Genomic DNA, 288,358 nt, shown 5'->3' on the forward strand with positions numbered 1-288,358 from the left:
CTTTTTGCCACCCGAAAGCAGGCAAGCCTCTGGAAAAGCATCGAAAGGCCCATTCAACGAGATCCACATCGTCATCGGCGGCATTGTGGTCCGGAATCCCGCTGGTGGATATCTGTCAAGCGGCATCCTGGTCGGTGCCGCATACATTCACTCGGCATTATTGCCTCAAGCAGCAACATTCAGAGGATATGCAGATGGGACAAGCAGTCCTACGACACCTGTTTCAGTAAGGTAAGCCCCACAGAGGGGTGGATCCTCCTGTCAATGTATCATAATTGTTTTTTTACTGTTAATGTACCATGATGAAAGTTTTTTACATTGCTAACTGCATGTGTGGCTATGATCATATTGGTTTGCATTACACACCTCCGGATTACGAGTACTGCTATACAATCTATTTTAAGCATGTGAATCCATGAAAGATCCAATGCTGGAGAAGGGAATAGTTTCTTACCTGTGACTCCATTTCTCCAGGATTGGTATCTTTCATGGATTCACATGCGCCCGCCGGCCTCCCCTGCATGCAAACCTTATATACCCCAAACTACTTTGGGAGTTAAAATCTGAAGGGAGCCGTGGGGGCGGGGCTATTTATATGCTACGTCCTATTGGGTCAGGCGTAAGTGGCCCAAAACGACATAGATAGGACACAGAAGTGTCGACATTTTTTCCTATGCAAAACGTCTTTATAAATATACTGAGGGTTCCCAGCCTGACGACGGGGAATATTCTAAGCATTTTAATCCATGAAAGATTCCAATGCTGGAGAAATGGAGTTACAGGTAAGAAACTATTCCCTTCCCCTGGATTTCTTGACTTTATTTTCACAGTTCACAGCCCCAGCAGGAGCGACTCCCTTCCCCTGGCCTTTCTTAGGTTATTTTACAGTTCACAATGCCAAGAGGAATGTCTCCATTTTCTGGCCTTTCTTAGGCTTTTTGTCACAGTACACAATGACAGGTGGAATGTCTCCCTTTCCCTGGGCTTTCTCATATATATATACTTGTTTGTGTGGGTCCAGGACCTGTGTTTCTTTAGGGATCCGTTTGGGAAGACCTGGTTCATTTGCCTGCCAGTTACTGCCATTAAGAAGATGGTTAGTAAGGATCTCATCCTCTAGTTGCAGGTCCCAACTCTGTTTTCTCCTCTGTATTTTGTTCCCGATATACCTGGTTCGCTCTACTGCCAGGTACTATCATATGGCCAATTGCTTAGGATATTCTCTTTGGGTTTATCTGGGTCCCAGACTCTGGGTTTGAGGTTTTACGTGTCCCCTTTCTCTGTCCCGACAGCCCATGTATCTTCTGGCACTTTGCTATTTCTTCTCCATCAGTCTTGTGCTTCTCTGTCTTCTTTGGCTTCTTGCGTTCTTGTGCTACTTCCGCAGCGTCTTCCAGTTCCTTGGTCAGCCCAGCCACGGAGGACGGCATAGAGACTCCTCTGGTCCTTTGCATGTGTCCCGGGCAGCAGCGGTCTCTATACTCCACACTGGACGTCATCCAGACTTGTAGATCTTTCTGGGAGGGTCTGACAACATGGTAAATCCTTATTTACTATTTATCATGAATGGTAAACAACAACTAGCAGCGAAGTTCTCCTGAGGACTCTTCGTCGCTCCATACTTCCTCCTCATTGTCCCAGTACTTACTAAGAAAGCTCCTGTCAAGTCATCCCTACTCTTCCTCGTTTCAGTAGGTGTATAGCTCTCAGTCTTACAAAGATACATGGAAGTAGCAGACAGGTCATTGGGGTTCCTAGTGTAAGGAGGTGTGTGAGATGTAGAGTGAGGGTTGTTATACCGAATTCTACCAAGATGTCTCCATGATACCCTATGAGATTCTCCTGCCGAGTACCACCCCCATGGGAATTATCGGGTAGAGGCCTCACCTCCCTGGCCACATGGGAAGGGGCTCCCCACGGGGAGAAGTGACCACATCTCGGCATTCGTCACAATGCCCTTGTGTCTTTTAGTCTTCATCTTTTAGTGTGGTTAGACCTTTTTTAGGCATTTTGTTTTCAGTTTTCTAACATGATATTTAGTAGCCTGAATCAACTCTCGCTTACACCTCATGTGACATCACAAATGTCCTTCTCTTATCTCACCCATCCACACAAGCTTTTAAAAAAGTGCTACAACTAAACAGCTAAAACAATTACACTGATTTTCTGCCTTTCATATATCTTTGTTTCATGATAACAGATAACTATGGATCCTGTGTACTGTACTATAAGAAAACCTAAATCTATTGCACTTCGCAAGCTGAATACTATCTGGAAAGGACACAGAAGTAGTGATTTTAAACGTTTGCAAATACTATAGCAGCAGACAGAATTATTATTGTTTACTTTCTGTACTAAACTGGTTGCTAGGCTATTTGTTGCTTGGATTGGATATTTGTGTAGCCGCTTTCTCATAATTCATTGAAAAAGTGGTCATTTCTTGGTGTCAAGGTCTGTAGGCCACTACTTCAATAAGGTCATCATAGTCATCTGCCTAGTATTCGAGCAACAGAGGCATGCTTGGAAGTAGATTTATGACTTTAATAGCATGAAATCTGGTCCCATTGCTTGGGTGGAGGTAGGTTAGAAGAATGGCCTTCACCTGAAGTGGCACAACTCTTTGCAGGGTTCAGAGACTGAATAACATTTTCAGGATAAGTAATGTATATGCAAATTAATCTTGTTAGGTAAAGGTTTCGCATTTGTGTTTTGGTTGTTTTATGGGTTGGCTTGCAATCAGTGGAACATCTTTGTATATAATGAATGACCTGCTCTTGCAGAATGTATAGTAAATAACTTGTATTGCCAATGTCTTTTTATGTATTCTATTCTTCATGTTTTGTCTGTGAAAGTGTAGCCAATTTGATGATAAATATGACAAAGTTTATTAGGTACTACTAAAGAAATTAGAACATTTGTCTGTTAAAATTCTAACATTTGCAGAAACATAATGTAAAACATTTATTCTTACAGAAACCAAAATTGCAAGAATGTATGGTTGCAACAGAATCACTTATAAGCACAATTGGCAGCAGATATAAAGGGAATGGCAGTAGAAAATCTACAAGAAAATCCGAAGATTCATCACCCTTGAAAAAGTAGGACTTTAGTTTCTCTTTTCTTGATTCACCTGTTCTAAATGTGCACAAATAATGAAATCATGATCATTTGTTTTACAACCTGCACTATGCAAGTCTTCGCTTAGTAACTATCATTATGCCCAGTTTAAGCATTTGACTACTTACATGGCAGTGATCAATCTGCTATTTTTTATTATCATGTTTGACAAATCACTTGATTTCGTCACTTCTCTACGAGGAGGAACCCTTTCTCAAGAAGCCAGGGAGGTGAGCCTGCTACCCAATTGTCCCCCTTGAGGTGGTATAATGCGGAAGGATCGCATTGGGAGGGACTCCCTTCTCCAAGGGAGAAGGGCAACCATCTAGTCTACAGCCCTTTTGAGAACATCATACCCCCACATACTCTAGCCTCTCCTTCTGCTAAACGCTTTCTACACAGTAGACCTATTTACTGTTATAAATCAGACTACGTCAAGGTTCTGGAAAGTACTTAAACAAAGAAGAACATCAGCAACATAGGTAATCCATGTACTGGGATGACTTGGCCCCACAGAGCAATGCAGATAAAACATGTGAAAGAGATGAAGGACTTATACAATGGGCCGAGACAATGCTGGACACATTGTATAAAAACGGACAATGGATGAAGCACTGTGTATCGGGAAGCCGCGGAGGACGGCAGGTGTGATGTGAACTGAACACTGAGATACGAACCTGCGTCACTGATCCGCAGAGGGAGAGCTCCAAGGATGCTGGCAGTCTGCCGTGTCTGATGGTCGGGAGTTTCTGCAGGAGAAGACCAGTCCCCAGAAGCCTTGAGAAGAGGAGGAAGGAAAGCAGAAGGCAGCAGAGAACGCTGTCACACACCCAGAGGGAAGGCAACACACCAGAGAAGCCGAAAGGAGCGCCCACCATCCCTAAAAGCCCCAGTGATGTGTCGAAGCTCTCAACAAGATAAGGGGGGCACTGAAGATCCGCAGGGGATGCGGGCGGCTTTCACAGAGGGTGCATGCAGTTGTCCCTAGTCTCCTTTTTAACCATAACACTTGGCGGGGCATGGCAGGGGCAGAAAGCCTACAAATCTTCTCCTAATTTCAAAAGTGAAACAAAGCCAGTTGACCACCAGGGAAGTGTTGAGGACCCTAAATACCCTAAAAAGAACTTGGGAGGGAGAGTCCCTGCCAACAGTGGTGGGGAAAACCCCCCATTAAGAGAAAAACCAGGGTTGGGGACCCAAACCAAGCGAGAGATACAAGCCATCTTTCTTGTGGCAGTACTTGGCAGGGAAGTGAACCATGTAGGTCAAACCAAAGAAGAAGAGAAACCCAGGTCGAGTAACCAAACAAAGAGAGTTAAAGGAGTAATCTTACTCATGGGAGTACTTGGCAGGGAAGTGAACCAAGTGGTTCCATTCAAAGAAGAAGAGAAGCCAGGGTTGCAGACCCCCCAAAACACTTAGAGTTGGGTGTGAAACCTAGTGAAGAGAAGACCAGACAAAAGGTAGCCGTCCGCCTGGTTGTAAGACTGTTGTATGATTACCAGGAGAAGGGAGTCATTCTCCTGGTAACGTGGACCGGGAGGAAGGTCCAACAGGCATGGGGATGGGAGGCATTACCCGGGCTAATTTGAGACTCAGACGGAAAGCCAGGAGAAGGGAGGCATTCTCCTGGCCCACTAAGAAAGTATTGTTTAGAACTTTGTGGCCTGGGGAAGGGAGTCATTCCCCCAGGCTATTTGGGATTGAACGCCAGGAGAAGAAAAACATTCTCCTGGCCCACCAAGGAAACATTGTGTGGAACTTTTACCATAAACCAGGAGAAGGGAGGCATTCTCGTGGGACCAGAACAGTACTGCTTTATTCTTTAGTTTATAGTGTAAGCGACAGAAGTAAGGTTTTCTTGACACAGGACGGTGGACAGTTTTACTTTAACAGACATCCTTACAGTAACCTTAGATCTTTAGTTGAGGCACGGACACCCCTCTTAGGAATAGGGAAAGGTAGGTTTTCTGTTGCTTTATTGTTTACTAAAAGTCTTTAGCCCCAAACATGCCACCTTCGTCAGAGTCCTTCCTCTGCACCCTAACGCATGTTACATAGTGTAAACAAACTCTTTAACACTGTATTTAACTTAAAAGACTATAAAAACAAATACTTAGAAAAGAAAAACAAAATGAATTAGAATATAAACCCATACATCAGACATTGTTCATAAAGCAATGTAATACTAATCTTTTGAATTTCATTGTAACAAACAATAAGATCCCAATATTGTACAATTGCAAGGGTCACCTGTACATCTGTCCCCTAGATTACGTAAAACCAAAGCCTTTGTTTTTTACCTCCCCCAGGTTAATGACAAATTGCCTGAATATATACATTCTCACATTGTTCATCATTGTTGCAAAATCTTCAAATCTGGAGCTGCAGCGAGATGCCCTTTTCTTATGCCAATTTCTTTATTGGTTCTATCTAAATTGCAGATACGCACAATTTTGATCCACATGGACATGATGAAAAAAAGAGCAAGACTGCTCTACTCCAAATAATTATTAGTACATTCTTTAAAACTTGGTATTTCTATAATCCTGTTTTTCGAATTACCCCGGCCCTTAGCTATCATTATGTCATTCACATATACATAGCAACACATTTAAAATAAAAATTAATAAAACTATAAACATAAATGAATATGATACATTAAGTAAGACTTGAGGCACCAATTAATTTCCAAGTTAAAAAAAGCACATCTCAAGACGCATAGAATTTAAAACAGGGTGACCGTTAAAATCCTTTTTTTTTTTCTTTCTTTTTATTTAATGAATTTAGTTGAATTTAATCAACTTTTTTCAATTTAAAACAGCAATTTATCAAAAAGGTTTACATATAAAACACAGTGAATTATAAAGCATACAATCATAAAACCCCACAAATTATCCCAAATGTCACACCATCACTTCCAATGCTAATAATTACATTTGGGTTTGGCATTCTTAACGATTGATACGCAATGAACAGGTATGACAATCATTGTTCCATATAGCAGCTATTGTTAAGAATCGGGCTATTTTAGTAGATTTAATGCTCGCAGAAAGTGAATTGTAGCCAGCCTTATGCTCATGCAGGTGGTAGTGGAAATAGCAAGCCATCTATGCTCATGTCTCATCTGGCTAAAGTAAGGCAAATGTTTACTAAAGTGACTTTGTCTTAAGTTCATAAGTTCAGGACAGTCCACAATAACATGCTCCAAAGTTTCAATAGTTGTTGCGTTGTTGCAAAAACGACATCCTGAAGATTCCCGCGGGATTTCTTTTCTACGGGCTTGAATTTCACGGGTAGGACATAAATTAAAACGCATGCGTAACAAAGCATTCCTAACAGCAGGAGAAGGAGATTTGCATAAATAGAAGGCCATGTCTCTATAACACTTTGCTGAGAAAACAGCTGGATCAAAGTCTTTATACTTCAAACACAGATCTCTAGTGTCAATCCAATCCATCATGTAGAGTTTTTTCTTAGCTCTATCAGGATTGGTGACAAGAGTTTCAATGGAGATGTCTGCATTTAATAGTATGGTAAGAATGTTTTTAGACCATGTTTTCGGAAACAGATGAGAGGAAGACATCAGATAGCTGGCAACTGTGGCTAAAGTTGATTTATCAAGAGCAGATAATAGACATTTTCTAAACAAGCTGCATAAGCGCCAGTTATACATTGCCAAAAGTGAGGTCAAACCTACTTCATATCGAATGATCGGGCCTGGAATGCATTGTGGCAGATTTAGAATAGCACGCCAATATTTTGCTTCCAAAGCATTTAGGAAAACTGGATCACTTGTACTATATGTCTCTAGACCATATAAAATGGTAGGGATGACATTCTGAATCCAGAAGATCAGAGCAGGTTTAATGGAGAATTTCCCAAATTTATGCATGATTAGACGAGTCTGGCGGATTGCTGCGAGAATTTTAACTTCAATTATCATTAACTGAGAATGAGCGTTCGACGATCCGTCAAATAGGATACCCAAGTATGTATAATTGGGAACCACCTCTAAATTTATGTGCTCTATCTTCCAGGTCATGCGATGACTGCGCTTGCCTTTCGGAGTGTAGACTACGATTTGGGTTTTCTTGTCATTTACTACCAACTCATTCACTCGAAAATATTGACATAATGCTGTTAAAAGATTTTGCAGGCCAATGGGAGTTTTAGATATTATTACCAAATCATCTGCGTACTATAACGCTTTAACCTCGATGTTATTCAATTTTGGTGCATCTGCACGTACTTCTTCAAGAGCTCTTCTAACATCATTAATGAAAAAATTGAACAACGCCGAGGCGAGAATGCACCCCTGCTTCAGCCCCCGGTAGGTAAGGACGTCCGATGATAGAAGCCCCTCAAAATTCAATCTGACCCGGATGGAGGTGTTCGAGTGTAATGCGAAAATGATGTCACTTAAAGTTGACGGACACCCAGCCTCTAACAATTTATCCATCAGTCGGGGTCTAGAAACTGAATCAAATGCTGAGTGTAGGTCAACAAACGCAAAATACATGGGCTGTTTAACAGACTGTGCCTGATGTTTAATGGCATGAAGAGTTATTAAATTTACCGAAGTGCCCAGACCTGCCACGAAGCCTGTCTGCGCCGGATTGCGCTGATTTGTTTGGGCAGTCCATTGGTTAAATTCCTTCAGCACCAGCCGCGAAAATATTTTTCCCGGCGCGTCTAGGAGGGCAATGGGGCGATAGCATTTTGGGTCTTTACGGTCACCTTTCTTATAGATGGGAACTATAAGAGAAGTACTCCAAGATTTTGGAATTATTTTAGTGGATAAGATGTGACGAAAGGAATTAAACAAGATAGTAGCCCATTCTTCTGTGTTCTGTTTAAGCATATGATTCGTGAGACCATCCGGCCCAGCCGCTCTTGAGGAGGATGACTTATTAATGAAATCCCTCACAGATTCCATCGAGCATTCCTGGGACCAAATAGCAGAAGATCTCTGTATATATTCATATTAGGACATCTTATGGTCAGCATATAGGTGGGTAAAATGTTCTATCCATTGCGTTTCTGCAACACCATTTATTTGGGATTCCAGTTGGGAAGAGGTATTGCACTTGTTCAATAATTGCCACACTTGAGCTGAGTTTTTCGAAGAGCAAGCAGACAGGAAATTCTCACTGTCAACTTGAAATAAACGCGCTTTTCTAGCACACGTCCAATTGCGATATGAACATTTTGCTGTTTTGATTACTTGGAACTGTTCTTTTAGTGGCAGGATTCTGGAATAACGTATCTCTTTTCTTAATTGAGCTTTACGATGGTGTAAAGCTAAATCAAAGACGTGAGTGTGGGAGCGAGAAGGTCTAATATGTAAAATTCACCATTTCTGAATGTATCAAGTACCTCAACATAAGATGATAGAGAATTTGTGCTTTGGTGTCGTAAAATAGCTGTGTTTAATGATTGCAACAACACTGGGGACCAATGAAAACGATTCTTACCATTGTTAAGTATCAGCGATTGTTTACACCAATGTTTAGTAGTGGAGACATTCTGACAGGGAGTCAACCATTGCAGGGACAAAATGTGATGATCACTATGTGTTTGTTTTAGGATTTCGAACTTAATGGCGTTAGAATGTATGTTTTCACTTGCATAAATGTAGTCTATGATGGAACTAGAGTTTCCCCTTTCCCACGTATTTTGCGGCGGGATGTCGCCCATAATTGAACCATTCATCACCTTCAGATTGAGATCTTTAGTAAAGGTGCTCCATCTCAGACTTGCATTGCATAACCCCTTATTAGGGGCAGGCAAACATGCAAAGTTTAGGTCGCCCACCACCATTAAACCAGAAATCGACTGTAGAGCAATAGTTTCAAAAACTGATGATAGGGCAAGATAAAAAGCATCATCGGCGATGCCTGCGGGATTACGATAAAGGTTTATGAGAGCAAATACTTGCGGTCCATGAGTGATTTTGACCACCTGGATGAATCTATTCGGCGACAACCATTCCCCAATTTGGAAAATTTTGCTGGATTTAACGGCCACCAATAAGCCCGCAGTTGGTCTACCTTTATTGGAAGACACTGCCGGGAGAGAACAAATAATATGATCGGTTTCCCTCTTCTCAACTATTGATGGTTATAACATATTTTTTGATGTCAATCTGGTCTGCGGACAGTTAACCTCCGTGCAAAAGGTGCAAGAGCATTCTGTGGTCGGAGCCTGTACTGGTATCTCATTTCGAACTGTATTTTCTTGTGTCGATGGACGGGCAGGGTCTAATGCGAGCAAAAAGCCCAGATTGAATAAGTCCATTTTTGATTTCCATAAAGCGTTCCGGACCAATCCCGATTTGATCCATAATCTTACAATTGATAGATTATTTTCGCAAATAAATTCAATCTGGTCAAAATCACTCGAGGACAAGTCCTCCAGGGACTGAATGTCTCCAAAGATGTTCAAAACACTAGAGCGACACAAATCATATTTTGGAAATGGCCCTCACGACATTTTAAGATTAAGGAGTGGAAAGAATTAAAATGCTGTGTTTTGATGTCTTTTTGATTATGAGCTTGAATTTTAGACTTCATACCAGGATTCTCGTTTAGATCTCTCATGTTTGGGCAAGAGAAAGAGGGATTAGATTGGGCCCTTGATCCTGGGACGTTACTTGGGCGAGCCAGAGACGGATCATGACGGTGGCGCTCCTCTTGAGCTTTGACAGAATTGGATGAGATTGGAACGGATAGAATTCCAGCCGCTCGATTTAGCTCTGGGAGTGCCTCAGACAGTCTTTTGCCAAGATAAGCATCTACTGCCGTTTTCAGGGCGGATAGACGATCTTCAAAGCCAGCAGATGGTATAGGAAGTATTTGAGGACCAGAACAGCCCCTATCAGTACCGGTCGGGATGGAGTGATTCGTGCTGCCTTGAGTAAAAGGCTTAGGGGGTAAGGTAGAAGATGCCTCGCGTTCAAACAGGTCTACCAGTTCATTCAAAGGCGCATAGTCACCCTGGGGGACTTGCGAGACAGAACTGGATGCGACCTCGGAGGCGACCGTTACCGCTAAGGGGGTAACAAGATCTATAACACCTCCCAAGCCTTGAGGGGGATGCGCTATAGACGCTAAAGCGCCAATCACCAGATTAGTTGGTGGACATGTGACCTGTGAATTTTGATTAGGTTCTTTAGCGGACTTACGCATTGTTGTTACTTTGGTTGTCAATTTAGACCGTTTTGAGATTGTGGTTTTCCTCTTGTTTTTCTGAGAAAGAGACTGACCTTCGTTGGTATTACTGATTTTAGCAGCATTAGTGCGTGGAAAAGACTGAGGGGAATCAACGCTAATCCAAGAATCATTTTGTTGGATGGTTATGGCATCTATGGACTCCACTGGACGAATAACTTTTTCAAATGTTGGAACCACTGTTAACACGGATCTAGCGCACCGTAGATTAGAATTATTGTTCAATTCCGGACCTGACGAACTCTGCAGAGTGGTAGGCTTGAAAGGGGCTGAGGCCAACAGGCTCGAGGTGGTCAGTTTTTCTAAGGTGGTAAGTCTCTCCATGATAAGGTTTAAAGTCGGGGTGGAGGATGAATTTTGCGAGCATCGTTGCATCCACTCCCCAATTTGATCAATTTTAGTTGTTTGGAGCGCTATTTTTCGATCCAACTCTTCAAAGAGTTTGAAGAGACTTAATATGTTTGTGTTCACGGACCCTAAAGTAATCTGTAAGAGGGCCGGATTTACAGATGAGTCACTAGGGGTTTTTGCAGACAAGCAGCGTCTCGGGGTTGGTTGTATAAAGGACTCTTCAATTGCATGCCTTGTAGAGTCCATAGAGCCAGGAAGATTGTAGTCTGTGATGACAGACAATCTCGAACTTTCTAGGTCAATATTACACTGACGCGAGGGTGTATTGATTGTTACAGATTCTTTAGCATTCACATCAATAATCTCAAACACATCCACACAAGCTGTATCACCTACTGTTGGGTGGGAGGTTTGGGGTTGCAAAATTGTACCAGGCTCGATAATACATTGTGTTTGAAATGTGGCACTAACAAGTTCGACCGAGTCGTCCAGGTTTTCTTCCTCGACTACAGTTACCATTTGATTAACCTGAAAAATGTTAATGGGAGTTTGAGGTAGGGTGAGTAGGGTTTGATCAGAAATGATCACATTAGGGATTGGTTCAATTAGGCCTGAAGATGGGAAGTTGTTGAATTCGCGTGGCTGTTTGTTCATTGCCGGCAGCGCACTTTCCAACGGGCCTTGAGCATGGATCCCTACTGCAGGATCATTTATTTTATCATAGAAATGCCTAATGTCTTGATTTAAGGAAGGTGTTTTAACAACAGGAGTTAGAATAATAGATTTCTTGGAAATTCGCGAGGAACTCTTTTTTTCCTCACTCAATTTGAGTTATTACCATTTACTGGAGTTTTGAGCATTACCTTAGAAGCCACAGTCTCAGATGTAGCTTTATTAATCAACACTTCACCCGAAGTGTTACTTGTGTGAGTTGCTGCGGCTACCTCTGGCATGTCTGTTTTTAGCGTATACAGCATGCGCGACATAGGTAGCCTTCTAGTTTGGCTACTTCTTGGAGTGTATAACAGGCAACTAGTACCACTATAGACTGCGCAGGTGAAAGTAGTAAGAAGAGAAATGCACTTCGAAACACTGATTGAATAGCGCTGCAAGAATTACTATGCAATAAAGAGCGCTTAATAAGTTTAGACGTCTTTGGAACTGAGGCAAAGTACACCCTTATAGTAAAAAAGCCATGTAATGTGTAAGATGCACTAAACCCAGAGATTAGTAAAAATACATACAATAACACCACAAAAACAGTTTGAAACACGATGCTAAACTACAGTAGATCTGGGTCTCTTTCAAAGAGTAGGGTTAAAAGTCAAAGCTGGATAAGGGAGCAAGTATATGAACTGATAAGTCTGTTTAAAAAACGGAGACAAGCAGCGATGATCCTAAAAAACTCTCAGTGAATAGGGTAAGGAACGCCCGACAGCTCAGGGAGCGGCCAGAGTCCGACTCTCCCCCCTTACCCTAGTTGCAATTTGAAATTGAGTTGATGGTAGAGAGTATGAGCTTAGACAGATGTACTCACACGGCTGCAGGATGAGGACAAGGACAAGTCACAACCAAACAGCTAAACAGCTGCTCCAGCCCTTACTTCCTCCAGGGCTTAACGCCGCAAGGGTGGTTGGGCCGGCAATTTGTGGCCGGTACCAGTCACGTGATGCGTCACGTGTGCACAGAAGTCCCCGCCTCCTCCAGGAAGCAGGGGGAGCAGCAAGAGCAGCGCTCGCAGTGCTGCAGGGAAACAAAGAAAATGCACGCACGTTGGAACGTTTACACGTTCAGGCCACTAAGCGCTCCTTCAAGTAAATCCAAAACAACCGTTAAAATCCTCCATATGGACCTAGATTACCTGCCATATTGCATTACCCACACCACCTGAATCAGTATTGAAACAGAGTGATCAATTTAGTCTAATTCATGATTTCTAACTGAAGAGAATTAAAGAAGGCAACAACAGTCCTTAGGGCCAAGGTCATACGTCCCACATAACAGTGGCACCACACAGTTTCCCCATCCTCCAGTGTAAACAGATCTTCACATTTTTTTAACAGCGTCCATCGTTTACCTTGTACCGCAGTGCAAGAGACCAAAACATGTTTCAAAGTCTCTCTCTAGTCTCTGGAGTTACACAACCTACAGCTTTCCAAATCAGAATGCAGCAGTCCATATCTTACTAGTATTTCTTTGGTTAAAATTAAATTTCATGGGAACCTTGAAAAAAATCTGTCTAATTTTCCTATCTGGATACTTTTCAAGATAAGCAGCTAATACGCCCAGCTGTTTATGCTCTAGACGTAGGTGACTCTGTTACTCATAATTATGCAAACCTTTTATTGTGGCTATCCAGTTTAATTTTTATAACAACTCACTCGACAGGGTTCTCCATAAGCTCCAGTGATGAAGAGTCCATTTTCCTCAGGATATTGAGGCAAAATTCAGAGAACTAAGTTAATAAGACACTACAGTTCTCTTTTAAAATATCCTTCAGGTCTTCAAATAGGAGTTTTACAGTGGACACAACATTTTGTTATAAAATAAGTGCAATTTCCAATGAGCTCTGGAGAGCATAGAACTGATACTGAGCTCATACCGAATAGCAACTAAAGGCACCAAGCTCGGGATCCATAAGGCTCTCCCACAAATCAACCCCTTCAGGTAGGGCAAACATTCAAAAATGGACAAGGCTTAAATCTCATTCCATATAAAATCTTATGGATAATTTCCCCCTCATGAAATGTAACAATAGGGATCACAGAATATTTGCTGTATCTGGCCTCAACCCTACTCAGATGATTCGATAGCGATATTCCATGGTTTTTCAGCCACTCTTCAATTTCTGTTTTCTGTGGTTTAGCAATTAATGGGAATCCTAGGTAGATTAGACGCTCCACCTTGTTGAAGGACTCAGCCACTTCTTTCCATTGGAACAAAAAACTTTAATTTTTTCTTCTACAATGCACAATCTTGGTTTTTGCTGCATTTATATTTAAGGAATTTGGTGCAGAGAAAGTCAATAAAACAGTCAATTAAACGCTTGTGGTCCTACCTGGATACAATTGAATATTAAAAAGTCATCGGCATATGCTATCCAGAAAGGCCTCAAGTTATACATTTTCAGGGGAATAAAGGAAACAGGATCCAGATATTCTCCTATATCTACCATGTAGTGATTAAATAGGCAGGGACCAAGTACGCAACCCTGCCTAACCTCACGAAAGGTTGAAATTTGCATAGAGAGTAGCCAATTTTGATTTAGCCTGACCTGCACATTGGACTTTTCATGAAGGGTAACCAATAAAGACAAAAGACCTAATGGGATTCTGCCATTCATTATTTTGGTACAATGAATGCATCTATCGTCCACATCAAGTGTGGCAGAGAGGTCAACTGACGCAATATAGATTGACTCATGCTTTTCCACCTAGGCAAAATTTGGGATGCATTAAAACATGACGTCGTTCAGAGATGTTCCCGTGTGCCTCCTGATACCAGTCTGCCATTTCTTATGTATGCCGAGTTCTCCAGCATGGGGTCTGGCATGGATTCACATGCTCATGAATATTCCCCGTCGTCAGGCTGGGAATCCTCGGTAAAGAAAAAATCAGTATCAGTTTCGTTTCTGATCTGTCTTTCTCAGTAGTAAACAATCACTGGTCTCTGGGTCATACTGCCCCCAGCCAATTACTGCCCTCTCCCTAAGCCCCGCCTCTGGCAGCCATCTTCAGATTTTTACCGCACGCTCAAGTGTTGGGAGTCCTTGTGTTTAGCTCTCGAGCTTTTTCTGCGTTTTTGCGCTTTTTCAAAGAGAATTTCTCATCTTTCGGTCAAGTAGAGCCTCAAGCTCCACCGTCTCTACATCCGATTAACAGGTATCCATGTCGGTTTTCTTTCTACGCCCCTCAAGGGTGAAATTTCGTCGAGTTACGCTTCTTGGGGGATTCCAGAAGTTTCTGCGGCCTACCTGGGCATGGCCCAGGAGAAAGGAAGCTCGACGCCCGGAAAGCTGTTTAGGGTTTGCCCTGGATGCCAGCTACAGAATGTCTCCAAGGAGGACGAGCACTCGAGATGTCTCTACTGCCTTCATGAGGACAAAACACACGTGGAGAAGGACTGTGTGTTTTGTAGGAACATGTTGGAACGGACCATCAGGGACCGACACCTTCGTCTCTCCAACTGGCTGGAAGGAAGGAGTCCGTCAGGTGAGAAGAAGAAGAAGTCCGAGCGGTCTTTTAAGTCCTGTGAGGGCGCCCCGGCGACGGGGGCCCAACAGAAGGCAAAGCACCACGAGTCCGCGGGCACGGGAGCGCCGAACCGTCAGGCTCTTCAGCTGCCAGGCAGGGCGCGCATTCCCCGTCACCATCAACCACGAGCCAACGCTCTGGTTCGGGGAAGAGGAAATCCGAGAACCCGGGTAAGCCTCTGGAGAGGCCCCGGTCGATCTCGAAGGATTCGGCCGAGGGGGCGCGAGACAATGACCCTCCCCCCAAGGTGAAGGCCTCAAGCGCGCCTAAGGCAGTGAAGGCCTTGATTCACCCGGGCAAGGCCTCTATCGAGGGAGTCGCGGTGGCCCTGGCGCAGCCTGTGGAGGCTACACCCGTGGAGATGACCTCGGGGCCCAGAGTCTCCCTGCCTCCGCGGAGGGAAGTCTCTTTCAGACCCATCGAAAAGACCCCCGTGAAGACCCAGGCGGAAAAAGAGGGGGGCGCTGGCCATTGTGGACACGGACACAACATCTGAGGAGGAGCTGGCAGAAGTCCTAGAGGGCCTCGACGAGGGCGTCGAAGAGGCCCGTCCCCACGGGAGGGATCCTGACGAGGGTGAAGACAAGAGTGACGGCGGCACTGGCGAGGGTCCTAGTCACCCGTCGCTCCCGTCTCTTCCGGAGCCCCAGGATAACTCGGCAGCCATTTTGTTGGCAATACAATCCTTATGTTCGGAGATGAGGACGAGATTGCCCTTACCACCGACAGAGGACCCGGTACCAGGCCCGACGGAGGAACCAGAGCCGGTCCCGGCGGGAAGCCCCCCGAACAAGAGAAGATGGATCCACCCAGCCCCGCCTTCTCAGCCCTCGCGGCCTGCTCGGCCTTTACCCATGTCCCCCGTCCCTGGGGATGACACGGGAACAGACACGGCCACGACGGGTACCGGTGACGACAGGATGGAGCTCCCATCACCAGCCCGGGCCTCCCCGTCCGATGAGATCGGATCTTTCCATGCAATGATCGCCAGGGCATCTGAGCTTTTTCAGCTCTGCCCCGAAGAGAAGAAGGAAGGTTTCCTTTACCAACGGCGCGAGGCCAAGAAGAAGTCAGTCCTCGCCGTGCCTCTGCTGGATGACATCTGGGACGAGGGTCTCACCCTTCTCAAGAACCCGTCTACGACGCCTGCCAAGAAGGATCGGTACGAGAAGAAGTACCGGGTCCCCGACGCGGCCCCTTTGTGCCTTAGGGCACAACCTACCCCGGACTCGGTCGTCTCAGCAGCAGACAAGAAGAAAGCGGGGGGGGCATCGGTCTCAACGTCAACTTCCCCGCCAGACGGCAAAGGGAAGAAGCTGGATGCAATGGGACGACGAGTTATTTCGTCAGCGGCAACAACGATTAAGGCGGCCCTCGCGATCGTGGCCCGCTACGACAGGGAGTTATGGTACAAGATCGCCCCCCTGTTGGACTTCCTACCGGATGACAAGAGGGCCGAGGCCCTGGAGATCGTGCAAGAAGGCGAAGTGGCGTCAGACCACGCCATTATGGTGGCAACGGACATTGCTGACACTGGTTTCCGCCAGCTAGGCAACGGCGTTTGCCTTAGACGACAAGGTTGTCTCAAGGCGACGGATTTCCGCCAGGATGTACAAGCCAAGGTGTTGGACATGCCGTTCGACAGGAACAACCTGTTTGGGAAAACGATGGATGAGTCCCTCCAAGCCATCAAGGCGGACACAGAGACTGCTAGGGCCCTAGGCGTTCTCTGGCAATGGAGGCCGTCCTTTCAGAGTGCCGGAGGCAAGCAAGGTGCCTCCAAGGGATTCGGCGGTGGCTCCTCTACACATCGCCAAGCGGCCCGCTCCTCGTCGCAGGAAGCCTATAGAGGACGAGGCAAGTAGGGGGGGCCCCGCCGTCGTCGCCAGGGAGGCCAAGGCGGCAAGGGGTCCTCCAAACAAGATTGAACCGACAGCGGGGTCGGGCCCCCACCGAAGCACCCCGGTGGGAGGCCGGCTGGCGAGGTTCGTCAGCGTGTGGGAGTCCATCTCCACCGACCGTTGGGTGCTGGACGCCCTGGCCCAGGGACACGCCCTCGAATTTCTAAAAAAGTGCCCCCGCATTCCACCCGTGGTCAGGAAGGAAAATCACGTCCCTCAACTACTTTTGGAGGTGAGGGCGTTGCTCAAAAAAGGTGCCATCAAGCTCGTCCCGAAGAGGCTCCGGGGCCCCGGAGTATACTCAAGGTACTTCCTAGTAAAAAAGAAGACAGGAGGATGGCGCCCCATCCTGGACCTGCGACAGCTGAACAAGTACATCAAGGCACAGAAGTTCTGGATGGTCACCCTCCAGCACGTGCTGGGACAACTGGAGGAGGGCGATTTCCTGTCGTTGTTGGATTTGGAGGATGCGTACTTCCACATCCCCATTCTGAAAGGTCACCGAAAGTTCCTCAGGTTCGTGGTCCAAGGACGGCACTACCAGTTCAAGGCCCTCCCGTTCGGATTTAAGTCAGCACTCAGGGTGTTCACCAAGTGCTTCGCACCGGTGGCGGCGCGGCTGCACCTGCAGGGGATCCACGTCTACCCCTACCTGGACGGCTGGCTCATCCGAGCAGGGACAAGGGAGCTCGCCCTGGATCACACAGCAAAGACCGTCCAGCTGCTCTCGGACCTGAGATTCTCCATCAACTTTCCCAAATCCCACCTGGTCCTGTCGCAAGTCGCACTGTTTCTGGGAACAAAGCTCGACAGTGGCGCGCCTGGCATCACCGTCGGAAGAAAGGACGAAGGCCATCCTGGGCAAGGTGCAGCGTCTGCTGGCCACGGACATGGCCAGGGTGAGGTCCATCAAGTCCCTCCTCGGGATGATGTCCTCCTGCATATATCTCGTGCGCCTGTGCAGGCTTCGGATGCGCCCTCTGCAAGAGTTCCTCGACTCCCGCTAGATCCAAGCGACGGGCAGCTTCGAGTACGGGATTCCGCTCGGTGAGACCTTCCGACGAGCAATCCGGTGGTGGGGCACCCACGCTCATCTGACAGCGGGCACAGACTTTCAGACCCCATCCCACCAGATAACGGTGACGACGGATGCCTCCCTGGAAGGGTGGGGAGCACACACCGGAGATCTTCACGCAAGAGGCCTTTGCTCCCGGAGGAGAAGAAGCTCCACATCAACATCCTGGAGCTCTGTGCAGTGTTCTGGGCCCTCAGGTCCTTTCTCCCGTCCCTCAAGGGCTAGGTGGTGAGAATTTTCACTGACAACACCACCACGATGTTCTACATCCGGAAGCAGGGAGGAACCAGATCCCCAGCCCTCTCCAAGGAAGCCCAGGATCTGTGGCATTGGGCCGTCGCCCAAGGGATGTTTCTGGTGCCTTTTCATCTGGCAGGGATAAAAAACACCATCGCCGACTCACTCAGCAGGTAGCTGCGCTCATGCCATGAGTGGGAACTACGTCAGGATCAAGTGGATCGACTCTTCCGACGATGGGGAAAACCCCAGATCGACCTGTTCGCGACGGCGACGAACTCCAAGTGCCAGAGGTTCGCCAGCAGGTTTCCCCAGCCGAGGAGCATGGCCGATGCTTTCTCGTTCCGCTGGGAAGGCCTGTTCCTTTATGCGTTCCCTCCGTTGCCGTTGCTGCTCCGACTCGTCAACCAGCTCAAGAGGTCCCGTTGCAGGATGATCCTGGTTGCACCGGCGTGGCCGAGGCATATCTGGTTGCCGGACTTTCTGGACTTGTCAGCGTCCACGCCAGTCAAGCTGCCGACGGACGCGGATCTTCTCTGCAGAGAAGGAGGCGCCATACTTCATCACGACCCGGAGTCGCTGAACTTGCAGGCCTGGCTCCTGCAACGCTAGAGTTTGGAGGGTACGATATCCCGGCTGACTGCAGAGAGGTCCTTGCAAAAGCCAGGGCGTCCTCAACTCTCAAGTGCTACGGACATAAGTGGAAGAGGTTCTCTGTCTGGTGCCGTGCACAGAAGATTAACCCTCTACGGATTACGGCCCCTCAAGTGCTGCCGTACCTACTGTCGCTGGCAAGGCTGGACTGGCTCACGCCTCCATCAAGATACATCTGGCTGCGATCTACCGATACACCAGAACCACAGGATGGGCGTCCTTGTGGTCCCATCGCCTGGTGAAGGAATTTATGAAGGGACTGTTCCGATCGTTCCCGCCGGTGAAGGCCCCTGTTGTTCTCCAGCATGGGTCTGGCATGGATTCACATGCGAACCCTCCCTCCTGCCCCTCTACGGCTCTTCACTTGGTCATACTGCCACTTTGCGTGCTACCAAATCTGAAGATGGCTGCCAGAGGCGGGGCTTAGGGAGAGGGCAGTCATTGGCTGGGGGCAGTATGACCCAGAGACCAGTGATTGGTTACTACTGAGAAAGACAGATCAGAAACGAAACTGATACTGATTTTTTCTTTACTGAGGATTCCCAGCCTGACGACGGGGAATATTCATGAGCATGTGAATCCATGCCAGACCCATGCAGGAGAACAATAGTTACAGGTAAGTAACTTATTCCTTCTTTTACTCATTCTTAAATGTGTTTTAATAGTACATATGCAAACACCTTGCTTTCGGCGTCCAATATGGAGATTGGCTGATAGTTTGCTGGGTCTGATATTGCCGCTTTTTTTATAGATAGGAACTACAGATGCTGTAGACCAGGACTCAGGAAAGGTGCATGACTCTGCCCCCTGTTTAAGTAAGATGGACAATGTCATGGCCCATCTTCTCGACCTATCGGCTGCATTTGACCTTGTGGACCATAAGGTCTTATGCAGCCATCTAGACTCAGCCGCGCACTTCTCCAAGGAGGCCATAACTTGGATTGAGTCATTCTTAAGCGATAGGACCATGAGGGTCTTCTCCCCCTCAGCAGCTGCTGACCCCATTCTTATCACCTGTGGAGTGCCCCAGGGATCGTGTGTCTCACCCACCTTGTACAACATATTCACTAAGCCCCTTTTTGATGATCTGGACCTTCTGGGTATCACCTACAGTAACTACTGTCAGGAATAAGGGCAAGCGTGTGTATCATGGGCTCAGAAAAGGGCTAAAGCACTGAAAAAACAGCAAAGACTACAATTCCCAGCAGTACTTGGGAGGCTGAGTACTTTACTGCCGTGCGCATGTGGGGCCAGCTGATCTTGATTACCAACGGTTTATGAGGGGCCCACGGCGCACGGCAGGTGTGGCCTATTTTGTTTCGGAGGACGAAGCTGCGTCGGAGAAGTCAGGAGCCGCTTGCTTATGGAACTTGCAGGGACGCGGAGGCGGCAGGCGTGTGCATTTTCACAGCGGTGACAGAAGTGATCACGGCGGCTGCTACGGGCTACTGCATTCAACGTCCGGGAAGGCTCAGGAGCCTCCCGGACATAAGATAAGTGCGGGAAGGGCTTTATTTCATTGAAAAATGCACCCGCTGACCATGAGCAAGTTAACAGAAGGATCTAGTGCTTGTTAGGTTTGGGGCAGTCCGCATTGTGAAACTTGTTTTTTCTGGGTTGTCTGAATTACGCATGGGTTACGTGAGAATCCGCATTATCCCCAACATTACTCCCAACCGGCATGGGCTGCTAACGGGGTGCTAGTGGAGAAAACTACATGCTGAAAGAATGCACTTGGCAAATCTTTATGTTCATGCTGAAAGAAAGCACTTGGCAAATCTTTATGTTCTATAGGTTAATTACCATTTATGTTCTTGTCTGTAAGTGTTGCATATGCCAGCCCAATGGGCCATGTGTTATGTCTTCATCCTGGGAGCATTCCCGTTGTATGTTTCATCCTGCTTACAATGCTTATGTGTAATGTCATAGGGTAACAGAGGTACAGGTATTAAGGTGTTCTCAAGAGATATGTTTGGAAGGTAACAAGTAGTACTGAATGCGTATGGTATTAAGTAATCAGAGCATTTCAGGGTATATGTTAGGCTACAAGGAAAACACACAGGTGATGGTGTTACAAGTTACTAGTAAGTGTAGGTGTTTTCCCTTTGCTTCCCCAGTCCTATCCAAACTAGGTTTTCCCCTTACCCTCTATCTGGTGTTCCTAAAACTCCCTATCCTGTCCACAACCTCTCCCTAACCCTCTTCCCCCCACTGGCTGCCACATGGTGTCCTGTCTACTATAGATATCAGGTACCTATGCCAATCACGGTGGGAGGGTCGACATCATTCGGCTTCTGTGGTTCGGGGGAGAGTGTCGACCTCTCTTCCCCATTATTGTGTATCTTGACAACTATCCAATGATACACAGATTCGCCTCCCACTTTCTGGGGATTACGGCAAGTATTTGGCCTTGGTGAATAGAGTTTATCGCATCATCCAGGCATGGATGGCAACTCACGGTCTATGCCTGAATGATGACAAAACAGAGCTCATCATCCTGGGCACCCCCACAAACCTCAAAAAACTAGGCCATGAATATACCTCCTTCATAATTGATGGCAACCTCATCAAAGTTGCCAAAGAGGTAAAAACCTTAGGCTTTTACCTCGACTCCACTCTTACCTTCACTTTGTTGTTGTATTTTCTAAAAAACCCTTTTTTCCCTAAACGAAAACCTAAAATATATATATATAAATAAATAAAGAAAATTCGACCATTTGGCTCAGAGATATAGCTGGGCGTTGCATTATTCAGTGATTTGTGAATGAGGGAGGCGGTTTTGAGATGGATTTTGTCATTGGTAGAGAGCCAATTGTTTTGTCGCCTAATCTCAGAGGGTGACACCCTCTGAGATTCCACAGAAGGACTTCAATTAGGCCCTCTAGACTAAACAACACCAACTACCTCTCTATTCCTAGGTTCAAGTTATCTAAGGTCGTGAGCAGTAGCTTTCCTGTGAAAGCTGCCCAGCTTTGGAATTCCCTGCCACCTTCCCTCCGAGCGGATCAACCATACCAGAACTTTAGACATAACTATCAACTGGTTTAAGACAACAGACCTCTAAGACTTATTGTAAATAGTCTTTAAATATGCTGCTACTAGGTCTTAGACAGAGTACTCTTGTGTATGCTTTTATTTTCTGTTTTTGTGACAACCTTTGTTACTGCTACCTTCTTGTACCTTATTCTTCTATTTGCCATGTGTAATTTATTTTATGCAACCAAAGCTGTGAACTTCCTTGTAACCTTTGCGCCCGGTTACCCTCGGGTCTGGTGCGCAATACAAATAAATAAACAAGCCGGATTGCCTTTTAATGAAATAGTTGACCAGTTTATTTGAGCCAGGTGCCTGAGATGTACTGATTTTTTAAACTATTTCCATCACCCTTTCGCAGTCGACTTCCAGCCATTATCATCTATGGGCAAATAGATAAATTTGGTCAGGTGCCAACGTCTCCGGTTCAGCATATAGCGCCTCGAAATGTAGTACACAATCTTGCTCAGAATCAGAGTTCATTTGTTGTGTTGGTTGTGCTATATCTAAGTCATTAATCAACCTCCAAAAAATGAGTGCATTTTTATTTTGCACGTTTAACAACATGGCCTCTGCATCCCTTTGGCTCCTTATAGCCCAACTTCCTCAGACCCAGTTCTTATAAGACTGTTTCGCCTTCTTAATCAAAAGACATTTTTCAAAAGTTGACACATTCTTACACTTTATACATCTAACCTTTGCTCTCATATCTTTCTTCCTTAAGGCAATCTCTGTATCAAAGACGTGAGCATACTTTTTTTATCTTGCAGGCACCGCGAGTTAACAGGCGGCAGACTTGTACATATCATCTCCTGAAACCCTCCAACTGCCAGGGAGATCTGTGCCCAGCTCAACTTATCAAAGATGCCGCCCGTGATCTGTCACCTTTTATCACTAAACTAATCAATGCTTCCTTTACCACCGGCTCCATCCCCACCAATCTAAAACAATCTTAGGTATTGCCTTTATTAAAAAAACCTACCCTTGATCCAGCCACACCTACAAATTACCGACCTATAACGACCGTTCCTTTGTTACTAAAAATCCAAAACAAGGTCGCTTACGTACAAATTCAGAAGCACTTGGAAGAACACCACCTTTTAGTATCCAGACAATCGTCCGCAACACGGGACTGAAACTGCACTTATTGACTTGAAAGCTCAACTAGACACACGCAGGGACAAAGGGCAAGTTGCCCTACTCCTCCTCGACCTATCTGCAGCTTTCGACCTGGTTGATCACTCTGTCCTATGCTCACACCTCCACACAGCAGCACATTTCTCTTCTGAGGCCATCACTTGGATTACCTCTTTTCTTAACGGAAGAACCATGAGGGTCTTCTCTCCCACTGCAGCAGCAGACCCGATACCCATTACCTGCGGTGTCCCACAGGGCTCCTGTGTCTCCCCGACACTTTACAACATATTTACCAAGCCCCTTTTCAATGATTTGGATCATCTCGGTATCACCTACACAAACTACGCAGATGATACCCAGACCCTCCTTCCGCTTTCAGGAGATTATGGAAAGGATTTGGCCTTGCTAAATAGGGTGTACACCATCATCCAGGCATGGATGGCCATTCATGGACTATGCCTGAATGATGAGAAAACGGAGCTTATCATCTTGGGTACCACGCCTAGCCAAAAGAAACTCAGCCCAGCCTACAAATCCTTCATGATATATGGGAACAATATCAAAGTTGGACAGGAGGTTAAAACCCTGGGATTCTACTTGGATTCCAACCTTTCCTTCAAAAGACAACTGAGTTCTCTGGCATCATCATCGGCATACACATGCAAATTGATCCGCTCAGCTAAACCATTTCTTTCAGACATTAGCTGTGTCACACTCGCCAGAGCCCTTATACTCTCCCGCCGTGACTACTGTAACACCCTTTACCTGGGAACTTCCACGGCTACTACCAACAAGTTACAAACCCTTCAAAACAATGCCCTGAGAGCAGCCTTAGGCATCCCCAGAAGAGAACACATCTCAGGACTCAGCCAACAGAACAACTGGCTATCAACTAGAAACAAAATACTCCTAAAAACGGCTTCACTTACCTATAAATCTCTCAACAATGTTGCTCCGATCTACCTGATCAACAGATTCCACAGACAAACCTCCTCGAGATCCCTCAGAACTGCATACAAAGACTGCCTTTCCATCCCACACTTCAAACTTGCTACTATAGGAGGCAACAGCTTCACGGTAAAAGCAGCAAAACTTTGGAACTCCCTGCCTCCTAACCTGAGAATAGACATGCCCTATTTGCACTTTCGCGCTAAGGTAACATCATGGTTGAAACTGAACGACCACCTAGGTGGTTAATGCTATGGCTTCTTTCTCACCATCTGCACACCATGTAACATGTGTGCCCACTCTTGTAATTCTGTTTTTTACTGCTTACTTTGTCTGCCCTCCCTACCAGTCTGTATATACTCCTTACTGTCAATGTGTACCTTCATACCTGTAACTAAGCTTTGCATATTCTTGTAACTGCTGCGCCCTGATACGCTTGGGTATAATTACGCAATATAAATAATAAAACAAACAAACAAACAAGGTATCATAATTGCCCACTGTAAAGGTTTCATACTTCCAATCAAGGGAGGTTGCTCTGCGAAATTCTATCAGGGTATCATTTTCCTGCAACACTGATCGCTTTTTCCAGCTAACTATTCCCTGCTGTATTGACCAAGGTCCCAGGGACCACCTTTTCCCTCCCCTCCTTTCTTCACTAGCAGCTCAAGTGACACCATTAGCATACTGTGATCACTACAGTTAGTCGGTTCGATTTTAAGTGTCTTACGTATACCAATGAGACATTTGTCAGTGAAGATATAATCAATTGTCGAGTAGGAGGTTCCATTCGACCAAATGTGATTACTTGGTACATCATCTAGTCCAGTTGCATTCAAAACTGAAAGTTCAACCCCCTAAGATACTTTAACCAATTGCCTCCATTTCACTGTTTTGCTGTCCATACCCCTGGGCTCAAGGGGTAGCCCACAAGACGACCCCCCTTAAAACATTCTGAATTTGGGGGCGTGGCTAGGCAGCGCGCCATGCGGCAGTGTCTGCTGTAAGCTCTGAATAGGAGTGCCCAAACTTGCTGTTTATGGCGTCGCAAAAGATTGGAATTAACTTGGGAAGCAAACCATAAGGTGTCCTGTCTCCCGGGAACTCGTTGTGGAGGCTTTTGCTGGTGAGGAACTGTTTTTTCTTTGGAAACTCCTGCCAACTGCTGGAGCGTAAAATGGCAGACGGACTCCCGACCCAGCGTAGGTGAAGAGGCAGAGGTGCGGATGGGCGCAGAACTGGGGCATTAAGATGACGGATGACCCAACCGGCACAGAAAGCGTGGTCCAGATGAAGGGCTGTGGCGTTCCAACCCGTGGCTACTGCGAGCAAACTGCGGTGAGTGGTGCTTCACCCAACCTGAGGAGCAGGAAATGGCAGAGCGCATAGGGAGAGATGTCCAGTGGGAAGATTGCAGTAATAGTGGGGAGAGTGTGAGGCAGTGAACTCAATCTGAACGAAGCGCCTCTCCCAGATTCCTGCAAGCGAAAATGCTGAAGACCTACCGGCGGTTGGAAAAGAGTAGCGGCCGGACTTGGAAAACGCTACAGTCATACTGGCGCCCAGCCGGAGGGGTCTTTTAGATCTCTACAGCGGATACACTGGGAATGCATCGGCATATGGCTGACAAGTGGAGGCGAGTCTGGGAGTCTAATGGCTGCATGCATTTTGAATGTGCCGGGGGCTTCCGGAGACGGGGCACATTGCTGGTTTGGATCCTGAAAAGCGAGGAAAAATGAGAGGCGAGTGCCGGCCGGCGATTGAGGGGCGCTGCTGAGGCTTATGTGCGGATCCCCCGCACCCTATGTGACAGATTGGGATTGACGGATGGCTTGCTGATTATGGCCTCGAGGATCCCAATGACTGCATTTGTAAGCTCAGAATAATTACTCACTCATCTGGTCAGGCTGATAAACCTGAGACCAATCTCTACATTCTCGGGCGCACTGTGAACTGAGTCCTGAACATTGCTTGATAGCACGTATTGGCGATGCCCAGAACCGGGCAGAAACCAAAAAGGAACAACATTGCCACATACTTGAGAGTTGGGGATCTAAGCAACGTGAAAATGCAATCTACAAAAGCTGACCTGCACCCCCAACAAGAAGCTGAAACCCTGTCGGAGCGAGTCCGCTCGAGGCACTACTATTTGGAAGAGATGCTGAAAACTCTTAAGCAAGATATAACGCAAGAGATAAAATCGGAAATAAAATCCTCCAAGGATTCCCTCGCTCGCTCCATTGCAGATTTGAATACTCATCTAAGCGGGCTGCAAGAGAGAGTTAATGACCTAGAGAGGACATCTGTATACAAGGCCATGACTACGAGGGTCTTGCCAAGAGAACGCAGAACATAGAGGACCGGCTTGAGGAATTGGCGGTAAAGCAGGCAGATTTGGAAAATCGATCCCGAAGAAATAATATTCGCCTGCGCAGGGTTCCGAGACAAATAGAAGACCAAGATCTTGCAGAATATGTCAAAGCTCTCTTCAAGTCTCTATTAGTCCTTGAAGACTCTGATGGCCTGATCCTGGACAGAACTGGATCAAAAGAAAGTGGGACCCCCACATGAATTAGAAGTCTGCCTACGGTTGGTAGCCTTACCTGAGACTTGTGTGAAGGTCTATTGTGTGTATAATTATCTGTCAGCACGAACCCTTGGACCTGGCAGTTTCGAGTTTAGTTCTGTGGGTGAGCTATCGGGCTCTACATTGGAAGGCCTGGACATGTAGGCCTTTGATCACTGCAGAAGACTCTCCAGCTCTGACTATACACGCCCAAAGATTTTTTAGGACAATTAATTACTTATAGTTATTATTAGGTTGTTCTTGAAGGCCTCCCTTGAGGCTGTTTTTCACCTATGCATTAAGTCTCTACTTGAGAATCGCTCAATCAAAAAGGTAACTAGGACGAAAGTAAGACTTGATAATATAGGGCGCCCAACACTCGGATCATGACCGAGATGGATATATTGAATGAATTACTGTTTGAGTTCATGGAAATGCCTAAAATCTGGCGATTACATGTTTTGTTCTCTGTTTTTTATGTTTTACAAGTTATCTCATGGAATTTTAGTCATGGGTTCTGCTGTAATACTCGTGGGTCCTGCGGGTTACATTGTTCGATTCAGATTATGAACACTGAAGTAAAGCTGTTATTTTGTGCAACAATATGGGTGGCCCTTGTGGTTGAGAATTCGGCATGGTTCAATGTAAGCCGCTATTCGCTATACAGGCGAATGAAGAATAATGAGGGAATTCACTGGGGAGAGGCTTATGTGAGAAATCAGAGGTTGTGGCTATACATGAGACCTGAACGGATACCAGAATGGCTATTCCAAATATAAGTTGCCTCACTCTGAATGTGCAGGGCTTGAACTCCTCCCTAAAACGCAAAGCCCTGTTCCATCGTCTGGCGACGATTGACCACATGGTATTATTCCTGCAGGAGACACAGCTCTTATCTTCTCATGAATTCCAGCTTAATAATAAACTTTATCCTACTGGTTTTTGTGCTTCCTCGGGGCTTAAGAGATGCGGAGTAGCCATTCTGATCCGAAAGGGGGCCCCTTTGAAGATCCATAGAACTATACAGGACCGAAAGGGCAAATATATCTTGATGGTAGCCACGTTACAGAGGAGATCTGTGACTCTGGTATCACTATAGGCACCCAACTCTCAACAAGACGCGTTTTTTGCCTCCATATCTAAATTGCTGTATGAACATGGGGAAGGGGATTTAATAGTGGGAGGAGATTTTAATACAGTGGTTAATCCAATAGAAGATAAATCCCTGCCGCCAACTGCGGCAGATAAAAATAACTTTATGGCGCTCACAACACTCCTTCGGGAGCATTCACTTATAGAAGTTTGGCGTTTCCTTCATTAGGGAGAGCGGGATTATACTTTTTACTCTGCAGTGCAGAAGGGATTCTCTAGATTAGATATGTTTCTCATCTCAGACAAGTTGGTCCCCCAAATAATTGATGTAGAGATCCTCCCTAAGGCGTTATCGGACCACACCCCTGTAGAATTAACGATGGCGCCTTCGAGTAACCTCCCAGTGCCCACACGCACTTGGCACCTGAACAAATTCCTGTTAGGAGACCCCCAATTCTGCTCCAGCATCACAGACTCCATAACCCAATACTTTGCTGAAAATGATAAGGAAGGGATGGATTATGCTGTTGTATGGGACGCAGCAAAAGCAGTGACCCGGGGCCAGATTATAGCTCAGACAGTAGAAAGAGGGAGACTTAGAAAGCAAGTCCAATCTCATCTTAAGCTTGAGCTTCAGAAGAGAGAGGAACTGCACAAAAATAGACCCACTCTGCGGTTACTTAGAGATGTTCGGATAGCTCCGAAAGCCCTTGAAGCTCACAATATGAGCTGGGCGGCTTATGGTATAATGCATACTAAACAATATTATTATTCAAAAGGAAACAAGGCTAACCGCCTCTTGGCAGCTAAACTGAAGAAACAAGCTGTGTGTAACCACATAGAATCCCTGAGGGATATAGATGGGAAGCAGACTTACTCAGAGACAGAGGAACTTCAAGTTATGGAAAGGTTTAAGGAACACACGGCCTCTCATCTCACAGATTCAGAACTAGCCCATGAATTCATACAAGACGCGCATTTACCCCGGGTTTCTCCTGAGGTCTGTGCTCTCCTAGAGGAACCGATTACTCTGGAAGAAACGGAAGCAGCCACCCGGTCCCTTCCACTGGGTAAGGCCCCAGGGCCGGATGGCCTCCCAAACAAATTCTATAAGACATTTAGGACAGTGCTTTCCTCCTAACAAAACTTTTGAATGCAATTTGGGCAGTAGGCTCAGTGACCAAATCTATGGCTGAATCTGCCACAACACTGATTTGAAATCCAGGGAAGGATCCCGCTTATTGCGCATCTTATCGGCCTATCGCTCTGTTAAATAGAGATGCACAATGATTGGGTAAAATAATCGTGGAGCGACTGGGGGGATACTCCCATCGTTGATAGGGAAAGACCAAACAGGCTTTATACGCAACCGATTGACATATGATAATGTTTGCCGAGCTATAGACCTAATTGCTTTGGCCCCGAAGATCCCAGGGAGATTGTCCCAGTTGTTCTTTGATGCCCATAGGGCGTTTGACAGCATGTCTTGGGGGTTTTTGGAGGCGGTATTAGAAGGGTCTGGATTTGGCATTGGCTTCTCAAAATTAATACTTTCGAATTTTCCAATCCCCTCGACTAGAGTCAGATTGAATGCAGTTTGGACCCCACTGATAGTCTTAGGCAAGGGTACCAGACAGGGCTGTCCTCTGTCGCCCCTGGTTTTTGCCTTGGCGATGGAAGCCCTGGCCCAGCACATTAGGCTTCACCCGGAATTTCTTGGCTTTGAGGTGGCAGAACAATGTCATAAAATAGCTCTTTACCCGGACGATATGCTCTGTTTTTTTAATGATGCTCCTAACTCTGTTCCGCCCCTTATGGAACTTTTGGCCCAGTTCGCTCACATTTCTGGTTTTAAAGTAACCCAATGAAATCGGTAGGAATGGCCCTAACAGAAACTCTCTCTAGGCTAGGTGACATTCAGGCAACATTTCATTTCCCATGGTCCCTCACCGATATCTCTTATTTGGGAATAAAATTGACCCCGACCTATGCAGGCCTCTATAAAGCAAACATCCCCATTTTACAGAAAGAAGCAAAAGAGTGGCTACAACGTTGGGATTCCCAAGAGATCTAGTGGGTGGGTCGAGTTAGTGCAGTGAACATGTCCCTTATCCCGAGGCTCCTTTATGCGTTCCAATCCTTGCCAGTGCTAATTCCCGAGAATGAGTTTATAGACATACAAAGAGAGATAGGTTGGTTCATCTGGAAAATAAAAAAAAACTAGAATTCCTAGTAAGCTCCTCACAAGTGGGAGGATGGTGGGTGGGCTGGGACTCCCCTCAATCTCGCGCTACTATAGGACGGCCCAAGTGGCACTGATGTTGTCATGGGGAAACCCAGGGGAATCTCCTAAATGGCAAGAGATTGAACAAGCGTTCGCTTCATTTCCCTTGGCCCAGCTTCCATTTCTCCCTAAAGAGGCTCAGAAGTTTCGGGATGAGATGTTGCCTACTACGTTAGTCACGCTTCGCAATTGGGATAGGGCACGCACACAGAGAGGTATCACGTCAGGCCTAGGCCTATTGTCCCCCATTGTTCAAAACCCAGCATTTACCCCGGGCCTTTGTGCCAGAGCATATCAAAACTGGAGTCCGGATAAGCCCTTAAGATTGAGAGACCTCTATGTACACCAAGAACCTCTGACGTTCCAAGAATGAAAGAAAAATGTGGGCTTTCGGAATTGAACGTTTCAGATACATACAGCTTAAACATTGGTTAACTAATAAGGACACTCGTCACGCTGCGGCAATAAACCCAATTAGTATCGAACTGCGAGTTCTAGAAGGCCAGCAATCTCACAAATTAGCCACTTGCTATAGACTGTTGGAGAACGCCCCTTTAGAGGAAAAACTCTGTTATATGACGGCCTGGGAAAAGGAATTGGGTCTGGAAATTTCGGAGGAGTCCTGGAGCGGATATGGCATAGGGCCGAGAAGAGCTCACGTTGCACTATCGTGAAAGAGAATGCTGTTAAAGTCTGCTTTAGGTGGTATCTGCCTCCAAGCAGGTTCCACGCAATGAATTCGGAACACCCTACTTGCTGGCATGTTTGCGGGGGAAAAGGGAGACCTAGCCCACATCTGGTGGCATTGCCCGATGATCCAAACGTTTTGGCTGGAGGTGAGATCTAAAGTGAAAGAAGTTACGGGATCCCTGCTTCCCATGGACCCACGAGTATTAATATTGGGGGACGCACCGGAAGATGGGTCCTTTCCAATGTCAGGGTAAAGAGCAGCTCTGATTTCTCAGTTGCTTATAGCTGCTAGAATTACAAGAGCCCGATTTTAGAAGGCGGTAGAGGGACCACACGTGGCATACTGGTGGCTGAAGGTGTGGAAACTACTGGGCCCAGAGAAACTCACAGCTATGCCCAAAGGGAAACTTCAGAAATTCATGAAGACTTGGGGCCCATTCTTGGAACATGTTTCAGACAGAGTACATATGTTTTTTCAACCGCAACTCATGAAGCACTTTATGAACCCATGATATTAATGTTATCAATTAATGTTTTTTTTTTCTCCTCTATTGTTGTTGATGTTTACTGTTGTCTTTACCTTTTTTTGGGGGGGGCTCCTCCTCCAATGATGCTTTGCTAACTGATGAATTTTCACTCCCATCACCGTTTATCCACTGTTAGTTAATGAATTTTGAGAAATACTCAGTGTTTATGAATTCGAAGAGGCATGGGAAATATACAAGGGAAGAGCATGAATTGCTGTATTGCTAAGTTCTATGAATTTAAATGTTGAAAAATGTATAGAATATACAAAACAAAACATTCTGAATGTAAATCTCCAGATAGAATACCATGTCCCCCCAAAAATGTATTATTCCAGTCGTTAATGCACAGCAAGATGTGATCTAAAAATACACCCACAACGCTGACTCCTGCCTCCAAATGGATGATCCTGCTTCCCTCGTTTCACAGCCTGGAAGTTGGAAACATAACCATCTAATGATGAAACACTTATTAACCACGTTTCTTAATCTTTTACGTTAAACGATTAAGAAACGTGGTTAATAAGTGTTTCATCATTAGATGGTTATGTTTCCAACTTCCAGGCTAAAAGTAAAAGTTTTACCTATCTCAGCATTGCTGAATAGGTGTGTACGGCCACGAGTATTTCAAGAAATGAGGGTAAGTTCACTGTCGATAGGCTTGGGTTTAGGTAGACTTAAAAGGTTGTCCCGAGTGCGGGGGGTAAGCTGCACTCATTAGCAATGACCAGTCTTCAGTCTGTTCAGAACTTTGCATCTTATTCTTAAGTGTCCGTTTCTCTCGTACCAAGCACCCACCATTCTCCTGTGCACTCTGTATCTCGTTTGTCATAGGCAGTCTCCTAATTTCCTCTTTCTCCTGCATACAGTTTCGCCCTTTTTCAATGTCAAATTCTTAAAAGGGTTTCTTGTTCCTTCATAATAGTTTTATTAACGATCTTAGAGCTGACATACATTTTATTTATATTGCACATAAAAGACTGGCCTGCAGGCATAGTAGTGCACAGATGAAAAAAACACGTAAAAACAGCCACCTATCAATCTCGGGGGTTAAGAAAACAGTACATTCAGGCGAATAAAAATGTCAGCATTTCTTTAAGCTTGGGGAGAGACCGACATAGCCTTAGGTCAAGTGGAAGGTCATTCCAGCTCTTTGAGTCAGCACAGCTGAAAGAGCCTTGGGACACCATCTTGAGCTTAGCCTTGGGAATCTGAAGGAAGCCAGTGTTAGGAAAGATTTCTTAATTGTGGGTAATTTTCCTTCCATGTGGCAACCCCTAAACTTTTTGCTGTTGTTTTCACCATGATCTAGACTTTGCCAGAGAAGTGCAGCCTTCTGCCGCACTCCTCTGGGCTTTCGCTCCATTCTTACGGGGAAACTGACATGCCCTCAAGACAGTCAGTACCGGGAAACGTTGTTTTCCGTAGTTCTTTTATCATGTTGCAGCTTTCGCGCAACATGGCACTGTAAGCTAAGTTACTGCTCTCTTGGGTCTCTAGTCTGCTACAGGCCCTAGATACTCTCTTTGGATTGTTAATGAACGGTGCAAGTGAATCACGGACGGGACTGGTGGCAGCGATCGTTTCTTTGCGTTTTTGAGCTCCTTTTGGCGTTTAAGCGCGTTTCTCGCGCTTAGCCCAAAATGGTGGCCTGGCTCCCAAAATGACCAGACCACGAGGCTCTTTGTCCTGCCCGCTGACCGTCTTGCCCCCTTCACCTTCCCCAGGTCGAGCCGACCCAGGGCCTTCCTTATTTGGGCATGTACTTTCCCGCGAAACACAGATGCTTTTGCGGGCTTCTACAGGCGTTGTGTGTGCTCCAGGATGTGGGCTGGGATGTCTGGTCCCAATACACATCCTGGGTGCCAGAGAGTCTAGTGTGTCGTGAATGCCTGGGACCACCGTGGTCCGTGATAGGTCCACGTATGGTGTGAGTGTTTTGTGAGCAGATCTCCCATTGGGTCCCCTCCGTTTTGGCGCGAAGGGAACCGTGGATAAGAGGAGGCTGGAAACACCACTACCATGTCGATCTCCTGAGTTTTCTCGAACGAAGGAATACAGGAGCTAAGTATCCTGCAACTACGAGGCTGAACCGAGGAATCTCTGGTGACCCGCTGAACGACTGCTCCTCTGCACTGCTGTCACTTTGTGAAACCCTTTCTACCTCTGATCGAACGAGAAGGCCTGTACTGGTACTTCGACCTTTGGAATAGTGGGAACAACTATTCTCGGCATCTTCACCATCTCCTGCACGTAAGCCTTCGGAAGTGTCTCTGGGCCATCCAGCAGACTGACCAGCCTACCCAGCAGTCTTGCTCTGTAACCGCTGTCAGGTTGTGTTGTATTACGAGTCCTTGTCACTCTCACACGATTCGTACACTTGGCATTCCCAGGTCTGAAGTGAGCAGTGTACATTTGGCTGAAACACACACGGCCGCTCCGTTGCCCTGCTGTGGTATCAAACTGTGTGGGTTCACTGCATTTGGGACATCCTCAACTCAACTTCTGCTGCCGCGGAATCTACAAGACGACGAGACGTCCCCTGCTCGTATCTGAACCTGCCAGCACTGAAACTGATGCGGAGAAGCCTGGGTCTGCTTGCATCGGGGACCGGTGAGTAGCATCGCTAGGAACTGGTCGCCCTCCTGCAGTAGCCCATAGCTTTTCCCCGCTGTGTCAAACAGCACGCCTTTCCGTACTCGCGCTCTGCTTCTGCCCCCAGTGGAGGCTGCACTTGAGTCGCGGAGCTCTGTTCATCTTCATTTGTTCATCGAACTAAACTGCCTGATTCCCTTGAAGAGACTCCCCTTTGCCCGTTGGCACCAGTGTGTGCAGGTACTTTTGAGCACAAGGCTCCACTCTTCGTAGGGCTCGGACTTCCTTTTAGTTAGGTGCCTCTGAAGGCAGACTGGGTCTAATTATTATTCGCACTGCCTGTTTTCCTCCCCATCTAGGTGGTCTACACATTTTGTGCGTCTAACTCGTTGGACTCGTTTGTATTTGTATATATATTGTATCTGATTGTGATGTGTTGGTTTACTTGAGTTTTATTGTGATTCCTCGCTACGGTCAATGTTACGAAGGCCTTGTAATAAATGTGTCTATATTTTTAATATAACACCTGCTTGGAGTAATTTGTAAGTGTCCTTGCTTTGTGTGTTCATTGCAGGCTTTCAGTCACCCTCACCCCTATTGAGACCTAGTCTTGACCGCCGCGATCGCTACCTTGATTGGTCTGGCTTGTCCAGAGGTTACCCTGTTCCAAGAAACTAGGCTGGCCTTCTGAACCTCTGCCCCTCCAGGACAGAGTTCAGAAATCCATCTTAACAGCCAGTATTATTAGACATCAATGATCTGCAAGCCGGCAGCCAGGTGACCCGGCCAGCTAAATATCCTGTGCTAGTCCCAAATTGTCACTGGTGTGTGATGCGCAGTATGCAAAAGGATATCCTGCTGGTCACAGGGAGCTAATGCAGCACGCGCTGGGCTTCCGAGACATGTTCCTTTCCATTCAGACTCTCCACTCCTCTCATTGCATTGTTTTGGACAGTTTGTAGGCACCTAATTTCACCTTTCGTGGTGCCCTGCAGCAAGCTGGAACCATAGACCAGCTTGGTGCCAATCACTGCCCTAGCAACGGTAGCGTAGTTCTCCCACGACAGGACCACCCTTAACTGTGTCATGATTGAGCGATCCGTCCTATATGTATCTATATATATAAAAGTAAAATATTGTTTGTCTGTGGGTTTGTGGCTTGGCGAAGGCGTGTGGGAGGCGAAGGCGAGGTGTATGGGAGGCGAATGGACCTAAGATGCGAAGGTGAAGGCAGGCAGCATTCCAGAAGTTCCCAAATTGTTGCTATATAAAGAGGTGCGACAGGCATCTGTTACTTTCTTACAGATTCAGGATATGCAACTCAATCAATACAGTGGTGGATGTCGACAAAGGCGTAAGCTATCCAACAGAATTCCTCAACTCACTTGATCCCTGGGAATTCCACATCACCTCTGACTGAAGGTGGGTCACCCACCAAGCTCCTTCGGAATCTTGACCCACGTAGGCTGTGTAATGGCACAAGGTTGTGCATTAAAATATTGCTGCCCAAGCTAATTGAAGCGACAGTGTTAACCAGGAAGGAAAAAGAGAAGCTATATTCCCCTGCATACCACTCATTCCGACAGACATGCTGTTCAGTTTCAAGCATCTACAGTTCCTGGTCAGGCTGGAATTCGGTATCACGATCAACAAGACACAGGGCCAGTCAATCTACTGCACTGGTATCAACATGGAATCTGCATGTTTCTCCCACGGGCAGTTATATGTTGCATGTTCTAGAGTGGATTGCCCAAATCAGTTGTGTCTTTTTCCAAATGGGAAAATAAATAAAAATGTTGTTTTTAAACAAGTCTTAAAACGAACATGTACTTTGGTAATATTACATTTTAGGTCCATAGTTTTCAATGGATTGCCTTTCTCACGCAGATTCCTCATCTGATATTCCCTCCAGCTTTGCTGCTTCAGAACTTTTGACAGGGGCGTAGTGGACCTCAACCTGGCAGTCTAGCATAGATCCGTCTCGATCGTGACATCAGACGGTGTATAAATATCAGGTCACTACGCCCCAACCTCAGTTCCTTTTTTTTCCGCAAGCTAACATGATGCTTGGGAACACAGAGTCTTCGACTCACTCAACGTTTGTCAGAAAATGTGTACTTTTGTTTTCAAATCCCCAACGCTAGATGTCGGTCGCTCGGGTATTGGGGTTTCAAATGGTGTTCCGATTGTGGCACCAAGATGTCCATCACTGACCCACACGAGTTGTGTCTCTGGTGCCTCGGCACGGGTCATGGGACTGACGAGTGTCTGTCGTGCGCCAAAATGCAACCCACATCCCTATGCGATCGAGCTGCAAAACTCGCTCTTGGTCGACCCCCCCTCAAAAATCACTGGCACGGTCGACGGTTTGGTCTTCGAAGGCAAAAACTGAGGCGCACAACCCTGAGAAAGAACATAGGCGGAAGAAGAAACGGTCCCACTCGTGTTGCCACTCTTCCTCGTCCCGAAAGAAAAAAAGGTTTCATCGCCAAGATCGGGACTCCGAGTTGTAGACGGATAGAGGTAAGCCCTCGGCTGGGGTTAACACCCACCAAGAGTAGGAGAAATTCAAATCCTCATGCTTGACATGTTCAAAAAGCATGCTGCAGTCAGTGCAGCCAACCCCCCTACGCCTCGCAGCAGGCTTCGGAGCCAAGAGAGGTGCTCAGTATACCCAACCCCTCGAGTGCCCTAGTACCGACAATGACGGCACAGATCAATCTTTCAAAACCGGAAAAGATTCAATGGAGGCCGGATCAACCCTGTGCATCCAAAAATGTCGACGCTACGCCGTCTCAATCCCGATCAATACTGACATCCACCATATCGGCTCTGAGAGACAAACCCTCAACGTCGACGGTTGTCGAGCAAAAAAAAATTATAAAAATGTTTAAAAAATAAAAAACGCAAACCCAGTCAGAGTTTTTCGATACTATGGCATGTATCTTCGGCGATAATGACGCCGATAAGCAGGGAGATGACAACACTATTTACTTGAGTCTAGGAGGGGTCCATTATTTTGATGACCAGAATCAGCTTTTACAACTTGCTCAAGGCCTCCAGGAGGCCAGCGGTCTGGACACCTCACCAGACCTCGAATTTCAGCAATCCCAGCCCTATCTTCATAAAACTTCTAAATTCAGGGCTTTAGTAGAAAAGGTAATTAACACCCTGGGATTGCATTCATCTGTGGCACCTGTACAAGGTTATGACCTTACTGACATTTTAGATGAAGGCCTCACCACAGAACGTAATATGCCCTTAAACCCTGCCCATTGCCGATCCTTCAACAATTATGTGGCAAAACCCTTGTTCCATTCCTCCCGTCAGCTCCACCACTTCTGGCAAATACGGGCCGGCATACCTTTGCTCTCACCCTTCCCCCGGAGAGGCTTGTTATGCAGGGGGCTACTGTCTCTCTAGATCTGCATCTTCTACGTCCACTCTGCCTCCCGACATGGAAGCAAAAAAAAAGTAGTTGCCTTAGCAAAGAAAGCATTAACTTCAGGTAGAATGACCCTAAAAGCTACAAATGTGGAAAGCAGTTTTGCCAAGTACTTCATCAGTCTATGGACAGCAGTTGAAAATGCTGCTCAGTATATCCCAGAATGAGAAATGCACGAGGGCGTCCTACAGCTAGTGGATGATAGGAAAGAGGTGGCCAGACTGTCGCTGCAAATGGTCCTGGACATCGCCGAATGTGTGGGCCATTCTATGGCATCAGCCATAACACTAATAAGACGGGCATATGTAAAAACTTCTGGACATGCCCTTTGAGGGCGATCTTCTATTCGGCCATAAAGCTGACGATTCCTTAGACAAATTTAAGGAATCCAAAATCGCTGCTAAGTCCTTAGGCGTAGCTGTGCAGCCAGCTAAGCATGCATTTAGCTTTGCCTCTAGGTCACAGGGCTACAGGAGATATGCTCCTTCTGTCAGGAGAGCACAACTCCCACCGCCCAGGCAAAGGAAGGGGCAGAGGGGCTTCTAGAGGTCAACAGGCACCGGCGGGGGCGACCCAGTCATCGAAGCCGCTTTGATTTTCCCTTCTCACAACGGACTGGTTGGAGGACGGTTGATGGAGCATTTGCTCCAGTGGCAGGGAATTAAGAGCCCATGCATTTGCTCCCAATGCATGGGCTCTTCAACTCATTCAGTGGGGTCATTGTCTGCCATTTGTAAGAAAACCACCAGACTGACCGACCCCACCCCCAATACAAACGGGACAGGAGCTCCAGGAAGAACTGAGAGACCTGTTGTTGAAGGGTGTCGTGGAAGAGGTACCTCCTGAGCAGAGAGGATCGGGCTGGTATTTCTGGTATCCTGGTATTTCCTTGTACCCAAGAAGGGAGGAGGTCTCTTTCCCATTCTGGACCTCAAGGCCTTGCACAAGTTCTTGAGGAAAAACAAATACATGATGGTGATGTTGAGAGAGATTCTCCACGCTCTCTAACTACAGAACTGGCTAGTGTCGATAGACCTACAGGATGCTTATTTCCATGTTCCGACCCACCAAAAGCACAGGAAGCTCCTAAGTTGCACCATAGGAGATATGCACTTTCAGTTTAAGGTACTTCCCTTTGGTCTGACCTCTGCCACAAGAGTCTTCAGCGAGCTCATGGCGGTAGTTGCGGCTCACCTCAGGTGATCCGGGTCCACGTATTTCCATATCTGGACAACTGGCTGATCCGAGGGAAGTCTGCAGTGCAGGTCTTGTCCCATTTAGAGGACATCTGTTTGCCACTGCACAAGCTGGGCTTCTCCCTAAATTTATGAAGTCCCACATGACACCAGTCAAGAGGCTCCAGTTCATCGGAGCAGTCTTAGAAACCGGGGTGTGGAAAGCCTTCCCTGCAGAGCAGAGAGTAGTCAGCTTGACACAAATGGCCGACTTGTGCAGGAACCATGCCACTTTATCAGCGGCTCTGCCTCCTAGGCCTCATGGCCTCCTGCATTTCATTTTTCTAGTGCCAGAGGCCAGGTTGCACATGAGATCCCTAGAATGGCTCCTGAGGGATCATTGGTCTCAGTACCTCTGCTCTCGGTGTCCGCATCAGTGGTCAACAACATGTCCCGTGGGCGGACTGCAACAGTCTCTTAGCGGGGGAACCCTTCTGGCCTCCTTGGCCTCAGACCAGAGTGGTCACGGATGCGTCTCTGAAGGGTTGGGGCGCTCACTGCGAGGATTTGCAGGTGAGCGGCCTCTGGTCAGCGACGGAAGCCAGGTGACACATTAACAGGCTGGAGTTGCGAGGTATCAGGCTTGCCCTGAAAACATCCGCCCCGTCTCTGCAGGGGAAACATGTCCTCATTCTGATGGACAACACAGTGGCAATGTACAATCTCAACAAGCAAGAAGGTGTGCATTCCTGTCCCCTCTGCATGGAGACGATGATGCTTTGGTTCTGGTTGCTGGAGAACAGGATCTCGGTCTGGGCAGTTCATCTGGCAGGCACACAGAACAACTTGACAGATACACTTAGCAGGCAGAGCACGGTCTTGCACAAGTGGGAAGTGTGCCAGGAAGTCCTATAGGAGGTCTTTGCACTCTGGTGTACCCCAGCAGTGGATCTATTCGCAACAGAGTCCAACAGGAAATTCGAACAGTTTTGCTTGAGGGAATTCCCAGCGAACGGTGCACTGGGGGGCACGTTTCTGGTGGATTGAACCTTCCCTCGCTTTTACGCCTTCCCTCTGATTCCTGTCATTCCATGGGTTCTCTGGAGGTTGAAGAGGTTCCGAGCAGCCATGATCTTGATCGCCCCGGACTTGGCGAGGAGAACGTGGTACTCCAACCTCTTGGATCTGTCCACCTCACCGGCTGCCTCAGCGTCCAGATCTCCTAACCCAGTCGGAAGGTTGGATACGCCATCCGACCCTAGAATCTTTCAAACTACATGCGTGGCTCTTGAGAGGATGAGAGATGATGACTGGGACCTCTCTGAGGAAGTACTTGAGGTGTTGCTAGCTGCACGTAGACCATCTACAAGATCTTTTTACGAGTGCACAAATGGAGATGATTTGAGGCGTGGTGCAGGGAACACGAGATTGACCCGATCTCCTGCTCCCTCACTACAGTGATGGAGTTCCCTCTGTCACTGGCCTCAGCAGGCCTTCAGGTCGCCACAGTCAAAGGATATTTGGTGGCCTTGTCTGTGTTTAAAAGATCCTTGGATCAAGGTACATTTTTACGATCCCGGTAATATCACAGTTCCTGAAAGATCTTGTAAGTAAGTTTCCGCCAACTCCCTTTGTTGTCCCGGATTGGGACATTAATCTGGTTCTGACATTTCTGATGGCGGCTCCCTTTGAGCCTATGCAAACTTGTCCCTTACAGTGTCTCTCTTTGAAAACAGTCTTCTTGGTGGCTATTACATCCGCTAGGCGGGTGAGTAAACTGTAGGCCTTATGCTGTAAACCAGCATTCCTGAGTTTGTTCCGGGAGAAGGTTTCACTCAGGGTAAGGCCTGGCTTTCTCCCCAATGTTATCTCAGAATTTCACCTGTCGCAATTCCTCAACCTTCCGGTCTTCTACACTCCTCCGCACTCTTCTAAGCAGGAGGAACGGTTACATCGCCTAGACCCTAAGAGGGCATTGAGTTATTATGTTGTGAGGGCAGATGATGTCAGGAGAGCTGACCAGCTCTTCGTGGCCTTTTCCTTAGCCCGTAAGGGCCTGTCCATAACCAAGCGGACTTTATCCCGATGGAAAATGTTCTGCATATATGAATGCTACCAGTCCACTGGGAAGGAATTACCAGCAGGCATCAAGGCCCATTCCACAAGGGGAGTCTCAGCATCAACAGCATTGCAGAGGGGAGCACCTGTCGGGGAGATTGGTCATGCTGCAACATGGTCATCCCTTCATACCTTTGCTAGGTATAGCCTGGATGTCGCTGGTACAGCTGATGCGCATTTTGTGAGGGCAGTGCTGCAAAATGTCTTGGTATAACTGCTTTGGGAGTCTATCAGATGAGGAATCTGCTAGAGAAATGCAATCGAGTGAAGAAGAAATTACTTACCTTAATGTTCTTTCTATGGATACTTCTCCTGCAGATTCCTCATCTCCCGTCCCATCCATCCCCGCTCAGAAAGTCGGTGGTTGGCGCGCATCTTCTTTCACGTGGACTTGGTGATGGTCCTCTGTGTCTGTTTTTTGTCTTTCTGCCACAGATTTTTTTTTAAAAGAATAAAAAAAGAAAGATTTTTCTAACACTAGTTGTAGTGTTTGTTCAATTGTTACTCCTTTGGAGGTCTATAGTTACTTGTTTTTTAAGGGCTCATTAGCTGTTTTTTTCTCTGTTTTTCTATGCAGCTTTTGGTGCTCGGGGGAAAAGGGGGGGAACTTAGGTTGGGGTGTAGAGGTGGCATTTATATGGCACCTGACATCACGTCCAGAGCAGACAACCAGACAACGAGCAAGACGGATTGATGGTCAACGGCCGGGTCGAGGTCCACTACGCCCCGTCGAAAATGTTCTAAAGCAGCTAAACTGGAGGGAATATCTATCGGATGAGGAATCTGCGGGAGAAGAATCCATAGAAAGAACATTACAGTAAGTCATTTCTCCGTTGGCACCTGTCGGCATCATGTCGCCAGTCATGCAGCTCAGGAATCTCCATGTTGATCTCACGTTTCACTATACATTTCAGAATGAGGTTTTAAGAAGAGCAAAACATTGTGTTGTGTAGCCTTTATAAGAAAACATTTTAAAAATATTAAATAATCAAAAAATGCAGTGAATTTTTGTTTTCACCTTTCTTCTGCAGCTTTTCCGGAAAGCGTAAAGCTACCTTAAGTTATTTCTGACAAATAGTACCTATGAGAAAATGAAATCACGGGCAGCGCCGGGTATATCAGCTAGAAAGTCTATAAAATCTATTCACTCTGTCCCTCGAATAGAAGGCTCCAGTGATTGAAGTGTACAAAAAGAAGTAGTGGAACTATGTTCCCTACTGGCCTGCACAGTTCCCTACCGACCTCATCGACGTGCCCCCTCCCATGCACAATAAAAACCCCAAAACACATGTGCCTGCTCTTTACGGAAACGTCCTGTGAAGTGCATTGAAAGTGCAAGTTTCAACTTCTTCCTACACTTTCTTTTTAAAACGAAACCGTTCCGGAACGGTTTCTTTTTAAAAGTAAAGTATAGGAACGTTAAAACTTAATTAAAAGAAGTAGAGGAGCACTGCTCCCGACCGCTCCCGCCCCCTTCGACCACTGGATGGCTCTCAAGTTCGGCATCTCACCCAAAAGGCATAAAATATTCACTCCATACAACACCAAGAATTTATTTTCCGGCAGAACAATTTCAACGAGAATTTTAATTTGACCATCTATGTTTTCTTTACAACTTACCCAACCAACATGCTTATTCAACTTTGAGATAGCATTTGAGCCGACCGGTAAACGCTGTAGATCCACAACACTAGTTTCTACTTCATTAGCACTGCTTAAAACACTACGCATTTGATAGTTAACTGGCTGTCTAGTTCCATCTCCCTTATATCTGGTGTTGTAGTTGAGATCATAGCACTTCCGATTGGAGGATCTCGAGAGGCTCTCGTAACAGCCAAAAGTGGACCAAAAATGGCAATGAACTTTGTATTCCTACGTAGCGTTTTGTTGCTTCATAGTATTCGCACTAGTGCTATGTTCATTAAACAGCTCAGATGGAGAATCTTACCGTAATGTTCTTTATATTGATTCTTCTCCCACAGATTCCTCATCTGAAAGATATTCCCTCCAGCTCTGCTGTTTCTGAACATTTTCGATAGGGGGTGTAGTGGACCTCGACCCGGTGGTCGACCATCGATCCGTCTTGGTCTACGTCTGGTCGTCAGCTCCGGACATGACATCAGGCGTCATAAGTACTACGTCACTACTCCCCAGCTTAAGTTCCCCATTTTTTCCAGAGCACCAGTGTTAGGGAGAATCTCTTATAAGGCTAATTTCCCAAACCTAGTGAGTCCCCCAGCAGCTTTGCTGGATTTTTGGGGTTTGTTTTCTTCTCCTGCTAAGAGTGAGACTCTTTTCCTCCCACTCTTAGGCTTGGTTTGAGGTTTGTCTCTGACTATTTGTGTGATTTTGGGCTATAGGGTCTTTTACTCCATAGGGTATCATCTCTTCTTTGTGTATGTGTTACACAGCACCCTCAGTGCAGTAACACAGGGGTGTCATAGTGACCCCCAAACATGGACTCCATACCCTGGGACTGACTACTGTCTCCCAGGGCATGTAAAGTCACCATTGACTTTACTAGTCTTAAATTGTGAACAGAACCAGTACAAACCATCATATTGTGGAAGTACTGGAAGGGGTAATTATATTGTCCCTGGGTCTGTTTTCAAGGGGGCACTTTCCAGTCCCCCCTTGTCGAGTTTCTGGCTGGTGGCAGTGGTTACCACGCGAAATATTCCCCCGGAATATTCTCTATGGGATTTTCCCATTGATTTTAAACGCACCACTTTTTGGTGCAATGTTAAAGATACCGCAGGTTTATTTATTTAATATTAAATCAACGGTTGGGTCTTTTTGCCAGAACTCTTTTCTAAAATGGCGTTTGTATCCGTCTCTGTAACTCTGACCAAGGTCGAGCCCTTTGTTCCACTTTTGGCAGGCTTCTCCACAGAAGCCCTCCAAATGGTGCCACTCTGTCTGGGTTCCACAGGATGGGTGGGGAGGGGAATTGGCATGCTGGACTGCGTTGCCTTAGCAACTCAAGTCACACTCTGTTCTGATTGGCCCAGTGGTGAGCCGCCCGGCTCACCACTTAGCATGTTTGAGTGACAGCTAGGCTGTTGAATGGGGGGTTTTTCTGCATAAAAGCAGGGCCTTTGGGACTGGAACTTCAGAAGTCGCCACAGGACCTAAGAATCTGAAGAGGGAAGAAGCTGAGCCATCTGCAACGACGACCCCACCGGTGAAGCCCTGCTGCAACTACCTCACCACTTTCCCGACGACAAGAGAAGATCTTCTACTGGACGAGTCTTCTTCCTCTGAGCTGGTGGGACCAACCAGTTCGCCCTTTTCGCCTTCCAAAGACGTCTCTAGGTCGAATCGCCCGTGCCAAGCACCCCGGCGGCCGGATAGCCAAGCTTCACCACTTTGACCGCGAACAAAAGGAACGCACCTTTTGTCGACGCACTCCACGGCTGGTTTCATCCCTGTGCAGTGCAACGACTCCACGTTTCCTCCTCGACGAGATCCTCTCTTCCCCTGGTGGGAACAACGAACTGCAACCACTGCCAGGAACAACTGCCACCGCTGGAGCTTCCTCTCTGTTTAAGGTACTGTGTCCTTCCTGGCCTCCCTTTCTTCGGTTCGTCCAAGGTGACCCTTAAATCCTTGGCTGGCCAACTGGGTTGGCCCCAGACCTTCTAACTTTACCTTCTTGAACCGCCCCAACCTCTTTTGAACATCCTGCAAAGACTTTTTAGTGCATTTCAAGCCGTGTGATCCTGGGCACATTTCCCTTTGCTCCATTTAAAGTGGGCCTTGCCTATGAACTTTGGCTCTACAGTATATACTGGATTTAACTGTTTTAAGTGCAGAACTGTATTCAATTCCCTGCAGTCCGCTCTGACGTTTGGTTCTGTCAGGTAATGACGGTTTTTCACAACCGTCATCTGTTCCTCTGTACCTAGGCAAGGTTCTTTACTCGTGGTTCTCACCTATTTGCTTAACCCTTTCTACCCTTCCTTCTGTGGGGTTTTCATTAGTCATAATGTATTTGCTGTACAAAAAAAACAAATGGGTATGTGTTGCGTACGAGGGGAGGGGCGGGGTGGGGAGGTCACTGCGGGGTGTCGGGTGGGGGGGTGGGGGAGAACCTCGCCATTTAAATGGTACTATTGATGACACTTTACATTGGTATATATATTACCATTGTTGGTCGACTTTTTCTGTTAAATGTACATGTTTTCGATTTATTTGTTTTTGACATTTTTTTTTGGACATTTTTGTATTTCGCCATTATTTTTTCGATATTTTTTCGATATTATGACTATAAACTATACACAACGCATCATTATGCGTCAAAAACAGTGGTATTTTAGAGCCCAGAAACAATGAATTCCCTCCAACTTTTCTAAATTGAGGCACTTGGTTTTTCATGTTAATATTTCCAATTTGTCAACAACTTAGTATTTAAACTTTTAACTGCCATGGGTTTTCCCCCCAGTGCCAAGGCCTTTTTTGGTATTTCGTATTTTGCTATTCAATGCCTTATAACGTTTTCTGTTTCATTAACCCCTTAAGTGCCAAGGACGAGGTATCTCGTCCTTGGCAACAGGGTGGTATCCCAAGGACGTGATACCTCGCCCTTGGCACTTAAGAGGTTAAAACAATCAATTCCCTTTCTGTTTACTAAGTGTATAGTTGGATAAATAGGCAAGAGAATTACGCTCAACTTAACTATAAACGAAAATAATAGCATGCCTGGGCATACATGAAAGCATTAGATGTCATCATATTTCCATTGTGAATGTGATAGAAGAGCAATCTTTGCTTAAATAACAGATAACCTAAATAAAACTTTACAAATCATACATCTCCTCATTCCATAGTGAGTATGTCAAGAGAACTTTCCTTCACAGGACCATTGCCTAAACGTTATATCAATATTAGATTTGCAACGCAATACGATTTGCTGTTAAACTCTTATGGCGCCAAATCATCAACACTTATACACAACTCAATAATGTGAAGGTGGGTGGAGCAAGATCGTAATAGGCAGTCACCTACGTACACTTGGATTCAATCTCGATGTTAATGATGACCAATAGACGAGTTAAGGATAGCACACATTTTGTGCTTGAACACCACATACAGCAAGACCAAAACAACTCCCGTTGGAACACTGAGGCACCTATGTTCACGGTGCCCAAAATCCTAATTCTATGTGTCTCAAAGAAGTCAAAATAAATAAACAGTTATATTTAAGATTTCTTATTGAGTGCCATAGCCACAAAATCTACACATCCCATCGTTGGGAGGCGTTGTATCGTGCAGCCAATGTTGCATTTTCTCATTTGTGCGAAACTGGTTAAACTTAAAGCGAAGAAATATGTCACGGGCCTTACAACTAGGGAATAGAGTTAGATATGTAGGACTAGGAACACGTGTGGTGGGAAAATTGGCAATTTCACCATAGAGTTTGTATGTTGACAGGGACTCGATGGTTAGAAGCCAATCGTATTCAAAGAGTTTTTTCTTTACATAAAGCGGTCTCTCCCACAGATCATTAGATTTTAAATTGATACTGTCTAACAGTGCAGCAATCTTAGCATGATTCTTTTTAATGGACTGAGGATGATTCTCCCCAATCAGAATAGCAAGATTTTGATAATGTCTAGGTGGATTTAGCATTTTATAGGAATTATTTATAGGAATTATTTAGTAATCTCCATTTATGTCTCGATGCCAAAGATACTATCCTCAACTCATGCCGTAATATTGCATTTGGGAGTGCCATAGCTGGCCTCAGAGTGTTCTTCCAAAGTGTGCCTTAGGTTTGATTTAAAATACTATCTAAATATACAAGGCACATATCTAAGCCGTAAAGAATAACAGCCTCTACTTTTAGCGTATAGTATTAAAAAAAGTGGAGACATCGAGAATTCACAGTATTTAGAATATATTATTTTCTTTTGGGAGCAAAGCTGAATCACCTTCTCTGCTGGAGATTTTTTCCACTTTGTAGCTGAAGAGGCATTGCACAGGTTATAGCCTAAATATCTTACAGATGGTACTTGTTCAATTATTAGTCCATCCAACCACCATTTATATTTTATGCTTTTTTTTCTTTGATTTTTAAAGATGATGATATTGAACTTAAGAAATGTTAGGCTGTAAGTTTAGCTGCTTAGCAAAGGAAGCAAAAAGCTCTAACTTTGCCTGTAGTCCGTACGGGGTGCTATCGAAAAGCAAAATATCATCTGCAAAAGCTAACTAATGAATGGAGAGTTTGCCTAATATAGCTGGAAACGTAGTTATCAGAGACCATAAAGAGTATATGCTTGCTAAATAAAGATTAAAAAGTGTATCAGCTAGGTTGCAGCCCTGTTTAACGTCAACGTGAGTTGTGATGGATTCAGTTAGGACTCCCTGCTGCGATATTCTTACTTTAAGAGATGTATTATCATGTAGCATAGCTAGAATCATAATTGTGTGGGGAGGAAAGCCTACTTAAGGCATCTTCCTCCAAAGCACATTGCGAATGATGCAATCGAAAGCTGCTGTTAGGTCGAATGACGCCATATAAATAGCTCCTGACTCACCGTTCTTAGTTTTTTCCAAAAGATGGGCTAATAAGGTGGCATTAAGAGTAGTGCCCATTTGGCGACGAAAAACCCACTTGGAAGCTAGATAAGATATTATTTGATTTTATGTAAGATTCCATTTAATTTAATATCATAATTTCCAGGATCCTCAGAGTTGCCTTTTTTTAAAACTATTATAATTGAGGCATGCCATGACATTGGGATGGTATTAGAGCTGTAGATGTTATCGTATTTTATTTTAAGTATGGGGCCCAGATACTTGGTTCATGTTTAATTACGCAGGCTGGGATTCTGTCAAGCCCAGGAGCCTCTGAGTAATTCAGCCTCGAAATTGCCCATACTATATCAGTCTTTTTCAGAAGAGGCACATCTTTAAATCTAGATGGGAGTTGATATTTATCCGAAAAGAAGGCAGACAATTTCTCGGCTGCTATAGAGGGTGGAAGGGTATTTGCCCGATTAGGAGACATGGATTTTAGGACTGCCCATAAAGAACGTCTATTATTGGAACAGAGATTAGCTATAATCTTCTGATTAGAGACAAGTCCCAGACGATGTTTAATATTGTGACATTTGTTTGTGTGGGAATTCACAATAGCTTTCTTTGCCTCCAGGTATTCTTTAATCGTTAGAGATAACTTCTTTAGTTTACGTAATGCTTTATTTTTAAGAGATTTAGAAGCTCGAATCTCAGGATTGTGAATTGATGGTTTACCAGAGCATTTCTGAGACAAACTCTTACCTAATTTGCCCAAAATTCTCAATATTACTTGGTTGTAGGTGGCTTCAACCAAGTAGGAACATGGGTACTCCATTAACTGTAAGTTAGAATTTTCCATCTCTTGGGAGATCATGTTAATTCATTTTCCACCAACATGGGAACTCCATCTGATTGATAATAGAGGACGATCAACCTCTACTAAATTCAGTGAAGGCTCAATGGAGAATAAAGAACACTTAACTTGAATGTAGGTAGTAATGATGATATGGTCCCCGAAATGAGAATCCACTGTCTCCACAGAAGAACCAGATGGAAGCAAGTAATCAGAAACTGCCAAATAGTCAATACAGGAAGATTTACTTTTTTTTTTTAATTTTTTTTATTGACATTTAGTTTGCAAAAAAGGACAAACTTTTTAGTCATTCATTTCAGCTTCAAGCTCAACTTTTCACAACATTTCACACTATTTCTAGTCATTTCATGTCATCTTGTTAGAGATGCTGGGGTAGGATCAAGTACATGAAGTTCACAACTGCGCAAGTCAGATGGTTGTAAGTTCCTGAGATTACGTAACTCCACCAGTCTCCCATGTTCCCATTTTTTGGTGCGTAACTCCCAAGATGAAGTGAACGCTGAGCTACTATTTTGGGACATCTTATTATCAGATTTTTACTTGTTTCAATACTTGTTGCACAGAAGCGACATTTGTCAATTTGCGTGTTTCCGTCTTTTCTTCTCCATAGAACCTCGTTGGTGGTGTAGAGGTTTAGGTGTAATCTGAGGAACTGGTTCCGATGATACCGAGAAGAAAATTTGCTGAGGTACCTTGGTGGTTCCCCTATTTTTTGACACAAAGTTCCCAAATCAATTACCGAAGATAGTTGGCTACGTTTTTCTATGTTTGTTATCCAGTGCCAGTTCCTAAATTTGACTTTCGCCACTTGCGGAATTTGTAGGACTAGAGACAAACTTAGATCCGCTGCTTTTAGAATCTTCAGTATTTTCTTCTCCCAGATGTTTACTAAAAATGCTGATGGATCTGTGCTTTTTTCGTGTAGTATTTGATACGATTTCGCGGTGGGCTTCAGACGCATTTTGCGCAATACTAATATTGATTTCCACTGAACCATAGAATGTAAAGAGTCCAGGCCAAGTTCGTGTCTTACTGCCGCCATGGATATACTTTGTGGGAGTTTCAGGATTTTTCTCCAAAACAGACCCTCTAGGGTCGGCCAGATATTTTCGTCAATATTCCAACCTGCTTCGGTTCCGAAACGGATCGCTGGCGCAACCTTTGCAAGTAGAACGTTATTATAGGTTGGAGAGAGAAGAGCCTATAATTAGCGTGCAATTTTGCACCTTGTTGTGCAAAGGTTTTCATGCGAGTTGTTATGTCATTTATCCAGCTCCATTCTCTTATCGAGATGTTAAAGGAAATTCCTAGATAGCGGATGGCTTCAACTTTAGCCAAACACTCATCTTGTACCATCCACTTGAAACACTTTTTCTTAATACCTGGATTTGTGCCTATTGCAATGATATGGGATTTCCTCACATTTATTTCAAGCTGGTTTCCGACTAAGTAGGCTTGCAGTGTTGTCAATAGCCGTTGGAGCCCAATTTCCATTGAATCTAGAAGTACTACGTCAGCATAGATCACATGGCTTATGGGCTTGCCATTGATTTTGGATGGAAAGGTCTTTGTTTTTTCAAGTGCCACTGGGAGGTCAGAAATAAAGACTTTAAATAGTAAAGCAGCGAGAGGGCAGCCTTGTTTTATGCCTTTAGATGTTTTTATTTCATCAGACAAAGTGCCTTCGGCATTTAGGCGCACTCTAATTTTGGTATTAGCGTATAATGCCATAAGTGGAGATAATAAGTCTAATGGGCAACCCCAGATCTTGAGTTTTTTCCACAGGAGTTCACGATTTATACTATCAAATGCCTGTTTCAGGTCAACAAACGCAAGAAAAAGTCTTTTTTTGCGTCGTAAGGTTTCCAATTTCGCTATGTTCAACAGTACCAAGTTGAGCTCCACCCCGACTCCTTTCGTGAAGCCTGTTTGTCTTTCATCAATTATATTGGCACTGTTAGCCCAATTTGCGATTTTCTGCTGAAGAAAGGATGCAAAGATTTTCCCCGTGGTATCCAATAGGGCAATTGGGCGGTAATTTGTTGGATCTTCACAGTTGCCTTTTTTGAAAATTGGGACCACGATCGCACTCCGCCAGGAATCTGGGATTTTTGCTGATAGTGCTATTTGATCAAATAACACTTTAATAAATTTGCCCAGTTTTCTTTGTTAGCTTTTAGCATTGAATTGGAAATGGCGTCGGGCCCTGCTGCTCTCGAGGTCTTTAGATGTTGGATAGCATTTTCAATGTCCTCCACGGTTTCCGTTACTGACCAGTCACAGGGTTCCGTTATTATTGTTGGAATAGATGTTACATTTTGGTTGTTAAAGACGTTGGAGTAATGTTTTACCCACTCTGATTCGCTTACTCCATTAGATAGCGCAAATGCCTGGGTTAAGTGATCTGAGTTGATAATTTGCCAGATGTTCCGGCTGTTGTTCTGAATAATTAATTGTAAAATATATTCAGCTTGTGATTGTAACCGTATCTGGTTGAATGACTTTAACCAGTTTCGGTATTTCAAGCGCCTCTTGGTCGTCAGCAGATGTTGATTTATTCCACCAGCTCTCTTTAAAAGCCTCAAGTCCTTTTTTAGGGATTTCTTCGCCTCATTTAACACTGGGTCGAAAGGATGTTTACTCTTTGGTGTTGTCAGATTGTGTTTATGAGCATTCTTGGTAAATTGCGTCAGCAAGGGTATGTAGTTAACTTCCACGTCTCTCATATTCATTTGAGTAAAAATTTTTGTCAAGTTAGTGATTTCATTAGAGTTTATTTGTAGCCTATTTTGTCCTTGGTTTATACTTAATGAACTTTTATATTTCGACTGTTTTGAGTTTTGTACATCCCAAAGAAGTATTAAAGCGTTATGATCGCTTTTTGCAGAATGCCTTATAGTTAGCTTTCCAATATAGGTGTGTAGATTTTCAGATACCCATATATAATCGAGAGTTTTTTTTAATTCTCCACGGTGCCAAGTGTCTCCTGCTGGGATATCGCCTTTAGTGCATCCATTTAGCATCATGCAATGGCGTTGTGTTAATTCGTATACCCACTTGGTCCCTCGGTCTGCTGTTTCAGTAGGCACTTTGATCCTATCTAGGTTTTTGCGTACTTTAGCATCGTCAAACCACGAATAGTTCAGGTCGCCACATATTAGGATAAACGGATTGTCATATTCATCTAGGCATTCATCAATTTGTGAAGTAATGGCTGCTAAATAAGTGGAATCCGTTATCATTACCGGATTCCAATAGGTGTTTATGATCAGCATTTGTTGATTGATGATGTTGTCTTTGTTGTTGTTTTTCGTCTCTATAACTAGAGCCTGCACAAAGAGATTTGGATTAGACATTCTTATTACATTCCATCCTGCTGCATTATCGATCATGGTTACTAATCCGGAGAAGGGACGTCCAAATAAGTTTTTCCCGGCTGCATTTAGATAGACGGAATAACCATCGCTCAGGGGTGTATCTTGTAGCCATGTTTCCTGCAGACAGATTATTGTGCTTTTTATCTGATTAGGGCACTGTCCTTGAAAAAGATGGGCAAAGCCACGAGTGTTCCATGACGTTAGTAACTGGGCCAAGCTTCTTGACCCTTCTTTATCCTAAACGTTTTTCCTGGTGTTTCTTGTAATGTTTATGGAGTCAGATTGTGCTTTCAGCTCTTTCCAAAGTTCTACTCGATTTGCATGTTTTGTATTCGTTGAGCATTTGTAGGTAGGCAGTGAGGATCTGTGTGGATTCTCCTCTTCGCATATCGATAGATCGAAGCCAAAGAATAATAAATCATCCTTGGCATCGATAAGAGGTCTTGCGAGTTTTGTTGACTTCATATGAAGAATTACCCAGTCTGATCTTGCTTCAGATTTATATTCTACAATCGCAATATCATCAGATGTTATATTGCGTAATGCCGGTATATAATGTAATAATCTCATTACATTTGCTCTATTGAGATTGACTTCATTCTTATCTTCCAAGATGTTTTCCAGTTCCAATCTTACCCAATTGGGGTTCACAGACTCACGGGTGGAGATTTTTTCTTTAGTTTTTCGATGCAATTGTTTTTGCAATTGTGTTGTTGTTTGTTTCGGGTTCAAAGTTGTTGTTTTGGAAGCAAATGACGTTACTGCTTTCCGTCTTACCCATGACGATTCCTCCTTTTCAATATGCGAGCTGTTTTTTTTTAATACAGCTAGGTTTCTAGAAGGATTTCGTGGAGTGCCGTGCCGATGTTGATTTTTTTTACCTATCTTCAGTTTGGCATCAGCATCATGAGGTATTACTGGGCCGTATTCTGTTGTTTCCTCAGAGCCTTCCAATGCATTCTCGTCATCGATTGAATATGTAGATAGGTCGCATAGATCAATCGAAGTGGATGTATCATATGCAGACGAGGAGGACAAGGAATCACGTCCTCTTTTTATTGATATGTGCTTGGGTTTTTGTGGAATTTGATCGCTGTTAGTATTGTTCTTCGACTTTTCTATTGTCAGATTTCTAATAAACTTCTTTGCCTCATTTGATCGTGGTCTTTTTAGTGGCGGCCCTTTAGATGTAGTTTTTTGTGTTTTGATTAGTTTTCTTTTCAGCAAGGCCGGGTTTGCAGTTTTTGCCTCAAACGATTTTGCGGAGCCAGAGAAAATTCCAAAGGACATTTTTGGAGCCTCTAACGTAGGCTGCCCTTTAGACTCTTGGGCAACAGCTGGCTCTGAGAGTTCCCTTGAGTTGTTGTTTTGTAAAAGAGCAGGCTCAACAGTTGGTTGTTGCAGAGTTAACAGACCATTTACTGATAGCAAGGGCCTTTCATTTCCTGTATTTCTTCCTTCCTTTGGTTGTGGATTTTCTTTTACACCTTTTTATCCTGATTATTGTTCTGGTTGTTGGACTTTAATGATTTCTTTGCATCATGTGAATTTTCGGCATTTGCTGACACTTCTGTGTTTAAGTGTACGTTTGGCTGGGTGCTTCTTTGAGGCGACCTCAGCGCCTCTGTGGCCGGCCTTTGACAAGTGCATTTGTTAACCGGTGGACTGCCACGCGGTTGTACTACAACGTTGTGCCTGATCCACTTTGTGCATTCTATTATTGCTTCACTCAGATCGACTTTTTCCTGTGCTTCTCTTTTCGTTATTTCATATAAGCGAGAGTGCCATCCGTGGGAGGCAGCAGCTTCTGCATTGAGGCGTTGTACGAGATGTTCATTAAAATTTTCCAATTCAATTAACTTACTGTTGGTTGAACAGATCAAGGAGTTTTGGTCTCGTATAGAGTCATTTAATGCCTCGTATAATTTCATAAATGGCATTAAGGCAATAGAGGTGGCCGCCAGAACGTTGTTATGAATTTGTAGCCCTGCGGCGATGGAAATGTTTCCTTTTATTTCTGTGGAGTCTCCAGAGTGTTCAACTTCTGGATGATTACCTGCTCCTGGGTCTGCTGCTTCTTTTTCAATCTTCGTATTTGTGTCATCTCTGTTTCCGTGTGGGCCATCTGCACCAATTTGGTGACCTATCGTTTGACTGACGTCAGTTGAATCTAAGTTTATTAGCCGGGCAACAGGAACTGAGTCTTTCCGCAGCCGTGCGTTCTTGCCCAGAATGGGCGCATCCTTGATTGCAGTACTTGTTTTTCGTTGTTTGTCTGATTTTCCATCATGTTTGTTTGCGAAGCTTTCATTTAAGCGATCGCGCATCAGCACGAAATCTGCCTTTAGAAGTTCTGTCAAACGAGCTTCTCTCGCCACCACCTCATAGGACATGGTGATATTTGCAGTCTCTACAGTTCCAACTTCGTTTAAAGGCCGAGCATCCGCAATTTCTTTTTTGTCCATTCTTACTTCATGATTTGATTTTGCAGGAACTTTAAGAGTTATTGAGGCCTGTTTGTTGTTTCCCCTGCATTAGTGCTTTTTAGCAATCCCTTATCAGCCGAGGAGATACTGTTTTTTTTTCCTAGTCCCGGCTCGTCAATGGGTGATCTTTCATTAAACAATGTTGATTTAAGGGGTTGCGAATCAGCATTCTTTTGTGCCAAAAGCCGACAGGGGGTTATTTGTATGTTCTCTGACAGTGAGCGCATAGCTAGTAGCATCGGTTATTTCAAAGTCAAAGGTGACATCCGAAGCGTCAAGATAAATTGATGGAGGACGCAAACTGGAGGACAGCCGCTTTTCCGTTCTTTGAGTAACATCTGTTATGTTCATGTTTACTACTTGGGCGCGATTTGATAGATTAGGGGAATGGATTATAGCACTGTCTTTTGACAATGTAACTTCTTCGCCTTTGTTAGCCATTCTGTTTCCATTCGTGGTCTCGCTCGGCGTTTTCAAAAGTACGCCTGCGGGTGACGATTGAATGCAGGCTTCTGAATGTGTGTGAGTCACTGGTCTCTCTATCTCCGCCTCTGAGAGCGTATTAACTTGCGTTTTATGCGGTGAAGTCAGGTCAAAAACTTGTCCCGGGGGTGGGCCCAGGACTGGAGCGAGGGCCGGACTTGAAATTTGTGCTAACATTGGTACAACAGACGTTTCTGGTGGCTTGAGGCTGAGGTGAGGTAAAGCTGTAGTGACAATGCAGTTTTGAGCGCTTACCTTTGTGGTTGAAGTCTTCAATTTTTGCCGCTTTAGCTGTTATAGTCTATTGCGGGTATGCAGTCCACCGTCTATCGGCGCCACCTCTAGGACGTTATCTGGGAGCGGCTCCATCTGCAGTGTGTCGTGCAGCTCCTCTCACCAGATCTTCTCTTTGTGACCGCAGAGGACTTTGGGGACGCTGAAGAGAAGGACCTGTTTCCTGCTGCCAACAGACAGCAAAGCAGCAAACAGTGAAACAGTCGCTGCAGAAAGTCACGCGCCCTTGTCTAGCGCGGGCTTATCGCCGCAAGGGCGGCTCGGTCAGTGTTTTGACTCCTGCTTCCTAGATGGGCGGGGCCTCGAGACTCCAGTCTCTTAAAGGAATAGGCTTCGTTTCACAATGCCCAGCGCTCCGCAATGATGAGCTCTGAGTTCCAGTTAGAGCTTGTGTCGAAGCGGATGAAGATGCAGGCAAGTAAGGTAAGCAAGGCAGAGTGAGCGCAGCAACAGTGAAACAGTCGCTGCAGAAAGTCACGCGCCCCTGTCTAGATTTACTTCCACTGTGCCATGTGAAGGGAAGGGCTTTGTGATTGAATTCCAAGAATTGGACATCCCAATTATCAAAGAAGGATTTCCATCTTTCACGAACGTATTTTGCTGTTAAATGGGCAGAGAAAGGCCTATACATCTTAGAAGAGGGATGCGGTAAGCAGCATGCATTAAAATCGCCTCCTGTAATGATGTTAAACAATGGATCATCTAAATAGGCATTTTCAAGGATCGCATTAAGTTGATCAAGGAAGAGCTCTAATTACTTTTTTAGAGGATTCCAATATAAAGATATAATTATGTAGAAGTCATGACTCACCTCACTAAAGTGAAGTTCAATGTTTTACCATTTTGACTCTCACCTTTGAAGTTATATTTAGACTGTTATTAAGACAAATGGCAAGTCCCCCGGAGGGTCTCCCCTGACAGCCACTTGTTGCCTCAACATAGTAGGTTGTGAATCCATTTATTTCGAGTTTGTTCAATTTCATGGTTTCTTGTACCATGAATCAGATATTTGATCAATAGCAGTGTATATACGTTTTTGAATCTGCATGAGTTCCAAGATGCACAGGAAAGGATTTGGCTACTACGTAGTAGGGTTAGTGGTCTTGGATGCATTTACACTGTTGACTAAAGGAATTAGCCAAGACCAGTCCTTGATGCCGATGTTAACGAAGCTAATTGAGAAAGGACCGTGACATCTGTGATATTTGCAAAAGGATTGGATGTCAAAGGTGCTGCCGTAGTAATTTGCAGAGGTTCTAGAAATTCAACAAAGCCATTTACTGCCTCTATCAACTTAAAGCAATGCAGATTGAACTCTAAATGTTCAAAGTCGGCACGATGTTCCCATAACATGATTATTATGATGGGTGAGTGCAATTGGCAGGCCATATGATTATTGTTTATGGTGTTCGATCTGACCCAATCAATAACCTCTGAGCGGAGGGATCAGATAAAAAATGTGCAAGATATAGGAGCGGTTACGTCTTTTCTTGCCATTTCGGGCAGAATTGCTCACCCATCCCAATATGTTAGAAGCCTCCACTTCATTATTGTTATTGGGTGTTTCAGAGGACTCTGTTTTTTCAAGATTCCTAGATGCTTGCAGTTGAGTTGGGCCGGATGGATTTGATCCCATAGTTTTTTGCAAATCCTTATTACCAATATCCGTCCCTACTATCAATGGGAGAGAGGGACTTTGTAATTTGATATCGATAACAGTTGCTGACGTAGATGGAATACAAAGATTGTCAGAGTCATTGGAGGTGTGTGCAATTGGGGCAGCTTTGTTTTCAGATGTCTTAGTAGTTTTAAGAAGAGGATAGAAAGCAGAAAGTTGAGATCCTGTATTCGGGATCAACAGCGTAGATTGCCCTTCCAGTATGGAATTCAAAGCGGGGTCACCAAGTGATTTAACTTCCATTGATCCCTTATTCTTTCTCTTGGAAAGATAATATTTTAGTTTTTTTTTCACGTTTGTTTTAATGACATCAGCGGTCACAATAGGAGAGTGGTCATGCATTTGAAGAGCACCAGCTGCTCCAAATCAAATGTTCCCTTCTCATTTGAGAGGTTGCAGATGTTATTAGAATTGGTAATGTGGGCCTTAGGTTGAGAAGGAAGAAGGTTAATAGTTTTTTTACCTTCTGCCTTTAGTTGGGGTTTCCTCATTGCTCTTCTTTAAATTGCCCTGAGATGGAGACTCTTTTGTCTGCGTGATAGGAATGCACCAGATGCAACCCCATCAATACAGTGTCTACAAGTTTGCTTCCCCTTGGGGTAGTATCAACTATTTCTTGTACTCCCGTTCCTCCTGTTCAATCAAATTTGTTAAAATGGAGGGACTGTCGGGGGAATCGTTTGGCGCTATACATTCAGTATCACTGCAATATAATCCAATATGGTTAGCCAGTTGTGTTAGTTTAAAGGAAAGTTGGGAAACCATATTTTCAAGCCTGTTCATTTTTTAATATACCATGTCATTGTTCGGCACAGGATTGGTATGCATATTGGCAATATGCTCCAATTCTGTTTGGACAGATGAGGACAGGGCCTGGGCGTGCGATCGTCTAGGCAGTACTACTGACTCCACTGGAAAATGTGTCTGTGATTGTTTTGAACTGAAGGGAACACCATGAGTCTGTGAGTGTTGTGTTCGCATACTTCTATGAGTGTGTTCCGCCAAGCTGTCTAAGTTTGAGTCAGCCTCAGTCAACATTTGTCCACATAAGAAACATTCCATCTTCCTGACCTTTGAGAGTAATTCCTGAGAAGTATATTTCAAGGCCCTAATCTCAAGATGTGTCAACTCATGCCCTTTACCTAAAAAAATTAATAATTCATGTTAGTACTGGGTACGATTGCTTAGCAACTTCCATCTCATGGAGTGAGGAAGTGGGACCCAAGAAGGCAATATGAGAGGCTTCATGGCTGTTAGGCAGAATCCTGCGCAGTTCCCTTGGGGAGCACTACAGAAGATTAAGACTACAGGTACGAGCAATAAATCCCCTTTGGTATCAGTCTGTACCACAAAGATTAAGTTGGTAGCTGTGGCTAAGCAATCACACCTATCGCAAGAGGGAGATGAGCAGTATTCAGGGTTTACACAATATGACTACAATACCATGGCACAAGGAAACACTGACCAAAGCTTTGTATTAAAAAGAATATATATATTTATTTTACACACTTCTAGTTCAACACATTAATCACAGTTATTAAAGCAAGTTAAAATCAGTCAAGAAAAGTATACACAACTACCTGGTTAAATTGTAGACAAGTTTGAGCAAGAGTGAAAACTGAGCAAAACGGCACAGTGAAAACCAAACACAAATGGCACTCTATCAATTTCTCACAAGGGAGAGAAAGAACAAGTTATACAGGAATATACTCTTAGGCCTCCTAGCAACACTTCCCAATAAGATTGTGAGCAAGTTTAGGCAAGGCAATACTTTATCATGTGTAATACTGAGGTGAAAACCGAGCAAAATGGCACTTCACAAGTTTTAAAAGTGGGAAGGAAAAGGTGGTTATAAGAGTTAGGTGCACCAACACATTTCTAGGTGAGAAGCAATCTAGAGAAGGCAGTTATAACGGATTCAGCCAGAGTCAATAGGCCTGTGCCACAGTCAGTGGTACAGGGCAAAGAGCCCAGGAGCAAAATGTTCTTGTAGCTGCAGTCAAGTCTTTGTTAAACGATTTGAAAAGGTGGTTGCAGAAGGTGAACGACAATGTTATATGATAGGGGTGGCCAACCCAGCAGGGGCGGCCAACCCAGCAGGGGCGGCCAACCCAGCAGGTAGGTAAAGGATTTAAAACACCTTTAGCGCTACCAAACGAAAAGGGAGGCCTGGCGGAACAAAGTACCTTAAAATGTAGAAGATGCTCCTGCAGTGGCGGTTGTTCCTGGCAGTTACTGCAGTTCGGGAGATCCAGCAGAGGAAGAGAGACTCTCGTTGTGGAGGAAGGTTCGAGTTACTGCACTGCCCAGGGATAAAACCAGCGGCAGTGCTGCAAAATTAAATAAAAGGTACGCTCCTTTAAATCGCGATCCGGGTGGATGGGTGTCTGGCTATCTGGTCTCCGAGTGCAGGGGACTGGCAATTCGACCAAGGCAGGTCCAGGAAGGCGATTGGCAAACTGGTTGGCCCCACCAGCTCAAGGGAAGAAGGCTCTTGCAGATGAAGATCTTCTCTCGTCGTGTGGAGAAAAGTGGTGAGACGCTGCAGCAGGGCTTCACCGGTGGTTCAGTTGGTGCAGATGTCTTTGGCTTCTTTCCTCTTTGGCTTCTTAGTTCCAGTGGTGACGTCTTGCTCTTCCAGTCCTCAGGACCCTGCTTTTATGCAAAAAGATCCCCATTCATACAGCCTAGCTGTCACTCACAGTGGAGTGGTCATCCTGGCGGGAGACCCTCCAGCCTATCAGGGCAGAGTGCGACTTGGGTTGCTGAGGCAACCCTGTCCAGGGGGCCTACTCCCCCTCCAACACAATGGGTCCACCCCAGACTCAGTGGTGCTGAAAGGAGGGCTTCTTGGCAGAAGACCACCAAAAGGACGAACAAAGGATCCCCGACCTGGGTTAGGATCGTAGAGAAAGACACGAGAAAGAATTTATATAAAAGTTCTGGCAAATAAAACCTACCGGAGTAAAGTTAATATAAGAATAAACTGGCGGTATGTTAGAGGCTGTCAGTAAAAGTGGTAGCCTCGAACAATGGGAAAATCCCATAGGGAAATATTTGCTGTCGAATATTTTTGGTAGTAACCACTGCCACCAGCCAGAAACTTTTGAGAGAGGGACTGTACGGTACCCTCTCGAAAATGAACATAAAGGAAAAACTATTAACCCTTGCCAGCACCTCCATAATCAGATTTGTTGTACTGGTTTTGTTCATAAAGAGTGAATAGTAAAGTCAATGGGGACTTTACATGCCCTGGGAGACAGTAGTCAGTCCCAGGGTATGGAGTCTATGTTTGGGGGTCGCTACGACACCCCTGTGTCACTGCACGGAGAGTGCTGTGTAACATGAGGATAAAGATGGTTCCTATGAGGGTGAGATAAACCCCATAGACATTAAACACAAAAATAGCCTAGAACATACATAGCAAATATGCCTAAGAGTGGGAGAAAGAGTCTCACTCTTAGCAGGAGAAAAAAACAAACCCTTCAAATCCAGCAAAGCTGCTGGGGGACTTTAGCCATAGAATGAGAATTCTCCCTAACAGCTGTCTAAAGGGGGGTTATTTACGGTCGACAGGACTAGACTAAGTCAAAATGTGTGTTGCTCACTTGCAGTTCATTCGTAGCAGGAAGTGTGCCTGTTAATTCTTGCATTGGACAAGCGCTGGTGTGTGGATTGCCATAGAGCTTTCTGCAATCGACTTTGCATTATGAAAGTGAACTTTATCTATTCCCCCGGCAATCCCCGTGGCCGGGGTGGAAGGTCCAAGAGATAGGCGGGTGCGCTTCCCCAACTCTGCCACCACGGGCGAAGCCATAACAGAGACATCAGAAGGACGATGAATTTGGGTCTCTGGCGCATCCGATAATAGGTGAATGGCAGAAGCGTGGTCGTGCATACTAAGAAAGCTATTTTGCACAGAGAGTTTGCAATCATACATTTCCTTTAAAGGAAAAGAGGACCTATCAGCATCATTCTGACAAGACTGGAGGCAAGCATTATGCTTCAACTTCTTTAATTTACTACTCTTCATCTGTTTCAACAAACTCATAAAACCATAACAAAAACACTGAAAACAGTCTGAACAGACTTTTCTTCCTTTGAACTACAATCCCTATAGTCTCTGTAGTCCATCTCCTTCCATGCTCAGCTATGACCACTTCCTGTGCCGCGTGGGCTTCCGCGTTCGCAGTTATTCCTGCGACGCGGAGCGGAGCAAGAAGCCGGGACGGCAGTGAATATCCAAGAAGCTACACAGTAGCATTAAGTTGTATATGATCGAATTCCGAGCGTAGGAGCTCGAAGCAGAACACGCGCTAAGGAGCGCGGATAATAGCAGCGTTCAGCTGCAGGAGGAACGACAGCCTAGCTTAGCGAGTAAAGATATTAGCTGAGTTTTCACACAGCGCTCATCACAGGCAGTGAGGAGAATTCGGGAAAAGCCCAAACCAGGCTCATTTAAGTACCGTTTCAAGTCCAGGCAGCCACATCATATAAAAAAAAAAAAGAAAAAAGACAATTCTAAACAAAGGATTTATCGATTGAAAGATCCTAAACACCTATAGTGAAAGGGCGTGCAGTGACACCCTCACGGGTAAATCAGGCACACAGCACACTCCCATAATGTTGGATTTTGAGTGGAGCAAAGAGGAGCAGCCATCAGATCTTGCTGCCAGCTTCAAGGAGGTGCTGGGGAGTTCACTTATAGATGCAGTGGCTCAAGGGGTCAAACCCCTACAAGATAGGCTGGAGTCCCTAGAGGCTAGGCTGAACCAGCCCATAGACAACGCCGGACGCAAAGAGTGCACGCCCGCAGAACCCTCTGAATCATGGTCAATGGGGAGTACTAAGGCCCAAAAGAGGAAAGCCCCTCTCGACCCCCAGGGCCCTTCGGATGGGGCAAATGATAAGGCCCCGGAGGTCGTTGACGGTTTCGCAAAGCTCCGTGAAGCATATTTGCAGCGTCAGACTGTGCCAGACCTCACGACCCCCACTCCAGGGGAGGAAGGAGATGGAGAAGAGAACCCAGGCTCGGAAGAGAAGCTAGAAGAAGGGGAACCTCACTCCCAAGATGAAGAGGAATCAAGGGAGGAGGAGGAGATCAAACCCAGCGGTGGCAAGCAAATCCGCAAGGAGAAGCACCTCAAAGAGGTGAAGGATGATATGTTTGATCCGGACAGCATCCGGAATCCGAGACCCTCAGACTGCCAGCCCTCGCTAAGAGTGGCGCAGTATATGACCAAGAGGTTACGAAAAGCTCTGGACAAAAGAGGTTCGCCAGAGATTACGAGCGGAATGCCCGAGACCGGACCTCCCAGGGAAAGTGGCCGAGATGCCAGAACTGGACCCTAAAATGCTGACTTTTGTTTCGAAAACAAGCAAGGACCCGCATAAAGGTATTGATAGATCTTGGAGGAGTTGCCAAGAGAGAGTCCTTGACCTGGCCAGGCCACTGGCGAAAATAATGGACATGGCGGAGAGAGCCAGAGATACGGGAGAAGAAGTGGACCCCGACACCCTAGCAGGCTGGGCGCAGAGAGCAGTATGCCTTTTAGGAACTGCTAACTGCGCCATCGCCTCGGAACGCCAGAGAGGCCTATTATTGAAAATTGACGCGAAGCTCAGTGACCTAGGGACGCCGGAGAGGCAGCTCAAGGAATGCTTTTCAGAGAGACCTTTGGCAAAGAAATGGGCCGCTTCGTCGGCACATACACATCCCTGGAGAAGGCCCAAGCTTCCATCTGGAAGAGTTTTCCCAACCGTGTTTTGGAGGGACCAGCCGCCACAGGGGTTTGTCGTCTGGTCGCAACCAGGGTGGAAGAAGACCCCAGAATTCCAGAGCGCAATACTGGGAAAATAGGCAGCAGGACTCCTTCTTCCCGTCCAGAGGTCGTTTTCCAAGAGGGCGCAGAGGGAGATGATCCGGCCATGGACAAGGATTCACTCAAGGTGAGAGCAGCGTATTATCCCCCAGTGGGGCGGGAGAACTGGCAGGTTCTTGAGAAACTGGAGCACGCTTTCCAGCGATGCCTGGGTGTTGCAAACAGTGCTGGGTATGCGCCTAGAGTTCATACAGCCACACGTGCAAGAGCGCAGGCCTCACCAACAGCGCCTAGAGCGCGCAGAGCAGAGGCTTCTAGACCAAGAGCTAGCCCTGCTAGCGACAAATAACGCCATAGAGAGGTGCCAAACAGACCCCGAATTTATAAGCAATATGTTTCTGGTGCACAGAAAAGAGAAAGTGCGTCCAGTAATAAACTTAAAGGAGCTGAGCAGTTGGATAGTGTACCGGCATTTCAAGATGGAGGGCATCCATCAACTCCAAGACTCGCTCAGAGAGAACGATTGGTTGACGAGACTGGATTTGAGGGATGCTTACCTAACGATCCCAATAGCAGAAGATTTCAGGACTTTCCTAGCTTTTCGCTGGAAAGAACAGCTGTGGAGATTCAAGACTATGCCCTTCGGGCTTGCTTCAGCGCCATGGGCCTTTACCAAGGTAATGAAGCCGATAGCGGCAGCGATAAGGGAGAAAGGAATAAGATTGATCATTTACCTAGATGATCTGCTGCTTCTAGCAGAGGACCGAGAGACCCTCAGGTACCAGACAAGATGGGTCCAGGACCTGCTATCATCCCTGGGATTTTTAGTAAACATAGAGAAGTCAGACACCGAACCAGCACAAAGGCTGGACTTTCTGGGCTTCATCCTGGATACCAGGAAAGCAACACTCGAACTTCCAGCTCAGAAGATTTGCGACATCAAGAGGGAATTGAGAGGATGCCTGCAACGTCAGGTAGTGTCCCTCCAAACTCTAGCAAGGATTGTGGGGCTGTTAGCAGCTTCTATTCAAACCATATTTCCAGGACCGTTACATTATCGAGCATTACAGAGATTGAAGATAAGACATCTGCAGGCGGCACCAAATCCAGAATGCTAGCCGAGCTAGCAAAGGACTTTTGGCACTTCTGCCTGCAGTCAGAGACGTCAGTCACAGCTGAGTACCTCCCGGAACGCTGAACGTAATAGCGGACTGGAACTCACGGTACCTCACGGATTCCAGCGATTGGAGGCTGGATCCAGCAGTGTTTTTGAGGATGACCGAGAGATGGGGCCCGATAATCATAGACCTCTTCGCATCCCGGTTGAACGCCCAGACAGCAGAATATTTCAGCTGGAGGCTGGACCTGTGAGCTCGAGGGACGGATGCGTTTCTGCAGGAATGGAGCGCAGGCCCGCACTACGCTTTCCCCCCCATTCATGATGTTGAGCAGAGTTCTAGCGAAGTGTTGGAGGGAGAAAGCGGAGTTGCTTTTAGTAGCACCGGGTTGGAAGTCGCAAGTGTGGTTCCCGACTCTTATGGAACTGGCAGTGGATTATCCGAGGATACTCCCAGAAGGAGAGCACCGGCTCACGGACCAAGCTGGGTCGTATCACTCTCTGAGAGTGAGGGGGACACTCCCGCTCATCGCGTGCAGGATATCAGACGACGCTGGGCGTTGCCACGCATTTCGTCACAAGCTGCTCAGCTCATCGCAGAATCCTGGGCTCCGTCCACGAGAAGGAGCTATGACGCGGCTTGGGCCAAATGGACTAACTGGTGCAAAGGGAGAGGTGTTAATCCCATTTCTGCACCTGTAGTAATGATTCTGAGCTTTTTAGCACAACTATTGCAAGGTGGTAAAGCATTCCGCACCATTGGAGTGTACAGGTCCGCCATATCCTCGGGACACCTCCCTATCGAGGGTGTCCCAGCGGGTGAACATCCAGGAGTGGTGAGGCTTATTCGAGGAGCCAAATTTAGAGTACCCCCGGAACCTCGATATAAAACAGTTTGGGATGTACTAATAGTGCTTAAGCTATTGGAGAGTTGGCCCGGGAACAGATATTTATCTCTGAAACAATTATCAGGAAAGCTAGCAATGCTTTTGTGCCTAGTTTCTTGTAAACGAGTGTCAGACGTGAGGGCCCTAGAAGTAGATAGAAAATCATTCGGGCCAGAAGGGGTAACATTTACAATAGTGGGAAGAACTAAGACGGGGACATCCTCAGTACACTACCCTTATTTCCCGAGTAGACCAAAATGGTGCGTAGCAAGCTGCGTGAGAGAGTATGAGAGCAGGACGGCAGAACACAGAGCAACAAATACTAAGCAATTGCTTATAGCAAGGAAGCCTTTCAAAGGGGTATCCACAGCTAATATCGCCAGATGGGTTAAAGAAGTCATGCATGCAGCAGGAATAGATGTGGGGAAGTATGGAGCACATTCTGTGTGCGGAGCTATGGCATCTAAAGCCTTTAAGACAGGAGTATCTCTTAGAGATATTATGTTAACAGCAGACTGGTCGAATGATCGAACTTGTAAAGAATTCTATTTCAAGCTGACCGAGAGTTTGGCGGTCGCAGTGTTGGGAAGCTTTGAACAAGCATAATGCTTGCCTCCAGTCTTGTCACAGAAGAAAGATTACGCCTGCTAGCTGCGCATGGAGTATTAATTCTATTAAAGACTAGGAGGCGAGCATTAAATTACCACCCACGCTATGTATTGCACAGGATGTTGGTTTATTGCATGTAATAAAAATGTGATGATATGCTCAATACATGGACGCCACCCTGATTTCTCTGCTTTGTATTATTCCTAGGAGAGTAGCAGAAGAACAATTGAAGTAGGAGACTAGCAGAGTAGTTGTCAGGTGTCGAGGAAGCTCGACATTCAGTTTGGAGTGGTTCATGTCTTTGCCAGTTGTAGGACTTTGTGTGGAATTCTCAGAGTAACTTTCCAGAGTGAGTAAAAGAGAGGAGGAGCTCAGGGACAGGAAGTGGTCTTAGCTGAGCATGGAAGGAGGTGGACTACAGAGACTATGGGGATTGTAGTTCAAAGGAAGAAACGTCTGTTCAGACTGTTTTCAGTGTTTTGTTATGGTTTTATGAGTTTGTTGAAACTGCTGAAGAGTAGTAAATTAATGAAGTTGAAGCATAATGCTCGCCTCCTAGTCTTTAAGAGAATTAATACTCCCTGCGCGGCTAGCAGGGGTAATCTTTATTGTCAAAAGCAGCATGCATCCGTGCATGCATAAAAGAGAGAGCTACGTCGTGAACAATATCCTCATCTTTAAGAGACTGAGCCACTATCGCGCCTACTGTATCAAGCTTTAATGGGATTAGTAGTTGGTGTGGGGTTGGTAATTTAGAGTCATTGCTTTCTTTTGATGACGGACGGCTAATCTGAGAAGAGTCCTTATGCATTGTGTTATTGGATTTTTTTAAATATCTTGCAAATTGTGCCACTGAGCAAGCTGCTTGCCATTATTTCCGGTAGACAGTGGATGGAGGATCAAATACCATATACCCCGTCCAACAGAAAAAGAAGGAAGAAAAAGAAAAGGAGAGAAAGAAAGGAAAAGTATGATAAAGGTTGTGGCCTTCGCCATCAAGAGCCATTGAAGGGATTTCAGATTTGTGCAGTCCAGCAAAGGCCCCAATAGTCTTTTTTAAGGACTGCTCAGTCAGCCGACTGCTAAATGACCCAAATGGCCCTCTGTGTTTTTGACCTTGATTTTCAAAATTAAGAATTACAAGCCCAGAGCAAATTGATTTTCCGTAGTCAGATAGATTGAGAAACAGTGAATAACACTCACAACATGAGGGACGCATGCAGGTACAAAGAAAGGGGGAACAGTTGTACAGTCTCCTAAAACCTTAAGTTTACAAAGGAAGAAAAGCACAACCCCTCCTCGCTATTAATTATTCAAGGCACACGAAAATTCCATCAGGATTACTCACCCCTCCTCGCAAAACATCAGTGTTAAAAAATAAATTGCAATGTATAACTGGACTGAATGACAATATCTATGACCCCCGTTCTGTGAGCGGACCGTCTCACGAATGCAAGACCGAGGAGTAAATGAGCCCGCCCCCTGGGTGGGAGAGCGGTGCCTTCCTAAAAAGAGTCGCAACACACACTGCAACATTTAAGTCATTGAAGTTTGGCACAGTATTACAGGGATATAGCACAACATTTCTCAGTAACTCACGTTCCCCAGAGAAGCAAGCTCTATTATTCCTCGCTATTCAATGAGCAGGGCACACTAGATTTTAACCACATTTGCCAACCAACCTTGTCAGTTGTCAACAGTTTAGAAGAAAGTGCATATAGCATCGTAAGATAGAACAAGATTCACGGGTTAACGCTGAGGCGGACAGAATTGTATGGAGCTTGTTTTTTGAATAGCAGAGGCTGGGATTTAACCCGTGAATCTTGTTTGTTATGCTGAAAAGCTAAGTTCCAAATTAGCAATCAATACCATTAGCCCTGATTTGAGAAAGACGGCGCAGTCCGTTGAAACACGTGTCATCACAAAGGGCACCAGTTCTAACCAATACATAATCATATCTACTATATTACAATTGAGTGTAGTTTTTTCTTTGACCGAGTTGGTGCATGAAGGAAAGAGGGCAACTACTCTTTATTATATCCTTTCACCGTGTTGACCTGAAGGCCCGCAGAGACCAGTGACAGAAGGAACTCCATCACTGTAGTGGTGGGGCAAGAGATGGGGTCAGCTTCGCGTTCCCTGCACCACGCCTCAAATCTTCTCCACCTGCACGTGTACAAAGATATTGTAGATGCTCTGCGTGCAGCCAGCAACACCTCAAGTACTTCCTCTGAGAGGTCCCAGTGATCATATCTCATCCTCTCAAGAACCACGCATGTAGGTTGAGGGATTCTGGGGTCGGATGGAGTATCCAGCCTTCCGACTGGTTCAGGAGATCCGGGCGCTGAGCCAACCGGTGAGGTGGACAGATCCAAGAGGTCAGACAACCACGTTCTCCTTGCCCAGTCCGGATCGATCATGTTCGATCGAAAACCTCTTTAACCTCTGGAGAACCCATGGAATGATGGGAATCGAGGGGAATGCGTAAAGGAGATGGAAGGTACAATCCACAAGAAACGCGACCCCCATTGCATTGTTCGCTGGGAATTCCCTTGAACAGCACAGTTCACATTTCCTGTTAGACTCTTGCGAACAGATCCACTGCTGGGGTACCCCAGAGGGAGAACTCCTCCTCTATGACTTCCTGGCACACTTCCCACTCGTGTGAGACTGTGCTATGCCTGCTCAGAGGATCCACCAAGTCGTTCTCTATGCCCGCCAGATGAACTGCAGAGACCGAGATCCTCTTCTACAGCAAACAAAACCAAAGCATCATCATCTCCATGCAGAGGGGGCAGGAGTGCACACCACCTTGCTTGTTGAGGTAGTGCTTTGCCACTGTGTTGTCCGTCTAGACGAGTACATGCTTTTCTTTCAGAGACCGGGCAAACGCTTTCAGGCCTAGCCTGATAGCTCGTAACTCCGGCCTGTTGATGTTCCACCTGGCTTCCCTTGTTGGCCAGAGGCAGCTCACCTGCAGATCCTCGCAGTGAGTGCCCCCACCCTTCAATGATGCATCCGTGACCACTCGGGTCTGAAGCCAAGGAGTCCAGAAGGATTCCCCCCCCCAAAAGACTGTTGCGATCTGCCCACCATATAGGTTGTTGATCACTGACGCGGAGGAGATCCGAGAGTGTGCTGAGGTACTAAGACCACTGATCTCTTAGTAACCATTGCACAACCTGGCCTTTGACAGTAGACAAATGCAGGAAGCCATGAGGCCTAGAAGGCGGAGGAAGGAAGCCGCTGGGAGAGTGGCATTGTTCCGGAATAAGTCCACCATCTGGGTCAAGATGACTACTCTCTCCTCGGGAGGGAAAGCCTTCCCCACCCGGGTATCTAGCACTGCCCTGATGAACTGGAGCCGTTGGACTGGTGTCATGTGGGACTTCTTTAAGTTTAGGGAGAAGCCTAGCATGTGCAGCTAAGGGGCAGGTGTCCTGCAGAAGTGACAAGACCTGCACTACAGACTTCCCTGGGATCAGCCAGTTGTCCAGATATGGAAATATGTGGACTCCGGATCTCCTGAGGTGAGCCGCAACTACCGCCATGAGCTTGGTGAAGACCCTTGGGGTGGAGGTAAGACCAAAGGGAAGCACCTTGAACTGATAGTGTATATCTCCTATGGTCAACCTTAGGAACTTCATGTCCTCTCAATGAATTGACATATGGAAATAGGCTTTTGCTGCTACAGCTGTACTTTTGTTCCAAAACGTACGTGCGTGTGTTCGCATTGCTAACTCCTCATCTGCACAGCACTGCGAGTCAGGAGACTCTTGCTGTTCTACGCCCGTTCCCTGGAGGGGGCGGAGACTGCTGCCGGTCACGTGGTCATCACGTGACTCTGAACCACCTCAAAGGCCAGACACAGTCCGCCGAGCTGTGTGCTTTTGCTGCTACAGCTGTACTTTTGTTCCAAAACGAACGTGCGTGTGTTCGCATTGCTAACTCCTCATCTGCACAGCACTGCGAGTCAGGAGACTCTTGCTGTTCTACGCCCGTTCCCTGGAGGGGGCGGAGACTGCTGCCGGTCACGTGGTCATCACGTGACTCTGAACCACCTCAAAGGCCAGACACAGTCCGCCGAGCTGTGTGCTTTTGCTGCTACAGCTGTACTTTTGTTCCAAAACGAACGTGCGTGTGTTCGCATTGCTAACTCCTCATCTGCACAGCACTGCGAGTCAGGAGACTCTTGCTGTTCTACGCCCGTTCCCTGGAGGGGGCGGAGACTGCTGCCGGTCACGTGGTCATCACGTGACTCTGAACCACCTCAAAGGCCAGACACAGTCCACCGAGCTGTGTGCTTTTGCTGCTACAGCTGTACTTTTGTTCCAAAACGAACGTGCGTGTGTTCGCATTGCTAACTCCTCATCTGCACAGCACTGCGAGTCAGGAGACTCTTGCTGTTCTACGCCCGTTCCCTGGAGGGGGCGGAGACTGCTGCCGGTCACGTGGTCATCACGTGACTCTGAACCACCTCAAAGGCCAGACACAGTCCGCCGAGCTATGTGCTTTTGCTGCTACAGCTGTACTTTTGTTCCAAAACGAACGTGCGTGTGTTCGCATTGCTAACTCCTCATCTGCACAGCACTCCGAGTCAGGAGACTCTTGCTGTTCTACGCCCGTTCCCTGGAGGGGGCGGAGACTGCTGCCGGTCACGTGGTCATCACGTGACTCTGAACCACCTCAAAGGCCAGACACAGTCCGCCGAGCTGTGTGCTTTTGCTGCTACAGCTGTACTTTTGTTCCAAAACGAACGTGCGTGTGTTCGCATTGCTAACTCCTCATCTGCACAGCACTGCGAGTCAGGAGACTCTTGCTGTTCTACGCCCGTTCCCTGGAGGGGGCGGAGACTGCTGCCGGTCACGTGGTTATCACGTGACTCTGAACCACCTCAAAGGCCAGACACAGTCACCCTCGCGGCGTTAAGCCTGGTGGTGACAAGGCCGCTTGCTGTGCTGTTTTGCTGCTGTTCGGCTCTGGGAGGCTTGCTCCAGGAACCAGTGAGCGGAAGTCACTGAGTCCAGCTCACCGACATTTCTATTCCGCCACAGGATCCACAAGTAAGTGCTCTATTGTACTAATCTGCAACCAACCGAGAGCAAAGGCACAGGAACATCTAGATAAAATTTCAGTGTTTGGTAGTACGAACACACTAACAATATCCGCACACACAACTCTAATTTCCAAAAACTTACGTGTAGAGAAACTGCATTGTAGGTTGTGAGACCACAAGGATGACGACAAAACAAGGTCCACAGACAAGGACAAAAACTATACAACAGCGACGACAAACAAATCCTTGGTCGCTAGCAAAGGCAGGCGCAGAAATCCAAAAAGCTATCACTCATGTAGTCGGGGAAACGGCTGTAGACCTCGAAATAGACTCCATGGTGACTGGCAATGACAACATAGGATGTGGTGAGCAACTCCCCTTACCCTTACCTTTTCAAATAGACTCTGCTCCGTCGGATGATGAGAGAAATATTGAAGCCACTCCACCAAATGGCCACTTACAACAGAGCGAAACGCATGTAAAAGACAGAGACACGAATCAGCAAAAAATGCTTGAAACAATTCCACACTCGGAGAGTGTCACTGACTTAATTACATCAAAAGATTTACCTAAGGAAAGCGGGAATAAATTTAAGGCACCATTGTCCTTGTCTGACCTAGTGCCGTTCCCGCACGACATCAGCGAGGCTGACAAAACTCACAGTGTTGAATGCATAGAAGACTTTGTCACCCCCTTTGAAATCCCTGACGTAGACTTATTAGAAATATTACACCCTGAGTCAATAACGGAGATCTCTCAAAACACACAAACAATGAACATAAAGCAAATAACTCAACCATTTGAGACTCAATCTCAAAACTCTAAGGAGCACAATAATCAAATGGAACTTGGAAAAACCTCTAACTATGCTAATAGTAAACTAGTGTCAAATGTCAACACCATCTCCACACAAGATAAAACTAATCTGAAAAGTGCCTTGATAAATGGATCTGAACAGGGATTCGAAATGTTGGACGAAGCAACAGTGGACGCTATCTCACAACTTGCTGTACGCCTAGGGAAAACAAACTCTCAAAGGTCGACCCCTCTGGGATCAAAAAACATAATAAACAAGGAACCTTCTAAATCAAATGGAACATCCAACAAAACTCATCAATCCCTAAACACCAATGAAAATAGCGACAAACAAGGAAACAAAGTAAGCACCCCAAGATGGCACGCAAGGACACCTGTCCTGGAAAAGTCGAAACAACGACAACCCATGGAATTGAACACTCTCTTGACTCACACGAATGTAGATTCATTTAATCTACAAACAACGCCGAGGAGGGACTCTAGCGAGGCAGCCACGAAATCAAGCCTTTCAGCAGCGGCTGCCATGCAAATACATAACAATGTACTAGCAGCATCATCTTTAGCTATGATCCCCTTCGTAAAATTATATGAATCTCTAAATGAAACCATTAAAGACCAAGGCGCAATGCTAACTATCCTAATGGAAAAAATAGAAAAATTGTCTGGTTTTACATCTTTTATCCAGAGCAAAATGGAGAAAGAGGCAGACGTATCTGCTAATTTGCAAATGCGCCTTGGCGACCTAGCAGCAAGATATCACTGTGACAATGACAACTTGTCCACAGGACTGCTAGAAGCGGTGAAATGGATGAGACACGAACGATATCAGTCTACTTCAGTAACTCCACTAGAAGTACAGGGAAAGTTTCAGGAAACAAGAGCCAAAAACGATAAGTCACAACTAAACGTACGTGCACCTAGTTGCGACCAACCGACCTTAGAGTTATTACAGAACAGGACAAATAGCCGGCAAAAGAAAAAACAACAAGAGTTGATGACAGAAACACTTCCAGATCTCCCTCAGATCACTCTTGGAGAAGTTGCCAAACAATCAGCCTTCAAAATCTTCACTGGCGTACATGATGAAACAACAAAAGCCTCAAAAAAATCAATCCAAAGATAACACAACAAACGATGTTCCCAAGATCCCACTCTTTTCCGCAAGCACCCTAGTCAGAAATAAGTGGAAAAGATCCGCAAATACAAAAAAATTTATAAGGAATATGCCATTACCAACTCGACCAGCAATATTCGCACGAGCGGAGAAGGAAATTCGAAAACTAACAACATCAGAAAATCAAGCCATCGCCAAAAACATCGAAAAGAGGAGCCCATGTCGGAAACGTATGCGGGGAGATACTTTAGGAACAAGCACAGCACAAATCATCTCAACCTCGTCAATAGAGCTTTGTAACTTGTCAACATATTCGCATAATAGCGACAGAAATGATGACGCAGCCGTGTTTGAAAACGCATGGCAAGACGAGGATCAACAAAAACAAAATTTCCCAAAAAGTGTTCCAATTCGAAGAACCAATGAAAATAATACTAAGCCTCAAATGATGGGAAAATCAAATTTAGAGAAAGAAGGAATATTAGCACAAGCTGCAAACAAATTAAATCCAAAATTAACAATAAACCAAAGGAAACAAACTGTGCATTATATATCAAAAACACAACAGTATCAGAAAAAGAAAAATGGCAACCAAATCATGAAGCTTCGACTTCAAAACATTCATACAGACGAACACGAGATGAATTTAAATCGGACAAATGTGCTGAAACTATTCCAATGCATACCCTCCTTACGGACCATTCATACGGATGACATTAAAATAGTGGAATATGCTTCTGAAAACTCCACCGATCAGGTGCTACTGCATATTATTTCAAATGCAGTGCGATCCACAATTCTACATGCCTCAGACGAACTTCTGGCATTTGGCTTTGACTTGATGTTAGAACCTCCAGAAAGCACTGAGCAGGAAAGAAGCCAATATGACGAGCAGGACACCCTAACAATGGAATCCAAAATCAACGCACTACGTCATTCATTAGCTAATATTCAAACAAAGCAAGGATTACAAAGACAGCCAAATTAGCAATGATTGAAAAGACAAGAGGGACAAGGAAACCTCTTATCGTGGAATACACGAGGCTTTACACACTTGTTTGAAGAATTTCCTGTCTCGTCCGAAAAAACAATATTCATTTGCTTGCAGGAAACTTGGCTACGTAATAAACCATCAAAAGATGGTTTTAGCATATTCCTTAATCCTGCTGGAAAAAACAGAACCGGTCGTCCCTTCTCGGGACTTTTGACGATGATTCGAATTAACGAAAGATGGACACCAGTACAATCCCATAACCCAAATCCCTTTGTCCAAGGTACACTAATAAAATACCATCTGCCAACCAAAGAGCAATGTGAATACATGTTAATAATTAACTGCTACTGGAATCCAGCTAAAATTGCAACTGACAAATTCATAAAGTCAGTGCTGGAGCTCATAGATAATGTTATCCTAAATCATAGGAAAGTATGGATCATCTGCTGTGGAGACTTGAATTGTGCATGGTTTAAATGGGACCAAACTTCAGAAACTAATCTAAGAATTCCAAAAAACCAATTATGTAAAAGAGCAAATGCTTGGCAAAATATGATGTCAAATCGAGATTTGGGAATGATTAATGGAAACATCAAAGGAGACATTCCGGCAAAATGCACTTGGAGAGGTATCTTCAAAGGTGCAGCCAAAACCCTAGATTATATCTGGACGTCAGCAGAGATGTACGGAAAACTAATTGACATAGAAGTGATCACAACAAGAAAGAGTGATCACGAGATGATACGTCTAAATTGGCGGGTTTTTTGGAACATGAGCGAGCCAAAAATAGCCCAGTTAACTGTAAACCCGACTGGCAACAGACTGAGAATAACTGGCCCGCAGATACGACAAGTTACTGAAACATTTTGTAGAAAAGAGGACCAAGGTACATGTGAATATGCTCCATTATTATCAAACCTTGTCAAAAACCATCTAAGCACGACTAGCAAAACACATAAACATAATTTCAGTAAAGTGATTCAAGAAGCTAAAAAAGTACTAAGAAGTGACGTGAGGAAACTGAAAAAAAATCACAAAACGGGTGATGCTCGAGTAAGTATAAAAGCTCGGCGCAAACAATATAGGAATTGGGTTAGATCACAGAAAGCAATCATTGACCAAGATCGTGCGGAAAATATAATGAAACTTATGTTAAAGAAAAACTCCAGAGACATATGGTCAATATTAAATGCTGGATCCCTGAAATTCCAACCAACAATTGTAAACGGTCTAGCAGGAAACATTTGGGTTGACCATTTTACAAAGGTATACAAAAGATCTTATTGGGAACCAGCAATAGAACTTAACACTAGAACGAAGGACTGGGACTTAAAAATAGACGCACACGAAATTGCACATGCAATATCCAAATTAAAAAATTCCCGGGCGCCAGGTCCGGACCTGATCACAAACATAATGTTAAAACAAAACGTTGTGGAATGGTCAGTCTTTATCGAAATTCTCTTTACTCGACTCGCTACAACCAAACAAATACCCAAGTCTTGGTTAAAAGCCATAGTGGTGCCAATCCATAAAAAGGGCGACCGGGACAATCCAAATAACTATCGTCCAATCGCTCTCTTAGACACCATAGGTAAGGTCTGTGGATCATTCTTGAGAAAGAAACTTGCAAAATGGGCAAACGATGAAATGATTGTAGACCCAAGACAAACGGGATTCACTGCTGGCGTCGGAGTGGACGCAAATCTTTGCATCTTAAGCATATTAAAAATGGAAACCATCAAAGCAGGTCAACGGATGTTTCTGGCCTTTATTGATATGAAACAGGCCTTCGACGGAATAAATCGTAGAGGGCTATGGCAAAAACTTATCTCATGGGGATGTCCGGCCAACCTACTTGAACCTATTATAGCACTCCATACTAATACATCAATACGTGTGCGATTAAGCAATAATGGAGAAATGTCAGAAACTATCGAAACTGAGAAGGGGATAAAACAAGGGTGTCCTCTGGCATCAGAGCTATTTAAATTGTTTATAGCAGACCTACCAATTCACTTGAGAGACGTCAACTCATTTCCTCCAAAACTGAATAATACACCAATTTCCTGCATAACATATGCAGATGACTTAGTACTACTGGATCGTACACAAGTCGGACTGCAACGATTGTTAAGCAAATTGTACAACTATCTGACAATGAATGATCTCGAAATAAACACGGCCAAAACCAAGATTCTAGAAATTGGCTCTAAAGGTAACAGAAAAGACCGAGACTTTTCATGATCCATAAACGGTGAAAAAATAGAAAAAGTAACTTCCATAAAATATCTAGGAATACGCTTCAATAACTCCATCAGTGAAGGACCATGGATTGAAGATCTAAAAAACCGCATGAAAAGGCTGGCGCTGCAAGGAGCAAAACTAGAGAGAGAATATGGTAAATTCTCGTTGGCTCCTGTTATATTGTTCTATACACAAAAAGTGGTACCAACAATAACCTTCGGAGCGGAAGCTGGGTGGAACATCTCAGAAACTACATGGCACCTGCTGGAAAGCATATTTTGGCGTAGAGTGTTGAATCTACCCAAAAATGTCCATGCTGCCGCAGTAAGGCACGAATTATCACTGAATTTGTTACACTCGAAAGTTATATGGAAATCGCTTACAACATGGAGGAAAATGAATCTGAACCCCCCAATTCCAGCATATGAGATCTTCAAAATGGAAACCGGAACTCAAATAAATCAAATAAATCTGACAACTAAATGGAACTCCAAACTAATGGAAATCCTAACCGCAGCTGATATTAAAGATACAGAACTGTTGAACACACCTCAAATTGCAAAAAAAAAGTTTGAACGATGGTCCTGGATAATTAACAAAGAAATGCGAGATTCACTCAAATCAATGGCAAGTCTAGGGCCAATCGAAAATAAACTAAACATGCCAGCTCGATTCCTGACACGATGCCCTTCAAAGTATCATCGTATGCAGTTTCTAAGATTGAAACTAAACATATTAAGAACAAAAGAAACACTAAAGAGACAAAAAAACACAAAAATAAAGGACAGTTCCTGTGGATTCTGTAAAGATGGGATTGAAACCACCAAACACCTCATAACAGAGTGCACAGGAACAATCTTTCAGCGTAAAATACACCTGGAAAAGTTCACTCCGTTGAGGAATGATATTGACAGATGGTGGAAAAATCTGTTATCAGGCGAAAATATACAGCTAGTCTGTGCAGTAATAAATTACATGGACATGCTGTTGCCAAATCAGGAATTCTGGGACATAGACCAGAGAGTCGCCAAACCATAATCATAACCAAAGGCAAGCAGCAGTTACAAGGAACAAGGATGAAGCGTGGAAGAATGTAACAAAAGCCTTATCATAAAACATGTATTAGGCTGTAGTTTTACAAAAAAAAAAAAAAAAAAAATACCAACCCGGTCTCTGTTCCAGAGGTACCTCTTCCATGGCACCCTTCAGCAACAGGGCTCTCAGGTTTTCCTGGAGCTCCTGTCCCATTTGGATTGGAGGTGAAGGTGGTCTGTCCGGTGTTTTTTTTTAGGAAGGCAGACAATAACGCCATTGGAAGAGCTGTAGAGCCCAGGCATCGGAAGTAATTCCCTGCCACTGGAGCAAGTACTCTGTCAACCGTCCTCCAACCGGTACGATGTGAGAGGGGAAATCAAAGCGGCTTTGGAGGCTGGGGCGCCCCCGCCACTGACGCTGCCTGTCGAACTCTAGAAGCACCTCTTCCCCTTCCGTAGCGCGAGAAACCCTTGTGAACTTGCCTGGCCGGTTGCAGCTGTGCTCTTCTGCCATAAGGAGCATATCCCCTGTAGCCCTGTGCCCTAGAGGCAAAGTTAAAGACAGGCTTGGCCGGCTGTGCAGCTAGGCCTAAGGATTTGGCAGAAAGTTTTGATTCCTTGAATTTTACTAAGAAATCGTCGGCCTTGTGGCTGAGAAGAAGATCGCACTCGAAGGGCATGTCCAACGGTTTTACTTGGACGTTAGGTGAAAACCCAGAGGTTTTTAGGTAGGCCTGCCTTCTCAATGTTATGGCCAAAGCCATAGATCGGCCCACGCAGTCAGCAATATCCATGCCTGTTTGCAGCCACTGCTTGGCCACCTCCTTCCCATCCTCCACTAGCTGTGGGAAGCCCTTGCGCATCTCATCTTGCGGGACATACTGGGCAGCGTTTTCCACTTCTGTCTATAGGTCGAAGGAGTGTTTGGCAAAACTGATTGCCACATTTGTAGCTTTGAGGGCATGCTACCTTGAGGTGAGTGTCTTCTTTGCCAAGGCATCTACCTTTTTTGCTCCTCTGTCTGGTGGCAGAGTGGATGTAGAATATGCATGTCAAGAAGAAGCTGTAGCTGTCTGCATGACAATCCCCTCCAGGGAAGGGTGAGAGGAGAGGTATGAGGGGTCTCCTCTAGGCGGCCTGTACTTCCTGGAAATGGTGGAGTTGACTGGAAGAATGGAACATGGGGTTTGCCATAGAAATATCAAAGGATCGGCAATGGCCGGGTTCAGAGACATGTTACGTTCAGTGGCAAGACCGACCTCTAGGATGTCGGTAAGGTTGTAACTCTGCCAGGCGCCACTGTTAAGTGAAGTCCCAGGGTGTCGATAACCCTTTCTACCAGAGCCCCTGTATTTAGATACATTGTGAAGGTAGGGATGGGACTGTTGAAACGCAAGGTCAGGCGAAGTGTCCAGACCACTAGAGTCTTGGAGGCCTTGAGCTAGTTGTAGCTGCCTGTTTTGGTCGTCAAAATAGTCGACCCACCCTGAACCCAAGAAAATGGGGTCACCATCTTGATCACCGAAGATACCCCTCGTTGTCTAGAACAATTCCGACCAGGGTTATGGCGTAAAGACCTTGTCGACAATGTCCTTAGGCACCGGAATGGTGGATGTCGTTGTCGATCTAGATCAAGATGCTGTAACGTCGACATCCTTGGACGCACAGGGGTAATCCGGCTTACACAATATTTCTTTCAACGTCGAAAGATTAATCAGCGCCGACATAGTCAATACCGGGGTACTATAGCGGTCGGATGCATCGAGCGTGCATCGAGCGCCGATCTTGGCTCAGAGGCATGCTGCGTGGGTGTGGGAGCTGTGCCGACTGCAGCATGCTGCTTGAACATCAAGCATTGAGGATTTAAAATCCTCCCACTCCTGGCGGGTGGTAGGGCCAGCCAACGGCTTACCTTGTTCTGTCGACGAATCAGAGTCCCATCGATGGCGGAGGCGCCTTTTCTTTTTTCGTGACAAGGACGAAGGAGAGTGACCCTTTCTTCTTCCGCCTGTGTTTACCCCTCGGTTTCGGCCTCTGAAAACCAAACGTCCACTGCGCCGCAGATTTTGAGGGCGGTTGACCCATCGCAAGTTTAGCAGCTCAAACGCGAATGGATTTCAGCATCTTGGCGCACAACGGACACCCGTCAGTCCCGTGACCCGTGCCGAGGCACCAGAGACACAACTCGTGTGGGTCGGTGAGGACATCTTGGTGCCACCGTCGGAACACCGCTTGAAACCAGAACACCCTTGCGACCAACATCTCATGATGAAGAATTCGAAAACAAATAAGATTTATGACAAAAAACGTCAAAACAGTCGAAGCTCTGTGTTCCTAAGCAGTGTGTTAGTGCACTGAAAAAAAGGAAGTGAAACTGGGGCATAGTAACGTAGTACTTAGACAATGTCTGACGTCACATCCGGAGCCAACAACCAGGCGCAGAGCAAGATGGATCGATGGTCGAGGGCCGGGTCGAGGTCCACTACGCCCCTATAAATAAAATTGCCGAAGCAGCAGAGCTGGAAAAAATATCTATCAGATGAGAAATCTGTGGGAGAAAAGCAATCCATTGAATGTTTAGCTGTGAAAGAAGCATGACTTTCCACTGCAAGTGGATCATCTGTCTGGACAGCATAGGATACATAACACCTCTACACCTACTTAGGCACTGTTTCCGAAGCTGAATCTAGCACAGTCACTCTAGAGGCAGCGTTCTGTGTTGAGCCCCATATTTGTGTCATTTGAATCTTCCAGGCATATTGCGTTGTTGCGGGAGAAAAATCTGCACTTAACGTAGCAAGACTCTATGCACCAATTACCTGGCCTGCTAAGGGACAAACACTACCTTCTACCTCCAATAGCATAGGATGCTCTGATTTATCAACGTTGAGGGCACCATTTTTCACAGGTGCTTTTCTGTTCAGCCCCGTATACACATCCAAAGCCTTTCAGTCCCAACCTCTTTCTCCAGCATAGTCACTTCTTTAGTCTCAGATGCTCTGGGCTGCTGGTTGAACAGGAATTCCATTATATTAAACAGCAAAGAGTCTAACTTGGTAGAATAAATCTTCGTCTCCACTTTGATACCTTCCTATAAGGAGACTAGGATGCGCAGGTGTTGGTTAATTTCTCTCAGGAAATCTTCCTGAAGCTCCCCCAATCTATAGTCAAGACGCCGTAATGCAGCTGAAAGTCCCATAGGGGGAGCCACGATTGATGTCGAGGCGTACGATGAAAAAGATGACTGAGTCGTGCAATCCCCGTTGGCCCAGATCTGGGGGCGTGTTTAAAAGACCTGAGTCGTTGAAACGTACTCCCAGCATGTGTGTGGGATTCTTGTTCAACACAGTCTATCACTCCCAAACTCAGGCTTCTGCCATTAATTCAACAGTTGTGTGAGTGTCCCAAGCAATCCCTAGGTCATTTGCATGCAGCAATATAGGGCCAGACTCATTTACTTTTGGCCGGGTGATTGGAGAAAAAAAAAGTAATTTTTGAGGCATGCGTTGAGATTGGGAGTTTGGTAGCCAAATTCAATTCTAAAACATTGTGCATGACTGTGTGGTCAATTGGCAGTTGCCAGGGGTCACTACCAACCCACTGACTCGATGTGCCTTCTCCAGGCGAGGGTGGCAACTGCAGATTCACTGCTGCTAATAAGTCTTGCTCTGAGATCAGATCATGATTAGGTGGCCCCAACATTTTGTTAGTGTTCCGAAAATTGTTCTTGTACATGTGCTGCGTGCCCCAAGAAAATAATGCAAAAGTCATAAAAGCCAGTGAAGGGGTTTTTCAAGGTCAGTAATGGGTAATCCCAGCACACTCCACACTTAAATTGTCCACGTAGACACAGATTCCACAAAAATAAATCCCAAACAGTACACAGGCGGGGGAGCTCATCTCTTCGTGTACTATATGCAGGACTCCAGCTTCTTTTCGCCTTTCCTGCTGTACTGGTGAACTGCAACTACACACACTGTGCACACCGGGTGCGTACCGTGAGGCAAGTAGGTTTTATAGACGGTCCCTCCTTCTCCTGCCACATTATGAAATAAGACTTCCTGCAGAGCTCCTTGACCTCAGCACAGCTCATACAGAACTGCAACTATACACAGCGTGCACACAGCGCGCATACTGCAAGGCAGGTAGGTTTTACAGAAAGTCCCTCCTTCTCCTGCCACAACAGAAAAAGGACTTCCCATAGAGTTCCTTGGCCTCAGCACAGCAGCAGTATAACTACCTTAAGAACTGCATCTACACACAGTGCTGACACTGAGCGCGTACTGCGAGACAGGTAGGTTTTATAGAAAGTCCCTCTTCCTCCTGCCACAATGGAAAAAAGACTTACCACAGAGCTCCTTGGCCTCCGCACAGCAGCAGCGTAGCTCCCTGCCGAACTGCAACTAAATACACGGGGTAATTCATAGAATTCTGCGCACAAGTGGCGCACGCGGCTGGCGCACAGTGTGCGCGTGTGACTTTCTGCGCCAGCCGCGTGCGCTAAAATCCATTTCCGCGCAGTGTATTCATGGATTTCAACATCCAAAACCAGCTGTGGCGCAGCGACCCTGCAGCAGCGCCAGTTACGCCCCCAAACCCTCCCCGTGGGCCATGTACAGCGCATAAATCCCGTACATGGCGCACAGGCTCACAACCACGAAAACGGCTGTAAAACTCCCAGCGCACCCCTCCGAATACACATACCCCACTGCGTGGGTAGTCTCTCACGCGATTGGGCCTATGCAAGCGGGGTACGTGGATTTGGGGGGTGCGCGGGAAGTTTCACAAGCGGCAGGCCCTGTGCGTGCGGGCTACGTGGATTACTGGGGTGCGCAGGAAGTATCACACGCGATTGGCCCTGTGCGTGCGGGAAGTTTCACAAGCGGCAGGCCCTGTCCGTGCGGGCTACGTGGATTACTGGGGTGCACGGGAAGTATCACACGCAATTGGGCCTGTGCGAGCGAGGTACGTCGATAACTGGGGTGCACTGGAAGTTTCACACGCGATTGGCCCAGTGCGAGCGGGGTACATGGATTTGGGGGGTGCGCAGGAAGTTTCACACGCGTTTGGGCCTGTGCGAGCGGGGTACGTGTATAACGCGGTACGGGGGAAGTTCCACACGTGCTTTCGCTGTCAGAGCGGGGTACGTGTATCCAGGGGGGTACGTGGGGAGTCCCACATGTCAATTGGCAGTGTGGGTTCTCACAGGTGTGCCCTTTACCCCCTCCACGGACCCTGCAGGCAACCCACACAACAGCGGACTACCCAGCACCCCTGGTCATGTCCCGCAGCCAGTCCATCCACCATGGGCATGCCCCCAGCTAGGCCACAAGTCACTTTGCACTAGTGATCACCAACTCATGTCCCCCAGCACCCCCACCCCCCAGCAGTGAGGGGCACCTGCCAGCGGGCCCCCACTCATATCCCACTCATGTCCCCCAGCACCCCCACACCCCAGCAGTGAGGGGCACCTGCCAGCAGGCCCCCACTCATGTCCCCCAGCACCTCCAGCCCCCAGCAGTGAGGGCCACCTGCCAGCAGGCCCCCACACATGTCCCACTCATGTCCCCCAGCACCCCCACCCCCAGCAGTGAGGGGCACCTGCCAGCAGGCCCCCACTCATGTCCCACTCATGTCCCCCAGCACCACCACCCCCCAGCAGTGACATGCCCATCTCATGACACAAACCAAAAGCACACAGGTTGCCATTGATTGAGTAAACCCACATGTCGACATGCATGAACCCAATGAGCGAATCCCACACATTGAAGTAAAACATCAAAATGTATTAACATGAAAATCAATTTAAAGTAATTAAAGCATAAAATAATGGCAAGCATGAAATAAAATGCATGTCCAAATAAAAAAGAAATTCGTCAAAAAATCCCAAGTAATACAAAAGAAAAATGGCCAAAACTCTCTGTCCACCAAACCAAATCCAAATGAAACGCAAAAAGGTAAATCCATTGATCCATGGTGAAATGAAATTAAAATGTCCAAATAAATCCAACGTCCAACTATGTACATTCCAATTTTCAAGGGTCCATGAGTCCAACAAAATAAATGAAACCTATCTAATAACCTACCTAACACAAAAACTATATACAAAAGTGTGGGGCATAGTCCAAAAGCCCCCCAAAAAAAAAAGGAAACCACTGAGTGATGTTTTCGGCCAGAGCATCATCGAACTCCATGTCTATTTGCTGGAGGCGGCCCTCTGTCCTGGCCCCGAGGTCTCGCACTCCGCCCGCCTCAACGCCCAACGCATGGAGAACTCCGCCCTGACCATGGTGAGACGTGCCTCTTCCGCCCGCCGCCGCTCTGCACCTATCCGCTGGCCCAACTGAAGACCACACGGAAGACCCACCCATTCCAGGGTCCTCCTGCCCTCTGGCCGATGCCTGACCCCCTGATGTCGATGGCCCCGAGCCATCATTGCTCCCACCTAGAGCCTGCTCCTGCTGCTGCTGCTGCTGCTGTCCATGTGCCCTGTCCGATGATGCCTGCACATCCTCCATCAGCTGGTCTCCAGTTGTGGTGTCCACCGCTGCTGGACCACCGACTCCCAACTGTGGCAGGGATGGGATCTCCACCAAGCTGGCTGTGTTGGTCAGGCCAGGTCCACAGGGGGCCCTGGTGGAATCTGGGCCGGAGGACAGCAGGGAGAACGACTGGCGCATAGTCTCCACAGAGGAGGAGAGGTCTGCCAGAGTGCGCGTCACATGTAGGAACCCACCGACCAGGGCCCCTCCCAACAGTGCCACGTCGCGACGTTGCTGTTCGTGATGGTGTGCGTTCTCCGCCCAGGAAGAACGCACGTCATCACGAATGTCACGCGTGCGCAATGCGACACCAATCAGGACGGAGCCCATACGTTCATGGGACCCCTCGTCCGCAGGTAGTGGAGAGGCAGATGACATGGCACTCTCCCCTACATGCGGACGGGCCTGGGACGGGGCATCCCTGCTGGTGCATGGTAATGCAGTCACAGGGTCAAGGACAGTGACATGCACAGGCCCCTCCATGGTGACCTGTGCTGCCTCCTGACCCTGGCCCTTGACTGCACCACTTGCACCAGTGGCACTACCCCCACCAGGCCCCATGTGCGGCTCAGTAGCGGGGTCCTCCTCCTCTGTGGAGACCACCAACGTGGATGTCTCCACACAGTCTTCCGCCATTGCAAGCCCCTGTGGGGGCTCACCCGGCCCTTCCGCCACAGCCGTAGTGGCAGACGCGGCACCAGCCCCCTCGTTCCCGGATGATGGCAAGTCCTGGGAGGGTGGCTGGGCCTTGCGTCCCCGCCCGGTGGAGGCATCCCCGCCGCTTGGCTCCACAGCACAGTCTCCGCCCTCTTCTTCACTTGACGCTGCGTAAAGGGAGACATAGAACACAAGCATCAGGGTACAGTACAATATTCCCATAGACAGGAAGCAATAACACATGAGTGGCAGTGTCAAATGTCGCTTCCATCCTGTCCACACAACACATGGGTGAATGCACGCAACACACATGCAGAAACAGGCATGGCGCCTGCAATCAACATCAGCACCCATGTACAAGGGCCTCTATTGACCAAAATGTTGCCTTCAAACTCACATGCATCATGGATCACACTGATCCCATGCACGCACATCATCCGAGGATCATGCATCATGGCTTGTACACCACAGACACAGTGGATAGACACAGTGCATACAACGGTGACCACACTGCATGACTGAATGTACATCATCACGGACATGTGTCATGCATCCATGGCGTTTCAAAGTCACACACACACTTCTCAGACACACACACATGTGCACCATATATGTACATGACAGCAGCACCCATCCCTCACACCCCCTCCATGTCCAAGAACAGAGACTGGCATGCTTTCATGTGTGCATTTGGCATACGGCTCCCCATGTTGTATTGTAACACATGCACCAACCATGTGGTTCACACATTACTGGTCTGACATGCATGACCATGATGTCCCTGCACACACACATCCATACATGGCCTATGTCACACATACAGGCAAGTATCAGACTACCAGTACACTGCAACATACCCTGTCTCACACACCAATGCTTGGCCACTTACCGCTCAACTCCAGACGGGTCTTCCTCCGAAGGATCTGGGCGTGGAGCGCTGGGCATACGCGTTCCAGGACCCTCATCTGGATGTCACTCATGCTGACCTGGCCCCCCTCTGCGAGACACCGGGCCTTGTAGAGGGTCCTGGACCTGAAGTCCTCCCAGCGCTTCTTAACGTGCTTGATGTCACGGGTTGCCAACCCCTCCGTGTTGATGGCAACCACTACGTTGTCCCAGATCCTCTCCCGTCCTTCCTTGTTGGCGCGTGATGTTCCGAAGAGGGCATCAAAATGCCCCAGGACATGCTCCACCAGGACACCAACTTTCTTCACACTGAAGCTGGTGGCCCTCTGCCTCTCTGGCTGGGGGTCGCCAGTGGTCTCAGATGGTGTTTTCCCCGACATGGTGACCCCCGAGGCAGGCGTGGGTGGGCAACTGGGTCCTGGGGCTGGACTGTGGAGCGATGGTATCCCAGTCGGGAGTCTTCTGTTCCAGCAGGGGTGGACACAGCAATTGGAACCCTGGCTGACGTGCAGGCACCAAATAGCAGGGCACGTGGGTAGCAGGCAGGCAGGCAGCAGCAGATGACAGGTGGGAGCGTGCTCAGGGGTCTGGGGGGCAGTAATTCGGCCTTCTGGGCATGAGCGTGGTCTTCCGTGTGTTCCAGCTTGATACGGAGTGATTTGGCACGTGAAAATCTTGCACGTCTGCATGTAATTCGATGAAAGGCCCTTAGCGCGTAAGCGTGTCTGTGCCGTTAAGCGCGCGGGCGTTTCCCTCATGACGTGGGCATAGTGGTTCAGCGCGCGTGAAAAACTGCATGTCCGCGTGTGAATGCATGTAATCTGAGGAAAGGGCCTAACGTCTGTGATGTTACGTGCGCTGGCGTTTCCCTCGTGACGTGGGCATATTGAATCAGCAGGTGAATACACCGCACATACGCGAATTCATTGGACCAAAGGTCCTTTAGCGCGTAAGCGCGTCTGTGACGTGACGCGCAAGGGCATTTCCCTCAACACGGGTGCATGTTCATCGTACACGTGCAAAAACTGCATGTCCAAGTGTCAGCTCGTGTAATTGGAGGAAAGGGCCTTAGCGCGTACACGGGTAAGTGACGTTGTATGTGTGGGCCGGTTTAAAAGGTACGTGTAGGACGCCATTTACTTGTACGTGCTTTTCATGGAGAGCGAGTGGGTGAATTTTGTACTTCTTGTCGGTTTACATGCGATTACTTCACAGCGTTTCAAGTTCGTACTCCCTGGTTGGCCCTATTTCCTCAAACAGCGTTCACTTCTTCTTTTGTCCTGTTTCCTCAGACAGCGTACAATTCTTCATTTGGCGGGGGTGTTGCCAACGCGCACACGCACGTCTTTTTCACATTCTTTTTCCAGGCATACGGTGAGTCGCGCACGTATTTACCAACTGTGCTTGCCCCGTGTGTTGCGTCCCCCTCAGAGGTCATTGTAGGCTGCGTGTATCACGCGTATGCTTATTTTTGTGTTTCTGGGTGCCACAGCGTAGTGCGGGTTCATTTTTCCACGCACGTGGTCTACGAGGGGTTGCGTGCGCACGTCCATTTTTGTTTTCTGGGTGCCTGTGCGTTGTGTGACCCGTAATCTTCCACCAGAGGTCACAGACATCCTTGCTAGAGCACTAGGGTACGAATTCCATCTAGTACCCTACCCCTTTCACCCCCAATTGCCCAGGACAATAGTTTACTGCTACTCCCATACGCACAATAACATCAGTGCCATGGTTGGGAGGTGACCAAGCGGTAAGGGAGGCAAAGGTGGCCGACCTTCAAAAGGTTGGCGTGGTGGGCGCGGTAGGGGACGTGGCCAGGATTTGCAGCGTGCCCCTAGACCCCCATGTCTGGAGGACCAATCAGGGACACCCATGCCCCACCCCCCCCATGGTTGTGGGAAACGTAGCTGACACCATCCCAGCTCAGCCCTTGTTGGACCGGCCCATTGTGGCACCTGAACCGGCACAGGAAGACTCCCAGGCTGACTTCCAGGTCAGCAAGTCTAACCCACGTGTGGCGGTGCAAGTTTATGTCATCAGGCCACGTGGATCTGGGGCAGCAATGTCATCTGATGCCCCAAGTAGGCAGGGTGGGGAGGCTGCAGGGGCAGCTGCAGCTTTATCCACCCCAGCTCTGAGTCTCCCAGCCGGGACAGTGTCGGTCCAGGTCCATCAGACCGACGTTGCCCCTGCAAACATCACCCTGCAGCCAATGCCTGCATTAAGACCTATGGTCATTGTGCCTTCGCACACTCCTAGTACACAGTCCGCCGGTGCTTCTGCCCCTACCGACCAGAGCGGCGTAAGCCACTCAGGATCCACACCACCTTTGAAAAAGAAGAAGGGTGCTCTGGCACTACAAGCTGAGACCCCAGACATGGCTACACACTCCGGCACGTCGAGGAAGCCTAGCTTTAATGACGTCGAACTTGATTCACTTGTGGCCTATGTGTCAGATCATAGCCGCGAAAAGGTGGTGACAGCAGGGTGCAAGACCACACCTGGTCAACATAGGGCACACTGGCAGACCATCGCGGACCACACTAGTGCCCTTGGATTTGTGAGGCGCACAGCTGATGATTGCTACAAGCGGTGGAATGACCTGAAACACAGAGCAAAGAACAAGCTGGCCTCAAATCATGCTTCTACTCTGGTGACTGGCGGTGGGTCTCCACCAGAGGACAACCAACTCACTGAACATGAGTCTGTTGCTGGAACCTTCGTCACAGAGGAACAGATCCAAGGGGTGGGAGACCTACCTGATTACGACGCATTGTCCGGTGAGTGCCCATGTATGTGTGTGTAATCCATGTTGTTTGGGTAACGGGTTCTGATTGAGTGCCAGGTGAGGGTGTGTACTCCTGAGTGGTATGGGTCACCCATGTGCTTCCTCCAATACATTAGCGTGCCTTGGATTTGGGTATGACAGTATCCCTTCTGCCCACAGTAGCCAATTAGCGCCACATTACTGCAGTTGCCCTTGACCTGTCATCTTGCAACAACATTGTTCAGATTTTTTCAGTGTTCATTCTGGCTGATTGTTTCAATTCACCCATTTTTGCAATTTTCAGCACTAATGCCACATATGTGACATGCTTCTGTCATTGATTACACCCCACATTGGCCCACATTTGTTGCCTTATTATATGAATGAATAGACCATTCAGGCTGATTGAGTATTGGCCTGCTCACATTAATTTTTGAGGCCTGTTTGAATGTGGACCATGATAGTTGTTTGCTGTCATGTTTAAGTGACCAACCATTGATGTGTACATCTGCCTACAATCACTGTATTATTGTACACTGGATGTGTTTCAGTGTGTGGCACATGCATCTTTTGCCACACTATTTACCATTTTTCATCTCAGCTTGTCCATCTCACATGGATGGGTGACAGTACTCATTCACTGACATAGCGCTGTAGTTGTGTAATGTACCATGGCTATGCTACATGCCATCTGTGTGCTGGCATGTGTCATCTATGTGTATTGGACATGCCACTCACAGGTTAATGTGTGATGCCAGTTCTACCCACCATGCAGCAAGTGTTGCTTTTCCATCTTGGTGTCCTCAGTGTCTGCTTTTTGCCTCCCCTTCCAACTCATTGACAGTGCATGCATGTCAGGGTTATAGTCATGTGGGACATGTGTAAATCATGTACAGGATCTCCGTCTTGTCAGGCCTATGTGTGTGCTATGGTGCTCATGCCTGTTTGCATTTGTTGTATTTCATGTTTTTGCAGTTGATGACACACTTGATGCTGGTGAGGTTGAGGAGATGGTGCAGACCCAGGAGGGATCTCAGCCACGACTGAGCATCAGTGGAGGACGTGGTGTGGTGGTGGGTGAAAACCCAATCTTACTGCAGACCATTCTGTCCAGGGGTGCCTCTGGGTGCACCTCTCCAGACCTCTATTCAGGTGCTGAATGGGATGATGAGACTTATGTGCTGTCGCAGGTGAATGCTTCTGGCAGGGATTCTGTTCTGTCCAACCCACCTGCACCAGGGGTAGAACCCTCTATGGGGATGTCAGTGTTGGTAGGTCTGCCTTTGGAGGTTACAGATGCAGGGTCACACTCCACAACATCTGATCCTGTTCCTGGGCCAGCAGATCAGAGGGGGAATGCAGTATTGCAGCCTCAGGCAGTGCCAGCACAGCAAGGTGCAGATCGCCTTGCCCCAAACAGGTGTGGTGCCCGCCGACGCGGTGGCCGTGCGTCACCAGGCAATACTGTTTGGGAAAACTCCATGTACGGTATGGCAACCCAACAGGCAGCATCAGCTGAAATGATGGCTCAGGAAATGGAGAGGGTGGCACTTCCATTATCCCCCCTGAAAGGCAGATGGAGCAACAACAGCAGGCAACATACTCCATTTGCCAATCACACAGGGAAGACATGTTGGCGTCCAACAGGGACCGACGGGCGGCACTGGAGACTCTGCGTGAAGCCATATCAATAGAGTCACAGGGCCACAGGGAAGCCCTGAGGGTAGAACTCCATAACATCAGGGAGACTCTGGTTGAACTTGAGGCTTCCCAATGTATTTATTTATTTTTTAAAGTTTTTATTATTTTGAAAACAAATAAACAATACAAACCAAACTTGCAGCATTATTTACAACAGACTCGTGAACATCAATTAATGCACATTACTGCTCCCCAAATCCCTCCCCCCTCAAGAGCTTGTTTGCGTTTCTCGTTCTGTATCTGCTGCCTGTGGCCGTTAGTAACACTCTCCATGCCATCAGGTTACCCACTTCTTCTTCCCCGCACTTGCTACATGCCTCCTGCCATACTACCGTTTCAGCCTCCGCCCATTTTTGCAAATCCCGCCACCATACCTCAACCCGTGGCCTGTGGTACTGCTTCCAGCCCATGGCAATCCTTCTTTTTGCAAGCACATATGCCAGGTCCCAACATGTTTAGTATTCCGTGGTCTGGGAAACCCTCCCAACAGGCAGGCCCAGGCCGTATCTATGTTGAGCGTGACCCCTTTATCTGCTAGTTTTTGTGCCACTTCCCCCCAAAAACCTTCAATCACTGGGCAAGACCAGAACATGTGTGTCATATCAGCATCTTCTTCATCGCATTTTGGGCATGCTTGTCTTCCTGCGTTTACAAACTTAGATATTCTCTTCGGGGTCATATAGGCTCTATGCGTTATGTATAACTGTATCTGCTGCAATCTGGCGTTTCTGGACACCTTCTTGTGGTATCCCATAGCACGCTCCCACATCCCATCGGTCATCTGTGCCCCCACCTCCGCTTCCCAGTCCAACCTCAAATGAGTCAAATCCTTCCCCACCCAGGTCATCACCATCTCATACAATCTAGAGATCTCATGCCCTCCTTCTGATATGTCATATATTGTTCCCATTATGACGTCTGGCTCCTCCGCCAGTACAGTCTCTGGCCAGGTTTTACGAATAATCTGCACTAGCCTAAGATATGTGACATATTGGCCTCTGTGCAAGCCTGCCTCTTCTCCCAGTTCTTCGAAATCCTTAAAGATCCCCTCTTGCCATACATCTCCCAATGTGACCAGCCTGACCGATTCCCAATAGGTCCTGATTATCATTCTGAGTTGGCTGTCTCCCCCAGCCAAGGCGACTAGCGGCACCTGTGGGGAACACGGGTACGAGTTCTCCATCAGTCGGCATACTCTGCGCCACATCTTCCACCCAAGCAACATCATACCCGGGCGTTCTTTCATTTCAAGTCTAGGCACCCAGATAATCTCCTTTAAGTAAAACGGAGTGCAGTCCTGTTCAAACAGCCTAAATTCAGGAGTTACCTCATCAGAAAGCCATTTGGTTTCATATTGCAATTGACCAGCTACATAATAGGCCTCAAAATTTGGCAGCTTAATGCCCCCTCTATCATGGAAGTTCTGCAGCTTTCATAGCGCCACTCTATTGCGAGTGCCATGCCATAGGAAGTCTCTGCACATGCTATTCAGTTTGACAAAAAACTTTTTGGGTATCAAGTATGGTATATTACTGAAGAAATGTAACAGGCTGGGCAGGACCACCATTTTGAGCATCGCCCCCCGTCCCATCATCGCCAGCGGCAACTTCTCCCAAAACTTCATACTTGTTCGGATTTTTCCCACAGCCACCTCGGTATTATGCAAGTGCTCCTCCTCCACCGTATGGTACACATCTATTCCGAGGTAGCGGAAGGAATCAACCGCCCATGGTACGGACAACACCGGCAACCGCTCCAGAGGGGCTCCTCTGTAGCTTCCCAATGGGAACATGCTCGATTTTTGGGGGTTCACCGCTATGCCGGACAGTTCTGCATACCTTTCCATAACCTCTAGAATATATTGAAGATTTTGCTCCGGATATTTCAAGTATAGTAGTAAATCGTCAGCATACAAGGATATTAGATGTTTCTCTCCCCCTACCTCAATACCAACCATGTCATATTGTTGTCTGAGGTACACTGCCAGGGGCTCCAGGGCTAGAATGTATAACATCGGGGACCAGGGGCACCCTTGTCTGGTGCCCCTACTGAGTTGCCATCTCTCAGATATCACTGATCCTGTGTGCACCCTGGCCAGTGGTTCACTGTATAGTAATTTTGCCCACCTAACATAGCCCGGCCCCATCCCGTATTCTTTCAGGGCCTCCAGCAACCATGGCCACCTCACTGAGTCAAAAGCTTTGACTGCATCTAGGGACACCACTGCCATCTCCCCCTCGCTCCTGTTTCCCTCTTCAATCACCCGGTGGAGTCGCCTATGGTTGTGGGTTATATTTCTGCTGGGGAGATAACCTGTCTGGTCCGGGTGTATCAGTTTGCTAATAACTCTACTCAGCCTATTGGCCAGGACCGCCGTCAATATCTTGCTATCCTGGTTCAACATTGACAAAGGCCTATAGGAGCCGCAGCTATGCCCTGGCTTGTTGGGCTTAAGAAGCGGCACAATTAACGCTTCTCTAAGCGATTCCGGCAGCCGGCCCATCTCAAAAGACTCATTGAGCATCTCTAGCATAGGGGGGAGTACTTCCTCTCTATATGTTTTATAAAACTCGCCAGGGAATCCGTCCGCGCCCGGGGTCTTACAGGTGGGTAGCTGCTTCACCACCTCCTCCAATTCCTCTAAGGTAATCGGTGCGTCCAGCTCCTCCCTTTCTTCAGCACTAATCTTAGGTAATTCCATATCTTTTAGAGTTTCTCTAATCTCCTCTCGATTGTCCCCTCTTCTGCCCTCATATAATGTCCTATAATAGTTTAAGAATGCCTCGTTGACTCCCTCTTGGGTGTCAACCACCACCCCGTCTTCTCTAGTTATTGTCCTAATCGGGGGCCTGGGAGTTTCGCTCTTATACAACCACGCCAACAAGCGGCCAGTTTTATCCCCACCTGCATGTTGCCTCTCAACATACTTCTTATAGTTAAGGTTGCAGAGCCTTTCCCAAAGCTCTGCACACCTCTGCTGTAGTTCGAGTACAAGTTCCGCATCCCCTCCCACCCTGTTGCTTTCCCGTTCCAGTTTCTCTTCCGCTTCCTCTAGCTCCGTTAGGACCCCACCCTGTAGGCCTTTTGATTTAGCAATAGCAGCACCCCGCAATACCACCTTAAAGGCTTCCCAGAGCGTGCACGCTGAGTCCACGCTGCCTGTGTTTACCTCAAAGTACTGTGTGATCGCATCCCTGATATCTTCCCTGAAGACCGGGTCCCGGAGCGCCTCTGCCCAGAGGCGCCATGTCGGTATCCGCGCCCTGGGGCGGCAGCACTGCCAACTCAGAACCAGAGGCGAGTGGTCCGACAGGACCCTCGCTCTATAGTCTATTTGGGTGGTCTCTATCATCACATCTGGCGTGGCAAAAAAGTAATCAAGTCTCGTGTGCAGTTGCTGCGGAGCTGAGTAATGCGAGTACTGTGTTTCATTAGGGTGTTTCAGGCTCCAAACATCTGCCAACCCGAAGTCGTCTAGTAATGTCTGCAATACCCGAGCTGCTGGGGTGGGCCTATCAATCTTATCATCAGATCTGTCTGCCTTTGGGTTGAGCACGCAGTTGAAATCCCCTCCCCAGCTCCTCCCATACACGCGCCCAGATGAGTACACAGGGTTCTAAAATATGCTGCAGTATTTTGGTTGGGGGCATACGTATTTATAATACACACCTCTCTATTCTCCACCAAAGCCTTTAATATGACCAACCTCCCCTCCGTGTCCACCACTTCTTGTGTAAGTTGGAGCGGAACGTGCGGTGCCACCCAGACCAGCACTCCCCTAGCGTAGGCAGAATACGGAGAGCCTACTACAGTACCTCTCCACTTCTTCCCCACCAGTTCCAGTTTTTGCCGGGTCAAATGTGTTTCCTGCAACAACGCAATATCAATCTTCTGTCTTTTCAAGTACATAATGACTTTGTTTCTCTTTAAGTAACTGTTGAGTCCCCTGACATTCCATGTTACGATCTTAAGATCCCCCATGGCTCCTGAGTGTCTACTTGCCTTCCGTGTAGTGAATCCCCCTTGCCCACGTGATACAGATACAGCTCTCCATCTTTACTTGTAGCTTCTTGTACCAGCTCAAACTATCCATAACGATGTACACAACAAATTCCCAACTTCCCTCCCCTCCCTCCACCCGTCCCTTCCCCAACACCACACACCCCAACTGCTGCCCAGCTCCGTACTCGGAACTCAGGCACCCCCACATCTAACCCTGCAAGCACCAAACAATGCACAGAGCTCAGTAGGGTGAAGTCGCCCTAATGGCCACTTAACTAAGATTATTGTGGGGTAAAGAGATCCGCTCTGTAAGGCTCCCATTACTTCAATAATAATTACAGTGCTCATAACATCTAATGCAATAGTCTTACCTTCTCTACTGAAGGCTGTGCAAATGACTATATTGAAGTCCCACGGGTCCGTGCCGCGCCATCTTGTGGCACCTTCCTCGTGCATTACTTATCTCTTCCGTGCTCTCTCTCCGTCCGAACTTCTGACTCCTGGGGACATCCCTGCGCATCGAGCCATCCCATGGCATTCTCCGGGGTCTCAAAAAGTTTTGTGTGTATGTATAACTTTCAATTTTGCCGGATACAGTAACATGTATTTGTGGCCCGCCTCTCTCAGTCTCCTCTTTACCGTCCCAAAGTTCATGCGGCTACGCTGCACAGACAGGGTATAGTCCGGGTAGGCCGTGATGTTTGCCGCTCCTCGTATAATCGTTCCTCCCTTGCAGAAGTGTTCCAATATCCTCTCCCGGTCCCGGTAATTAAGAATTTTGGCTATCACCGGCCTAGGCGGGTTTCCCGGCGGCAGCCTCCTTGTTAGAGCTCTATGTGCCCTTTACACCGCAAATCCTTGAGATAGGGCTCCTCCGGGTATCTCTTGCAGTAGCATGGACTCAATAAACTCCGTGGGATCGTGGCCCTCCAATCCCTCCAGCAGGCCCACAATGCGGATGTTGTTTCGTCGGGCGCGTCCTTCCGCCTCCTCCGCTCTGCTCTCCAAGTTGCCCACTCTCTGTATCAGGGCATGCAATTGGGCCTTATGGGAGACACAATCCGCGGTATTTGGGCTAACTTCCTTCTCAAGGGACTCCGTGCGCTCCACCAAGGCCCTGACGTCCTGTCGGAGTAGATTAACATCCTCCTGCACCTCTCCGACCTTAAGGTCCAGTGCCGTTTTCAGTTCAGTGACGGCTAATTCGAGTTTAGATTCCCAGGCCGCCTTTAGGTCTGCAATCGCTGCTAGGACTTCTTGGTTAGTGCCCATTGTCGTCATGCTGCCTGCAGGCGGCTTATCCTTGCTCTTGGTATTGTCTTGACCAGGGGACGTCTTAGCGAAGTCGTCCAGGGTGGGCTGTTTCGGCTTCGGCCTCACCGTTCTATTCAACATGACCCAGAGGACCTGTGTTCTGCACAAATGACAACAGCGCACCCAGTACGCCTCTTTCGCTCGATCACCGTGCGGCCTGCTCCTTCCTTTGTTCCGGACATTGGTCGGCCATTTTGTGTCGTCTTTTGTCTCCGGCGCTCCTTATCCTTTCCACACAGATCTCTGCCGCCGTTCTTCCTACACCTTCCAAAAGTTCACTAAGCGTGGCCCAATCATTCACACACCGACATGTGTATTTTCAGCAGTCGTCAGCCCATCGTTGCGCACTTTTACGCCCGGATCATTTCAGGATCTCGGGAGCTCCTCCAGATCACGTCCTCCTACATGGCCCTCGTAGCCACGCCCCTTCCCAAAATTTTAGGGCAGAACAGCAGCTGGAGCAGCTCACACGTTCGCTCTCAGCTGAGCTGCAGGCAACCAGTGAGGAGATCCGGGCATCACGCGAGGCCATGCGTGCAGAAATGCAGGCAACCCGTGAGGTGCTGCATGGGGATCTCTGCACTATCATCCTCCAGAATCAGACCTTCAACACCCGCATGCTTGCTGCCATAGAGGACCATACCAGGGCTTTGCGTGGGCTGCCTCCCATTGCACCATCACCTCCTGATTCAGCAGCAGAGGGTGAAGAGACCGACAGCAGTTCTCCCACAATGGCATAGCCGTGCAGGCCATGAGCCCCTGGAGGTATTTTTTTTCCCAACATCCACGCAGGTGGGTGTTGGTGTGCACCCTGTCCTCGAACCCCCTGGGTGGCCTCCTCCCCCTGTCCCCCGCATGGCCATTTTTATTTATTTATTTATTTTACAGTGTGTTGCCTTGTGCGGCTCCCGTGGGCATCCACTGTGTATTCTGGCTGGGCACATGCAGGCTTGTCCTGAGTTTGGGTTAGATGCTTGGGTTTGTGACACACACACCCCTCCTGCTTCCCGTTTCCATGGGCTTGCAAAGGGTGTGACCAAGTGACAGTGACTTACACGGTGACATTGGGCTCCCATGAGCTGTGTGGGCAGTCTGTAGTCAATACTGTGTGGACATCCCTAGTGGATATTGTTGTTGTATTTAACACTGCATGGTGTATTGATATGTGCTTGCATCCATGTCTTCTGCAAAATTTGCAGGTACCTTCTTCACGTCTTCACAAGGCCGTCTCCTTTGCAGATGGAGTTCATGTTGTATGCAGTACACTGACACATTTGCGTGGCAGCAACACTCTGAAGTTGGAAGGGGTCGATGTGCTGGCTTATTCAGGTTGTAAGACTACCACTACTTTGACTTTGTACTGTCATGTTTTTGCAATGTTTCATGCTGTGTTGATGTATTGTGTTGGTGGTAAGTATTTGGTCATGTTTGCTGTTTGTTATTGATTACTGGGAGCATATTGTCTGTGGGCTGTTTCCATTTGGGACAGTGCACTTTGTGTGTCAGGTCTTGTGCATTGCTTTGTTTGCTTTCACATTGCATGACATGCCATGGTGTGTTGGGTGGCGGAGATGGTGAGGGGTTGGGTGACAAGGCGCTATTTTCATGTTGTATATTGATAGGGGGTAGTCATTCATGCAGCATGAATGTATGTCTTTTAATGACACAGCATTGGTTGTCTTTGGGTAGGTAGGGATGCACACAATGTAACACTTCCAGGTGACCAATCTCAGGCTGGTATGGTTGTGACAGTTGACTGTCCCTTATGTCATCATCATTGATTGTCAGCTGGTATGTGCCAGGGCTGTGTGCACTCCACATGGGTGTGATTTTAGGTGAAGTAATTAGCCACCAGCTGCGTACAGGCTGGCTCACCATGTGCCCTTTCCCCTCCCATGCGCAGCGGCCGTGCATGTGGTTGGGGATGTGGGGGCACCACCATGTCCACCGGCAGGCCCCAGCGTGTTGCAATGTTGTGCAGGACACATGCTGCCACTATGATCCTGCACACTACTGGGGGAGCGTATAGCAGCTGCCCACCAGAACGGTCAATGCAGCGAAAGCATGACTTGAGCACTCCGAATGTGCGCTCCACTATGCCCCGGGTTGCAATATGGGCTGTGTTGTATCTTACCTCGGGTGGTGTGGTGGAGTTCCGAATTGGCATCATCATGTGGGTGCTCAGAGGGTAGGCACTGTCCCCTGGGGAGGTGATGATGGGTATCATTAGTGGGATTGTGACATTACTCAGTATCTGACATGCAGGCATGTGCAGTGGCCTTTATACTCACCAAGCAGCCATGTATTGCCATGCCGCCCAGCTTCTAGGTCCCGCTTTAGGGTTGACATTCTGTATATGAAACGGTCATGGGTGGACCCTGGATAGTTGGCATATACTGAGGTGATGATTCCCTTGGTATCGCATACTACCTGCACGTTGATGGAATGCCAGTGCTTGCGGTTTCTATAGATGTGCTCTGATGCCCTGGGAGGACGTAGAGCCACATGGGTGCAATCAATGGCACCTAGCACTTTGGGGAAGTGTGCCACCCCGTAAAAATCCCGGGCAACAGCCTGCCTTTCTGCAGGTGTTCTGGGCAGGTATATGTGCCTGCGGACTGAGGGGCGTGCAGTCATGAAGGCCAAGACCTGGTGTAGGCAGCCTGACTGCGTGGCCTGTGACACCCCCCCCACTATGGCACTTGTCCGCTGAAATGACCCAGTAGCCAAGAAGTGCAGTACATTGAGCACCTTTTCCAAGGGGCTCAGTGCTTGGGAGCACAGGGTTGGTGATGTGAGATCATCCTCCCACTCACTCACCAGGTCGAGTATTATGTGAGGTGGAAACCTGTACCCCCCATACACCTGGTCATCAGGCATCCCAAAAAGGCTGGTTCTGGGTGTAAAAATTCTGGCCCTGACTATCCTCCTCCTCCTCCTGCGGTATCCCACGACTACTGCTGCGAGGAACGGTATATTCATCGTAGCGTCTGAGTGTCATGATGCCTACCTCCGGGGACCCAGACCAAGTCCAGCAACCCCGGAAGCAGGCATCAAGTTATTCCAAGCAATCTCAACAACCCCTGCTAGGGGCTATTTGGGTGCAGTCCTGGCGTGTATGGCGCAAGGCTCATATGGAGAGTCAGTCCTGGCGCGATAGACCATGCTGCAAGAGCTCCAAGCCAAAAGAGGCTTGGAAGGGACTACTTTACCTAGGGACTATTTTTTTACTCGGGTGGGGCTGGGGAGGAATACTTACCTGGGACTACTTTGGAGGCTATTTAAACCACACCCGAAGAGCAGCACACGCTTCGCATTATTCTGCATTCAGCAGCGTAACGCTCATCGTGCCTGCAAGTCTGCATCCAGTCTTCTGCCACGCACGCCTCGAGTTTGGAGCTCCTAGAAAAAGGGAGAAAGAAGGAGAAAAGGTTAGAACAAGAGCAATACCTTTGATCCTTACCTGAATTCCCGATCCACCGCGCCTTCGAGCTGGAAGAAAGAAGTTATTTTATGCGCGTCCCCTCGCCTGCTGCAGCGCCGCGCTGAACTCACCGGCCTTCGCAACATCTTCATTATCCACCGCATCCTTCTGCATGTTCCCGCCGCACTCCGGCACCTAAGGGGAAGACAAGAACAGCAACGCGAGCCTAGGGAATAAACAGAGGCAATATTAGTTAACCCCCATAGACTTACCTGATTTTACCACCGGGGGTACTATTCCTCTTCACGGGTCGGCGCAACCTCCACTGCATCCTCGCCGTACCCCAGCCCCTAAGGGGAACAAAAGGACAGCAAGGTGAAACAAAGGGACAAACAAGGGGAAACCTCCTCACCACAATAGACTTAGCTGATTTTACAGCCGGAGGCATTATTCCCCGAGACTTCATACTTTCTCTCAGCGCCTGAATAAGGGAGAAAGCAACAGGTTACATACTGACATTATTTTATCGAACTCTGTTGGATAATACAAATCCTTACCTGAATATTACCGGTTGCCACGAGGAACTCTTCGCTAGGGTCAAGCTGAAACCTGCAAGGAATCGGACAAGAGTGAAAGTCAAACATTTGAACTCTTACGAACTACATACTTACGGCGTCTTGCTGAAAATCTCTGAGTCAATATTGTTCTGGAACTCACCAATTCCTTCGAGCCAGTCAAGCAACTGGTTATCTACGCGCCCCTGCGCTCAATGCAGGATGGAGAGCTCATCTTTCCAAACCATCAGGTGAGACTATAAGAGGGGACATCAAAGGTGATCAGTGGGGAGAACAGCGGGGGCAGCGGGGGTTAACGCTCCACTCCACGGGTGGTTAATTCCCTTTCTCCATTTGCAGAAGAATATTCCTATGGGCTAAGCAAACGAAGCTAGGTGGGCCAGTCCAGTCCGTCATCTCGGCACTACGCTTCACATTGGTGGAGACCGTAGCTGTCCAGTTCAGATCGACACCCCTGTGGGAGCCAGGTGAGCGTAACGCTGAGCTTGTTTGTTGTTTGCACGCACTTTTATGCTGCGCGGGTCCACGTACGCCTGCTTCCTGCTGGCGTACGTGTTTCCGGATTATCGCGTCTTTTTTGGTGCACGCGTTAGCCCCGTTCGATTCCATGAATACGAGTTGTAGGCGCGCATGTGGGCGTTCTGCGCATTTGCCTCCTGTACTTCCCCCGTCACGCCCACATTTTCACACGTTGTTCCCCATTCCGTGTGTTACGCCCCATGTTCCACCTACTTTTGTTGTGTGTGCTGCACTAAGTGCGCTTTCGCTGTGCGCGTAGTGCACGCTGTTTGATGACGTGTGCAGCCGCGTGCGCCACGCAGTATCTTAGTGCACATCCATGGATTTACACACGCACGGACTTCCATGAATCGCTATGCGTGTGTTTCGCTGCAATTTTCGCACTTGCGCTGCGATTCGCACACTTGAGCAGGAATTTTCAGCGCACATTAATTCCATGAATCGGCCTGACAGTGTGCACACCGCGCATGTACTGCGAGGCAGGCAGGTTTTATAGCGAGTCCCTCCTTCTGCCACAACGGAAAAAAAGACGTCCCACCGAGCTCCTTCGCCTTAGCACAGCAGTAGAATAGATTCCTGCAGAACTGCAACTACACACAGCGCGCACGCTGCGTGCGTACAGTGAGGCAGTTAGGTTTTATAAAAAGTCCCTCCTTCTCCTGCCACAATAGAAAAAAGACTTCCCACAGAGCTCTTTGGGCTCAGCACAGCAGTAACATAGCTTCCTGCAGAACTGCAATTACATACACTGCGGATATCGCTGTTGTTCATTGCATATTTAGACATACTAGTGTCTTTGGCTCTTATGTATATATTTTATGGGCAATTTAACTAGTTCTTAAACAAAGGATCCTAACTAGACCATGAAAAAAATGAGGTTTAGGACTGAAACTCCCCCTGATTTTGGTCCTTTACTTTCAGGATTTTTAATGTAAACCCCATTACTGCTCTCTCCTCAACACGTTGCTAGAAGGGCATCCCTGAATCAGAGTTATCAACTCTACTCGCTTTGATTGTGGGAGGTGGATATCTAATGGATATTCTGTAGCCAAAGTTAAACAAAATACCCTTAATCCCTTTTAGTGGGACTTTAACTGACAAAGTGGCAGCATCCTGGAGTAGGCCAGAACTAGCATCTCATACTGAAAAAGGTTTAGCACAGAAGCATAGAGCTGGGCCTTAGACCATTTCTTACAGCTCATTCCGCATCTGAGAACCTGTTGGTTCAAGCTGCCATAGGCAGTTCAATACCAATGGCTTTATGTAGCACTTCACCAATAAAAAGCCCATGCAATTTCACCCATGGGTATGGAAGGTTTTTGCATCAGCAGTTTAGCAGTGCACACCCTCAACATGTCCTGCACCTTGTTATGCTATGTTATTCATCACTTCCTGGCCAACTTGACTAGCTCGGCGTAGTCATTCCAACACCTGCTCGCTTTCATGGGTTCATGCATGCTCACGGTACAGCATGCCAAACTCAAGATGCAACGCCACCAACTCCACCTGGTGTCAGTGTTAGGGAGAATTCTCATTCTATGGCTAATTTCCCTTACCTAGTGAGTCCCTCAGCAGCTTTGCTGGATTTCAGGGGTTTATTTTTTCCACTTGCTAAGAGTGTGAACCTTTTTCCCACTCTTACATGTGTTTTGCCATGTGTATTTCTACTGTTTGTGTGATCTTGGGCTCTGGAGCCACCACTCCATGGGCCACACTTTTGTGTGTCTTACACAGCACCTTCAGTGCAGTGACACAGGGCTGTCTTTTAGACTTCCCAATTACTCAATTTTTCTGGGGCTGACTACTGTCCCCCAGAAACATGTAAAGTTGCCATTAACGTTATATAGTCATAATTACCACAGATCCGTTACACCCCATCAGGAGTATTTGAAAGGGTTAATTCCTATCCCTTTTTATCTGTGCCTCCTGGAGCCTTGTTTCGCTCCCTTAACATTAAGACTTGGCTGGTGGCAGTGGTATCTACCCTAACTTTTCTACCGCGGTTATATTACATAACATGGTAATGTTTTAGGCTAATATAGTAGCCTCGAACATGAAACCCGCTTGACCATATTGGTTTTAATTTGCCTCTGGTTGGATTTCGTCGCCATTTCTTCTTGTTAAAATCTTTCTTGTGTTTTACTTTGTGCAGCAAACCAGGTTTGCCTTCTTTGTTCACCGTCATTTGGCGGGCTTCTCCAAAGAAGCCCTCCTTCTGGCGCCTGGGTGTCTAGGTGGGCTGAATGTGAGGGAGGGGTGTAGTCACCCCCTGCACAGGGTCTCCTTGGAGACCCAAGTCGCACTTTATGTTCATTGGCTGAGGTGGTTGTCCGGGCTGGACAACCGCCCTAATGAGTGATTGACAGCCAGGCTGTGTGAATCGGGGATTTTGGCATAAAAGGCAGGACTCCTGGGCTAGAAGTCAGAGTCGCCACTGGAACTGCAAGGAACAGAAGAGAAGCGGAGAAGAAGACAGCTGCTGCAGTCCCGAGTCCCGGTGAGGCCCTGCTGCAGTCCTAAGCTATCTACCCTTCAACGAGAACAGAAGATCCAGTCCAGAGTCTTCTTCCCTTGAGCCTGGTGGGATCAACCAGCTCACCTTCCACAGCCAGAGGATCCTCTTCTTGGTCAAAATTGCTGCACACAGCTGTAGTGGTCCGGATAGCCATCTGAAGAGCCTCTCCTGTTTTAAAGGAGCGCACCTTTTATTCACCGTTGCTTTGCTGCTGCTGGCCTCATCCCTGGGTAGTGCAGATCGCTCCCGATGCCCTCCTTCTTGTCCCCACGACTGAAGCTCTAGGAACTGTGAGTCTGCAGGAAATACCAGGAACAACTGCTGTGGCACCAGCTTTTCTTCAAACGAACAAGGTACTGTGTCCGACTTCGAGGAACTAGGGTGAACCCTTTTCTCCTCACCAAAGGCTTGTCCTTATCTTCCTTCCCTCTTATAACTTTTGCTTCCCTTTTGACAATATCTAAGTACTCCTGGCAATCTCGAATCGTGACCTGTTCTAACCTTGTGATCCTCAACAACGGGACCCCTGTTCCATTGACACTGGCGCAGGCCTATTGACTTTTATCTACGTTTTAGAAAGTGTGCTCTGATTTCTTCTCGCGAATACGCCTTTCTTTAGTAACAACGAACTGTCATTACTGTCAAAAAGTGATTGCGTATTAACCGCCGGTAACGCTTTTGTTTCACAACACTGGTCTGTCAAATCTCAATGTACTTACCTTGAATTGATCTGCACAAGGGGAATTGGTTTTGTGTAGTTTATTTGAAGTGTGGTTTTAATTTAATAGAAGAGAAGTGTTTTATGAGCAGATGGTTTAAAAATAAATGTATTATACTTTTTGACCAGAAACCTTGAGTCAGTGTTTGCTTGAGTAATTTGCAGTAATTGTAGTCCTTTGTGTAATCTCTACTACTGCTCATTTGCTCTTGAGATATGTCTGGCTGCTCAGCCACTGCTACCACTTTTTCTGTGTAGTACAGGCTTGTACCAAAGGTGAAATTGTACTTACACTTGTAGTCTTAATCTTGTGTAGTGTTCCCTAAGGGCACTGCCCAGGATTCTGCCTAACAGTCTTGTTGGGACCAGCAAATGGGGCGCAGTAGGACAAGCTGCCCATTCCTCCAAATCTCCTTCCGGATCTTCATTGGTGGCTCCTCCGCAGCAATGTGGCGGTGGGAGGCCCCTTCTCTCAGCCAGATCCGACCCGGATGGTTAGGCTTGATTCCTCCCTCTTGGGCGGGAGGGGGAGTGTATCTGGATGACTTTCAATGCATGGTGCATGGTCCAGGGCGGAGGCCCAACTCCATATCAACCTTCTGGAACTCAGTGTAGTGGGTCTAATGCTCAAGGCTTTCTTGCCGATCATTCATCAAGGGCAAGGCGGTCCTGGTCAGGACCGACAATTCGACAACAATGTTCTATTTGAACAAGCAGGGGGGACCTTGTCTACCCTCCTCTGGAAGAAGTCTCCATCTGGGTGTGGGAGTTGTAAGAGGGTGATCTGGATCTCTGTGGTTCATCTCCCCAGAGACAGCAATGCAGAGGCAGACCACTAAGCCGCTTGGGGCACAACACCTTCCAGTGGGAATTACACACCAACTCCTTGTTACCTCTCTTCCAGATGTGGGGGTTCCTGGATCTGGACTTATTTGTTTCTCCTCAGATCTCCAAGAGCCCCCTCTTTGCGTCATGGTCGGGTCAGGCCCAGGGTTGCTGGGGGATGCGTTTCAGCTCTGCTGGCACGGCCGCAGGTGATATTCATTTCCTCCTCGTCCTCTGTTCCAACAGACCCTCTGCAAATTTCAGATCTAGGCTGGCTTCAGACTTATCCTGATCGCCCCCCATTGGCTGTCGAGGGCGTGGTTCTCCGATCTCCTCTAACTCCGTTCTCAGGATCAGTCCATCAACCAAATTCGACAGGGGCTTTCTTACTCAGCAACGTGGGTTGGTGGAACACCTGGACCCAGCCAAACTGGTGCTCTCAGCCTGGCTCCTGATCAGCTGACTTTTCAATCCTCGATGTTCTCCGAAAAAAACTGGGAGATCATACAGGAGGCTAGGAGGCTGTCCTCTGGCTCGCACAACAGAAGTCAAGCAGGTTCTGTCACTGGGCTCGCCGTGAGAGCCTTGAACCCCTCTCTTGCTCTCTGGATGACGTATTGTCTTTTTCTGTGCACCAGGCCCAGTCAGGGGTCCAGGTGAATACTTGCCATACTTATTTGGTGGCCATCGGGCCATACAAGAACTCGCTGGATCAGACTTTCTCAGCGGCCAACCCAATGGTTAAGGCCCACCTCAAGGGTTTGTCCAGACTTTTCCCACCTGTGCATAGGCCACATCGGGTCTGGGACCTGAATGTGGTTTGCGCCGCCTTACAGCGTAAGCCTTTTGAACCCATGTCCTCGATCGACATCAGGTGGCTAATGCTGAAAGCGGTTCTGCTGGTGGCTCCCACGTCTGATTGTAGAATCAGTGAGCTGCAGGTGCTGTTATCCTGTGAACCCTTTACAACTATTCACAGCGACAACGTGATGTTGCACACTCATCCACATTTCTCGCCCCAGATGGTCACACCGTTCCATTTAAGCCAAGAAATGTGCTTGCCCGTGTTCTTCCCGAATCTACAGTCAGAGGCAGAAAGAGTGTCGCACTCCCTGGATGTTCGAAGAGTGCTCAAGCTCTATCTCAACCGGACGAGAACCTTCCGTAAGTCGGATGCTTCGTTCATCATGTTTTGCGGCATGGCATCCAGGTCTCCAAGGCCTCCATCGCCCGTTGGAAGCTGCAGCCAATTCAGAAGCTTACATGGCCATGGGTAAGACAGTGCCCATGAGTATTAATGCTCAAGCATTCTGGCTAAGGCTACCGCTGTCGCCTTTCAGAGGCAAGCTTCTTGGGAAGTCTTTAGTAGGGCGGCTATGTGGGCCACTCCATCCACTTTCTGTAAGCATTAACCTCTGGATACCAGTTCCAGACAGGGCGCAGAGTTTGGTCAGGCAGTTCTGAGGAACCTTTTTGCTTCTACATAAGTTTGAGGTGTGTTTTACAGCTCCACCCAGTTCTCTTGTTTCGGTGGAATCACCCACAATGATGGAGGAGAGAGGACAGGACGTATGAGTAATTAATGTTACTCACCATAGTGACTACAGTATTCATTAGGCCTCATCACAAGTTTGGCAGTAAATTGGCGCAATTACCGCCACCCACAAGTAGCGTTACTGCCGGTTCGTGCAGCGCAATTAGCACCATATCACAACCGGGCGTGCACGTGCCACCGACTCTGGCAGTAACGCTACTAGCGCACAGCGATAATTGCACCGAAATAAGGGCTACTGCCAGAAAACTGGCAATAATAGCGCTACCGTCGGCAAACCGGCACTATTAGCACCTGCGGAAATTGCATCATCGACAGAACGGGAAGCATTGTGGTTGCCATTTTGAAAAACACAATCCATTAAATAATCTCCACTTCCTGCAGCCATCCAGACCTGCAAGTCACACAACATGTCTCAGGGGAGAACACGAGGCAAGGTGGCCAAAAATTGTTTACGTAAGGCGAAGTTTAGTGAGGGAGAATTGGTATCTCTCACTGATGAGGTGGTGGCACACAGTGAGGAATTGTACGGCAGGAGGCAGAGGAAGACACCGGCTTAGCTCCCAGCAATTATCTGGCACACCATCAGCCAGTAGGTGACAGCAATGTCCAACTTTCCATGTGATGACGAGGACTGCAGGAAGCGCTGGCATGATCTCGGGGTCAGGGTGCAACACCACCAGGAGTCCTTGGCCACTGGGAGTGGGAATGTGTAACCACTTGCCCTGACTCCCTGGGAGGAGAAGTGCAGCACAGTGCTGGACATGGAGGCCATTGAGGGAGTCAGAGGTGCGGATGCGGGTGCCAGCACCCAGGAGGCAGGCAGTGAGTCAACCCACTTCTCCCCTGCCACCTGCACAAGTCCATGGACCAATGTCAGCCTAGCACATGACACCACAGTGAGCAGGGGCACATGTCAGCAGACCCAGCTGCTGCGAAGGCCAATCAAGGTGAAGTGATTTGGTGTCCCATGAGCCCCCCTCCACAGCAGCCATTGAGCAGAGCAACAAGGGCACCCATGAGTGTCACAGCAGTGTGAAGGGGTGGCAAGTGACCAATCCAAGTGCCATGCACACCACACCCCTGCTGGTGCACCCTGTGCCAGCAGGAATGCGGTGGGTAAGAAACCACTACACCGTGCCTCAGTCACACCAACATGTTGCGGGCCCAGTTAGCCTGCCCCATTTTGGCATGGCAGATGACCCTCATGGAAGTAGTTGTCCCCCCTACACAGACATTGGCGCAGCTAGCCAATCACAGTACCCCACAGCACAACAATGCTGCCTGCACAGCAGCACCCCATAGAACCATGGCAGTGACATGGACAAAGCCACCACACCCATACCCACAATGTTTGTGCCACCTGATGAGGGGCCATGAATGACCCCATGCATGCATGGCACACATCATCAGCCCCAGCATGGACGCCCTGCCATCCCCACACACATGCAATAGGCCACCTGGCCATGTCTCTTTCACATTGCAGCAACCATTGCCACAATGCTGTGCACACATGCAATGTACCCAGACCAACCATGCCCATCAGTCAAAATGGGTGGTGTCGCACTCTGTTCCATTGCAAATGTGTCTTGTATGCCAACGCACGTGGTTGATCCATTCCTGATGGAAAATCCTATGTCCCCTACAGGCACTCGCGCATCACCAGAGGCATCGTTGGAGGACGAACGTTCAGGGCCATCTGGAAGTGGTGCCACCAGGCTCTCAAGGGCAGCCACCACCACACAGAGGCACACACAAGCTACACCTAGGCGCATTGACCTCCACCCCAGCAAGGCCAAGCCCGCAGGTACCACCGCAGGCCCCACAGCAACAACACAGGCCACTAGGAGCACCTCCCAGCCCACTGCACCCACTCCCGCAGCTGCAGTGTCCCACATAGAGGTCACACCTGCCAGTTGTGCCACAGTGCAATAACAGAGGGACAGCAGCCCAGTGTCACAGCATGGAGAAGGGGCACAAACCCCCAAGAGCCCTCACCTCCACCGGCATGACACAATACCAGAGCAGGACGTTGACACGCCATTCTATGGCTCACTGGATTTCAGCCCAGGGCCACTGGACAGCCCCACTCCCAACCAGCACACACCTCCCAGCAACACCATCCTCCAGAGGCTGGAAGAGATGGAGCACAGGCAGCGCCAATGGAAGAGATTGGGCATACACACGCTGCACAACTGCAGGCCATCAGGGACAGTATTCATTGGGGCCACCTGCAGGGTAGTGCGCCAATAGATGCGCAATAGGGCGAGACAAGTACCAACATGTCCGCCCAGGCGCTATATGCGTAACGTGTCTGTGAAATGACGGAGGGCGTCTCTGCCCTAGCAGAAGCCATCCGGCAGGGCAACAAACTGCAATGTCAGCAGAACCTTGTGGCCGGCTCCGTCCCATCCACCTCCACGACACCTACAGAGGGGTCACAACAATGCATGCTGCTATGGCAATCGCAGCGCCTTCTACGCCTGTAATCACCTGGGGCTGGTGGGGGGTGGCAGAGGTCCTGACTGTGAACAACACTGGGACACTGGCCACTGTGAGTGGCCGTGCTGGGGAGTTGGTGGTGGGAGGGGGGAGGGGGAATAGTGTGCTGGGGAGTTGGTGGCAGGAGGGGGTAGGGGGGAGAGTGTGCTGGGGAGTTGGTGGTGGGAGAGGGGAGGGGGATAGTGTGCTGGGAAGTTGGTGGCGGGAGGGGGATGAGGAAAGTGTGCTAGGGAGTTGGTGGCGGGAGGAGGAGAGGGGATAGTGTGCTGGGGAGTTGGTGGCGGGAGAAAGGAGGGGGATTGTGTGCTGGGAAGTTGGTGGCAGGAGGGGGGAAAATGTGCTGGGGAGTTGGTGGCGGGAGGGGCGGTGATAGTTTGCTGGGAAGTTGGTAGCAATAAATCTGTTGAATGCGAGGTCATTGTTGATTGTGTGAAAGCCCTGTGCATGTACATTTGTTAGAAAGAAATTGTCCATGAGGGCCTGGCGTGCTATTCTTGACATCCCTGACATCATCCCTGTTGTTGTGTACTGTAGCACCCGGTATCATGGTCATCCTCCGGGGGTGGCATGTCTACATCAGGGTGTAGCGGTACATTTCGCCGCATGCAGATATTGTGCAACATGCAACACAGTAGCACAATTGGGCTGACTTTTTTGGGTGCGTACATCAGTCCCTGCAGTCACCCGGCCCCCACAGTGCAATCAAGGTAGGCCAAAGGTGGCACTCAATGCATATGCGTGTTCTGCTGTATCAGTGGTTGTACACTGTCTCTTGCGGTGTTTGTGGATCACGCACTGGGGTCATGAGCCATGGCAGCTGGTGGAAGGCATGTGTAGGTGTATTGCTCTGGGGCATGGGGCATGCTGGGTTGACTATCACCAATCTGTACACTTCTGGGTACAGTGGTACTCCATTGGGGGTAGGTGTACATGGGTGCATGTCAGTTTTACTGGCAGGGTTGCTGTTGCAAGGTTCTATGTGGCACTCTTTGAGTAGTCGTTGCTTTTTAGAGATGTTGCATTCTGGTACCTGTAGGCATGTTGGTGTTTACAAATCCAAATATATGTGTACATGGGCCCATCTCTCATGCTGGGTGTAATATGTGCATGCTCCCTGGGCTGTACTGTGAGGGTTGTATGGGCGGTGGACAGGTCAAACTCTTACAGACATTTATCATGCTTTGCTTTGTGTCTGTGTTCACGTCCACAACCCCGCCCCTAGTTTTGTCAGGTGCCCCACAGCGCATGCATGCAGACAGTTGTACTCACCCACAGTACACGTCTGTTGTCAACAGTGCCTCTCCATGTACCCTGGGAGTGTACTGTTCCGTAGCACCATGGAATCGTGGGTGGAATCTGGGTAGCGGGCACAGCAGTCAGTGATGATGAGATCGGTGCCACAGGTCACCTGCACATCGAGGGAGTGGTAGTGTTTGCGGTTTCTGTACACTGCTTCGTGGGCCAAGGGTGCCACCAACACCACATGGGTGCAGTCCAGGGCTGCTATCACATTTGGCATGTGTGCTATGGCATAGAACTGTGTCTTAATTACATTCACCTGGGCTAGGGTGGTGGGCAGTGTGATGTGGTGTTGCACATAACACAGGAAGGCATCCATCACCTTGGCCAACACTGCACAGAATGTGGGCTGTGCCATGCTGTGCATCATGGCCACGTAATGCAAGGTGCCTGTACCTAGACATTTTAATACTTACACTAGCTTAAGCACTGGGGGCACAGCTGTACGGATGTTAATCCTGCTGCCTATGTCATCCTGGATTGTTGTGAAGAGCTCTGTGAGGGTTTCCCTGTTCAGGCGGTAGGGTGTCACCAACTGGGTGTCAGTGAGGGTCCAGGGTGAGGGCTTGACCCTGGGGATGGGTGCACGCCTTGCTTGTGCTCTTCTCTTTCTCCTCCTCCCCTACCTCTACTCCCTGTGCCCTAGCCTGGTTGTCCTGCCTCTCTAATTCCAGGCGCAGCATGAGCAGTTACTTGTCCCAGCTCACAGTGACAAGTGGCAGCATGGTATTGCAAACAGTGTTTGAGGTAGGGGTGTACCTTATGTAGACCTCTGGGGGGGATTGGAATCCCCTGTGGCTTCATTTCAGGCACCTGTGTTGATTTACCCCCAGCTGGATGCTAGATGTGTTTTTGGCGGTATTTGCACCGGTTTTCAGCGCGAATACCGCTGAGGATGGACTTGTGATGTGGCTGTGTTTGCACCTCGCTTTGGCAGCTATAATAGTGCTGGCTGTATTTGCGCCGGCTGTAATAGTGCTGGTTGTAATAGCACTGGCTGCTTTTACAGTCAGCGTTATTTGAGCTGGCACATGATCCGGAAGAACGGTATTGGTGGTGCTATTACCATTACTGCCACTTTTAAGGGTTACCGCTAGACTTGTGATGAGGCAGACAGTCCTAAATCCCCTTTCCTCTATACATCCTACCAACCTTCCTCTGCTAGTATGCCAGAGGGTAAAACTGTCTGTACAGCCAGGTATTCAAGCGTCTGATATGGCAAAAGGGGACTGGGGTGAGTCGCTGGAGGGCGGGGTCTCAGAGGTGTTCCTATGCCCAGAGCTGCACCCCTGTGTGCTATACTAAATTTAAAGGGGTACCAAAGTACTGAATATCTGCCTTTGCGCAGGGTCTTTGCATCGTGATAGCTTCCTAGTACCCTAACTACCACTGGGTGCTCCGTCCTCTCTCTCATGACCCGCGAAAAAAGCGACCTATAGCGCGGAAAGCTCTCCCATCCTGCGCCAAGCTTGCTAAGAAGTTCAGGACGTGCACTAAAGGGGCAGAAACGGGATGAACACGCTGCGTCAAGCACCACTCTTCCCACTTGCTCCAAGTGCTGTCATAGCTCCTAAGGGTGGAAGGTACCCAGAAGTCTGTGATACAGTCTGCAGAGATCGCGGAAAGGCCAGGCAAGGGCCAGCGCTGCCTGAAACTCTGCACGCTAGTAGTCCATTGTCCCCGCCAATACTAGTGGGTATGCCTGACCTCCCAGGTCGGCAAGCAGGTCCAGTTGAGATGGAATTACTGTCGGAAAATCTGAAGAAAGTTCCATCAGAATCGGAAACCACGCTTGCGACTTCCACAATGGACAAACTGTCATCAATTCCCCTTGCTCCCTGCACACTTTAACCAGGGTCCTCATCATCATGATGAACGGGGGAAATGAATAGTAAAGTGCCCCGACCAGTCGTGGAGTAAGGCATCCGTCCCTAACGTCCCCGGATCTAGCCTCCAGCTGAAATACCTGGATGTCTGTGTGTTCATCCTGGAGGCGAAAAGGTCTATGTCAACTTGCCCCCAGTGCTCCTGTAACTGTAAGAACACTGGTCTGCGCAACCTCCAGTCGCTCACGTCCTCCAGGTACCTGGAGTTCCAATCCGCTATTATGTTCTGCTTCCCCGTGAGATACTCCGTTGTTATCGCTATCTTCTTCTCTAGGCATTAATGCCAGTAGTCTTTTGCTAGCATTCTTGATCAGATTCCCCCTAACTTGTTTATGTACGTTACTGCTGAGATGTTGTCCATCTTCAACAGAATGCAACAGCTTACCGTTTCTTTGACAAACGCCTTTACTGTGAAGGAGCCCGCCAAAAGCTCCTAACAGTTTATATGCATCTGCAACTCTTGCTGGGACCCTTTTCACCTTGTCTGCAGACTTCCACACCTCGCATGGCCCAGTCTGCACTGCTGGCATCCGACTCTATCAATAACTCTGGCATGTCTCTGAATATGGCCCTGCCTTTCCAGGCTTCCATATTTTGCAGCCACCATTCAAGCTCCCCTCTCCCATCTTCGTCTAGTGGTACAATCTGGTGATACCGGACCCCTACCTGCAAATGCCTGATCTTGACTCTTTGCTGCGCCCTGTAATGAAGGGCCCCAGGAAATATTGCCTGGATCTACAATGCTAATAGGCCCACTATCCTGGCTAGACCCGAAAGCGAAATATGGGTCTTCAGAAGTGTTGCCCTCATTTCTTTCTTTGTTATTCTCATCAAGCTCTAGCGTGGCTTTCTTGGTGTCTATTATGAACCCCAAGAACTCATCCTCTGACTCGGCACTAACACAGACTTCTCCCTTTTGACTAGGAAACCAAATGAAGTAATTAGAGAACACACTCACTGAACTTGCGCTGTCAAGGCTGATCTGTCCTGCGCTAGTATCAGAATGTCACCCAGGTAGGCGATGATCCTGATCCTGATCCCTCTGTCCCTGATGGCTTCTGCCACTGGCCGCATGACTTTGGTAAACGCCCAGGGGGCTGACGCTAGTCTGAAGGGTAGGCAAACGAAGCTCTAGCTCTGTCCCTTCCACAGAAACCTGAGGAAATTCCTGCACTTCGGCGCAACCGGGATAGTGAGATATGTATCCTTCAGGTCAAGCCTCGCCATCCAGTCTTTTTTGCCCAGGTTGTCTCTGAGGAGGTGTATGCCCTACATCTTGAAGTGCCGATAGACCAACCAACTGTTCAGCTCCTTCAGGTTGATCACTGGCCGCACTTTTCCTTTCCTGTGTACCAGGAACATGTTGCTGCAGAACCCTGTTCGCTCGCTTAAGCATCGCTCTATCGCCCCTTTTGCTACCAAGTTGCTTAGTTCCCTATCTAGCAGGACTTCCTCTTCTTTCGCCATCCTGAGCTTTGCTGGCCACCTGTCTTTGGGGGGTGCACGAACTCTAGTTCCCAAACATCGCTTGATAGCTCCTGCCATTTCCTTATACCCAATTGCGCCCTTCCCCCCACTGCGCATTTACTGCTGCTCGTGTTCTGTTGTCTGTATCCGCCACTGCCTCTCTGTCCACAGTGTCCTCTCCCTCTGGATAGGAAGAAGGCGTCCTGCTGGTGGCTTTCCTGGTATTGGGCCTCAAAGCGACCAGTCAAACAGCCTCTATGCTGACCGGTACCTGCAAAAATACGTCCTGGAAATATTTTGCGAATGGACGTCTGCGCCTTCTCCAGCGTTGTGTAGGTCCCTACAAACTGGGACATTTCTTTTGGCGAAAGCCTCCCTAAATAGGAGGCCTTGTGCCGCTTCGCCAGCTTCATAATTCGCCAGATTTTCCAGCTGGCTATTTATGTTAAGCAGTAGGCTGTGCCGCCTCTCTGGTGACAGAGCGCAGCTGGCGTTGCCCAGTAGCCATACCGCTCTCTGTGCCCAATTTGCTAGTGCAGCTGCGTCTGCGGGCTCTCCTGTATGTCTGGCCCTCTCTGCCAGGTCCATAATCTTTGCCAGGGGTCCGGCTATATCCGTGACTTTGTCCTGGAAATTCTTCCAGGCACTCTCCACCCCTCATCTGACGTCCTCAGTGGCCTTCGTAACAAACGTGACCATCTTCCCATCCAATTCAGGGGTGTCCATAGTTTTGCTGGGCAAATCTGGTCTTGGGCACTCCGCCCTCATTCGGAAGTGCACTTCCTTCTCTAGTGGCTTCCTAATGCTTTGCGCCATGTATTGGGCAACTCTTGGCAATGGTAGCCCCTCTGTCGACCTGGGGTGTCATATGCTGTCGGGATTGAACATGTCGCCCATGTGGTCCCCTACTTCTGGTGTGTTCTTGGCCAACTTTGGCTCTTTGCCGTTGCCAGCTAGGCCCACTATGCTGCTATCGTCATGATAGATGTCAACACCCTCCTTGTCTTCTGAGGGAGTCTCGCCATCATCAGTGTCCCCTGTGTTTTTCACCCCTTGGATAAGGGGTAAGAAGACTAGCACTGCCGATCATCCAAGAAAAGCTGATCTCAGGTTATTGAATGGGTCGGCTTCCTCCTGGGGCGGCTGTAGGCTTCTAACCTAGTGACCCGGGGTGCAGGCGGGTAGAAGATGGGGTAGTCTTCTGGGTCTTTAACTCCCCCTTAGACACCCCTATTCTTTTGGGGTGTGATGCCGAGGTCCCTTCACCTGGGCTGAGCTCTCATTTTCTTCTCTTCGGAGCCATGTTTTTGTCACCATGAAGGATTAGAGTGCCTGTAGGCGTTCCTGAATGGGCTGGACTCCTTGCGTGTCGCTATAGCCAGCGAGTCGCCTAGCACCCTCTTGAAACTTAGGGACAAACCCTGATCCAACTCTAGCTCTTCCTCACTGTACTCTGGAGGAGAGCTGTCTGGCTCCATGCGTGCCATCTTCACAATTGGGCATGTGTTATTGTCAGTTGGTGCCTTGTGCCAATCAATGCCTGAACGATGCAGGCTGCGGGGAGAGCAGGCACTTGTAATCGCCCTGTGGACCATACGTGTAGCAGGTGACTCTCTCAGAACTTGCTGTATCAATTATGACTGTGCATGTGTGCACAGTGACACGCTATGGCCTTTTGTGGGGACGTCACGTGATCGCGGGAGCGTGGTCTCGCGAGATCTGGGCATGACGAGATCTCGCGAGCCCGCACTCCGCGAGACAACGTTCCCGCCAGTGTTGGTGAAGCGCCAGACCAAGCAGGTCGACCGAGAGCGCTGCTCCTGATAAGGAGCCATTGAAACTGAGGCCCTGAAGAGCCTAATGACTCCAGCTTCCAGGGCATATGCCCAAAGCCATAGGAGGCCACATGGGGGCCCTGGAAGCTTGCAGCGTGCCATCCTTGTGCACACCTTGCCCCCAGTGATGTAACTGGGAGGACCCTGAACTGAACTGTGAGTAGTTCCCCTGTTGCACTCAGCCAAGTTTATGCCCGCCTGTTTGTCTTGCAGTAAAGACAGTTAGAACCCCCTGCAGCATCCTGTCGTCCTTTAAGGCCAGAACACCTTTCCTTTTGTAGTCGCTGCCTATTGGTTAGGTGCATGCCTACGTGCGTCGGCAGAAGCGAAGGGTTCTTTCCTCCCTTCACTACTGCTTACAGCACAGCTTTCCTCTCTGCCTTTGCCTCCGTTTAAAGCGGGTCCCGGGGGGGGGGCTCAAAGGTCACCAGAAAATTAGCGTTATTGCTTACGGTCCCGGTGCAGCCCCCGGGAGCCGCTTGGCGGCCCTCAGCTGTCGGCATAAATCAGCGGTTTTGCTGGCATCCGTGCTCCTTCACCCTCCCTCCCTCACTATTCGCTACTGTGGAGTGAGGAGGAGCGCCTCCTCACCCCTGAGTGCAACAACCACGCTTGCGCTGACTAAGGTCACGCTGCCAAAACACGTAATGAAAACTCTCACAGCACTTGATACACATAGTTCAAAACCGCTCAATAATACATGTCAATGGGCTACACAATTAGCTCTTCTGTCGCTAGTAAACGCTAGTTCCAGCTCTTAACACCTGATTATGCATGTTCATGGAAAATCTCACAAGAGCACTGAAAAAAGTACTTATCTGCTTGGAAGAACAGAAAAGAAAGAGAAGAAGTTATGGGCAGGACATGATGTGAGTAGTGTGCTGAGTCAGGATTGGTTACTTGGAAAGTCACAAAACTACAGGAACACAAGGGACCTCTCGGGATTAGTAGTCCCTCACGTTTTGATGGACGTTTTGTTGTTTTGGTTGTTTACTGGAAAAGAAAAATGTTTTAAAAGAAGGCTGCTGTGAAGAGTGGCATTGAAGAGTAAAACATAATGCTCGCCTCTGGTCTTGACATAGAATGCAGTTCTATCCAGAAAAAAGGGCATCATAGAGCTATAGTGGTGGAATATTTGAATTTCTAATTTGTCTGAACAGTTGCCTTGTTATAAACCTTAGTGGTTGATCAATTGGCAGCACATATTTATGTACCTCTTACTTTTTTTCAGGTCTGGTGCCAATAAATTGCTATCAAGTAAGGTACAGTATCTGTTATTGCACTCAATACGTAGATGATGGCATGTATTTGAGAGGGTAGCTTTCACTTTTAAACTGTAATTGCTATTTGAAGTACCTTTTATTTGCTTCCTGAAAATGGCAATATTAGTGACAAAATTATTGATAGCCTTTTTAGAAGTAAAATCCTAAATGTGCTACTTTACTCATATATAATTAGTGTGCATTTTGAATTTGATAAACCATTGAGTTGCATATACATAGAAGGATTGCCCTTTGCAATACCTTATGTGTGGGTTACTACTTCACTATAGCCACACCCAATATACTTCCATTAATCTAAGGAATTTAGCTGCTACCTTCATTTCTGTCTGAATTTGGCATATATGCATAGAACTCATACGCAGTGATCTGACAAATACCCTGAGCTGGTAACACTTCCATGTAGAAAATTAAAATCCCATCTCACACAAAATCAGTACTGCTGCGGCAGCAAAACAGTAATAATAACATAAGTATACAAACTTTGTCAATTGTCTGACTGCTTAGGACTCTTGCTGTAGCACTAGCAATGGAAGAAATGGTGGCCCTCAATAGTTTTTGAGCGAAGAGAAAAGTGTTAACTCTTTACTAATTGTGCTCCTATGTCATGTTCCCTTTCCCTCATACTTCTGGGCAACCCTCCATAGGGACAGAACCAGAGCCATTGGCACCACAATATGCCTTCCCCTATAAATGTCAGCACTCATTAGAGGAGCTCCTCTGGGTTCGCCCTTAATGGCATGCAAGTGAATGACGAAGCTGGCAGTCACATACACCTCCTGCTACCACTGGGATGTAGGAGAACATCCTGGATTCGGATTCAAGCAACAGAAGCTGGAGCAGAGAGGCTGATCATGCCGCTCCCCCAGTGATGGCATTTAAACTCCTGGTGATACATCCTCATCCTACAAAATGAGGACAAGGGGCTTTTTTGATGTGTAAAACATAGAGGTATGCCTCTTTGAAATCCTAACAAAACGATTTTTTTGTTGCATAAAGCCCGGTGGCACTAACTAGGGCTTTGGAGTAACTAAGCCAATCTATGGTAAAAGCCATAGCTGGGCTTCACAGGCCCCCCAGGTCATTCCCCAAATCTGTTTCTTTGATGTCTTTGATGTCTTATCTTTTATTATTGGGCTGAGACAGACACGTGTGAATTGGAGAGTGCTCATGGCCCCTTTCCCTGACAAGTCACAGCTCACGGGGAAGGGCCATAAGCATTCCAAAGCCCCTCATTCTGCCTATTCTCCACAGTAAATGGCTGCACCACATAAGCCTGAAACAGTGTAATGCATGCACACTTGCACATTGTATTTAGAAGGTGCTTGTGTAAAATAATTCTCTGATGCTAGCTTTGCAGCTTGGAGCCTTGCTATTTTGCTGAAACCAGCTTTCCCAGAGGTGAGAGGTGGACCGGGGTGGAGGAGGGTCAGAGTTTTGCATGGAGACGAGGCTAGTTTGAGGAGAGATTTGCGCATCACCCAGGAGTTCACACAGTCAATGGATCGGAGCACTTAAAGGAGAAGCTTGCCTCTTTTGGTGTAGCCTTGTGGTACAGATGAAAGAAGTGTGTGTCTCCCGTGAAGAGAGTCTTGTCGCTTAGAGGGGCACTCTGTTTCTTTTTGTTGGTCGTCTAGAGCCCCATATGCAAAACCGAGTACATGCTTAAACAGGACACCAACACGAAGTCAGTTAAGGGGGAGCATTGATGTTTTTTGGAATACCCCATCCAGAGACCCTCTTTCTCACGGATCAAGATAGCTAAGCGAAGGGAGATGAGGGCCGAAACAAAACACTGATCACTCTTACAAAGGAAGACCTCATACCATCAATGAATACCTTGCAGGACTTAAAGATATGAACTGGTAACCTTGAAAGATGACTTGGGTAAAAGAATTCTGTAAATAATAACTGAGGTGTCCACTTTGGGGGACAGAGGAAAGGCCCTCATCTATGAAGCCCAGGATACAACCAGACTTTCAGTAACTGAACAATCTAACAGAGGACCCAGCGCTAAAGTGTGACGACTTGGAGAACGGATCAATGAGTAGGAATATCAGACTTTCTAAAAAATGAAGTGAGAAAAATTAAGCAGGTGTGTTAATGTGGCTGCTCTTTAGGGCCCTGTCCAAAGCAAACCCAAAAGCAATACTGTGCTGGATAGGGGGCAACAGTTAGGTACACTTAAAGGCATTGGGCTAGACAGACCAAGAGATGTAACATTCAAGCTGTAGTCACTCATGTCCAAATAGAGACTTTAGGAAGCTGCCATATAGTAGGGGCCTTTGCATGTCGGAGGGTACCACATTAAGCTGTTTCAGGGAGTGTCTGGAGTCACCATGCAGCAAACAAACTACGGCGCAATAAGAAGATCTGTTTCCGCTGGCTATATCTGTTAGGCCTGTTGTTTGAATGCACAGGGTCCCAACATTGTGTGACTGCTTTAGAGAGAGACTACAAAGTTGTGAATATCACTGAGGAGTAGAGAGGTGATCAAGAGATACTAAAAGATTGCTCAAGAGTTGGCGAACTGCGATTCTGGGAATCAGTGAGGTCCATGAAGAGAAACCAGAGTCTCCACGAGGATGGGATGCTATTCAAGATCTTCAGAAAGTGACAAGTAGAGTGAAATTAACGTACAAACAAGGTATCCCAGGAATAATAGCTAGACAATTAAGTAAAGGTTCAGATAATTGTTATCCTTTACATAAGGGACCTTAACTCACCAAAAAAGGTCACGACCTATACACCTACTACAGCAGGCGAACACTGACGTGAGTTTTATAGAAGACACATATTCAGTGCACAAAGATTAACTTTGGCTGCGATGCAAGTCCTACCCATTACGGTTATTTCCCTGAGGTCTGACTAAAAACGGAAATTTTGATTAAGCCTGGTTTCCTATTCAGTGTAATGCACATAAGGCGAGACAAAGAAGGGGGGTTCCTATTGGTCAAAGAGATCCAGCGAGTACATAAAGTAACAATGGGGTCAGTGTATGCCCATAATATACATCAGGAGGGGTTTATGTTGGTTCTTGTATCAGGAATCTCCCAGTACGCAGACAGAGATATCATTCTGAGGGGGACCATGCTGAGGTGTAAACTAAGGCCGGATCACTGAAGCTAAAGGAGTGTCTAGGGACTTGGGTGTTGAAGCCACATGGCAAGCTCTTCATGGGGGCGGGGAGAGAGAGTTTTCTTTCTATTCACGTGTATGCTGTGTACACTAGCATGCCTTACTTCTTGATTTTTTTAAAAATTAAAGTATATTAGAGTCAATTAAGACTTTTTATGCTTAGACATGAAATCAAATACACATAAATAGATTTGTTACATCCCAGTGGACGCCTGACCCCATATACACTTCCAGAAACTAGAGCGCCCCAGTGAGGAAGGGGGCCGGAGGAGCATTAGAGCAATGAGGAAGAAATAGGATGAAGCGGGAACCCCCAGAATAAGGAAGAGGGCCCACTAGCCGTTCAAGAGAGAAGATGGCTAACAAACTACTCAAAAGCAAAGGGAAGCAGTCTACCTTGGAGGAGTTTGCTAAATAGCCGCAAGTGATGGAGGGAGCTAGCGGGAAAGGACAGGGCGTCTGTGAAAGCGAGAAGATGGCGGCCAATAAACATCAGATATTAGATACCATAGCAGAACTAAAAGTTTCAATGAGAGACATGATGGACACGGCCATCTCGAACCTGAATACTGCGCTGGAGACCAAAATCGACGCTGTGACCATAGATGTGGACCTATTGCGATTGGACGTACGGGCACTGGCCGAGCGCACAGGGACCCTAGAAAAGGAGGTGAAAGACAACGCAAGTATGAGCAAGACAAATGCGGTGGATGTCCACGTGCTGTAGCAACAAATGCGCAATCTCGAAAATAGAGCCACAGAAGGGCGGGCTCACAGAAACAACATGCGCATAGTGGGGGTGCCGGAAGGGGAAGATGGATCCGACCCGACGAACTATGTGGAAAGTATGCTGATGCAAGAGATAACGGTCGGGGTATTAAGCCAAGGGTTCGCAGTGGAAAGAGCGCACAGGGCCCTAGCAAGGAGGCCGCCACCAGGAGCCCCACCGCGGCCAATTATTGCAAAGATCCTAAATTACAAGGACAGGGAGAAGATCTTGGGACACTTCCGTAAGGGCGGAACGATAAGCAGAGTAGAGCGTCAGCAACTATCACCACGTACACAGACTATACACTTGCAGTACAAAGGCAACGCTTAAACTATGTAGCAGTGAAGAGGAGGATGCGTGATGCGGGTTATAGATATTTGCTACTGTATCCGGCAAAAATGAAAGTGCTCCTAAAGAACAAAGCTCTTTTCTTCAAATCTCCAGAAGATGTGACTGCATGGCTAGACTCGAAGAACTGCCCGTCGGGAGCGGATGACCAAACGGATGAAGCATTAGGGAAGTGAAAATTTGATGACTGTCGCACTGCTGCATGAGAGGTCACCTTGAGAGATAAGTACGGCGCATACAATGACGCTGGGACTAGATTATAGCAGATTGCATACGAGACCGATAGATTACTATGGTCCTATATAACAATGAGTTGTCGGCGTATAGCAGGAAGCGACACCAGGAGTCACACTACCGACCCCCCGGAGGTAGTTTAGTTGGGATACTGTTAGAGCGGTGTCCCCCCGGTGGGTACTGAGTACCGGTTGAACCGAGAAAAGAGCTAGATGCAGGGTAGCCCGAGATCCATGGATGGAGCTGGGTGACAGATTTGGGGAGTTGGGTTGGGGACAGGGAGGGAGGGGTAGGGAAAACAGGCAGGGGACGGGTGTTGAAGTGTTCAAAAAGGAGTTGGGAAGGGCAGAGGGAGGGAGGGGAGTTGGGGGACTTGGGGTGTTATTAGCTAGAGAACGAGCCTACACATGCGCGCAGCTATGCTTGAAGCGGAGAAGGAGGAGGGTCAGAGGAGGGACGCGGTACCGCTGAAACACGGGAGACCTTAGGATAGTGACCTGGAATGTCAGGGGACTCAAAAGCTACTTGAAGAGAAATAAGATCATGATGTATTTAAAGAGACAGAAAATAGACATTGTCCTAATACAAGAAACACACCTCACGAAAGAAAAACTAGACGTAATAAAGAGGAAATGGAAAGGTACCCTCATAGGTGCAACGTACTCAGCTTATGCCAGGGGGGTGGTCACTTGGGTGGCACCACATGCCCCCTTTCAGCTGCTACAGTCCATGGTCGAGGCAGATGGGAAGATGGTAGTATTACGGGGATTGATAGAAAACAAGGAAATATGCATTGTTAATACATATTCCCCGAACCAAGACACAGTGGCTTATTTTAAGACCTTATGTAGTAAAATGAGCCCTTACCTGGGGTGCACGGTTATTTGGGGCAGCGACTTCAACTGCACGTTGGACCCAAGGATGGTCAGGTCAGATAGGAAATTCAAAAATCCCACCCCCGCAGCCAGAGCCTTGAGGACCCTACTGGGAGACCTTCAATTAGGGAAAATAGTGCAATCAGAATATAAAGCGAGGGTCCTCTCAGACCACTCGCCATTAGTCTTAACATGGCAATACGTGGCCCTGAGAGCTAAGATCCCCACATGGCGACTAAGAGCAGAAGCACTGAAAGTTATGGTGTTCAGAGAAGACCTTAGAGGAGAAATTAAAGAATACTTCGAGAATATCACGGGGAGTGTAGAGTCGGCTGGAACCCTATGGGAAGCATTTAAGGTGGTGGTGAGAGGACCAGCTATAGCTAAATCTAAAGGGCTGCAGGGAGGCATACTAGTGCAACTACAAAACACAGAGGCAAAACTAGAAGCAATCCTAAGCAGAGGAGGCAACTCCCGTGAGGACGCCGAAAACACTAACCAACTGCAGCAGGAATGTATGGGGCACTGGGAAAGGTTATGCAATTTAAACTATAAGAAATGCATAGAAAGGCAGCACCCTGGGGGAGATAAGCCGGGGAGACTACTTGCATGGCTATATAAAAGTGAGACCCCCAGACAAACGATCAGAGCGATGCTGGGAGAGGGTGAACAAATATTAGATACCCAAGAGGGTGTGAATGAAGGGTTCCTCGAATTCTATAAACAATTATATGGCGGAGGAAGTGAGTGTGATAGCGGAAACATTGGAGGATATCGGCTTACCAAAAATAAGCGCCGAAGAGCGAGAAAATCTAGAAGCCCCAATCACACTGGAAGAGCTAGAGGCGGTGGTTGAGCAACTAACTACCAGTAAGACCACAGGAGCGGATGGACTCCCTAGTGAATCCTACTAAATGTATAAGAAGGAAGTGCTCCCCCCACTGCTGGCAATGTTAAACGAAGCATTTGAAATAGGGATATTGCCAGCATCCCTAAGGGAAGCGATCATTATCCCACTCCTCAAACCCAATAAGCCAAGCACAGACTGCGGGTCGTACAGACCGCTATTTATGCTGAATCAAGATAACAAAATACTCACAGCAGTGTTGGCAAAAAGAAAGAAGCACGTCATTGGCAGACTAATACATCCTGATCAGACCGGGTATCCACACAGAAGCTTATCCGACAACCTCAGACGGCTTCATCATGTTATAGAGCAAACAGAAGGGGCCTCGGGTGAGATGGCTATTGTATCATTAGATGCAGTAAAGGCCTTTGACTCTGGAAAAAGATGCCGGTACAAATATACCGGCAATGCTATTTCGGGACCGGCATACTTGTAATGAGGCCCAAAGTCTTTCGACTGTATAAGGGGTTTGGCTAGACCCTTTTATGACCACTTTGACACTTCGCGTTTTCCTTTGTAGTTTTGTTAAACAAAAGTAAAGTTCTCAGTACAATACTTTCTCTTTCTTTCAGGTGAGGGGTACCAGCTAGAGTCTTTCGAATGAGCACCCACGGGGAGCCGGACCACTCCATTTCTGGTACCGATTTCACTCACAAAAGACCTCTGTCTATTATCTTCTTTCTTCACATACAATGTTGCCACTGCAGCCTTGAGCTTATCACAGTCCGGTTAACTATCAGGTTCTTCTGACTCACTGGCTGTGCTGAACTCGTTGGCGGTTCCTTTGCAGCTGGACAGTACCACAATGACAACCACATCTCCCGCCCTCGCTGTCAGTGCAGGAGGGTACCATGTACCGCTGACATCCGTTACACCAATCGCCAGCTGCGATTCGCAGTCTTATGGTTCTTTCATTGAAGGCTTTGCGGGTCTGGGTTGAAAAGTGCAAGGGCAACTCCCTCCTTGATGTCCTTTCAGGTCTCGCTGCCTTTCTGCTCTGTTTAAACTGCCATCCTGGAATGGCTGCATTCTTCTGTGTTCAGCCTTGCTCGGAGTGTGCTCAAATGCTCTGCCTTTTATCCCAATGGAGAAGGGAAAGGGTAGTCAGGTGTGTATAGTTGTCGATAATTGCCTGACTTTGCCTGCCCCTTGTGTTGGGACATGTCAGGTAAACGGATCGGGTATTGGTCCGTTGTCGTTCATGCTGTGAGAAAGTATTTGTGTCAGAAAAGGTGGGGGCAGAGTTTCAGAGTATCCTACCGAGCAGGATGGGGAATAGATGTCATAAGAAAGGGGATACCGCATCTCACTCTTCAGTGTCCCACTTCCACTCCCCGAGAACCCTTCATCAAGGTGATCCTCCCTCACTAGTCCACCCCCAGGAACTGGATCCAATAGTCCTGGCCACCTGGATGGCAGATCCTTGGGGACTAGTCAGTGAGACACCTTCAGGTTTCTCACAGGGGCGAGTCTGATGCTGATGAAGAGGAGGTTCTCTAGTCTTGGGGTATAGGCAGAGAAGGGCTTGTTTTCTGGTCCTTTCCTTTTTGCAGCGGTGGATTTCAAGCATGCACGTGTCCTGGCTTCTGGTGGTGTGCTGTCCACCAGAGATGTTGAGTTTCTCTGCGAGGTAGCTGGGTGACTTGTGTGCGCCAGCCTTATAGATGATGCAGCAAGCCTTGAAGGTGATTTGTTTGTACAGTGGGAGCCACTGAAGGTCGATGATGGCCGGGCTTGATGTGGTCTTATCTGCATAGACCCTTGATGAGCCATGCAGCCGCATTTTGGACACTTCAGGGGCACAAGGGAGGACGACGGGAGGCCTTCAATGAGTGCATTGCCCCCATACAGGTAGGATAGGACCTGTGCTTGAACGGTGGATCTAAAGCTGTCCGGAGGGAGGAAGGGCTTGACTTTTCGCAGTAAGGAGAGCTGATACCAAGCTGTCTGAGTTTTCTTAGCTATGTTTGTCTTGAAGAGAGGTGTTTGTCGATGTGGAAACCAAGGTAACTGGCCCAGGAGGTGAGCCTGGGTTTGAAGCCCTCAGAGGTCATGGTTGATAGCCAGGTCTGTATGCCTGGGTGTTAAGTGTTGCTGGTGAGAAATAGGAATTCAGTGTTGGAGGGGTTGAGCTTCAAGTATGCACTGGACATCAAAGTCTGGACCAGGGAGAAGCAGGTTTTAAGCCTATGGATGTATTTGATGGAGTCGATTTTGAGGTATAACTGTGTGCCATCGGCGTATTGGAGGATGTTGTGTGTGTCTAGGAGGGCTCCCAGTGGCTCAATGTATAGATTGAAGATTTTACTGGGGATAGTATGGAACTCTGCGGGACTCCAGAGGTAACGGAATCATCAGCAATCTAGAGGAGCCCATCTGAACAAACTGCTGGCAGTTGGCGTGGCATGACTTGAATCAGCTTAGGGCAAGGTTGCTGAGCCCCATGCGCCAATGTAGGGTGTCCCTAAGTGCCTGGTGGTCTACTGTGTCAAAAGTGGCCGACAGGTCCAGTAGAACCAGGAGGCAGGGATGGCCTTCATCGAGGATGTTGAGGGCGTTGTCGACCAACTGTATGGTTGCTGTCTCCGTGCTGCGTCTAAACCCGGATTGGTAGGTTTGGAGGAGATTGTTGGTGTCGATGTTTAGCTGCGGTTGTGTGGTTACCGCTTTCTTGATGATCTGTCCTGGAGCGGCGCCAGGTTTTCTCTTGTTTCCGGATGACTCTTTTGCTGAGGTTGAGTTCTTGCATATAGCAGGGTGCTGGCGGTTTTGGTTTGCACGTGCGTTGATTCAGAGGCGCATGTCGGTCGATGGGGGCTTAGAGGGTGGCGTTGAGTGCTTCCTGTAGAGAGTCGCAGTTTGGTTGGGGCCTTTTTGGTCCACGTAAGGTGGAGGTTTGCAAGGGGTTCTGTGAGGGCTTCCACCAGGAAGTTCTTGAAGGACCTGAAGGTTTGTCTGATGGGTTTCTGCTGAGAGTGCTTGACTTGGGTAGTATGCAGGATGTTGAAAGGCAAGGCTATGTGGTCAGACCAGTCAAGCGAGAGAGGAGAGCTGTAGTGGAGGGAAGACAGTGCAGGTGATGATTGTGTGGAGGATGTTACCTTTCATGTGCTGTGAGGCTGATGGTGTTAAAAATGCCAAGGAGAGCGTCCTTCATTGGTTTGGTGGCCGTGTTGCCTGGGAGGTTGAAGTTGACTAGAAAGATGCATTTGGCGTGCGTGAGGGGCATGGTGGTGACCAGTTCAGTGAGGTCTCAGATGAAGGCAGTGTTGGGTTTGGGTAGTCTGTAGATAAGATGGAAGTTGACTATCCGTCGGGGAGAGTTAGAAGTGGCAGGCGAGGACTTCAAAGGAGACAATGTTGTTGACGTCAAGTCTGGTGCAGGGCCACAAGTTCTTGTGGATTACTGCGATGCCTACGCCTGTCTTGTTCGGCCGGTCTCTGTGTTGGACGCTGTAGCCGTTGGGGACAAGGACGTCTAGTATGTAGGAGAAGGTGGGTGTCAACCAGGTCTCAGTGATGAAGATAGCGTCAAGGTCATGTGTAGTGATGAGGTCGGCGATGTCTGCTGCACTTCTGTGTTGTGGACGGTGAGGTGGTGCTGATGGGGTTGGGGCTGATATGGGTGAAGTTGATGTATTGCGGAGTCCACACTTCAGAGGAGGGGCAATGTCATTGTTTTTGGTGTTGCCTGGTGATGGTGATGGTGATGGTGGGGATGGCCTGTGGGGACGGAGAGCGAAAGCATGTTGACTGAGCAGGTGTTCGGGCCCTGGGTCCTCCCGGCCCAAACAGGTCCAAACAGGGATTGCCCTTTTCTTCTTCTACACTTCACTTCGGAAGCCAGGGACTGAGACACCCTTGATCAAAGAGTTAAGAGCAGAAAGGAAAAGGCAGGTCTAAGAAGGTGGTCGGAGCTTAGGCCACATGACCTAGATCCACTTGCACCTGCTCACCAACTGCTAAGGAAAATAGGCTGGAGGGCTGCTTAAGTAGGGAGAAGGGCGGCAAAACAGGAAGGCACCAACAGTTTAAAGTGATTGGCAGGTGGTCAGGGATTAGACCATGTGACCTAGATCCACTTGCACCTACTCACAAACTGCAAAGGAAAAGAGGCTGAAGGGCAAATTGCACATTTTCGCTACCACTAATAATTTCCATCTTTCTAAAAGCTAACCAATAAGCTCTCCTGTACTTCACAATCCATCAACAGGTGCCTTATGGTTTCCAAATCATTACCTCTACGCAATCTACATGATCTTGCTGTTCTCCGAAGCCCTAATCTTCTGCCTGTAACCTCCAGTGTCTCTGGCAGATTGTATTTAATTTTCATACATTCTCGTGAAATGTTCTTATTAGGAAATGTATGTACATAGAAAGGCAAACAGAAGCACTATTCTAGATGTTCAATATATTGACCACTATTAACCTTTCCTGCCAAATCAACATGAATGTGTTCTCTGCTCTGTTCAATAATTGCTTCTTTAAATAGGATTTTAGTTCTATTATAAGAAAGCTCAGGGAGCTTTATGTTTAGACGTATATGGGAGTTGAGTGCTGAAATGTAGATGTAATCAATCACAGCTTCTAAGAATGATTCATGGGTTGCAGCCATTGTGCTTAGCAATTAGTTATTTGGTGTATTGGCGAGCTTCCGATGTAGATTTATGCAACAAGTAGTTATGAAAGTGCTAACCTTGCAAATTCGTAATTCAGCATACAAGTATTTGAAAGACATACTAGATTGTATTCGGCACAAGGCCTTTAAACATTTACTTTCCAGGAACTCCAATGTTCATGTTCTGTTTATGTGCCCATATTTGAGTGCTGTAAATCATGGTGGATACCAATTTTGCTTTGTATATCCAAAGAACAGATTCAATTGAATAACCCCCCCTACCCGTTCAATGCATAAATCCTGAGAGAACCAGAAGCTGATTTACCAAAGTTGTTATTCTAGTTAATTGGGGTACCCAATTTAACTTATTGTCAATGACCACACCTAGATATTGATATGGTGTGACCACCTCCACCTTCTTTCAATATAGCGACCACCAAAAGCTATTACCAGTCTTATGTTTCTCCAGCATTGGATCTTTCATAGATTCAGATGCTTGAATATTCCCCGTCGTCAGACTGGGAATCCTCGTTGCTAAAATTAATTATACATTTCTTTTTAAAATATACACACATTGCTACATAGCAGTGCATGTACATAGCCCATTATGGCCTATGAGCCATTCTTTTGTGTAGTCCCTCCACCTCACTTTGGTCCTTTATGGCCCCAACCAATGAGGTGGGCAGGCTTAAGCTCTGCCTCCGGCAGCTATCTTCAGATTTTTCACTGCGGTCTAACAGACACAGGGAATCCTCAAGCTGTCTGAGCTTTTCAAATCTTTTCTACTTTTGTGTGGAATATATTTTTTCCAAATATATTCCATTTTGTTCCCCTTCTTAGGGGCTTTGTTCTCAGTGAAACCTTGAGACAAAAACGTTTTGTTTTGACACAAAATCGTCGTGTGAACTTCCTCTTCAGAAATGGCTGCACTTCAGGCTGTCAAGTAACCTTCCCTGTTCAGGGACTGCATGAGGTGGAAGAAGAAATTGGTTTACATGAAAGACCCCCACGAACACTGCATTTATTGTCTGTACCCACATGACATTCAGAAATGCGATATTTATACGACATTTTCCATCAAAACCCTTCAGGACAGGCATGGAAGACTCCTTTTACACCTGGAAGCCAGGGATCAATCTTCGGGACGAAGAGTCTGTCAGGACAGCTCCTGTTCAATCCAGCATTCCATCTGAGAGGCAAACTTCAAAGAGAAGGTCCTCTTCAGTGGAAAGGCATTCCTCTCCAATGGCCAAAAGTAAGAGGAAGCTGGAATTGATACCCTTTCTGCCTCCGATGGACTCATCAAGCCAGAAAATTCATCAGCAAAATCTACCTCCAGACGTAAGGAGGAGTGTGCGAAAAACAGGGGGGGGCAGTTGTCGACGGGGAAGCCGTCCACGTGCGAAGGGAAAGGTAAAGCCCCGTCATCGGCCATACCATCGACGAAACCATTGTCGACGACGATCATGCATAAGACTTCGTCGACGGCAAGATCATCGTCATCGGACTTATCGTCCACGAAGCACTCGTCGACGAGCAAAACACACAACTCGTCTACGAGGCATTCGTCCACGACGCACTCGTCGACGGAGCACAGACCACATTCATCGATAAAGCATTCGTCGACAGGGTCCAAATCTCAGTCATCGACAAAGCCCTCATCGATGGGAAAACCGCATTCATCGACGGGATCCAAAACACATCTGTCGACGGAACCACCGTCCACGGGACGCTCGTCAATGAAGATAGCATCGCCCACAACACCTTTGGCGACACCGCAAGTTCCTGCAGCTAGGGTGGAATTGGAGTCCGAGGTGCCTTCCATGCATACACCTGTCGTTGAAGGGTACTGAGACTTAGCCACTGGTACAGCAAGTTTCACCTTTGGGGGAAATGGCAGAACTTCCTGATGTAATTCTCCAAGAAGAATTTTCAGATACAGAAGTGGTGGAAGAGAGACCCGGTCCCTTCCCGAAACAGCACAGTCCGCCTTGGCAACCGTCCACGGAAGAGGCCGAACATCCTCATGACCCGATACTTATGTTATCCGTACAGAGGAATGTAGAGAAATTTTACAGACGGCAATGGGAGAAAGAAGCTCTGACTGATCCCATAGAATCGGATCCCTTTCAGAGAGACTCATCTCCAATTCCAGGCACGTCAGGAAGTTCTCCTCACAGGAGTAGACCTCAAAAACGGACGAGATCACAGGAACCTGCTCGAAGACCTATGAGAAGCACCCACACTGTGTCACCGACAAGAGTCCCATCACCACAGTCATCACATAGACCTCGATCTCCGGATGTGGATCCAGCTATGGTGCCGTCCATCATTTCGGTATCAGATTGGCAGGAGGATCCTTTTAGAGAATTATGTGATCCAGAAGAAGGCAAAATAACATAGGAGCCTGACGCAACCAGTGAGTGGGATGACTATGTAGTCGAGAAGCCCAGAAGGAGAGATTCACCAGGCGAGGCCTCACCGCCGGATGATCTGGTTTCTTTCCACACCATAATAGGCAAAGCTGCAGAATTGTTTAAAATTCAATTTTCTTTGGAAGAAAGGAAATCGGTGCTCTATGAGCACAGGGACAAACGCAGGAGAACATTGACCACCATCCCTCTCCTCGATACCATCTGGGAGTCTGGATCCAAGATCCTATCTACGCCCTTATCTACTCTGGCTCTGGTGTCCAGACCAGAGAAGAAATATAAAGCTCCAGAATCTGCACCACTTTGCTAGAGGGGTCATTCAAAACCAGACTCGGTTATCACAGTGGCGGCAAGAAAGAAACTAGCCAATCCCGCCTCACCCTTGTCGGCACCACCGGACAAAAACGGGCATAAGCTTGAAGCCATGGGCAGGAAAGTATCATCTTCTGCATCGCTTACCATTAGAGCGGGTAATGCGCTGGCCATGACCGCAAGGTTCGATCGCGAGCTTTGGCTCTGCATGTCCAAATTGGCAAAGCAACTACCACCAGAGCTCCAAGAAGAGGCTAGGTCAATAATCGCTGATGGTGAAGCAACATCAGATCATATGATCGACGCAGCTTTTGATGTGGCCGAATCAGGCTTCAGACAGATGGTGCACGGCACAGTACTTAGAAGGCAGGCCTGGATGAAGGCTACTAATTTTAGCCCTGAAGTCCAAGCGCAGATACTAGACATGCCCTTTGATGGACAAGATCTCTTTGAAAAGAAGACAGACGACCATCTGAACGGAATCAAAGCAGACACGGACACAGCCGAGCCATCAGTTCTTTGAAGGACAAAAATAAGGATCATCATTCTTTTCGTCCATTCAGAGGTTCGTCTTCCAAATTCAGAGGATACAGTCGCTCCTCGTATGGGCAGAAAGTACAAGGTGGCACGTACCAAAACAATAAATATCAGTCATCAAACAGATACGCCCATAGAGGCAGGCGTGGCTCTGCCCAAGGGAAGTCACAAGGCAAGCAAAACTGACTATCAAACACTTTCCCCTCAACGCCACACCCCAGTGGCGGGAAGGGAAAGCCAGTACTTCCAACGCTGGCAGTCAATTACATCGGACAAATGGGTGTTGCAGGTGATCCGAAAGGGTCACACCTTAAAATTTCTAGACCAACCTCCTTCCCTGCCTCCAACTTCACGCAGGGTGCATATGTTAAGGCAAGTCATGGCCGAAGTGCAAATACTTCTCCAGAAGGCAGCGGTAGAACCAGTACCGTACTCTCAGAGGGAAAAGCGTTTCTACTCCCGCTTCTTCCTCCTCAGAAAGAAAAACGGTCAATGAAGGCCCATCTTAGACCTGAGGGCACTCAACAAATTCATCAAACGCATAACATTCAAGATGGTAGCCTTACAAGGGGTGCTACCTTGGTTAAACAAGCACGACTTCTTGGCCACTTTAGACTTGGAGGACGTATACTTCCATGTGCCGATCCACCCAGCTCACATACAGTTCCTCAGATTCACGGTGGGAGAGCTCCATTTTCAGTTTCGAGTGCTCCTATTCGGGCTAAAATTGGCACCAAGAGTTTTCACAAAATGCTTGGCGCCTGTAGCTGCAAGTCTCAGGAGGGCAGGAACAGAAGTTTTTCCATACCTGGATGATTGGCTGATAAAGGCAAGTTCCGCCGCAAAGGCTCGCTCAGCAGTGTCGAGGACTATCAACCTCCTAAAAGAGTTAGGTTTTTCCATAAACAACACAAAGTCTTGCCCCATTCCCAGCAAGACAGCTTTTTTCCTGGGAGCCGAGCTCGATACCAGCATTCCCAGGGTGATTCCATCAACAGAAAGAATAGCAGCGATTCTACGCTCAATATCGAGCTTCCTGGAGAAAGAGACAACATCTGTACGCTCTTACAAATCCCTTCTGGACATGATATCATCATACATATTCCCCATGAGGTGCTCGTAGTCCGTGGAAAGCACTCAGAGCAGTCTGTTTACTATTTCCTCGTTAGTCTGAGGCGTGACCAAAACTTCCTTCAAAAGCTCATTCGAGCCGCGGAGCGGCCGCGGAGCTGCTTGCTGGGGTGCTTGCAGTCTGTGGAAAGCACTCAGAGCAGTCGGTTTACTATTTCCTCGTTGGTCTGAGGTGTGACCAAAACTTCATTCAAAAGCCCATTCGAGCCACGGAGCGGCCGCGGAGCTGCTCGCTGAGGTGCTCGCAGTCCGTGGCCGCCCCACGGCCCGATGTCAAAGGATATGCCTGCCCGGCAGGCCCGTTGACGAAGGACGTTGACGAAGGACACTGGCTGCAAAGCCAACGGACACAGAGTAACGACAGCGGCTTGGAACATCGTAGCCCGCTGAAATCGCTACCCTGTGTGAGAAAGGCATCCTCAAACCCTGAAGATAAAATATGGCGGAACACAAGCCATTTGAAAAAAAAGCTGCCAGGCGCAATGAGAAACCAATGGATTACAACCGTGACTCCTATGCGCACACTCCAGTAGCACAAGCGCTGACAGAAGACCAGCACGCTAATAACAGCATGGCGCCTGAAATGGCTGTGCCAGTTTACGAAATCCTGCCCAAAGAATTGACATCGCACGATCATCATGACGGCAAAGGAAAAGGAACAAGTAAACCAACTCTGTCTCCCTTTAGCCGAAAATGCAGTCCCACAAATTCCCAGGAACCGCCTCCCTCCAGCCCGGCCGTGCACGTACCTGTGCGATCTACTTTGAGCCGCCTGGTAGGGCGAGGGACGACGAGCTGCCTGTAATCACCTCCTTTTGTCTTCTGTCACTGGCTGCCTTGTCATCGATGGCCCTCTCGCCTGGCAGACGCGGTGCCCTCAAGTTGCATCTCATTGCGGAGGTGGCGAGTGGCACTGTTGACATGAGCCGGACGTCAGAGGGGAAGGCAGAGGCAAAGGAGGAGCCTCGGAGTAACTGTACGACCAACCCTGCGCAAGCGTCAGCATTAAACCAGGCGCAGGAACCTGAGGTTTCACATAACGCTCCACCACAACTGGAGTTTGACCCCGCCTTGGAAGCGTTGCGCAGGGAGTCTGCCAAACAACAGCTAAAGTCGGCCCAAATTTTTTCCAATTCCCTTGGCGGCCGCAACGTGATGAACACCCTCGAAGCGGCTGGTGATCAGGAAACACGCTCAAACCTTCGGGAAGGGGACGAAACAGGCCCCCTCCCCCTGGAAAATGGGACAGAGGGCCAGCAAGCACTCCTCTTAGTCAAGGAGACTACCAAGGCCGACATCCATCACGCACCCATTCAGGTGGACTTGTTCACCCCTTCAAACAGCGGTGACAAGGACCATGAAATTGACAACTGCTCTTACTCTACAATAGAGTATTCAGATGACGAAATTGAATCATCCATTGCCAACTTCAATCTACAGAATAGCCCTCTACGTTTACCCCACTTAAAGGGGCAACATTCTACGCCAACTACTGACACCTCAGCGAACCCCATCAAACCAACGCTGCCTAAAACGGATCGATTCCAAAAACAATGAAAACATGAGATAAAAGCAGTTAAATCGGCAGCCTACAACAAACCCAAAGCGAAAAACAGAAACTATTTGCCTTCATCAAAAACATCAAAGACACCAATGACTGAATCTCTTGCCGACTTCTTTTCTCTGAAAAAAAGGAAACCTCAAGCAGAAGGAAAAGAGGAGATGTCAGATGCCGAAGGAACTCACCAGGAGCCGACCATCGATGCTGACCAAAGACCCTCCTCCCACTCAGACTCTGCCTAGACAAAGGAGGTTGAGAAGGACTCTCTGAGCAAAATAGCCTTCTTGAAAAGATGGCATCTGAAGTCAGATCTGTCAAAGGAAAGTGGAAGCCCTCTACCAGCGAAGGGGTTAAAGCCCTACCTTAAATCAACACAAACCCTGCCAGATAAAATAGTAACGCAGCCTTCCACTTCCCAGATGCATCTACTGGAGGATCACACGTTAAGGTTCCTAGAAAGTTCTCAGACAGCAAACCCTGCCAAAATCCTTACCTCGACTTCTCATAATCTGCCTTGCGACGAGGCATTGGACCGCGACAAAGTACAGACCTCCCTCCTCCTAATAACCCGACCACCGTGACACCCACTAATGCCGCCTTGAAAAAAACAGGCAACACCACGGATAACCGTGACACCCAAACTATCCCCCTAGTCACAACTACCCCGAGGAAATCCTCAAGACCGAATGATTTTACGGGAGACACTGGCCTCTTTACCCCTTCAAAAAGAACTGATCTATTTTCTATCATGTCATCTTTAACTATCGCGTTGGCCCCCTTCACCAAGCTTTATGAATCTCTTAATGATACAGCAAAAAAACAACTGACGATAATGGCATACATTCAAACAAGACTTTCCTTCCTAGAAGGGTACGTTACCTCAAAAGACAGCAGTAAACCCCCTACGAAAGAGGCATCCTCACAATGCGAGCAACTAGAACTTTAAATGAGATGCTCGACTGCTACGCAAACTGAAGAGATCATTGTGAAAACTTTTCTCTTTACTGTAACGCTCACCTGGTTCCCACGGGGGCGCTGGTCTAGTCTGGATTACTGTGGCCTCTTCTAGCGTGATGCGCAGGACCCGGAACACCGATTGGACAGGACCTCCAAATCGTGCTTGCCTGGCCCGTAGGAATATCCTTCTGCAGATGAGAAAGGGGATTAACAGTCTGCAGAATAGTGTGCTAGCTCCCCCATTTCCCCCTTCGTTCCTCTCTAACTTCCTCCAAACCCCGGTTTAAGCTCACCTTATGGTTTGGAAGGATGAACTCTCCATCCTGCTTCTGGTGCAGGGGCGCGCGTTCGTCCAGTTACTTCACTGGTTTTCAGAATGGCGCTGGCAAAATCCACTTGACTTTCCTGAGCGATGCGCCGTAAGTATGAAAGTTCAAAGTTCAAGTGAGGCCCCCTTTATGTTGTCTTTCTAACCTGTGATCTGTCCTTTATTTCAGGTGCAGAATGAAGGCGATGCGTCAAGGGGTTAAACTGCCGAGGTGAGTAGTGATGAGGGCGATGTCCTTATCATTCCCCAGAAATGTCTCTTGTCCTTTCCCCATAGGGACCGGGGTACGGTACCTGCCAACGGGGCGGCGACGACCCGAAATGTGGAAGAAAAGCCGGTAAGTATTATGGCTGTTAATCAGGCTTTCCTTCTGTGTTCCTTCTCCTCACCTTTTGTTTCTTCCTCTCTCCCTAGGTGCAGAGATGTGGCGTCCGATGCTGACAGCCGCGATGGAGCCGGGAGATGTCTCGAGGACAGGTGAGTGAAGCGTGGCGCAGCAGCGAGCAACGGGATGCTTTTAAATGGAAGCGTTTCTTCAGGGATGCTGGCGAGAAGATTCCGGATGCAGGTAAGAAGTTTGAAATAGTCCTTGGTTTTCACCTTTCTCTTCTCTTCCTTCCTTGCAGGTCTTCCAGGTTCGAGGCGGGCGTGGCTGGAGTCCAGGAGCAGGAGCAGACACGGTGAGCGTTAAGCTGCAGGAAGCAGAACAACGCGAAGCATGAGCTGCTGTCTGGGCGTGGCTTAAATAGCCTCCAAAGAAGTCCCAGGTATGTATCCTTCCCCAACTAGGTATGTATCCTTCCTTGGCGACGCCCGAGTGAAAAAATACTCCCTATGAAAAAATAGTCCCTTTCAGGTCTCAGGGAGGCCTGAAGCGTGCAGCATGGTCTGCATCAGGTAAGTGCACAAAACACCTCCCTTTATGAGCCTGGCGCCAAAGGCGCCAGGACTGAGTCCAAAGAGCCCCTATAAGGGGCCGCTGGGCTTTTACCCAAGGGCATGATGCCTGCTTCCGGGGGTGCTGGGCCTGGCCTGGTGCTCCGGGGGTAGGCATCATGACATTTACAGGATGTCCCCAAAAGAGACCAAACATAAGGCCCACCCCATAGTATCCACTACAGCAGAGGGCCAGGACCAAGCAAAACTCTTGGACTCCGGTCCGCCAATTCTATCACCACCCAAATTAAAGGATACCGGTGTAACCAACACGTGAAAGCAACATCTACCGGGCATAAAAATAGCCTGCCAAGAAAATAAAGCCGAAAAGCTTGACCCTGAGAGCCACAAAAAATGGATGCGTGGTACGGTCTACCGATTTATCAATTCAAAAAGATATTGAAAGACCTGCAGATATCCCTGCTATGACGTCTAACAGACGAGCAGGCAGAACAAAACTACTGAGGTCAGTTTACTGCCCACCCTAAAACAAGCACGCCTGACTTTCGAGACAAAATCTAATGAACCTACTTTGCGTCCTCAAGTCAGTGCGCTATCTGCTCCCCTTGACAACGATCAGGACTCAGAAACTAGTGTCCTGTCACTCACGGAAAGCAAACTGATGGAAGCTGCTGTAAACTCCGACCCAGCCTTCAAGGACTTTGATGGCTTGGTGCTTAATGACCCACCAAGAGGTAAAAGAAAGGCAAACCGAGACACACCATCTCAGAGTCACGACAAACCGGACCAGAAAATTCCAGTTCTAGACTCCCCAAGTCCAATCTTCCTCACGCTTGAGGAAAAGAAACTAAAACTTCTTGCAAAGAACAAAGACCCAAAACCAACTAAATACCCCTCAGCAAGAAACTTAACAAAAGAATATCACCCAAAGTCCCAGTTCTGTCCTCTCAACAGAAGGACGGCGACGAAAGAAGCAAAACATAAGTTGCAACTTGACTCGCCAAAAAGGATCCCACCGCGATGGAGTTCAAGAGTGCACTTAAATAGAAGATCAAAAAGTCACTTTTCCATGCAGACCCACCTCTGAAACGCGACCTAAAACCAACTACATTGAAAGAAAAGTCAAGTCCTCCAGAAATCACGTCGATGTCAGCACTACGCGGCCTAGAAAGCCAAAACACGAACATACTAACAGGGAGAAAAGCGATGATCGTCGAAATAAAAGAGCAATGCTACTCCGCTCAGAAAGAAGTACAAAAACCTGCACCTTCCTCCTGGAATGCATCTGGAAAGAAGATTCCCCGTTCATCCTAAACAGAAAAACCATGCTGGCTATCTTCCGCCTTGTTCCATCGCTCAAGCACCTCATATCAGAGGAGATTATGGTCGTAGAATTTTCAGATACGGATGGCGTAGATAGTGTCTACCTCCATATACAATCGTCCGCCACGAAGACCTTACTAATCGAGGCCAAAAACAAAGACCCCTGGGATACGACTTAAAAGAATATGAGATAACCGGCTCAAGGAAATCTTTGTCCCTTGGTAACCAGCGCATCCCAAAAGCGAAACCACATAATCATAGGTCTGAAATGTCCAGATCTAGCTCTGGTCATCGACGCAGACTCCATGACAAGCAAAATCTTCAAAACAAGGAACAAGCAATTAAGAGAAACTCTTTGTGGAACAAGTACAAACACCGCTCCACCAACTCTACTAAAAGAAGAACTTCTCGCAGTAGAACAAGAGACAGACACATGAGAAAGAGTCAAACCACTGTCCATAGAACTCCATCGAGATTATCAAGAACAACCAATCTTCTCCGTCAAGGGTGCAAAACGGCGATCATCGCCCTAGTTCACTTGAAACTGAACGAGTCCCGGCCGGACCGCAAAAAAACTGGAACATCACAATCGATCAGGACACCCCGATGCAAAGACACATCGATTCAGTGAACGAACAGAAACAGATTCGCTTAAAAGAATAACTAAACCAATGGGCATGGCTCCCGGGAGCCCTAGCCGCAAAACCACGATCCTAGCAACAAGCAGCAGGACAGAGAAGCACCCTCAACACCACCACGTTGCTGAAAGCGGAGGATGCTACCTGTCTGGCCCTGGGCTCATGGAACACCCGAGGCTTCTGCCATTTGACGTACGCCTCTGGTATTAACCTAGGAACATTCAACATCTTTTGTCTTCAAGAAGTATGGATGCTAAAGAAACCCATGATCTACGGCTTCGAGATAGCCTTCTCCTCAGCCCTTCGAGGACCTGCGGGCAGACCTAGGGCTGGACTACTCACAGCAATTCGAATAGGCTGTAATCTTCAATTAGTCAAAGTTGTAAAAGAACACCCCCACATTCTGGCCACCATGATCCGACAAGACTCGCCCCAACCGGCTATAAATCAACAGAAAGGAACAACATATCTATTGATAAATGTCTACTGGAACCCGAAGGAACGTCCGACAGAGACATTCACCTCTAAGATCGAAGAGATCCTAGACAAGGCGAGAATCGATTAAACAATTGACAGTACAATTGTCTGCGGGGACCTGAATTCCAAAATTGCTTTAAAAAGACCTGAAAATCCACAGAAAAAAAATCTCCCTGTGTCTAAGGCAAACAAAAGACCAACGCCCCACTTATGGAGTGGAAGCCATGCCTATGATCCCCGAAACCATCTGGACCAAACTTGAAGGCTCCTTGTGGAGGAAACTGCTATGCCTTCCAGCTTCCACCCCGATGGCTCTGATCAGAAGAGAGCTCAGTCTAATTTCTCTTAAAGGAACAGTGTCCCTCAACAGTCTGATGCTGCATAGGAAAACAAGATCTTCCAAAGAAAAAATCTACGTCCTTTTTCACGAGGAAATGAAGAAAGGCACCAATAAAATGCTTCAAGCATGGATGGACAAAAATCAGGCGATCCTAGAAGAAATAGGAAGCACAGAAGATGAACTCTTAACAAATCCGACCAAAACCGCAAAAAAATGTAAGGAAACAGACTGGTTTGATGCACAGACAAAAGCAATGAGTTACAAGTCCATTGCCCATCTGCCTCCTTGTGCACAAAAAGTAAATGAACCCATCAACTATTTACTGAAATTCCCAAATAAGAAAATCCGCTCAACCTTTTTGAGAGCAAGATTAAACATCTTAAAAACGAACGAGATCTTTGGAATCCGAAGGCAAACGGACGTAAACTCCTTTCGCTTCTGCACCGACTCCAATACAATCAAAAGCCTGAAGCAGCTTATCCTCAAATGTCCAGCACTATACTCTAACAGAAAAACCCACCTAGACTACCTATACTCACAGTTCTCTGGGCTGGATGAAGATTATTGTTGGGCCTTTCTGATGAACGGGTTAAATCAAAAACCGGTAATCGCAATCAGGAACTTTTTGCAGAGCCTTGACTCGGACTCTCTCCATTAAAAAAGATTCCTACTCAAGGATTTAACCCTCTGAAGTTAAAGAAATAAAACAAAGTTCATGAGGAAAAGCCTCTTTTGTAAAAACTGTTAAATACAGTTACATACGATAAAAAAAAATTCCTCATACCAAACTGCAGGCTGCGCATGAGACCGGTTCAGGAGGCACTGGACCACCAATGGAAACAAGCTCTCGGATGCTGGGAGGACATCGTCCAGATCCCATCGACGTTGCACAAAGCTCTTCGATGGTGGAATGTTCCGAGGAATCTTCTGCAGGGGATGCCACTGGCTCCTCCAGCCGTTGCAGCCCCGGACTGTACGCAGAAGCAGAGTATCTGATACTCACTTCAGATAAAAGAGATATATCTCGCTACATGGAATCTACGGTTCCTCAACACACTGAATGACAATTTTCAGCAGACATATATAGTCCTCCATCGTTCAAGACACATTAGAAGTGTCTAAAAGCCAAGGTTAGCATCTACTGCCAATATAAGAGCCTAACTCTAGTCTGGAAACAGAGCAATCCCTCGATAGATCTGGTGGAATACAAGACCCTGAATAAGGTCGACTACACCTATATTGAAAAGGGCTTTACACCACTCTTGTGGACAACTCTTGCTTTATTCAAGATTTTCAACTCCACGGACTAGACCAGTTGCAACACGTTTCATAATAAAAGGAAACATCGTTTACACTGTTAACAAGACACTGGAGAAAAACTCCAGCACTATGCAATAACAGCAGATGTTCTATGTTTTTATGAATAGCATGTGACAATTACTCCTGAAGAAAGTTCCTAGATCAAGTTAAGAGAACTGAAACATGTCGAGTGCATGACAATGGTATATGTTTGATCCATTGAATTTCTAGAGTGATCAAGAAAATGACAATTTTGACTTAGAGATGTAGTTTAGATTCTCTATAGGTAAAATCAAAAAGGCTGATTTAGATCCTTGACTATCTCTGAAGGCATTGCTTGTCACAGTTTTTGGAATTGTAGTTTTATATACAGTGTTTTTATTAATTGTGCTTAAATAAAGAAATATTTTTATATGACAAAATTAACAGTTGTAGTTTAATGTTTGTAACTGTTGATACAAGATTTCTATCTTTTGTTTAAATAAATGGTATTCTATTCAAGCATCTGAATCTATGAAAGATCCAGTGCTGGAGAAGTCTTAGTTACTTACCTGCAACTGTATTTCTCCAGCATTGGTATCTTTCATAGATTTACATGCGTCCGCCCGCCTCCCCTGAGAGGCTGCTCCTATGCTCGGCATCCATCATACTGTAGTCTCTACGGTTCAAAATCGGAAGATGGCTGCCGGGGGCGGAGCTTAAGCCCTGCCACCTCATCGGTTGGGGCCATAAAGGACCAAATTGAGGTGGAGGGACTACACAATAGAATGGTTCATAAGCCATAATGGGCTATGTACATACACTGCTATGTAGCAATGTGTGTATATTAAAAAAAAATGTAATAATTAATTTATCACCGAGGATTCCCAGTCTGACGACGGGGAATATTCAAGCATGTGAATCTATGAAAGATACCAATGCTGGAGAAATACAGTTACAGGTAAGTAACTAAGACTTCATGGGACAAAAGGTCATCACCTTAGTTTGAGTGGTGTTGATTTTAAGGCCATTACTATTGGCGTATATACTAAGGCGGTTTAACTGCACCTGTAGGTCCCTAGGTGTGAAATCCATCAAAACAAGGTTGTCCGCATACCCGAGCCATTGTTCATTAGTATGTCCTAGCTTTGGTGGATACACTTTGTTGGAGGGGATGGCCACTGTGATGTCCGCCAACTATTATTTATATCCAAATCGCCACATGATTGTATTGGAGGTGACAGTGGGGTTGCTTAGCATATCAAACAGTTGTCCTGTGATACTTTTTTTTTGGATAACATATTTTATTGATTTCTAAGACAAACAAACATGTGCAAGCACACTACAAGTAAAAAAGTCATTGTCTGCCCCCCCCCCAGTACATGCAAATAGTTGAGAGTGAATCTACATGTTACAAAAAGTCACACCCACACCCTTATTATAAGCACACCAGAGTCACCAGGATAAGTCCCAACATGTCCGTTCAATCAACTATTCTGAGTTGTATTTCAGTGGGCGTCATCTCATCTTTGCCATACTTTTTGCGCCTTTGCTGGGCATCCTCTGGCCGTGTACACCCTGCGCTCCATTGCTACACAAATGTCCACATCTGTCACCCATTGATCATAACTCGGTGTCACTTCCGACCCCCATTGTTTTGCAATGTTCCTTTTAATTGTTGCAGTGGTGATGAACAGAAACAGCTTTTCATATCTTGACAGCTCAATATCGTCCTCTATTCCTAGCAGGAGTAGTTTTGGGTCTCTAGGAATCGTCTTGCCCATGACTGTCGATAATTCATTGCAGCACACCTCCCAGAATTGTTGAATGTGGGCGCAATCCCACAGGATGCGGAAGAAGGTACCCTCCTCATTTCCACACCGCAGACAGGCTGGATCATTTATCCTTCCCCATTTATAAAGGGCTACCCTGGGGTAGTATACCCTATGCAATATCTTTAGATGAATCAGCCTAAGTCTTGACGATATAGCCACTTCCCTGGGAAACATTAGTGCAGAGACCCATTCCTCTGTTAGTATGGTACCCACATCAGTTTTCCCATTTGGCTTGTAGCCCTGACAGTTCTGTTGTGCCGAAGGAGGTTATGGCACTGTACAACGTCGATGTTATTTTGTGGGTGATTCGTTCTGGGAATAGGTTACGTTCTATTGGGGTGTATTCCGGCAGGGGGTTCGTATCGGGGAGACTGACCTGTAGTGCGTGGTGCAGCTGGGTATAGTGGTATCGTTCTGTCTGTGGGAGCTTGAGGAGGAGAGTCAGTTCCGCAAATGGAATTATGTTGCCTTCCTTCACGAGGTCAGTGTCCCATGCGGTGACCAATTCGGCCATTTGGGAAGCGTGTACACTTCCGGGAAGGTTTTTATTGTTCCATAGTGGCTGTGCCTGGGACAGCTTTTTTTGCCATCCCACTAATTTATGTGTGTCTGCCCAGATCCCGGTTGTGTGTGATTGCATGGTGGGAGTGGTTACTCGGGCTTTCCTCTTGTAGAGGTATTTCATGATGGGTTTCTTAGGAGTATCTGTCTCTGGTGGTCTGTCATGTGGCGCGGAAATATCCCCATGTAGTTTATAATTCACGACTGCCATTCGGCTAGCTCAGTAGTACAACAACTAACAAGAGTAACAAGGGATAACAGGCGTATCTCAGTACTATGGTCTGGCCTGTATATAACCTTATACTAACTTGAACATCAAAGACCAAAAAACTCGTGAATCTGTGTTGGAGAGTTCAAGTGTGCAGTTGGTTAACAAAACTTCATTTCTTACCTATATCTAAATGAAAAGACCAAGTGTCCATAATTCACAACAATGTGTGAGGAGAAAAAATTCAATTCTACTCACTAGGACACAATACAATCATAAATATTTTTTATTCACATATCAACAATGTATAAAAAACTTATATAAAAATCAATTATATAGTTCTAAAATTTAAAAATTCATCAGAAGTACCGCAAACAGTGCAAATCTAGAATCGGTTAGTGATAGAATAACCTATCTGATTAGGTACCACACAAATATCATATCTCAAAGCAAGAATACCTCAGACATACTTCATTCATACACACTCAAACATTCTAACCTTCTCCTTTTTAATACATTCAAATTTAAACAATTATATCAAAAATATATATAAAACAAGTGTCTAAAATACAATCGCAATTCAATATCATTCAGAATAGTGAAATATTGACATATCAGCAACCTTCTGAGGTTTAAATCATTACTTCCGTTGTGATATGATCTGATTAACAATGATATACAAAACAGGATTGTTTTCCCAACCCAACATGTTTCTTTCTGTACTCAGATTATTATGCAGAAATTCATCAGGGGTTAAGTATATCCAGTGTATTCAAAGCAGAGATATAGACCAACGAACAGCAACAAGAACTCTCCTATGGGAAACAAACACAAAAACACGCTCAATCAGGCTCAAAATGCAATATTATACTGATTGATATATGCTAACTTTGTACTATTAATGGGCGAAGTGCACAACTAAAGAGGTAATTCTAACCTCTCTAATATCGTCTTCTGAACAGAAGGGGTCGCTATTACCAGACGATAAATTGACTAGGAGACCAACTCAATTGGTCTAATCCTAACATACTACCACGATTGTGATCACTGCCAGACTTAACCATACCACCAAGACTATATGGTTCTATTAAACACACTGCACAGTGTCAATAATTTTTCATAACCACTGTTGTAACCCAGACTAAGGAAAGAGAGGAAAGACACCTATCTTATAACCCAGTCACCGAATGTGGCTCTATATTAGAAAAAAGCGAAAGGTGGATAGTAAAACACAATGTGTCACATACTTCGAAAGCATAAGGAACTCACAGCTTAAGAGCAGTTCCAATTCTGTCAAGTTTTCATTTCGTCTCTGAGCATCAGTCAGTCGCAGTCTACTATTTTATAAATAAAAGTAGCTGCTATCAGGCCCCTCATGATGGGAGGTCCCGAGTGTCCAATATACTATGGACAAGCTCTACAATAAAGAAAAAATAACAATGAAATTACATAAAAGCCATTAGAACCCTTTTATGGTATCAAGTTTCATTTTCAAAGGGTGTACAACAAGGGTATACTATTAATACAATCTCTCTCTCAATCTTAACAAGGTGGCCGTGAAAGTACCCACCTTATCACTGACAGTAATCAATACTAGCACTCTTCATTGTGTAGAGCGTCGACGCAACAATTAGGTGTCGTGAGCAAACAAAGGGACGTATTCCCCTCATGTTACGTTCAACAGTATGCGCCCAATCTATATATACAAAAAAGCGGGAACTGTATTTTAGTTTGGAAAGTTCAAACTTCAACTATTTTACATTTAAATTCCATTACGAGTCATACTTGTTACCCGGTAACGCTATGACTATAAGTATTGTGGATCGATCTGGATAAACATACATTCTCGATCCAGAGGTATCAGTAATTCCATAATCTGTAAGTAAACTTACTGATAATGAGCGTCCGTTGTGTCCCTAGTCGGTGGCTCTATGGATCGCCGGCTCCATCTGCAGGTCAGTACTAGGGCTATAAATGCACTCTATGGTCTAGCGTATAGTCACATGACCACCGCGTATCAGACGTAGTTTACTATAAGGGATCGGCAACAAATGCATGGTAATTCGTGCGTTTCCAACATCGGTGTCCGACCAACCACGCTCTCTAGCATTATCAACGGAGCATTGGCGAGCCCTTCCACAATGTTATCGCCAAATGGCCGGAGCCGTACTCCGATCCCTGTACGTGCAACAAAGGCATGGACGAGCAATGTAGCGGGATCACAACGTTCCACAAATATACAGCCCCTTATATCGTAACTGGTGAGTATCATAACCTAGTATATATCGGACTAATATTCGTTTTGAGAATAGAAATCTAGTCATTCTCGTTCAAAGGAAGATAAAGAGAAATATTCAAATAGTGTATATTAAATATTCCAATTGATTAATTCATTGAGGCCAACCACATGACTATTACTCATATAGATGAGTTTAAGTTCCTCTCTGGACAAAGTTTGTTTATCAGCAGATCTGTTATTGGTAATAGAAAATTTCTTTAGCACAGTCCACTTTAGGTCATTACAGTTGTGGTCATGCATCATAAAATGACCAACCATAGGAGCCGTAAGGTTCTTAGTCCTAATACAGCTCCTGTACTCATTGATACGAATCTTAATTTTTCGCTCTGTTTTGCCGATGTATAATTTCGGACATGGGCACCATATAGCATATATTACATTTTGGGAATTGCAATTGGAAAACATCTTCTGTTCCCATGGTCTAGGTAACCCAATGTCAACTTCTGTGGTTCGACTAGTGAACTGACAGCTTACACAAGCCCCGCAAGGTGCATGCCCTTTAGGTTTAGACATACCCCATTGTTGAGTGATGGTCATTTGGTCATTGTCTCTAATGATAAAATCATTCCTACTGATCAGTTCCTTGATATTACGACCCGTTTAAAGGCACAACGGGGGACTGGAATAGGTATTTTGGCCTGTGCTAGTAAATGCCAATGTTTTTTTATTATCTTAACCACATGATTAGATAAATGATTGAATGTACTAAAAAAAACTAGAGGGTCGGTCTTGTTGGAAACAATCTTGGGCCGATATTCCAAAAGAACATTGCGATGGTTATTCGATGCCCTTTTAAAAGACCTCTTTACAATTTTGGCTGGATAGCCTCTGTGGATCAGATTCTGGCTCAGACTAAGTGCTTCAGACTGGAATATTTCCTTACTACTACTATTCCGTTTAAGTCTGAGAAATTGGCCGAACGGTAAGTTGTCTCTCAATGCTTTGGGGTGGAAGCTATCATATCTCAATAATGAGTTCCGGTCTGTAGCCTTATGATAAGGTTTAAGAGTTAATCGTCAAGTGGACTGATCAGAGATGATTGTCAAATCCAAAAAGTCTATCGAATTCCTTTGATAATTGTTAGTAAATTTAAGAAAGGGATTAACTCCATTTAGCCACTGAAAAAAAGCTAGAAGGGTCACTTCATCTCTGTGCCAAATTAATAGCACATCATCGATGTATCTCTTCCATACCTTAATATGATGTTTATAGATATTGTTGTCACTGTAGATACTCATTTTCTCTACACAATCTACATATAGGTTAGCCAGGGAAGGAGCTACAGCCGACCCCATAGCAGTCCCATGGACCTGTTGGAAAAAGAGTCCATCGAACTGAAAATAGTTCTCTGTCAGTGAGAGCTTAGTGCACCATAGAATAAACGAGTTAGGCGTCATGCCTGTAGTTCGCTTTGTATAAAGTAATTCCTCTATTACATCAAGTGTTGCAGTTTGGGGAATCTTCTTGTACAATGAGACAATATCTAAAGTCACCATGATATCTTCATTTGAGTTGAAAGGAAAATTCTCGATTAAATTAATTACTGACATCGAGTCTTGAATGTAAGATGGCATCTCCTTTACAAATCCCTTAAGAAAAGAATCTTCGAATTTAGCCAGAGGTTCCAGAATAGAATTAGTTCCAGAAACAATGGGTCTCCCCGGGGGGTTTGTCAGTGTTTTGTGGACTTTCGGGAGTATATAAAATAGGGGAATACTAGGTTCATGTTTAACAAGAAAATCTTCTTCTTTGCCTGTGATCCACCCTCTGTCTCGAGCTTTCTCTACTTTAAGGGATATTAGACTCTCCAGTCGGGTGGTAGGATCCAATGTAATAGGCTTATAGAATGTGGTATCTGCCAGTTGTCGTAGACATTCTTTCACATAATCCGTGCGATTCAGAAGAACAATGGCACCGCCTTTATCAGCTCTTCGAATGACTATAGATTTATTATTTTTAAGTGATTCGAAGGCATTCTTCTGAGCTGCAGAACAATTTTGAAATGCATGCGGGGAATGGGTCTTTTCTAGATCTGCTAAGTCAGCCAGCACCCTTCTTTCGAAAACCACAGATTCTGGGCTATGGCTCGTAATGGGAGGTGAGAAAGATGAAGGGTTATGTAGACCACTATTAGTTTCTTCTACCTCAAACGGATTCTCATGAAAAAACTGTCTTAAATGAATCTTTCTAAACAAACCCTCAATCTCAACTCTTGAGTTAAACCGATCATAAGGGACTGTAGGGACAAATCCGAACCCCTTTTCAATGACCGTCATCTCAACGTCTGAAGGTGTAAAATTCGACAAGTTGATTAGTAAGCTCTGCTGCTTCTTGTCACTGGTGGTTCTTAGTCCCAGTTCTGTAGGTCCTGGTCTAAAAAACCTACTGTTTGTCCTCTCCTTCTTTGGAAGGGGCGGGAGTTCTGTGGCCTGCGACTATTAGAATTACCACGGCCACGGGCGTTGCCACATCTCTGATATTTCCCTCCCGAATGTTTGGTCTGGGTGTCATCGTCTGAACTATGTGAACTAAACGATGTATTTATAAACCTTACGTTCTTTTTTTGTTGCTGTTGTTTCTGTGCCCCATCATAATGTTGATCGGGTACATACCCTTCCTGGGTATAACGAAAAGCTTTTTCATGGGAGAAATCAGTAATGTCTGTCTTCAAGCGCCTAATACGGTCGCGAATTGTAGATTCCTTGAAATCGTTCATCTCTTTTATGATTTCGTCCAATCTTTTAGTATATACTTCAAGGGGGACTAGTTTTTTAATAGCTTCTTCCAATTTCTTTAGTTCCTCCAATTGTTTAACTGACATTTCTTTTGCAGTGTCTATTATAAGGATGAGCCAGTCACGTCCACATTTATTAGCAATGTAACTCCACCTTATAATGAAATCTTTATTATCTAGGAATAGTCTTGGTTCATTCCGAACAACTAGACCCTGTGGTAGGACACCATTACGTAAATATTCTAACATTATTGTCCCGTGGAGTTCGGTATGTATTGACCTCTTTCTTAGTTGGAATAATTCATCCCAATTGCTAATATTCGTAAGGGGGGAACTATCCCCGTCCTGAGAAAAAAGTGAGGATTGGGCCAGTAAATCCGCCACGTATTTATCATCGTAACTGCGTAATTTGTCGGCAGCCATATTTAAACCAAAGTAAGTCTCACGACTCAGATATTTTGGTATTCACCTAAGTGTGTTTCAATAGTTCTGAAGTAAGTATGAAAAAGTCAAGCGATATCAACACAATAGTGATGTCTGAAAATCAAAGAAAGACGATACTTGATCCCACGGACGAAGGCCGTGCATAAAACAACAACTAACAGGAGTAACAAGGGATAACAGGCGTATCTCAGTACTATAGTCTGGCCTGTATATAACCTTATACTAACTTGAACATCAAATACCATAAAACTCGTGAATCTGTGTTGGAGAGTTCAAGTGTGCAGTTGGTTAACAAAACTTCATTTCTTACCTATATCTAAATGAAAAGACCAAGTGTCCATAATTCACAACAATGTGTGAGGAGAAAAAATTCAATTCTACTCACTAGGACACAATACAATCATAAATAGTTTTTATTCACATATCAACAATGTATAAAAAACGTATATAAAAATCAATTATATAGTTCTAAAATTCAAAAATTCATCAGAAGTACCTCAAACAGTGCAAAGCTAGAATCGGTTAGTGATAGAATAACCTATCTGATTAGGTACCACACAAATATCATATCTCAAAGCAAGAATACCTCAGACATACTTCATTCATACACACTCAAACATTCTAACCTTCTCCTTTTTAATACATTCAAATTTAAACAATTATATCAAAAATATATATAAAACAAGTGTCTAAAATACAATCACAATTCAATATCATTCAGAATAGTGAAATATTGACATATCAGCAACCTTCTGAGGTTTAAATCATTACTTCCGTTGTGATATGATCTGATTAACAATGATATACAAAACAGGATTGTTTTCCCAACCCGACATGTTTCTTTCTGTACTCGGATTATTATGCAGAAATTAATCAGGGGTTAAGTATATCCAGTGTATTCAAAGCAGAGATAGTTTTCAATGTAGACCAACGAACAGCAACAAGAACTCTCCTATGGGAAACAAACACAAAAACACGCTCAATCAGGCTCAAAATGCAATAGTATACTGATTGATATATGCTAACTTCGTACTATTAATGGGCGAAGTGCACAACTAAAGAGGTAATACTAACCTCTCTAATATCGTCTTCTGAACAGAAGGGGTCGCTATTACCAGACGGTAAAGTGACTAGGAGACCAACTCAATTGGTCTAATCCTAACATACTACCACGATTATGATCACCGCCAGACTTAACCATACCACCAAGACTATATGGTTCTATTAAACACACTGCAACAGTGTCAATAATTTTTCATAACCACTGTTGTAACCCAGACTAAGGAAAGAGAGGAAAGACACCTATCTTATAACCCAGTCACCGAATGTGGCTCTATATTAGAAAAAACCGAAAGGTGGATAGTAAAACACAATGGCCCTCATTACGACCCTGGCGGAAATCGAAAAACGATGGCGGAAATGCAATACCGCCATCGAATAGCGCTCGGTGCGACTATGACCCGTCACCGCAAAGTACGAAGCCATTAGCGACAGCGTAGTGAACGCCAACGCTAACTGCACCAAGCACGCGCGCGCGCGCCATGCCAAACCGCAAACACCACCATGGTGCAACGGTACGCCAATTCCGACCCTAGCGGACATGTACCTAACGCCATCAGGCATGGCGGAATGTACCATTCCGCCATGGCGAGAAGTACGGCATCGCGAATCAACCGTAAACGGCCCCACTGAGTGCCTGTACACCGCTCCCTGCCCACAAAGTACAACTCCCGGTAGGTGCAATGAAGTCACAATGCAACCATTGAAATGCACAAAGCACCCATGCATGCCAACGAACAAAAGAAACACAAGAGGGGCCAATGGGAGCTGCAGGGCACAGATGGCACGAATACAGAAGCCATCCCAATGGACATGACCGCAGTCCCCCACCAAGAAACGCACGCAAACACAGGCACCTGTGCCCAGCAACATTCCGAAAATCACATCATTCCACCAGTCCACCTGGCTGACCGGCATCTGTTACACAAAACCCAATCCCCCGCCCCTGAGCATGACAACATTCAAACTGTCATATAGGCAGCCCCCATCCCTGACCTCACGGGCTCAGTAGGCAAACGCGCCCAGTACAGTACCACGCAACTAAACCCCGAAGCTGGAACCCAATGCAGATCTCCTCATAATACATCGCCCCCCAAATGGGCATATGCCACATCACTTGCAAAGAAAAACGCTACACGGGCCAAATCAGAATAGCAATTTATGCACATCAAAGACACCAAGCCCATACAGCCATCAGGCCATGAACTCCAGAACACTAATCACCATTGTGGGCTGCATCCGCAAGAAATGACCAGCCACTACTTGTGTGTCGCCCTGTACCCCCATGGTACACAGAGCCACATTCACGTACGAAAAGGCAACATGGAAGCGCACAGAACCGCAGGGCTGTCCCAATGGGGAGGCACTAGTCCAGCTGAAAGGCCGAAATGTTGCTCCGAGACACCAGAACTGTGTAAGGGCATGTGGGCCATTGGCGATCGTCCCATAAGATCGTAATGCTGCTCCACCGATTAACACGAAGCAGCAGGTGTCGGGAGTAAAATCCATCTGCAGGCGTGGCATACAGATGGCAGTGGCAAAAGGGGAGGAGATACCTGTCAACCAAAAGAAAAGAAAAAGAACAGAATGGCCATCAGAACTACATTCGAACAACTCACTTCAATGATCACACGAAATCCACAGCCATATGCATGCTAGCCCACTCAAAAGGATCATCACCACCCCAAAACCACTTGCGACTCATAACCATCTATATCGAGGTGCAAACACCATCACAAACGAGTGTACCTGTGCATGCGTCTGTCAAAACAGAATCCATCAGATGGGAATGTCAACGTGCATGGACACAAGTGTCTGAGGGCGCCTCGAGACAGGGAGGGCTCAACAAGGCCAGATAGACGATGGTCCCACTATGGCAGGCCTGCATCACATAGCGTAGGGGAGGCGGATAGATCCCAAGAAGCCCTGTACATGGCAAACTCTGTATCAAATCACCTGCCCATGCATCCATTCATCATTCCCTCATCCCGGGATCAAAACGCCTGAATAATTACTCACATGACATTAGAAACATCCATTGAGTCTGTGCGTTATGCAGCCTGCAAAATCCACAGTGCCCCAGCCCGTAATTCCAGTGTTGTGAAGTAACATGTATTTGGGAACGGCCGGCCTCATCGCCCACGTAGCTAATGCGCATCCCAAACTATTCATATCAATCATTGCTCCCTCGCCATGGGCCCTGTCTCAAGGACATTGAACAATAGAACGTTATATTTGCAGTCAGACCTGTGGGCATCTCCTCGCCGCCAGCTGATAACCGAAAGCGCCGCCCTTCGAATTCCTCATTTGCAACATCACGTCGAAAAGGCATCTGTGGCCGTTTGAAATCACCAATTATTCCATCGAGTGCGGCTGTGTGTGAAAATGGCAACTGCCTTCACCCACGAATGGGACGCCCCGCCCGTCGTTGCAACTCGGTACAGTGATGCATGAGGGCCCACCGTAACTCGAGTACTACGTTCCACTGACCCTTCACAAGTCTGTTCGCGACTGCACAGATAGAATGGGAAACAATGGGACCATAGCCGAATGAACATAACAACCAATCCAACACGCCCATCGGGTACAAATACATGATAGCAATAGCAAGATACCATTCCCCGATTTGCAGCGTTGTGCGCGTGACGTGCCGGCCAAAGGGGAGGGCAGTTTGCACAGGTGGAATGAATCACCACAGGTGGAGGCCATACAGCCTGAAAACACATGAATTGCACAGCCAGTCTCCTCCCACAACCACACCGAAATGCTACCGGCAGGACTCGCGATGTTGGCCCTGGGGGACCTGATAGCACTGCAAGTGCTCCAACTCCAAGAGGAAGACGAACACCAACTACAACCGGCCGCACGGAGGAGACGCAGGAGGAGGAGGAGGGCAAGGCAGGGCCAGCAAGGCCCACCAGCACAGCCACTACCACCACGCAGGCAGCCCGCAATCCCACGCCTCCGAGCACATCCGTTCAACCTCACTGATGAGCAGATCCACACCCTCTACCGTTTGGACCGTGACACCATAGCCGCCATTGTGGACATGACACAGGCTGACCTTGTCAGCATGATAGATAGCCCAACCGCCATCCCACCCCTACTGAAGGTGGTGTCTGTACTCCACTTCCTGGCCACAGGCACCTACCAGCACACAGTCGGACAGTTGCATGGCATTTCTCAGCCACTGTTCTCACGGACACTATTGCAAGTGCTCGATGCCCTCCTGCAGCACGCAGACGACTACATCTCCCTACCACGCTCGGAGCAGGAAATTACAAACACGAAAGTGGGATTCCATGCACTTGCCGGCATACCGGGTTGCATTGGTGCCATCGACTGCACCCATGTGGAATTGGTCGTCCCACATGCCATGGAGGCCCAGTACCGCAACCGAAAACAATTTCATTCCCTGAATGTACAAATGGTGTGTGACTCCAACAGGATCATTACACATTGTTGTGCCCGATTCCCTGGATCAACCCATGATTCTATGGTCTTGAGGAACTCTACAATACCACGCTACATGGAGCGACACGCAGGGAACAGATCCTGGCTACTCGGTGAGTCTCATTACATGCATGATGATGTGGGGTATGTGAATTGGCAATGACCTGGCAGGAAGGGGGGGGGTGTGCGTACGTATCAATGGCATTCCACATCATACGTTTCTCTTCCACATACAGGTGATGCTGGATATCCACTGAAGAGATGGCTCCTCACACCAGTCCGGAACCCACGGGACCAGCATGAGGAGGACTACAACCATGCCCACTCACGTACCCGTGTAGTCATAGAACAGGCATTCGGCCTACTGAAGGGCCGTTTCCGCTGCCTCAGCAGGTCTGGCGGGGCACTCCTGTACCGCCATGAGAAGGTTGCAAAGATGGTGATGGCATGTGTCATGCTCCACAACATGTGCGTACGTAGAAATGTGCCCATGCCCCCTGACGCAGAACTGCAAGCACCTGATGATGGTCATGATGAGGGTGGGGATGTGGCAGCACCTCATGGAGTCTGCGAGGCACCGGAGGCCCGTGACATTCGTCAGCATCTCATTGATGTATGCTTCTAGCACTCACGCCTGGTGGCTGATACATGGACACGGGACTCGTGGCACTGCGTGTGTCTGGGACATGCGCAATATGGACTGTACGCCTATGATGGCCTAGTACACAAAGATCAATGTCCACACATCTCATTGGTTGATCGTGCACTTTTTATGGCATATGTGATGTCATGTTGAACACCCTATCGACCCGCCACCCAAGTGAGCCCAACACACCCCCTCCACCCCCCTACCTCCCCCCGAACACCAGTGTCCAAAGATGCTCATTGTCAGTGGGCTGTCGCTATTGCAAGCCCCCTCTGCGGGTATCAGGGGCACCCCTGCCTGTGGAGCGCAGGTTCCTTCCAGATCTACGTTGGGGGCTGCCCTGGACGGAGCTTGCAACGGATGATGTGTCTGCCTGCTCACGTCCATGCATGTCCCTAAGGGTTTGCGAGAGCTCAGTGAGCACACGGCGCACTGCGGCAGTCGTCGTCTTGTGGGTGCCCCTGCGTGGTATCCTCATGTTGTACGGGATGGGACAGACAGGGGGATTGGGACAGGTCATGGACATCCCCGTTTTCTGTGTCGGAGCATGCTGCCATCAATGGGGTGTCACCTATGGTGCTGCTGCCACCGGAGGCAGTGCCTTCTGTGGCATCCATTGGGGGGACCTGTGGTGGTGGTGTTGTGGGCATGCTGGCTGCTGGGGTGCCTGTTGATGTTCCCTCCTCTGTGCTGCCACCTGATTTGTGCTGCTGCCGTGTCTTGATGCGTGCAGCTGAGGTGGAGGGTCTCTGGCCGTTGGTCTTGGCCCTCTTTGCAGGTGTGCTGGTAGGGGTGTCCTGTAGCTCGTCGTTTGGATCGGACCCTGTGGTGGAGTAGAGGAGGGCGAGGGTTATTGGTGGGTCTGTGGGATTTGGAATTGCATTGTGTCACAAGCATTGGGGTGGTACCTGAGGGTGATTTGGGCCGGGCCCTTGGAGGTGCTTTGATTTGTGTGTGGAGTGAGGGTGCAGTTGTTTGGCAGCCTGCAGTTAGGGTGTGCCTGCTGCACGTGTAGTGCGTGTATTAGGGGTTTTTAATTATTTATGTATTTATTGTGGGTTTTAACGTGCGCTATCAGGCCGATGTGTGTGGACGTTCTCCTGGACATGTGTTTCTGTTGCACTATGTGGACGCATGGTACTTCACATGGATGGACTGTGTGGATTTGGCATTGTTTTATCTGGCCCACCTACCTGAATCTTCGGATGTCTGCACTCCTTTTTCCATCCCTCCGACTCCCTCTATGCTCTCCATTCCGATGGTGGAGGCACAGATTTCTTCCCAGGGGGTCAACTTGATGGGTGATTCAGGACCTCCCCCGGTGGCTGTGGCAATGTTGCGGTTGGCAGAGAGTATGCTGCGGACGCATATCCGCAGGTCGTCCCATCGCTTGCGGCATTGCTGTGGGGTGCGGGGTGCGGTCCCCACCGCACTTACCCGCTGTGCCACCAGAGCCCATATGGCCTTCTTGTTTGCAAGTGCCGTCCTGGTCATTTGCGTGCAGAAGACGACGGCAGCATTCTCCTGGAGGGTCTCTGTTAGCACGGTGAGTTCCTCACCGGAGAAGTGGACCTGCCGCTTGCGGTCGCACGCTTTCTTCGCTGCTTTTCCCATTATTCTTGGTTTCGCTAGGGTGGTTGACGGGTTGGGGTGTGTTTCAGGGTAGTGATTTTAGTGGTTGTGTGGTTTTAGTGTATTTATAGGTGTACGCCGGGATGTTTCCCGTTCCGGGCCCATGTTTTAACTTCCGTTTCCGTATATTTCCGGCCACCGTACTTTCCGGTAGGCGCACACTGCGGTGACCGCTAAGAGGGGTGGCGGTATTGCACCTGGGGCGCCGTACGGCGGCGGTGTGGGCCGTTTTGGGGTCATTTCCGCCATCGCGGACTTTGCACTTCCGCCATGCCGTGGTGCTCGTGCCCGATGGGTCGGAATGGGCCGCACTTTGCTCCTTCGTGCAATGGCGGAAACGCTATTTACGCTGTGGCGCTCCGGTCAGTCGCTTTCCGCCAGGGTCGTAATGAGGGCCAATGTGTCACATACTTCGAAAGCATAAGGAACTCACAGTTTAAGAGCAGTTCCAATTCTGTCAAGTTTTCATTTCGTCTCTGAGCATCAGTCAGTCGCAGTCTACTATTTTATAAATAAATGTAGCTGCTATCAGGTCCCTCGTGATGGGAGGTCCCGAGTGTCCAATATACTATGGACAAGCTCTACAATAAAGAAAAAATAACAATGAAATGACATGAAAGCCATTAGAACCCTTTTATGGTATTGAGTTTCATTTTCAAAGGGTGTACAACAAGGGTATACTATTAATACAATCTCTCTCTCAATCTTAACAAGGTGGCCGTGAAAGTACCCACCTTATCACTGACAGTAATCAATACTAGCACTCTTCATTGTGTAGAGCGTCGACGCAATAATTAGGTGTCGTGAGCAAACAAAGGGACGTATTCGCCTCATGTTACGTTCAACAGTATGCGCCCAATCTATATATACAAAAAAGCGGGAACTGTATTTTAGTTTGGAAAGTTCAAACTTCAACTATTTTACATTTAAATTCCATTACGAGTCATACTTATTACCCGGTAACGCTATGACTATAAGTATTGTGGATCGATCTGGATAAACATACTTTCTCGATCCAGAGGTATCAGTAATTCCATAATCTGTAAGTAAACTTACCGATAATGAGCGTCCGTTGTGTCCCTAGTCGGTGGCTCTATGGATCGCCGGCTCCATCTGCAGGTCAGTACTACGGCTATAAATGCGCTCTATGGTCTAGCGTATAGTCACATGACCACCGCGTATCAGACGTAGTTTACTATAAGGGATCGGCAACAAATGCATGGTAATTCGTGCGTAATTCTAGCTCAGTAGTACGTCTGCAGTCGGGGAAGCCCGATTCCACCCTCCCATATGGACCTCTGGAGAGTAGTGAGCACCATGCGTGGCTGGCCGTCATTCCATAGCAGCTTGCGGAGTGTTTGATCTATTTTCTTGAACACACTTGGTGGGATATGTAACGGGGCATTTTGAAATATATATATGAAACGGCGGAGGGCCATCATTTTGAAGAGTGCCGCTCTGCCTAATAGTGTTAATGGAAGGGTTGACCAATGTCGGACATCTTCCGCAAATTTTGTCATTACCGGGTGTAGGTTCTTAGGGATGTAGTCGTTTAAGTTGTTCGTGATTTGTATACCCAGGTATCTTAATTGTTCCCTCTCTACTTGGTAGGGGCAGTGGGCTGGTATTGTTTCATCTCCCTGTCCTAATGGGAACAGAATGGATTTGGCCCAATTAACGCATAGGCCGTTGAACAAGCCATATCTTTCCAGCACAGTAGTTACTATGGGGCAGGATCTTATTGGTTCTTTTAAGTATATGAACAGGTCGTCTGCGTATAGGGATACTTTATCTTCCCAGTTTTCCGACCAGCGGAAGCTGTTCCATGTCCCTGTGTCCCTTAACACTATCGCAAGGGGTTCGATCGATATCGCGAAGATCATAGCTGACAGTGGGCATCCCTGTCTTGTCTCTTTTCCTAGTTCAAAGGGGTGAGATACATAGCCGTTCACTTTTGTTACTGCTACTGGTGATTTATACAGTAGTTTAACCCAGCCCATGAATTGCGGCCCAAACCCCATTCTCTGCATAATTTCCCAGATGGCTTCCCAGTTGACTGAATCAAATGCTTTTTCAAAGTCTACTGCCAGTAAAGCTAATGGGCCCTGAATAGTGGTCGCTTTCTCCAAGGCTGTGTGTAACCTGTGTATATTCATACGCGTGGATCTTTGCGGCATGAATCCACATTGATCCGGGTGGATCAAGGAGGGTATGACCTGCTGTAGTCGGTTAGCTAGTATTTTTGCTAGGATTTTGGTTACATTACATTACATTACATTACATTTGTTATGCGCGCAATTGACCCTTGGGCATAAAGGCGCAGACAACAGAAAAACATACAACACAAGGAAGACGTCCTTAAAGAAAGAAAGATCATAAGGCTCCACGGAAGTTTTTCCGCTATCCCCAGTAATATGAAACAGCGCTATTGGAGAAGTCTGTATTTTTTAATAAATCAGGCAAACAAAAAGGTCTTCAATTCCTTCTTAAAAGATAGGAGGGAGGAGTGGCTCCTCAAACTTATGGGAAGATTGTTCCACAGAGAGGGGGCCTTCACTTTAAATGCTCCCTTATCTGCCTTTGATGTCTTGCATCTTGGCTGTATGATCTGATTTAAGGAATGAGATGTCAGAGATCTTGAATTACTCTTTGAAGTTATGTGCTCTTGTAAGTACGCAGGCATTATTTGGAGCCGGCATTTAAAGACTATACCTAGTACTCTAAAGTTAATCCTGGCTTCAATAGGGAGCCACTGTAATGAGCGTCTGGCTGCAGTTACGTGACTGTGTCTAGGAAGTCTGAGAACTACTCTGACCGCTCAGACTGGGCAACCTGCAGTCTGTGCAGTTCTCTTTGGTTAATGCCAAGCAGGAGGCTGCAACAATAGTCCAATTTAGCACCTATAATTGTCCTAGCTACTGTCTCAGCACTTTCCTGCGAGATCATGGGCCTCAGATATGTCAATAATCTGATGTAGTAGACTACCCCCGCCACCACTGATGAAACATGAGCTTTCATGCTTAATGTCGAGTCCAGTATTACTCCTAGAATTTTAGTTTTCGGTAAGGGTGTGATGATGTCATCACCCAGCTTGAAAGTGCTATAGTCTTGATTTAACTTGTTAATCGCCTTAGAACTGCCGACTATCAGCAGCTTCGTCTTACTGCGATTTAGAGCTAGAAAATTATCCAGCATCAGTTTTTTTTAGGGCGAAAACTCTATTAACCTCCGCCTCATCCTTATTGTGGTGTCCCGTTAAGTTAATGACACATTGGGTGTCGTCTGCATAATTGGAGAACACGACCCCCTCTTCCTGTAGCATAAAGAAGAATGGGGCCATGAACAAGTTGTACAGACATGGGGACAAGCTTGCCCCGTGAGGGACCCCATAAAGAACGGAAAGTGGGCTAGCTTCAGCTGTACCTGAGCAGACTCTACTTGTTCTATTCTCTAAGAAAGAGGCGATCCACAGAGCTGCTGACTCTGAGAGGGTAGCCACCTCCTGTAGCCTTGGAATAAGGATTGAGTGCTCAACTAAATCAAAAGCCGCTGATTGATCTAAAGAGATAATCAGGGAGAGAACACTTCTATCCATTTCCCCCATTAATTTAGATTTCAGTTCCAAAAGAGAAGTTTCCATCCCATATTTCTTCCTAAAACCCAACTGATTTGGATGGAGGATGGTATGAAGATCTAAGTGCTCTGCGAGTTGACTGTAGGCCATTCTATCCAAAATCTTAAGTAAGAAGGGTGTGCTGGAGATGGGTCGGAAATTTAGAGTATTGTCCATTGGCAATCCCTTTTTTTTTAAGAAGGGGTGACCATAGTTGCTTTTAATTCGTTTGGAACACTACTTGCCTTCAGAGAGGCATTTATAAAAGTACAAACTGCTTTAATAAGCCGCGGTGGACATGATTTTATAATCATAGAAGAACAGGCGTCACCTCTACACTGTGATGGTTTCATGTGCTCTATAATTTTTAACAGTTCACTTTCTGTGATCAAATTAAAATTAAACTGGGGAACCGACGGCTCACGCGTGAATCCTTCAGTTACTACCCTACCAGCATCAATGGTTGACTCCCTTTTTTCAAGCATTGTTGTCCTAATTTTGTGAAGTTTATTGTGCAAACCTTTTTGTATCAGTTGACACCATTCCGCATCAGTTTTAACTAGGGAATCAGGTGGAGCAGGAGAGGTTTCCTGTTCCTTTAGTATCTTAAAGAAGATTTCCTTTGTATTAGATTTAGCTTTATTTATACGACCATTATGAAAATCTTTTTTTGCTTCCAAAATCGACTTTTTATATTCACTTACAGTATTCTTATACTTTACTAATAGCTCTGGATGATGTTCCTTTTTTCATGCAAAGTAAGCTTTGCTGACCTCAGATTTTTTGATTCTGAGATCACCCGTAAACCAGGCCTTACTTTTATGTTCATTGACCATGATCTTTTTCAATTTAAGAGGTGCTAGTTTATCAGATATACACGCCAAATTATCTATCAGTACTGTAGCCATGTCTTGTGGAGACATCTCAGTCTGAAAGTTCGCAAGACTATCATTTAGCAAAGGCTCAATGTTAGCCATCGTGATCTTTTTTAGATTCCGTGTTGCCAATTGAAGTGGCTTAATTGGCAACTTCATAGGTAAAGGCATGTGCAGCGTAAAGTGCACAAAAGAGTTATCAGACCAGGGACACGTGCTAGCACTAATATTATTGCAATTGACATTAAGAGCGCCTAACCAGTCTAGGGTGTGGCCAGATGCGTGTGTGGGGGAATACATTAATTGAGAGAATCCCAGATTATCTAAGGATTCTTTAAAATCTGTTGCTAGGCGATCATAATCGTCGCCCAGCCACCCAGGTTTCGGTATTAATGAGAGAGATGGATCTGTAAGAGCTACATCTGTCTGGAGGTTTGTCTGCCTTGGGCAATACTACTATGGTGGCTTTCCTAAGATCCGGAGGGAGACATCCCTCTCTGCGTGAGGCTTCGTACATCCTTAATAGGTATGGCGTTATCGCGTTTGGGCTCATTTTCTTCCACACTTCCACTGGGAAGCCATTAGGTCCCTGGGTTTTCCCGGATTGAAGGTCGGCTATGGCTGTGGTTAATTCATCTTCTGTGATATCTTTCTCTAACAGAGATATCTGGTCGGGTTTAAGAGTAGGAAGAGTGATTCCTGCTAGGATTGAAGTGTTTATAGGGGAGGTTGGTGTTTTATAGAGCTCAGCATAATAGGTTGCGAATCCTAACATGTCTGAGACCCTCATCCCTCCTATCCAGCCATGCCAGCATTTTGCCCGCTTTGGCTCCGGTTTCATACACCCTGGCTCGCATCGCTGCGTGTGCCTGCTTGGCGCTATTTAGGGCAATATTCTGTAGCTGTTTTTGTGCCAGCTGTAATGCACAAGGTGACTCTGGTTGGTTTAGGGACAGGTGGGCTGCCTCTGCTCTCTGTACTTGTGCTTCGGCTTCCCTGAGTGATTCTAACTGTTTTCTCCTGTGGGCAGTGATCCAGGAAATGAATTCCCCTCTTAGTACCAGTTTATATGCCTTCCATAGCACTGTCGGGTTTTCCACTGAGGCCGTATTTAGTTCAAAATACGATTCCGTAGCTTTCTGGACATGCTCCACTAGTTCAGGGAAACCCAAATAATAATTGTTTAGCCGACAGGTGGGCGGGGGCCGGTCTGTTGGTGGTAAGTTCTAGCATGAGAGGGGAGTGGTCTGAGATGCCTCTGGGAAGTAGCTGTGCCTCGCTTGCTAGGTGCAACTCGATCGCCGGTAGAAAGAAGTAGTCTAGCCTCGATAGAGAGGCATGCACTCCAGAGTGGAACGAGTATTCTCTTTCATCAGGGTGTAAATGTCTCCACACATCCTTCAAGCCCAGAGCATCGGTAAATGTAGCTAGTTTGGTACGTGTGGCGGGGTTCCTTGTGCCAATGTGTGTGCGATCGAGTTCTAGATTCATGACCTCATTGAAACCCCCCCCCCTATTATCATCAGGTTCGAAGGGTCTACCGTGATTATGGGTGTTATGTCATCAATTAGGGAGGTAAGCAGGGTTGGCGGTGCATAGATAGCCAACATGGATGTGGGTCGTTCCAGAGAGTCCCGGTAATATGTACAAATCTACTCCCTGTGTCTTGTGTGACAGACATTAGGTTAAACGGTAACCGTTTGCGTATAAGGTCGAGTACTCCACGGGATCCCATAGAGAAACCAGAATGTAATGCTATGCGGTAGTTGGTTCTTTTAAATAAGTTGCAGTTTATGCCTGCTAAATGCGTTTCGGTCAGGAACGCTGCATCTGGTGCGTACCAGTTTAGTTTAGTTAGTACTAGGCGCCTCTTAATGCTACTGCCTAACCGGTTCACATTCCATGTCATAATCCTAATGGATTTGGTACTGGTTCTATTGAGGGGTCCTGTCATTCCAGCTGGGGGATGGGTATGTCAGGGTGTGTTGTATGCATCCTGCTATATTGCATTGCATTCTTACGGCGGGAGCCAGATCCTGACCCAAAGTGTGCGTTAGTTGTGCCTTGCTCAGTGAACCATAACTAACAGAACTAAGAAAGAAAACCCAACCTACCCCCCATACACTCCGCCCAACTTGAAGTATCTGTCACCCAAACAACATTTAGCAACTGTCAAGTTGACAACCTGCTTACTCTAAAACATAAACTCTTGATCATAGATCAGCTCCGCACTCTTTGAGCTTCACAGTTTGTGTATGTACACTGAAGCTAGGGAGCTTAGCACTCTTGCTTGCTTCTGTGTGGTCGCTTCCTTGTCGGGGGGGCGGCTCTAGTTTGGCCGCCACCCATCTTGAGCCTTGTGATACATGCTTTCGTTTTTGGAGCAAGGGCTCCGTTATGTTCCAGTTTACAGCGATTGTGTTGTTTTCGAATGTTGCTGTCCGTTATTATTCGTTTCCTTGTGGCGGTATTGCATCTTGTTGTTGCTGGGGTCTAATGTCTGGTGGTCTCTCCGGGTGTGGTCTTTTGCGGTCGCCCCCTGTTTTCTTTCTGGTGCTCCAATCGCCTTCTATGTGACTTTCCGCCCAGTTCCACGCTTCTTTCGGGTCTGTGAAATGCACTGTTGTTCCATTGTGGAAAATTTTGAGTTGGGCTGGGAAGATTAGGCCATATTTCGTTCCCATAGTCTGAGTGTATCAAAGGATTGGCACGCTTTTTGCACTTCTGTGGTAAAGTCAAGGAAGAAGGCGATTTTAAATCCATTGTAGGTGACGGACCCCTTCGATCTTGCCATTTGTAGTACGGCATCTCTGTCCCTATAATTTAGGAATCTTGCAATGACTGTGCGCGGTGGCGCTCCTGGTGTGACCTTGCCTGTTGGAATACGGTGTGCCCGCTAAATGGAGAAGAATTTGGAAAAGGATTTCGCATCATATGTGTCCATGAGCCACTCCTCAAGGAATAGTTCCATGCTTGCTCCTTCTGCCTTCTCAGGGAGGCCGAGTATGCAGATGTTGTTGCGCCTGGATCTTCCTTCACTCTCATCCACTCTTGCTTCCAGGATTTTAATGCGGTCTAGCACGCCGGACATATTTCGGTTGACTCCTCGTAGGTTGTCTTCAGCTTGTGAGATGCGTGCTTCGGGCTCACCAGTGCGTGAGGTTAGCTTTTGGAGGTTGTGCCTCAGCAGGGATATGTCCGCATCAATACTGCCCATCTTCTTTTCCATTGATGTCCTGGAGTTGGCAATGGCACTCATCACGTCCCTGAGGGAGAGATCATCTTCCATAATGTCAGGTTCAGGTGATGCCAGTCACTCTGGCGAGCGAGACATTGGAGTAGTGGCGTATTGTTCTATCCTGCTTTGTGTGGAGGTTTTCCTGGGTTTATCTTTCCCCATATTGTCTCGACGTTGTTGTGTTGCTGAGCTTTCTTTCGATTTGTGGGGGGGCTGGTAGTGTTGGCTCGCCGTTGTATTGCAGAATCTTGGGTTTGTTGCTCCCTGGATCGTAGGGTCTCTTGGGAGGCGGTACCGTGGGAGTGCACAGAGTGTGTTCTTGCTCTATTGTGTCCACTTTTGGGCAGAAGTACTCGTGGGTCACAGGTCTTTATGTGCAGCTTTGTTCGACGTATTGTGTCTGTATGTGTGTGCCCATTGTTCACCACATTTTGTCCTTCTTGTTTCCCAGTTCTGAGTGCTCACACCTCCTGCCCCCCCTCCGCCGTGTGAGTTGATAGTTATGTGTAGTAAGAGGGTGAGCTGAGATACACAACTCTCGTGCAGTCCAAATTTAGGGTGCTTTTCCCAGGTTGTAGGGTCCTAGCACATGCACCGCTCTTTGGGGGAGTGAGAATTTCGTTTGCTGTTATTCGTTACCCTTAGCGTGGGTTTGAACAGTTCTTATAGGTTCCTTCGTGTTCCGCCCCACTGCCCGGCACGCAAAGGTAATTTCGAGGTGTTCACGTGGTTCATGTGTCGGTTTGCGGGTTTTAACGTTTGGCCTTCCTAGCTCATCCACACTCGATACCCAGTCTGTTTGTTATGGTGGATGATTGGACTTGTTATGGGTGTTACACCTACACAATGGTGCCTAGCGTCTCAGTTTCAGAAATTGGGGGGGTGGTTGCCACCATTTGCCTTTGCTGGTATTGTGACCTGCTCGGTGGCGTCGTATAGTTTAGCCGGGGGTGGTGCCTGTGGGCAGGTGTCTTTGTGGAGCTTCAATGTCCTCTTACCACCATGCTAGCGTGCCTGGTGTTGCCTTGTAGCAGGGGTGTTTGGAGTTCGTGGGGTCTTTGCAGTTGCCTAGGAGAGCAGGCAGGGGTCTGCAGTTGTCAAATGCCCCTTCCGTCTCCCCCTTTCCCCTCTCCTTACCGCTATATCTTTCTGGGACTTCAAGGCCACTACCGCTGCTTTGGGGGAGGATCAGCAGGCGCTCTACGCAATGTGGGGCACCCGCGCCCATATCACAGGTCTTAACGGCTATAAACTGGCTCGTGGCGGTCTCTCGTTGGATCCTCACGGGGGGCTGTTGTGTTATTTCCCCCACTTACGGTGTAGCCGCGGCAGCTTTGTGTAGGGCTGGGTTTGTGTACGTGTCCTCGCGTGGCAGGGCGTAGTGTGCACTCTGGTTCTCCGGGTCGCTGGTGACACTCTCTCGCCCCAGGTGCTCTGTGCTATGTCCGCTTTCCGTCCCTGCGTGGGGGATGTTTGCCGCCGTCGCGTATCACTGCCGTGCTGATCCGTTAGAGGGGATGGCAAATCTGGGTTGGCCTCGTCCGGTCACGCACGTCTCCCAGTTCTGCCTAGTGGGGGGGAGTGTGTGTTCCGTCTCCCGTCACCACAACACCGGTGCAGTCGGGGACAGTCGTTTCACTCCGCCGTCTGATTCCCTCACAGGATCACCTCGATCGCTGCCTGGTTCTCAACTCCGGCGGCCATCTTGGTTGCCTTTCTGCAGTCTGGTGCTTCCGACTTTTCTGCGGTCGTATCTACAAAGATTTGCACCGTTCACTGTTCGTCGTGCCACGCTTGGACGCGGTACAGTTTCTCGCTTCGCTGGGATGTTTTCCTGGGTATTACGAAGTAATTTTAAGCAGGTTGGATGCAGGATCACGTCTTCATCGCACGCCCGCTGGCCATGCCCCCATCCTGTGATAATTGATACCATCATCACTCCTGCTGTCTGCCAGTCAATTAGTCTTTGAACTCGGCCTTGCCTCTCGTCTCTGGGAATAAAAGGGAGTGTGAGCATGGCCTTAACTTCTAGTCTCGGTGTAGCTCGCCCCAAAGTCTATTTTCATCTGACCATGTGACTGGAGACCACGTTTTGAGCTCCTTTGTTGTATTTAATACTATTAAATGAAGACCTGGCACTTCTAGTGTTTTTCCATTACACCTCAAACATGAGCTTGTGTCACTTCTCACGTTCATTGTATCTTCTCGAGTAGATAACCAGGTTCTTGGCGGACCCGACTCTTGACACTGGGCAAGGCAAGCCTTCTCGAATCTTCAGCTGTTCTATTCTGCTGCACCACATTTCCAATCCTTCTATTCACGGGGTACACGTTTACTAAAATGCCTTGTGAACATTTATTGGCGGCACCACCTGCAGTCTATTCACTACGTGTGGCGAGCCTTATGATTACTTTGTCTACTTGCGTTACTGCATCTGTACAGTTCAAAAACAGCTTTGCATTTTCTTCAGTGCTTCTCTGCATGTGCAATCTTCATTTTGCTACCAAAATGTTGCTTAATTCGCTACTTCGCCATTAGATTCTATAAGGTCCATATACTTTCTTCATTAGCATTTCTTGTGGATGCATCATTTCTGCTTCATGTGACGTCACCAGTGTCCTCTTTCATTCATCTTCACACTTCTTCCGGAACTTCGTTCAGAAGACCGTAATTTCTTTGGGGATTACTCATATAAGGTTTTCTCAATGGATACCTTGGTTCAAGAACTCTTCGCGGTATAGCTACCATTACTGGCTTTGTGCATGTTGCAATTTCCAGCTGCCAACATATAGGCAGAATGGGGGCACGACTTCCGGTAGAGGTACTTGGCTCCTCCTCCACACCATCGTTGCTAGGCAACTCTTACCGGCCCCATCGTATCCAATGATACTAATAAATTCAGACGAAAATGCCTAAAAATCATTCTAAAGATGGAGTTTGGGTGTCTAACGAGCTTAAGTGGAAGGCTGGAGGGATGTCTATGTAAATGAGCCAAGTTGTGATGTAAGTTATATTTGGCAATCTTATCCTAGTCTGTGTTCCATTCTATTGTTTAACATTTTTTGTAGGTGTTATCAGGGTTGGTCAAAAGACTGCTCATGACCATGCTCACATTTGTCCATATTTCCTTGCAAACTTGTCCAAACGTATACGGCCTGTTCAGATTTGGATGACATAACCTCTCAAATGTAAAGCAGTGGCGCCAACACTAGGTTTATCATATAGTACAAACCCCAAGTATCACACACTGCTCATAATCTTGACTTGGTACCATCAATGTACCATTTGAATTGCAGCTTTTTTCTTCCTGTCCCAGTTGAAAGAATGGCTGATTTACCTGCCTTAGGTTGTACATTGTTTTCCACCAAGTACGCACTGTGTTGCCTAAGTGACCTTTGCAGACCAATTGGTGTTCTGTGCTATAAAACAATATCATCATCAGCAAAATATAAAACCGATAATATTAATCTACCGATTTTTGGCCAGAACACACAACCTTGCCTGAAATGATCAATACAATCAGGCAGGTATAGATCAAAAAGGCAAGGCCCCAGAACACAGCCCTGCTTTAAGCCCACTGATGTTTCAGCTGGTGGTCCCAAATTGCCTAGGTTGTCCCTAGGTTGGACAATGGTATTTTCGTGGAGTAAAACCAACAGTTTTAGAAGCCCTCTGAGTATACCCCACCTGTGTAGTTTGTTCCAAAGTTTGTTGCGGCCAACCAGATCAAATGTGCAAGATAAGTCAATAAAGCCCATATGCAGAGTTTTTGGGACCCCCAGCTGAATTTGGGACTGTAGCAATCTCACCAATAAAACATTCAAGGTTGTACCATAATACCTGTGCAAAGGAGGTTAGCTCAGGGGCAACGCACTCGCCTTGGAGGCAAGACAATGTGGAGCAGCACAGGTTTGATCCCCAGGTCTGCGCTTAGAAACCTCTGGGTATTAAGTGCGTTATAAATAACCAATGACAATTACAAAAACCCATCTGATAAACATTTGGTTTCCTGCCCACACAGACAGCTGTTCTAGTACAATGAGGAGAATACCTTTGATGATGCATTCTGTAGGGCTATTACCATGTAGTTACCAGGATCTTTGCAGTCGCCCTTTTGATAAATTGGCACAAGGTAACGTGTCCGCCATGACTCTGGTAGTTGACCCCACCACCACAACTTGTCGCTCTTTAAAATCAAATCGGACATCCCATCGTGACCGGCTGCCCTTGATGGTTTGGCATTTCTAATCGCAGCCTTGAACCTACTCTGACTTAATGTTTTCTTCCATTCGGCCAGATGATGCTTTGAAAACCCCATAGGAGTGTTATTACTGCTGGAGAACTTCCCCGATAAAAACTATTAACCTGAGCACCCAAGATGGAATTTTCCAGAACATGGAGGGCCTAAACGCAGCTTCCTTTGTACTATTAATGTGCTTCCAGAAGCGATATGGATTGAGTTTATTAGCAATTATTAACTGGATTTGCTATCCACAATGTCCAGATTGTGATGATAAAAGCTCAGCCAATTCCGATTTGCTTGCTTCAATCTCTTGATACGCCTTAGACGGTCCTCCTGATTGAGCCCTCCCGCAAAACAATTACCTACCTGCTGTTTGTTTTTAAGGCTTTTTTCATATCATGGGTAATTTGATCAAATGAATGGTTCCTAATGCGACAAATGGATCGCAATGATTCCCCTTTATATTGAAGTCCTCTGAATGCTGCTAACAGGCACTCAACAAATGCCATATGATCTAATTCCCTAGATTCTCTTATTATTTCTTGGTTAATAATAGTGTTCAATAAGGTATTATATATATATATATTTCTTTTTAACAAGTTTATTACATATTTTAGAGACAGACACTAGGCAACCATTTAATTAAATGAAGACAAGAATTCAGTCACAATGTGAACAAATTAAAACCCTCCACCACTATCTCATACATGACAACAGTAAGCCCCCCAGGCAATAAATCAACTGGCCCCTATCCTACACCTACCCCTGCAAGTCACATAGCAACTCTAAATACTTATATACTTGTGGCCTGTATGCCCCAAAGAAGGAGTGCTGTACATAGTGAATAAAAGGAGACCATGTTGCAACATAAGATGCGTATTTTGCAGCAGCTAACAATGTGGTCTTTTCCACAGCCAGAATCTCCCACACCTTTCTCCATTAGATTGGAATCAATAGACCCTCGGGGTGTTTCCAATTATGGGGGAGAGTGATCCTGGCTGCTAGGAGGAGGTAGGATATAAGCTTTGCAGTAGTCCCTCTTAGTGGAAATACCCCTTTTACCCGCCCACCCAAAAGGACCACCACAGGGTCCAGGGGAAGGGAAATCTTAAGCATGACTTTAATATGGGAGAGCACCTCCTTCCAAAAGTATTGGGCCTTGGGGCATTGCCACCACATGTGAAAGTAAGTGCCTCGATTCCCACAACTCCTCCAGCAGTCTTCAAGATAATCAGAATTCATACAGTGCAGCTTGTGTGGGTCATAGTACCATCTATAGCACAGCTTCAGCTGGCATTCCTAATCTGGGGGACATCTAGAGATGTAATCGTTCCACTCCCAAATACATCGCCAAGAATCCTCATCTATTTGTGTGCCGAGGTCACGCTCCCAGTTACGCATATAGAGCATGCCTTCCTGTGGGTTGAAAAGATCAATTAAGTTACAGAACACTGAGATCTTCCCATTGCTGCATCCTGCCAGTTAGGTCAGTTCCAAGGCATTAAGGTCTCTAATACCTCTCAACCTGGTGGCGGGCTGACTAGCCCAGTGTCGTAACTGGACATACCGGAATCTCTCTGACTCTGAAAGGCCAAATCTCTGCTTACATTCCGTGAATGTGAGCGGGGCCCCATCCTTATACAATTGTCATAGCTCCTTAAGCCCACCCCACGTCCATTGCGAAAATGCTGTCTGCTGTAGGCCCGGGGAAAACTGCGAGTTACCAATCACTGGTGACAATGGACGAAGCCCAGGCGCTGTTCCCTATCTTCTGGTCGCCACATTCCACCATAAGAGGGTATGTTTCGTGGAGGACAGAAGGGTTGATCTAGGGGAGACCCGGCAGTGTGCCAGGAAGGGGAGCTGATGTTAACGGGACCTGGGTAAGTGAATGTTCCATATGGGACCACACTGGAGAGTCCTCCCTCTGAATCCATGAGAACACACAAGAAATTTGGGCAGCAAGAAAATATCTTTAAATGTCAGGGACCCATAATCTGCCCAGATGTTCCCTTCACATGAGTACCTTCTTCGCGATCCTCAGCTTACTGCGCAGCCAAAAGAAATCAAGGAGCTTCCTATGTAATCTATGGAATCTCTGCATCTGAATGTCAGATAGAAGGGCTGCAAATTAGTACAGGAGTTTAGGGACCACATTCATTTTAATTGCAGTTACCGGCCCCATCCATGAGATTGTTTGCCTATCCCACACATGCAGGTCAGACTCAGTCCCAGCAAAGAGAGGGGGGTAATTGACATTATAAGTGTCCCTAACCCTGGTGGGAACAGTAACCCCCAAATATTCAATACTGTCACATTTCCAAGTAATAGGGCATTGCACTGATACTGTTTGTAGCTCTTCCGGGGAAAGAAAGATTGCTAGGCCCTGGGACTTGGGATAATTTACTTTGAAACCAGAGATCTGATCAAAGTTAGCCAATTCGACCATCAAGCTGGCCACTGAGGTACCCACCTCCATGACTGAGAGCAAAATATTGTCAGCGTATAGGGAGATATTCTCGGCCCTGTACCTGGATCCCTGTAATTGTCTGGTTATTATGAATACAGATCGCCACAGGCTCCATTGAGAGGGCGAAAAGAAGAGGAGAAAGTGGACACCCCTGCCTGGTGCCCCTGGCTATCTTGATCGGAGGGGTCAGGTTCCCATTAAGCATTATACGAGTGGTGGGAGCAGAGTAGTTTGCCATCAGATGTACACGAAATGTGGGGCCAAAGAAGAAGAGCTTTCAGGTAGCTCCAGTCGGGGCGATCAAATGCCTTGTGGGCATCTAGAGCTATAATCCCCGCCTTGAGTCCTTGCTCCCTTACCACCACCACCAGATTAAGGGTTCTTCTAAGGTTATCCTGCGTACATCTCCCGGCAATAAAGTCAGCCTGGGACTCGGCCACCAGGGGGCGCCGGATGAAGACCTAGCTCCACGTCGCTCCGCCAGGTCCTCTTGCTGACCTGCACTACATACCACTGCAGGGGAATACACCAGCATCCCCCCCGAAAAATCCTGGCGAAAATCGGGCCTGCCTGAGCCTCCTGCACCATGTGAAAGCCCTGCCGGTGACAGAGTCGGCGGGAAGGAAGCGCCGTCATTGACAGTGCCCATCAGAGCCCCGCCGGAACTACGCCTCGTACACCGATCGATCCCGGAGGCTTCCGGGACAGCTGCCGCGGGACCGGTGTCATCGCCCGGCGAACTGAGAGGTGAGGACTTGTCCTGCCCCCCCCTGGGCCTCCGCTCCAGCCGCTGCCGCCACAGCCACCGACTGGTCCTGAACCCGGAGGGGCTGCCTCCTCCTTCCTCCCCCCCCTGCACAACACCCGCGCGGGCTCTCCCTCCCCAGCCCCTGGCGGGCCGCCTGGGTTGAGGACTGCCCGCGGGAAAGAAACATCGAGTGCGGGGGAGGCACTCACGGCGGCTGGAAGAGGGGGAGGGGATATCTCGGGGCGGCCAGCAACGAAGACGGAACACCAGCGGGTCAGAGCGGACCTGTTGGGGGATTGCTCCTGACCCCAGGCGCTGCAACTTGAGGTTGCCTCCTAAAAAAGAAGTGCAGCCCAACTGGAATAGTGAAGGTGCTCACACCAAACACCAGGAAAAAGCACCCGCCACGCACTGGGAGGGAGGCCAAGGACTCACCCCCAGACGCCTGGACCCAAACTTGCCACCTCGGCCGGAGTAAGCACGCCGACACATCCGACTGGCGCCACCCTCACCGCCTGCATAATCATCCCCCCCCCCTGAACTACACGATAAAACATGCCCAGGGCTGGGTCACATTGGACATAAGGCCAGACTGCGCAGGCCAAGGCCCGACGGGGGTAAAGCAACACGCTGGGAACCAGGGATAAGGCCACCAGTCGGCAATCCACCGGAGGCCACAGAAACGGATCGAAGGCCTAAGGACCCCCCAGGAGGGAACCTCCGATCCAACGGAACACACCCGCACCCAGTGCCACCCCCATAGGGTCAGAATGGGAAAGGATCAGCCCCGCAGGGGAACGGCCCAAAACAAAATAGATAAATACACAATGAGCACCCCGGCGGCCCTCCCGGACCCAACTAGTAGGGTGGACAACGAGTCAATGAAGGGGGATGCGGCCCAAACGCTGTCTCTCACCGACATCATGGCAGCAATCAACAACTCCAGAACCTCGGTAGAGACCAAAATAGACGGCTTGGCCTCTGAGGTGTCCTTTGTGAGGCAAGACTTAAGGAACTTAACTACCAGGGTTGGGGAAGCAGAACAACGAATATCCGACACCGAAGACACAGTTAAAAACCTGGGAGGCCGCCTTGAACAAATGGAACGGAAAATCACCACGCTCGAAAATAGAGCTGAAGACAGTGAGGGTAGGTCCCGCCGGAATAATCTCTGCATACTCGGCCTTCCCGAGAAAGAGGAGGGGCCCTCCATGGAGCTCTTTCTGGAAGACTGGCTAGCAGACTTGATGGCTCCCAAGCAACTCTCCAAATTTTTCTCAATAGAAAGAGCACACAGAGTTCCGACGGGCAGACCAGTCCCGGGGGCCCCCCCACGAACGGTAATCGCAAAACTCATGAACTACAGGGACCGAGACACACTGCTGCACATGGCAAGGGCGACTGGCCCCATCACTTACAATGGTAACCGAATCGGGTTCTTCCCCGACTATACGAGAGAGGTCCAGAAGTCGCGACAATCCTACGACTCCATTAAAAAGAAACTGTCACCCCTGGGCATTAAATGCGCACTCTTCTTTCCGGCAACATTCAAAGTATACCACAACGGCAAGGTTCATGTGTTCTACAAACCCCGCAAGGCCTGGGAGTGGTTAGAAACACAGGTCCTCTCTACTCCATGCCCGAATAGACCGGGTGGAAGCACACCCCGCAGGCACGACAGAGACAACGACCACCCCGCTGGACAGGTCACCCCACCACGTGAAGAAGCCGGAAAACTCGGATCTCCGATCAACATGGGACACACCTAAAATTGTGCAACTACTGACCGACAGGACTAAGGAAACGGTATGAGATCCACACAGCCGGCGGCCCTGGAGGGGCTGTGGGGAAGTGGACAACTAACACCTTTACGCCCCCTGAGGGGGACTCTTCACTGTTAGTTCTACTTTACGTTCAGTGGTTACCTTGAACCACACGAGTTGCGGGGTAGGGTCCTTCTGACCCCTCCCCCCGCCACCGAGTTGGGGCCTTTGCCTCTTTAGTAGTTTAAATGGTTAGGGGAACAGGTACTTCTGGTTGGGGGGAAGTGCAGGGTGTGGGGACTTTGGGGGGTTTTCTTGGGGAAGGAAGGGAAGGGCCTCATGTCACAAATACCAGCAGTAATGGTCAGCAAAACAGAAACTCAGAGAAATCCTTGCATGAGATATGAGAGGGACCGAAACGTCCCCCCCACTGACCAGCATATACCCATCTACACGGACATGGCCTACGGTTCACAGGTTAGGGTTCTAGAGTTTGCACATGTAGTACACAAAATTGATCATCAAATAAGAACGGCAGAAGGGCTCAGATGTCAGTTACGCCTCAAAACGGCCGACAAAATAGAAGCACAGGAAACACACCGCATCCTTCAATATAACCCCGAACCAAGACTCATGCCGATATAACACAAAAGAGACAAATATCTCTGTCGACCTGGAACGTAAACGGCTTGGGGTCGGGCATAAAGCGTAAACTGGTACTCCAATACCCTAACCGCCATTCCCCAGACATTGCATTCATAACAGAATCCCACCTGATGGGTACCAACAGTGGGCTCTTTAGAAAAACAAACTACCCACACACATACCTCGCCGGGTTCTCCAGAGGTTCTAGGGGAGTCATGATCCTCCTACATAAAAGATTCCCGTTTATCACAAGGAAAGTCAAAGCAGACCCTCGGGGCAGGTTTGTGATGGTATTGGGGGAACTGCGGGGGGAGACTTGGGGCCTCGTGGCAGTGTATGCACCTCCCACGCTTACAGCGGAACTCCTTGTTGAGCTCCAAGATATGATACTAGAAGAGCGGGCGGACTCATGGGCAATAGGGGGAGATTTCAATGAGGTCATGGAGATAGCCTGGGACAGAACACACGTGGGCAGAAGAGCAGCAGACACCCCGACCAAACTCCGCACCTTTGCAGAAGCTATGGGGCTATCTGACACATGGAGGGCAGCCCACCCCACGGATCGGGGCTACTCGTTCTATTCCAACGCACACCGGTCCCTATCCAGACTCGATTATATCCTCACCCCTATGAACATGGCCCACCGACTATTATCTGCAGAACTCCTGGCGAGAGGGATCTCTGACCACTCCCCCCTGTTGGTGAAACTCAAGGGTTTGACAGCAAAACAGGAACCCACCTGGCGCCTGAACACCTACTATTTAGGGATACCCGAAATACTGGAGGGGCTTGCAAATAAAACATCGGAATACTTCGACCTAAATGAGGAGGCTGTGGACTGCCCAATAATAAGGTGGGAAGCATACAAGACCGTCATAAGGGGGGAAGCAATTTCCTTGGTGGCAGCTCACTGCAAACAGCACACCGAGGCAATCTCCGAAGCGGAGGCCCAGGTAACTAGGCGAGAGGAGCAACTCCTCGAAGAGGGAACCCAGGAGGCACATGAGGCCTTGGTAACAGCCCAAACAATCCTGAAAGACAGGGCCTTAGACAATGCCAGAACCGCCCACTGGCTGGTCCGGAGCCAGATATACGAGAAGGGAGACAAAGCCACCAAAACATTAGCCTGGCTGGAGCGTAGAGAGCAGAGTAAAGGACAAGTACAGGCCATCCAAACCTCGGACGGGGATTAACTAACGGGGGACGCAGAGATTGCTGGGGAATTTGCAAACTACTACAGAGAACTATACTCCCCGCAAATACGAGAACCCCCAACAAACATCCCAAACTTTCTGGACGCGATCACGATCCCCCGCCTCTCTGAATCCCAGATAGAACAGTTAGACACAGCCATCACCGAAGACGAGGTAGGGGAAGCCCTCTCTCAACTACAAACCGGGAAGACCCCCGGCCCCAACGGGTTCCCGGTAGAACTGTGGAAAAAACTGAGTATAACCACAACGAAACATATGCACACCATGTTCCTCCGTAGCAGAGAACAGGGCACCCTCCCCCCAGACCTCCGAAAAACGACAATAGTGGTGATCCCCAAAGTAGGGAAACCCCCGGAGCACTGCGCCTCCTACAGGCCTATCTCTTTAATAAATGAGGAGGCCAAAATACTAGCCAGAGTCCTCGCCGGTAGACTGCTGGGGGTGATGGGATCTCTAATCCACCCGGACCAGTGTGGATTTATGCCCGGTAAGTCCACACGAATGAATCTCCGCAGGGTCCAGATTGCTCTTGATCGGGCAGACGAGATCCCGTCCCCGCTGGCCCTCCTGGCGGTGGACTTTGAGAAGGCTTTCGACGCGGTGGGATGGGTTGCCCTGTGGGCCATAATGGAACGCATGGGCTTTGGACAATACTTTATGTCCTGGGTTAAGCTCCTTTACTCCCTCCCCGAGGCCTCTGTAAGAGTCAATGGGAAATCATCCGCCACATTCCCGCTGAGTAGGGGGACCAGGCAGGGATGCCCCTTCTCTCCCCTGCTGTTTATCCTCGCCATCGAGCCTTTGGCAATCTGGTTGAGAACTGATACACAATGGACAGGGTTCGCCTGACCACGGGGCGGGGAGGAACGGGTCTCGCTGTATGCGGATGACCTTTTGATATATTTGAGCAACCCAATAATCTCCTGCCCGATAGTGACCACAACCCTGGAGGAATACCAACACTTCATGGGACTCCGGGTCAACACACAGAAAACAATCTGCTTCCCGGTACATGGAGGAGAGGAAGCAATCCCAGATCCCTGTCCGTACTCTGTTTCAATTCTGGGCTTCACCTCCTAGGCATAAGAATTAATAGGACACAGGAGGACTTCCCCATATGAGTCCAGGAGCTATGGGTCTTTATTGGGCTTTAAGCGCAAAATCATGGCCGTCTCTAACACGGACTGTGTTTTTGACCCCGTCTCTGGCAATTTATTGAACAGTTGAGTAAGATGCGGGGCTAGGGTCTCACCATAGGTTTTATAAAATGCTGCTGTAAATCCTTCTGGACCTGGGGTGGTATTCTTAAGAGATTTAATAGCTACAAGAACCTCTGCCTCCTTTATAGGCTGCTCCCGAAATGCTAACGATGTTGAGGCAAGTGATGGAAAGGCTACACAGTCCAGGTAGTCCTGGAGAGTCACTCCATCTGGGGGGAGGCTTCAGCAGCTCACATCTGGTATTGATGGACCCAGTCCAGGATGCTACCATCATCTGTATGAACAATAAATCTAATACCTTGATTGGCCCTTGTGTAATGGTATTGCTTATACTCCTATGTCCCGTCCCCTTTCCTCCATACTTGTGGGACATTCCATCCTTCAGGACGGGACTGGAGCACTTTTGTAAAAAAGCATCAAAAATGTTTGATTTTTGTACTTCTTATGTTTTATGCGGGGCCACTGCACATGGCGTAACCCCGCCCTCCTGAGTTCTACCTCGCACATCGCCCTTCAGTCCTTTTCTCTGCGTGGTCGGGGTTGGGCGCACTAGCATCACCAGGACATTTTTTTCTTATTCCCTTTTGTACTTCATCCTGCTCCGGTTGCACAGCCATCTAGTCCTCCGTCTATGCCGGAGCGTCTGGGATTCATGTCCTGTTCTTCCTGCGAACGTTGCTTCGCGTCGGCGGATCCCCATTCTTTTTGCCTGCAGTGTCTAGGCCGGAACATCACTGGGACTCGTGTTTTTAATGCTACTCCCTCTCCGTCCAGGCACTCCATCGCCAGCTTCTTTGGTGGGAGGAGGTGTTTCAACGCGTTCCACCACATTTGCAGCTCTTCATTGACGAGAAGAAACGCTTTTATTGATTTATCCAAACAAAAAACAATACAAACCAAACACGCAGTGCATATATCAACAGCACAATTGTTCATTGCTTAATTTCGGTCACTGCTCCCCTTATCCCACCCACCCTTATGAGCCTATTTATTCCGCACACTCTGTATCTGCCTCGCATGGTGGGGTCTCACGTTCCGTGGATTCTGTCGGATCTTGTGTCGTTCCAAACAATTCCGCTATTAATGATCTCCATGCCATCAGGGTTCCTGCCTCCTCCTCTCCCCCTACATTTCTCGCCTCTTGCCATTCCATGGTTTCTGCCTCTGCCCATTTCTGCAACTCCTTCCACCACACCTCCACCCGTGGCCTGTGGCATGTCTTCCAACCCATGGCAATCCTTCTTTTTGCGAGCACATATGCTAGATCTTTCAATTTACTAACATGCTTAAGTTTCTGCGATCTGGGGAACTGGGGAACCCCCTTCCCCCCAGCAAGCAGGCCCAGGCTGTGTCTATAATAATCGTAACCCCCTTTTCCGCTAGTTTCTGTGCTACTTCACCCCAGAAATGCTCAATTACTAGTCATGACCAAAACATGTGTACCATGCCAGCCTTTTCTTCGTTGCATTTGGGACATGCTTGTCTCCCAGCATTTTCAAACCTAGATATCCTCTGGGGTGTCATATATGCCCTGTGCGTAATATATAGTTGTATCTGTTTTAGTCTTGCATTCCTTGACACCTTCTTGTGGTACACCAGGGCACGTTCCCACATCCTGTCCACTATCGAGGCTCCTACTTCTGCTTTCCAGTCTAGTCTTAATTGTGTTAACTCCTTCCCGACCCTAGACATCATCATCTCATACAGTCTAAAGATCTCATGCCCACCCTCCGTTATATCATATATTGTATCTATAGTAGCATCTGGTTCTTCTTCCAATACTGTTTCGGGTCATATTCTCCCAATTCTCTGCACCATTCTGTGATATGTGATATACTTGCCCGTGTGTAACCCCATTTCTTCCCCCAGCACTTCAAAATCTATGATGGTCCCCTCTCGCCAGATATCTCCCATCGTCACTAACCCCACCGACTCCCAGTGGTTCCTGATTATCATCCTCATCTGCTTATCTCCCCCTGCCAGTGCAACCAGTGGTACCTGCGGGGAGCATGGGAATGGGTTCTCCATCATCTGGCATGCCCGGCGTCACATCTTCCACCCAAGCATCATCATTTTAGGGCGCTCTTCCATTTCTGTCTTGGGCAGCCAGATCATCTCTCTTAAATAAAATGGGGCACAATCATGTCCAAACAACCTGGATTCGGGGGTCAGTTCATCTGAGAGCCATTTGGCAATATATTGCAGCTGGCTCGCTACATAATAGACCTCATAATTAGGCGGTTTTATCCCCCCTTTTTCATAAAAGTTCTGCAGCTTCCATAGTGCCACCCTATTTCGGGTACCATGCCACAGGAAATCCCTACACATGCTATTCAGTTTAGTGAAAAACTTCGTGGGTATCAGGTATGGAATATTACCAAAATAATGCAGGAGCCTAGGTAGGACCACCATCTTAAGCATTGCCCCTCGTCCCATCATTGCTAGGGGCAACTTCACCCAGAATTTCATACACTTCTCGATTTTCTCAATGGCTACCTCAGTATTGTGCCTGTGCTCCTCTTCCACCGTGTGGTATAACGCTCAGTAAGTTCTTTACTTTTTAGGGCGCCCTGGCCAGGGGAGTCCTTCCTGGGGTCTTCCAGCACTGGGAGTGGCTCGAGTAGCTCTGTTACCAGGGGCATCCCTGAGGTGTCCCACAAGGGGCCTAATAGGCACACCAGAGGCTCCTCCGAGGGTTCCCACAGTGGGCCTGCAAAAACCGGACATTGTTGCGAGGTTCCCCGTTTGGGGGCTAAAGTTCAGCCCAGTTCTTCTGTGGCTCTGGATACCGGGGTTCTCCCTGAGGTCTCCATTTCTGGAGCTGTTCACACTGATACAAGGGTACGCCCTGAGGTCTCAGTTTCTGGAGCTTTCCACAACGAGTCACGTCTTGAGCACCCTTTTCAGGAAGCTATACGTCCCGAGGTTCCTGTTCTTGGGGCTAATTCCAGTACTGACAGAGTTGAGGGATCCTCTTTGAGGGTCCGGTGAGGTGGCACCGGTTCTGTTGAGGGGGCGATGATGGCGGTCACGTACCACAGGCTTTCGAGTAACGGCTACAGTACCTAAGATCCTAGATCTGCCAGTACAGGCTCGGCCAAGGATTCTTTTTTCAAGGCTAAAATGTTACTTAGGTCGCTGGACTCCCCTGAGGAGACAGTTGCTTCAATTTCTCCTCCAGTGTCGACAAAATGGTGGCTCAACCTCCATGGTCCATGGCAGCCATTTTGGATACCTCTTTTACACCAACGTTCACGGCGGCTGGTACGGGGTGCATTCTTTTTGGGGCTGAGCAGTTTATTCCACGCCATGTGGCCAACAAGAACCCGTTACGCCCTTCAATCGATTGGCGTGCTCGGGCACTGGTGCCTCACACCGTCTCACTTCCTACTGGTTCGGCTCCTCTTATCTATGTGGACCCAGCCGGTGGGGGACCTTCCTGGCAACCATCCTCATTGCGTTTATGGGGGTATGCCCCTGTGGGGCCTCTATCAACTCGAGCGCCTAGACGTTCGTCTGAGGATACGTTCTTTGGGAAATTTCAGACGCTCATGCACTCTGATCCCATGAAGGCGTACTTCAAGGGCCTTTTTAGAAAAATATCTGGTTCCTCCTGTAACGCCTTCGGCCCTGGCTGTTCCTACGCAGGTCACAGTGGTACCACTACCTCCACCTCTACCTGCCAGACCTCCACCAGCACTTTTTCCTCTGCCTCCGCTTTCCCTGATAGAGGGACGTATAAATCTTCTGTTCCCGCTTCATTGGGCGAGGGCCAAGTGGACCAGGACAGCAGTGAACAGCCCGCTCTATTAGAGCTTTTCATGACCGTGTACTGGATATGATGGCTTTACTTGATATTCCTGTGCCTGAGGCCCACACTCCACAGGGTGCTTTCTGGAGCCTTCACTCTGTCACCTCAGGATCGCACCGGCCTGTTCCTCCAAAAGGACGTCCAAAAGGACGTCTTGACTGAGGCCCGTAAGGTCTGGGACAAACCCCTTACCGGGCTGCATCTCAACAAGAGGATTGACGCTTGATACAAGCTACACGCCTCGGAAGATAAAGCCTTGTCAGCTTGTCCGCTCCTCTCGTCAACGGTGGTGGCAGCAGCTACCCTCCAGTCCAAGCCGGCCACTCCATCCTCCACTGCAAAGGCCCAAATCCTTTATAAAGAGGATAAACTCATTGGTGCCATTGGCCAGAAAGTCTTTTCCGATTCGGCGCTCCAACTTCATCAGGCTAACACCAAGCTCATCCTGGCAGCAGCCAATCTTAAACTGTGGAGGGAACTAGCCGATTTCCAAGAATGTATTCCTGCGGATAGGCTAGAGGACTTTAAAATCGGTTTGTTGGACATCAAAGTGTTGGCACAGGATTTGCTGGAGGCTGCAGCACACCACATGGATACCTCTGCTCGAGGTGTATGGTCAGAGTCGACATCTCCCGCCAAGCGTGGCTCCATGCGACAAAGGAAGTGCAGGACAAAGTAGTAGACCTTGCTTTTGATGGCAAGGAGTTGTTCCATTCCTCAACAGATGCAGAACTCACAAAGAGTAAGGCCAGTTCCCAAACAGCCAAGTCCTTATCGGTCCTAGCGAAAGCTCCAGATAAGGCCTCTTATACACAGAGGTCAGGGTCCCAAACTTAGTCCTTCTCTGGGTTCAGCGGGTTTCAGCATCGCTGTGCGTGCCGATCTGAAGCTACGGTTGGCGGGCTCGGCCATAAACAACAGCAGCAAGGTGGCCGGTTTTTCTCTCGGCCAGCAGCCTCCTCTCCATGGACAGGTAGTCTCGCTGCCGACAAGTCATACAAATGATATATCTGGTCAGTCGCACAAGACTCCGGTGGGAGGACGAATCTCGCCACATCTGGAGACGTGGCAGACCATCACCGAAGACCGGTGGGTTTTGTCCATCGCTCGGCGGGCTTCCGCTTGTCCCTCCCCCATACCCCAACCTTCAACCCTCCCTTGCAGCAGACTGGGTCGCCTTCCCTCAGTGCCGAGATACAGAAACTTCTAGACCTCAGAGTGGTGGAACCTGTTCCCCTCAGAGAGAAAGGAGAGGGCTACTACTCCTGTCTGTTCACAGTGTCCAAACCCAACCAGGCTGGCCTGCGCACTATCATCGATCTTTCCCAGTTCAATCTAGCTCTTCCGGAAGAGAAATTTAAGATGATCACGCCCTGCCAAATAAAGTCCTCTCTTCGTAAGGGTGATTGGCTCAGTGTGGTGGACCTCCAAGATGTGTACATGAACATTCTGATTTGGAGCCTGCATCAAAAATATTTGTGGTTATCCATCGGAGCGGAGCAATTCCAGTTTCGAGTACTCCCTTTTGGTCTCAGCTCGGCACTGCATATCTTTACGAAGATGATTTCGGTTATCGCAGCATTCCTCAGACTGCAGGGGGTTCATGTATATCCATACTTGGACGATTGGCTCCTGCGCAGTCCTTGTTCATAGACGGCTACAACCAATCTCCAGTCACTCCTTCAGCTCCTGTTCCATCTTGGGCTGTCAGTCAACTGGCAGAAATCATCCATAACAGTCTCTCAAGACCTGATCTTTCTGGGTTTCCGTTGGGACACTGTCAGTACCAGAGTGTTCTTAACGGTGGACAGGATTGCAGACCTGTCGCCCACGTGCCAAATCTTCCTCCAGTCTTCTCACATGGCGGCTTGGTGGTTCCAGTGACTTCTGGGCCTCATGGCTTCTTGCCTCTTGGCACTGCCTGTTGCAAGTCTAAAGTTGAGGCGCACTGAGCTAGCTCTTCGGAGCTTCTGGTCCCAGGCTTCGGACCCGGATTCCAAAATTATTCCAGTTCCATCCTGCATGACCGCAGAACTACAATGGTGGTCTTCCGCCAACAACCTTTCAGTGGGGACCTCCTTCCAGGAGCCCTGCCCACAAGTAACAGTCACTACAAGCTCCTCCCTTCTACGATGGGGAGCGACGCTACATCACCTCGAGGTGTTTGATGTGTGGACGCCTCAATAGAGGCAGTTCCATATCAATAACCTGGAACTCCTGGTGGTTTTCTTAGCGCTCAAAGCTTTTCAACCATCTATCAGCAACAGCGTAGTCTGTGTCCGCACGGACAATTCTGTGGCAATATTTTACATCAACAAGCAGGGCAGCACCAAGTCTCCTCTTCTTGTGGATCTGGCTATACAGATTTCACACTGGGCCATCCAGCACAACGTTTGGCTCTAAGTGGTGCACATCCCGGGTCACATCAATGTGGCTGCAGATTCACTCAGTTGCCAGTCGGCAGCCAGTTACGAGTGGGAAATTAACAGCAAAGTAAGTCCTCTACAACATTTTCCACCAATGGGGCACCCCAGAAGTGGACCTCTTTGCAACTTCTTTGACTAAGAAATTACCTCTTTATGCATCCAGGAACGGGTTTGGAGCATCCTGCCTGGGGGACGCCCTTGAGATACCATGGGACAATATGAACACTTATGCTTTTCCTCCATTGTCTCTGATTCACTGGTCGCTCTGCAAGCTCAGGAGTACAGCGAACTTCACTCTCCTGTTCGTGGCTCCGTGGTGGTCAACCAGGTTCTGGTTTTCGGAACTACAGTTTCTGTCGGTACTTCCCCCGATCAGATTGCTGCAGATTCCCAACCTTCTTCACCAGAACAATCATCAGATGTGGCACCCCTCCCCACAATCGTTCAGCTTGGCGGCCAGTTCAATCTGTCCGAAGACAATATGCACATTATCCAAGCGACCAGGAAGCCTTCTATGGGGGCTCAGTACAGGAGCAAATGGCTCAATTTATGCCATTGGTGTTTAGCTAAACAGCTCGATCCCAAGCAAGCTACGGTTGACACTGTTCTCTCCTTTGTGTCTGACCTGGCAGCTTCTGGCATTCACGTTCTATCATGCAGGATTTACCTTTCTGCTATTGCGGCTTGTCTGTCCATGGACAACTGTTCTTTTTCATTGACTAATCCAGTCATTAAAAGACACTTTGCGGGTCTTCTTCATCTCTTCCCGCTGGTGCGTGCCCCTCATCCCAAATGTGATTTGAATGTGGTCCTCACCGCCTTATGCCATAAGCCTTTTCAACCCATGGCCACTACCGATCTTAAATAACTTTCTTGGAAGATTGCCTTTCTGATCGTAGTAACATCAGGGAGGCGAGTTAGTGAGCTCCAAACTCTTTCCTTGGAACATCCGTTCCTCACTTTCCACAAGGATACGGTCGTGCTATGCACTCATCTTTCCTTCCTGCCTAAGGTGGTTACCGATTTCTATTTGAACCAATAGATTTCCTTACCTGTCTTTTTTCCTAACCTGGCATCTGATGCTGAGAGAGTTTTACACAACTTGGACGTCAGGCGAGCCCTGACGTTTTACGTCGACAGAACAAGTGAACTCAGGAGCTCCTCGCAACTCTTTGTCACATTCTGGGACCCGAAAGGGAAACCAGCTTCAAAAGCAACTATCTCCTGATGGATTGTCTCATGCATTTCGGAAGCTTATAATACTCAAGGCCTTCAACCTCTGAAGGGCATCCATTCTCATCTTGTACATGGCAAAGCGGCTGCTGTTGCCTTCCAAAAGGATGTCCCTTGGGAAACCATCGCCAAGGTGGCTATGTGGGCTTCCCCATCAGCTTTTTGTAAGCATTACTGCTTGGACCTGAGCTCCAGGGCCGACGCACAATTCGGCCAGGCTGTTCTGAAGAACTTATTCCAGTAAAGGTTTTTTTTCCATCCACGCGTACTACCTGTGGTGTGTGCTTGGGAATCTCCCACAAGTATGGAGGAAAGGGGACGGATGTAGGAGTATAACAAAGTTACTCACCATAGTGACTATCTTACTCCTATTCCATAGTCCCCTTTCCTCCATACACCCGCCCACCGTCCCCTCTAAAAAGTATCCTCTATTATTGCTTAAATGTTCTCAGGCCTGGTGATAGAAAAGGACTGAAGGGCGATGCGTGGGGCAGAGCTCAGGAGGGCAGAGTTAGGCCACGTGCTGTGGCCCCGCGTAAAGCAAAAGAAGGACAAAAATAAAAAATGGTTGATGCTTTTTTACAAAAGTGCTCCGGTCCCGTCACGAAGGACGAATGTCCCACAAGTATGCAGGAAAGGGGACTATGGACTAGGGGTAAGATAGTCACTATGGTGAGTAACTTTGTTAACCTTTAATATGGTCTGTAGGTGCGCTCGGCTCAGTGCGCTTCTAGTATGGCTCTTGCAATAGTCAGCTGATGCTTATCTTTTGGGAAGCCCGAGGATTCATTCAAACGTTCCTTGGCCTGGACCTCTGCCTCCAATTTCAGTTGTATAGTCTTCCTGGCCTTGGAATCGAGAGAAGTCAGCTTCAGAAGTCCCCCCTTAATTACCGCCTTCATTGCATCCCAGACTAAGCTATAGGAGACCCCCTCAGTTAGATTTGAATCTAAATATGCCAGAAGCAACGTTTTATCTCCTATTGGATTACTGGGTCTTTCAGTACTGGATCGTGTAGCCTCCACGGTCGATGCCGCGGGCGCAGCAACCCCGAGACAGAAAGGGACATAGATACCGGGGCATGGTCAGATAGCGTTGTAATGTGAATAAGAGCCTCAGGAATAGCAGGAACCAGCAACGAAGAGGCCAGAATCGCGTCAATGTGGGAGAAGGACCTATGTACATGAGAGGTATGTGTATAATCCCTCCACTGACCTTTACGGAACCTCCAAATGTCAATCAAGCTCTGTTCATGCAGTACTTTGGCAAAGGCCAGAGAGTTTTGGTAGTCTGCATTGGTGGCTGTTAGGTTATGATATGATATGATATGATATGGTATTTGTAACGCGCCTATACACATGTGTTTCAAGGCGCGACGAGGCAGTGAGGGGGGGACAAGGGGAGACAGACAACGATCTTACTAGGCCAGGTGTCATTCAGATCGCGCAAGTGCAGGGGTGGGGGAGGGGGAAAAGTGCAAGGGGAAGGGGAGGGGGGAAGTGCAGTACAAGGTAAGTGGCGTAACGTAATAAATAAATAAATAGGGCCAGCTGGTGGCAAGTGTGAGGTAAGTGCAGAACAAGTGCTGGGGGAGGGGGGGGCTGTAGGGATACAGAGACAGTCCCGCAGTGCAAAGGGGTTCCAGGGCATCAGTGCAAGTGGAGAGTGGCAGGGCCCAGGGCCGAGGCCGTTTAGAGTGGTCCAGTTGCAGGATCAGTGCAGTTTCAGTGAGGAATTAAATTAGCTGTTCAGTAGGGGAGAGGGAGAGAGAAAGCAGAAGCAAAGAGGAAGGTTTTGAGGTGCTTCCGGAACCGGAGATGGTTCTCCTCAAGTTTCAGGGAGGCAGGAAGGCTGTTCCAGAGGGAGGCCCCTGCCGCGGAGAGAGATCTACCCCCAGCTCGTTGCTTCGAGAAGCGTCTAACCCTGAGGGAATTGGAGGCGGATGAGCGAAGGGCTCGGGAAGGAAGATATTTGGGAAGAGAGAGTTGAAGGTATTTAGGACCCAGGCCCCAGAAGGCCTTGTGGACAATGCAGAGGGTTTTGAACTTTATCCTCGCAGCCACTGGGAGCCAGTGTAGAGATTTCAGTCCTGGAGAGATACGGTCCCTGGGCTTGAGGCCAAGGACAAGTCTCGCAGTTCTGTTCTGGATGAGTTGCAGAGGGCGGAGAGTGGAGGCAGGCAGATTAAGATAGAGGCTGTTACAGTAGTCCAGCTTCGAGAGAACCAGGGCTCGGGAGACAGTGAGGTTCTTATCTACAGCTGGGTCAGGGATTAGATTAAAGTTGCCTGCCATGATCAGAGCACCCTCCTCAAAGGAATTCAGGCAACCCAGGAGATCCCTGAGGAAAAGATCCTGGTGGTCATTTGGAGAGTACACCCCTACAAATGTGACAGTGTTACCCTGGAAATTTCTCTTAACTTCCAGAAATCTTCCGTTAGGGTCCCTCACGATCCCTGAATTCACAAAGGCTGTATTCATATTGAGCAATATTGCAATCCGTCTTTTCTTGGCTCCTCTGAGGCGTAGTATGCCAGGGAGAAATCTCTATGTGCCAATCGATTCTGGTCCCTCTTAAGGAGGTGCGTTTCCTGCCGAATGACAACTGCGGGAGTCAGGTCCACCAATTTCGTTAGGACAGATTTTGTTTCATGGGTGAGCTAAGACCCTGGACATTCCAGGTTAGCACGGTCAGGGCGCAATCAGAATCAGAATCATTATCCTGTGTCGGTATCATTATGGTGCTGCACCCGGATGCTAATCCTATTTATTGTCTTCCTTAATTGTTTGATGTACATGCAAACCAGTGCCCACACTCTGCCTCCATTTTCCGCCTTGAAAGAATACCTCCCTCACCCATCCTCCCCCAAAATGTATATAGAAAAACAACAGAACTACAGATATATTTCCCATTCATAACGTAACCAGGTAAACATTTAGGGCAACCCACGCCCAGGAGCAACGCGCATGATGAAGTACTATCATATTTGCTTCCAGGCCACTAAGCAATTTTAAAGCAATGTACAAACAGGGGTCAAGCCAAATTCCCTGCTGGCTCAGGTAGGATCTCCTGGGAGCGTACCCCCTCTACTCTTTCCATGGTACCTCCCCACTTTAGTCTGGGGCACCACTCTGGCACCCCCCCTCCCTCTTTCACGTTGTGCCGAGGGAGTCTCTGGGACTGCTGACGATTCTCCTAGATCTGGGGACAAGAGATGTTCAGCTTCTTTCAGGGACGTTATTGTGACAGGCTTATTGTGGTAGGTAAAATGAAGGGTTGTTGAGAAGCCCCACTGATAGCGAATATCTTTCTCCCAAAGTCATTCTGTGAGCGGTCTGAGCGCCTTCCATTTAAGCAGAGTGATTCCCGCTAAATCCTGATAGAGGGCTATGGGCCTCATTACGACCCTGGCGTTAAGGGTTTAACGGCGCCGTAAAAGTTGTCGGCGCCGTTAAACCCTTAAAGCCTGATTACGAGGTCCCTTTGCGGAACCTGACCTTTACGGCTGGTTTTACCAGTCGTTAAAGTAGGGTGCTGCAAAGGGACCTTGGTGCTAAGTACGGTGCCGCAATTTGCGGCACCGTACTTAGCGCCTGCCCCATTCCCATTGAGCCCTATGGGGCAAAAATGGGAATGGGGAAGGGCCCATGGTGAATGGGGAATTACCGCCCCGCCATCCTTGGAATGGGGCGGTAATTCCGCCATTCACCATGGGGGACCCCGGCATGGACCATGGTGCTAATAGCACCATGGTTTAGCGCCGGGATCGTAATGAGGCCCTATATGCGATCCTCAGAAAAGGATTTCCTCTGAGGGTCTCGTATGCAATAGAATTATCCAGTCGATCAGGTTTCGTAACGCGCACTCTGTGGTTTCTATCCAGTTCAATAGCCTCCTCCATGTCACCCCCATAACCTGCTTGAAGAGGTCCAACACATAGCGCTCCTGGTCCTGCAATGAGCAAGAAATCCCTCGTATCTGTATGTTATTTCGACAGGATCGATTTCCCAAGTCTTCTTGCTTATTTTCAAGCGATGATACCTTATCTTCAAGGCGCTCCTTACGCTGGGCCCATTCCCCAACTTCGTAGGAGTGCTCGCACAGGGAGGTTTCGACCTCTTCAATACATCGTTCGGCAGTATCAACCTGTTTTTCCATTGATGCGATTTTGCTCATCATCTGCGCAAAGCTTCCCTGGTTCTCTAACTTAATTTCCACTAGCCTTGATTGTAAGTCTGTTTTGTGTCCACTGTGGCTCGGGGGACGAAGGTCTCTCTTTGTGGACATGCACAATGGCAATCTGTTCTTTCTTCCCTTTGTCTTGGATGTTCAGCAACAAAGCGATGTCTCCCCCTTTCTGCAATTTGCCAGACTTTGCCATCTCAAGGGAGAACTGGGCTCCAAGCTAGTTAGTTCACGCAGAGCACCCAGCAAAAGCACCCAGATCACAGAACAGCAGCAGGACCAGGCACTGACAAGAGCCACGCACACTCAAAAGGGCCGCTGTGTAATCAAGCTGAAGGGTGCCACAAGGCTTCATCTGAAGACTTCTCAGAAGCTGAAAATGTACTGCAGTTCAAGACCAGGGAGGCCATTCACAGTAGAAGACTGTCTCTGGAGCCAGGAGGCCTGTAAAGGTAACCAACACACCAGGTGGGTGCCCCTCACTGAAGACCGAGGGTTGGGATGGGCAACAGGCACCCTCTGGGTAGCCCCCTGTTACTACAGTAAAGATTTCCCCCAATGTCTGCAGCAGGGCGATCAGAGCATTATTCAAGAGTGAGCTCTCCGGCCGGCATTGAATTGTGTGTCCTTTCTCCTCAAATGCCTGCAGTGGGGCCGCTCATAGCATAATTCAGTAGTCTGCTCCCTGGGCGGCGCTGAACTGAATGTCCCTTTTTCCTAATCTCGCCACAAGCACCAAGTTCAGCCTGTCATGAGGAACCAGTCCGGTACTCACCTATGATGGGCCTCACCTCAGGCCCAGAGCTCCAGCAGGCGCCAGCCACAAGCGTGCCAGGAGCCCCACCACCTGGAGGAACAGAGCATACGCCTCACCAGTAGCGATTCCCCCCAAATGGGCATGATCACTACAAGAACAAAAGGTCACCACCGTAGATACTAGTTTTGACTTCAGGCCGCCAGAAGTAAAAATATAATAATCCAGTTTGGAGTTACGCTTTCTCCTTTGCCACATGCAACTACCTGGGTTATCACCTTTGATGTTTCCATTAAGCTTACTAAAGAACCATGCTTCCAGAAAATCTAACCGACTTGGTGGCATTCTTATCAGGAACTTTCCTAACCCACCACGGCCCACAGCTGCCTCCTATATCACGATTGAAGTCACCCACTATCAAAATATTATCACGCCAGCCTACCAACAGAGTGTTTTAAACCTCAAATAAGTTGTCAAAGTTGGTTTTTAAGATGTTACACTAGATGTTAACAAGCAGAAGGTGGACTGGGCCGGAGGAAGCCAACCCCAGCCAAGACAGCATCACTATGTCGGGAGATGGCACCTGGCACAGTTCAATGCTAGGACAAATGCAATTCTTTACCCCCACTAATATCCCTCCTGACAATTTACCACTAAGACTGACTACTGCCTTATTCAGAAATATACTGTAGCCATTGTAACAAACTCATGGTGACAACAGTAAAGACAGACACAAGTGATCACAGTTCAAGCGTGTTTATTAAACTGTATGCAGGTTGGAAAAAGGCCTAATCTAAACCTAAATATAAGATGGGAGCAAGCGTCGACCATCAAATGAAAATAAGGCAGTCCTTGTGGTGTCTTGTCAAAATAAATGGCCTATACTAAAAAAAAAACTATTTCCAAATCCTTACAGCTAAATAAATGAAGAGTGCAGGTTAGGGTTTTCAAAAGAAAGAAGTGTTGACAAATAATATGTCAGGATGTGATTGCCAGGGGTCTCCCTTCCCTACATTTTAAGCACGGGACAAGGTGGAGCTCCTCAGCACACACTTGAGCTTTTCCCAGAACAAGCCGACAGTTGGGTATCAGCTATCAGGTTCTTCGATGGTCAAGTCTTTCACTAAAAGTCTCTTGCCTTCGAGGGGCCTGATGTACTCAACATACAAACAAACAAAAGTTCTGTTGTATTTCTGGAAGGTACAAGGCCCATGCACTGCAGTGGGAGGGAGTTTGTAATTGTGGGCTCTAATAGATTGTGTTCTCCCAAGGATTCCTCATCTTAGATATATTCTCCTGCTTTGCTGCACTCTCATAAAACTTTTTTCCCCAGCAGAGGGCACTGTAGGGCCTGGCGTTTAGGATCCTCAAGTCATCGGCTTCGAGACCGGATGTGGCGTGAGCGTCAGTACAAATAGAGTGTGCAGTGCCCGTGACCTCTTTTCCTCATGTCTCAGAGACATTCTCTGATGCACTCAAAAAAAATTTCTTCATAAAATTCAACTATGTCGACCCCTAAACCTTCGGGTTTTAAAAAGTGTGCAATGCTAAAATGTTGCTGACCAACCCCCACAGGATTTTTCTGTGGTTCCTTGGTACAGACCATATTGTAGCGGAATGCAGCTCATGTGAAACCATGACGCCCAAAGCCTTGAAAGAGACAGCCTCCAAATGATTATTGTGCCACTCTAGGTTAAAGTCACAGAGTTTGACGCCATTGAAGCAAAGGCCATATGAGGCCAAGAGCTCCGCAGCCGAGAAATCGCTGGAGAGGGGGTGAAAACAGTAAAAAAACACTGAAAATGTTCCCAATCAAGGAGTAACTCCTGTCATTCATCCTCTTCTTCATCCAAAAAGAAGGAGGCACTCATCTTTGTACTCTTCACCGGAACAAGTGCGTTTTCCCTCAAAAAACGCTTTGGCTGGAAGATGGGAAATATTGGAATAGTTTTGCATAAAGATGATGCAAGTCTTTGAGAAAGCGGTCCAGTCTGCGCTGTAGTTCTCTGGGAAGAAGACCGTTGAGCCCACCACAAACAAGAAAACAAGCAGGGACTTGGATCACCTAGCACCTCATGCACTTAAAAGCCCGGGAGCAGTGTAGGTTTCGACACGAATTTGAGAGCTAGCGACTTCTTCGGCGCCCACAGTGTTCTTTGATGTTCTTCCGGTGCCATCGGCACCGATATTGAAGGATCTTTCACCAATAGAAGACCCCTCGACGTGAAGGTTCACACCTAGGTCTGCAAGGAATTATATGTCTTCTTTTCAAGGAATTTCCAATGAAGATAATGACCCAGTTCCCTTTGGGTGCGAACCCATGTGTCTCTCTTGACAAACTGAGGAGTTTCAGGCTGAGGGCTGATTTAGCTAGCATACTACATGATGCAAGTGGCCAGATACCTCCCCTAAAATAGTTTTCCCTCCAGGAGATCTTCAAGCCCACCCTAGTGTGGCATACAATAAAATTAAAACGAAAGTGACAGATTCTTTGGGCTGGGGCCCACCAACAAGGGAGATAGAGGAATGGGACCTCTAGGACATCCTGGACAAAGGCACACATGTGGAATCTATGCTATCATTTCACAATGCCTTAAGAAATCCTCTTTTAGAGCTGTGGAAGAACCACTGCTCGGGTCCAGAAGTCCATAAGGATTTTAACAGGAAGTACAGACTCGCTCCCACAGACCCATAGTTTCTAGTCAGACACCCATCTCATGACAGTCTGGTAGTCCAAGCAGCTACTAATGGCAATAAAGCAAGCACCTAACCCTCTCTGCCCCCAGACAGAGTCCACAAGAGGTATGATACTCTGGCCAAAAAAGTATTTGCCTCTGGCAGCATGGCACTTAAGTCAGTCTTATGCACTGGCTAAATATGCACACACTGAGCCTTATTATAAATTCGCCGGTCCAGTAACAATGGTACCGGTGACCTTGCCGGTACCTTTGTTACCAGACCGGCAAACTACAAGTTCTGCTTGTGGGTGCATTTTCGCCCGCCAGGTCTGTCCTGGCAGGCAGACCGGCACCCGCGAGCAGACCTCGACGGATTCACCGGCACAATTCATGAATGGTGCCAGTGCATCCTACCTCCCCATTCCCATTGAGTCCAATGGGACTCAAATGGGGATGAGGAGTAATGTTTTCCAGCGCCCGGGAATGGGCAACTACTGGGTCCGCTGGGGCCGTAATGCCCTGGTAATTACCCATTCCCAGGCGCCAGAAAAAAAATGATTCCGGCAAAACCGGCACAGCTACCGCTTGTCTCATAATGAGGCCCACTGTATGGTCTGTGATAGCTGCAGCAGCAGAGCACATCCCTGAAATGAGGAACAGGTTCTTCAATATTATTGAAGTTGGTCAGAAAGCCATGCGCCAAGCCTTAGAGTTAGGACTTGACACAGCTGACTGTATTGGAAGGTCAATGGAGGCAGGTTCCGTCATGAGAAGGTTTGCTTGGCTAAGGAAATCGCACTTTGCACAAGATGTACATTCAAAGTTACTTCACATACCTTTTGATGGGTCAAACATATTTAGGCCAAAGGAAGATGACAGCCTTGGGAAATTGCAGGCCTCAAAGGCTGCAGCAAAGGTCCTAGGGTTGCCGGTAAGGAACTCTGCTCAAACTTTCTTTCAGTTGAAAGGCAAGCCTTTTCGTTATTATATCTAGGGCCAAAAGGGGAAGCAAACCACTGTCCACCAATGTCAGTGACATTTCTCGCGACCCTAGAGAGGTACAGGAGGTAAAGCACAGACCACCTCTGCATCTGTCCTCTCCAATGCGGCTCCTGCCGCAAAACCCTTCTGAGGACTTCTGCCATGTCTCACTGGTAGGGGGGTGTCTGTCACACCATTTTCAAGACTGGTATGTTACTTCTTCAGACACATAGCCACTTCAGGTGGTCTCTAAAGGTCACTGCCGACCCTTGTAAAGCATACACCAGATTTCTCTCCTCTGTCCAGACCACCTCCTGTTCCAGACCCACTGCTCCTGAAAGAGGTTTCCTCTTTTTTGGAGAAGTGTGCCATAGAGTTAGTATCCGTACAAGAAAGGAACAGGTGGTAGTACTCCCATTATTTTCTGGTCCAAAAAAAGGGAAGCAGATCTGCGACCCATCTTGGACCTCAGGCCCTTGAACAAGATCCTCAGGAAGCACAAGTTCAAGATGGTAGCACTCTTGCAGAACCTCCAGGCCATAGAAATGCAGGATTGGTTGGTGTCACTCAACCTATAGGACGCCTACTTCCATGTGCCGATCCAGCCACAGCGCAAGAAGTTTGTGAGGTTCGTCATGGGCAACACTCACTACCAGTTTTGAGTTATGCTTTTCGGGTTTACCTCTGCCGAGGGTCTTCACAAAGCTTTTGGCGGTAGTGGCAGCCCATCTCAGGAAAGGGGGGATCCATGTCTTTCCCTACCTGTACGATTGGTTAATCAGGGCGTGGTCTCTGGATCAAGCCCTGGATACCTCTGTCGCACCTGCCACCACCTTCACAAGCTGGGATTCCCCCTCAACTTAAAGAAGTCTCAGTTGACATCCTTTCAAATGCTCCAATTATTCAGAGCAGTCGGCTCTGGATTGTCCCACAGACAAAGCTTTTCCTCCTGAGGACAGGGCTCTGCACATCCTGCAGATGGTCAACATTCCAGAACGCCCAATTCCTGCAGGCCCAAGGCTTCCTATGGTTTGCTCTGCCACATTGCACCCAGCATCTTCCTGGTACCAGAGGCCCGATTGAGAATGAGATAGCTCCAATGGGCCCTCAGATCTCAATGGTCGTAGTTCTCTGGCAGTATAATGGACTTGATTCAAGGTCCAAGCAGAGTGGCTCAGAATCTCCCATGGTGGACTTGCAGGGAGAACGTAATGGTGGAAGAACATCAACACGAGAGGTAGCGCCAGGTCACTCCCCCTGTGCAAAGAAGCGATACAGCTCTGGATCTGGGTGCAATAGAACAAGATTTCCTTGTGGGCAATTCACATCCCTGGGAAGGAGAATACAATGACGGATGCCCTGAGGAGACAGGGCTCAGTCTCCCACAAGTGGGTGCTGTCGCAGGAAGTAGTTTTAGAGATCTTCTCCCTCTGGGGACACCCCGCCACCCAAGTGTATCCGTTAACTTCCAGTGTGAACCGGAATTACACACTTTTCTGCTGCAGGGAATTTCCCCAGAAAGGAGCACTGGGGAATGCATTTTTAGTGGATTGGAATTTCCAGCTCCTTTATGAATTTCCACTGATTCCTGTCATCCCTCAAGTGATCTTGAGTTTGAAGAGGTATAGAGCAATGATCCTGATTGCCCTGCACTGGGCCAGGATGACGAGTACTCGGACCTTCTGGATATGGCCATCTGTCTTCCACATCGACTTCCCCGGAGGCCAGACCTTCTCTCTAAGGAGAGGGGGCTAGTTCTTCACCCAGGCGTACACACGCTCAACCTGCAGTCTTGGCTTCTGAAAGGCTACGGTATGTTAGGCAGAAACCTGTGCAGCTCCCTTAGGGACCACTGCAAAAGGCTTAAGACTACAGGTGTTGGCAGCAAACCTAATTGGTAGCAGTCTGTACCACCCAGATTTACCTGGTAGCTGTGGCTGAGCAGCCAGACTTCTCTCAAGAAGAGTTTGTTTGTTTGTTTGTTTATTTATTTGTATTGCGCACCAGACCCAGGGGTATTCGGGCGCGAAGGCAAAAAGAGGGTTGTTCAACTTAGGTTACAGTTACATATTAAACAAGGAGGTACAGCTACGTTTACAAGGCTGTAGACATGTATAGTCAAAGAATTGCAGATGTATATACAGTACATTTACAAGAATACACGTGTGACACATAAATAAAGCAAAACAGATATACAAAATATACGTAATATCCCAGGTGTCAGTGGGCGGAGGTTAGGCATCATGTTCTTTTAGCCATTGAATCAGATTGGATCTAAATTGCTGGTAGGGGAGATCTTCCCTTAGAGCAGGGGGAAGGGAGTTCCAATATTGTGCTGCTTTAACAGCGAAGCTGCTCCCACCAGATTTAGTGAGTTTGAATCTTGGTACTAACAAAAGATTGGAATGAGCTTTTCTTAGGGGGCGAAAGGCTGTTTGTCTGTCTGGTGAATCTGTCTATAAGGTATTGCGGGCTGCGCGGTTAAGACATTTGTGTGTGAGAGATACTGTTTTAAGGAGGATTTTGTCTTTTGTGGGGAGCCAGTTGGTGGATCTCCTAAGGTCTGATATATGGGCATTTTTAGGGAGGTTTAGGGCGGTTCTCAGGGCATTATTTTGAAGTGTCTGTATTTTGGCGGTGATGTGTTTGTTACTACCTATGTAGAGGGCGTTGCAGTAATCTAGCTTCGACAGGATTAGTGCCCTTGCTAGGGTGACACAGTTATTGGGTGAGGGGTAAGGCTTGGCTGCTCTAATTAACTTGCAGGTGTAGGAGGTGGCTGAGGCCATGGCACTCACTTGTTTACCAAAAGCCAGCGTAGAGTCTATGTAGAAGCCGAGTGTTTTGACTACTTTGGCCACAGTAATGATATTATTGTCAATTATGAAGGAGTCATAGTTGGGACCTAGTTTTTTGATGTTGGATGAGGTGCCTAGAATGAGGAGTTCGGTTTTGTCATCATTCAGGCGGTGGGAGGCCATCCATGCCTGGATGATGAGGTAGATGCTATTCACAAAGGCCAAATCCTTTTCATAATCTCCGTCAACGGGATGAGGATCTGTGTATCGTCTTCATAGTTAGTGTAGGTGATACCTAGACCGTCTAGATCATCGAAAAGGGGCTTTGTGAAAATATTGTAAAGTGTAGGAGATACACATGATCCTTGGGGTAGGCCGCATGAAATAGGTGCAGGGCCTGCAGCTGCTAGAGGAGAGAAAACTTGCATTGTCCTGTTATTTAGGAAGGACTGGATCCATGCGACTGCTTCATGGGAGAAGCAGGCTGCCGTGACCAGATGTTTGCATAGTCTACCAGATCAAATGCGGCAGAGAGGTCAAGGAGTAGTAGGAATGAAGTCGTACCTTTGTCTCTTAGTGTGTCTATTTGTGCCTTAAGGTCTAGGAGTGCAGTCTCAGTACCATGCTGTGGTCTGAAGCCGGATTGTCGAACTCCTAGGAGGTGGTTTAGTTCCAAGTGGCGCTGAATTTGTAAGTAAGCTACTTTATCTAAGACTTTCAGTAGGAACGGCACAGTGGTTATGGGGCGGTAATTGGTTGGGATGGAGGGGTCCAAAGTTTGCTTTTTGAGGAGGGGGAGGACCCAGGACTGTTTCAGGTTGCTAGGTATGGTACCTGATGTGAAAGAGGCGTTTATGAGTTTAGTAATGAAGGGTGAGAGTTTACGGGCAGCATCTTTTATGATTTGGGCTGGACATGGGTCGCCCTGGCAGTTAGAGGGTTTGAGAGTGAGGATGACTTTCTCGACTTCTTTGGTGGAGACTTTGCAAAAGTAGAAGGGAGGGATGTCCAGTGTGGGTGGTGAAGGAGTGGATTTCAGAGTTGGTAATGAGTTAGTAGTCGCCTTCGATGGGGTGCCTATGTTGACAATATTTGCGACAGTTATGGAAGCTTTTTTGTTATTAATCTTCGTCTGAAGCATTGTTATCTTGTTGGCAAGGGCATTTTGTATGCCTGTGCACCAGTTCTTATCCTTGAGGCAGGAATCGGGGGCTTGGATAGGGGATTCTACTTCCTTTAGGATGGCGAACAATTCTTTGATGTTGGATTTGGCTTGGGTGATGCGGGTGTTGTAGGATGTTTGTTTTGTAAGGATGATTTCTTTTTTGTAAAGGGTGGCTAAATTCTTCAGGTTATTTTTATTGATGTCTGAGGGGTCTGATCTTCAGGTTTTTTCGCTTAGGCGTTTCTTTTGTCTGATGTCTTTAGGTAGGGGTGTGAACCAGGTATTTAGGTGTTGGCGGGGTTTGCTCTTCCTAATTTTCAGTGGTGCGATAGTGTCCAGAGAGGCAAGCATCACTTCATTGTACTTTTCTACCATGGAGGCAGGGTCGGACTGTTCTGAGATGGAGTTTAGAGTGGGGAGAATGAGGGGGATGAGATTTTCATGGGTAATATTTTTCTTGTTTCTGGTAGGTGCGGTGGGAGCTAAGATACTGTTGTTCATGGGTGTGGTGGCTTCTAGGGTGAAGGATATCATGTGGTGGTCAGACCATAACTGAGGCATTATGGAAGTGATAGTAGTTGGGCAATTATGTTTGGCAATCCAATCAAGGGTCCTTCCTTTGATATGTGTGGGATCTGTAATCTTTTGAGTAAATCCTAGTTCCTCAAGGGTGCTGTTAATTTGTAGGGCATTGGGGTCACGTGAGTCATTGAATCCGAGGTTGAAGTCGCCTAGGATGAGAGATTGAGTAGAGTTTTTTAAGTTGTCAGATAATAGGTTCATGAGGTCTTCCTCAAAGGAGCCTAGGGGGCCTGGCGGTCGGTATATCAGGTGGATGGTGATGGTTTGATTGTTGGCAATGGAAAGTTTAGCTGTGAGGGATTCACAGGAGTTGGTATCATGAGGTGAGGAGAGTCTTAGGGCTAGATTATTTTTGACAATTATAGCAAGGCCACCGCCTCTAGACGTGGTGCGATCCATGCGTATAAGAGTGAAATTGTCTGGAATAGCTAGCATGATGGCTGGTCCTGCTGCGGGATGAAGCCAGGATTCTGTGATGGCCAGGAGCTCTAAGTTCTCGTTTTGGATTATGTCCGCTATTTCGGTGGCATGGGCTACCATAGAACGGGCATTTATTAAGCAACCTTTTATTCCATATAGGGTAGATGGGGCAGAGGGAGGTTGGACTTTGTGTTGGCATTTTGGGGGGAGGTGGATTCTCTAAAGATTCAACTGTTAAGTTGTAGTCGGTGTTGGGAAATGTTATCTGTGTGTGATGGAATGTTAGTGGTATGCATGGAATGCCTATTGTGGTTCGAGGTGGATTGGGCATTGGATAGAGGGTCATAAATTCTTGAGAGTCTGGCGCGGCGTCTTAAGTTTCGTTGTTGGAGGCTGCAGGGTTTAGTGGCCATGTTGGCTTGCTCCAGGGGTACACTTCCGTGAGGTAGCTGGTTCTGTGGTTGGGATAGGTTCATGTCGTGAAGGGTGGTCAAATAGAGGATGGTTCTGAGTAGAACTGTGTAGAATAGTGGTATATACATAGTCAGCTAATGTAGGTGGCTTGGACTGCTGGCAACCTAAACTTTGATCGTGCAGGCGAAGATAGGTGAGCGCTGTCTAATAGCTGTTGGGCATGTACAGGCAGCCTAAAGTGCAGATTTACTAAATCAGGCCAAAATAGGTGGGTTGGTGGCTAGTGGACAGATACAGGCAACCTAAAAGCAAATTACTAAAGCAGGCAACCTAAATACGAATTTACTAAAACAGGCAAAAATAGGTGGGTTGGTGGCTAGTGGACAGATACAGGCAACCTAAAAGCAAATTACTAAAACAGGCAACCTAAATACAAATTTTACTAAAACAGGCAAAAATAGGTGGGTTGGTGGCTAGTGGACAGATACAGGCAACCTAAGAGCAAATTACTAAAACAGGCAGCCTAAATGAAAATTACTAAAGCAAACCTAAATACGAATTTGCTAAGATAGGCAAGAATAGCTAGGCATAGGCTAGTAGCTAGTGGGCATTTGTAGTCAGCTTAAATGCATATCTGCTAAAGCATGCTGGTAAAAGCTAAGCATTGGAAGGCAATTATTATGCATGCACAGGCATCCTAACAGTTAGACAGTATATAGAGTATACAAGATAGGTACAAAGATACAGTAGGACAAGCAAACACTGACCAGAGCTTGGTTATAAAAGTATATAATTATTTATTTAAAAACACACTTTGTAAAATACACTAATATGGCAAGCAAGTTCAAACCCAGTCACTATTAATATATATATACATCCCTGATTACTTATTGAACAAGTCTTAGTTAAAACACCACTTATTTTCAGACAGATGTGAGCGCTTAACCTAAGATGGCACTCCAATAAGTTAGTTAAAAAGGGAGGTAAAAAAACAGAATTAGGAAGATACATAATACCAACACTTTGAGGAGAACCAGAGCAAGTCAGAAAAGGCAGAGTCTACTGAGGAGCAAGAAAGTCATAGGCCAGGCCCACTCTTGGAGAGAGCAAGGCGGAATGTGTCCAAGATCACACAGTTGAATAGTACTTTAAAGAGTCGTTGCAGATAGTTCGAAAAGGGTTGGATCAGTTCAGAACAAGTTAGTCAGCAGATTCCAAGTCACCCCAGGGTAGAAAGTCAAGGATTTACGGGACACCTTGAACAGACTGTTGCAAGGGAGACCAGGCGTGACACCGTACCTGAAATGGTGAGAAAGCTCCAGCGGGGGCAGTTGTTCCTGGCAGCGGTGCAAGTCGGTGCTTCGTCCAGGGGAAGAGAAGATCTCGACGTGGAGGAAAGCTGGAGGTCGTTGCACTGCCAGGGAAGAAACCAGCCGCAGAGTTTCCCGGTTAAAAGGTACTACCCTTTTATTCGCGGTAGTGGTGAAGCGTGGCTATTCGGCTGCCGGGGTGCTTGGCACAGGCGATTCGACCACAAGACGATCCAGGAAGGCGAAAAGGAGGGCGGACTGGTTATCCCCACCATTTCAGAGGAAGAAGACTCTCCGGGATGAAGATCTTCTCTGTCGTTGGGAAGTGGTGAGACAGTTCAGCAGGGCTCCACCGGTGGTGTCGCCGTTGCAGGTCGGCTCAGCTTCTCCCTCTTCGGATTCTTTGGTCCTGTGGCGACTTCCTAAGTTCCAGTCCCCAAAAGCCCTGCTTTTATGCAGAAAACCCCCATTCATCAGTCCTAGCTGTCACTCAAACATGCTAAGTGGTGAGTCGGGCGGTTCACCACTGGGCCAATCACACAAGAGTGCGACTTGAGTTGCCGAGGCAACTCAGTCCAGGGTCCCTAAACCCCCCTCCCACACATCCTGTAGACCCAGATAGACTGGCACCACTTGTGGAGAAGCCCGCCAAAAACTGGAACAAAGGGATCGACTTGGGTTGGAGTTACAGAGGCGAACACAAACGCCATTTTAAAACCGAGTCCTGGCAAAAAGACCCAACCGGGGAATAAATATTAAATAAATAACGCAGCGGTACCTTTAACATTGCACCAAAAAAGTGCTGCGTTTAAAATGAATGGGAAAATCCCATAGGAAATATTCCGGTGGAATATTTCGCATGGTAACCACTGCCACCAGCCAGAAACTCGACGAGGGGGGACTGCACAGTGCTCCCTCAAAAAACAGACCCACGGGCAATCTAATTACCCCTACCAGTACTTCCACAATATGATGGTTCGTACTGGTTCTGTTCACAGTTTAAGACTAGTAAAGTCAATGGTGACTTTACATGCCCTGGAAGACAGTAGGCAGTCCCAGGGTATGGAGTCTATGTTTGGGGGTCACTATGACACCCCTGTGTTACTGCACTGAGGGTGCTGTGTAACACAGTTACCAAAAATACATGAAACCCTATGGAGTAAAAGACCCCATACCCCATAAAACACATTACAAAGTCAAAGGATATCTCAAATCATGTCTAAGAGTGGGAATAAAAGAGTCTCACTCTTAGCAGGAGAAAAAAATAAACCACAAAAATCCAGCAAAGCTGCTGGGGGACTCACTAGGTTTGGGAAATTAGCCTTAACAGAGAATTCTTCCTAACAAGATACATGTATTGGGACTTTCTGGAAGAAGTGATGGATGGAACAAGTTACTTACCTGTAACTGTTGTTCTCCAGCATGGGTCTGGCATGGATTCACATGCTCATGAATATTCCCCGTCGTCAGGCTGGGAATCCTCGGTAAAGAAAAAATCAGTATCAGTTTCGTTTCTGATCTGTCCTTCCTAGTAGTAACCAATCACTGATCTTTGCGTCATACTGACCACATCCAATGACTGCCCTCTACCTAAGCCCCGCCTCTGGCAGCCATCTTCAGATTTGGTAGCACGTGAAGTGGCAGTATGACCAAGTGAAGAGCCGCAGAGGGGTAGGCGGGAGGGTTCGCATGTGAATCCATGCCAGACCCATGCTGGAGAACAACAGTTACAGGTAAGTAACTTGTTCCTTCTCCAGCATGGGGTGTGGCATGGATTCACATGCTCATGAATATAAGATTAAATAGCGGTACACACATGCACAACCACGGGGGGTGGTAAAAGGCTCAACATTAAGCAATACAAAAACTCAACATTAAGCATCTCTTACCTCCTCACCAGGCTCACCTTAAGCGAACAGGTTGCGCAGCACTGCTTGGCCGACCCTGGACTCCTCCCTGGAATCCCGATCGACGCAGTAGAATCTCGTGAAGGTGTGCGTCGACCTCCACGTAGCAGCCCTGCAGATGTCCAGCAGGGGCACACCAGATAAGAATGCCGTAGTAGCTGCAATCGCTCTGGTCGAATGGGCTCTCGGACGGCCTGGCAGCGGACGTTTAGCCAACCGGTGACAGTGCATGATGCAGCCGGAGAGCCATCTGGAAATAGAAGACTTCGAGAGAGCCTTCCCTTGATTCACAGCCCCAAAGTTCACAAACAGCTGTGATGTCCTCCGGAAACTCTTTGTGCGGTCCACGTAGAACTTGAGCGCTCTAGCCACATCCAGCGAGTGCAAAGTCCTCTCGGCCGGCGACGAAGGAGACGGGAAGAAAACAGTAACACCAAGGGCTCGTTAAGATGGAAGTCCGACGGCACCTTGGGCATAAAGGAGGGGTGCGTCCGAAGCGCCACCCTCGAGGCATGGAAAGTCAAGTACGGTGCTTTGCAGGATAGGGCCTGGATCTCTCCCACTCGTCGTGCGGTGGTAATGGCCACCAGGAACACCGTCTTCCACGACACAAACTTCATAGGTGCGGAGTGCATCGGCTCGAATGGGGGCCCCATGAGCCTGGTCAGCACCACGTTAAGTTCCCACGCTGGGGCCTTCACCGGCGGGAACGACCGGAACAGTCCTTTCATAAACTCTTTTACCAGTCGATGGGACCACAGGGACGTCCGTCCTGTGGTTCTGGTATATCTGGAGATCGCCGCCAGATGAATCTTAATGGAGGCATGGGCTAGCCCAGCCTTTGCCAGTGATAGCAGGTACGACAGAACTTGAGGGGCCGTAATCCGTAGGGGGTTGATCTTCTGTGCTCGGCACCAGATGGAGAACCTCTTCCACTTATGACCGTAGCATTTGAGAGTCAAGGACGCCCTGGCCTTTGCAAGAACCTCTCTGCAATCGGCCGGTATATCGTAGCCTCCAAACTCTAGCGCTGCAGGAGCCAAGCCTGCAGGTTCAGCGACGCCGGGTCGTGGTGGAAGATGGCGCCTCCTTCTCTGGAGAGAAGGTCCGCATCCGCCGACAGCTTGATGGGAGGGGACGTTGACAAGTCCAGAAGGTCCGGGAACCAGATCTGCCTCGGCCACGCCGGTGCAACAAGGATCATCCTGCACCGGGACCTCTTAAGCTGGCTGATGAGTCGAAGCAGCAACGGCAACGGAGGGAACGCATACAGGTATAGGCCGTCCCAGGGGAACGAGAATGCATCGCCCATGCTTCTCGGCTGGTGAAACCTGCTGGCGAACCTCTTGCACTTCGAGTTCGTCGCTGTTGCGAACAGGTCGATTTGGGGTTTGCCCCATCGTCGGAAGAGTTGATCCACCTGATCCTGGCGCAGTTCCCACTCGTGACACGCGCGCAGCTCCCTGCTGAGCGAGTCGGCGATGGTGTTGCTTTCTCCTGCCAGGTGGAAGGGAACCAGGAACATCCCCTGGGCGACCGCCCAGTGCCACAGATCCTGTGCCTCCTTGGATAGGGCTGGGGATCTGGTGCCTCCCTGCTTCCGTATGTGAAACATTGTCGTGGTGTTGTCCGTGAAGATCCGCACCACCTTGCCCTTGAGCGACGGGAGGAACGACTTGAGAGCCCAGAACACGGCTCGGAGTTCCAGGACGTTGATGTGCAGGGGCCTCTCCTCCGGGAGCCAGAGGCCTCTTGCGTGGAGATCTCCGGTGTGGGCGCCCCAACCTTCCAGGGAGGCGTCCGTTGTCACCGTCTCCTGGTACGCCGGCGTCTGAAAGTCCTTGCCCGCCGTGAGGTGCGCCCGAACGCACCACCACTGAATCGCCCGCCGGAACACCTCATTGAGGGGGACCCTGTCTTCGAAGGTGCCCGTCGCCTGTATCCAACGGGCGTCGAGAAATTCTTGAAGGGGGCGTATCCGTAGTCTGCAGAGGCGCACCAGGTAGATGCAAGAGGACATCATCCCCAGGAGGGACTTGATGGACCTCACCCTGGCCACGTCCGTGGCTAGTAGGCGCTGCACTTTGCCTAGAATGGTCTTCGTCCGTTCTTCCGACGGGGCCGCCAGGCACCTCACTGTATCGAGCTTCGCTCCCAGAAACAGGGCCACCTGCGACGGCACCAGGTGGGACTTCGGGTAGTTTATGGCGAATCCCAGGTTTGTGAGTAGCTGGACGGTCCTCACAGTGTGTTCGACGGCGAGTTCCCTCGTCCTTGAGCGGATGAGCCAGTCGTCCAGGTAGGGGTAGACGTGAATCCCCTGTAGGCGCAGCCACACCGCCACTGGTGCTAGGCACTTGGTAAAGACCCTGGGGGCCGACTTCAATCCGAACGGTGGTGCTCTGAATTGGTAGTGACGTCCCTGGACGACGAACCTGAGGAACTTTCGGTGACTTTTGAGGATGGGAACGTGGAAGTAAGCATCCTCCAGGTCCAACGACGATAGAAAGTCGCCTTCCTCCAGCTGTCCCAGTACGTGCTGGAGGGTGACCATCCTGAACTTTTGTGATCTGATGTATTTGTTCAAACGACGAAGGTCCAGGATGGGGCGCCAGCCGCCCGTCTTCTTCCTGACGAGGAAGTATCTTGAGTACACCCCTGGTGCCTTTCCTGAGCATCGCCCGTACTTCCAACAGCAGTTGCGGGACATGATTTTCCTTCCTAGCCACGGGTGGAACGTGAGGGCACTTCTTCAGGAATTCGATAGAGTGTCCTCTTGCCAGGGTATCTAGCACCCAACGGTCGGTGGAGATGGACTTCCACACGCCGACGAAATTCTTCAGCCGGCCTCCCACCGGGGTGCTTCGGTGGGGGCCCGAGACCACGGCCGGTTCAGTCCTGCTTGGAGGTGGGGGCCTTGCCGCCCTGGCCACCTTGCCGACGGCGGCGAGGCACTCCCTGCTTGCCGCGATCCCTGTAGGCCTCCTGAGACGAGGAGCGTGCCGCTTGGCGGTAGGACGACGAGCCACCGCTGGATCCCTTGGAGGCACCCTGTCTGCCTCCGGAGCGCCGAAAGGGCCGTCGTTGCTGAAGGGCTCCTAGGGCGTGGGCTGTCTCCGTGTCCGTTTTTATGGCTTGGACGGACTCGTCCACCGCCTTCCCGAACAAGTTGCTGCCGTCGAACGGCATGTCCAACACCCTGGTCTGGACGTCCTGACGGAAGTCGGTCGCCCGCCCGCAGCCAACCCCATCGTCGTAGGCAAACACCGTTGCCCAGCTGGCGGAACCCGGTATCGGCAATATCGGTTGCCACCGTTATGGCGTGGTCCGACGCCACCTCGCCCTCTTGCAGTATTTCCAGGGCCTCGGACCTCTTGTCGTCCGGCAGGAAGTCCAATATGGGGGCCAGCTTAAACCAGAGCACCCTGTCGTAACGGGCCACGATCCAGGGCGTTGGCCGCTTTGATTGTCGTCGCCGCAGACGAAATGACCCGCCGCCCCATGGCGTCCAACTTCTTTCCCTCGCCGTCCGGCGGGGAATTCGACGTCAAGGCTCCTGACCCGGCCGCTTTCTTCTTCGCCGCCGCCGAGAAGACCGAGTCTGGCGTTGGCTGGGCCCTGAGGCACACGGGAGCGGTTTCGGGGACCCGGTACTTCTTCTCGTACCGGTCCCGTTTGGCTGGTGCCGTGGAGGGGTTTTTGAGAACCGACAGGCCCTCCTCCCAGATGTCATTGATTAGGGGCACCGCGATGACCGTCTCCCTCTTGGCCTCCCGGTGCTGATAGAGGAAACCTTCCTTTTTCTGCTCCTCCGGGCAGAGCTGGAACAATTCGGACGCCCTGGCGATCATGGCGTGGAATGAGCCAATCTCCTCGGGCGGCGAGGCCCATGCGACGGGAGACCCGTTCCGTTGTCGTCGCCGTCGCCCTCGGAACCCGTCGTCGATCCCAACGCACCGTCATCTCCCGACTCGTGGGAGGATGAGGAGGGAACTGTAGGCCTTACGGGGCGAGCGGAGGAGAGGGTTGGGTCCTCCGTCGTTTGGTCTGAGGACTTCCCGACTGGCCAGGTTGCGGGTCCTCCGGCCTGGGCCGCGGGAATCTCGTCCTTATCTCAGAGCATAAGGACTGGATGGCAGACAAAATGGCCGCCGAGCCATCCTGAGGAATAGGATCCGGCTGCGCCGGAAGGGAACGCCGCTCTTCCTCACCATCGTCGTCTTCCTCGGTTATCTCCCGAGGATCTACCTGACGGGATCGAACCTTCTCGAAAGCCGCCCGTTGGACTTCGAGGTTCTTCACGGCCTCGGTCAGTTCCTCCTCCGAGGCTGACTCCGAGCTCGAGGAGGGCACCGTGCCCCCCCTCGCTTCTTCCATCATGGCGGCCACAACGATGGGCTGAAAAGAGGATTCCCTCCTTGGCGGCAGTGAAACTCTAGTCCCGGAGGCAGTCTCCGCTGGCGGTGTCTCTGCCGGCTTGGCAAGAGTCGCTGCGATAGCCTCGATAGAGGCCTTCGCCTGCTGAGTAGGGGCCTTCACCACCTTGGGTGCGTCCCGGGCTTTCTCCTTCGGGGGAGGGGCGAAGCCTCGCTCCCCCTCTTCCGAGATCAGACGGGGCTTCTCCCGAAGCTTACCCGGGGTCTCAGACTTTCTCTTCCCCGAACCGGAGCGTTGGCTCGTGGTTGACGGCGCCGGGGAAGGTGCGCCCTGCCTGGCGACCGAAGAGCCCGGCCTTTCGGCACTCCCGGAGCCAGCGGACTCGCGGCACTTGGCCTGGTGATGGGCCCCCGTCGCCGGGGCGCCCGCACAGGACTTAGAAGCCCGCTCGGACCCTTTCTTCTTCTCACCCGTCGAGCCCTTCTCCAACCAGCTTGCGAGACGGGATCGACGGTCCCTCATGGTCCGCTCCGACAAGTTCTTGCAGAACTGGCAGTCCTTCTCTACATGAGTCTTGTCCCCATGAAGACAGTAGAGGCATTGTGAATGTTCGTCTTCCTTAAACACATTCTGCAGCCCGCATCCAGGGCAGCTGCGAAACAGCTTGGGTCCGAGCGACGAACTCGCATCCTGGGCCATCTCGAAGTAGGCCGCGAATCTTCTGGAATCCTCCAAGAAGTTGATTCGATGAAATCTTCACCCTTGAGGGGCGTAGGAAAATCCTGCAATGGGTAGCCATTAACGGGAGTAGAAACGGTGGAGCTTGAGGCTCGATTAACCGAAAAAAAGTGAAAATTCACCTGAAAAAGCGCAAAACACGCAGTAAAAGCTCGAGAGCTAAGCACGAGGACTCCCAACACTTGAACGTGCAGTAAAAATCTGAAGATGGCTGCCAGAGGCGGGGCTTAGGTAGAGGGCAGTCATTGGCTGTGGTCAGTATGACGCAGAGATCAGTGATTGGTTACTACTAGGAAGGACAGATCAGAAACGAAACTGATACTGATTTTTTCTTTACTGAGGATTCCCAGCCTGACGACGGGGAATATTCATGAGCATGTGAATCCATGCCAGACCCCATGCTGGTGAAGTGTTGTGCTCGTCCAGGAGGTCAGCAACTAAGTCTCTATACTACTGTGTAGAGCATAGGATGTGGATCCCTTTTTATACGACACCTCAAGGGGGTTGTCTTTTCTACTTCATCTGGAAAGTTTGGAGGTAAATCCTCTGAGATACCACTGAACAGATTTACAATTAACACCACTTGGTCCTGTGGATTTACCACAGGATTACGAGTGCTGGTAGGTGGTATAAATCCCTATTTCATGGATTTCCTTTCCCTGCAGATTCCTCATCTGATAGAAATTCCCTCCAGCTCTGCTGTGTCGTAAAACTTTCGACAGGGGGCGTAGTGGACCTCGACCCAGCGGTCGACCGTCCATTCATTGTTAGGGAGAATTCTCATTCTATGGCTAATTTCCCTTACCTATAGAGTCCCCCAGCAGCTTTGCTGGATTTGAAGGGTTTTGTTTCTTTTTCCTGCTAAGAGTGAGACATTTTTGCCTACTCTTAGGCATATTTGCTATGTGTGTTTAATGTCTATGGGGTTTATCTCACCCTCATAGAAACGGTCTTTATCCACATGTGTTACACGGCACCCTCTGTGCAGTAACATAGGGGTGTCGTAGCGACCCCCAAACATAGACTCCATACCCTGGGACTGACTACTGTCTCCCAGGGCATGTAAAGTCCCCATTGACTTTACTAGTCAATCCTTATGAACAAAACCAGTACAACACATCTTACTATGGAGGTACTGGCAAGGGTTAATAGTTTGTCCCTTATGTTCATTTTCGAGAGGGTACCGTACAGTCCCTCTCTCAAAAGTTTCTGGCTGGTGGCAGTGGTTACTACCGAAAATATTCGACCGCAAATAATTTCCTATGGGATTTTCCCATTGTTCAAGGCTACCACATTTTCTGACAGCCTCCAACATACCGCTGGTTTATTCTTTTATTAACTTTACTCCGGTAGGTTTTAATTGCCAGAACTTTTATATAACTTCTTTCTCATGTCTTTCTCTAAACTCCTAACCCAGGTCGGGGATCCTTTGTTCGTCCTTTTGGCGGGCTTCTACCAAGGAGCCCTCCTTTCGGCGCCACTGAGTCTGGGGTGGGTCCACTGTGTGGGAGGGGGAGTAGGACTCCTGGACAGGGTTGCCGCAGCAACCCATGTCGCACTCTGCCCTGATAGGCTGGTGGGTCTCCCGCCAAGATGACCACTCCACTTTGTGAGTGACAGCTAGGCTGTATGAATGGGGATCTTTTTTGCATAAAAGCAGGGTCCTGAGGACTGGAAGAGCAAGACGTTGCCACTGGAACTGAGGAATCGAAGAGGAGAGAAGCCAAAGACATCTGCAACGACTGAACCACCGGTGAAGCCCTGCTGCAGCGTCTCACCACTTTTCTCCACACGACGAGAGAAGATCTTCATCTGCAAGAGCCTTCTTCCCTTGAGCGGTGGTGCCAATCAGTTTGCCAATCGCCTTCCTGGACCTTCCTTGGTCGAATCGCCAGTGCCCTGCACTTGGAGGCCAGATAGCCAGGCAGCCATCCACCCGGACCGCGATTTAAAGGAGCGTACCTTTTATTTTGTTTGGCAGCACCGCGGCTGGTTTCTTCCCTGGGTAGTGCAGTAACTCGAACCTTCCTCCACGACGAGAGCCTCTCTTTGTCTGCTGGATCTCCCGAACTGCAGGAACTACCAGGAAGAACTGCCACCGCAGGGGCCTCTTCTACATTTTAAGGTACTTTGTTCCGCCAGGCCGCCCTTTTCGCTTGGGAGTGCTAAAGGTGTTTTAAATCCTTTACCTACCTGTTGGGTTGGCCACCTCTGTTGTCTAACATGGTCTTTCACTTTCTGCATCCACCTTTTTGAATAGTTTAACAAAGACTTGACTGCAGCTACAAGAACATTTTGCTCCTAAGTACTTTGCCCTGTACTCCTGACTCTGGCACAGGCCTATTGACTCTGGCAAAATCTGTTACAACTGCCTTCTCTAGATTGCTTCTCAACTAGAATCGTGTTGGTGCACCTAATTCTTATAACCACCTTTTCCTTCCCACTTTTAAAACTTGTGAAGTGCCATTTTGCTCCGTTTTCATTTACGTATTCTTTATGCTAAAGTACTGCCTCGCCTAAACCTGTTCACAAACTTATTGGGAAGTGTTGCTAGGGTGCCTAAGAATATATTCCTGTATAACTTGTCCTTTCCCTCCCTTGTGAGAAATTGCTAGAGTGCCATTTGTGTTTGGTTTTCACTGTGCCGTTTTGCTCAGTTTTCACTCTTGCTCAAACTTGTCTACAATTTAACTAGGGAGTTGTGTATACTTTTCTTGACTGATTTTAACTTGCTTTATTAACTGTGATTAAGGTGTTGAACTAGAAGTGTGTAAAATAAATATATATTATTTTTAATACAAAGCTTTGGTCAGTGTTTCCTTGTAGCATAGTGCTGTAGCCCTATTTTGTAAACCCTGATTCTCCAGCATGGGGTCTGGCATGGATTCACATGCTCATGAATATTCCCCGTCGTCAGGCTGGGAATCCTCAGTAAAGAAAAATTAGTATCAGTTTCGTTTCTGATCTGTCTTTCGTAGTAGTAACCAATCGCTGATCTCTGCGTCATACTGACCACAGCCAATGACTGCCATCTCCCTAAGCCCCGCCTCTGGTAGCCATCTTCAGATTTTTACCGCACGTTCATGTGTTGGGATCCTTGTGCTATTGCTCTCGAGCTGTAGTGCGTTTTCGCGCTTTTTCATAGGAAAATTCTCTCTTTTTTCAGTCAAAAGAGCCTCAAGCTCCACCGTTTCTTTATCCGATCAACGGGGACCCGTGTCGGATTCCTCTACGCCCCTCAAGGGTGAAGATTTCGTCGAGCCACGCTTTTGGAGGACTCCAGAAGTTTCTCAGGCCCATCTCGGACATGGCCCAGGAGAAGGGAAGCTCGACGCCCGGAAAGCTGTTCAGGGTCTGCCCTGGATGCCAGCTTCAGAATGTCTTTAAGGAGGACGAACACTCCCTTTGCCTCTACTGCCTGCATGAGGACAAGACGCACGTGGAGAAGGACTGTGCGTTTTGCGGCAATATGTCGGAGCGGACCATGAAGGACCGCCATCTGCGTCTCGCCAACTGGCTGGAAGGGAAGAGCCCGTCAGGCGAGAAGAAGAAGAAGAAGTTCGAGCTGTCTTCTAAGACCTTTGAGGGCGCCCCGGCGACGGGGGCCCAACAGAAGGCCAAGCACCGTGAGTCCGCTGGCACTGGGAGCGCCGAACGGTCGGGCTCTACGGTTGCCAGGCAAGGCGCATCCTCCCCGGCGCCATCAACCACGAGCCAACGCTCTGGCTCGGATAAGAGGAAGGCCGAGACCCGGCGAAGCTCCTGGAGAGACCCCAGTCGAGCTCGAAGGCCCCATCGGAGGAGGAGCGAGGCAGTGACCCTCCCCCCAAGGAGAAGACGGTGAGCGCACTTAAGGTGGTGAAAGCCTTGATCCACCCTGCCAAGGCCTCTATCGAGACAGTCACGGCGGCCCTGGCTCAGTCTGTGGAGGCTACACCAGTGGAGGCGACTTCGGGGCTCAGAGTCTCCCTGCCACCGCGGAGGGAGTCCTCTTTCAAGCCCATCGACAGGACCCCCATGAAACCTGCGACGGAGAAGAAAAAGGGGGGGCAGGAGGTCGTCGTGGATTCGGCCTCAACCTCTGAAGAGGAGCTGATCGAAGTCTTAAGCCACGGCATTGGCGTGGAAGAAGACCAGCCCGTCGGGAGGGATCCCGACGTAGGAGACGACGAGAACGTCGTGGGTGCCGACGAGGCTCCTGACCGCCCGTCGGAATCCCCTCAACCAGTGGCGCAAGACAACTCGGTGGCCATTTTGTTGGCTATACAGTCCTTATGTTCGGAGATAAGGACGAGATTGCTGTTACCACCAACGGAGGAACCGCTCCCGACGGGGGACCCGGAGCCAGGCCCTTCTGGGAGTCCTCCTCCTAAGAGAAGAAGGATTCATCCTCCACCTCCTTTTCAACCATCGCGCCCTGCTCAGCCCTCCTCCCCCTCCACGACCCGCGGGGATGATACGGGGACGGCCGCGACGGGTACAGAAGACGAGGTTTACGACGAGGATCTTCCGTCGTCACCTCCTCCCCGGGCTTCCCCACCCGACGAGATTGGATCGTTTCATGCCATGATCGCCAGGGCATCTCAGCTTTTCCAGCTCTGCCCGGAAGAGAAGAAGAAGGAAGGTTTCCTTTATCAATGGCGTGAGGCCAAGAGGAAGACGGTCCTCGCTGTACCTCTACTGGAGGATATCTGGGATGAGGGTCTCGCCCTCCTCAAGATCCCATCCACAACGCCTGCGAGAAGGGATTGGTACGAGAAGAAGTACCGGGTCCCGGACGCGACCCCCTTGTGCCTTCGGGCACAGCCGACCCCGGACTCGGTCGTCTCCGCAGCGGCCAGGAAGAAAGCGGGGGGTGCTTCGGCCTCTACGTCAACCTCCCCACCGGACGGCGAGGGAAAGAAATTGGACACGATGGGACGCAGAGTCATCTCATCGGCAGCGACGACGATTAAGGCTGCCAACGCCTTAGCCATCGTAGCCCGCTACGACAGGGAGTTGTGGTACAAGATCGCCCCCCTGCTGGACTTCCTACCGGATGACAAGAGGGCGGAGGCCCTAGAGATCTTGCAGGAAGGAGAAGTGGCGTCGGACCACGCCATTACGATAGCGACGGACATCGCTGACACTGGTTTTCGCCAGTTGGGCAACGGCGTGTGCCTTAGACGGCATGGATGGCTCAAGGCAACAGACTTCCGGCAGGACGTGCAGACCAGAGTTTTGGACATGCCATTCGATGGGAGCAACCTGTTTGGGAAAACAGTGGACGATTCCCTACAAGCCATCAAGACGGACACAGAGACGGCCCGGGCTCTTGGTGTTCTCCAGCAACGACGGCCGCCCTTTCGGAGCGCCGGAGGCAAGCAGGGTGCCTCCAAAGGTTCCGGCGGCAGATATTCCACCTACCGTCAAGCGGCCCGTTTGTCGTCACAGGAGGCCTACAGGGGACGAGGCAAGTCGGGCGGACCCCGCCGTCGTTGCCAGGGAGGACAAGGCGGCAAAGCCTTGTCGAAGCAGGACTGAACCGGCTATGGGGTCGGGCCCCCACCGAAGCATCCCGGTGGGAGGACGGCTGGCGAACTTCGTCAGCGTGTGGGAGTCCATCTCCACTGACCATTGGGTGCTGGACGCCCTGGCCCAGGGTCACGTGCTCGAGTTTCTAAAGAAGTGCCCGTGCGTCCCCCCTGTGGCCAGGAAGGAACATCACGTCCCTCAACTTCTCTTGGAGGTAAAGGCGATGCTCAAGAAAGGCGCCATCGAGCTCGTCCCAAAGAGGCTTCGGGGCTCCGGAGTTTACTCAAGATACTTCCTCGTGAAGAAGAAGACAGGAGGATGGCGTCCCATCCTGGACCTACGACGACTGAACAAATTCATCAAGGCACAGAAGTTCCGGATGGTCACCCTCCAGCACGTCCTGGGTCAGCTGGAGGAGGGCGATTTCCTGTCGTCGTTGGATTTGGAGGATGCCTACTTCCATATCCCCATCCTAAAGGGACAACGAAAGTTTCTCAGATTCGTGGTCCAAGGGCGTCACTACCAGTTCAGAGCCCTTCCCTTTGGATTGAGGTCGGCACCCAGGGTGTTCACCAAGTGCCTCGCACCGGTGGCGGCGCGGCTGCGCCTGGAGGGGATCCACGTCTACCCCTACCTGGACGACTGGCTCATCCAAGCAAAGACAAAGGAGATCGCCGCGGAGCACACGGCGAGGACCGTCCAACTACTCACGGACCTGGGATTCTCCATAAACTACGCCAAGTCCCACCTGGTGCCCGCGCAAGACGCACTGTTTCTGGGAGCAAAACTCGACACAGTGGCGCTTCTGGCCTCTCCATCGGAGGAAAGGACGAGGGCCATCCTGGGCAAGGTGCAGCGGATGATGGTTGCGGACGCGGCCAGGGTGAGGTCCATCAAATCCCTCCTCGGAATGATGTCTTCTTGTATTTATCTCATCCGCCTGTGCAGGCTTCGGATGCGCCCATTACAGGAGTTCCTGGACGCTCGCTGGATCCAAACGACGGGCAGCTTCGAGGACAGGATCACACTCGACGAGAGATTCTGACGAGTGATCCAGTGGTGGGGCACCCGCGCGCATCTGACGGCGGGAATGGACTTCCAGACCCCGGGCCACCAGAAGACAGTGACCACGGATGCCTCCCTGGAAGGGTGGGGAGCGCACACCGAAAATCTGCACACGAGGGGCCTTTGGCTGCCGACGGAGAAGTCCCTCCATATCAACGTCCTGGAACTCCGTGCAGTGTTTTGGGCCCTCAGGTCCTTTCTTCCGTCCCTCAAGGGCAAGGTGATGAGGATCTTCACCGACAACACCACCACCATGTTCTACATCAGGAAGCAGGGCGGTACCAGATCCCCAGCCCTGTCCAAGGAGGCGCAGGATCTGTGGCATTGGGCCGTCGCCCAAGGGATATTTCTGGTGCCGTTTCATCTGGCAGGAATAAAAAACACCATTGCCGACTCGCTCAGCAGAGAGCTGCGCTCGTGCCACGAGTGGGAACTACGACAGGATCTAGTGGACCGCCTCTTCCGACGGTGGGGCACACCCCAGATCGATCTGTTCGCCACGGCGACGAACATCAAGTGCCGGAGGTTCGCCAGCAGGTTTCCCCAGCCGCGGAGCATGGGTGATGCTTTCTCGTTCCCCTGGGAGGGCCTGTTTCTATACACGTTCCCGCCATTGCCATTGCTGACCCGGCTCATCAACCAGCTCAAGGGGTCACGGTGCAGGATGATCCTCGTCGCACCTGCGTGGCCGAGGCAGATATGGTTCCCGGACCTTCTGGACTTGTCAGCGTCCCTGTCAATCAAGCTGCCAGTGGACACGGATCTTCTCTCCAGGGAAGGAGGCGCCATCCTCCATCACGACCCGAAGTCGCTGAACTTGCAGGCCTGGCTCTTGCAGCGTAGAGTTTGGAGGTTACGACACACCGGCCGACTGCAGAGAGGTTCTTGCAAAGGCCAGGGCGTCATCAACTCTTAAATGCTTCGGACACAAATGGAAGAGGTTCTCTGTCTGGTGCCATGCACAGAAGATTAATCCTCTACGGATTACGGCTCCTCAAGTACTGCCGTACCTACTGACGCTGACCAAAGCTGGACTGGCGCACGCTTCCATCAAGATTAATCTTGCTGCGATCTCCCAATACACCAGAACCACGGGACGGACGTCTTTGTCGTCTCATCGTCTGGTGAAAGAATTCATGAAGGGACTGTTCAGATCGTTCCCGCCGGTGAAGGCTCCGGCCCCAGCGTGGGAGCTCAACGTGGTGCTGACCAAGCTCATGGGACCTCCGTTCGAGCCTCTGCACTCAGCTCCGTTGAAGTTCTTGTCGTGGAAAACAGCGTTTCTTGTGGCCATCACCTCCGCCCGACGGGTGGGAGAGATCCAGGCCCTTTCCTGCAAGCCCCCGTACTTGACTTTTCACGAAACGAGGGTAGTGCTCAGGACGCACCCCTCCTTCATGCCCAAGGTGCCGTCGGACTTCCACCTCAACGAACCCTTGGTGTTGCCTGTTTTCTTCCCGTCTCCTTCGTCGCCGGCTGAAAGGACTTTGCACTCGCTGGATGTGGCTAGAGCGCTGAAGTTCTACGTGGACCGCACGAAGAGTTTTCGGAAGACATCACAACTTTTTGTGAACTTTGGACCTGTCAATCAGGGGAAGGCTCTCTCGAAGGCTTCCATTTCCAGATGGCTCTCCGGCTGTATCATGTACTGTCATCGGTTGGCAATACGACCGCTGCCTGGCCGTCCGAGAGCCCATTCCACCAGAGCGATCGCAGCTACCACGGCGTTCCTATCTGGTGTGCCCTTGTTGGACATCTGCAGGGCTGCTACGTGGAGGTCGACGCACACCTTCACGAAATTCTACTGCGTCGACCGGGATTCCAGGGAGGAGTCCATGGTCGGCCAAGCAGTGCTGCGCAACCTGTTCGCCTAAGGTGAGCCTGGTGAGGAGGTAAGAATTGCTTAATGTTGAGTTTTGGATGTAATGCTTAATGTTGAGCCTTTGCCACCTCCCGTTGTTGTGCATGTGTGTACTGCTATGCATTCTTTTATTCATGAGCATGTGAATCCATGCCAGACCCCATGCTGGAGAAGGAACAAGTTACTTACCTGTAACCGTTGTTCTCCAGCATGGGTCTGGCATGGATTCACGTGCGAACCCTCCCGCTTACCCCTCTGCGGCTCTTCACTTGGTCATACTGCCACTTCACGTGCTACCAAATCTGAAGATGGCTGCCAGAGGCGGGGCTTAGGGAGATGGCAGTCATTGGCTGTGGTCAGTGTGACGCAGAGGTCAGTGATTGGTTACTACTACGAAAGACAGATCAGAAACGCAACTGATACTGATTTTTCTTTACCGAGGATTCCCAGCCTGACGACAGGGAATATTCATGAGCATGTGAATCCATGCCAGACCCATGCTGGAGAACAACAGTTACAAGTAAGTAACTTGTTCCATACTGCTCATCTCCCTCTTGAGATAAGTCTGACCAACTAAATCTTTGTGGTACAGACTGATACCAAAGGGGATTTATTGCTCATACCTGTAGTCTTAATCTTCTGTAGTGCTCCCTAAGGGAACTGCACAGGATTCTGCCTAACACTGGTGTACAGCGGTGAGGATAAAAGTATTGGATTTACATTTTAGTGTGCTGCTAGTAGCTTGGTTCAATTAACCACAAGGTTAACATTCACAAAATGTTTATTTTAAAGAAAGTCAAAGTATGGAAAGTTACAGCCAGGAGACCCTCCTTACTAATACTGCTGATTATTTAAGGGATCTGTGTAGACAGAAAGGTCTCCCTGTCAAAGGCAAGACATCAGAAATGATTGATAGACTGTTAGAAAAACAACGTCTGGATAGTGGTGCCATAGTTCCTACTACTCCAGCAAATGTAGCAAACATTGAGGATGATAATGTTGAAAATGTTATTGTTGAAACAGATGAGGAAGAGGAGGATAACGATGTCACCCCCTCTGGCCCTCTGCTTGCTCAACGGCCTCAGCCTATGGCTACTGGACCCTTATCAGGTCCCACACTAAGTCAGTCCTGAATTTATCACTCTAGAAAAAATGAGACTTGAGTTAGAATTCAAAAGAATTAGTGCCCAAACTGAACAGAGACATCAAGAACTAAGGCTCAAAGAATTAGAGCTCAACCATGAGCTTGAGGTGAAGAAATTGTCTTTGGAAAATGCTTCTCTCCCCGAATTCTATAGATCTTCCAGTCCAAAAAGACCCCGTATGCCTAAAGAGATTGTGAGTATGTATGAACCTAAGTTGGATGTATTAGATTGGTTAGCTATGTTTGAATATAATCATGGGCTCCAGGATATCACAGGGAATCAGCTGATCCCCTGGTTAATCTCTAGGCTCCCCCCTGTTGCATCTGATGTAGTAATGGAGTTGAGGGAGGTGGATAGGGTGGATTATGAATGTGTAAAGTTAGCTTTAATAGCTAGATTTGGGGAGACTCCTTCCCAGTACCTTAAGAGGTTTAGGATCCTCAAAAAGCATGATAGTACCCCTTGGGCTATTTGGGTGAATGAGTGTTTGAAGAACTTAGAGGGATGGATTAAGGGTTACAGAGTTAACACTTATGAAGGAATGAGAAATCTTGTAATGTTGGAGTCTATCTATGATGCCTGCTCTCCTGAGCTCAGACAGCACTTGGCTGATTCAAAAGAACTAGATTCTAAGAAACTGGCTAAGGCTGCTGACTTGTGGGTTGCCAACAGGGCTAGTCACAAGGATTCAGGGGTCACTCAGAAAAAGGATGGGGGAAAGCAGCATAAGAAAGACAACAAAGAGACTTCAACTAATTCCAATTCCAAAGAGGCCACCAAACAAAACTCTAAGGGTAAGCCCCAAGGGAAACCTAATCGGGCTAGTGTACCTTCTGGTCCCAGACCAGAAGGAGGTCAGAACAAGCCACCATTTATAAAGACATTTGGGAAATGTTATGTTTGTGGCTCTACTGACCATGTGAAAGGGGAACCCAGATGTAAGGGTAAACCTTCAGGGGTCCACACTGTCTCCTTAGCCTTCGCTCCAGAGGAGGAAGTACATATGGCCAGTGGAAACTTTCAACTACTAGCTGAAGACCCCATCCGAGTCTCAGCTACTGTATCTCTAGTATCCCTAGGGTTGTGGGAACAACAGAATTTAGATGTGTATAATTCTATCCCTCCTAATACTAAAGAGTATCATAAAGACAGTGTTCTCGTGAATGGCCAGGAGACCCCTGCCATTAGAGACACTGGGGCCAGCATAACTTTGGTGGATGAATCATTTTTGAAGGTGGAGGATGTTGCTAGGGCACCCAAACGCCTCAACAAGTTAGCTGGAGGGCCTGTGCAGATGCTTCCCCAATTACCATCTCTCAACCAGTGCAATGAAATGACTGTGAGGATACCTGTTAGTGTGCAATCTGAAGTGCCTGGAAGGGTTCTGTTAGGGAATGACCTTAAGGAATTAGGAGTAGTGTCAAGTACTCCCAGACCTCCCAGCAAAAAATTGCAGGAACTCACCAGATCTGCAAGGGAGAGGACCTTGAGGGGCTCTCCTGAGGAGATGATGGGCAAAGAGATCACTCCTACTCCACTGGAGTTACTAACAGCTATTTCAAAGCAACCATGTAACGCTCACCTGGTATCCACGGGGAGGTCACTCAGCCTGTTCTGACCTCTTTCAACCCCGAACCCTTCCCTGGAGTCTACTCGACTAGAGACTGGGCCTGAAACACAGGATTGGTAGAGTTTAACTCCCTATTGTCTCTGTGTGCTTGAACCCCTTCTTCCCGGGGTCCAACCCTTCCCTTTGATCCACAGCTCACCTTGTTTTCTTGGAAAGTGTGCTCTCCGTCCTGCTTTCAGCGCAGGGGTGCATTGATTGATGCGGGCTTGTTGCTGCCTAGTTACTTCACTGGCAAGAGTCTGACAGGTAAGTATAATGAGTCTTTTGAACAGTTCTCTAACATCATCCTTTCCTTCCTTAGATGATGGCCGGTGTCCGGGGATGGCGACGTGCTGCTGAGATGAGTAGCGCTGAAGGTGAGTGAGAGAGCGCAATGCGCGATGCTACCCTTTTGTATTTGTATTGAACTGAATTCTTTTTCTGTGTCTTTTAGGTGCCGTGACGTTTTCAGCATGGATGACGGTTATGAAGAAGAAATGCGGTGAGTAAGCGCGGTATGCCGCGCCTCTAGATGTTTCCACATCCACACTAACCTTGAGTCTCTTTTTCCTCTTGCAGATGGATGAGAAGTCCCGGAGACAGAGTTCCCCCAGAGCGGCTGGGATTCAGGTAAGCGTTTGAAGCTTGTACAGTCTTTAAAAATAAGCGAAGATTTGCTGAATGCTTACTAATGCCTTTTTTCTGTTCTTTTCCCTTTTCCTTAGGAAGCGGCGTGCTGGGATGGGAAGGACACCGCCAAAGATGCCGCAGAACAGAAGAAGCCATGAATGATGGGCAGAAGCGCCGCAAGGTAAGGCTGTTCCTAACAGTGTTCTTGTTCTTGCAGGAGCTGAGGGCAGAAGAAAGATGCAGGCCTACTGGAGACCGATCCGAACACGGGGAGTGTCACGCTGCAGGTGCAGAAAACACAAAGCATGTTTCTCAGCCTGGGCGTGGCTTAAATAGTCTCTTATCCCCAGTGTCTCTGGGCTGAACCACACCCAAAAGACTAGACTGCACATGCAGTTCTGGGAACCGAAATATGTGGGGGCATCCATCTTGTCCCCATCAATGCACTACAAGTCCAATCCCCAATGTTATCCTATGGGAGTGAGTGAGTCTGGTGCCACAAGCACCAAGTCTGACTCCAAGTGGGTCTTTGGAGGGATGGAGAGGCCCTTGAGGGCCATGTAGGTGATTGTGGCCTGGCTCCAGCCTGATATCTTGGAGGGCTGGGGACATGAGGGGCAGGAATCGTGACAGCACTCCCCCCCCGAAGGCCCCTCTCAAGGTGGCTCTTCTGTCTGGTCCTGGTTTGTTTTGATGAAATCGTCTAAGCAAGTGAGGTGCATGGATGTACTCACAAGGCTCCCATGTCCTGTCTTGTGGATCATACCCCTTCCAGTCTACTAAGTAGTATAATTTGAATCTGACGTACTTTGAATCCAGGATGTCCTTGACTTTGAATTCTGGCTCCCCGGCGACTACTACTGGTGGCGTTGCTACCCGGGTCCCAGGTTGAACAGGTTTAAAGAGATACACGTGGAACACAGCATGTTTGACGGCAAAGCTAGTCTGACTGCCACAGGATTTATCACAGAGGTGACGGTGAATGGACCCAGGTATCTTGGATGGAAAGTTCGGGTTCCATTAATGCACACGTGTTTAGTCGCCAGCCAGACTTTGTCTCCCACTTGGTATTTGGGGGCCTTTGCTCAGTGTTGATTAGCAAACTTCTTTTGGCGATTCTTAGTTTGAAGTAGGTGTTCAGCTGCCCTTTTAAAGGTTTGAGAAATGGTTGTGTGCAAGGTTTTGACTGCTGGCATTTCCAGGGTTGTAGGAACGTCCAACTCAGAAGTACGCGGGTGCCTGCCATACATGGTTAAAAGGGTGTCTGTCCAGTGCTGGTGTGTAGGGAATTATTATAAGCATATTCAGCTATCCATAATAGGTCGAACCAGCTTCCTTCAGCTTTTTGTAACATGCAACGCAGATACTGCTCGAGCGTCTGAATTGTCCTCTCAGTTTGATCATCCGTTTGGGGATGGTGACTGGTGGATAGCCGGATGTCGATCTGGGCCATAGAGAAGCATTTTCTCCAGAAGTTAGACACGAATTGAGTACCTCGGTCTGAGACTAAAACTGAAGGAAGCCCATGGAGCCGTACGATGCCTTCAAGAAATACCTTTGCCAGAGTGGAAGCATTTGGGAGCCCTTAAGAGGAATGAAATGTGCCATTTTTGAAAATAGGTCCACGACCACAAGAATAGTGTTAAACCCTTGACTGGGTGGTAAGTCAGTAATAAAATCGAGGGACAACGTGTGCCAGGGTGCTGGTGGGATTTCCAATGGTTGTAATAGCCCAGCCGGTTTCTGCTTGGATGACTTGTTTTGAGCACACACTCCACAAGATAGGATGAATTGGATAATTTCTTTACGCCACGTGGGCCACCAATAATTTCGTTTTACCTTGGCTAGGGTTTTAGCGATTCCGGGGTGGCTCTCGATCAAGGAATCATGATAACCGGACATGACTTGTTCTCGTAGTTCTTGGTTTGGTAAGAATAAACAATTCCTGAAGTAGGACAACTGATCTTTTATCATGTAACGTTCTCCTTGTGCACTCCATGCTTGTAATTGCTCCGGACTCATCGGGTTTTGGATTTCTTCATGTAATTCTTTCTGAGTTATGGTTGCTGTGATTCCTAGGAGCTTGTCACTCGGGATGATTGCTATTGGGTCAGGGGTCTGATACCCTTGTTCTTCCGCCCCCATACTGGAAAGGGCATCGGCCTTCCCGTTTTTCACCCCTGGTCAAAATGTAATCACATAGTCATATTCAGCAAAAAAAAGAGCCCAACGTAGTTGTCGTGAGGATTGGGCCTTTGCGTTTTTTTTGTACTGGAGGTTCCCGTGGTCAGTTATTACGGTGATTGTGTGTCTGGCGCCCAAGAGGTAGTGCCGCCATGCCTTAAATTGCTGACTTAACGGCCAGGAGTTCTTTGTCTGTGATAGCGTAATTGAGTTCAGGGGGTGTGAATTTACGCAACCAGAAGGCAACAGGGTGTAACTGGCCCGTTTTGGGGTCCTTTTGTGAGAGGACGGCTCCCATAGCCATTCTTGAGGCGTCCGTTTCCACCAGGTATGGGAGATCAGGGCGAGGGTGGCGTAAGATTGGGGCAGATGTGAATCTTGCTTTGAGTTCCTGGAAAGCTTCCTCGGCTTCTGTTGTCCACTGGAACTTTTTGTTGCTTTTCCTTAGCAATGACGTGATGGGATGCACAATTTGCGAAAATCCTGGGATGAACCGGCGGTAGAAGTTTGCAAAACCCAGCATACTTTGAACCCCCTTGAATGAATTTGGGGATGGCCAGTTCAGGATAGCATCTACCTTGTGTACATCCATTCGGATTCCATTCGGGCTGAGAATAAAGCCCAGGAATTCCACCTCGGAGACGTGGAATGAGCACTTTTCGAGCTTGGCGTAGAGCTGGTGTTGACAGAGTTTCTCCAATACGGATCGGACGTGTTTAATGTGGTCCTGCTTTGATGCGGAATATACTAGAATATCGTTGATGTACACTAGAGCACAGACATCAATCAATTCCCGTAGGACATCGTTCATGAAGTATTGAAATGCTGCAGGCGCGTTGCAAAGGCCAAAGGGCATTACTTGATATTCGTACAAGCCGTATTTGGTCCGAAAAGTGGTTTTCCATTCGTCCCCCTGTTTTACGCGAACAAGGTGCTATGCCGCCCTCAGGTCTAGTTATGTGTAGATTTGGGCATCTTTGACTTGATCAAGCAATTCAGGGATCAGTGGCAGGGGGTAGCGTTTTTTTACGGTAATCTGGTTCAGTGCGCGATAGTCGATGCACATTCTCAAGTCCCCTTCCTTTTTCGGTACGAAGAATAGAGGACTGGCTGCTGGAGACTTCGAGGGACGGATTAACCCGTTGGCCAGGTATTGGTCAAGATAGGCCGTCAGGTGCTGGTTTTCTGGTTCCATGAGTGCGTAAATTCGCCCACAAGGGATTTGTGCGCCGGGTATCAGGTCGATTTGGCAATCGTATGGTCTATGCGGTGGCAGGGTATTAGCCTGTTCTTTCTGAAAGAAATCTTGAAAGTCCTGGTATTCACTTGGTAGGGTGCCGATTGCCACAGTCGCAAGCGTGGAGGCTCTGGTGTCTATTGGTTGTTTCTCTTGGCGATAACTAGTGTGGGCGCAAGTCTCGGGAAAGGCCAATTCTTTTGCTCGCCAATCGATTCGAGGATTGTGAGCTTCCAACCATGGCATTCCCAAAATCAACCGGAACTGTGGTGCCTTAATGCGGTCGAAAACGATAGATTCTTGGTGTCCATCCTGGCACAGAAGGGTTAAAGCTGCAGTGCATTGGGATACTGGACCCGAAGCTATTTCTGTGCCGTCGACAGTGGTAAGAGTGTCGGTGGTTGATTTAGGGTGTAACGGAAGCGCCATCTTTGCCGCAAGATCCTGGTTGATGTAATTCCCAACGGCTCCACTGTCAATGTACGCTCTTACTGCATGCATCCGAGATGGTTGTTGGTGATTGATCAAGACCACAGATAGTGCAAAATGGGAGGTCTGTAGTTCACTTTCTTTGCTCGACAAGTGGACCCCTACACTTGCCGGGCTGGGGAGTTTTCCGATTCCTTGATGGTATCTTCCTTGTCCGTGGCCCCTACCGTCCTCCTCGGTGGCTTCACAGGGCACTCTTTAAGGAAATGACCTGACCTTCCACAGTACAGACATAACTGCTGCTGTCTCCTTTCATCCCTTTCCGCTTTAGTCAAGGGGGATCTGACCTCCCCCCCCCGATTTGCATTGGTTCTCCTGAACCTTCCGTTGTGCGGGCAATATTGTCCTTTGAACGCACATACATACTGCGAGGTTCCGGTCTGGTTCGATCTGCTCTTCTGTCCTGCAACCTATGATCCAGTTGAACAACAAGGTCAATGAATTCTGAGCAGTCTTTCGGGGGGTTCACTACTTGTGCGAGAACATCCTTGAGCTCCCCCGCAACTCCCGATGAAATAACGTGGTTCTCTACTCCACCATTCTGCTTCAACTACGAGTCTATTGAACGTGGCTATGTATGTTAATAGGTCTTGATTCCCTTTGCGTAGGGACAGAAGTTCGTTGTCTAATGCCTGCCCATGCGTACGACGGGCGAACAGCTTTTCCATCTCCTGCTGAAAGCCCCTGAAGTCATGCAGCAAAGGATCGGCTTGGGCCACAAAGGGTACAGACCTGTCTGCGGCGCTACCACTCAGGTAGGATAGCACGAAAGCGACCCGTGATGCGTCATTTGGAAAGGTCCCTAGTCTACAAAGGAAGTGCAGGCGGCACTGGTTCATGAACGTTGCAAACCTCTTGGGATCCCCCGTAAATCATTCGGGCGGGGCCAAGGGAACTGCCCCAGGAAGGGTTATCTAAACGGGATTGGCTGATGGTGCTGGCATCGAGGGCACGCTTCCCAGCAATGGTGCATGCCCTGCTTGTGACTGGAGAAGTTGCCGGCTTAAATCATCAGTGTTTCTTTGGCTACTATCAGGTCTCTCCTCAGGGTGTTGGTCTCCTGCCTGGCTGCATGTACTTTGGAACGTAGCTGCCCCAACATGTGGGCTAACTGGTCTGTTTCTGACGTTTCCATGACGCCCAGGTGGAATTTGATGTGAGGCTTTGTCTTCTGTAACGCTCACCTGGTATCCACGGGGACGTCACTCAGCCTGTTCTGACCTCTTACGACCTCGAACCCTTCCCTGGAGTCTACTCGACTGGAGACTGGGCCTGAAACACATGATTGGTAGAGTTTACCTCCCTATTGTCTCTGTGTGCTTGAACCCCTTCTTCCCCGGGGTCCAACCCTTCCCTTTGATCCACTGCTCACCTTGTTTTCTTGGAAAGTGTGCTCTCCATCCTGCTTTCAACACAGAGGCGCGTTGATTGAAGCAGGCTCGTTGCTGCCTAGTTACTTCACTGGAAAGAGTCCGACAAGTAAGTATAATGAGTCTTTTGAACAGTTCTCTAACTTCGTTCCTTTCCTTCCTTAGATGATGGCTGGCATCCGGGGATGGCAACGTGCTGCTGAGATGAGTAGCGCTGAAGGTGAGTGAGAGCGGGATGCGCGATGCAACCCTTTCGTATTTGTATTGAACTGAGTTCTTTTTCTGTTTCTTTTAGGTGCCGCAACGTTTTCAGCGTGGATGCCGGTTATGAAGAAGAAATGCAGTGAGAAAGCGCAGTATGCCGCGCCTCTAGATGTTTCCACGCTAATCTGGAGTGTCTTTTCCCTCTTGCAGATGGATGAGAAGTTCCGGAGACAGAGTTCCCCCAGAGCGGCTGGGATTCAGGAAAACGTTTGAAGCTCGTACAGTCTTTAAAAATAAGCGAAGATTTGCTGAATGCTTACTAATGCCTTTTTTTCTGTTCTTTTCCCTTTTCCTTAGGAAGCGGCGTGCCGGGATGGGAATGACACCACCGAAGATGCCCGCAGAACAGAAGAAACTATGAATGATGGGCAGAAGCGCCGCAAGGTAAGGCTGTTCCTAACGGTGTTCTTGTTCTTGCAGGAGCTGAGCGCAGAAGAAAGATGCAAGCCTACTGGAGACCGATCTGAACACGGTGAGTGTCACGCTGCAGGTGCAGAAAACACAAAGCATGTTTCTCAGCCTGGGCGTGGCTTAAATAGTCTCTCAGTATTCCAGGTGTCTCTGGGCTGAACCACAGCCAAAAGACTACACTGCACATGCAGTTCTTGGAACCGAAATATGTGGGGGCATCCATCTTGTCCCCATCAATGCACTACAAGTCCAATTCTCAATGTTATCCTATGGGAGTAAGTGAGTCTGGTGCCACAAGCGCCATGTCTGACTCCAAGTGGGTCTTTGGAGGGATGGAGAGGCCCTTGAGGGCCATGTAGGTGATCGTGGCCTGGCTCCACCCTGACATCTTGGAGGGCTGGAGACATGAGGGGCAGGAATCATGATAAACCAGAAGCAAAGGGGAAACCCAAGACTTCTAAGAAGAAACCCGCAGAAAGCAATCCATTGATTCCAACCAGGAAATCTCCTAGGTTGTCCAAAATCACGCCTGTGATTCCTCCCCCAGCTGAGGCTGAGAGTGAGGTACCACCCTGTGTGGTTGAACTAGAGCCTGAGGACTCAGATCTAGTAGAAGGCCAGAAACTCATTGGAGATCTTGACTCTGTGGACCATCCTGAGCTGCAGTCTTTACTGGCAGAAGGTGGCCCCAACAGGGCAGACTTCAGTAGGGGACAAAGAGAATGTCCAACTCTGGAAGGTCTTCGCCATCAGGCAGCTTCTCAGCTTTAAGGGCAAGAGCCTGGGAAGTATAGGGTACACTGGGAAGATAGCCTCTTCCATAGTGAACCGACAGAGTCAATCCCTGGAGACTACAGAAGACTTGTAGTGCCCCAAGAGAACAGACTCCAATTCTTGCAACTAGCCCATGAGATACCTTTGGCTGGTCACTTGAGTTTCAAGAAGACCAAGGAAAGGCTCTCTCTCTAATTTTATTGGCCTAAAATGGGGGCTGAACTAGATAAGTATTGCAAGAGTTGCCACACCTGCCAAACGTCTGGTAAAAGTGGCTCAAAGAACGTGGCACCTTTAGTGCCTCTCCCTGTGGTGGGAGTACCATTTGAGAGGGTAGGAATCGACATTGTTGGCCCCCTTGATCCTCCAACATCTTCAGGCAACAGGTTTATACTTGTTGTAGTAGACCACGCTACTAGGTTCCCTGAAGCAATTCCTGTGAAGACTGTTACAGCTCAGGCTGTAGCTAAGGCCTTCCTTGGTATTTTTACCAGGGTTGGGTTTCCTAAGGAGGTAATATCCGACAGGGGGTCAAATGTTATGTCCCACTACATGAAAGCCATGTGGAAAACTGTGGAGTTGCCTACAAGTTCTCAACAGCCTACCACCCCGTGAACAATGGGTTGGTAGAAAGGTTCAACAGAACCATGAAGAGCATGATAGGAGCTTTAGAGGACCCCCTTAACATAAAGTGGGACCTTCTACTGCCATGCCTTCTCTTTGCATATAGAGAAGTCCCTCAAGTCCCTTCGAACTTCTCTATGGCCATCCGGTCAGAGTGCTCCTTCCCCCACCCCAGTCAGAGTCACTGACTATGTGATAGGACTCCGGAGGAGAATGTCACACATGAATGCTGAAGCAAGTGATAACTTGAAAGCAGGTCAGGCTCTGGTGAAGCATTGGCATGACCAGAAGGCCAACATGGTTGACTTCGCTCAAGACCAGCTAGTTCTTGTTATGGTACCAACAAGGCAGAGGGCCGAGCGGTGAACAATCTGGTGGATTTAGGCAATCCTAAGGAGGCTCCTAGAGTCTTTCACACCAACCGTCTAAAAGCTTATGTCTCAAGGCCAGACCTGGGAGCTTTGCTTCTAGCTTCAGCTCAAGAGGCGAGTGAACCTCTACCTGACCTCCTCAGAGGCAAACCTTTAGACGAGAAAGTAGAAGGAGTTAATCTCTCTTCTAATCTGACACCTGAACAACAGGAGGAGTGCAAAGCTTTGTTAAATCAATTTGCCCCTCTGTTTTCTCTAGCACCAGGTTTGACCCCTTGGGGCCAGCATGATATCAATACTGGTGACTGCTTACCTGTCAAAAGCAGGGGTTACAGGATGTCAGAAAATATAAGAACCCACATCAAAGGAGAGGTCAACAAGATGCTTGATTTCGGGGTAATAGAACCCTCTACTAGTCCATGGTCTAGCCCAGTTGTGTTAGTACCAAAGGCAGGATCCAAGGAGCTGAGATTCTGTGTGGACTGTAGAGCCCTAAATGCAGTCACTAAGACTGATGCCCGTCCTTTGCCAAGGACAGATGAGCTGGTGGATAGACTTGGTTCAGCCAAGTTCCTCAGCACATTTGATCTCACGTCAGGCTATTGGCAAATAGCCCTGACTGACCATGCCAAGGAGAGAACTGCATTCTCCACCCCGGTTGGCTTATACAAGTTTAAGGTTATGCCTTTTGGACTAAAGAATGCACCTGCTACATTCCAAAGGATGGTTAATCCGGTTCTGAATGGGATGGAGGACTTCTGCATGGCATACTTGGATGACATTGCAGTGTTCAGCCCTACTTGAAAAGAACATGTTGACCACCTAGGATATGTTTTGCAGGCTCTGGAACAGGCCCATCTGACCATAAAGGCAAGAAAATGTCAAATTGGTCAGAGTAAAGTGGTCTACCTTGGGCATGAGGTAGGAGGAGGTGAAATAAGGCCTTTGCTCAGCAAGATTGAAGCTGTGCAAAATTGGACAACCCCTTCTACTCAAACCCAAGTGAGAGCCTTCCTAGGCCTCACTGGGTATTACATGAATTTCATTGAGAACTATGGATCTATAGCTTCTCCTCTGAATGTAATCTCCTCTCCAAAATTCCCTAAAAAGGTCAAATGGAATGAAGAGTGCAATCAGGCATTTGAAAACCTGAAGAAAGCCCTTTGTCAAGCTCCAGTTCTCAGAGCTCCTGACTACCACCAACCCTTCATTGTGCAGACAGATGCTTCCAATATAGGTATAGGTGCAGTCCTCAGTCAACTGGATGAGAAAGGTAGGGAGCACCCCATTTGCTTCATCAGTAGGAAACTGAAGGAACCTGAAACAAGGTAGGCAACTGTTGAGAGAGAATGTTTTGCCATTGTGTGGTCTTTGAAGACGTTTAGACCATACTTGTATGGATCTACCTTCATTTTTCAAACCGACCACCAACCTTTGAGATGGTTGATGCAAATTAAAGGGGAAAACCCAAAACTGCTAAGATGGTCAATCTGCCTCCAATGGTTTGATTTTACCATTGAGCCCAGGTCAGGATGTCACCCCCAAAATGCTGATGGTCTCTCTAGGATGTTTATAACCGACTAGAGGTAAGAGACTCATCCAGGAGTGGATTAGATCCTCCTGTCCCTTAGTCTGGGGGGGGGCAAGTGTTAGGGAGAATTCTCATTCTATGGCTAATTTCCCTTACGTATAGAGTCCCGTGGCAGCTTTGCTGGATTTGAAGGGTGTTGTTTCTTTTTCCTGCTAAGAGTGAGACTCTTTTGCCCACTCTTAGGCATATTTGCTATGTGTGTTCTAGGCTATTTTTTGTGTTTAATGTCTATGGGGTTTATCTCACCCTCATAGAAACCATCTTTATCCACATGTGTTACACAGCACCCTCCGTGCAGTAACACAGGGGTGTCATAGCGACCCCCAAACATAGACTCCATACCCTGGGACGGACTACTGTCTCCCAGGGCATGTAAAGTCCCCATTGACTTTACTAGTCAATCCTTATAATAAAACCAGTACAACCCATCTTACTATGGAGGTATTGGCAAGGGTTAATAGTGTTTCCCTTATGTTCGTTTTCGAGAGGGTACCGTACAGTCCCTCTCAAAGGGCCTCATTACGACCCAGGCGGTAAGTTACCGCCTGGGCCGTGACTTTACCACCATGGCGTAAACTATGTTTACGCCATGGTGGTTGGCGGACTTACCGCCCCATTCCGACCTAGGCGGGGCGGTAAGTCCCCAATCCCCATTTACCCTTCCCCATTCCCATTTTTGCCCCATAGGGCATAATGGGAGTGGGGAAGGCGTTAATTACGCCACCGTAAATTACGGTGGCGTAATTAACTCCATGGTCCCTTAGCGCCATGGATTTTAACACCTGCTAAAAGCAGGTGTTAAAAGCGCCATGGCGCTAAGGGACCTCGTAATTGGCGGTAAGGGGTCGGCGCAGCTAACGCTGGCGTTAACCCCTTACCGCCAGGGTCGTAATGAGGCCCAAAGTTTCTGGCTGGTGGCAGTGGTTACTACTGAAAATATTTGACCGCGAATAATTTCCTATGGGATTTTCCCATTGTTCGAAGCTACCACATTTTCTGACAGCCTCTAACATACCACCGGTTTATTCTTTTATTAACTTTACTCCGGTAGGTTTTAATTGCCTTAACTTTTATATAACTTCTTTCTCGTGTCTTTCTCTAAACTCCTAACCCAGGTTGGGGATCCTTTGTTCGTCCTTTTGGCGGGCTTCTATCAAGGAGCCCTCCTTTCGGCGCCACTGAGTCTGGAGTGGGTCCACTGTGTGGGAGGGGGAGTAGGACCCCTGGACAGGGTTGCCGTAGCAACCCATGTCGCACTCTGCCCTGATAGGCTGGAGGGTCTCCCGCCAAGATGACCACTCCACTGTGTGAGTGACAGCTAGGCTGTATGAATGGGGATCTTTTTTGCATAAAAGCAGGGTCCTGAGGACTGGAAGAGCAAGACGTTGCCACTGGAACTGAGGAACCGAACAGGAGAGAAGCCAAAGACATCTGCAACGACTGAACCACCGGTGAAGCCCTGCTGCAGCGTCTCACCACTTTTCTCCACACGACGAGAGAAGATCTTCATCTGCAAGAGCCTTGTTCCCTTGAGCTGATGGGGCCAACCAGTTTGCCAATCGCCTTACTGGACTTGCCTTGGTCGAATCACCAGTGCCCTGCACTTGGAGGCCGGATAGCCAGGCAGCCATCCACCCGGACCGTGATTTAAAGGAGCGTATCTTTTGTTTCGTTAGGCAGTACCGTGGCTGGTTTCTTCCCTGGGTAGTGCAGTAACTCAAACCTTCCTCCACAACGCTAGCCTCTCTTCCTCTGCTGGATCTCCCGAACTGCAGGAACTACCAGGAACAACCATCACCGCAGGAGCCTCTTCTACATTTTAAGGTACTTTGTTCCGCCATGCCGCCCTTTTCGTTTGGGAGTGCTAAAGGTGTTTTAAATCCTTTACCTACCTGTTGGGTTGGCCGCCCCTGTCGTCTAACATTGTCTTTAACCTTCTGCATCCACCTTTTCGAATCGTTTAACAAAGACTTGACTGCAGCTACAAGAACATTTTGCTCCTAAGTACTTTGCCCTGTACCACTGACTCTTGCAGAGGCCTATTGACTCTGGCTAAATCTGTTACAACTGCCTTCTCTAGATTGCTTCTCAACTAGAATCGTGTTGGTGCACCTAATTCTTATAACCACCTTTTCCTTCCCACTTTTAAAACTTGTGAAGTGCCATTTTTCTCGGTTTTCATTTAAGTATACTTTATGCTAAAGTACTGCCTTGCCTAAACCTGTTCACAAACTTATTGGGAAGTGTTGCTAGGGTGCCTAAGAATATATTCCTGTATAACTTGTCCTTTCCCTCCCTTGTGAGAAATTGCTAGAGTGCCATTTGTGTTCGGTTTTCACTGTGCCGTTTTGCTCAGTTTTCACTCTTGCTCAAACCTGTCTACAATTTATCTAGGGAGTTGTGTATACTTTTCTTGACTGATTTTAACTTGCTTTATTAACTGTGATTAAGGTGTTGAACTAGAAGTGTGTAAAATAAATATATATTATTTTTAATACAAAGCTTTGGTCAGTGTTTCCTTGTATCATAGTGCTGTAGCCCTATTGTGTAAACCCTGAATACTGCTCATCTCCCTCTTGAGATAGGTCTGACTGCTTAGCCACAGCTATCAACTAAATCTTTTGTGGTACAGACTGATACCAAAGGCGATTCATTGCTCATACCTATAGTCTTAATCTTCTGTAGTGCTCCCTAAGGGAACTGCACAGGAGTCTGCCTAACATTCATCTTGCTTGGCATCTGGTCGTCGTCTCCGGACTTGATACGTCATTTCTTTTTCTCTACTTGTGGTGTCACCCAGAAATCTAACCTCTCTCCCTGGCTGTTCAACCAATATCTGGCACTCTTGGCCCACCGCATTGCCGCTCTCTGCCCCAACTTTCAGTGTTATGCGGATAACACCCAGCTCATCTTCAGGCTACCCTCTGTCTCCTCCTCTACTTCCCTCATCTCTGACTGTCTGTCTGCTATCCAGAAGTGGTGTGCTGCCAATGACCTCTGCCTTAATGCCAGACTGAGATTCTCCTCCTCGGCTCATCCGCTCCCTCCTTTCCTGCAGCTCTCTGGCCAGCCTCCCTTGGCCCTCTTCCTGTTCCCACCTGCAAGGCTAAAATCCTCGTGGTCATCTTTGACTCTACACTCTCCTTCTCTCCTCACATCTCTGACGTCTCTAAGAAGTCAGACTACCAGCTGCACCTCCTCAGAGGTATTCTTCCTTTCCTCTCCTTCCCCAGAAGCTCACTGTCTCCAGAGCTCTGGTCCTCTCTAGGCAGGACTACTGCAACAGCCTCTTTCTAAATCTCCCTGCTTCTACCCTCCGGCCCCTGCAATTTATCCAGAACAGGACTGCGAGACTTGTCCTTGGCCTCAAGCCCAGGGATGGTATCTCTCAAGTACTGAAATCTCTGCACTGGCTCCCAGTGGCTGCGAGGATTAAGTTCAAATCCTCAGTATCGTCCACAAGGCCTTCTAGGGCCTGGGGCCTCAATGCCTTCAACTCTCGAGCTCTTCGCTCATCTGCCTCAAACTCCCTCCGGGTCAGTCGCTTCTCCAAGCAACGAATTGGTGGTAGATCTCTTTCTTCGGCTGGGGCCTCCCTCTGGAACAGCCTCCCTGCCCCACTGAAACTTGAGGAGAATCATCTTCGGTTCCGGAAGCACCTCAAAACCTTTCTCTTTACTTCTGCTTGTTCTCCTCCTCTCCCTTGCTGACTTCCTGGCTGACATTGAAATTGCACTGGTTACCTGGCCACCGTCTGATCTCAGGCCCAGGCCCCCCCCCCTCCAGTCGCACTCCTGCACTGCCTTCCTGGCAACCCCAGCACTTGGGGACTGTTTCTGTATCCCTACAGTCCCACTACCAGCACTTGACACCTGATGTCTGCACTTACTCTGCACTTGCCACTGGCTGGCCGTACTTTTACTTATTGTTATTTATTTCTTATCCCTTGTACTGCACTGTCCTCTCTCCCTTCTCCCATGCACTTCTCCTCCCTCCCCTTCCCATGCACTTGCGCGATCTGAATGACATCTGGCCTAGTAAGATCGTTGTCTGTCTTCCCTCTGTCCACCTCCCTTGCCTCGTCGCACCTCAAAACACTTATGTATAGGCGCATTATAAATGCCATATCATATAATACCACATCACTATGCCCCAACCTCAGTTACTTTTTAACACGCTGCTTTGGAACACAGAGTCTTCAACTCACTCGACGTTTTAGTCAGGAAACATACTTTTTTTCAATCCTCAATGCGAAATGTAGGTCACTTGGGTATCAGGTTTCAGACGGTGTTCCGATTGTGGCACCAAGATGTTCATCACTGACACACACTAGTTGTGTCTCTGGTGCCTCGGCATCGGTCACGGGACTGACGGGTGTCCATCGTGTGCCAAAAGGAAACCCAAATCCTTACGTGATCCTTACGTGATCGAGCTGCAAAGCTTGCTCTGGGTCGACCGCCTTCAAAAGCAGTGGCACGGTCGTTGATTCGGGCTTCGGAGGCCAAAACTGAGGGGAATACCCCCGAGAAAGAACATAGGCAGAAGAAGAAATGGTCCCTCTCGAGGAGCCACTCTTCCTCGTCCCGAAAGAAGAAAAGACATCATCACCACCGTCGGAACTCTGACTCGTTGACGGATAAAGGATAAAGGTAAGCCATCAGCTGGGCCTACCACTTGCCAAGAATAGGAGGATTTAAAATCCCCAATGCGTGACATGTTCAAAAAGCATGCTGCAGTCGGCGTGGCTAACGCCCCCACACAATGGAGCAGGCTTAGGAGCCAAGAGTGGCGCTCGGTATACCCAACTCCTATGGTGCCCCAGTACTGACAATGACGGCGCCGATAAATCTTTTGACACTGAAAGACATAGGGCCTCATTACAACTCAGGCGTTAAGGGTTAACGCCACCGTTAACCCTTAACGCCTGATTATGATTTTAACGCCTGCTTCTAGCAGGCGTTAAAATCCATGGCGCTAACCTGCCATGGTGCTAATTACGCCGCCGTAATTTACGGCGGCGTAATTAGCGCCTTCCCCACTCCCATTATGCCCTATGGGGCAAAAATGGGAATGGGGAAGGGAAAATGGGAAATGGGGATTTACCGCCCCACTCACCTTGGAATGGGGCGGTAAATCCGCCATCCACCATGGTGTAAACGGAGTTTACACCATGGTGGTAAAGTTGGTGCACTTAGCACCAAGGTTGTAATGAGGCCCTGGGGGTCATTACGACCCAGGCGCTAATTGCGCCAACTTTACCACCATGGTGTAAACTGTGTTTACACCATGGTGGATGGCGGATTTACGGCCCCATTCCAAGGTGAGTGGGGCGGTAAATCCCCATTTCCCATTTTCCCTTCCCCATTCCCATTTTTGCCCCATAGGCAAATGGGAGTGGGGAAGGCGCTAATTACGCCACCGTAAATTACGGTGGCGTAATTAGCATCATGGCAGGTTAGCGCCAAAAAAATTTTAAAATCAGAATAGGCGTTAAGGGTTAACAACGGCGTTAACCCTTAACGCCTGAGTTGTAATGAGGCCCTATGGCAGTTATCTTCGGCGTTCATGATGCCGATGACCAAGGGGATATCAACACAATTTACTTGGGTTAAGGAGGGGTTGATTATTTTGACGAGAATCAGCTTTTGTGACTGGCTCAAGGCTTCCAGGACGCCAGTGGTCTGGACACCTCTCCAGACCTCAGATTTCAGCAATCCCAGCCCTATCTTCATAATACTTTTAAATTCTGAGCTTTTAGTAGAATGGGTTATTGACATCCTGAGAATGCATTCATCAGTGGTGCCTGAACAAGGTTATGACCTTACCGATATTTTAAATGAAGGCCTCACCACAGAACGTAATATGCCTTTAAACCCTGCCATTGCCTATCTTTTAGGAATTATGTGTCAAAACCCTTGTTCCATTCCTCCCGTCAGCTCCATAATTTCCAAGAAATACAGGCCGGCTAGAGGAGACCCTTCATAACTCTCCTCTCACCCTTCAGCGGAGTGGCTTGCTATGCAGGCTGCTACTGTCTCTTCTAGACCTGAAACTTCAGCATCCACCCTGCCTCCCGACAGCAAAAAAAAATAGATGCCTTAGCAAAGAAAACATTCACTTCAGTTAGCATGGCCCTAAATGCTACAAATGTGGCAAGCAGTTTTGCCAAGTTCTCCTTCGGTCTATGGACAGCAGTTGAAAATGCTGCTCGGTATGTCCCAGAAGGAGAAATGCGTGAGGGCTTCCTACAGCTAGTGGAGGATGGGAAGAGGTGGCCAGACAGTCGCTGTGAACGGACCTGGACATGGCCGACTGTGTGGGCTGATTTATGGCGTCAGCCATAACACTAAGAAGACAGGTCTATTTAAAAACCTCTGGTTTTTCGCCTAATGTCCAAGTCAAGCTTCTGGGCATGATCTTCTATTTGGCCAGAAAGCTGATAATTCCTTCGAATTATGTAAGGAATCCAAAATCGCTGCTAAGTCCTTAGGCCTAGCTGTGCAGCCCGCCAAACCTGCATTTACCTTCACCTCTAGGGTACGGGGCTACAGGAGATATGCTCCTTATGGCAGGAGAGTGCAGCTCCCACCGGCCAGAGAAGGGCATAAGCATTTCACACGCTCCAGAAGGGGTGGAGGGGCTTCTAGAGGTCAACAGGCAGCGTCAGCGGCAGGGGCGACCCATCCTCTGAAACAGCTTTGATTTTGCCATCTCACAGCGGAACGGTTGGAGGACGGTTGACAGAGCATTTCCAGGGAATTACTTCCGATGCCTGGGCTTTTCAGCTCATTGAATGAGGTTATTGTCTGCCATTTGTAAGAAAACCATTGCATAGACCGCCCCCACCTCCAATCCAACCGGGACAGGAGCTCTAGGAAGAACTGGTACCCAAGAAGGGAGGAGGTCTCTGCCACATTCTGGACCTCAGGGCCTTGAACAAGTTCTTGAGGAAAGATAAATTCAGGATGGTGACGTTGAGAGAGATTCTCCACACTCTCGAAGTACAGGACTGGCTGGTTTCCATGTGCCAATCCATCGAAAGCACAGGTAGTTCCTAAGGTTCACCATAGGATTAATGGACCATCACCTCAAGGTGCTTTCCTTTGGTATAACCTCCGCCCAAGGGTCTTCACCAAGCTCATGACAGCAGTTGCAGCTCACCTCAGGAGATCTGGGGTCCACATATTTCCATATCTGGACGACTGGCAAATCTGAGGGAAGTCTGCAGTGCGGGTCTTTTCCCATTTAGAGGACACCTGCTTGCTGCTGCACAAGCTGGGCTTCTCCCCAAATGTAAAGACGTCCCACATGACACCAGTCCAGAGGCTCCAGTTCATCGGAGCAGTCCTAGACACCCGGGTGGGGAAGGCCTTCCCTCCCGAGGAGAGAGTAGTCAGCTTGACACAAATGGTCGACTTGTTCCGGAACCATGCCACTCTACCAGCGGCTTCCTTCCTCCGCCTCCTAGGCCTCATGGCCTCCTGCCATTTTCTAGTGCCAGAGGCCAGAATGCACATTAGATCCCTACAGTGGCTCCTGAGGGATCATTGGTCTCAGTGCCTTGGCTCTCTCTCGGATCTCCTCAGGGTGTCCGCATCAGTGGTCAACGACCTGTCCTAGAGGGCGGACGGCAACATACTCTTAGCTGGGGAACCCTTCTGGCCTCCTTGGCCTCAGACCTGAGTGGTCACAGATGTGTCTCTGAAGGGTTGGGGGCGCTCACTGTGAGGATTTGCAGGTGAGCGGCCTCTGGTCAACGATGGAAGCCAGGTGGCACATCAACAGGCTGTCGTTGCGAGCTATAAGGCTTGCCCTAAAAGCATTTGCCCCCATCTCAGCGGGGGAAACATGTCCTAGTTCTGACAGACAACACTGTGGCAATGCATCTCAACAAGCAAGGTGGTGTGCACTCCTGCCCCCTCTGCACGGAGGCGAGGATGCTTTCGTTCTAGTTGCTGGAGAACACGATCTCAGTCTCTGCAGTTCATCTGGCGGGCACAGAGAACAACTTAGCGGATGCTCTGAGCAGGCGGAGCACGGTCTCGCACGAGTGGGCATTGTGCCAGGAAGTCCTAGAGGAGGTCTTATCTCTCTGGGGTACCCCAGCAGTGGATATGTTTGCAACTGAGTCCAACAGGAAACGCAAACAGTTTTGCTTGAGGGAATTCCCAGTGAACGGTGCACTGGGGGACTCATTTCTGGTGGATTGGACCTTCCCTCTCCTTTACGCGTTCCCTCCGATTCCCGTCATTCCATTGGTTCTCCAGAGGTTGAAGACGTTTCGAGCGACCATGTTCTTGATCGCCCCGGACCGGTTGGGCGAGGAGAACGTGGTACTCCGACATCTTGGATCTGTCCATCTGTCCACCTCACCAGTTGCCTCGGAGTCTGGATCTCCTAACCCAGTTGGTCTTGAGAGGATGAGATATGATGACTGGGACCTCTCTTAGGAAGTACTTGAGGTGTTGCTGGCAGCACGCAGACTATTTACAAGATCTTTGTATGCATGAAGATGGAGAAGATTTGAGGCGTGGTGCAGGAAACAAGAGATTGGCCCCATTTCTTGCCCCACCACTACAGTGATGGAGTTCCTTCTGTCCCTGGCCTCGAGAGGCCTTTAGGTCACCAAAGTCAAAGGATATTTGGCGGCCTTGTCTGTGTTTAAAAGATCCCCGGATCAAGGCTCATTTCTTACGATCCCGGTAATAGCACAATTCCTGAAAGGCCCTGTAAATATGTTTCCGCTACCTCCCTTTGTTGTACCGGATTCGGATCTTAATCTGGTTCTGACATTTCTGATTGCAGCTCCCTTTGAGCCTGTGCACTCTTTCCCCTTACACCTTCTCTCTTTGAAAACAGCCTTCTTGGTGGCTATTACATCCGCTAGTCGGGTTAGTGTACTGCATGCCTTTTGCTGTAAGCCACCCTTCCTGCGTTTTTTCCAGGAGAAAGTTTCACTCAGGGTAAGGCCTGGCTTCCTCTTCAAGGTATGTTTCAGAATTTAAACTATCGTAATCCATCGACCTTCCGGTCTTCTACCCTCCTCCGCACCCTTCCAAGCAGGAGGAATGGTTACATCGCCTAGACACGAAGAAAGCTTTGAGTTATATTGCGAGGACAGCTGATTTCAGGAGAGCTGACCAGTTCTTTGAGCCCTTTTCCTTAGCCCGTAAGGGCCTGCCCATAACCAAGCAGACTTTATCCCTATGGATAATTTTCTGCATTGATGAATGCTACCAGTCCGCTGGGAAGGAATTAACACCAGGCATCAGGGCCCATTCGACAAGCGGAGTCTCGGCATCAACAGCACAGCAGAGGTGGGTCCCTGTCCGTGAGATTTGTCGTTCTGCGGCATGGTCATCCCTTCATGCCTTTGCAAAGCACTATAGTCTGGATGTGGCTCGTACAACTGATGCGCGTTTTGGCAGGGCAGTGCTGCAACATTTCTTGGTATAACTTTCCGCCCGTCTTCTTCATTTACTGCTTTGGGAGTCTATCAGATGGAGAAACTGTGGGAGAAAGGAATCCATCGAAGGAGAAATTACTGACTGTAATGTTCTTTCTATGGATTTTTCTCACGCAGATTCCTCATCTCCCATCCCACCCATCCCTGCTAAGAAAGTTAGTGGTTGGCACGCATCTCTCTTTCACGTTGACTGGGTGATGGTCCTCTGTGTCCGTTTTCTGTCCTCCTGCCACAGGTTTAAAAAAAAAGAATTAAAAAAAAGATTTTTTTAACCCTACTTGTAATGTTTGTTCAATTGTTCCTCCTTTGAAGGTCTATACTTACTTCTTTTTTAAGGGCTCATTAGCTAGTTTGTTCTCTCTGTTTTCCTATGCAGCGTGTGGGGCTCAAGAAAAGAGGGGAGAACTGAGGTTGGGGCTTAGTGACGTGGTATTTATACGATGCCTGACGTCACGTCTGGAGCCGATGACCAGACGCCAAGCAAGACGGATAGATGGTCGACGGCTGGGTCGAGGTCCATTACGCCCCCTGTCGAAAATGTTCCAAAGCAGTCAAGCTGTAGGGAATATCTATCAGATGAGGAATCTGCGGGAGAAGAATCCATAGAAATAACATTGCAGTAAGTCATTTCTCCTTTTCTGGAATCTATTGGAAGCCATTGAGGATTTTTGGCAGAATTAACATAAATGGAATTACGAGTGGTAATTCCGTGGATTATTTGGGAGGAAAAGTGCATTATTCCCCTCCTGGCATTTTGCTGGAGTTGCATCCTCCACTTTGCCTGCCTAAATTGGCAGAATTACCACTCGCAATTCCAACAGTGGTAATTCTGCCAAAACTCTTCTGTTTGGTAATTCGGCCAATTTGGTGGTGCAGGAAAAATGGAGGTAACGGAAAGACATTTTGCTGGAGTTGCATCCTCCACTTTGCCTGCCTAAATTGGCAGAATTACCACTCGCAATTCCAACAGTGGTAATTCTGCCAAAACTGTTCTGTTTGGTAATTCGGCCAATTCGGCCAATTTGGTGGTGCAGGAAAAATGGAGGTAACGGAATAACCTCCACTTTTTTCCCCCACCGCCAAACTCATAATGAGGCCCAAGGCCTTTAGGTCTCCAGCGTCAAGGTTTACTTAGCTGCGCTATCAATTATTATGTGCACGCCAGAGCAAGGGTCATACTTCACGATCGCCTTGGTGGTTCAATATTCGAAAGGCCTAACTAATAAATTCACTCCGACCCCCTTCATAGTGCCAGCATTGGGCTTGAACTTGGTGTTGATATTTTATTTATTTATTGAGCATTTGTAAGGCGCTTAAAAATCACGTAAATTGCTTATGGCTTCCCCATTTGAGCATTTACATGTGTGCCCTCCAAGACTCCTGTCATGGAAAATGTCCTTCTTGGTCGCTATTTCCTCAGTTCAAAGAGTGAGCGAATTGCAGGCATTGTCTTGTAAGCTACCTTTTAAAGTCTTTACTAAAGACAAAGGAGGTCAGTCCGTTATAGCCACTTTTACTGCATAACACTGTACTCCTAATGAGGCCCTAGTCTCCCTGTTGGCAGCCCATCTGGCCCATTTAGAGAATAGTGCGACAGGCACTCTGGGCAGGCATACAACTGTCTCCCACGGGTGGGACCGGTGTCAGGAGGTCCTGTAGGAGATCTTTGCCACTTGGGTTACCCCTCAAGAGGACCGTTTTGCTTCCAGTCTCAACCAAAAGTGCAAGTTGTTCTATTCTCTTGTCTGAGGGGAACAGTGGGCTCCCATTAATTGTAGAATGGAAGTTTAAACTCCTCTGTGCATTTTTTGATGATTCCTGTTATCCCACTGGTTCAGAGGAGATGGAGCTGGTTCATGTCCAGCCTCATCTTTATTCCTCTGGATTGATCAAGGATGGCATGGCACATGGAACCTCTGGACATGTCTATTTATCAAGCGTAGCACCTCCCTTTGAGAGTGGATTTTTCTCTCTGAGAATACAAGTTCTCATCAGAACCTGGGCAGCCTCAACATTCATTCTTGGTTCCTGTGAGGTTAAGATATAAGGCGTGGGGCTTGTCTTAAGAGGGTTCAGCTGGGTTATTTTTCGGCCAGGAGACAGGCAGCTAAATCAATCTACACCTGCAGGTGGCTTACATTTTCGAGCTTGTGCTGTGAGAAGGATCTTTATCTCTTGTCTTGCTCAACATTATCTGTGCTGTAACTTCCGTCCTCTTTGTCCCAGGTTGGCCTATGATTGGCACAGTGATGGGCCACTCGGATGTCATTTCATTCTTCAAGAACACCCACTTTCTTTGCTTTCGCTATTGATACGCTTTAAAAAAAGATTTTACTGACATGATTCTACCATGCAAGTTGTTGTCCTTGCATGTAATTTGAATCTTGGTCTTACATACTTGATATTAGCTCCTTTTGAACCCAACCAATCATGCCCTCTGGGCTTGCTCCCAATTAAGGTGATTTTCCTGTTTGCCATCAGTTCTGCTAGGCCTGCAAGTGAGCTCCAAGCCTTTTCTCTGAAAACTCCTTCTCTCTCCCTTTTGAGGAGACAGTGACTTCAGGAGCGAGCTGTTCTTTGCTAGAAATGTCTAGCCTTTCTGAATCTATGAATGTTTCCTGAAATCCTTTTGCCGAATTGCACTTTTGTCAATGTTTGACCATTGTACCACTTTTTAAAGGAAACCCCCAGCCACCTCTTATTACCCCGACTCCCACCCAATTCTATATACCTTACCCCAATTTACCGTAAACAAACAATGCAGCAAATGATTCACCAAACGTGTCATTCTGTGAACTTGGGGAATACCATCTTTCTTCCCCCTCATTCAGCCATATAAGGCAGAGGAGAGGTCTCTTCATTTGGATACCAAGAGAGCCCTGAGTTTTTCATCTCTCAGATGAGAGATTTCCATAAGGAGGAACATCTCTTTGTCTGATTTGCTAGTAGTGTTCGGTTAGGCAGGGCTTTTATCAAACATACCTTATCCAGGTGGCTTACCTCTGCATTTAGAATGTTATACTAAAGCGAATACAGCAGTGCCTGCTGGTCTTTAGGCTCCTTCAACCAGATGACTAGAGAGATGCCTTACAGAAGGTATCAGTCGGGCTGCTACATTAGCATCTTAGCAGACTTTCCATAAACATTATTGCCTGCATTTCTAACCTGGCCGGGAGACAGTTTCAGTCCTCAGAGTTTCCTTGTATAGGTGTTGGTTCCTAACTCTCCATCCTTTTTTTGAGTTCTGAACTTTCTCAGAATCTTTCTAAAGACGAGAAATCTGTGAGAGAAATAAATCCATAAGAATGACAGATTGCTTACCTTCTAGAATGTAAAGTCCGAGAGCCCTTGAAATCGAGGGGTTGGGTCCCGACATACTGACGCTGAAATAATCAAACGTTCAGGGGCGTTGTTGCATATCTACTAGATGCTTCCAACTAACATATTAACATAGTACTTACCTTAACAGGTTGTGTATGCAACTAAATCCAATCTCTTGGAGATTTTAGTGCCTCTAAATTCCAGACAAACTAACTTTGAGAAGAATCATATAGTCATATAGTTCTAAACTCTTTTGTAAGCATCAGTTACCATGATTTAATGTTGACTAATCATGTGCTTTACTTCAGACCAACATTCCTGATAGGACTACTAGAATACATTTTGTCTTTTTGGAGGGTCCCTATATTAACTGTAACCCACAGCACCATTACCTAGGACCATACTGACGCTGAAATAATCAAACGTTCAGGGGCGTTGTTGCATGTCTACTAGATGGCGGCAGCCAAAGAGAGCTCCATCTGGCGGCAAGAATATCCTCAGAAAATATCCTTTATCCCGCTTCACCAGAACCACCCAAAGCCAGATTTCCATCAGCCGAGGCCTAACGGTGCTGAGATTCCCTTTCAAAACAGTGACGATGAGCTCCCTGATCGCATTTGTGAGCTGGTGCTGGCTCCCATATACCGGCGGGGCACGGTACAGACAACGGATTCCTCACCGGAGCCTCAGCCCAGAGGTTCGCTTCTGTATCGGGCTGAGCGGTGCTGACGGCTAGCGAACCTTGGGGTCGCGCAGGCAGTCCCACAACGATCGATCCAGCTGGCCTGTGCTATATGCCGGTGTCCCCCTCACTAAAGACACAGTGGCGGTGGGAGGATGGCTGTCCTTGTTGGTCACCGTTCACACCAGGGACGTGGGTGAGAGGTGCCTCTGGTGCCTCACAACAAGACTGTGCTACATATCAGGCATCGTGGAGCGGAACCACAGTGAGTAGCTGAGGGAGCTGCCTATGCAGCTTGATGGAGAACTGAGACATCTAATTGCTCCGGATTATCTCTGTGGTGGCTTGGGCACCAGTCGGAGGTTTGACCCTGGCTCTTGTCCACCTGGGAGGGCCTGAAAAGATTGAAACGCTTAATCCCTGTGAGCTAATCCTGAGGGCTGGATGTGAGGTGGGCCCTGAGTGGCAGACTGCAGTGCAGAAAGAGGGGCAGCATTGGAACACTGGGAAATCCGATATAAGGGAGCCAAGTGGATGTGACTGCCAGGGGTGTTGCTAGGTCTGGAAAAGATCAGGGGCTAAGCTAATGTCAGGACCGGCGGAACTCGGGGCTAGCTATAGCTTTTTGTTTGTAGCCCCTGAGCTTCTATCCGGGGCTACAACCAAAGGACCCAGGGCTATAACCCCCTCAGCCCCCCTTAGCAACGCCTCTGGTCACTTCACATCATCTACACAGTGAGCACTGCAAACTGTGGAACAGCACTTGCGCTGTTGGCATCTTGGCCTGATACACTTGCAAAGAGAACAGGGCCCCAGAATGTCATTGTATGGCCCATTATGGGGATTGAGCGATACCTTCTTCCAGGTCGGCATCGCAGCATTTACAAAAGAGTGCTGGCATGGTTGACCCTAAGAAACAGGCCAAAATGGATCAGTTTGCGAGATCTGGCCAACAACCTGCAGTAGCCGACACTGCTCTCAGAATCCCCTCTATGGATGTCTCCTTCTTAAACCAAACACTTCTGGTCTTGTAGGAGAGCCCAGACACACTAAAAATAGATAGACTCTCCAACAAAGTTGAAATTTCCACAGTACAGACTGGGAAATTGTGTGGCCGAATGACTGAAGATTAGCAAAGGATCGGGGAGGGGGAAGTTAAGCTCCAGAAAGAGATGATTTAACTCCAACAAATGGTAAAGAAGATTGTTGCCAAGAATGATGACCTGGAGGGGCGATCCAGACAAAATAACCTGCGCTTCATGCGGGTCCCAGAATCGACGTTGATCGACAACATGGAGAAATTTATCGAAAAACGACTGTTGAACATTTTGGAGGGTCCTGCTGTGTTTTATATGTTCGTAGTGGAGAGTGTGCACCGTTCTCTATCGCCGAGGAGTCCACCAGGGGCCCCTGAAAGGTACATTATAGCCAGAATATTCTGCTACAGTGACAGGGATATGCTACTGAGGGCTGTGAGAAAGGAGATTTGAAGTTTGGATCGTCAACAATAAAAATGTTTCCATATTTCAGCCCACATGTACAAGACCAAAGAGACGTTCCAGGAGGTCAACAATATCCTGCTCAGGAAGGAAATCCTGTATGCCATGGTGTACCCAGTGAAAATGAGAATTGTACATGACGGGAAGGCATTGTTTTTCACAGGCGGCTAAAAGGTTTGCCAAGGAAATACCCAGACCAGGTGGTTTGCAGCAGACAGAGATCACTGTGTTGATGATCTGGGCCCTGAGGACATCGGTACTATTGTACGCCACGATGAGCACAGCCCGGAGGGAACTACAAGATAAGGAACAACTTATTTCTCTTTCCCCCTGGTTCTCACTCCTTCCCAACTGGTTGGGAATGCCTGCATCCGCAGCCGGACTGGAAAAGCTGGCTGCAAAAGATAGCTGTCACTTTAAGAACTTTTGAAGTGGTACGGCCTAGGTCACACGTGCGTGCGTGCGTCCCTCCGCGTGCCGGGCCCACACCTTACCCCTTCGTCATCAACGATCCACACCCAGTTCCTGTTTTTCCACCTACTGGGCGGGTCGGAATTTTGCTGCACTGTGACTCCCTCCTTTTCAGGGCATTACTTTTGCTGTCCATCTAGCAAATGGTTCTTCACTTTTATTTTTTTGATTCATGGTGCCTCCCTCTATGCATACTGTATGCGATAGGATTCAAGTAGTGGATCGGTTGCCGGAAGTATTTCTCTGCGGCCAACCCCCATCATGCCTGCGGCTGCTGTTTCGTTATACTTCACCCGGTGAGTACCTGCGTCTTTTGCTGTGGGATTTACCCGAGGTCTCTGCGGACTCGTCTTCTCTCCATGTCACAGCTGGGACTGGTACCGAAGATGACCAAAGACTTTGTTCGGAACAGGAGGGAGGCTAACATCGGTACAGGGAGAATGTACCTTCAGGTGAGGTACGTGTTTCGGCACCAGCCTTCAGTACCCAAGGGAAGACTGCCTCCTTAGTTTCGGAGTCTTCACGGGACCGTTCAGGGATAATCCCTGGGCATGTTCACCCGAAAGCACCTCTGGGTGGGAAAGCTCTAGTACCTCCTGGTGGGAAAGTGTTAGTACCTCCAGGTGGGAAATCGTTATTCGACATTTTGAATATCATCTTATTTACATGACTCGCACGCACGGATGACGTCATGAGTTTCAATTCCAAACATAGCCACCATCTTATCAAATCTGAATGTTATTGAACTCAGGTTTCCACTTAGCGGCTCATACGAATCTCCCTCTCTGGCTCAGATTCACTCATTGGCAGAATACACTTCCGTAATGTTTTAACACACAAGCGTTATTTGACATTGTAATATCATCTTATTTACATGACTGACGTCATCCGCGCATGCGCAGATGATGTCATATGGACACTTCCAAACATAGCCACCATCTTGAAGAGACGGGTGACGTCGTGTGTGCATGCGCAAATGATGTCACCCGCCCATTTCCATATAAAAACAACAGCAGGCTGCACAATGGCAGCCGCGGCTCCAGCCTTCTACTCTTCTGACGTCCGGACGAGCTCCTGCAGTGGACCTAAATTTAAAAAAAACAAGAAAACAAGTAAGTTAACATAGATAGAAAGCCTCACTTAGAAAGACAGTTAGCAACTAGACACTTACCTTCCCCATCTCGTTTTAAATCGGAAACGAAAACTAGGGGCTGAGACGCATGGTCTTCTCTTCTTTTTTAAATCAAGCTGGAACGCTTCTTCTTAGACAACACCTCTGGGACTGTGATTCCCTGATCTTTAAGTAAGTGCATTTCTACCATACTAGGGATACTTATCCGTAATAGTTGCATGGACAAGTTACCAATAGATACTATTATCTCTCCTCTTTAGCATCTAGGACTAGTGAACCAACTAGTACAGGAATCTGCAAGCTAACTTCTAGCAGTATGCTGAAGTGAGAAGGACATGCACTCTATCTCCACCCATCCAGTGAACCAGAGAGTGGATATTTTGAACCACACGAAGATAGGGTATGATTACTTAAACATGGTTTGTTTATTTATTTAACAAAGGTACAGGATTCCAACTAGCATATTAACATAGTACTTACCTTAACAGGTTGTGTATGCAACTAAATCCAATCTCTTGGAGATTTTAGTGCCTCTAAATTCCAGACAAACTAACTTTGAGAAGAATCATATAGTTCTAAACTCTTTGGTAAGCATCAGTTACCATGATTTAATGTTGACTAATCATTTGCTTTACTTCAGACCAACATTCCTGATAGGACTACTAGAATACATTTTGTCTTTTTGGAGGGTCCCTACATTAACTGTAACCCACAGCACCATTACCTAGGACCAATTTAGGTCTGGCTAAATGCAATCAATGGCCATAAAATGAGAAACTGCATGCATATGAATCAAGTTGTGAAATAGGAAGAATCAAGTTGTAAACTGAGTATATGTATGTGTTGATTACTACTAAATACTCTTAATGTTCTATTTTTTTTTAGAAATGTATATGAAAATGAATATATGCCCCTGATGAAGAGTGATAGAAACTCAAAACGCGTTGGGCCTTTTACATCATTTGTATAATAAAAAATATTTTGTACCCTAAACTAATCCAAAAATTGTCAAAAGAAATTTGTGGTATTGTTCGCCTTGTATCTACAATAATAGAAATGTCTAAAGCATAACATGTTTAAATAGTCAGTAAAAAGAAGGTTGGCTTATTTGGAAGCTCCTTTAGGGGGGGCACCAAAACAGCAGACTGTCCTTCAAATCCAAATATACATTTAGGCCTTGGCCTCATATATAGTGTGCAGGGGACGCAGGTTTCCTATCCAGGAAATCATCTTTTTTTCGATATATTCCCCAGCCTAGATACCAAGGCTGAGCACTTCTCCCCCGCACCTCTAATAATCTTACCAATAGATCGTATGAACCTACATACTTTGAAATCAAACTAAGTATATTTTTAAATAGGTGTGCTTGGTGCATTGTCTGCTTATTCAACCTACTCGGGTACCAGCACCTTCGGGTCCACAGCTAGTTTTAATCAATACCCAGGTGCCTAGGCCTGTGGCTTATAACATCTACAATCAAAACCAGCCGTCTAAGAAGGCTGACTCTTCTACTTCCCCTTTCAGATGTGAGGAGCCTCAACCTAGCCCTTCTACAATGGCTAACGACATCACCAATACCGTGCTGGAAACAATGCTTTCTGAGCCCTTCCTAGAAGTTCTGGCTGAACGCATTAAAGACAAAATATCTCCTACTTTACCGCAGGGATCAGTGCCTACCGATCCTACCCTGGAGCCAATCACAGTGTCAATGGACTCCGCCTAAGAAACAAAAAATTACCGAAGACTCTGACTCAGATTCGGATGACAACACAACTCAGTCACCAGCTGAAATGTTTCATGACATTGTGACAAAAGCCACACAGGCACTAGAAATCCTCCCTAACGATAAGCCTGAGTGCTCTTTGTAGAACCGTACTTGTTTCAAGAATGTAACCACCCTTTATTGAATGTTGTAATTTACAGTAACTATGTAAGATTTTTTGCAACAGAGATGTAAACCGATCAATAAAGAAAAGAAAAAAGGATAAGCCTGAAATGGTGGTTGTTTTTGGGCAACTGCCATCTCAGCAGTCAAAAGTGCCACTTCCCATGGAATTGTCTATTCTAGAGCAAGCACTAGCTCGTTGGGGTAAACCACATTATGATCCACATATTTCCAAAGCTCTAGACAACAAATACAAGGTGCCTAAAGAGGAAACCTTTATACTCACGGGAAGCAGCAGCAGTCACTGATGTGACCGGATTGGTTGCCCTTATAGCCAATCCTCGCTCGCCGGCAGGCGAGAGCCGGCCTTCGGAAGAAGGCCAAGGAAAAAGGCCACTGACAGAGCTGACCGAGCGTGCCGTGCTGTGAGCTGCTCAAGGTCTTAGCTCTGCTGCTCTGCAGTCCTGATCCACTTCATACGACCCCCTGCCGCTAAGGTGAGACATTCTTTCACAGACTACGCACTCAAAAACTCCCCACTTCGTGCCCTACATGCCATTAGCCGACCCTGAACCCTTGTACTATTGCATTTCTTGTACACTTGATCCAGTACTACTAACATGTATCACTGACAGCGATCATGCCAGCATACTATAGTTTGTCAGTACACCTCCTAACTGTCTGCCTATTCCCGCAAATAGGTATATGTCGTGCAAACTCCAACCCGCTTATGTATACACATCTAACAGTCTGCTACACGCATGTATGTTTAGCCTTTCCACTCCGCTCGCTATAATCGTGCGCGCTACCTATCGCCCACTCCCCCTGAACTACATTTCGTATAAGTCTCTTGCTATGGCTCACAACGTCTAATGCATTAATTGTCAACTGCCTCAGCGTTCTGTTCCTGCCATTGTATAACGTATGCTAGCACTATACGAACAATATAACCTGCATCTTGTTGTGTGTACCTTTATGTTTGGTAATAACACCATAGCCCATAACCTGCTCCTAAAGGCTGTTCCATCTCCTGCACTGTGAGAATCTAGTTGAAATAGCCTATTCGTGCACTGCCATAGCAAAGTTGAAATAGCCTATTCTTGCACTGCCGCAGCAAAGTTGTAAATAGCCTATTCGTGCACTGCCGTAGAAAAGTTGAAATAGCCTATTCTTGCACTGCCGTAGCAAAGTTGAAATAGCCTATTCTTGCACTGCCGTAGCAAAGTTAAAATAGCCTATTCTTGCACTGCCGTAGCAAAGTTGAAATAGCCCATGTGTTATGCCTTATGGTCGCTAATAGACCACACTTGACCTGTGTTGTGCCTTATGGTCGCTAACAGACCACATTTGACCTGTGTTGTGCCTTATGGTCGCTAATAGACCACACTTAACCTGCGTTGTGCTTTATGGTCGCTAATAGACCACACTTGACCTGTGTTGTGCCTTATGGTCGCTAACAGACCACATTTGACCTGTGTTGTGCCTTATGGTCGCTAATAGACCACACTTGACCTGTGTTGTGCCTTATGGTCGCTAACAGACCACATATGACCTGTGTTGTGCCTTATGGTCGCTAACAAACCACACTTGACCTGTGTTGTGCCTTATTGTCGCTAACAAACCACATTTGACCTGTGTTGTGCCTTATGGTCGCTTACAGACCACTTCTGATTGTGTTGTGCCTTATGGTCGTTAGCTAGCTGCTACCTTAAACTTGCCTGTTAGCCGCGCTATTTTGCAAGTATGCTTCAATTTCGATTCCAGCGCTACCTTTAACTAGCCTGTCTGCCCCTGGGCTTACAAGCACTAGCCCAGCCTACTACATCCACTATCCCTCTACTGCCTGCCTCATCCCGCCCCTAATCCACACCTGAACCATGCCAGCCTGGCTAGTATTCATCATGTTCCCCTTCTGCATTATGCCCGATTGCACGCCATGCAGCAGAAATAGTTACATCCCATTCAGTAATGGACTTGCCAAACTTGGCTGTCCCAGACACCACCCTGTTCCATGTTCCACACCCTTCCTGCCCTCCCTGCCTCCTTTCCTCCACAGTGCACTACAGACCACAGTACTAAAATCAGCGTTACTTTAGGTAACCCTCCACCTAACCTCGCCACGGATAACCATTTTGACAATTTCCAGAACTCACGCAATATGCTAGAACATTGCCCTACAGCCCACCCTAACTTCACGACCCGCAACAACAGACTAGGCTGCAGACTCCGCAGCAAAACGACTAACAATCCTACAACTAAAGTCTCTAATAAAAATACCATTGCAAACACTGCGCCACTCAAAGGAGCCTTACTTAATGTTAGATCCATTGTGGGCCATCCTACGGAAATTGCCGACATCATCCGCTCAGCAGACTTGGATTTCCTCGCCACCACAGAAACCTGGCTTCATGCCGCAGCAGGTCCCGCTCTAACCCTCGCGGTCCCAGACAACTATTCCATCCTCAGGGCCGACAGACCTTATGCCCGTGGAGGAGGTGTAGCACTTATATTCAAATCCTCGTTTGACATTAGATCTGTGACCTCCCTTCCTCTAAAGTCCTGTGAACACCTATCCATTAAATTTCAAACCACCCCTAAGAATACTATCAGCCTGGAACTAATATACAGACCCCTGGTCCCATAGGTTCCTTTGAGGAAGACATAACCTCCCTCATAGCTGAAAAATGTAAACCTCTATCACAGAATATTATTCTAGGTGACTTTAACTTGGGATACAATGATCCTCACGACACTCCAGCATCCTCCTTGGCTAATGTACTTTGCGAACACAACTACATTCAATTCTACACCTTACCTACACATCAAAAAGGCAGAACTTTAGACTGGCTTGCTGCCCACAATTGTAACATTATTTGCAAAGACCCACAACCACTCATATGGACCGACCACTTCCTACTTTCATTTGACATTAGCACTAATAACCCACACCACATTCAGTGCCCACCTGCACCAGCATGTCTGACAAGAAATAAGCAGAACATTACCGCTGAGGCCCTCATCCCATTGGTTCTACCCACCCTTAACTTGATCCCTAACACATCGGACCTCAACTTACTAGTAGACACCTACAATAACGCCATGACCAAAGCTATCGACCTTGTTGCCCCTCTAAAATTACGCAAAAGTAAACCCAAAGCACATCTTAACTCCTGGTACACACCAGAACTTAAAATACTAAGAAATAAAAAGTCCAAAATGGAAACCCTTTGGAAAATGAACCCTTCAGAGGAACACAAAATCAATCTCACAAATGCATCCTCCCTTTATAAAAAAGAAATAATTCGCACTAAAAAGGGAGCCTACAATACAAGAATAAGTAATGCAAGTTCCAGTACCAAAGAATTATTCACTATCTTGAAGGAGATAGAAAAACCCAATCCACCCACGGACTCGTCCGTGAAGGACCAACTCTGGTGCACTAGTATCCAAGATGCCCTTGCGAACAAAATCACCGGTCTACAAACAAAAATTGAAAATAAAAAACTACAACTTTGTAATAGCAGCTCCACCCCTAGCCCCCCTATCCCTAGCCCAGCCACCACCCCTAACACTAACCATGGCTTCACCTTCAAAAAAGTAACCGTACTAGAAGTGCAAAATATCATAACCTCCCTCAAACCGTCAAACTGCAAAGGGGACAGTTGCCTCGCACAGATTATAAAAGATGCAGCAAGAGACCTTGCCCCCTTCATTTCTAAGCTCATAAATGTGTCATTTTCCACCAACTTGGTACCCAACAATCTGAAACAGTCATGGGTCCTCCCGCTACTAAAAAAACAGACCCTGGACCCAGCCACCCCCACAAATTACAGGCCTATCACAACCGTTCCCTTCCTGTTAAAAATCCTTGACAGAGTTGCTTACTTGCAAATTCAGCATTACCTAGAGTCCAACCAATTACTCGGATTGCGTCAGTCTGGCTTCCGGCCTCAACATGGAACAGAAACTGCCCTTGTTGATCTTAAAAGTCAGATTGACAAAACCAAAGATAAGGGCAAGGCTGCCATCCTACTCTTTCTTAGATCTCTCAGCAGCCTTCGACTTGGTCGACCATAAAATACTCTGCAACCACCTCTCCTCTGCTGCCCACTTTTCCCCCTCTGCTGTCACGTGGATACAGTCCTTCCTGGCCAATAGAACTATGAGAATCTTCTTTCCGGTGGCAGCAGCAGACCCCATCCCTATCACTTGCGGTGTCCCACAAGGCTCATGTGTTTCTCCCACCCTATATAATATCTTTACAAAGCCCCTCTTTGATAAACTGGACCGCCTGGGTGTCACCTACACAAACTAGGCGGATGACACCCAGATTCTCCTCACCATCTCGGGCAATTACAATACAGATGTAGTCAGGATCAATGAAATCTTCTCTGTCATTCAGGCATGGATGGCCACACATGGCCTCTGCCTGAATGACGAGAAGACTGAACTGCTCATTGTCGGTTCACCGAAAAACTTACAAAAACTAAGTCCCAAATACTCCAACATCATAATTGATGGCAATATCATCCCGGTCGCCAAAAGTGTGAAAACACTTGGCTTCTATCTCAACGCCAATATTAACCTCAATAAGCAAGTCAACTCGACCGCCTCAGCCACTGCCTATACTGGAAAACTAATTAGAGCCTGTAGACCATTTCTTTCCTCTAACAGTTGCCTCACGCTAGCCAGAGCCCTTATACAATTTAAGTTAGACTACTGTAACCAAGAGATAATTAGTAAACTCCAAGTCCTTCAAAACAATGCGCTACGGGCAGCGCTAAACATTCCCAGGTGCGAGCACATCTCTGCCACTAGAACTACATGCAAATGGCTCTCCATCCAACATAAAATCGACCTAAAAACCCTCTGCCCCACCTACAAAGCCCTCAACCATCTAGCTCCCCTACCTTACCAATAAATTCACCATGAAACCCTCCATCAGAACCACGAGATCCTACAATACCTTATGTCTTACAGTACATAGATTTACGTCTAAGACAGCCAGAGTCTCGAGCTTCACTGTCCTCGCCTTCCAATTTTCGAACGCCCTGCCACTGATTATTAAGTCATCCAAATCCTTCAATTCGTTCAGGAAACTTGCCATTGGGTGGCTTCTGACAAAAAGTCAACCGTCAAGTTAGACTTAGCTATATACTGTACATATTGCACAGGTTTCATTTTATCATTACTGGTTGCTATCACCTCCACTGTCTCTATATTCTTTATATAACTGTTGTTCAACTATCACTGTTTATTACCATGCACTGTGCCTTGTAACTTGTACTAAGCGCCCTTTTACTCCAGGGTCCGGAGCGCTATAGAAATAAAATAAATAAACAAACAAACAATCTTCCTGCACAATCGTCAGTAGTTTCTGCTAGTCTAGGCACAAAGGGTAAAGGCCCTGCTCCAGCTTCAGTTCTGGACATAAATGCCAAAGCATGGAAAACTCAAGGTAAAGAATCTTACACCAACTCTACCTTAAACGTCAGGCAAGTTAACACTGCTACAGTTTTGGCGGGATTTAATATCCTTAATTGGGAAAATCTTGAGCATTTTACCGACAAGCTCCCTCAGGATGCCGCAGACATGTTTTCCTTCTGGATTTCGGAGGGTAGAGAGGAGGCTATCCAGCAGCTTCAAATGGTTAAAGACCTCACTGACACAGCTGCAAGGGCAGTCACTAGTGCAGTCTGCATGCATAGACACACATATTTGTCAGCCTCTTCCCTTCACCAAGATATCCAGGAGAAGGTGCTTGACCTCCCATTTGACGGTAAGACACTGTTCGATCCATCCTCGGATGAGGTCCTCCAAAAATGTAAGGCCAGCATCACGGCCGCTAAAACACTTAGCTCAATTTTGGTGAACAACCCTATCACCAAAACTTTAAATCATTCAAACCTCATCCTTAAGGAAATAGGGGTTAAGCCACTTCTGCAAAGTCTTACTACTCTTCTAAAAAAAGAACATATAGACCCAAATCGGGACCATCACCTTCATCAAATTCTGCTCAAGAACAAAAGAAGTCTATTTGACTTCCTTCCGGGCATGTACATTCCTTCCACTCCTACTATCATCAAGGAGCATACATCCCCGGTAGCACGAAAGCTGTTCAACTTCCTTCCCCTTTGGAAAACCATTGCTCAAGAGGAATTGATTCTGAATATTATTCAACATGGTCACCGCCTTGCCCTTCCGGCTACTCCACCGTCCTCTCCTCCGAAGCTCAATAAATCCTCCCCTGAGCTCCTGGAAGAGATCCAAAAAGTCCTTTCCTTAGGCACAATAGATTTGGTTCCTCAGGAGGAATTAGTTCAGAGATTTTATTCCCGTTACTTTCTGATCCCAAAGAACTCAGGCAGGATCCATCCAATTCTGGACCTTTCAGACCTCAACTAATTTCTTTCAATCGAAACCTTCCACATGGTGACCATTCCTCTGATCCTAGCATCTCTTCATCCAAACGATTGGATGGCATCTATAGATGTGCAGGATGCGTATTTTCGCACCCCCATCTGCAAAGTTCACCGGCAGTTCCTGAGGTTCATCATAGGAAGGTCTCATTACCAGTTTACATGTCTTCCCTTCTGGCTAAATTCTGCTCCCAGGGTTTTGACAAAGGTTCTGCGGTCAGTGGCAGCCTACCTTTGGTCAAGGACAGTACATCTGTATCCTCACTTGGATGACTGGCTTCTCAAAGCCCAGTTTCTGGAGAAATTGCTTCATAACATGCAACTAACATGCCACACTCTTTTCAGCCTGGGGTTATCCATAAATGTGTCAAAATCCAAGCTCATTCCTTCGCAAAGGATCCAACTCCTGTGAGCAGTTATAGTTTCTAATCTACACAGAGCCTTTCCACCCCTCGAAAGGGTGGAAGCTATTCAGCAAACCATCGTAAAGTTCAATACTCACCAGATTCTGACAGCTTGGTGATTTCAATGGCTCCTGGGGCTAATGGCCTCTTGTATAAACCTATTTCCCTTTGCAAAGCTTCATATGAGAACGGTCCAGTGGCATCTGGCTTGCAACTGGAACCAGCTGTTGCACCCACAGGAAATGAAAATCCAAATTCCAAAACAAGTTCAGGACTCACTCCTCTGGTGGAACTCCCCAGACAACCTGTTAATCGGGTCTCCCTTTCAGCCTCCTCTGCACCTAAGAGTCATATTTCTTGCTCCAAAGTCATTTCTTCCCTCACTTCAAGGAAAGGTGGTCAATATTTCTAATGAACAATACCACTGCAATGTTTTATACCAACAAGCAGGGGGGTACTTGTTCCCTTACCCTGGGCATTGGGCCATTCAAAATCACATTTACTTGTTGGCGCCCCATCTGGAGGAAAAGAAGAACGTTCTAGCAGACAAACTAAGCAGGCTACAATCTGCTCCGCATGAGTGGGAGCTGAAACCATCAGTAGCAAAGATGATATTTCAGAAGTGGGGCCATCCATCAGTAGACCTCTTTGCCAACCAACACAACTCTCTTTGTCCCCAGTTTGCATGAAGGCAAGGTCAGGGTCTTGACTTTCTGTGAGATTTTCTACATCTGGATTGGTCAAACCTAACACTTTATGCGTTCCCACCTCTCCCATTAATACACAAAGTATTTCTCAAATTCAGAATGACACAGAATCTGACAATGATTCTAAAGGCCCTGTTTGGCCTTGCCGCATTTGGTTTCCAGACCTCACTTAGCAGTGACTTCCAAACTGGATCTCCCATCATCAAAAGATCTTTTGACTCGAAAGAAGGGGCAGGTCTTCAGCCCTCCCCTCAATTGCTGAACTTGAAGGCCTGGTTCCTGAAAAACTAGCCTTCTCCCACTTGCATTTGTCAGAGCAAAATATAAACATCATGTCAGCTTCTAGGAAAGCTTCCACTAAGCTTCCTGGGGTGTCTTGCCGTGACACCCCAGGGTTTGGGCGTATGGCGTATAAAAAATGCAATAAATAAATAAAATAAATAATAAGCAATATCGTAGCAAATGGTTACGGTTCTGTCATTGGGCATTGGGCCAAAACCTTAACCCTCTAGAGGCTTCTATTGATAATGTCATGTCCTTTATGTATTATCTAGTTTCCACTGGTGTCAAAGTAGATATGTGCAAACATTATTTATCAGCTATTGGTGCATACCTGAATAGAGAACTTAAGTCTTTCTCTCTTTCCAACAAAGCCATTCAAAGGCACTTTGAGGGCCTTCTACGCTTACATCCCCCTATTCGTGAACCTGACCCTCAGTGGGATCTCAACGTGTTCTTGTCACAATGTGACTTAGAATTTCTAACTTGGAAAATGGCATTCTTAGTAGCCATTACTTCGGCTAGAAGAATTGGAGAGCTCCAACGTCTCTCCTACAAGGAACCTTATTTCATGTTCCATAAGTATAAAGTAGTCTTCCGTACGGTCCCCTCCTTTGTACCGAAGGTGGTTTGCGAATTTTATTTAAATCAGAAAATATGTCTTCCCGTCTTTCTTCCCAGACCGCATGCTTCTGCAGCCAAAGAGACATTGTATAATCTAGATGTTGTAAGAACTTTAAAATCTAGAAAGTACCAAACGGTTTAGAAAAGCAGACCCGTTCTTCATTACTTACGATGGGCCTTCTCCTGGCAATAAGGCAGCTAAGGCTTACATTGCCAGATGGGTTGTCTCCTGTATCTCCAGGGCTTATGATATTAGAGGGCTCGTGACTCGGCAGAGTCTTCGGACTCATTCCACAAGGGCCAAGGCAGCATCCGTAGCCTTCACTAGACATGTTCCCATTGTATAAATCTGTAGAGCTGATACCTGGGCTACCCCGCTTGCCTTTTGCAAGCACTATGCTATGGATACTTCCTCTAGAAATGATGCAAAATTCAGCCAAGAGGTGCTCAGCAACTTGTTTGCCTGAAATTAGCTGTCTCCACCCATACTTTAAAAATAAAATGTATATGTTTTATTATTTTGTGCATAAACAACAGACATTTAGTCATCATCGTTGATACATCAATGTGAAATCAATTCTTAACTTCCCCATTCCCAACCTCCCCCCCACCACCTCCCCAGGCCACTTAATGCATGTTATGTGATGTAAAAAGAGAGTTGAGAGGACAAAGCCGATCATCTTGCTTTTTAGTTTATGATATTGTTCTCTGTGCTTGGGCTAAACAAGGACACCGTCAGTGCCACCCACTGTTGTAAATCCATACTCATGTCCAACTTTTGTTCTCGTAGAGAGTTTTCCCAAACCCCCGTCTCTGCTGCCACCCATTTCTTGAGGTCACCCCACCATCTGTTTACACACAGACCTCTTTCTTCCTTCCATCGCATAGCTATACACCTCTTAGCTAATATGTATATAAGATCTTTCAATTTATTCAGGGGTTTGTTCCTGGAGCTCCTCTTATACCTGCCCAGGATGCACGCCTCAGCGGTCCTGGTGTCTAAGTCTATGCCGCATAGGGCGACTCTGGAGGTCAGCTGGTTCCAAAACCTTTATATTGCATGGCATCCCCAGAACATGTGGGTCATTCCCGCTTTAACCTCTCTACATTTAGGACACTCCTGTTCGCTTGCTCCTTTGAACTTGGAAATGGCCCCGGGCGTTAGATATGCTCTACTTCTAATGTATAACTGTATCAACTGTAATCGGGCATTTCTGGAGACCTTTTTATGGTAGTGGGTGATGGTCTTCCATTCCGTATCGCTGAATTCTTTCCCCAGCTCAGTTTCCCACCTGACTCTACATCTAAGCTCCTCGAGGGAGGTACTTTCTAGAAGGATTTCGTAAAGTCTAGAAATGTCATGTCCCCCTTCGGCGACGCTCAGCACGTTCTCCACCTTCTCACTTCCCATCACTTCCCCTGTTACTCATGGCCATCTATTTGTGAGTACCCTTACCACTGCTCTATGCAGTAGAAATTGGCCCGCAGGTATGCCTGTTGTATCATGCAATTCCGCAAATGTCATTAGTCCCTGGTCATTCCGCAGGTTACCCAGTGTGGTCACTCCCCAGGACTCCCATCTGGTCCTCACCGCTGCATAGCCCCATGTTTCCCTTATCATCGTTGCAGAAATGGGGATCTGAGGGGAGGCAGGGTCTTCCACCCCCATTACTTTACAAGCCCTTTTCCAGATTTGTATTCCCAGCTTCACTAGATACAGGCAGTTTTTCAAAGCATTCTCTGGGGCCCAAAGTAAATCCCTGAGATAGATAAGCAGGATGGCTGGTTGGAGGAGCGTAGTTTCTATAGTGGCCTCATCTGCCATCCACTGTACCAAGTGCCTCAGCTGCCCCGCCAGGTAGTATAGTTCAAAGTTCGGGATTCTCAGGCCACCCCTCTCGTAAGGCCTCTGTAGCACCTGTAACGCAACCCTGTGTCGTCCCGTCTGCCATAAAAACAATCTGCACAGTTTTTCTAAGTCTTTGAAGAAACTCCTTGGAACGTTGCTAAAATAGTGCATAAACCTGGGCAGTGCCACCATTTTGAGGAGTGCAGCTCTCCCTGCCATGGATAGCGGTAGTTTGCTCCAGAAGTCCATCAACCTTTCCAGTTCCGGCCTGGCCCTTGCCGTGTTTAGGAGGTGTTAGGTTTTGGGGTCATGATGTACTTCGACCCCTAGATATTTCAAAGATCTGGTGCACCACGGGAGGGGTAGCAAAGGTAGTTTCTCACCTGGGACTGTCCGCATGGCCGCCAGTGGGAAGAGGCAAGACTTGCTCTTGTTTATATAAATCCCTGTATATCTGCCAAAAACATCTAGCGCCTCCAATATATATGGTAAAATAGTCTCAGGGTCTTTGAGGTTTAGTAATGTGTCGTCAGCGTACATTGACACTATGTGTGACACTCCATTTATCTCTATCCCCACATCCCTGTATTCTTGTCTTAGGTAGGCGGCCACAGGCTCTGTAGCTATGATGTAGAGCATTGGGGACAGGGGACAACCCTGTTTTGTGCCCCTGTACAATTGCCTGCTCTCTGAGTATGTCTTCCCAGTTCTAAACCTAGCCATCGGGGCGGTGTATATAAGCCTAGTCCATTTCATAAAGCTGGGCCCGATCCCCATCTTTACCATTGTGGCATATAGCCAATTCCACCGGACCGAGTCGAAGGCTTTAGTGGCGTCTAGGGACGCTACTGCGCACTTCTCTCCTGCCTCTGTGGTACGATATATGACGTGGTGTAGCCTACGCAGATTTTCAGAAATGTTTCTGTCCAGTACATAATCGGTTTGGTCTTGGTGAATCAGCGACGGGATCACCCTCTTTAGCCTGTTAGCTAGTAGTGCTGTGAGGATTTTACCATCCTGGTTCAGCATAGACAAGGGTCTGTATGAACCGCATTCTGTACTCTCTTTCCCAGGTTTCAAGAGTGGGAGTATCACGGCCTCTCGCATGGTGCTGGGGCGGATCTCCTTCTCACATGCAGTATTGAATACCTTGGTAAGGAGTGGTGCTAAAGCTTCCTCGTACGCCTTATAAAACTCCCTGGTAATCCCGTCAGTCCCTGGGGCCTTGCCAGAGGGGAGAGTTCTGATGGTAGCCAGAACCTCGTCTGGGGTAATGGGCTCTTCCAGGGCCCCTGCTTGCTGCTAGTCTAGTTTGGGCAGCCTGACTGTGTCCAGGACCTCCTCCACAACTTCATCAGTCTCCGTGTGGGGATCTGCATAAAGCGCTCGATAATAATCAGCAAACACTGCGTTTATACCCTCCTGTGTGTGCTCTAGCGTGCCGTCCGGGGTGTGAATGGAGCATATGGGGGTCCTGGCATCTCCCGTTTATACAGCCAGGCCAACATCCTACCCGGTTTGTCCCGTTGCTCATGGTTCCTCTCCATACTCTTGGCATAGCTGAGTCTCCCCAATGTTTCCCACTGCACCAAGCATGCTTGTCTTAGTTCTACTTCTTTCCTAATGGAGTCTGGGTCCACTCTTGCAGCTGATTCCAAGACCCGCAATTATTCTATTCTTGCTAGGGTGTTTACTATTGATTTCTGGGCCCCCCCTGAGGCTGCAATCATTTCCCCTCGCATCACCACCTTGTACGCTTCCCACACTATGCCTATGTCCGTTACACTACCCTCATTTGTTTTTATGCAATCCTATGTACTTTTCCCAATCTGATCACGGAATGCTACGTCGAAGAGTGACTCATTTCTGATCCACCACGTAGGTATGGATGGTCGAGCAGCATACACCGTCCATGTGACAGTGAGAGGGCATGGTATTATAGGACTTTCACAAGGTATCTTGCATCGCTAAACACGGGTTCTTGTTCTGCTCCGGTGAAAACGTAGTCGATTCTAGTGAGAACTTTATGTGGAGCTGAGTAATAGGAATATTCGCTATCGTCCCTGTGTTGTTCCCTCCATAAGTCTCTCAAATGGAACTGCTGTAGTAGTGAGGATAATATCTTAGCCGGTGGGGATGGGCGTTTATATTTGCTGTCGGACTGGTCTTTAGTCGGGTCTATGGTACAGTTGAAATCGCTACCCCAAATCATCCCACTGTCCCTATAGGGACTCAGCCTCGGGCGTAAGTGTTTACAATGCTGACCTCCATGTTCTCTATCATCCCATGTATCAGGACCATCCTTCCTTCGTCATCTGTTTTGGTGGTGAGCACTTTTAGGGGGATGGATGGGTCTATCCAGATCAGGACCCCTCTGGCGTATGTGGAGTATGTGGAGCCTACATGAACACCTCCCCATGCTTTTGCTAAATTTCAGTTGTTTGCTTGCGTCTAGGTGGGTTTCTTGTAGTAGAGCTATCCCCACTTTGTTCCTCTTAATATATGTGTAAATTCTATGGCGCTTGACATAATTATTCATCCCCCTGACATTCCATGTCAGGATCCTGATCTTATCAGCCATAACGTCTGGAGACATGGAGTATTCTGTTAGTGACAAACTCAGTGGTATCCTTGTGTGGGTATTCTCCCTCCCCCCTCCCTACCCATCCCAACAAACTCCTGCATCCCTCCCGCCCCCAACCTTAACCAACCCTTTAACAAAACATGTCCAGCAAGGCTGCCCTTGCTAGGACTTTCCTGTTTCCGCCCCAATTGACCATGTCCCATGACTAGTCTCCTGGTGCCGTACAGGCGGGCTATAAACTGCCCAAAACTATTTCACGGGGGGTGGCTGTCCGTTAGTCCCGAACCTCTACCCAAGCATCGGGCTAGTGTGAGCTCTAGTGTCTTATCAATCGTGCCGTTGCATTCTCTTTAAACATGTCCCATGCCTCTCCCAGTGTGGTTTAGATTCTGCAGACCCCAATTGTTGCAGGTTGTCAGGGCGAGCCTTGGCGATCTCTCCCTACCCTAGGCCTCTGTCCCCGCTCCTCCAGGTCCGGTATTTGCTCCGTGTCCATCCACTCTCTGGCTTCGGCTGCATATTCGAAAAAAAATGCTTTATTGTTATGGAGCACCCTCAGTCTCGCCGGGTACAGTAGCATATATTTCAGACCCACTTTCTTCAACCTGGCTTTAGTGTAAATGAATTGAGCACGCTTCATCTGAACTTGGAAAGTGTAGTCACGGTATATGGCTAGCTTTGCGGAGTCTCTCAGGATCGTGCCGCCTGACCTGGAGAAAGCAAGGATCTTTTCCCTGTAATTGAGCACTTTGGCTATCATAGGTCTCGGGGAAGTGCGAGGCGGTGGCTTTTTGGCAAGTGATCTGTGGGCTCTTTCAATCGTGAATCCTTGTGAGAGGCCCGTCGCTCCAACCTCCTGAATGAGCAGGTTCTCCACATAGTTGGTGGGGTCTTTCCCTTCGATGCCCTCCGGCAGACCGAGGATCTGTATATTGTTGTGGCATGCCCTACCCTCCACGTCCTCCGCCCTGTCCTCCCGCTGTTTCACCCTCGTCATGAGCGTTTCCACGTCAGCCCGCGTTTGCGTTCTCGCCTCTGTATTCTCTCGGACTTGAGCCTCCAGGTTGTCCATCCTGTGAGCAATGTTGCGGACGTCCTGTCGTAGCAATCCCAGGTCGATGGCCACTGCGTCAATTTTATTTTAGAGGGTCGCTTGTAGTGCCTTGATAGCCTCCAGGATCTGCGCATTCCCTGGTTCTGGCATACTGTCAGGGGTCGCTGCTTGGTCTTTCCTCTTGTCTTCATGGACACTTTCATGGCTGGTCATCCTGCCGGACGCAAAAGATTCCAGCGTAGTTTGTTTATTCTTGGCCTTGGCTCCCTTTAAGGATATCTCGTCAGGTAGTATCTGCGGTGTCAGGCGCAGTGAGTGTGCTAGGGCCGGTGGGCGGCCGCACTGCAAGAGGAGAACAGTCTCTAGTCCTGTAGTAGCTCTTGTTGTGGCTAAGGCCCCTGTTAGGCAGAATCCTGTGCAGTGCCCCTAGGGACCACTACACACAATTAAGACTACAGGTGGCAATACAAGTTTTACCTTTGGTACAAGCCTGTACTACTATGCCTCCGACGTTTCTCTGGCCTGGTGTGGTCCCGTTTCTCATGCGCCCCCCGGACCAGCATCAGTCTTTTCCCGGGCGCTCTGTCGGGTCCTGGTGTGTCTATTTATGCAGGCGTCCTCTGGGTCCTAGTGCACCAGGGGAGTCCAGTGCACTGCGGGTAGCCGGTCCTCTGATACGGATCTTCACTCTGTGGCCAGTTCTTGCGGTCAATCTAGATGGTGACCGCCGGCTCCTCTGGTGAAATCGGGTCCTGGGTTATCTCGGTGGATCCTTTTATTCCGGTGGTCCTGGCGATCGGAGCGAGGCCGCCATTTTCTTTATAGCTGTGAAGCGGTTCGTCTTCCTCTGCAATTAGTGCCGTTTAGGGGGGTTTCAGCGGGGCGCTCTCCGGAGTGGGGCTACTGCCATGATCCCTTTGTATTCTCCTGGTCCCTGGGGTAGTAATGCGGTTTAAAAAAGCAATTTTCAGCCTTATCAATTTGCGCATCTGTGGGAGCTCTCAAATAGCACGTCCACTCTACATGGCCGTTAGCCACACCCTTTCTCCACCCATACTTATTCTAAGGGTGTTTAGTCTGTTCCCAACCAGTTGGGAAGGAGGGAAAGCCAGGATGAAAGAGAAATGAAAAATTACCTTCATGGTGATTCAGGTGCTCTTAGTCCAGGCTCTCCCTCCTTCACAACACCCACCCAGCCTTCCCCTACAGTAAGCATATACTTAAAATGCTATCGCCATCGGCAGAACCACAGGAACTGGGTGTGGAACGTTGGTAACGTAGGGGTAAGGTGTGGGCCTGGCGCATGCAGGGGCGCACGTGTGACGTAGGCCTCACGCCTTCAAAAGTTCTTAAAGTGACAGCTATCTTTTGCAGCCAGCTTTTCCGGGCGTCTGCGGATGCAGGCATTCCCAACCAGTTGGGAAGGAGGACGAGGTAATTTTTCATATTTCCAATAATGTACTAATTGCACCTCCAACTAGCTTCTGTGTAAGGGGTATGATGGTTAGGCTAGTCTAGGCAGGCAAATAAGCCAGGGTCCCTTATGCAACCTTAACACAACTATACGAGGGGGCGTGGAGTAGACTACTCAGACATGTGTATATATTATTTGGTGGCCCAACTACAATACACTGTATGGTTGTGTCTTATAATGGCCTGGAAAGGGTCAAAACACACCATGATTAACAGAACTCAATACTATTGGGGACCAGACGGTTGCCAGTGGATGTGGTGCAACCAATAGAAAACACATGTAGTACATGGGGCAGAGTGACTACTCTGACGGGTGAAGACTATCTATACACATCGGACTTCTCTCTATATATGGTACATTGGCTAGATGTCACTTTTGACAGGATCTTTCAAATTAATTTCGAATACCTAGGGCTATATATCCTGAAGGATATGATACACAAAGTGAGGTTTTTCACATGGGAAAAGTTGAAGGCGAAGGGGTAATGTATATTATAATTTTAGGGAAGTGTTGCATGCAAGATGGACGTGCTACCCTGGTGAACCCACTACTTCCTTGATAGCACAATATATGAAAAATCCACCTAGATACATTAAATTAGTATACACATTGTATAGAATGATAAAAACATTTAATGTAGACTGGGAGACCAGAGCTAGAGACAAACGGGAGATGTCACTGGGAAGTGCATTGTCCGATTATCAATGGAGGCTTGCCTGCATGCAGATGAGATGAATATAGATGAATAACAGATTCAGACAGAGCCACTTTAAATTCCTCCCCCAAATATATTAAACCCCACAGCAATTACAAAGGTACTATCCAGACAGGATAGCAAAATGTAATAGATGTTCTCGAGAGCCGGGCGATTTTATTCATGTGGTGTGAGATTGTCTCCATATGCCAACATTATTTATTTTATTTATTTGCATTTGTAAAGCGCGCTTGCAGCCCATAAGGCATCGAGGCGCTGTATAAGATCATATCTGCTATTGATAGTATGAACATACCACAGTTATCAGAAGCCCCTGAGGCAAGGTTGTTGGCAGTCTTTGAGACGGAAGGGTGGAGAACCAAACAGTTGCTGGTCATGGAATCTATTGTGGCCAGCACCCTGATCGCAAATGCATGGGGGAGGAAGCGTGCACCCTACTTAAGCGAAGGGTTGTACTGCATGTGTGAGTGCGAGGCGATGCAGACTCATTATGCAATGACTTTGCCAAGCAGAATCAGACCGGCAGATATTAGGGCACTGCTGCAGGCATACGGCTAACAGCGAGGCGGCAGATAGTGATGTAAACAAGCACAATAACTTGCGTACGGCTGCACCTAAAGACTCTTTTTGGGGGAGAGATGACATAAGGAGAAGTTGTTTACCAGGATATACACGAGGGGACAATATGACTCTGGAACTCAGGTGAACAATGAATGGGTTGGGTGATTTTCAGTGTAACCATGTCTTTGGAAGTGTGAACATTGTGTTGTTATTTTGTTATATGAATTTTTGTATGAGAATGGAAAATCATTAATAAATATATTTATAAAAAATTAAATAATCAGAGTCATTGTTACGGTCCAACACCGCTACAGGGACCGCGTCCCCTTTAAGAGGTGAAGCCTGTACCACGTGGGAACACGTCACGGGAGCAGGGACGTTATAAAGGGGGAAGGGGATAGAAGCAAGGCAGTCCATGTATGTATTTGAATAAAGAAAAGAGTTACCTTCCACTCGGTGTGTCTGTCCTCCTTTCACAGGCCCAGTCCGGGCCTAACATCTGGCGACGAGGCGACTTACCAGACCACCGACTCCTCCTCCTTGGCTTATCGGTCCTGCTCCAATCCAGCGCCGCGGGCACCTTCCGGCCCAGCGCACGTGCCTGATCCCAGGCCCGACTCCTCCTGCACACGTCGATCGCACCTCCGCGACTTGATTTTCAGCGAGCCATACGGCCACGCTGTCCAGCACGCGCCTGATCCCAGGCCCGATTCCTCCTCTACACATCGACCGGCTCGATTTTCCAGGCCTACGCCTCCTAGCACATTCCACACCTCGAGCAGCCACGAGACGGCACCGAACATCATCCGGAGCCCGCCCTTCGCCCTCTCCGAGCAGGAGTGCTGTACGAGGCCCGCGAGACTCTAGAGGTGGGTTTGCCCAATACGCACCCGCACCGCGCAGACCGCGCCCTACAGCCACGAAATGAGTTCGCCACAAGCCCAGCGGCCTCAAGCCCAACAGCCGCCGAACGCCCCTGCAAGCGGCACAGCAACGACGGCATGGCGCATGCCGCCCCCATTTTCGATGATGCCACAGGCTGACAAAGGCCCACGGTGGGTTGAGTGGCTTGAAGACTTTAACACGTTCATTGATGCAGCGGGGGAAGACAAGTCCCCTCGGCTGCGGAGTATGTTCCTAAATCTGGCGGGCAACGACATAAAAGTCCTCACCAAGACCATTCCCCCCGCAGAACAAGCTGACTTTCCGACACTGATCGCGGCCATAAACAGGAGGTTGGTCATTGAACCGAACAGGGACTATGAACGCTACATATTCAACCTGTGTACACAGCGAGTTGATGAAACCGTCGACGAATTCATTACCCGACTACGCATAAAAGGGGCCTATTGTCAATTCGAAGCCTTCTCCCTTGACGAAGCCATCCGGCTGAGAGTCATCGAAGGATGTCTGTCTCAAACCTTGAAAAAGCAACTTCTAAAAAAGCCTATTTCCATAGAAGAAGTGAGCCAGATGGCCAGAATTCTAGAGAGAGTGGAGAAGCAGGCAACCCAAATCTCGAACACAGCGTCGACGAGACAGGAGAGGGCAGAAATCGTCGCAGCGATACACACCAGACAAGGGGACAAAGGCGCCAATCCCAACTACACCATGACGCCGAGGACACAACGCCAATGCTACCGCTGCGGCATGGCCTTCCCACATGCAGGAGCCTGCCCCGCCATATCACAGAGATGTGGCAACTGTGGCAGGGAAGGACACTTCCAGTCGGTCTGTAGAGAAGGCAGACCATTTCCGACGCAAAAGTTTCCCATCGCCGCACAATTCAAAGCGCCCGTCAGGAACCCCCCATTCCAGACGTACCAACCACGCACATACGGCCAAAACCCACGGAGATACGTGAGAGTGGTCGAAGAAGGATATCCCGTGGACGACGGGCAAGAGCATGAAGGCGAAGAGCAAGTATCCCACATCAGAGACGAGTATGACGGACCTCCGGATCATCTCTCTCATTATGAAGGGGACTCACAAGGATATCCACAGGAACTGGATCAATTTCACCTGAATGCACACGACGAATACGTGAATCTCATCATGGACGAAAGCGAGGCACGTGAAGCTCCCAAAATACCCGTCGACATAGAAGGCCAGCAGTTCGGCTTCCTATAGACTCGGGAGCCACCGTCAACATAATGGGCGAAAAAGAGTTCAACCAGATCACCAATAGACCGCCCCTGACACCTTCGGCCTCCAAGATCTACCAATGGGGCGCTGCAAACCCCCTACAGTCGATCGGATTTTTCAGCCGCCGGCTCATACGTGACAACCAGTCCACGACGACAGACATACATGTCATTCGCAGCCCCACCAAAGGCAGATGCCTACTCAGCTACAGGACGGCGTCATGCCTAGGACTCATTGACATACATGTCGGCGAAAGGGACAGAATACGCTCGACCGACCCGGCATCGGAAACGAGGGACTCAATACTGTTCCTCTCCTTGACACTCACCAAACCTGAAATGATGTCGAGTGCTACCATCCAAAAAGAATTTCCTCTCATCTGCAAGGGTCTGGGCCAACTGAAAGGTCCGCCGGTGAAACTCCACATTGATCCCACGATTCGACCGGTCCCTCAACACCCGAGAAGGGTCGGCTTCCATCTGCAAGAGGCAGTGTCAGCAGAACTCAACCAACTCCTGACCGATGGCATAATTGAACCTGCCACGGGCCCGACCCCGTGGGTATCCCCACTGGTCATAGTACCTAAAGAAGGTGGGCGCCTGAGACTCTGCGTTGACATGCGCGTGGCCAATACAGCAATTCAGCGCGAAAGACACCCCGGGCCACGCATCGAAGATATGATAGTGCAGCTGAATAAGTCCACCCTCTTCTCGAAATTGGACTTGAACCAAGGCTACCACCAAATGGTACTCCACCCAGAATCCAGAGGAATCACCACGTTTGCCACCCATGATGGCCTATTCAGATACAGACGCCTAAATTTCGGCATTTCGTCGGCGGCGGAAATTTTTCACGAAGCCATCAGACAGATCATACGCCCAATCAAGGGCACGTTGAACTACAGCGATGACATTCTAGTGTTCGGCCGCACTCGAGAAGAGCACGACACCGCCCTGCGAGCCACGTGCAAAGCCATTCAGGATGCAGGGCTCACGTTGAATGTGGAGAAATGCAGATTCAGCAAAAGCAAGTTAAAGTTCTTCCGTCACATCTTCTCGGCTGACGGGATGACGCCGGACCCCGACAAAGTGGCCACCATCTTTGATCTGCAAGCTCCGAAACAGATTGCCGACGTCCGCTCGTTCCTGGGCATGGCCGGATACTGCGCCCGATATATCCCCCACTATGCCACCATCACGGAACCCCTCCGGAAACTGCTCCAAAAGGACATGATCTTCGCCTGGACCGCCGAGTGCCAGGAAGCATTTGATTCCATAAAATTGTCCTTGGCCGAGGCACGGAAACTGGCCTATTTCGACCCAGAATGGCACACAGAAATCGTGGTCGACGCGAGCCCGGTAGGTCTCGGGGCCATTCTTGCCCAGACCAATGGCAAGGACGCTCACCCGCGACACATCGTGGCGTATGCCAGCAGAGCACTCGCGCCCCCTGAGGCAGCATATTCCCAGGCGGAAAAGGAAAGTCTGGCCGCAGTATGGGCATGTGAACACTTTCATAACTTCGTCATCGGGAAACGGTTCACCCTCATCACAGATCACCAGGCCCTCCTGTCGCTGTTCGGAAACCCAAGGACAAAAATGCCCCCCAGGATAGAACGGTGGGGCATCCGGCTACAAGAGTATGATTATCACATCATTCACCGACCGGGGGGTGAGCATAATCCAGCAGACTATCTGTCGAGACACCCCTCCGGGACGTCAACGCCAAGACAAGGTGATGTAGAATACATAAACTACGTCACTAACAACGCACTACCTCCGGCGATGTCACTCGAGACGGTAGCGCTCGCAACAGCAGCAGACCCATCCATGGCACTGGCGATTGAACTCACTGAACACAACAAATGGAAAGACTACAAGAGAGCACTATCGTCACACCCAGGAGCAAATCAAGACGAAGTGGAAAGGATTGCAAGGATCCACTCAGAGCTAGCCGTACACGACGGCGCCATACTTCTCAGAGGGTGCAGAATAATAGTCCCATCGGCCTTGAGAGCTGAAATCATCAGGACGGCACATGAAGGCCACAGGGGCGCAGACAACACCAAGCGCCAACTGCGACGACACGTATGGTTCCCCTATCTCGACGCCTTAGTCGACCGATGGGTGAGAAGTTGCATGGCCTGCCAATGCACAGCCAGAGAAGAAGCACCTGCACCCCTACAAATAACACACATCCCAGAGCGCCCATGGGAAAAACTCGCAGTAGACTTCTACGGGCCCCTCGAAACAGGAGAATATTTACTCCTATTCATCGATGAACACTCACGATTCCCCATCGTCAAAAGATCACCATCCACAGCATTTGCACACGTAGCGGCAATCTTTGATGAAGTAGTGAGTGAGTGGGGTATACCGGACGTGATCAAATCTGATAATGGACCCCCCTTCTGTAGTCATGACTTCTCGAAGTTGGCGAAACATTTGGGGTTTAAGCACCAGAAAATAACACCCCTCTGGCCCCAAGCAAATGGAATGGCAGAGCGGTTCATGTCATCGATTAAAAAGACAGTACAAAGAGCAAAGCTGGAAAACGTGGATCTCCACCAAGCCCTGTGCAGAATGCTCCGAGACTACAGGAACACGCCGCATGAAGCGACAAACAAGACGCCAGCGGAACTGATGGTAAAATACCAAGTTCGCACGAGGATCATTCAGCACCCGATGAACAGACCGGACCCTGACATGCAACTCATAGAGAGAGACACACAGAGAAAAGAACGAGCTTGCACCCAAACCAATGAAAGGCAGAGAGCTCAGCAGAAGGACTTCCAAGTAGGAGACGAAGTCTTAGTCCAACAGCCAACGGTGAGAAAGAGTGACTCCCGATTCTCTCCTCAAACGCTCCAAGTCACCGCTGTGAAAGGAACAATGGTGACCGCTGGAAACGAAGAAAGAGAGACGACAAGGAACTGCTCAAAGTTCAAGCTGGCACCAACGACCAGCCGTGAAGAACCTCAACCCACAGATCCTGAGATGATGTCGGTGGATGCGCGAGACACGTTGTGGACGCCTCCTCAGTTCTTCCCCCGACCACGGACCAAGAGAACGGAGAGACCAGAAGAAGATCCTCATGAAGGTACCAGCGCTCGACCACAGCGGGCCATAAAGAAGCCCGCGCGATTAGTTGAGGAATGTTGATCCGGACGCAAAGACATTTTGTCCGGGGGTGATGTTACGGTCCAACACCGCTACAGGGACCGCGTCCCCTTTAAGAGGTGAAGCCTGTACCACGTGGGAACACGTCACGGGAGCAGGGACGTTATAAAGGGGGAAGGGGATAGAAGCAAGGCAGTCCATGTATGTATTTGAATAAAGAAAAGAGTTACCTTCCACTCGGTGTGTCTGTCCTCCTTTCACAGGCCCAGTCCGGGCCTAACAGTCATGTTCCGAAAACAGCATGCCATGCACGTGGAAAACATGAACTGAGGTGTGGGGGCGTATTGCATGCTGCATATGTGAACACCGACATCACGTCCAAAGTTGACTCGCGTAGTCAAGACATGAAGGAGTTGAGGAGTTGACGATGAGCCTCCCTACGCCCCCTGACGTCGTTTTCCAAGGAGCAGTTGTTGAGGGAATGATCTATAAAGATGAGAACTCTGTGGGAGCATCCAATCCAAATTACTTTCCCTTATGTATTGTTTTTTCAATTACAAGTTTTGAGGTAACTCAAGGACTCTTGCTCGCTGTTACGCAGCCTGAATTTGCAGAAGTCTCACACAATGCCAACACAGAGGCTCCAGTTTATCGTAGCAGTCCTGGACACTAAGGTGGGAAAGGCATTCCCCTCCCCCCCAAGGTCAGAGTCACTAATATCAGACAAGTGGTCACACTGTTCCAGAACTCCAGCAGTCTTCCAGAATCAGCCTTCTTCCACCTTCTAGGCCTCATGGCTTCCTGATTTTTCTGGTGTCAGAGGCCAGACTTGGATGTACTCACTCCATTGGCTTCTCAGGAGTTGATGGTCGCAATATTCAGGTGGCATGTTCTCCAAACATCGAGGGTGGCCAACAACCTGGCGTGTTTGACCAGCAGGGAGAACATGATGGTGGGGAAGCAATTCTGCCCACCACAGTGCCCAGTGCAGAGATTTGCAGGTGATGGCCTTTGGTCCCAAGTGGAGTGTCTCTGGCACATCAATCTGCTGGAGTTGCGGGCAGTCGCTGATTGTTTTTGCACCTTACCTCTGTGGGAAAAATGTCCTAATTCTGAAGCACAACATAGTAACCAGGCACTACCGCAGCAAGCAAGAGGTTGTCCGGTCACTGCCCCAGTGCAGGGAATCCAAGCGTCTTTGGTTCTGGCTACAAGGTGTCGATCTCTACAGTCCATCTGGCAGGGATGGAGAGGGGGTAGGTGGAGGCTCTGATCAGGCAGAGCACAGCCTCTAACGAATGGGAGATATGCCCAGAGGTCAATTCGGAGATCTTCTCCCTTTGACCAACCCCATCAGTCAACCTGTTTGTGACAAAGGTCAATGTGTGAGGAATTTGAGGGCGTCCTCACTTCTTTCCCCTGAAATATCTTCCTTCCAGGTGGCCTAGAGAAAGGTTTTCGCTATCGGACCCTGACCCTGGGTGTGGATATACAAGGGAGGGTCATCTAGGTGGAGGAGACTTGGGGAGTGGGGATGAGGCACCCTTGGGTGAGATGCAGTATTCCCCATTTCCCTTTTCTAATATCCCCCAGGTTGTAGGTTACTACCAGTCCATTCCCTATCTTTCACATAAATAATCTCCCAGTAAACACCAGTCTGGTACTGGAACGAGGAAGAGACACACCAGAGCCATACATTCTCTCTTTGTCTACTCTTAAACACACGAACATCCCTTTGGTACTGGGACAAGGAAGAGGCATCAAACACTGAAGAAAGAATGCTGGTTTGACAAGGAGTGGACTATTCTTTCTGAAACTTTAATTGATGCCGGGAACTTTAAATGGAGGAAATGGTGGCAAGAGAGAGACTTTGGTTTCTTCTTGGAAAATCGGTGTGACACGGGCAAAGAGGTGGAGACCCAGAGAAGCTGCAGCAGCAGAGGAGCGCGAACTGGAGAGAAGCCAAGTCGAGACTCATGTGTAAGCCGGGAGAAGCAGAATCAGCTTTGTGAAACGCTGCAGAGATGATGGGAGCAGAGAGATGCTCCCTGGGTGTTCACAGCTGCAGGATCGCAAGGAAAGTGCCTACCGGTGCTCCTTGGCAGTGGGGTGAAGCGAAGTCCTTTACAAGGGAATCTGAGGCCATGGAGAGGTTGCGCGAAGCAGCGAGAACGGAAGGAGGTTTTCAAGCCGACAGAAACGCAACCGGAAAATGGTGAGTCTGCCGAAAGACAGGGGAACGTGCGTGCCAAGTGTACAAAAGAAGCTAAGACAACTTGACTATATTCAAGGTCCAAGAACAGGGGACCGAGAAATGTTAAAGAAGCATTGTCAAAAGATAAACAAATATCTTTAAGTAGTACTGGAAGAAATTACTGGTTGAGATGAACATTATCAAGAGGCAAACGAGCATTGCCAAGAGTCAAGGTTGTGATGAAAATTGTCAAGAGGCAAAAAAGCCTTGTCAAGAGTCACACAGGCATTGCCAGAAATCAATTAGTATTCTAAGTATTACTGAAGAAATGAATTGTTGAGAAACAGCAACCTGTATGCAAGAGTAAAGTACAAGGAAACCTGGAAAATGGCGCCAGATGCTTTGGTCAACTGAATTGTAACAGTGAATAGGTTTCCTAACAAAAGAGTGTACTGGGAAGCCTAAGTTGATTTTTGTAAACAAGTGTATGGTGGCAAAACAAGCAATGATAAAGCATCAAGGGCATGTGTTGTAAAGTGTGTCGGTTGCGTGACCTGCAATGGGTGGGCCATGTGGTCCCACAACTGCGCCTAGACCAAGTACACCCACCTAAGGAAAGCCACTTTGTGATTGAACCAAGCAAAACGTATGTAAACAGAAATTGAGGAACCAAAGTTTGTTGAGTAATATCCAAACTTGAAGAGTTGGGAAGTGGCCCACCAAATTGAGTTATTTTGGAACATTTAGAGAATTGAAAGCCTGGGGGAAGGGAAACCCTCTGGCCTGGACACCTCTACAAACTTGGAGACAGCCACTTGATGATTAACCAAGGAAAACGTATGTGAACTGAAATTGAGGAACCAAACTTTGTTGAATAATAACCAAACCTGAAGAGCTGGGAAGTGGCCCAGCGAATTGAGTTATTTAGGAACATTTAGAGACTTGAAAGCCTTGGGAAGGGAATCCCTCTCTGATAACGTGAGCTATTTGAATTTGGGCAAGGGAAACCACTTTTCCACCCAAGAGATGGAAGAAGCTCTGAACTTTTATTTTGAACACTTCTCATTTGATGCTGACATCCCTACACATTGTATACATTTAGATGTGAGTGCAAGTATAGGCTTTGCACTTCCTGACATAGACTATCATTAGCTTAATTTAGGGAGCAGAATCCCACCTTAGCATAGGACAAGTGAGGTCTTTTTCCAAACCCCTTTTTAATCAATAAAAGTTTATAACCCAAATTCAATTCAGTTGTCTTTGTCTACTTCATGATGCCTTCACAAATGCCAAATGCAAGCAGTTCAGCTTGAGGGAATTTCTTGTGAGGGTGTGTGGGGGGATGCATTTCAATGGGTTGCCTTTCTCCTGCAGATTCCTCATCAGAAAGATTTCCCTTTCAGTGTAACCTGCTAGGAATTCTTTTCAACAAGGGGCGTAGTTCACCTCGACTTGGCCGTCGATCCATCCGGCCTCAATGCCGCTGTCGTCAACTCAGGACGTGTTGTTGGTCGTCGTATATGTTCCACGTCACTACACCACTGTGCTTCAGTTCCTTTTTTTCTGTGCGCTCAGCACGCTTCTGTAGGAACGTTTCTCTCATGAGATTCTTTTTTGTACCAACAAATTGTGGATGGTTCGATGCAAGTTTGTATAATGTCTGCTCCCAAAGTGTCAGGTTTCAAGCGCTGTAAGGACTGCCTTTCTAAGATGTCCATCATGGACCCACACGATGTCTGCGTGCAGTGCCTTGGTGTCGGTCGCTTCACCGAGGACTGTGCTACTTGTAAAAAAATGAACCTGAAATCGGTGAGAGGGCTCTGAAACACACAGTAGGCCGGCCCCTGATCAAAGCCAAGCGTGCTCGACCACCAGGTCGTCGGAGATCGATACGGGGGGGGCTACTCCTGAGAAGGAGCATAGGCATCGTAATAAAACTAAGAAGAGGTCCCACTCTTGAAGCCATTACTCTTCCGTAAAAAGAAAATGCGCCACCGGGGGTACCGTCAACATCGGCGACAACAGCCAAGTGGTCATACGCACCTCAGTCGAGAATATAATTCTTCGACACTATGATGACGGCGACGACCAGATGTCGAGTGACCTGAACCCTGCTTGTACCGGTGCTAGAGGCATAGATTTTTTTGCCGACTAGGCAGATTTATTTGACGTAGCTGAGGGCCTCCATGATGCCAGTGACCTGGACACCTCTCCGGACTTGGAGACAGAGCAAGCCTATCCCTGTGGGCACTCAAATGCTAAATACTGTGCCACAGTGGACAGAGTGTTAGATGCTAGAACTTTTTTGGGCTATGAGCTCACTGATATTTTGCATGAGGGGCCCTCTACTGAGAGGACCATGCCATTTAATGTGGCTGTTGCTGACCCCATGCACCGCACCTCTGGTGAATTATGATTTCACTAAAAAGTACAGACTGGCAAGGGAAGAGCCTGTCTATCTCTCCACTCACCCTACTCCAGAAGGGGTGGTGGTGCAGGCAGCCACTGTGAACACCAGGTCAGCCACGTCCACATCTACACTCCCTGTGGATAGGGAAGGTAAAAAGGTTGATGCCCTAGCCAAAAAGGTCTTCTCTTCAGGCAGTATGGCCCTTTAAGCGAATAACGCATCCTGCACCTTCGCCAAGTACTCGTTTGGCATGTGTAAGGCTATCAGGGAAGCTGCTCAGTACATTCCCGAAAGGGAAATGCGTGAAAGAGAGGATTGTGGACCATGGCAAAGAGTTGGCTCGGCAGTCATTGCAGATGGGCCAGGACGTCGCAGACTGTGTGGGACGCTCGATGGGGTCAATAACTGTCTTGAGGGGGCAGGCATAACTGCACACGTGAGGATTCTGACCTAACGTCCAGAACAAGCTACTGGACATCGCATATGCCAGCGAGAATCTGTTCTGCCCAAAGGCTGACGAGTCCCTGGAGAAGTTCAAGGACTCAAAGCTAGCCACCAAGTCTCTAGGACTAGCTGTTCAACAGCCGAAAAAGCCGGCCTTTACCTTCTCCTCAAGGGGGAGAGGTTACAGGCGTTATGCCACCTTTGGCAGAAAGGCTCAGTTGCCGCAACCCAGGCAGGGGCAGAGACGTTTCCTGCGCTCCGGAAGTGGCAGGGGCCCTCCAGATGCCAACAGACGGCTGCAGCAGCGGCTGGTGTGTCTCTGCCCTCCAAGCCGCTTTGATTTCTCCCCCTACGGTTCCACAGTATGAGTAGTGATAGGCGAGTATGGGGCCCACTGGCGGGAAATTACCTCTGATGCCTGGGTGCTCCAATTCGTCCAGTAGGATTACTGTCTGCTTTTCTTGTGAAGGCCGCCAGACAGGCCACCCCCTCCTCCTCAGCAACTGGAGCTCCAGGAAGAGCTGCAAGCACTGCTGTTGAAGGTTGCCATGGAAGAGGTGCCACCCGTGCAGAGAGGATCAGGCTGGTATTCCTGGTATTTCCGGGTACCCAAGAAAGGAGCAGGACTCCGTCCCATCTTGGACCTCAGGGCCATGAACAAGTTCCTGAGGAAGGACACGTTCAAGATGGTGACGTTAAGAGAAGTTCTCCTTGCTCTCAGTCTTCAGGAATGGCTGGTGTCAATAGATCTCCAGGATGCTTATTTCCATGTGCCGATCCATCAAAAGCACAGGAAATGCCTGAGATTCCTCATAGGGGGTCAGCACTACCAATTCATGGGCTCGCCCCTTTGGGTTGACCTCTGCCCGAGGGTCTACACCAACCTCATGGCAGTAGTGGCGGCCCGCCTCAGAGAATCAGTGTCCATGGGTTTCCATACCTGGACGACTGACTGGTCTGAGGAAAGTTGACGGGGCAGGTCTCGTCCCATCTCGAGGACACTTGCTTTCTACTTCACAGGCTGTGCTTCTCCCTGAACTTACAAAAGTCCCACACAACACCAACACAGAGGCTCCAGTTCATCGGAGCAGTCCTGGACACTCGGTTGGTGAAGGCTTTTCCCCATGAGGAGAGAGATGCCAGTGTCAGACAGATGGTTCAACTGTTCCAGTGTCACAAAACCTTGCCAGCAGCTTCCTTTCTCTGCCTTTTAGGTCTCATGGCTTCCTGTATTTTACTGATGCCAGAGGCCAGACTGCGGATGTGGCCTTTGCAGTGGCTCTTGTGAGGTCAATGGACCTAGTATTTTACCACTTTGAAAGACATTCGAAAAGTGTCCAAGTCGGTGGCCAACAATCTCTCTTGTTGGGCCAGCAGCAAAAACATGTTAGTGGTTGAGCCTTTCTGGCCCCGTGGCCGTAGGCCAGGGTGGTCACAGACGCATCACTGAAAGGTTGGGGCGCTCACTAACGAGGACTTGCAGGTGAGCAGCCTTTTGTGAGCAATGGAAGCTCAGTGGCACATCCATAGGCTGGAGCTGCGAGCGATCGGGTTATCCCTGAAGATGTTTGCGCCATCTTTACAAGGGAAGCATGTCCTGATTATGACGGAAAATACGGTGGCCATGAACTACCTGAACAAGCAAGGTGGTGTGCACTCCCCCCCCCCCTGTGCAGAGAGGCCACGCAGCTGTTGTTCTGGCTTTTATAGAATCACATCTCAATCTAAGCGGTACATCTCGCAGGGACAAAGGACGGATTGGCGGTTGCTCTGAGCATGCAGAGAACGGTCTCACAAGAGTGAGAAGCGTGCCAGGAATTCCTATAGAAGGCCTTCTCTCAGTGGGGTACCCTAGTAGTGGATTTGTTTGCACAACAGTCCAACAGAAAGTGCAGACAGTTTTGCTTGAGGGAATTCCCAGAAAGAGGTGCACTGGGGGATGTGTTTGTGGCGGACTGGACATTCGATCTCCACTATGCCTTCCCTCTGATTCCCATCATTCTTTGGGTTCTCAGGAGGTTGAGGTGATTCCGAGCTACCCTGATCTTGATTGCCCCGGATTGGGCAAGGAGAACTTGGTACTCGGATCTCCAGGACTTGACCATCTGCCCATCTCTCCTTTTGCCTCAGCGGCTGGATCTTCTGTCTCAGTCGGAAGGTCGAGTACTCCACCCAAACCCAGAATCCCTCAACCTACATGCATGGCTCTTGAGAGGATGAGATATGACGACTAGGACCTCTCAGAGGAAGTTCTTGAGGTGCTACTGACTACACATAGACCATCAACAATATCTCTTGATGCGTGCAGGTGGAGAATATTAGAGGCGTGGTTCTGGGAGCGTGAGGTGCACCCTATCTCCTGCCCCACGACTACAGTGATGGACTTCCTTTTGTCATTGGCCTCATCAGGCCTTCCAGTCACCACAGTCAACGGATTCTTGGCGGCTTTGTCTATGTTCGAAAGGTCTCCTGATCAAGAGACTTTTTTACACCCTGGTTACGGCACAATTCCTGAAGGGACTTATGAATAAGTTACTGCATGTTGCATTTTTTCTTCCAGATTGGGACCTTAACTCGGTTCTTACTTACCTCATGGCGGCTCCTTTTGAGCCTTTGCACTCTTGCTCCATTCGATTGCTCACTTTGAAGATGGCTTTTTTAGTGGGAATTACATCATCCTGACGGGTCAGCGAGTTGCAGGCCCTGTCATGCAGGTTGCCTTTTCTACGGTTTATCAGGGAGAATGTTTCTTTAAGGTGCGGCCAGGGTTTTTACTCAAAGTTGTCTCAGAGTTTCACCTGTCCCAAACCATTGCTCTTCCAGTAGTCTATCTGCCTGTGCACCCTCCCCAAGGAGGAGGGGCAATTCCATAGACTGGACCCAAAGATGGCCCTTACTTTTTACATAGCAAGAACGGCAGAGTTCAGGAAACAGGACCAGCTGTTCGTGGCCTTCTCAATGTCTAGTAAGGGCTTGGCTTCTCCAAGAAAACTATCTTGAGGTGGATCACGCTCTGCATTTTGGAATGCTTTCTCAGTGCAGGGAATGACTCTCCGGGCATTCGGGCACACTCCACAAGGGGTGTGGCTGCCTCTTCAGCTCTGACAAGTGGGGGTGCCAGTGAAGGACATCTACCAGCGGCAACTTGGTCCTTGCTGCATACGATCACCCAACACTACTGCCTGGATGTGGCCCGTGGGGCTCACGCTCGGTTTGTGAGAGCGGTTTTACAGAGTTTCCTTGTTTAGGGACTTTAATCCCGCCTCATTCAAACATACTGCTTGGGGAGTCTATCTGATGAGGAATCTGCGGGAGAAAGGCAATCCATTGAAGGAGAAATTACTTATTGTAATGTTCATTCTATGGATTCTTCTCCCGCAGATTTCTCATCAGATATATATCCCTTCCAGCGTCCCTATTAGTGACCGTAGTAGGGCATTGAGATTTTATCTGGCAGGGATGGCGTCTTTCCAGGGGGATGACCAGTTGTTTGTTGCTTTCTCCCAGTCCAGGTTGGGGCAAGCAGTAACGAAAAAGATGATTTCTTGCTGGATTGTTGTATGCGTTTCGGAATGTTATGAGAAAGCAGGGAAGGAAGTACCATCAGGGTTGCTGGCTCACTCTACCAGGGGTGTAATGGCGTCACCTGCCTTGCAGAACGGTGTACCGATTAAGGACATTTGTCCGGCTGCATCTTGGACCTCTTTATACACCTTCTCAAAACACTACAGCTTGGGACAGTGATGCCGCTTTGGTAATCTTCCGACCCGCCATCTGTTTCGACTACTGCTTTGGTAATATATTAAGATGAGGAATGCAATCCACTGAAGGAGAAATAACTTAACAGGCAATGCACTTTGTATGGATTCTTCTCCCACATATTTCTCATTCCCGTCCCTACCTCCCCCTCTAGGGAACGTTATTTAACCTTCTGCATTTTATCTATTGTTTTTATGGGTAAGTGAGGAAGGAATCATTGGCGCTGTTGTGCTCTTTATTGACTTGCTGCAAAATAAATATTAACAATTTAATAGTATCGAATGAGGTCAAATTAATTCTCAGTGCCATTAATGAGGATTGTCTGTTCTTTGCTAAAAAAAAAAGGAGGTTAAGGAGTATTTTCCTTTGTTTTTCCCGTACATATGAATGTATTCCCTGGGCGGCTGAGCACAGGGAAAAAAGGCAGGTAACTGGGGTATGAAGCATAGTGCATGCTATATATACAATCCCCTATGTCATGTCCGGAGTTGAAGAGTGGCGTGATCGAGATATTAAGGAGAAGTCGTCAAGCCCCACTACGTCCCCTGTCAAAGGTTTCAGAGCAGTTAACGCTGAGGGGATGATCTATCAAAATGAGGAATCTTTGGGAGAAGAATCCATAGCCTGTCAGTAATTTTTCCTTCTGAGGGATTAGATCTTTCTCCCATATAGTCCTTATCGCCCACCTTCCTACCCCACATAGAGATTTGCTTGCAACCTGTGTTTGTGCAGGCAAAATTGGCAAAACCGAGGTCATGGGGTGCAGCTGGACCCATGTACATCACGCTCGATGTCACATGCCGAGTCGTCGTGCCAACAGCAGATTGCGGGGTAGACGCAAAGCTGCAGTGCCCACCATGGTGGCTGAAAACAATTTGCGAAGCTGGACTTGCGCATGGGTTGAGCATGAGTGTAGCTAAGTATGTTCGTTTTTGATTGGTTATTAAAATGGTTTATATAAATCTATCTCTATTAGAACAAAACAATCTATTTTTATCACGTGGATATTTAATATTGTGTACATTTGTAATCTGTTATTCAGGAAAAAGAACAAAATCGAAGCTTCAGACAGCTTAAAACAACTATAAATCTTAATTTGACACGAGGACATATTGTGTGAGTATAAAGGCAATGTATACATTTAAATCCAGAAGCAGAATGTGTCAAAACAAACGGTGCTGTCCAGTAACTCAGTGATTGCTAGCTCAGTAAATTATGTTTATGTATTTTTACAGAGATGATATTTACAGCTTTAACTTAAGTGGAATAGAGGACCCTACTATAAAACTTGGTGTAAGAATTCTATTATAATTTATCCAGAAATGCATGTTTTTGTAACTACATATTTTTATAGTTTTATTGAACAAATGTTACAAGTATCTTTCTCTTATTTCTATTGTTGATGTAATGCGACATTCTAACTGTATTATACTGATGTGCAAACCTCTTATGTTGAAATATTTAACACAATGGAGCTCATTTTGCTCGAGCCAGTAATTTGGTTATAGTAACCAAAGCACTTGCATCCCGGCATTAAACTAAATGGGTTTTTTAGTGTAGGAAATCAGTGTTGATATTTTTGCATATGTGATACCCTAATCAAATAAGTTTTGTTATTTTCTGTTTCATATTTTGATGATTTGTTTAGAAACAATATGGTTTGCGGACAATTCAATACTTTTCTGCAACTTGCACATCCACGCTGCAAGCTCCACAGGGATGCACATGACTAACAGTAGAGAATACTATGTGAGTGCCAGAACGGGACACAGGTTGAATACATGTGTTGATGCCATTGGTTGTGTCTCCTTGCTAATCCAATAAGCTTGTACAGCCAGAGCTCCGATGCTCAGCACATATTTTACTTAAGGTGTAGTCTTTGACATTTTAATTTTTTTAAATTATTTTATTTATTTATGGTTACACAGTAACCTTTACAAAATTAAGTACAAAATAATAAAAACAAACATATCTGAAGAACATGTTTCTAGTAATCATTCTTGACTGCATTAGATTACAAACTAGTAAGACAAACATATCTGATGATCATGTTTCTATCATTCATTCTAACAATATTTCTAACATTATTATTTACAAAATTTCTAACTATAGTTACAAATAACAATACATTTTTTTTATATTTTTTTATTTTGATATAGCTGAACAAATCAACTTTTCAAAAATCAGAACAGAGTTTTTTTTTCAAATTTCATTTACATATTAGTATAAAAAGGAATAATAAAAAAAATTGAAGAAACATTAATTAAAACATTAATATAAGCTATAAAAATCTCATTCCTAAGTACGCAATTCTCCTTTAACATTTACAAATTAATCACAGGATGTCATTACAGCTTAATTTCACAAGGCATAATTACACTAGGTATTGCACTAGTGTTTTTATCACAGAAAATTTCATGTTGGAAAATAGCAAACTCCAGATCTGGTTTTCATCTAGTTCATCATTCAAATTTAACAGATTAGCGAAAAATGTAGCTTGTTGTTCATTTAGCTTATTACAAGATATCACCAGATGCTGGAGTGTCTCCTTTTCAGAAGGAAGCTCACAATAACGACAGTAGTTCATATCAGCTGGAATGACATTATGCCTGGCAAGCATTTCCCTAGTAAGCCATAAATTCAATCTGACTCCTAGAAATGTGTTCCGTATAGCCGAGGATGGCCATTTCAATAAGGAACCTGCCAATTGGCCCAGCTTTTTGTTACCAAAATTATTAGAGTTAAAATCTTTTTTCAAACCCAACAAACACTTGCGAAAGAAAGCACACATCCGCCACTTTACTCTACAAGCCAATGAATTCAAGCCTAGTTCAAATCGTAAGATTGGCATGGGTGTACAGTTCGGCAGATGTAATACCGATTTCCAAAAGCGTGCCTCCAGTTTATCCCACATTTGGTCGTTGATGTAAAGTTTCGACTCAACACCATAAATTATTATGGGGATTATCTTTTGTTCATAGAAAAGGAGAAGATGTTTCAAGGTAAATTTCCCATATTTATAGATTCGGTTTCTAGCCTGTGAAATCAGGCTAGAAAATTTGGACTGTATATTGATCAGATAAAGGCTGTCCGTGACTGTATTCTGTATTGTAAGCCCCAAATATTTATATTCTACGACTGATTTCAAGGGTTCATCTCTAATGGACCAAATGCAATTGTTGATTCTGCTTTTACCTTGATTTCTGCATACTAGTATTTGCGATTTGTCCAGGTTCACAATGAGATGGTTCACTTCAGCATAGGTGGATAGAGCAGATAGCAGATTTTGAAGTCCTTTAGGGGTTTGTGAGATCAAAACCAGATCGTCAGCGTACAATAGCCATGCTATGCGCTGACCCCCCAATGCAGGCGCATCAGAGACAACTTGGAGGAATGATTTATCCATGTCCAAAATAAATAAATTAAACAGGATAGAGGCCAGAATGCAACCTTGTTTAAGACCCACATGAGTGGTGAAAAATGATGACAAAAGTCCCTCCAAAGATAATCTCACCTGCATAGTGGTCTCCGTTTGTAGCTGGATTAAAAGTGCTAGTAGTGATGATGGACAACCAAGAAGTTCTAGTTTTTGAAATAGTAGTTCACGGTTTATTGAGTCAAATGCAGTCCGGAAATCAATGAATGCAAAGTACAATGATTGTTTCCGGGCTGCATACTGAGCTTTAAGCATGTTGATGGCAATGATATTGGGTACGGTACCGAGCCCACTAACAAATCCGGATCTGTCTCATGATGATTGTTCGACCAGTTATTCATATCTCTTAAAATTAGATGGCAAAAGATCTTCCCGGGAGCATCTAACAAAGAGATAGGTCTATAACTTGCCGGGTTGGCCCTGTCTCCTTTCTTATAAATTGGGATAGTTATGGAATGTTTCCAAGACACCGGTATTTTTTGTGATGAAAGTATGTTCTTAAACATAATATACAGTATATCGGCCCATATGTCTGGAAATTGTTTCAGTAGCATATTTGACAATCCATCCGGGCCAGGCGCCCTAGAATGGCTGGCTTTGTTGATGAAGTGTAGAATATCATCTTTATCAAACCTTAGATGGAAATTAGTTTGGGACAAGGGCCTGGATGAACACCATTCCTCTGTGGATGCAGCATATAGTTTAGAATAGTACTGAACCCACCTCTCTTCATTCACATCATTGGACTGAACTGCTATCTGATGACCTGCAGTTGCTTGATTGATAATTTTCCATGATTCTGCAGAGTTTTTACTAGACAGTAATTTTAACATACTGCTGCCATCACTTTGATACAGTCTAGCCTGCATTCCCCTTGTCCAATTCCTATATCTAGTTTTGATATGAGTCAGGGCCAGCGCTCGTTTATCACCAGGCAGCTTATATGCCTCCCTCCTTTCAGCCCGAACCAATGATTTCTTAGTTTTAACTTCATGATTGAAGACATGGAGATAAGGTGTTTGTTTTTGTTTGTGGCTAATAGAAGCCGGTTGAAATAACTGCATAAGTTCATGATAAATAACTGTTGAACCTTGAGTTCCAGCAATTTCACACTTTAGCTGAGCATCATAGCAGGACCTAAACGCTTCCAAGGATGACTCTGTCCAGATTAACCTGTTCCTTGCAGTGTCTACTACAGTTGAACCCTTAATATATTGGGGTTGCCGTTGAGTGATATTAAATTTGGAAGTCCAGGTCACGTTAAGCATGTTACAATCGCTTGCTTCAGTATGTATTACTTGGAAAGATTTTATTTTATTCAGCATGTTTAAATTGACATATATGTAATCAATAATACCCTCGCTAAAGGCTCGATGCCAAGTTGCCTTAGCAGGGATATCAGAAAGGAATGAGCCATTTAGCATGAATAGGCTTCTGGACTCTACAAAGCTTGTCCATTTCGCAAGACGAGCCATTTCAGGTTTCCATTTTGGGCCCAGACAATGTAAGTTTAAATCACCGGCTATAATGATAGTGTCAACGTTGCCATCCATAGTTATAAAATCCATTGCTTTGTTCATTGAGTCCAGAAACCTATCATCTGAGGACATTTTGGTACGAGACATGCGGTTAAAGGGATTTAACCCGTGACTTGAAAGCCTAAGACTTAAAGCATACAAATTCAGACTAGCAACATTGGGGCTGAGCCTCAATCCGTGAACTTGAAAAATGTGAAAAATTTAATGAGTACAAAGTTCGAATTAGCACCATTGGCCCTGATTTGAAAAAGACGATGAGATCGTCGAAACACGTGTTATCACAAAGGGCACTGTTAAAAGCATAAAAATATGTGTAATTAAAAGTCAAGATCTCACAAGAACACTGAGGAGAAGGGTCATTTGTCTTCTTTTTCTCTGGAAAACGTGGGTGCATGAGAATATTTCAATGCAACTGCAAAACCTATCATCTGAAATGCCCAACGGATTCCAGTAAACATTAATAAGTGCACACTGGGTGTTATCACCAACGAGTCTGGACATTTGTATAAATGGATTTGGCGAAAACCATGATTCAACTTTTAAGGAAGAGCTTTGCTTAACTGCTAATAGAAAACCCGATATAGGCCGCCCTAAAATGCCCTTAACCGCTGGAGTCAAGAGGATATCGTAATTATTCCACGATGGGGCGCAAGTGAGCCAAGATTCTTGTATTAATATTACATCGTGATCTAGCAAATTAATGGCCTGGTTATTCATTAGATGCTTATACCCTCGACAGTTCCAGCTAATCAAGGATAGAGCAATTTCATGAGTATCCAGATGCTAACACTGTGGGCCTCATTACACGATCAGAGGTAACCATGGCGCAATTAGCGCCATGGCTACCCCCTACCGCCTTCTGGGTCTGGGTAGGCGGTATGGGGACTTACCGGGTCATTCAGACCCTTGAGGACCCGGTAAGTCCCCATGCCAATTGCCATTCCCCATTCCCATTTGAGCCCCCATAGGGCTATATGCGAATATATAATAATATAGCTATTAGCGGTACCGTTATTTGCTCTGAAGTCCCTCAGCGGCTCCCTTCCTTAAAGTGTGGTCTGACTACACATTAAGGACGGGACCCGCTGAGGGACCTCGTAGTAGGGCGGTAGGGGATTACCGGCACTGGTGCCCTTACCGGTGCCGGTAATCCCCTTACGCCTACCGTGTAATGAAGCCCTGTGTGTCTTTTGGGTTGCAAGTGCATTTGTGTGACCAAGTGCTTGGCTTTTTGTTTGGTTGTTGCTGTCTGATTTGCTTCAGAGTTTCAGGGAGAGTATGCTCGGGGGAGCCCGGCCCAGCCTGAATGATAAATCCGAGGTCAAAAAGCTGGGACTTAACTACCCAGATGGTGTGACTACGACCCTCGAGTTTATCCATAAGGATAAGGATAAAACTGAGGCTCGATTCAAATTATATTGAGGAGCCGGGAGGGGCCTACATCTCATATATAGGGAATGGTCTGCTGGCCGCTTAATGCTGGGAATTGAAATTTTTTGTTCCGTCAGATTTCGGTTCTCCAAGACCTTGGTCCCAGGGTCGCTGCCATTTGTAAGATTGCGAGCATCAAAAACTTCAGTAAAGTAAATTTAATCACCTCTTCAATGTCTAAGGAAGAGGAGATCTGGGATAATGGCTCAACACTCTTGTTTCGATATTGCATCTGTGTCAATGATGTTATTTGTTGGGTAGTATCAGGAGCTTGAGTTTGAGCCATTTGAATTTTTTGTGCCACCAGGGGGCCAGACTCACTCGTACTTGCATTTGCGGTGCCGCAAAATGTTATTGGAGTGAAAACTGTAGTCTCGCTTGTCGCCAAGGTCAGCTTCTTGGGGGCTAGTTTGGATGCCATATATTCATCCACTGCTTGTCTTATTTCTCTATGACGAGCAATGAGGCCCTGATCCTCCAAAGCTATTGAGGGATTTGAGTGTTGTACTTCACACAATTTTTTCCCGCTGGTTTCGTTGGCAGCAGCCGCGGCTGCATTTACCAAGGCATTCAAGGGACTATACGAGTGGACAACAATACTCTTTTCTGATGAAACTTTGGACTTCTTCAACTGAGATTGCAACAAATATTTTTTTGCTATGGCCTTGGAAGCAGTGTTAGTTGCTGTTGGCGGTAGCGAGAGATTTTTAACAAACGATTTGATTTGCGATGTTCGCTTGGCCAAAGATCTACAATTTTTAGATTTCTTAGCCAAGTCACTCTTTTTAAACCCTAATTTTGCGGGCAAATCGAATACGTTTTTCCTTGTACCATCAAAAAGTGCATAATTTGTTTTTTTTTGTTGGTCACCCATGGTTTTGTTTGTAATGCCTGCCAAGTCAATAATAGGGTTCAGTATATGAGGGATGTTCTGAAAATTCTGTGGAGGCTCCCCTATCTGTGTGTGAGTTTGGGAACTTACCGACTTATGCAAAATGGGCGGGGTGGATGGGCTACCTAAGTTCTCGAGTTTGTTTGTGATAGAGAGTTGCCAAGATAAAATCTGATTAAGTTGGTGTGAGTGAACATCGGCCTTATTTGGCTAGCGCTTCAAACAATTTGGCCAAAGAGTGAATTGCTGTATTCATTGAAGTTAATGCGATTTCGGTTACACCATTCGAGTTTTCAACCGGTTCAACCGAAGAGAGGTGATTTGCCCCAGGTTTCCATGGGGTTGGGGCAATAAAGGATACCTGCTCCACTGAGTTGATGTCACTAATATTTGTAAATAAAACCAGTGATTTGGATAGGTTTTCAGATAAAGTATGAGCAGAGAAACATGATGCATTCGTATCTAAATCAATTACAGCCATGTCACCAGAAATAGTTATTGTGGACAATTTTGAGTTAGAAATGTCAGCATCAGATGAAACAGACAGAGCAGGCACTTTAACAGGTATAAGACCAGAACCAGTTAGCACACTCTTCAGCAAAATGCTATCTGTTAAAGAAACATTTTCTTTAGCAAAGGTTACCATAGGAGCAGCCTCTGTCGTATGCTTTACTTGTCCATCTGTTGTTTTCACGACCATAGTGTCCTTATTAATAGATTGCCCATGTGGGATGCCATTTTGAGGGCATCTATTTAAGACAACTGAGTTTTCTGAAAGGCAATTGGGCACAACCGCATTACTTTCACGTTCCAAATCATTAGGGTCCAGATGGGTTACAACACGACAGAATGGTTGAATATCCATGCCCAGTAAAATTTCTGCCTTAGTTCTTGATTTGGGTTTAATTGTGCCCATACGAGGAGTAGAGCTTAACTGGGATCTTTTAGTTGGGCAATGTGGCGAGTTAAATGCGGGACCTTTGCCATCAGTGCAGTGAATAGCAGTCACTACGGGCATGCCCGATTTCAAAGTTGTAATGCCTCGTTTCATTATCAATATTAAGTAACTCAGGCCGCAACACACAAGACCCTAAGAGCAACAAATAGAACAAGAAGGTAAAGCGACCTAGCCACGAACCGCGACAAGTCCGGTAAGGCGGCTAAGCAGGACTTTCCGGGGCTTCCACTGGTGTGCGCGTGTGCGGTGCACGCGCATGCACAGTTTTATAGCCCCGCCTCCAAAATTGCGTGAGCAAGGCCTAAACAAGTAAAGAAAAGAAGTTTAAGTGACTATATCACTCAGTATAAGGCTTATATCAGTCCTTTTGCAGTGATTCTTCACATTATGGTTGTTGAAGTGCTTGATTCCAAAGGAAATGCAGATAGCAGTATCAACGGGATCACAAGTCTACAGAGAACTGAAGAACACCACCGAGATAAGCGGGACTTTCCGGGGCTTCTAACAATACATTTATCAATCATTTAGAACCATACACAACAATTCGAGTCCCAAATTCGCCCATAACGGGCAATACCATGTATCTTAAAAAACAGAATTTTACTAAAATACCACAACCCACCTAAATCATCTCTTCCCTTCTTTTAGTTTCAATGTGCAGGTGTCAGTCAAAAACCTTACTACCGCAATCTGCAGTTTTACCCTCTTACCATACAACATAGCCACCCACTAGAGATCTAAATCCACACACTCAGTGTTGGGGACATATTTACTAAAACAACTAATATGCTCAGATCTTAAAACAGCGCATTGTGTCAATAAATGCCTTAATGTCTCAGTAATATCCTCATGATTGCAGAATCTACAGGGAGAGGGGTTCCCAATCTTTCTCTCTCTGATGTCCTTAATTCCTCCCGTCTCCAGCACATTGAGCCTGAAGCGCATGAAATCCTGTCTCCATAGTTTATCTGGAAATTTACAGAGTTAGGCTTCATTTGTCTAAATTTATTTTATGAAGTGAAACCAGATGACCAAATAATTTGCATTTAAGTACCATCTCCACCGTAGTGTTCCATTCTTTGAATTGAAGAAGCTTTTTTACTTTCAAAGGGTTGGATATAAGGAGTTCTCGAGGGACTCCCAAATTGTCTAGGATTTCATGACATTCAGATTCAATTCTACTTAAATAAGTAGATGCAGGAGGACCATTACGCAGTCCATTCCACATAATTTCATTTAGGGTGGTTTTCTTGCATGTGATCAGCTTTCTATATAGAGAGAGTCGGCGCCATTCTATGATACTTACCAGAGAAAAAAGACCAAGCTCATACCGAATGGCAGAAAGAGAAACACATTTCGGTAAACATCTAAGAATAGATTTTAAAATGTTTGACTCATATTTTGATAGTTCTTCTCTACACCACTCAGGAGCAAATTCCAATCCATAGCAAAACAGAGCAATGGTCTTACTTTTATAAAAATGCAAGCATGGCAAAAGAGAGAATTTCCCAAACTTTAAGCCAGTTTTTCTTAATTGCGCAATAATGGGGCCCACTTTCCTTTCCAAAAATTCTCGATAATGAATCTTTTTCTTATTGCCAAAAATATGGTAGCCTAGGTATCTAATGACAGGCCTGACAGCTAACTTCTCATGGTTTAGGAACCAGGAATATTTTATAGGACTTCTTCTCTCAGTCAGTCGCACAATGACAGTTTTTTTGTTATTTATATTTAGTGAATTGGCGGCTGTATACTCTCTGAGGGTACATAGAAGGCGTTGCAGACCTATTTGAGTATGATCGTACAACATAACGTCATCCGCGTATGCCGTCCAACAAACCTTCTTTCCTTCCACCATAGGGGGAGCGAAAGCTATTTTCTCCAAAGTTAAGCCAACGTCCGCAAGGTAAAGTTTAAAGATTATAGGGACGAATATGCACCCCTGTTGAAGACCATTTAGGACTCAAATAGACTGGGATAAAGCTCCCATACTATTCAAACAAATTTTATTTCTGGAGCCCTCATGTAGATGATAAAGAATAGAAAATAAATGAGTAGGTATACCATAAGACTGAAGTTTAGTCCAAAGTATGGTTCTGTCGACTAGGTCAAAAGCTACGTAGATTGGTACACTCCCTTGTCTCCATGCTTTCTCTTGCATGATATTTAAGAGAAGACCACCCGCGTCCGTGCCTACATTGCGCCTGAAGCCAAATTGAAAAATAGAAAGTGGGTTGTGTAGCTCCATCCAATCTTGTATGTGCCCCAGGACCTGCCCAGAAAAAATCAATCTTGTATGTGCCCCAAGACCTGCCCAGAAAAAAACATTTTAACATTTTTTATTTTTGAAATGTGTTTATTTAAAACACAGCATATCGGAGAATGTGTACATTAACATTAGTATTTTAACCCCTCGGATGCATATGAGTTGGCATTGCCCCTAACCCACCCCGACTGTCTCTCGATGTGTCTTGTCCCCTGGTTTCATTGGGTTAGGCCAGGCACTGAGAGTTCGCTGGTTAAGTGGAGGGCACTCGCTATCACGCATGGCTTATAAGTCAAGGCCGGGTAAGTCTGGTCATAGTCTAACAACCGTGCCCAAACGTTCATAAAGCGATGGAGAATGCCCAATTTGGCGGCCGTATCCTATTCGGCTATTATGATGTCCCAAATTTTAATCCACCAAAGGGTCATCAGGGGACCCTCCAACGATTTCCAGGTGCGCGCCACCGTGATTTTGGCCGCCAGAAAGAGTTAGGTTATCAGCGCTGCCTTCCGTCCTGTCCTTGGATAGGAGTCTGGGATCGGGATCCCCAGGAGGACCTGCTCGGGGGTCAACGGAATTGGCACTTGAGTAATATCCTTTATTGCTGCAATGCATTGGGACCAGAACAGCCTTACTTTGGGGCACATCCACCACATGGGAAGGTAGGATCCTGTAAATCCGCATTGGCGCCAGCAGTGTGGGTCCAAGGCCTGCTGGAAGTGGTGAAGGCGAAGGGGGGGAAGTACCACAGCAGCAGCAGCTTGTGGGCGCATTCCCGGTTAGTGATGCAGGGGGAGGCCGAGCGCGTTCTTGGCCAGATGTCCATCCAGGTATGGTCCTCTATGCTGTGACCCAAGTGCGCCTCCCATTGGGTCATGTAAGAAGGCTTAGCACGGAAAAAGTCCTCCTGCAATATTTTATAGAGGGCCAAGATCTTTCCCCGGGCTGGCAGGTCGTTTACTGTAAGTTCAAGTGGGGCAGGCGTTTGGGTCGCTGCCGCTCAAGTCTGGGGGTGGGAGCACCAGTGCCTCAATTGGGCGTAGGTGAATCTGTCTGTTTCTGCAAGTTGGAAGGTTCTTTTGCATTGTTCGAAGGTGCGAGGGGTGTCTCCCTCGAAGAGCTTCCCCAGCGACTCGAGACCACCCGCCACCCAATTTCTAAAGTTCATTGGGCAGGAGCCTGCGGAGAAAGCTGGATTCAGGAAGATTGGGGAGAAAGAGCTTAGGTCCCCTGGGATACCCTTGTGCCTTCGGGACCAATCCCAGGACTTCATTGTTTTGTGGAGGACAAGATACCCAGCCAGGCTCGGCATAGGGCATAGAGGAACCGCGGGAGAAGGTTAATTTTGCATGCCTTGATGCTGCCCAAGAGGGAGTTTTCCTGCGACTGCCAGCGGTGAGGTCCCTTTCCAATTCTTCGAAGAGGGGGGGAAAGTTTGTTTGGTACACTTTTGTTGGTTGACTGGGGATCTGGACCCCTAAATATGGGTTAGACTTGATGCTCCACTGGAATGGGCTTTGTCTCTCTAGGGTTTCCCTCTCACCTGGGCCCAGTCCCACCCCCAAGGCCACTGATTTCCCAAAGTTGATAGCGAACCCCACCACTCTTCCGAAGCAATGAACTTCGGTCAAGGCCGCCTTCATGGAAGCCCTGATGTCAGCGATGGTGTGTAACACATTGTCTGCGTAAAGGGCAATCTTGTGTTGGGCAGGCCTATCTGAGGGCCTTTGATCCGAGGGTTTCAGCGGACCCGCTGGGCCAGGGGTTCCATGGCCAAGGCGAAGAGCAAGGGGGACAGGGGACAACCCTGTCTCGTTCCACATGTGAGCGGGATTGGATCTGATAAGAGGCCATTAACTCTCAGCCGGGTCTTGGGCGCCTGATAGTTTGCTAGGACCATTCTCTGGATGGTCGGGCCAAAGCTGAAGGCTTCGAGAGTGAGGCGTAGATAAGACCAGTCCACTTTGTCGAAAGCCTTGGTTGCATCCAGGGCGAGTTGTTGCATTTCCCGGTTGGTGATCTCTATCAGGTCTAGAGCCCTACGGATGTTGTCCTTTGTCGAACTGTGGGTTATAAACCCTGTCTGGTCCGGATCTATAATGTTAGGGAGGATGGTCACTAGGCGGTTGGCCAGAATTTTGGAGTATATGTTGGCGTCCCGGTTTAATAGTGAGATGGGTCTGTATGAACTAGGTGTTAGGGAGAATTCTCTTCTAGGGCTAATTTCCCTTACCGTTAGAGTCCCCCAGCAGCTTGTCACGACCATCTCCCAAAACCCCCTCTGGCAAACCCATTGGCCAGATGGAGTCAGGACTCGGGCCTCTAGAGCCTGGCATCCTCTTCAAAAGCCCTCATGGGGCCAGTTCTGGCGCCTATGGCGCCAGGCTCATACACCATGAACAACAATGTGCTTGGGAACTACTTTATTGTATTTTCAGCCAACATGGAGGCATCCACATTGCTTGGTTCCTAAGAACCAAGCTATGCAGTCTAGTGTTTTGGGTGTGGCAGGCCTGGAACTACTTTCCCTTGTACTACTTTACCTGGGCTATATAAACCACACCCTAACTGCAGAACATGCTTCGTGTTACTTTGCAGCTTGCAACGTGACGCTCACCGTGTCCAGCTATTCCCTCGAACCTCGGAGAAGCAGAACCTGCAAGGAGACAAAAGGAACATCATTAGCAGCAGAATCTTACCTGCAGTCTTCATCTTTAAACACTCGCAGCTACTGAGAACAGCGTCCTCGAATCTGCACGCTTCCCGGGCAGAACGAACTGAAAAATGAAGATAGAGGCAACATTGAAGAAAGCTGTAGAGACATTTACAAATTACAAACTGCTCAAAAGGCTTACCTGGCTGGTCGCCTCTCGGCAGGCACCACTCCGGACATTCAACTCGCGCTGAAGAACGCCGCGACTTGCGCCATCATTTACCAGCGGGGCTCAACCAAGCCAGTTCGCCGCGCTGAAGCTCTGCATACCTAAGGGAGAAAAAAGAGACATTTTAAACAAAGAAAGGCATGCAGGATAGCAACAAAACTAAAGAACAGCAATATGACCTACCTGAACAATATGAAACGGGCCGGCGTCAGTGAAGTAACTGGAACGCACTCGCCCATGAAAGACAACGCACCCCTGCAAAGAAGGCAGGACGGAGAGCACGCCTAATTCTACCACAAGGTGAGGAGAGGGCGCCAGAGGGACTGAAAGCATACGGGGGTGGAGGGAGGATACTTACCTCAGTCGGTCCGTCTTGAACATAGTCCTCCTGTATTTTCAGGCAGAACCTTCCCCTCAGACCACATCAGGGCAAAGCTGAGAAGCATACCAGCGAGTAACCCAGCTGGGTGGCGTCCCTGTGGATACCAGGTGAGCGTAACAGAACACAAAGCCTACCATAACAAATCCACCTGGGCGCCATGGAGACATCAGAAATGGACCAATTGGCCCAATTACTAGGAGAGCCTCGTGCTGAGGCTCATTCTGCTCGACAAGAGACTAATGCCCTCCGGAGAGACCTAATAGTGACCAAAGAACGCACTGAAGAGATTAGCAGGCAATACTTGCAATCACAGGCAGGACAGGCGCCTCTACCTGGAAGCAATCGAACGATGCAAAACCCTGCCATACCACCCACTCCGGTACAGATCACGTTACCCGGAACAGTGCCCCTGGCACCACCAGAAAGGTTCTCAGGCGACCCACGGAAGTATGCGGCATTCATCAATCAGTGCCACCTTAATTTTCTTTGTAGGTCTGGAGCATTTCCAAATGACCAAGCTCGGGTAGCGTTTGTCTTATCATACCTGAGTGGTAGTGCAGCATATTGGTCGGTGCCGTTGGTAACCCATGACGATCCTCTATTACATGACTTTGGGGGGTTCAAGAGAGAAATGGAAAAACATTTTGCTCGCCATACCCAGGAACAAGCAGTAGACAATGAACTCTTGTCCCTCCGACAGGGGAATCAGTACTTGTTAACGTACATTGCTACCTTCAACAGACTGATTGCCGAAGCTAGGTGGCCAGAAAACAAAAGAACCACGTTATTCCATCGACGCTTACGAAGCGAGTTAAAGGACGTCTTAGCCCAGGTGGTTTATCCACCCAGAGACTGTGCAGAATTCATTAATCTGGTCGTGCAGCTAGACCACCGGTTGCAGGACCGAAAGGCAGACCGGTCTAAGACGGACCCTCGGACCGTGTATGTTCGACCAAGGGAAAACACACCCTGTGTACCTGAAAATGCTGTAGAACCCATGCAGATTGGAGGGCTACGGCTTCCATTAACAAAACAAGAGCGGGCCAAAAGAAGACAACAACAGCTTTGTTTGTATTGTAGGAAACCAGGACATTTCCTGAAGGACTGTCCAGTAAAACCCCCAAGAAGAACAGTCGGGGCCACAGAGAAGGCTGAAGCTAAGGAATCGGGAAACTCACAAGCTCGACAAACGTAGAGGTCAGTTTGTCGAGTGAGAAGAAAGAGTTGCTGACCTCGCACTTTGCAATACCAGTGATCTTAATTAACCACCAACAGTCGTCAAGAATGCATGCCGTTGAAGCATACATCGATAGTGGAGCAGTTGGAAATTATATTGATCAAGAACTGGCAGCAGAGATGGGGCTTCCTTTGTGTGCTAAGCCAACTATGGACAAGCTAACCACTGTGGATGGGACAGAAATCTCTTCCGGACCAGTAACCCAGTGCACAGCCAGGTTAACCTTGCTGTGTCAGGACGGATATCGGGAGTCTATTTCATTCGATCTCATCAAGGCACCTCAGTTCAGGCTAATACTAGGGATGCCATGGTTGGTTGCTCACAACCCTTTGATAGACTGGCGGGCACGAAAATTTACCTTCCCCGGTGACTGCTCCCCTGCCTGCTATTACCAAGAGGAGAAACCCGACGTCTGTATACCCATGACTCCCAGAGCGACAGTATAAACCCTGAAAGCAGCTAATACCTTGCCAAGTGAATACCATGATTTCCAGGATGTTTTCTGAAAGGACCAAGCCAATACATTGCCGCCACACAGCCCCTATGACTTTCAGATCGACCTTGTTTCTGGTGCACAAATCCCTTGCGGCAGGATCTACGCTCTCACAGAACCAGAAAACCTTCATTTGAAATCCTATTTAGACCAGTACCTTGCAAACGGATTTAACCGTCCTTCGAAGCATCCCGCAGCCTGTCCTTTGTTCTTCGTACTGAAAAAGGAAGTAGACTTGAGAACCTGTATTGACGACCGCGCATTGAACCAGATCACTGTGAAGAACCGCTACCCCTTGCCACTTATCCCTGAGGTGCTAGACCAAGTTAAAGATGCCCAGATTTATACCAAATTGGACCTTCGAGGAGTGTACCACCTGGTCTGAGTCAGAAAAGGGGATGAATGGAAAACCACCTTCCGTACTAAGTACGGTTTGTTTGAATATCAAGTCATGCCCTTTGGGTTATGCAACGCTCCTGCGGCATTGCAATATTTCATGAATGACGTCTTAAGGGAGATAATTGATGTGTGCGCCTTAGTGTACATAGACGACATCTTAGTATACACAGCCTCGGGACAAGATCATGTCAGGCACGTTCGTT

Source organism: Ambystoma mexicanum, chromosome 3p (assembly GCF_040938575.1).
Source record: "Ambystoma mexicanum isolate Mex_15411 chromosome 3p, UKY_AmexF1_1, whole genome shotgun sequence".
NCBI classification, from domain to species: Eukaryota; Metazoa; Chordata; class Amphibia; order Caudata; family Ambystomatidae; genus Ambystoma; species Ambystoma mexicanum.